This window comes from Lepidothrix coronata, unplaced genomic scaffold (assembly GCF_001604755.1).
Source record: "Lepidothrix coronata isolate B3197 unplaced genomic scaffold, Lepidothrix_coronata-1.0 Scaffold6, whole genome shotgun sequence".
NCBI classification, from domain to species: Eukaryota; Metazoa; Chordata; class Aves; order Passeriformes; family Pipridae; genus Lepidothrix; species Lepidothrix coronata.
In genome coordinates, this window is record NW_016690186.1 from 11,492,142 (window position 1) to 11,780,499 (window position 288,358).

A 288,358-nucleotide genomic window follows, 5' to 3' on the forward strand; every position below is an offset into this window, starting at 1 on the left:
TCCTGTAATGCATACAGTGAGAAACACTGCAGAATATCTGGGAGGGATACAGAAAGCAGAAATAGAACAAGGAGAGGCCGGTTTCTCCCCCTGCTGCAGTTCTAGATTACTTAAAGTGTAACTGGGCAGGGAAGGCTGGTGAGGAAATTGATGCAAACCAGGTAGAAAAGACACTAACAGATCAAATGCTCTCAAATATCATATCTTCTGAGGACAACGGCTTGCCCTGTCAGAAGCAAAACCTGCATGGGATTAATGACTTCTATCCATCAGTATATTCCCAAAAGAATCAAGAGAGAAACCCTACTGTCTGCTATTTTTTCTTCCCCTGTGAAAAAAAATGGATGCAGAAGATGAGGCATCTATATTAAAAAGTCTTAGATACAAATGCTGTCTCAAAAGATCATTATTTCTTTCCTTGGCAGGGAAACAGTGCCGGAGGAGAGACCGATATTGGGGAGTTTTAATTGTTGGTGCCAACACAGTAGACATTAGTTTTGACAAACAATGTTTGCTTTACCAACTGACATATAACAAATCTACTTGCCAGTGTAGTTGAGCTAGCAGAGGTCTTCTTGGACCAAGTAGAGAATTTAAGGTGGATCATTATCAAAGTATGTATAGCCAAAATCAGATCACTTGGGAGTCTCAGCAATAGCTGCTTTGCATAATTTCATGTAGATATTACTGGTTTAGTGTTGAAATACTTCAATCTTGCTCACAGAATTTATAGTTTCATGTGCGTAGTTTCATCCTCTGTTTATGAATGGGAAAATACATATGCAAATACTGCTGCATCATGAAACCCCTTGACATTTGTGCTCATGAATGAGCCATCACCAGCTGTAAAATTCACAGGAATTGGAGGTCTGCAGGCATTGGATTTAGACCATCTTCCCCCTAGTTTCTCACTGGTATACATTAAAAATTATAAGAGAGTTTTTGGTATCAAAAGACATGATTAGAATTATGGTTTAGTATACACACTGAAGGCATCTGTGGAACCTAGCAACATTATGGGGATGGCCTTTTCTATTCCTATTTCTATTCATACATACTAACAGAAGAGATATGTTGTATTGCATATATGATAATTTTGTTACTCCTGCAGTACAACATTTTGTCTGATCTATTATTTTACCAAGTGACACTTAGACAAAGAGGTTGTGTTCTCTCTACAGAAGTCCTGGATTAGCATTGCCCCCCTACCTAATTTTCCTTAAAAAAAAAAAAAAAAGGTTTTTACAAAACCCACATAGCTATTGGTTGTTCTGTATCACTTCATGCTACAACACTACTCCATTATTTTACCTGGATGTGTTTGGAGGTTTTCTTTTTTCTATGTAATAGTTCTTGTATGAACAGCCACAAGATTTTTCTAACCCTCTGTCACCCTTGCTTTTGCCTTAAAGAAGCACAGAATTAGTTCTGTAGACACAGCACAGAGTTGATGGTGCAGTCTTTTTACTGAGACTCAGTCATAAGAAGTAGCTTTCTTGGTGCTGAACTATTACCAACTACCTTATATCTCAGTCACATCATCACCCCCAGGCTCAAAAATAAGTTCCATCATACACAGTGAAGGAATTGATTTCTCCACCATAACATGTGAATAATACTGCTGCTGTTAGAGGAATTTTGTTAAGGCTGTGGGTAGGGTTTTTTCCACCCATCACTGGTAGGTTTTAGCTTTGGCCAAATTAGTTTTCCTGTGACTAAATACTTTATTCCAAATCAATAGAGCAATGGGTTTTGGCTTGCCACAGTACCAGGTGTCTTTCCTGACGCTGTAGGGTTAGTGGTCAACAGGAAATTAACATACTTCACTGGAGAAACTGGAATCAAGTCCCCACACTGTACATATATTTCTGGTCAAACAAGGACATATAATGATAAAAATTTGGGTAGGGACCCAACTGGTGCTACTGTTGTCCCAACATTCATTAGCTTTTATTGCTGAAATGATTGATGTACTTGACAACACAGGTGGAACATGCCGGGTGTCAGCCAAGGTTTCTGTCACCCACAAGGCTATGGCAGAGCTTTTGCTCTGCCTGACTCTCTTTTTCTATCTCATCCCCTTCCTACATCATTAAATGCACTGAAGGAGAGCTTAGTGGCATGACTGAATAAATAGTGCTGATGCACCATTTTAGTACAAATGTGCCGACGCATGTAATCAGTGAGTTGATACCTGACTTGGCCAACATGTGTCATAGCAGCCTGACTCACATGGATCAGAAGATTTCTTTGCATTCCTAGGCTTTAAGTAAGGGCCATAAGTATTACAATGGGAGGAAACAGTCCCATTCCTCAGCCCTTGCTCTGAGCAAATCAGGCAGAAACCAGCTCCAGTTCAGAGATCGTGCAATGTTGAGCCCTACTGAAGACAACTATTTGGTCCTGGGGCAACTTTATAGGTGGAAATAAAACTGGCTGTTATGCCAAAACAGTTTTGCCATCAATATAGCAATGATGTTACCTCTTTATTCTCACACACTAACAAATATCTCATTGCCTGGGGGTGTCTCCATTTTGCCTTCACACAGAAGTCATAATGTGGTTACGCAAATAGCAGAGCTGTTTCTACTAAACAGTGCTGCAGCTGTAAATACACACAAATTGATTGAACAGAAGTAATACTTATCTTCTTTTTATTAAGCTGGACAGAAATATGGGCTGAATCCACATTCCTGGAGAATCACAGCAAGGCGGTGTAAAGGGAGATAGGATGCACGCCATAAGCTCCAAAGACACCCTGTTGCTAAAAGAGGGTCAAAAGGACTTAACTGAACATGGAGAAGAGAGGATTAAGATAGAAAAGTGGGGTATGTGTCTATAGAGAGGACAAGTCATGGAGAATAACAGAAATGTACTGGTCCTGAGCCTGGAGAAGAGCTGCTGTGGCGGAAAACATGCTGGCCTCCAGAATGGAAGAGAGTAGCTCTAGATAATGCTGACAACATGATACTGGATGTGAAATTGAGAGTTGCTGGAGACCAGAGCAGACATTTTTACAGTGAGAGGAACTAAAAATTTAGGAAATAAAGCTGATATTTTTGAGGAGAAAGATGCCTTGGGATGCAATCATGAGGATGTATTGAGGCTTTCAGAAGTTGAAGTAGACAAAAAACTTCTATGTCTGTGAAAAGGGTAAGTGGAAATTGAGAATTAAGAGGAATTAGAGAGGATGGTAATAGTCATTCTGCTTGTTAATTATGCTCTCCTTGGAAAGCATGGGCAAGAGCTCATGCAGAAAGAAGTATACGCAACAGGCATCATGTATATTGTCTACTTGGGGGAAGGATTTATTTAAATACAAGAGTGTGGTTTAACATTGTTAGAGAAAATAAATGTTTTTGCACTTAAGGAAAACTATCTGCAGGATTTCCATCGTGCATGCTTTTCAGTGACAGGTCAGAAAGAGGTGCGGGAAAGTCAGGATGGGGTTTAAAAGGTCTGAAAGCAGATGACAATCCATTAAAGCTAATGGATCAGAAAACATGAAAGGTCCAAGTGTCAATGCGAGAGAAAATTGGCAAATACTGAAAGAGATCAGATGAAGGCTGAAGAGGGAGAAAGTGTCTACAAAAAAAAAAAAATCAAAGGGAGTACTGTAAAATCATTTATGGGAAAGACACCAGTGATGAAAAGAATGAAACAAGACTGAAATTTGGAGAGATATGAAAGCAAAGAAATACACACTTAAGGGTTGGATGTACCGTCATTGTAGGAGCTGAGGTGGTTAGGGATGACTGGGGAACACTGCAGGACAGAGAGAACTAGCTTTAAAGACTTTAAAGAAGGTTGATAGGTGGGATAAGATGTAATAGGAGAATGAATGCAAAGAGAAGCAGCAGATGCAGTTTGCTTAAAAGCCATGAAGTTGGAAGGGAGAGAGGATGCACAAGAGAGGAGCCTGATAGATCAAAGACAGATGGGTTACATTGGAGAATATGAAAGAAAGCAAGAAGGGACAAAAAGAATTTAAAATAACTGGGAAGTGGTACGATAACTAACTATTACAGGCTGTATTCCGAGAGTCTGCAGAAGCTTCCTCATCACAGAACCACATTGCACAGATACTAAAGACAGTCTTTTATTTCTGTATTATCGGGCCACACGTTGCAGTGTTTTCATGCTACATTTTCACTTTTATAGATCAATATGACAAAAGGTATCTGTACTGACATGTCATCTGATTACAGGAAAAAAAATCTTCTTACATGTCAATAACCAGATGGCATTTTGAATGGAAAAAAACAAACCAAAACAAAGATCCTTTGCTTAATCCATATTCAAAGATGATTTCATCAAAATACTATTAGAACAAATAATGTTCTGTGGAAATGTGTTTGTTTTAGTCCATCTTAGGATTTACGTGTTTTAGAGATGAGCCGTTAAACTGTCAACACCTCTGTGACTATATAAAAAGATTGATGGGTATGTAAGTTGCATATAGATTGGAGATTGGACTAAAGGAATATAAATGCCTTTAGAAACCTTTGTATGCCAAATCCATCAACTGTTTGGCCAGAAAACCGATGTCTGAGAAACAGCCTCCTAAATCCACTGAGGAAGGACATCTGTACTGGTAACACTGTTGATTTAATTAAACAGTATCATCATACTAGCTATACTCTTCCTACTGGAAGAGGCTTTGAAGGTTTCTTAATGATTTGCTTTTGTACACTCAGATATATTGCTTTCATTTTTTTTTTTTGCTCTGTTGTACAATTTATGACACACCCTTCTGTGAGCCCCATCATGTGCTGTGTATAATCTTGTCTTTTTTACACTATAGTCACACAGGATTATTCATCAAATAACACATGCTCAGTACTTAACATGTGCACTGTAAAGCAGGGCTTGTGTGGAAACATGGTGCTCTGAGTTGTAATTCAGGCAGCCCCAAAGCTCCATTCGTTCTGGGATCTGTGTTTTGCAGTTCCAATTAGTTGACATTGCCCGAGCTTTGCTTGTGCACAGAAGTTGAGAGTCATGGTACAACACAACACAGCAGACAGCAAAGTTACTTCTAGAAAATGGAAAAGAAATGCCTAGTAAACTCTGGAGAAACCCAGTTCACCTCCCATCCCTTGACCCCCTCGGTCAAGAATAAAAGGTTCTTCTTTAAGTTTTGCACTGGAGAAAACAGAGCTAGTAGACTGTCGAGATAAAAGTCTAATGTGTTTAAAAATGAAAACAATTTCCAGTGTCAGTACTCTTTCTCATTTTTCTTTTCCACTTTATGTCACTGTAGTCATTCTCAAAGAACAGGCCATTAATCCTGCTTACAATGACTGATGGTCATTTCAGCTGCAAGAGTGAGGTCACTGGTTTATGGAGGTTATAGCTGCCTTTGGGAACACAAGATGATGAAAGAGAGTTGACTGACTTTTTTGTGTAATTTGAGCATACTGGTTTTCATTTAAAACAGAATTTTTGAAATTCTGTTCCAACTGTCTTTACAGGAGCCATTAGTTCTAATTGAGAAGCAGCACTGATGTTGAATGGGAAACAGAAAAAAGGGTGGAGGTGGAATCAAGTGGCATAAACCAGAGTAATGTACAGTATGAACAAGGGCTAACAGTACTTCCAAGACAATGGAATAATCTGCTTTCAGTTAATGAATACAGAAACTTGTGGAAAATATTTTTATATGAAAACTAATAGCAATGCGCCCCATTGTTTATTTAAATGTAAATCCTTGAAATGGAACTAAAAGATGCGTAACTACAAAGGGTCTTTTTAAGTTGTCATGGGTTAAGACTGACCCCTTCCTGAGAGTTGGGGGCTCAGAGGTGATTGGGTGCCAGGGCAGTGTTCCCTGGAGAGCCAATCACCCCTCGTCTTGTTCGCTTCTGCTAAAAAATCACATATACACAGCCACTGGGAGCTGTTGGCAATTTCTGTTGGTGTCTGCTGTGTGTAGGCGTAGAAGGCCAGGGGGTGGCTGGACTCCTTCTTCCCCCCCTCCAGGTGGGAAGGGGAGCCCTGTGGCCCCCAACTCTGCCTAGGCCAGAGTTGGAGGCAGCACTGAAATGAGTGTGTTTTGTGAAAGAAGAGACTCACAGTACCTGAGGTAAGAGGGAGAGGCAGGCCCCTTGCGAGGAGGCCAGGCCCTCTTCCTCCCCCCCGCAGCTGTGGGACGCTTGGGACAGTGTATAACCTGACCAAGCTGCCTGTGGCCAAGGCTAGGGGGCTTTTTCCCCCCACACTGCATTGAGGCTGGTGGGGGGTGGATTTTAAGGCTTGGTATTGAAGCTAAGCCAAGAGATGGACCGGAGGAGGAGGCTCGGTTGCCAGGAGAAACAGTTGTGATTCATTGCAACAGTTGGAAGAACTTCAGGCAAGAATTGGAGACAGGCCAAAGGGCTCGGGAGTTGCCCTACAGATGTTTGACTGGGGGCAGCTGAAAACTAACTCAGGGGACGTTGATAAACTGACTGAACTACAGCAGCCTACGAACCAAGATATGAGAGGACGGACTTAAAGCTACCTTCTTGGACTTCGTGAGGAGAAAAGACTGCAGCAAACAGCTGGAGGTTGGTAGGGAGTGTTCAGGGGCCCCAGACATCCCCATGAGAGAGAGACTGGTTACTTATCAGCCTGAAAAGGCTTTTCCTGGACTAAAGTTAAAAGGAGAAGCTTCAAAGGGACTGATAGAAGTGTAATTATATATATATATATATATATATATATATAGTTGCTTTTAGTTTGTACAGTATATTTATTTGTGTAAATAAATGTAAATACTTCCCCCTCTTGCCTGAAAGTTTTCTCTTCAGCGTTGAGATAAATTGTGGGAAGGGGTGGAGAAGCCTGGAAATTGGATTTTGGATTTCTAACGTGGCTCAAACTGCCACATAAGTGTATGACCAAGGTTTTGCTAGGAAGACTGGTATTTTGTGTTGCTCTGAGGGACCAGAGCAACCATGGGCAGACTCTTTCCTGATGTGGCATAACACTAGCGACAAAAGACACAGCAAACCACTATTTGCAGTGTAAGACTGATATAGCCTTTGGAATCTATAGATTTAAGAAAAGTGCTTAATTTCTTCTCTCTTTAAAAATAGTATAAACAATGGGGATAGCGTTTCTCATAGTTGTGCATTAGTCCACCCATAGTCCATCCATAGTACCTCAAACCAGCACTATATCTTGGGATCTATACAGGACTGTAGGAGGTCCAGCTCAGCTCCTGTTATCATATGTAGCCTTTCTTGCTGTCCATCCAGCCCCAGATCTTTTGAGAGGATGGATGTTTGAGAGGACTTTGGTCTTATTCCACTCAGTGGAGAGTTTTGTGTCATTTGATAAGCACATGGCCACAGAAAACATCAACCCTGAAAGCCTGTTACTAGAGACAGGGAGTTTCAGGATCAAAAGAAAATTACAAAGACATCTCAGGAGACTAGATCAGTAAAGTGAACTGAAGGAAGTTCAGTACCAACAGAAAATATTTAAAAACAAGTGTCTGCTTCATTACATCATGGAATAGGAAAAAAAGAGAATTCAACAATTGTTTTTAACTTCTTCTCATTAGTCAATTTTTACTCTTCCATGTACTTCAGGAAAAAGTGGATCTAAGACCAGGGAATGAGATATTGCCCAATTAAAGATTTTCCTTAAAGTTAACAATAGGGAAGAGCTAAGATCAAATTTCAAAACAGTGAGCTAAAGTTTGCGATATATGTACCTTGAAAAAATTTTCTTCTTAATGCTTTATAATAGTTAAAGTCAAATGAAAATAGCCTTTCCTTTGGTTTAAGTTTGAACTTTGTTTATTTGAGACAGTTTTTTGTGTAGCATCTCAGACTGTATGGTAACTAACAATATAAAACAACAATAACAATAAAATAACAATATAAAAATGGTGCTGGCCAGTTTGAGCATGTGGTTGATTTTGTGGGATTTTTTTTGGGCAATACAGTATATAGTATGTGCTTCTGGTGTGTTCAACAAACATTAAAAAATATAATCGTGCAACATATCTCACCATTGCCTCAGGCATGTCACAAACTTTAAATAACTAGGAAAAATAATGAAAAATAAAGGTTTGATTTCTAGCTCTGCAGAATTTAGACCATTGTTGTTCCAGTACAAAAAAGGGGAATGCATTTCGTTATCTCACCATTATTACCTGTGAAGAGGGAATGTGTAAAGGTGAAGCTTCTAAATGGCCTTATGATCTTAAACGACAGAACTATTTTGGTTTAAGGCAAGAAACCTGCAGCAAGACTTGCCAGTGTGATTACCGAACTGAAGCCTGGACTCAATGTACAATTTATATGTCATGAAGAACTATTTATAAGGAGCTGTAATTTTAGTAGATACGAATTGTTGTACAGGTTAACCACATCATCTCACCAGCTGTCTAAATCTGCTCTGGGAAGAAACAGGACCAAGCTGTTAAATCCTTGCTCTGATCTACTATATGGATTTAGAAGCTTATTAATTTTTTTTATGTGTGCTTGAGCACAGAAATACCATTACTTGTCATTTGTGATGAGACAGCCTTAGAAAAACTTCAGAGGGATAACTGTTAAGGGATTTCAAAAAACCTTAAAAAATGCCAAGGCGATGTATTCACTCTTTCTGTATCTGTAATGGTCACAATTGCTGTGATCACTTGTGATGCCCACTCTTGCCTGGTGCGCAAAGCCCTGCCCGGACATCTGGGTCCCTTACTACAATGGTGCAGAGTGTGGGGCTGAAGCTGTGACTCCAGTTGTAGCAAGTGAGTCTGTCTCCTGTACTGCTGTCTGTGTTGGCAGTGGTGTTTTCAAGTAACACAATATTTGATGGTTTGTTTTCTAAGCTGTTTATGTTGAGAGGCCAGACAAAGACCAACAATAAATGAGAAGAGACGGAGACAAAAGATGGTTGGTAGAAACAGGCAGGTGCTCTTTATTTCATGTGGCACAGCATTAGGTAGACAACCCAAGAAACAGTTTCTAACAAAAACCAAAGCCATCACTTCCAGGAACCATCCCCCAAACAAGGGTCTACTACCAACAGTGGCACTGAGATGTCCTTGCCTGTCCACTCTCATCTCCTCATAGTTTGTATGTGCTTAGGCTGTGTCTTAGCGGTGAGCGTCCTTTCCAAGGAGACTAACTTCTTATGACACAATATCTTTAGACAGCATACATACTGTGCAGGATCACCAGAGTACAACCTCCTCAAGCCATGCTAAAATATAATGCTAACTCTGGAGAGAAGGCTGTGTGATCGCCTCGTGTCTCTCTGAGGTAATACAATGCTGTTCCTTAGCTGACAACATGAGGGGCACCTGAGGGAGGATCGATATGGCTTCAGAGTCTATTTTTAAACTCCCCATGCAGTAGGGAGGACCTGGCATGCTGTCTGCCGAGACAAGGTGAGGACCTCCTCCACCCCTGGCCGCCAGCAGCACCAGAGAGCTGAGCCTACTGTCACCCAGAGGGATGAGAACAGAGATGCTCTTGGACTAGGAGAGGGCCATCAAAATTCACAACTAACCGGTGGTTAGTAGGTGAAAAGTGAGCAATGATGGGAGTTTGGGGGGTGTGTGTTACATCATTAGCACTCTGGATTTAAAGGCATGAAGAATGGCTGGTGGAAGGAAGATGTTTTAGAGACTAAGGGCAAAGCTTTAAAAGCCTCAGGATATTACTTTTAATTATTATCTACAGGTTATTCTCTCTATATATACTATTTTTTTTTCTAAATTATGAAAATAAACATTTATTAACAAGTCACTGGGTCAAATCCTGCTCTCCAATGAAGCCAAATCCATTGACTTCAATGAGAGGGAGCCCTGTGTAAACAACGAAGGGCAAATTTGGCCCTTTATGTCCTGAAAAGTCTGCTTGTACCCATTTTCTTTCAATACTGCAAGGAAATACAGATTGAAGGGTATATGTAATTGTTACATATATCTCTTAAACTACCAGGGGAGTGTCAATGAGATGTGGCAAAGGAGCAGAAAGAGAGAACCATAAGTAAGTACTGATTTAAAGACAATTTTATCCATATTTCAGAACAAATGTACTAAAAGAGAGTGGATCTGGATCAAGCCCTACTGTCCTTTACTTTCTAAGCAATGACAAAATCCTTCATTTAGCTTCAGTGAAATGTTTACACAACCAGAGAAAACAGAAGGAACCAAACAGTCCTTTTCCTTTGCAAACATCATATGCACAAAGGTGAACACCGTCATCCCTTCGGATGCTTTGCTAACTCCCACTGTCTGCACAGTGCAGCGTCAGCCGCTGAAGACAAAACACATCTACTGTGCACACGAGTAAAACCTGTGGTGTCCTACAAATGTAACATTTTGATGTTTTGAATATTAAAAAACTCTAGGTGCTTTTAGACACAGAACAATACGATTTTGGATGCATTTACCACTTTTATTTCACTATGCAGAAACATACATTCACCATGTGTTGTGATGCAGCTGACAGTGTAATGGACGCTATCCCTTCTGTGGGTATTAGAGCTGGACACTAATGAGTTTTTGGTGGATGTTCTGTACAGGTTAAGGCTTGACTCTGAACTAGATAGTAAATGCTGACCAGATTCTCAAACAGATTTTCTTTTTCCTCTGAGAACAAAAGGGAAATCAATAGAAAACCATCACGGTTATTTCAGATTAATAATTTTCTAAAGCTGCAAACTAAGTAAAATACAGATATTCTTTTTTTTTTCTCCAAAATAACTACATATAATTTACAAGGTTAGGATCTGTGAAGGGTGACTGGAAGCTGACTCTGAACAATGTTGACAAAAATCGGTAAAGTTAATATACTAAAATCATTACTACCTCATAGGGTATTCATTCAGGTATACAAAGCACACTTTGTAAGCATTTAAATGTTTTGATAAGAGTAGAGATTCATCATTGTTTATCGGGCAGTAATAAAACCAGATGAAACAAATATAAGATTCAAGTTGTTTACCGAATAAACTGTGTTATTGGCACATCTAATGTGTGGTAAAACATTATACACAGTACCTATACAGCTTCTAGCATTCTGGGGGTAATCTTCATTTACAATATCCATAAACAAAAGGCTTGCCACCTAACAAATTTTAATTTGTTTAGACTTTCAGAAACTGTGAAAGGCATGAACTGTTTATGTGTTACATGAGATCACTGTTTATATTGTTTATGAACGTGCAGGTATAGCTGAAAACTTAGACATTTTAAGAAAATTAAAAATGCTGCTTTTCTGTAATTTTATTGTTGCTTCATGCAATATTGTTTAACTGCTGCTGATTCAGATTGCTTTCTATGGGAAGGTATCTCTGCCAGTTTCTTTATTAACGGTCAAGATCAATTCTTCTGTACTGAAATTTTCCATAGACAGATACAAGTCAGTCATGTTGGAACTGAGACTCCGTATAGGCTCTCGTATTCCTACTGGTATGCATGTCTGGATTCATATGCAATCTAGGTTATTCCTGCAGAAAAGAGAATTGAGTTAATTATTTGAAGCAACTACTCTCTTACAAAAGATATTTTGTAACTTTGTTCATGTAAGAAAAGCTATTTGAAAATGGCATCATCCCAGTATAAGCAACTTGGACCAAATCCAAAGTCCACTGATGCCAATGGAAAGAATTAGCGACATCAATAGACTTTTAAGCCAGCCACACTGAGCTGTCTTTGAAACAATTAGCAGAATACCACAAGAATCACAGCTACTCACTCCTTAGTGACTGGTTCCATCTTCCAAATAAATAACTGACACTGAAATTCAGTTTTCTTTAGGGTCTGTATATCCAAAAGCAGAAGAGCCAAAGAGCTTCAAAAGGTGCTGTGCATTATACTCTGTTACTTACACCAAGTGCTAAGGAATACATATTGTTTTAAGAATAAAATGCTGCTATTGATTCCAACAAATCTGACAAGAAGCGTTTTCTTCCCCTTCTGCATACAGCATTCAAAGCAATTTGTGCAGTGGTGCTGGCATTAACAGCTTTTGCATAGCAGGTTAGTATGCATGGCATGTTTCTGCACACAGAAGAAATATAGGAATATTAAGATGTCTGTTTATCCAGCCACTATTGGAGAGCATGCCTTTACTGAAAAAAAGCTTGACACGAGAAAAGCTGCATTATCATCTCATCCTGATAAACAATGCTGCTTTAAAACATAAAATGTTCTTTCAAATACAAGAAAGCCAAGACACCCAAATACTGACAAACTAATTCACTGCGTTTAACAGCAAGTTGGACCATATCTTTGCAAGTTGGGAATTAAAACATAACTTGTAACATATCTGCAAGGGACATTTAAAAAGCAGCTGTAAGTTTTTTCCTTTGCATTTTTAAACCAAAATGCACACCTTTAAGAACAAATTATTTTTTGTTCTTAAATGATACGAAAGCAGATGATTTTTTATTACTTCAGAATTAGAAAATTAGACTATAACAAAGCATGGACAATGAGGACTTTTCAGAGAGCCAACGAAAGCAAATGAGTAGTTCTCTTTCTCCAGCTGGCACCGTTAAATGAAGACAGATGATTAGAGCTGAATGTGGTTTACTTTCAAATACCAGAACTGATAACCAACGCAAATGCAAGTGGAAAACGCCACTGAGAGAAAGCGAAGAGTTAGAGGTGAAATATGGTAGGAGAACAACATTTGCAACATGCCAGCCCAGTAAATGCCTAGGAAAATCATCTAATCTTCTTACCTCTGGTCAATCCTCCCCATCTTCTGGTGTGATTTCTGTCTCTTTATGTACCACTACTTTGGTCACTGACATGTCAGGGTGCTGCTCTTTGGCTTCTTTAATTGCCTGAGCCAGCGCCTATCCCAAGGAAACCACAGAAGGGCAAAAACAAAAAGGAGGTGGAACATGCATGATCAGTAGCAAGGTGGAGAGATTCATGAGATATTACACAATTTACAAATGGGGAAAATGATTAAAATATGAAATATACCATCAATGATTTAACTACTAATCCAGTTTAATTTAAGACATGCCAGTATGAACAGTATCTGCCAAAGCAGTATTTAGAAATGTTCTCTTTGGCAGTCTTCATGGTAGCTTTTTTAGCAGTTTATAGATTTTACCTGATCATGATCAATATCTGCATCTCCTGTGATGACTATTCTTTTTTCAATTCTTGTCTCTGAGATGCCTCCTTTCACAGTCTAGATGGGAGGGACAAATGCATGTCAGTAACTTTGGAGTGCTGCTACTCATCCAGAGAATGATCACGGCAGGAACCCAGACATGACTGGACTGAACTGGCTCAAACAGCACATGCAGAAAGGGCAACCCAGAGCTGCACCCTAAGCGGCTCTGAAGTCAGCTTGCTCTCAATGGATTAATGACCTCCCAAGGTCCTTCCGACACAGATTATTTTATGATTCTAGTCAATCTGCACATATATCAGGAGAGATGTTTGTATGTCAAAAATGGTAGGTATTTATAGTAAATTTGTCCCATGAAGAACAGAATGGGAATACAGACACTCCATACAATACAGGGTGGTATGGCCTCTGTATAGCTCGTCTACTAAAAGGTTAGTAGCATTAGAAACTTCACTGTAGAAAGATGAAATCCTGTCCCCAATGAATACTGGTAGGAGAGCTATCAGAGCACTAAGAGAGTTTCTGCTTAGGGAGGAACTGTTATTTAGATGCTGTCTTGGAACTTGGAAGAGCCAACATCTTTTGTCTTTGCAGCTACGAGCTTTCAGTCTGGCTGTTGGAGAGTTCCCCATGGTACTACCCAGAAACACAGCCATGGTGTCTGAGCTGACTGAATGTCCTGTTATGATTACATGGTACAGATTTACTATGTGCTTTCAACACCGTGCACAGGCAACAGCTCAGGAATGAAAGGCAGTATAGTCATGTCAGTGGAGCCTCATGTTCAGGTAAATTATTCCTTCCAGATTACCAAATGATGCCAATGTGATTATCCTGCTTCCAGTTCCAGATAGTATTTGCAGGTAAATCAAGTGTCTCTGCACAACAAGGTTTTGTGTTTGTAAAGACATATGCTAAATGTTCATGACTTTCAGGACTCTGGTCAAGTTTTTGGGTGATGAGTTAATCAAGTCAGTATAGCCAAAGACAGGTAAACGAAGACAGGTACCCAAAGCATACAAGATTTTGCCTAGAGAGCATACGCATGCGTCCACAATTTGAAATAAATCATGGAACTGAGCTTAAGAAAGCATGCACCTTGGTGAAAAAAGAGCTCCCTGTTTTCTGAGGACTTACTTTGGTGATATGTGTAGTAGTTGTAGTGCTGGTGGTTTCAGATGTGATAGTCTGTGCACTCATCAATACACCTGGTTCGGAGTCAGCACCGGAATCCACCTAGGAACCAGAAGAGAAAACCAGTCATCAAAAAAAGTGCTTCTGAGCACAGGGAGACAAGAACTGGACTGTTAAACTTCCCTGTTTCTACAGTTCTTCATAAAGTGAGCATCTAATGGTAGGGAGATAACTGCTATTAGGGTGATCATGTGTCAGTATTTCTCTCTCTGCATCTGGAGGCTCCCCTTCACTTCTGGAAGGACAGATGAGAAGCTGGCATTTTTAAATCTGTAGTTTTATCTAGAAAGGCCCTACACCAGAACATGAGAGTCACCCTCAGGTAAGTTATTCTGATGTACATCCTCCTCATGCCAATATTTAATACTTGAACAATTTAGAACAATTTACACTAAGGCATACACTTAAAAATGGGTAAAGAAACATGAGTTCCTTAAGGGCATATTAAATTAGACAGTGTCTTTTGCAGAATTTCTTACCTGAGAAGACTCATAAGTAATGGTTTTTGTTTCTGTATGGACTACTGGCACTTCTTTTGTTGAAATTTCAAGGTTTTCCCCACCAGGAACACTGCTGAAACTGATAGTCTCAGTCTTCACAACTGGTGACTGTGTGAACAAAAAACAAGGAATTGGAATATGGATTTCTCAGAAGGATTTTTTTTTTTTTGCTTGGGGAAAAGAAAGAACAACTAAAAAGTGCTCTGCATTTAACAAAAAAAAAAAAGGAGAAAATTATCTTCATTACAGTGGTACATACATGTATATAATGCTGGCAACACTTCACACTTCCCTGGACTTCATGAAAACAAAGTTCAAAAACATTCTAAAAACTACAAGAGGCAATGTTCACAACCCGAAAAATAGGAGATTCCCTCTGAACATCAGGAGACACCTTTTCACTGTGAGGGTGGCCGAGCACTGCCACAGGTTGCCCAGGGAGGTTGTGGAGACTCCCTTCTTGGAGATGTCCAGAAGAAGCTTTCTGGACATGGTCCTGGGCAGCAACTGACTCTGGGTGTCCCTGCTTGAGCAGCAGGGTTGGAGCAGATGAGCTCGAGGGCCCTGCCAGCCTCAACTGTTCTGGGATTCTGTGATTCTGTGCTTTCTTAACATGACGAGAGAATGAACCCTGTTCAGGGTTAGTCTTCTGCCTTCTGTGGAAAAAAACCCTCTGCAAACCAGCTCTTGAAATTCTGCTAATGGGTCTAAGGTAAGGAACCTGGGTTAAGACACTGTACACTTGTTCATAATTGTACCAAGCGTGGAAAAAAAAAATCTATTTCCTGTCTTTGAGGACATATGAACTTTGCCAATCTGGACAGACTTTCCCAAAGACAATGCCAGCTGATCTGGTTATCTGTTGCATAAAATACCACGAAATTCAGTATTTCTCTGTAGCATGAAAAGCACTTTTACATAAAACATGCATGGCGTTTTGCTAATGATGGAAAGCAGCAACAAGCCTTGCACATGCCATGCAAGGAGGAAATAAGAGGAGAAACAAACATGCTTCAAAGATGCAATCATACAAACTTGGCACACTTTACTTTCCATGACAGGAATTAACTTAGTCCACCATTGCCTATGTTCGCAATTCAGCACAGGCGTGAGTGATTTAATAACAAGTTACCTCAAAATGAGATTTTCTTTCCAAAGACTCTGAAAGTTGGACTGTTGTTCTGTGCTCCTCTGCTTGCTCACATGAAGCAGTGGCAGTGACTCCTTCCTGTTTGGTTCGGGCTTTCTCAGCCTCCTCCCTTTTTTCCTCCTTCGCCCCCTCAGTCCCAGAAGAGCCCTCCTTCCCTTTCACGCCAGCAGCCACTGCGGATGCTGCCTCAGCCTGGGCATCCAGCACAAGTCCAACCACTTTAGCAGGATCCCCGCCTGCATGCACCTCCATCCCATGTCTCTCCTTGACAACTACAGTCTCCTGTACAGCCTTCTTCACTGTATCCTGATGTGGCTGAACTGCTTGCTTCATGTCACTGGAAGTTATCTCCTGAGATGTCGTTGTGTCTATTCTCTGCAGGGAAGGAGGAAAAGAACACTCAGCATCAGAAGGAGACAACACTATTTGCCGTAGCTCCTCAGCTTAATGTACTGTGAACATAAACTAAAAAATGGGTATTATATTTTGCCAATTTATTTCTCTCATGTTGCACGGATTTGTTCTCAGGATGTTATCAGTACAGTAGAAATGCAAAACAAAGCAAGAATCACAACTTTTAAAAGTGAAGAGAAATGTCAATGTCAGTGTTTTTCTCATTGGTATTTCTGTGGGAGTTTTATAAAGGCAAAATACAATACCCTGCACAATGACCAAAATAAAGTGAAATGAAAGGAAACCTGGTTTGTTTTTTTTTCCTTTTTCAGTGAAGTTTCTGTTGTGATCTCTTGTAACAAAGGAAAAGGCACATGAATACATGCATTACTTATATAGTTCCAAATTGTGCAAAAAACCAGGAAACAACAGAAAAGCAAAAGTAATTGTTCTGTAGTTATAACACTGATGGAGGGAATCAAACGGCCACCTGAGCCCAGCTATGGGAAGTTGAAGTAACCCCTCCTATGAACTCAGTCGGTTTTCTGGCAGACTCTATTAGAGTGAAGATATCTGAACCATCCAAGGTTTTTTCACTGGTGGACTGTTTAGTCTAAATAGACAAAGAAATGTAGAGTCATACACAGAAGAAAGGCAGACCCACATGAACAGACATATTAATTGCCAAAACTGAAGGCAGAGACAGAGGAAAAGGAGAGAAGGTTGCAGGGGCACAGAGAAGTTGGAAACGGGAAAAGAATGGGAAAATAAATCAGAGCAAATTCATAATGGCTGTAGTAAGCAACAGTTTAAAAGCATAGTTGTTAGCATTGGCATTTTGCTGGTTCAAGCAAATCTTTTTTTTTTTCCTTTTATTAACAAGCCACAGCAGCAATAGTACATTTCAGTAACACGGATCTTTAAATAAACCAGAAAGGTTGAAAGCCTTATATAATGTCTGTTTCAGACTGTGGAACAGATTCAAAGTATGAGAGAAAAAAAATAAGCTGGGTTGGCTGCTGTCAACACAAAGCCAGGCAGCAAGAGAACCAAAAGGTAGGGCGGTGTGAGGGGATTGCCTAAAAGAAGTCATGCTTTTATCTTTAAATCGTGGCATGAAGTCAAAGCCACTTGTTACCACCACTCTTGATGCAGACGACTCAGTAACATAGTGAGCAGTAGCAATGGTAAATGGCTGTTCTCTGGAATATCTCCACTCAGACAGGCTCTTATCTGTCCAGGCAAACGCCCCTGCTTTTACAGCTTCACTGCCAAGATGCTCCTCTGCTTTGCCAAGCTGTAAGCTTCCCAGTGTACCATGTAATTGCAAATCCTGGTCCATCTTTAGTGTCTTTTTCAAACTCTCCTCTTCAGGACTTTGCAACTGAGATTCTGCTTCCTTTATGGGTGTCAGAGAGTCGGACAGCTTTCTTTTTGTGCTCTGCATGTCGGATCCCCGCCTGGCTTTCTCATCAGTGACGGGCTTGAGAATTTCATACTTGGCCACTATTGGAATGATTTTCACAGATTCTTGCACTTCCCTTTCCATTTTTTGTGAAGTTTCTACTGAAGTCTGTACTGCTTTCTCGCCCTCTTTAGCTTTACTTGTCATGGTTACAATTTTCCCAGACATGGTATCATAGGACTTTCCTAGAGTGAACATTTTCTGCTTATTCTCCTCATTGGATTGTATTTCGCTTTCCAAGTCCTCAAAGCTCTGCATTAGAACGGTACTGGATTTTAACATCTCAGGTGGAAAGGTAGTTTTACCGCTCACAGTCACTACCTTGTATGCCAGATTTTTTTCCGATTCACCATCAACTACCTCAGAGGGTATTTTGTCTATAATAACCCAATCCTCAGTGCCCTATATTTGAGATATAAAAGCTAAATTAGAATATCTGAAGGTTTATCTGTACTTCAGGAATACTAAAGTATGAAGACTTCTAAGAAATCAATGCTGCCTCTTCTGAAACCATATAACAACTTTTACCATTGTAGTTCTTAAAGCAGTTATCAAACAGACAAGCAGAATCACCTTAGGCATATGATTTCTTTGCCTATTGTCTCCCCTCAGAGGCCCATATAACGTGGACACAAAAAATATTTTTTCCACACTATGTTTGTATTCGTTTTAAGTGGTATAGCATTTCAGGGCATGTTTTAAAATGATGATTGGACTCATCCTGGGGTTAAAAATCACATATCACAGAGGTTCATAATGCTACCGTAAAAGAAAAAAAATATTACAAAAATAGGGCAAATAAACCCATTCAACTGTTCCCCGGTTGTCACAAACACACTGCTGATGAGGTTTTATAATAGTATGCATTTGTACGTAGCTGTAGCCTGCACTGAATTTCCTTGTTTACATTAGAATAACTTCAACCCTCTTCAGAATTGTCTAAATGGAGCAGTACAACACAGTTAACTGTGTAAACTAAACATACTACTAAAGATTCTGAATGGAACTTAATTGCAGCATCTTTTTCCCTCCTCATGCAAATATGCTATGTGATTTTCTTTGATTATGCAATCAGCACCCAGCTATTTGACCTTAAGACCATAATTTCTGTATTTAACTAAACAAATGAGGTAGTTTAAAATCGAATGAATTAAAAATAACCTCTAGGGATGATGGGATACTTTTCTGGATAATGATTTGATGAGAAGTAACCAAAGTGCCAGCAGATTCTCCTTCCTGCAGCTTCTTCTCTATCACACTTGGCTAATAGAAAAACCAATAAAAATACAAAGTTCACCATCACTCGGCATAATCTAGATTCACTTGATAATAAAAAGGAAATTCATTCTAGTGACAGAAGTGCCCCATTCACCATAACGTTCTCAGTGAGGTTTATGCTGGAAATGCATGCACAACCACAAACAACATCCACAAACAGCACCGTGCAAGTAGATTTCTAACTAGCAGAGAAATCAGTCTCCATTAGGAAGACATAAGCTCTGGAGGGGACTCATTCCTCAGAATTTTGTCCCCAGATTACATCTCCATCTGAAACTTATGAAATAATAATAATAATAAAACATATTAAAAAGGGAGGGCTTGGAACGGAAAAAAAATAATAAAATAATAAATAATTGCCATCCTATTTGACTGCATTTCAAGAAAGTATTGTTTGTTTTTACCTGCATTTCAAGGAATGTAGTACCTCCCTTCTGCAAAAATATGAGTTTTTCTGATTTTTCTCTTTCTTCTTTGGTCTAATGTCAGGGGAATAAATTATTTTAGTAAGCGGAGGGTATAAAGTCCACTATACAGTAGCTCATCATATTTCTCTACACTAAATATTATTAACTGAATGGTAAATTAGGAAACAGAATTAAAGAGAATCATTTTACAGTAAAGAGGTTTCCAATAAGAAGTGAAATCAGTGCCTCTCTGTGGTGAATGCGAAGTTGTCACAAGCAAACCACTTGTGTAGTACAAAACCCACTAAAACGAGTAATACCTCGGTGTGGATGCACTGTGTTCCTTTCATCTCGTGTTGTTCATTTAACAGTGACTGATGCTGAGAACAGGCCCCTCCACCTTCACCCTGGATGAGGCTCTCTTCTGAGTTTGCAGCCCTTCCTGCTGAAGCAGGCACAAGGTGTGCCCTGCAAAGATTTCAGCACTCCCTGCTGGTATAAGAGGCCTCAAGAGTCCTCCTCCTACACAGGAAGCTAACCATTGCTCTATTATCACTATAATGAGACACTGAACTCCTCCTCAGTTTTTTATCCCATCAGTGCCTTCTCAGTGCTGTAAGAATAGTATCTCTGCAACTTGACCAACTGGGAAAATTTTAAATGTTGGTAAGACTCCACTTCCTAAGCCTTTTGGTAAGACTCCACTTCCTAAGCCTTTTGAGCCACCTTCTCAGCCAGCCACTGTTGCCATTTGGCCAGAGAAAGCAAGTCTCTACAGAACAAAATAGGTTTCTTGCTAAACCCTTTCTAGCCACTTCAGTGGCTATGTGATTTTCTTCGACTATGCAATCAGCACCCAGCTATTTGACCTTGCACTTAGCCACTTCAGTGGCTAGTGCACTTAATAGACATGCCAGTGGAAGTGTTATGACTGGCATGACAAAAGCCTATACTCAAGAAGAAAGGCAGAAATTTAAAGAGGAAGGGGTAAAAGCTCATCTCCCTGACTGCGATGAGATGCATAAAAGTGTTGGCTTGATCCAATCCAGGTCAGATTAAACATTGTCAAGGAGTTTGTTAATATGTTTGCTTTCATATTCTGCAGCTATCGGCCACCATCATGGCAGATATTTAAAACTGTATTTTTCATAAATAAAGAAGAACGAAGTATTTCCCCTACTATTGTAACAAACCAAGTGGGTTTGCACATTTTGAAAAGGCATATTTTCCCTTCTGTTCTTGGTTTTTTTTAAAATGAAAGAGCTACAGGTAACAATGCACTGAATACAATTTTAAAGTGGATATGCTAAATTAAATGTGTAACTTCTTTGACTAGCAGAAGGCACTACCTAATGAAGTTCTATATGCTCTCTGCCCTGACTGCCTCTGCATTTCTTGGTAAATATCAAGGTGCTAAATTTGACCTATGGATGACTTCAGTTTTCTCCTGAAAAATTCCTCTTTCAGCAGGACATGTGAATTGAAACCACCCTGCTAAGTGGGACCAAAAAGGATGGCCAAATGTTACCTACAGCAGGGGCCCCTTTTTGCCAGAAGTCACCTCAGAGTTAGTCTCTGATAGCTCAAATCCTCTCTCAGTTTTCCACAGAAATGCCTTCATTTGGGTGAGGTTCTGTGAAATAGCTGTAGATTAGTTAGATACATTGCTTTTGAGCAAGTCATTTTCTACTAGTAAGATAAGAGATACCAGATAAGGATAATTCTTGCCCTTTTCCTTTCCAAAAGAATGGTTAAATTAGGATGTGTTTCCTCAGGGTGAAGCCTACATAACTGTGTAAGCCTTTGCTATTGCTTGTGTGTTTTAATTAAAAATTGTTATTACATTTCTAAAGTAATAAAGACATTAAACAAACAGGGTGGTGCTATTTTAAGTTTGCTTCCTCTGCAATCTGATTCAGGCTCAGCTAGCTACCTGCTCCCTTTTCATCCAGTCCTTACATCTTTAATATGTTAAATGCATCCTGTCCATTACATTTATAATTTTATTTTACAGTTTTCTTTCATGAAAGAAAACCCGTATTTTCAACTACAAGCAAACTAATCTGTTCTAGGGTCTATTATGATTCATGAACAAGACGGTAGGAACAACACTACGACTCCTCTGTGCTCCCCACAAAAGGGAAGCTCGGGGTTTTGAGTCCGCTTTTTTAGGTATTTTAATTCAACTTGATGGCCACACCAGTGGATGTCTGATGCCTGTATCAGCCACTGGTTAGATGGGTATAATGTGGGAGAGGAGGAGGTGACAGCCTTTTTCTTGGCAATATCCCTTTCCCTAAGCGGAGAAGCTGACACATGCTACCTGTGTGCCTCCACAGATTCCCTTCTCCAGAGAGCTGTGGGACTGCAACACCAACCTCTGAGGCTGAAAAGCAGAACAGCCTTTCCAGCCAATTTTTGCTGAGTTCCTTACAACATTACATCAGTGCTGTGGGCACAGAAGCAAATTGCACATCTTTGCAAAATGCTAAGACCACTTGCATTATTGGTCTGTAATGCTAAAACCAAGAGGTAACCATAAAGATGATTTCTGTAAGGTAAAAACCAGATATCCATCCACAATAAAATAAAAAAAAATGAACTTTCATGCAAACCACATGAGCTTATTTCTTTTTGCTCCACTGGATTTTAACCAAGATGCTGTCTTTTTTTTGAAGATCTATGTATTTTACTGCAACATGAATGTTGCTACCCCTACATGTCATTATCTACCCACAAATTAAGTAAATTCCAGCTTTTAAATTCACAAGTTTCTTACAAACACTTCAAAGACCACACAGTAATCAGGATTTTTTCACACATGCACACTGCATAGAAATGCAGACACTGAGCAATCTGCATTGGGTCTTCAATGGAACAGTATCCAGCAGACTGCAGCGACCCTTATGGAACTGGCCAAAGTGGTCTAATTATCATCATTATTTCTTCCCTGTCTTCAAAGACTGAGAGAGTTCTGCCCTTTGCTCTGTATTTTCTTGTCAAGCCTGGCACCATACCCCCATCTGTCTCACTACACTGCTTCTCCCAGTCAGTCACCATTATTTAAATTTTCTCTCCATCACTTTCACAGTTTCTTTCATGCATGGTTGGACTTCCTCAAGCTCACCGAAACTGTAACGACAGCTCAGAGAGACCCAATTCTGCCACACAGCTTATAGTGAATTTCATTCTCTAAATACATATATATTCTTATATATATACTATATATACTTATATATATGTTGATAGTATCTGCTCTTCCTTGCATCTAGAGCTTCAGTCCTGAGGAAAGGGGATGCCTGCAAGCAGGGAATAGCTTCTAACTATGGCCTCTAATCTACTGAGGGCTGCTATAAGTAAAAATGAATAGACAAATACACAATGAATCCTTTCAGCTCACGCTGACCTCTTCAGGCACTAGTGGTTCAATCATAGGAGCATCCTCCTGCCTTGCTGCAAGCCGAACGGGAGATGTGGAAAGCCTCTTCTCCCACTCATTAGACACAGTCGTTTCTGTGGAGGTTTCCAAGAAGGTGCGTTTCAACTCGCTTATATTGGTCTGATGTTTCATCAGATCTTCCTGGGTTTTGTCTAGGTCCTGGACAGTTTTAAAAGAATAGAGCAGTTTGTGATACATCCTAAGCCAACCAAATTTTAGAGCCAAAACACACAACTTGGTTAGTATAGAGGGAAGTAACAGCTCAGGGAGCCAGGGAGCACAGCACTAACACAACACTCTGTGAAAATGTGGCATTTTGAAAGATAACAGCATAGCATATCTCGTACAAGTGAGTATAAATACACTCTTAAGCTCTTATCCAGAGCTTATCCATATTGCTATAATTTGCACCTGATCAGGAGGCTTCAAACAAACATACATATGCGCGTGGAGGCACACACATATACGCACACGCATATATCTGTATTTATAGTACAAGTTAGAGGAGTCATCATAATCTGAGAAAAAAAATAATCTATTAGGAGGTGGGAGTACACAGTTCATGCATCATAGTGCAGATCCACAGTTTACCACTAAAACTAACACACATGTACGTACATGCACTGGTATATACCAATACCAACCTCTAACATAAGATTACTATGTTTGACATACACATTTTCACCCTGTATTTGCTTAATCAGACTATTCTGAAAGAAGTGAAAAAGAAAGGGAAAGGTAAGGGACACAGTATTGAAAGGATACAAAATGCTGTTTCTACACATTTCTTCACAGAGAACCGACAGTAACATGCTGAAAGAGGTGAACACCTCCACATTGATACCTGAGCAACATCTAGGCCTTTCGTTTCTGTACCTGTGCCTTTAGATCTCCGTCCTCCTCTTGATCCGACTGCCAGCATGAGAAAGATTGGAAAACAACACCTTACCCACTCATATCAATTAAGGCTTTATGGACATTGGTGAGAGGTACATACTGGGTTAAAATCCCATTTTCTCTACAATAAGGGCTTAAGGAGGAGTAGACGCACTGGCTTTGCACAGTTTTTCTAACTCAGAGGAAACCTCCTCTTCTCAAATTTGTTATTTGTTAACAAAGCGGTATAAAACCCTTTCCTTTTATAAAAATTGCTACACTCCACATCCATAGATCTCTGTTTATGGAGCAGCGGTTGCACCTTCTCACCAAGGTCATGGCTGGACTAGTACTGAAAGGGAACAGCAGATTCTTTGGAATTCCGTAAACCCAGAGTTTACACATATGGTATCATCTGGGCAACAAGCAAAGCTTTGCATAAACTCGCCATGGGCAAACAACCCGCAACACTTTCTACAGAAGGAAGCACATTTTATTTGCTTGAAATGCTATTTTCCTAAGCTCAGCCCCTTCCTGTATTTCTTTAATTTTATTTCATATTTAGCCTGTATATAATCTTTCAGGAGATAGGTCTGCAGTGGTGGTCATCTGGAATGACACAGACATCCCATCCCCTTCAGTGCATGTTTTCTAAAGTAATGCCATAAGGACTGCCCCAGCAACCCGGTTTCTGAGGGTGCAATTTTCAGGTGGCAAATATACCACACATTTTGAAAATCAGGTATCCGTAAGGAAAACTGAGGTTTGTTATATATTCTCCTCTAAAATAAAGAGGGCAGCTACAGAGATGAACATACATTTTTAAGTAATAAAACGAACATTTTAAATGTCACAATTTTATGATTACGTTTTACTTTCTGGAGGGTTCAAGGCCTGAAGCTATGGGAGTGCAAGAGGCACTTCAAAGGATTTTGTACTCCTGACTCGTCTCAACAGAGTTTATGTTGTTGCCCTGTTTGAATTCTTTTAATGTCTGTGCTGATATTTTATCGTCAATTTTTCATATTGTCCTAATTAGTCAAATGACTCACGGGAAAATCTGTTGATTACTTTATAACTCAGTTCAAATCTATTCTATTTACAGCCAAGGCTGAATTGTCCTGATATGTCATACAAAAAATTCTTCCTTGACAATAATTTTAACAGTCTCAAATATTAATGAGATCCTTCTGAAAACCTACGGTAGTGTTTGTGGTAAGACTCTGTCTTCTAGCAGATGTCAGACCAAATTCAGCTCATGTTTGCAACTGCAACCATATTAATTATGAAAGCATTATATGCACTTCAGTGAAGTCACATAGGGTTGAATTTGTCTGCGCAGTCTATGTACTATGTTGTGGATATGAGGCTTCCCAGTGCAAGGAAAATATAAACATTTTACGTTCCTCCTCTGAAGACACTACCTAGACTAGTGGTGTCAATATGTGAAGATGCCATGTGAAATTAAATTCAAGGAAAAACTTAGGTATTTATAATGTGGAAATACCCTTATTCAGTAAATTTGAAAATTGCTTTTAACTGTTTTTTCCCCACTCTCTCACTCAGGCGGCAGAGTGTAAGCGCAAACAAACAAACAAAAAACCCCAGGGAACGATCTGACCAGCACGACCATCCCGGTGGGGCGCACCAGTGTGTGTGGCACTGCCACTGCCCCACTATCTGCACAACGTGGAGGCCTTGCAGTTTCCAAACTAAACTCAGAAATAAGAGGAACCCGTAGGGAGCACTGAAAACTCAACTCCCCCAGCAAAGCTGTCCCACTCGCAGGCACACACATGCACACACGCGCAGAAAGGGATCCTGAGCTGCCGGAACAGACATGCGGTTTAGCCCCGATGCCCAGGGTTGGGAAGAGACAAGGAAAAACGCTCTCCCCTGCCATAGCTGGGTGCCGGCGACTGTACAAACCTCAGTGGCAGTGGTCTCACCATCAGCCGCAGTATCCGTCTGCTCACTGTCAGTCTATTTGGTTAGACAAGTAACCGGGTCCCAAGAGGAAGGCAGGAATAAAGAATAAACCCAGCTCATCAGTACACGCGGCTCACACGGGGAACTGTTAAACTCAACATCCCTGTGAACTGCATTAGCATTGCTTTTCAAACAACGCACAAGTCAAAGAAGCAAAATAAAAATGCTATATTAGTAAACAGAACAGACTCAGAGGAAGACTCGAGGCGTACTGTACACAGTATATGGCTTTACTGGAACAAATTTATAAGCCATACAAAACATTACTGGAAAAGTGTTACTTGAATAGCAGATTTTTTTTTTCCTTAAGAAAGCCAGGTAGCTTTAAAAAAAAAAATGGGGGAAAAAAGCAGCTAATATTTTCTAAACAAACTTTTCCTCCCAATAACTTTTTAAAATAAAATTATTTAACAAATTTTTGTTCTAGCCAATATAAAGTGGTGGTTAAATTTTTATCCAGAGGGGGAAAAGATAATTTAAAAAAAATGGCTACTTTAACAGTCACCTGACTTTCAGCCCCTCATTTGTACAGAAGATTTTCTTGTCTCCACATTTATACACCATGAGGCTGTCTGCATTACCAAGGAGTTCAAATAACTACACCCCCAGCCCATCTACTGTCTGTCTGTGGAGTAGTGGTAAAGCTCAGATCCCACTCGGTTCCAATAAAGAGCAGCTGATAATTGTCAATAATAGTAAAAAGAAAGAAAACTGCCACTAAAAGAATAAAAAATACTTCTCATTTCATTTAAGAATATGGATGAAAGCAGGAGAAAAACAAAAATAACTCCCCCCATCCCCCAAAACAATTACTAGGTATGAGTGATAAAGATGAAACAAAGCACAGCATTGCACAGACTGATCTATCCCTGCTTTGCTTGACACCATAAAGAACATTTTAGCGGAGAACGTAAGTGTCAGGATTTAATAGAGAGTGGAGTGCAGGTTATTACAGGCTGAGAAGAGAGTTCAAAAGATACTTTGCTGTTATCTAAGCATATGGAAAACTAGTAAGTAAAGTCCTCCCTGCTGCTCCAGACTGGCACATCCAAGTTGTTTCGATACCAGCGAGATCTCTGGGTTTGATAAGTGATTTTCTGTGGTCCTTAGATAATCTAAAGTAACCCAGGCAGGTAATTTAAAGCCAGGACAACACATCTCATGCTCAAATCTCATCAGTACGGACAAGAAAAAACCCATAACCTACTGGTGGATGGAGTATCAGTCTTAGCTTTGAATTTCCTCCAATCTTCTGTCATTTTCTGACAACTCCAATGTTTCATAAAACTGTTATTTTGATATTTTTTTCATTGCTTTCTTTTCTATTATTCTTTCTTTTGAGTAGTTTGTATTGTTTGTCTGACAGGAAGAAGAATAAAGAAGCATTTTGCACTATTTGATAAGTGCATGAATGCAAGTTACATGCAATTTTTCAAGCAATAACCACTCGTGAGACAGACCGCATCCATTTTTAAATGAAACTGTACTGTCAAAATAGTCTATTAGGCTAGTCCAATTGCTTTCACTAAAGTTAGAAAATTGTTTCTTTATTAGTGAAGGATCTCATAACTTTATAACACTATAAGCAATTGTAAAGGTACGGCAATAGAAAAGAAAATCTATGCATTGTCACTGCTATTTACAAAGAAAAAAAGAAAGAGGAATTAATGAATCTAGACATTTAAAAAGAATTAAAATATTTGTGTCAAGACACAGTAACACAAGGCTGGCACATAAGGTTCATTTAAGAACTTGAAGTCAATAGAAATATTGGCTGCTAAGGTACAAACATGGAAGCTAATGAATTCTAAGGGGTGAGATTTTGTCTTTGATTGCACAGACTGAATCCAGATGCATTGCTCAAGGGATAACAAGCTCAACAATGTATGAGACTGGCTCAGGATACTGCCCTTAGCCTTCTGCATCTCTGTGTCCAGTCATTTGTGAACTGAAGGGGAAAAAAGAGGTTCCTATTTCTTTTACCATAAGAACAATGAAATCCTAAATAAAGCATAAAATTTGCTTTATTGCAACATATATGTCTGCTAATAAGCCAATCAACAGCCATGGAGTTGAAGTCAGCATTGCTGAGTTACTTGAAATAAAGATTTGGGGTTATCAAAAAGCAGGGAATGGTGAATTAAGGCTGAGCAAGGCAGGCCTCCAGAGCGGAGAATAAGAAAGGTCAGGCTCAGCTCCAAGATGGGCTGTAGTACAGCTGCTGGTGGGGCTGGCGGACAGGCAAGGGATGGAATAGGACAGAAGGCAGCTATCTCCTGAGATGCTGCGCCTGCACCTCCCCTAACTTGCGATCAGAATTGCTGTGATTTGTTTTGCCAATGTAATGCAGACATGCCTGAGTTTAAAACATATTCACTTTCATGCAATATTTTGAACAAGAAATACCCCGTGGATTAGGCACAAGTCTGTGTTGTCTGCCAGGAAGCACTGCCAGAGTAATCACCCTCAGAAAAGAGTGACACTAAAAAAGCCTATTTTATATTTTTTTATGCTCAATACTTCCTAACTTTACTAACAAAAAGAAGCGCTCATTTCTGAAAGAGGAACAGACCAATGTATTACATAAATACTGCCTCATTACTGCCTCTGGAGCTGGCACTATATTAATGCTGTTACTGCTATTAGATTAATCCAAGTGCAGAACTAATGTAAATTGAGACCTAAATGCTGTCTCAAAATGAGGACACAAAATGAGACAGCAGTGTTTTGGATGCCTTTTATCAGAAATTGCACATTATTTTTTAATTGTCAGGCATCACGGAGCCAAAAGCATCCAAACCCAATGTTTTCACAAGACAAATTGATGCAACTTTTGGCTTTCTATAAAAAGGAAATTAAATCCTGCACCCAATCTTACAAAACCAATAGTGGCAGATGACACAAATGTTTAGATGTGCAAGCTGATTTATTGGAGACAACTACTGCAATGGCATCGACAAGTGGCCAAGGCGGTTTTTTACAAGCGGCCAACTGGTCTATCGTTATCTGATCTGGGGCTTTTTTCTTTACATACAAAGCAAAACTGTACTTTTGTACTTGAAGACAAAGAGGAAAAAAGAAAATTGAGTAAAAAATGAACTCATTATTTTATTCTGTCAACAAAGAATAACCAGGCACCAGCAAAAACTGAGATGCCATCTACTTTGTTATTTAAGCAGATTCTTTTCCTACTTCTGGATATATCATCGCATTCACTGTTCCCAGAACTACTGCAGACTCCTACTGCAATTGGTTTATCTGCCCGTGATGACCCTGGTGGCTTGAGGCATCGGTTTTGGCAGTGCTAATCTAACATTGCAAATGTCAAGACAGCCCACATGGCACGCTCCCCAAACAGCTGCAGAACAGCTGTCCCAATCTGACCTCTCACTGATATACTGGATTTAACCATGGGAAAACAATTTAATATGCAGCAGAGATGGGATCAAGGCTGAAAATCGAGATCCAGGTTTTGCTGGACCAGAAAGCCTTTTCTGCAGTTGGGCTACAGCTGATAGCCTTTTGCAAAAGGCTGAATCCATCTGGATTTTGAATATGCTGAAGTTGGTGAGGGTGCTCTTTATTGCTGGGTAGCTAGTTATATAAATAACTGTAGATAAATATGCATATATATGCATGCTTCAGTAATTACACAGAAAATTATACTTAATATGCACTATTTAGGTAACTATTCTAACCCTAGGATAAATTGATAGAGGGAAGAAAAAGGTCTGGGTTGGTTCAGATACAAAACTCCAGAGCTGATCTGTGACAATTTATTTAGTGCAAGTCACTTTACACCAGCTCACACAGTTCAAACCAAGCCACTTCCACACAGTGTTGTGCCTAACCCTGGGCCCCAAGCTGCACTCCCAGCATGAGAAAAAAAATAAAAAAAAAGAAGAAAAAATAAACAACAACCCCCAAACCAAAAAAAAACCCTTCTAACATATCAGCACAGACAGAAATGAGGCTCTGAAAGTAGGACCACTATTGCAGCAATCTAACACTGGTTAGGACTGAAGCACTGAACACGAAAAAGAGTGTGTTCGATGCCGAGGTACACACCTCTTCCTCTGAACTGTCACTCAGGTCATTGGCAAGTGAGGCACTCAAGGAGGCCGCCTTGGGCTCCAGGTAGCAGAGGCACATAGCCAGAGGAAAGGAGAGAGTGAGGGCGTATGGCACTGAGAAAGAGGCAGAGAGCAGAAAGAAAAAAATGAAGAGGAAACAAGGCACGAGGGAGGGGGAGCGGATGGGGAGGTAATGCTGCACGCTGGCAGGCAGGAAGTTGGTTTCGGAGAGGTTAGGGAGTGACAGGTAGCCATCATCATCCAGGAGGGAAGGAAATGACTCTGGAAGTTGCAAGGAGAAGGAAAACAGCGTTCTGCCCTTGCCAGCTTTTTGCTTGTAGCCGAAAGCCATGTCTTGCTCGGCGGAGCAAACTCGCCCCTTTCTGTCAGAGTCTGGCTCCGACTCGCTGTGTTCTGGAGCGCTCTCTTTGGGCGCCTCACAGCCTAAGGACTTTGTCCGAGCTCTCTCCTTGCATCTCCTGCGAAGCTTTGCTGAAGATACATGGGGGCCAGGTTGAGAGGATGGCGAGGGGTGGTGGGAGTCAGTGCCAAGCACAGATGTCTGGTGACAGAGAAAGAGCAGCAAACAAGGCGCAAAAGCAAAAGGACAAAAAGAAAACTGTAATTAGTTAATTTTCTTCCGTGATGATAAATAATATATATTATATATATAAAATTATAAACAGTATTTTAATACCACAGCTTTCCACTGAATTAAACGGTGCATGTTCCTATGCCACACACTACAGGTATTAGTGATTTGAGATTCCAGCTTACAAAAGGCAACTTCTTGATTCAACGTTTGCCTAGTCCTCTCTGCAGCACAGGGTTTACTTAAAGGCCTCCACGGCCACGTGTGGAGTTCTGGGTTCTGCCAGTTTCCACTTACTGTAAGACTGGCTTCTGATCATAAGGAGTTTTCAACATGAAGTACATGGAGAGCAACAAAGAAAGAAGGGAATGTATTTCTAACACCAACACTGCTTGTGACAGCATTCCTGCAGTCAGGAAGAGACCCAGTGGGGGTCAAAAGTTTCCCATCTATGTCTTGGACAACCTCAACAGTAATAATTAAAACTCCAAGAATTTGAAACTCTACATGCCCAAAATCCTCCACTGCAATATTAAAAAAAAAAAACAAAACCAAAACCATCTAGGTCCTAAACCTAACTAAAACACATTCTGGTTTGGGAAGGGGGCATAAAAATCCATATGTTAACTGCTACTGATGGAAGAAAAAGTCACTCGATACCCACCCTAGCAGCCAGGTCCTCAGCACAGCCCCCACCACCACTCAGGCTGCCCTCTCCTGGGCATCCCCACAGCCCTGCCCTCAACCCCTGCCCACGGTGAGCGGGAGCAGGCACAGCTGGGAACTCACCCCCTCCCAGCCATGCACCCTGTCATCCCTCCATGCTGCACGCCACCGGTGGCACATCGAAAGAAGGGAGCTGAGGTGTGTGGCTAGGCAGGCCCCATGTTCTCTCACTGGGGATCTGAAGGGGGGCTGACCAGAGAGAGGTCTGTGCCCCACACAGCCACATCTCCTCATAGTCAAAATGTGACCCTCTACCTACAGGGAAGAGATAAAAATGCACCCAATGCTTTTGCTACAAATTTTATCCCAATGCAAAGAATACTGGCTACCAACAAGCAGGAGTTACTTTGGTATGCCACTTGTAGGGTATTCAAATGGTCTTTCAGGTCATTTGAGGACAAAAAATTGGTAGGAGAAGGGAGGTGATTCAGCAGGAATGGTGACTGTCATTTCACAAGCTCCCTGTGGGCAGCCACAACTGTTTTTTAGAAGGACAACAACCACTATTATCACCAAAATGCATATCCCAGTACAACACATCTGACACAATGCTGATGGATTTGAGATGTTTTGGCCAAAGTCCACCAGGTGCACTTAGCTGAAGTGGCACATTGGTTCCATGACCAAACCCTAAGTGCCTGAGCTGCTCCATCCATAGTGCATCTCCCCAAGGAGCTATAAAAGCCATTTCAACTGCACTGCCACTCCAGACTCCCAAAAGCAAAATGTCTTCAAAGCCAAAACAGCATTTGCCTCTTTAAGATGGTGTCAAATTGGAGGCAACAAAGAGGGATCCAAGTTTTAGACAGAGGCTGTATCAATGCTAGCTACTAAGCCCAATCTTTACCAGGTATATTAATGGTAGAAATGGGATTTAAGCCAAGTAATTACACGGTAGAACTCCCTTCCCTCCTCTTAATATTTTGCATCTCTCTCTTCTCTAATAATCCATCAGTTCAGGCAATCTGTATGCTCAAATTAAGCAATCAAAACCAAGTCTAGCTTCAAACTGCTTACAGGTGTCTTTATGTGTTTAATGCGGTAAGCTCAAGTCAAAATTTAATGCCTTATGTGAGCTAAATACACAGAACTTCTCTTTATATTCTGAAGGCAAAAAAAGCCAAAGTAAATGTATTCTTTGCTAATACAGACTATTCACTTACTGACATCTTCGCAGTGTTAATATTTAGAATAACTTCTGGTACTTAAACACACATGGATAAAACAAAGGCAAAATGTCTTAATGGAAAAGCTGAAAACCTAACTATACAATTCATATGCCCTTACACAGGAATTTGATTTCAAGCTTGTTTTGTGTTTCTTGAAGCCCTATTCTCTTTACGATGAACGACAAAGCTGTTGGCAGGTCGGTGTGGAAGCAGGACTAAGATCTCTATAGGCTTACAGAACTGAAGCTCTATTAATGGCTGGTTTAAACAGAACCCACCTCTTGAGTGGGGTGTAAAAATTAATAATTTCTGCATAATTAAGTTCCATCAAAATAGTCTCTTAAAATACCTTTGACTATTTCTAGCTATATAAGGATTGACAGAAATTTACAAACGTTTGGAACAGAACTAGCTTCTATTGGATGTTTTCTGCGTATTTGATTTTCATCAATCTTTCCCCATGCAGAAACTAATAGAGTTCCAAGGAGACCCCAGCTAAATTTTGTAGAGATTATCTTTTTAATGCTACAATTACAGCATACACTTTCAAAAGAAAATCTTTTCTCATTTGCAATTTTCAGTAATTCAATTTGTTTCTGATTTTTGGTACCACAATTGCAACTCTTTTTGAGAACTTGATCCTTTACTTATGTAACTCATTGTGGCCTTATATGATAAAGCTAGAAATTCAGATTTTAACATTTGCATGCGTGGGTATAAAGGTTTTTCTTTCTAAATGATGAGGGTAAAGCTTATTTGTTTAGCAAGTGCATTACACAGTACACTTTTTGAACGCGATTGTACTGTATTTCTCTTCACTGTCAATCTCTAGTGACTGTTTTCTCTGTCCTCCTGTTTGATGTACGCCATATTAAAAACTGATTAGATATTATGCACAACCATGTGCGTATGTGTATGTGGTGGTGGTGGGATTGGAGATGATGAGCTGTGACTCAAGTTTAACAACTAAGAAAAGAACCATCAATGAAAACTGCTTTCTTCAATACAAAACTTCAAACGAGGGAAGCAAATGCTTTTGTAAGCCAGGAAAAGAAAGCTTATATTAAAGCAGATTAATACCCAGAACTTAATAGAGAAAAAAATGCCCATTGAAATTCATGCAAGGAAACAGAGTGCTATGGCAAGTATAAGAGAAAAATACAATAGTTTAAAGCACAGAGCTACATACAAGAATGCAGAACTGTTTTGTTGCCTTGTCAAAATATAAAAAACATTATGGCCATACTAAAGTCAAAATACAATGGAAGACCAAAGGAGCAAACATGCACTGCCAGGCTTCTTTTGGGAGCTCTTGAATACTATGTAAAAAACACCGGGTTGACTGTTAAACAGATTTAAAAAAGCAGTCCAAGGCAGGAACTAATTTTTACAACATCCTATGAAAACTGAAACGACTACAGAAACACTGATTTAAGACATATATACATAGTATATTTCTTTTCACGGAACTTGTTTTATCTCCTCCCTCCCTCCCTAAAAATTCTGTGTTTCTCCAAGCACTCTCCAGGCAGCTCTGTTGAATACAAAACCCTGAAAACTCTACCTTGGTGTCATGACGTATTGCTGAAATTGGGGTGACTTCCTCTGCTCTCTTCTTTTTGCCCTCTTCATCATCTTTCTCCTCTTCTGTCTTTTTCTCTGGAGTCACAGTGGTTATCAAGTTGGTCTGAGAGATGCCCTTTGTTGTGGCGTACTGGCCAGTACCAACCTCTGCAGCAGACACAGAATCCTTCATGTACATTTCATGGTTTTCATTCACAGATGCTAAAAGCAAATATTTAAAGAGGGAAAGTCTGAAATAGCTTTAGCTGAGAAGCTGCATAAAATTAAAAAAGCTGGTTTAGAAAAACATTTGAGATAATGCTGAAAACACAAATATGTCATGTTTCAGAAAACCAGAAGCATTTAAATAAATGATTTACTTGAAATAAAGCTCGTAGCTTTTATATGCATAAACAGATTTTATGGATGTGTATACACACATTACTGTAGCTAATGTGTGCATTACACAGTTGTTAAATGTTAGCAAGCCATTTAAAGTACTACTGTAGTAAAACACTAGAAAAAAAATTCAATGCATTGCCACAGTTATCAGGCAGGAAACATAAGGAGAACCGGCTATGACATCAGCCATGGGGGTGGAAGAGATGTTTTTTTTAAATCTGTCAGAATATAACAATGCGGATCAAATGCACAGTTAGTAAGGTGCTGCATTATAGAAAATGACAATATTCATGTAACACAGGCATAATACCTGAGAAAAAATGAAATGTGATCCTTGTATTACTGAGTACTAAAGTCTGCCAGTTAGGTGAGCTCATTATCCTAAAAAATTCTGAGAAGCGATATCATTCAATTCAGTGGACCAGTCTTCAATAATTCAGCAAACTTAGAAATATATAAATAATTTTGAAATAAATGTACATTTATACATAGAATGTAATAAAAACTTCAACAGACCCTGCTCCTGAATATTGTGTAACTAATTTCTAAGCCAATAAGATTATTCAAATTTATGAAGTTCCTTGCATCTGTAACAAATGACAGCCTGGATCACAGTATAATCACAGTGCAGAATGTTACAGTCACATCTGCATCATAGTAACGATGCTGGTAAAGAAACTGTAAGCACTGATTAAAAAAACACCTCTTTCCCCCATTTGCACGTAGGCCAATTAACATCACAAAATCCCTGCAGAGTCTAACAAATGCTGGGAAAAGCATTTCAGGTATCTTGTCTCTTGGGAATGCGCTTAGGAGGTGGGAGAAAGCAAAGGGAGTAGAGGGAGACATCTTGCTTAGATGTTACAAACAAAATAACGCAGAAGGATAATTTCTGCTTTGAAACACATGCACAGCAATCAGGTCACCAGTTGCTTGGTAACGAGCAAGAAGCGCATCAGTATTAGAAGATTCCAAAATAATTAATGACAAGCAGCACCTTTAGGGGGAGAGAAAAAGGTTTGTCACTTGTACTTTTAAATCAAAGCTTCTCTCCCTCCCCACCACCAACTATACTCATTGCAATTTGTGATATTCTGCAGGAGAATTCACCTTTTTTTCAATCTGTAATGATTCTGAATTTAGACTCGGTCTTTTTTCTAAAAAAATAAGTTGCAAAACTACAACCCCTTTTTACTCAACAGCTGATAACAGTAACAGCTGATGGAAGTCGCTGATACTCTGAATCACATGTTGATTTAACCTAAGCAAGCAGCAGAACCTTGACCTCCACAAACCAAGGATAAAGAGAGAAAGGACATGGTTTTAAGCTGCGTGTTACTCTGTCTCATACCTTCAAAAGTAATGTACAAAAAAAGTCTTTTAGAGCTCATCCGACTAGGACATGAGGTAATTGGAAGCAAGTGTTATTACTCAAGAGAAATAATTAATTTCTGAATTGCATCAAGCTTAAGTCAAAACCTCCATAGGAAAAAAAGATAGATTTAACCAAAACCCAAAGAGTCACTCATGCAAACCCAGAAAAAGTGTTGACGCCTGAATTTCTTGGGCAGACAGGTCCAGTCATCCTGTTGCTCCCCAAAGCAGGGAAATGGTCTACAGGTGTGAGACGAAGGAGAGAAGCTCTGTGATGAGTGGGCTCCCAAGGACATCCTCTAGGGAAACACTTTGTAAGGACTACAGCAGTACATTTAGCATGGAATTTCTCTGCATCCTCCCCTACCCCTGCACTGAACGCGCAGGTACTCACAGCCTCTACTCAGCTGAAGCTCAAGGAGATGATACGACAAGAGGTTCATATTTAACCTAGAGCAGTGACCACTGTAACAGTAGCTTTTGACAAACTCAGCTGAGAGGACCTTACCACCATCTAAGCTGCGAGACATGGTGTAACGTTTACTAGAAGACCGCTCAAAGTAAGGTGCAGGACGGTCTATGAGGGCACTGGCTCTTCTCGTCTGGGCCTGCGTCCGACCGCTGTAGCGAAACTTGGAGCCCAGCGTAAGGAACTTCTTTGGAGGCGCTTCAGGCAGCAGGAGCCTAAAACACACCAAGTAGTACACCTGTTACTCCCCCTCCTCCAAAATCAGTCCACTCTTTCTGCAGAGGAGAGAAGACGACTGCTGGGTATCACTCTCCATCGTAACCTGTGCCTCACCGGTCTGCAGCTAAAAGGGAATCAAAGGATTGCCCCTCATACAGCATGACAAAACCATTTAGCTAATGCATTTGAAGATTTGAGTTCTTCCTAATAGTCAAGAATCACTCAGCTCCTTCCTGCTTGAAAATCAGATTTATTATCTTCTAATCACCAAAACTAAATACAAGGTGTTCCTTGTACCAGGAACCCTCATTGTGCTGAAATACTTTTACTTCAAATTTAACATGGTGCTGCTATGCTGAGGATAGGGCCAGAACAGATTTCCAGTGAATGCCAGGCAGTACTCATTCACAGGGTTGCAGACATTTTTCAGGTTAGAGCTTTCCCACCCTCTGCATTTTGGCCACGGGGGAGCTGGTTGAAGAAGCCATTCTCCTGCTACGGAGTTTATGCTTCAGACATTGATTTTTCATTAAAAAGCAGAAAATACACCAAAAATGCACACCATATCTCTTTAGATCTTTTGCTGCTAAGACTGCATTTCATACGAACATACAGACAGCCTGAACCAACAGTTTTAGGAAAGGAGAGAAATTCTTCAGTCCTCCCAAACATCCGCCAGAGGGGGTTTTTAAGCACCAAACACCCTTTCAAGTTGTTGAAAATCTCACTCTTTTGGGTTTCCTTTGTTAAGTATCTCTGATGACTATCTTAGCACAAACTGATTACAGCATTTATTCCACTATCCCAAACTTTTCTTGGGTCTTCTTAGAAGTCAAAAAATAGCTGCAAAATTCCACAGTAATCCAAAAATTACAGCTATGGATTGGGTATTTTAGGTGACTAAAAAATAAACTACCTACTACTGTCTGTACTTTCATATGTAATTAAATAAAAATATCCTTTTTCTTTTTAGATTCTTACCCACATCCCCCAGCAATCTTCCATGTAAGTTGTTCTCCCTATTCAAGTTTATGTGCAGAAGTGCAGCAGTCCTTCATCCTTTTAATTATAGTCGCTGATAATACCACGGCACAGATAAAGCAAAATGATTAATTAGGACCATATGGTGATTTTTAAGCAGTATCTTTCTAAAATAGTACGAATAATTTGGGAGAAACATTTCAAATTTTGAAGAAGCAACAACCTTCCCTTGTCTGCTCAGAGGTACCTCATGATCAAAAAGACAATTTGATTCAAAGGGTTTTGTCTCTGCTGACAAAATTGATCTTTTCTGTTGCTTTTTATATCACACCTTTAGGAAAAGAAATCAACATACCTGAAAAATGTATGGTGTTCAACACACACTTTCCATAAGCGCTTTGCAGCACGATGATTTGGCAACTTAAACCCAATAGTGCTTTCAAACTGCTCAAACTAGGTAGGAAAAAAGAATAAGTACGTTTTTGATGCTGTGCATCTATTTTTAGACAGTGTACACAGGTTCATCTTCATTTCCTCTGTCTGTATCATCTCATTGCAAGGGTGAACATATATGCTCATGTATATAACCACATATATTCTACAGATTACTGTCTGGGAAAGAAGCTGAGTGATAATAAATGGCAACCTTTGAGGATCATTTTTGTGGGAAAACACTGGTAATGAGCAGGAGGTTTTTTATAGTGACAGTGATGTCTTATACCCCACAGTAACAAAGAGATCAGTTAAGACTTGGAAGACTTCTGAGAAAAACATCACTAAGTTTTTTAACGCTGTTGATTTAATTTTACCAGTTTAAACTACAGTGGGAAGCCTGGTAATATCTGAGGGGAGCAATAGTCCCTAGGGACTGATTTGGCCTCACATAGCCTTAGACTAAGGAGATTTATAGTGAAAGAACTACAGTTAGTAAATCACAGTGGTTATAGCTAATTTATCTGCTGAGGAGGATGAGGCAAAGACAGGTAATTGAAAAGAGTTGTCTGGGGATACTAAGACACCTTTTTAGATTGTGCTGCAAACTTATATATTTCAGATGCAGAAGCTGTTCCAGCTACAACTACTGTAACATGATGATGGCTACATGCAGATAGCTGAGTAGGTGAAACAGAGTTGCTGTGATGGTGGAAAGGTAGGCAGAAGGGCGCTTGTAAGAAAGCCTGCTTCCCTATGGAAGCTGATAGAGAAACAAGGCAGGAAACAGCAAAATAATAAAGATGACACATGGGATGGTGAATCACATTACCATCAAATGTAATTTGCAAAGAGGCTGCATTGATTATTTTATATATGGAACTATGACCTGGTCACAGGACACTATATACTAAGGCCAGCAGAGCATTGGTGGTGGAGAGCTTCAGTGCAGGCGCTGGGAACATCAGTAGCTGTTCATTTGGTTTTTTTAAATCAGACTCAAGACTGGGAATTTGGTTACTAAAGCCGTGTCTGCTGATAGGCAGGAGATGTAGTTTTGTGGATTTTAGTTTAGGACTCTAAAAGAGGCTGAGGTTCAGGGGTGGGGGACCCCAGCAGATTTCCCAGGTCAATGATGAATCATTGGCTCAGGACCCCTGTCTGCCACGCTGCATTAAGGGATAAATGCCAGCCTTCATCTAGGTGATTTCTGTCCTGGTATACAGCCCCACACTCTAAACGGATATGGGGTTTTCATCTATCACAGATCAATTATTGTACCAGCATTTAAAATGGAAATACTCCTTCACCTGTAATGATCCTGAATTTCTCCTGGGATTTTTCCTAAAAGTAATCATCTTACAGGCCAGGCTGGATGGCGCTTTGAACAACCTGGTCTAGTGGAAGGTGTCCCTGCCCACGGCAGGGTGGTTGGAACTAGATGATCGTTAAGGTCCCTTCCAACCCAAACCATTCCATGATTCCATGATTTCTGGGTGAGCGCATGCTCGGCCCGTGAGGTCGGTATTTGCTACGCATCCGGCTGAGCCACGAGAGGGCACTCGCTGTACGAGGTTTCACATCCCCTTCTCCAGAGCCAGAAGGCAGGCTCCGGTGGGCCTGGCAGGGCTAATGTGTTGAGGTTACCAAAAATGCTGAATGACGGATGCTTGACTCTCTTTTACCAGTTTCTGGATCTCTGCTCCCACTCAAAGTGTACTAGTATGATATGTTTATGAAGTTTGGTATGGCCTGTCTACATCTCTTGGTAAGATAAATAGATGCCAATTTAATATACAACATGACAGAGGATAACAAGCTCTCCATGAATAAGAAAGATGTTACTTAAATTCCCAAAGTATTCATAACAGGGATGAGCTTTTTACGTGCAGATAGCCGTATTTATTCTTTATGTTAGTTAATGGATGCAAACATAAAAATACCAAAGAAGTTTTTTTTAACCAGTATTTTAAAGAAAGTATGTACCTTATCTTTCCTAAGAAAATCAGCATAAATTAAAAAAACATAAATGGAGAGGAATGTTCAAGGCTTGTAAGACATGAAAAATCAACAAATCAATGAGAACTCAGTTCTTTTCAAGAGGTTCATTCACTAAAGAGTATCAGGATGCCCTTACCTCCCCTGGTCGGATTTTTATGTAGAAGTTGTTCCTCTTGTAGGAAATTTTCAGAACCTTTGGCCACGCAAATCTATTTATTCTGAGTCTGTCTCGATATATTAAAAGTCCACTTGCACAGACTCCTAGCATGATTTCCACTCCTTCGGAATCCTGAAAAAGCAAGCAATGTACTTTGTTGAGTATTCCTATCCTTGCATCCTACAGCACTACAGAGTCCTGTATCCTGTGTTTCTATCTGAGCTATGTCTTTTTAATGCATCAGCTGTAGTGACCTGATTTCTGAGTGCTACCCTACTCACTGAATGCATTCATGCAAGTAATAGTAAGGTTGGGCAGGGTGAAAGAAACTGAGGGCTGCCAATGTTTCCTTATATTTTAGAAAGACTCTAAAAACAGGAGGGAAATTTTGGATGTTATTAAAAGAATTGTGTCAGCCATATATCAAAATTGTATTAGCATAATAAAAAAGGGTTATTAGCATAAATACCAGATCGAAAGTAAGTAGGACAGCATAAAAATTTACGTCTCCTGGTATCACTCATCTCCATGACTAAATCTGGTAAATCCCTAGAAAGGATTTTCTTCTGTAGTTTGCTCATCTTGGCTTTAGTAGGTTTGCTAGTTTCTTTAACACTGTTGTGTGTATGCTCAGTAATTTAACTTTGAAATGCCCAGTGGGCAGAAAGTTGGGTATTTGGAACAGAAAAGATTCTTTTTTAAAGTATGGGGCTGTGCCTATGCTATAACCTACATTTGACAGGGAAGATGTAGGTCAAACACATTAGTACTACAGAAGATTTGTCTACAATCTTATTAGAATACACCCATAAATATGTATTTTTAAAATAAGAAATATACATTTCTTTTTCCTTTAGAACTCTTCAAATAGTCTAAACCAAATCTTCACTGGTTTCTATCACTGTTGGTTTTATTTAGCTAAGTACTAGTAGTGCTGGAGAAAACAAAAATCCACCTTAAAGCACTGACTGCACTAAAGCACTTGAGGAATTATTTTAAAACAACTTAAAGTCACAAAAACCTGACAGCAGAAGCTATGAAGATGTCAGTCTATGATAATCATGAAATGAATTCATAATTTTCATCTGGTTTTCCCAACCAGTCATCTTTTAAGCACATGATGAAAATCTGATTATATTTTAAAATGAACACAAAGGTACACGTGGTCAGTCATGATGAAAAGATTATGGCACAGCTTGAAATAATAATAGAAAAAAAAAATTTAAAAATCACAACATAGAAATAGTGCCACAAAGTCACTCCAGTGTTAGAGAATACACCAATAGAGGATATGTGTTCCAACAATTATAGTATCATAACCTAAAACCAGATTTTTTCTAAATAAAGCTCTTGTGTGATATTACTGTCAAGTACTGCAGAAGAGACAAAGCTAATTTTTTTCAGTACTTCAGTTTCAGTTTCCTAAGCAAAGAGTAACGCCGAAATACAGTGACCAGATTCTAAAAAAGAAAGTCTCATTGCCAGTAATCCCACTGCCTGGTGAATGCCAGAAATGCCTGTCAGCCCATACATGGCACATAGCTGCAGGTGCAAGGGGTTCCTTCTTTTGATATGCTTTTTCAAAAACTTTTTGAGAAATGCCTTCCTCCCTTTTCTCCACCTTCACCACGGATCTACATCTGTTTAAGACTTCTGTTTCTTGTCGGTGTCAGGGACTGGTTTTCAATGTGATACTACAGGTAAAATGAAACTGAGTAAAAGAATTTGGTTTTTTTTTCAGGAGAGATGTGGTTACATGGAACAGAAAACTGTTAGCTGTGACATCTGAGGCATGAAATGCTGAGCTGCACATCCCTGCAGCTCCGCATACAAACTGGGGGCTACCTCAGAATGGTGTTAGCCCAGAGGATAAATCTGTCTATTTTAACATATTTTTTATTGCAGCCTTGCACTGGATAACTGAGCACTAGTTTTAACAGCAGCTGGTGAGTCCAGCATCTGTCTAACACCTAATATATTGGCACAGCCCTAATGAATTGACATTTACATGAAGACATTTGCCACAGCATGACTTCCAAAAGGCATCCACAGAGATGCTTGTCCCCTAGCCTGACACCACCAGATCTTGCTGGCACACCTAATTAAAACTAAACATGACTTCTCATGCAGAGTCTACCTTTTCCACCTCCAGCTCAGTTTCCAGGATTATTGTTGGGTTTCCAGACACAATCTGGATACCACTGTAGCTTTTTTAAATTAAGAGAATCACTTTAGAGAGAGATTGGCTTGTCTACCAACTTCTCTTGCTCTGAGTCTTTCCATTTGAAAAAAAAAAAAAGAATAGGAAACCAGGGTACTAGGTTTTTTTTTCAGAAAAGAATAAATAAAATGGTTATCTTAGAATATCCTATCTTAAACTTCACAGCCTTTCTCCAATATTCTGTAAATAATACTTAATGCTATGTTATGTTATTTTCAGTAACAAAGCCTGAACAGGAAATATTTAGAACAGGAATCCACTTTGTTGTTGGTTTGTGGGTATCTTGGTGTTGGAAAAAAGATAACAAGTGACATTTGCCTATCCATTTCTCTCTGCTCTGAGTGTGCCTCAAGATTTTGTGCCTATCTGCAAGACACAGGGAAGGCAGTAGACTGCAGCCCATTGAGCTGTACTCAGATTTTTCATTTTCACTGAAGGCAATAAACAGAACACAAAAGATTGCCTTGAATTCTCTAACACACATGCACAGCTCCTATGAAATGCCCCAGGGACACAGTTGCAGGCTCTTTCAAGATCCAAGCTGCAAATTTATCTCAGTTCTTGAAAGGATCTGCTGCAGTGCAAAAACAGGCTCACAATAATTTGACCTTTACAGAAAATGCAGTGCTCTCCACAGGGCAGAATTCTTTGGTTCAATACTCATTTGCCAAGGATGCTCGCTAATCTCAAAAATGTTAAAATCCATTAGTCTTACTTTGAAGAGTGAAAAAAAAATAGTAATTATTTATTTGGGAAAAAAAAAACCAACCCAAACCCAAAAGTCAGACAACCAACACAAGGCTAGTAGCTGGCTCTCTCAAGCCACAATAAGAATGACCACGTTTTATTCATAACTTAACCTGCTGATGATTAGAGAATCTACTTGATCATGGGAGAATGCTTCCAGGAGAATTACTGCCCTTCCTGTCAACCGCGATGACCACACTTCAGAAGAGAGACAAGATGCTGTCTCCCCATTACCATCAATCTGATTAGGTTTCCAGCCCAGCTAAATAATTGTTTGTAAGTTCTCTGCAGCATTAGAAATTATCTGCTTATCTAGTTAAGATAGCATAGTTGGCCTTATTAAATTGAAAAATGTAGCTGAATGAAATGACAACTGATCACTCTCTGGACAGCTTCTAATATCCTTCCTCATTACTACATCCATTCAATATTTTCCCCAAGGATTTGGTTGTTTAATCAACATGAAAGTTGATGTGCTTTGAATCTACAGGCTAAATTATGTTACAGTTACAAGATATATTTATGCTTATCCCATGAGTCACCTTTCCTCATGCTGACACATGATTTATCCCAAAAAAACTCCCATCTCAAAAATACAAGAAAGAATAAATCAGGGAGTCCATGCAGATTAAAGTACCATGTCACAGGAGAAATGTGACCCATGAAAGAACCGAAGTACCTACCTTGGCATGATGGAGATCTACTCCATACATTGATAGTTTTTTGGCATTCTCCAGGAAATGCATCTCAGCTTCTGCAGGTGTCATTCCCCTGAGGAAATGCAACCAGTTCTAGCATAAATGTTAAGGAAATAAATCCAAAACAAAATCCAGCAGCTGGAAAACATTTTCAGCCTGTCAGAAGTACAGCCATACCCCTTAGGCAGCTGGGTACCTACCAGAGTCAAAGATCTGATGCAGACCCTGTTAACTTTCACATTGCAAAGCTCTTCTCTATCCAAAGACACAGAGAGGAGTCTTATCAGAAAAAATATTAAGTGTACCACAGCAGATTTTAATATCTCGTGATGCACCAGGATGGTACCTGAAGAAGCAGGCTAGAGCTCACATTGCTGCCCTCTGCTTACCTGTGGCTCTTGTGCAGCTCAATCACTTTGTCCTCCAGCTCTTTCGTGTGATTCGGGGCAAAGCGAAATTCGCTGATGTAGTCGCTGCCGTATTCATCCGGGTCGTAGTCCCCGAGCTCCGACTGCACAGTGTAAGAGCCCAGCAGGGCCAGTGTGACGAACGAGCAGGGCAGCCGACCCGACACAATGTCATCTCTCAGCTGCAAACAGAGGTAGTACCTGCAACAGAGCAGCAAGGCGGCTCAGACAGTGCTCCTCCACCTTTGCCCTCAGAGAAGCACCACTCGAGCACTGTCAAGAGGTCTCAGTTCTGCTAGTAATTTGCAGACAGTTCCCAAGCCCCAAGTTTTTCAGGTATTTACAAGGACAATAATAATTTTGTTAAAAAAAAAAAAATCCCAAACAACCAATAAGAACTTCAAAACCAAAACACCAAGCTTTTGCCTAATTTATCAGTAGCAACACCTAGTTTACCGTTAGACAGCAGCATGGAGATCTCTTAATAAAATAGGTTATTACTTTGTTTAGTGACATAAATGGAGAAATACCCATTAAACATATTAGATTTCTATCACAAATCACTAAGACATAAATCTACCTGATAATTCTTTTCTTTAAGAAAATAATTAAATTATAGTTATATAAAAATATAATTATAATTAAATTTTTCTTTAAAAAATAATTAGAAACCTCATATACTGTTCATTAATGTGTAGCTGACCTCTAAGTAATTCAAAAAACATAAGCTGTCTCTTTAGTAAACTGTTGTGCTTTCTCAAAAATTCATTTAAACAGTAAATGTTGCTAAAAACACAGAGATAAGCAGTGCAAGGGATCACTAGATAGAGGAAAACAGAAAATAATGTGGAGAACACTGGTTTGGTGGCAAAGGCAGAGTTACTGGGGGAAATTTGAGAGTGACAAGAGGAAAAAAGCAATCCTTTCCTTTTGAAGTCCTCTGTTCAAATGTGAACTCTTGGCATACTATTTCTGCACAGTACCCACCACAGGGAACCTCTGATCTAGGCCAAAGGCTTTGTGCTGCCTTAAAAGCAACAAGCAAGTCCATAAAGCATTAAAGGTTAAACACATCCACAGGTTTCAAAATGTTGAAACAGGCTAGAGAACAATTAGTTGATGGCACAAAACTTCTCATGGCTCAAAGCTTTTGTGCCTTACACCAAGGAGTAAATCAGGTGAGGGTTCTTTTGGTTGCAGTTGCAATCTGAATACAAAAACAGAGAGCAGAGGTGTAGATTGCAAAACTAAGCGACTTGGAGAGCAGGGAGCAGCCATTCATTACCGTCGTATTCTCTATTCCATGCACATCAATTGCTTACTTTGTCAAATGACACGCAAAATTTACATGCATGCTTATTCTTATCCATTCTGGTTTCAGCTGGGGTTTGGGATTCAGTATGGTGCTTAAACCACAGCATCATCTCACTTCTTTTCTTTCACAGATATGATTTTACTTAAAATAATAACTCATTACTACTGGCAAAAATGGGCATCAGGCATCTTTGTGAAAATTAAAATCAACTCCCAGGAATATGTGTATTGAAAAAGCTGGGGTTTAGAGTTAAATTAAACAAAAGTCTTCATAGCTCCAAAGATAGACACTGTTCATACTGTCGTTTCTGCCAAAGCCTTGCATATTTTCCATAAGCTCATATGAGAAAGAAAGACAATGGGAACATAAAACATTCTTTTCTTGGATAATTACAGTGTAAGTGCTACTAGGAACAGCTTTTAAGCCCCTCCTAGAAAGGTATTTAATGTTTAAAATACCTGGTAATATCTTCAGATAGCTGGGCAGGATCTGGAGGGTAGAATTTCACATTAAATGCAAACTGCCAAGCACCACCTGGAAAAGAACACAGATTGACTGAAAGTACACTGTAAGTGCAAACAAAGATGCTCATGCTGTTCAATCACCAACAGACTTAAAAATATCCCAGCCAAGCAATTAATAAGAACAGGATTTAGTATCTTTTTCCCACACTTCACACTGAAGACACTGTATTAGATCAGATTTTACAGCTCTTTTCTTATTTAGTAAGATTGCCACTGAAGCGAGGACTCTAAGGGAGCAGTAATTTATTACCAATATTAAAAAAACCCTCAATCTGAAAACCAGGTTTATTGAAAATAACCACCTGAAAACACAGTCTATATAAGCTTTAAAAAACAAAAACTCAAATCAGAGGTACTGAAAACACCACAATTTAAGAGTACAAATGGGCTCTGGGGCACGGTTATGTGCCAAGGTCTAGCTGCCCAAACCAGCTCACAACATCCTCTCAGAGTGCTGCCTCAGCACATAGCTCCTTTCTTCAGCAGACATAAATTGTGCAGACAAAGCTGCAAGGACAAACACAGAAAGCATGACTGAAAAAAAGTATGTAGCACTAGGGAATTCTTCTTGACTTATTTCAGTAAGTTTAGGTGACCCATGTGATGGATACCGGTTTGTACCACCACAGTTGGTGAAATTATTTCTGGAGTGTTAGCTTTAAATGCTGTAAAGAAGGAATATCAAGATTTTAAAAAGAGTTGAACACGGTACGTAAATATAGAAGCTATTCTGAAAAAAGGGTCAGGTTACTCTAGTGCATGTCTTGAATGCAAATAAAAAGCAATAACAAAACCCCAAACCACAAGCAACAAGGTGGTTTTACAGTAACAAGACGTTTCACCAAGGCCTCTGTTCTGGGATATACCCCTCATATCTACTTCTACCACAAAAAATACAGTCCAGAAACCAGATGCAAAGTAATGTCACTTCTCTATTCTGAAATGCACTGGTGTCAAAGGACAAATCTAACTAGAAATAAATATCCCTTTCGAAAAATCCATATTGGCCATGTAACAAGAAAGTGCTCAGAAACACTGTGAAAATTAAGACTTTTTCTTATAAACCTGACACAGGGTAGGGCTTTCCCATGATCTTCCATTCAGGGGCATGTTGTGCCTAGGTACCTCCTAAAGTATATTGAAGGTTTGAAGGGGTTTGAAGGTATATCTGGTGCACTCTCTAGCAGGATAGCTTATATGCTGGGCAGATCTACTCGCCCAGAAATACTGTATAGTTCTCCAAATTGGGTGTTTGGGAGCATTTATTTAGAGACAATAGGGAAATTTCATTCTATGCAAACCCCCATTCACTTCGATGATGCACACACCTGAGAAAATAGGCTCATATGTTCAAGGCCAGGTTGGATGGGGCATTGAGAAACCTGGTCTATGGCAGGGGTTCAAACTAAGATGATCCTTAAGGTCCCTTCCAACCCAAACCATTCTATGAGTGTGCAAGAAGAGTTTTGATGTTTATCATCAGGACTTCAGCTACTTGTAAGACTTTTGGAGTCCTTGATTTTAGGAACTTTTCTGTTTTCTTGGGCCATAAAAGCTGGTAAAGGAAGATTTGGCTGGCAGCGAGGATGGGGCATGGTCCCACCTGGAAATGGACCAGACCCAAGGTGGGAGTGCAGCCAGTGGGTGGCACCTGGTCCCTTAACAGATGGAAGGGGCCCATAAACCTATTCCTTGGCACACATCAAAGAAATCAAATCTATGATAAAGCCTATCATATAGCACAGATGGTTAAGATACTACAGTAAGAGGCCTTCACCTCACACAGGGTTCTAAATAAAACCTAACGTTGTGCAAGTTAGTGGGTGCAAAGAAGAGTCACGCACATGGCCCTTTCTCACCACTGGGATGAAATCCCTGTGGTCTGCAGTGTGGTACAAGTGGTGTACAACTCAATCAGGGTTTAGCAGGACTATATATATATATGTTTGGAAAGCATCATGGGTAACAGCACTACTTTTCACCATTGTCCTGTTCCAAAATTCTGGGGTGAATTGTACAAGCAAATTATTGCTGTCATCTTCTGCAAATACAACTGTCCACTGCCTCAAGTACAGGACAAGACTCTTGTGCCCTGGTTAATCTCCCGCTGTCACAACCTTTCATTGTCTATTTCATGGCTTGGGAACATATTAAATGCATTTCAAATCTGTGGTAGGGAGCTGAGCTGCTTTTCTTGTACTGAGCAGTAGCATAACCTGATTCATCAAGGTCTAAAGCACCTTCCTCTCCAGATACATCTTCTCGTGAGATTTAGAAAAGGTAAATTTTCATCACTTTGTATTGCAGATCACTTACCTGTAATGAAAATACTACTGGAGGAAAGGTGAGGTTGTTCATAGTAAGTGGGGAAATTTTCCAGTGTAAATTAACCTTTTGAATCTTGGAGAGGGAAAGGATTCACTTGCCAGGCCTGGTCCAACAAATGTGAACTACCAGATACATTTGCTTGTAAAAGCAAAAGTGTTCGAAGAAATAATTTACAACATGTGCAAAGAAAAAAAAAAAACCAAAAAACTGAGCTTTCCTGCACATAGAAATCACGCACATAAAATATGGTCAAGTTTTAAAACTGAGGGGAAGAAAAGAAAGGCAGGTCAAATTTTGAACCTAGCAGTCTCAACAAGGCTTTCCTTTGAGAGGTTTTTGAATTTCTAATGTAGCAGACATCTAGTTTTAACAACCAAGATTTTTAAAAGATTCATGTGAATCAGAAAATTGACTGTTTCTCCGTGAGTTTCATGGTCATTTTAGGAGCAAAGATCAAGCTTCTGAAATGCAGACAGGAAAGATATTTTAGGTAGAATGCTATCTTTGCATGAGTGAAATATTTCAGTACGAGGCATGAGTAGTGTTCCTGGATACGATATAAATATCAGTAACACAAGAAATAATTCATATACATGGCCTAGTCCCTAAGGTTACATTGCTTAATGTCAAACCTCGGGTTTTTGCATCTATGCAAATGTCAAGTTGTTTTCAGCAATGCATGTTCATTTGTTACGAGCCTCAGTAACCACTCACACTCATTATGGGGTAAAACATCTAAAAGATGCAGGTAATTCTTTTGCCAAAGACTTGGGACTGGATAAAAAGATGATTGTGAAATAAGCTTTTTTGCCATAGGGAGACATGTAAAAGCGGACAAGAATAACAAACTTACTTCGGATCTGCTTCTTGATTTCCTTGGCAGGGTCCAACCAATTCTGCAAAGAAAATGTTTCCTTTTTTCAATTTGAATTAGAAAACACAACAAACATTATTTTTAAAACAGTGCTATGAGTCGAAGCTAGAACACGCAAAGGTCTGCCACCCCTTTCTCCTTGGAGCAGCAGTAGGCTGGGATAACACTACCTTTCATGATGTGGCCCTGAGTAGAAGTAGGATTTTTATTAACCTTCCCAGACATTGAGGGGCTAAATGGTTTGAAATAAAAGAGTAAAAAAATAGAAACTGGTAAAGTGAATCCACAGAAATCTTTTTCCAGAGTATCTTCTGGAAAAACTAAATTTCTAGAAACTTGTTACAACTGGTTGCTTGGTTAATTTTTTTCTCTAATCCTGGAAAGGCTGAAAAGTCTTGCTAGATGATAAGCAAGTGCAGAGGAGGGCACCACCCCATTTGCAAACCAATGTGGGCATGAGGGGCTTTTCCAAGGAAACCAGAGGCAGAACCACAGCACCTTTGCCCCCATCCATACCATGCAAAGCCCAGTGACTATGCAAGATAAAAACCCTTCTGAGGAGATGGGGAGTTATCACAGTGATGTGTTAGTACTCTGTGGACGCCAAGGAGCAGATGAAAATTCCTCTGGGTGAGGTACATAACAGCTTGGCGTCTCTTAGTGCCACTGCTGCCTTGACCTCTAACAGAATCAAATTAATACTTAAAATGCATAACAGCCCAGAACAAAAAGTTTGCCTCCCCTAGGAAAGTTTCACTTTCTCCAAAGAAAGACAAACAAATGTATCGGAGAAACAAAAAACCACTAAAGAAATATCAAACAAGCAGAACACAACAATCCCTCCCCAACAAAAACAACCAGTTTGCAGCTGTCCAAACCTGGTCTGTGGTGCAAAACATGAGCCTGAAGAACTCCAGCTATTGCTGAGGACAAAAGCACACTATGTACCACAAAATTAAAGATGCATCAGCATTTCTGTTTACAAAGATGTCATATGATGTGGGCACATATGTTGTCCGGTTGGAAGTTATGTAGCAGAGGATGGAGGTGAATTGCTAAGTACTTTGACATTAAAAATATATGTTCTTGATCAATAAATGTGGTGGCAGGCAGTTATTCTTTTAACTGTTTAGTTCTGTAAAGTAAATGGTGACCTACAAATGTTTAGTGCTTCTAAACCAAGTGTTAATAATAAATCCATTCTTCTCTTTCCAGTACATGAAAGCACACCTATCTGGAAATGAACTTAGACATCTGCCTAGCTTTTATAAAAACTCAAAACTAAGCATATGTTAAAGTGTTATCTTGCACTGACATGGACCAAGTATCTGCTTAAGTGATTTTCTGAATCAGAAACAAAGAAGTCCATAAAGAAAGGGGGAAAGAGAGACAAAAAGACTGACTTTTTTTGTATCATATATAATTGAAACAAACGGAAGTCTAGAAAATACAACTGTTGCTCCCACAAGACCCAAGCAGCTAAAAAAGTAGTAAGAGCTCCAGCTCCATCAGGGAAGACCTTTCAGGCCACGTAAAGCAAAAACAGCTTCACCTAGTGAGCTCTGCTGGGCTATTGCATATATTGCTAAGAAGTTTTGCACTGTTTCAAAATATTTATCTTAAAATGCCAAAATCGCACAGCATATTTTAAATTATCTTTGATACTCTCTCTTTCCCTGTAACAATATATATACGTATCACCTGCACACTAGATAATCTTTGACACAGCTTATTTCATACTAAAGTTGAGATGCAGACAAGCAGAATGTGATTCACTCTTGCTACCAACTGCTTCTGAAGACTAATGTCTTTAGTCAAAGCAACAATAATGCTAAGATAAAGAAAGTCAAGGCTTGGAGCCTTACTTTATCTTAGCAGTTAGCAGGAGCAGTCAATCATCTCCTGCTTATCTGTGTCCCAACCACAGTATTATTAAGCTATATTTTAGTATCATATATTTAGCAGTGTATCTCTGAATGTCAATCTGACTTTCATCTATGGCAGTAAAGGAATAAATTATACTAGAAAGAGAACCAACTGTATGATTAACTTCTTTCATGTCATAAACAGCCAAAACAGAGGGAAGCCAGGGAAACACAGGAGATGCTTTTATGAAGTAGAGTGAGTTACAAAAAACAATAGCTCAAACTATGTCTATGGAACCTGGTAAGGAAGATAAAACCAACTTCTGGATTGTTGCAACTGACTGGGGAGTCTCTCAGTGAGCTCTGGTGTTCGCAGGCCAAAGGTCAGCTGCAGCTCTGTGGGTTACCTTTTGGTTTTCTGTGTCTCTGTATGTTAGTCCAAAGTAGTCTTTTTCCAAAAGGTTCAGATGCTCACACACTTTGTCGAATAGCACTTGACCTCTGGAACGTTTCTGTAGGAAATGAACAGAAAACAAAACAAAAAATATTACATTTGCAAAATAACATAATAAAGCATTAAAATAGCACGTCTTCTGTCAAATCAATAACTTCAAAATCATTCAATTCAATGCATCCATCTTTCTAACCCATTGACCTGGAGCTTCATAGGAAGCTGCTGAATGGGGCAAATCCTTTTTCCCTAAAAGCTCAAGTCTTCTTGCAGAGTTAAAAGTAAGTCACACATGTCATGTTTCAAGTCTCAATAGAAGATCTCTCCTGTCTTTCAGAAACTGCAACTCCAAGGGCATGCTAAGGTCATATCTCTGCAAAACCAGAGCAATTCTTTGTGTGCAAACAGCAACAAACAGCAGCACAAAATATTCCTGCTGTGACTGCAGCAGGGTGGCAATCCACTGGAGATAAAACCAAAAATGGAGATACTTTTTTCTTCGGTAACAACGTGGACTGATTCCAGGACTCATTTTTGTCTAATATACACGGAAATGTGATTGCACCATCTACTGAAATCATGGAAAGAGCCTAGTATCTAACTGGGAATGCAGCTGGGTAAGAAAGAAGCTTCCCATTGTCCCACTAACCCTCTTTACTGCTGACATGTTAGATGAGAAGATATCTGTCAACAGCCAGAGCCCTTAGCAGAAGCTTCGTAGTATCTCTCGTATTGGACAGTAAATATTCAGGTCATCCTAGTTCTCAGTGTTGTATGTGAAATTGAGAAAAAAAAAATCTCCAAAAGACCAAACACAGACAGAAATGTCCTTTTTATAAGCTACATGTTCCAACTTTGATATGCATTAATTATGATAATCAATTCAAAATTATTTGGGACACTGTTTCATTACTGCTTACTTCCGTAAGTACAACTCAGCTAAAGGAAAAAAATCTCCCCGCTTTATTCCAAACACATGCATACATAAATATTTTACTTGATGTTAGCACAGCATTTTCTTTATCTGTAGCATACACATGACTTGAAGCAGACTGGAAATACACCACTTGCTTCAAAGGCAATGCAGGCGGTTGAAACAGAAGATGAGAGAATGCTGCCCCCAAATTTACACGCCTCTGCTGACAGAGTTGCAGCCAGACTGCGTTACCAGCCCAGCAGTCTTGGCCGGGAGAGGATAGTTCACAATCCAAGCTGACACAGCTATGCCAACAAACCCATGGAGCCCAATGCTGGCCTCAAACTATTTTAGAAGTGGTAAGCAAGCCAAGAGAAAAAAAAGAAAAGAATTGAGGATTGCTGCTTAACACTCCGTGAAAACATTACAAGAGACAATGGAGGGAGTTGTGCAGCTTAATGTAATTTATGTTAAATTTGGTGTTCTGATGGTATATTGGAAAGGACACTGGGAAACATCCTTTACATTTTTATCAATGGGGAAGCTGATGCATGTGGCTGAGCCTAAAAAGTGTTCTCCAGCTGAGGGAAAAAAACAGGCCCAGAATTGCATTACGAGTGTATTGCTGTAGCTTCATGTCTTCCAGCATCATTTGAGCAAACAGCTTTATGGCCTTGTTCTACATGTCACATGCTTTCCACCCTGTAGTAGGAAGCATAAATATGTTCCAGTTCCTTTATAATGTCAAACAAATGTTTAGTTAATTCTTCACGCTCCAAACTTGGAAGTAGATAATAAGAGGTTGGTGGTTTTATACTTGATGCTCCATGTAGAAGAACAGGAGGATAAAAAAGATCTCACTACTGCTGTGTGGAGAGCAATGAACTCAGAATCTTCCAGCCAGAATAGACACATTTCTGCTATAAGCAAGCAATGCTGCATTTTGCCAAATTTCCTGCTTATTTACTTGTTAACAAACTAAGTACTTATACTGAAAGGAGAGAAATAAGCAGGTTAGCTCTAGAGGACACCAGCTTTGAAAAATACTGTCTGCACCACTGCGCCATTTACATGTATTCAAATTGTGACACTTCAGTGCTCTCTTAATTTTAAGAGTCACTTAAGGCCAACACAGGAGCTGTTTTATCTGGCCAATCCGTGTAGCTACACAGATGTCTGCTTTGAGAAATACTAGCTAGCAGCTGTAAGGTATGGTGTTTTAACAGGGAACTACAGGAAACAGTTGTGCAGGGCTGTGTTGTAATAAAAACCAACCAACCAGAAAACGCCCAGCGCTCAGGATTTCTTGACTATGGCAATCCTGAATAATTTGCATGGCAATATATCCCCCTCCTCCTCTTTCTCCTGTATGAAGATGCCGAAGCTGTACTCAGTCACTTTCTGCAAAATTCCTGCTGCATCAGGATATGGGAAAACAGTGCTGGTGCTGCAAGAGCATATCAGAAATACCACATGTAACTGAGAGCCTTTCCTGGTTCCAATGCTCTCTTCCCCATCACAAGGTAGGAACTAGTGATAGCTGAGAGAAAGCCTTACTAGGACCACTTCCCTTCCCACTGTCCACAGAAACGCCCACCAGCATCCAGACAGATGAGCCTCTGACCGCTGTCCCAGGTCAGAGATGACCTGCAGGAGCAGGATTTAGACGACTCTGGTCATTTGAGGAGCGAGGGTTGCCTTGCAATGGAGCCACCCCTGCTGCTCTAATGAAAAAGCCAAAAGAAATCCTCATGCACTTGTATATTGGCAGCACTGCCACTTTGCACCCATGTGGTGTGAGCAGGCACACTCTGCTTCTAAACCGTCATTGCACAGAAATACAGTGAAGGGAAGGTATTGCATAAATTCATGGGAAATTAAGAGGTTTAGTCAGGAATATATAATTAAAGAAACTGAACAGACCTCCTGTGCTCTTGCTAATTGCTTTTATTTTACTGTGTGCCCAAATAACCATGCCAAGAAAGACACGGGTATCATTGCTTTGGCAGGGACAGAGTGGAGGAGGAAAGGTCAGCTTACAAATTCATACAGCTCCTCAATCTATCCTAAACCTTTGCTTTCTATCATTTTTAAATGACAAGTCTAAGACGATGAAAGATTGACAGTCTGCTGGTTACTGTGGATCATAAATTAATCCCAAAAATGCCAATCAATTCTCAGCAGTCAAAAAAAAAAAAAAAAAAAAGACTTCGAGCTAAAAAATACTGGCCCTGTAAATGAAGAGCTTTTCTGAAAGGCAAATATTGCAAGAGTCTCCACTAAAAATACTCTTAGATATTTTTCAGGCATGAATGGGATGAAATGAAATGTGCAGATGTGAAAAAAGACACTTTGCTTAAGCTCTGGCAAATCAAGAAAAGAGAAAGAATACAAAACATAGATTTAATGGTATAAATGAACAGAAAGGTCTGGGAGCAAAAACTTTACGCTTTTCACAGTCTCATCCCTGCAGCTCTATAAAGGCCAGGGCTCTCTCGAAGCTGGAATGGGAATAAACAGCCTCCTGGTCAAGCTCCTAGTGAGAGGAGCCAGCAGCAGCAAACTTGGCAAGCCTGTGCCTGCCAGCAATTCCCACACACACACAAGGGAAAGGAGAAGCAGCCTCTCTTCTCACCAGCTTCTCTTTGGTTTTGGAACTGAACTTCTCCCTCCCTCCAAGGCTGAAGGCCTCCCCTAGTTGTCTTCTCCAGAAACAGTTCATGCTCAAACCTTTCTACATCAGCTTCTTCAGCTCATATCCCTCCATTATAACCCTACCACCTTACAATCCCACCAGAACAAGATAACAATGAGGAGCTCAAAAATTAAGTACTTCTGTCTTAGCTCTTTCTGGATAACAAGATTATTATAAAGTCAATTATTCTCACTGGCAAACATTTGAGTAAAATATTCAGTATTTCTTTATGCAGAAAAAAAATATAAAAGTTTTTCTTTATTATGATTAAGCCCATAAGCTGTAACCTACTTATAATACACAAACATTATTCAAGTGAAAACATTCAAGCCTTTGTTATTGATACATTGTAACTCCAGCCATAAAATACCTACTGCATGTTAATCACAGAACCACAGATTGGCTGAGGATGGTGGGCACCTCTGGGATTGCCTAGTCCACCCGCCCTTCCACCTACAGCAGGTTGCTCAGGATTGTGTCCACTTGGGTTTTGAATATCTCCATGGATGGAGACTTCCAGTCTGTGTGGGAAATCTGTGCCAGTGTTTGACCATGATATGATATTTACTATGATGGTAATTTTTTTTTCTTCCATTTAAATGAAAACTCCTATCTTTCACTTTGTGGCCCTTGCCTCTTGTCCTGGCAAATGGGTACCACTGAGCATACTTTGGCTCCGTCTTCTTTACTCCTCCCATCAGATATTAATAGACATCATTAAGATCCCCCCAGAGCCTTCTCTTCTCCAGGCAGAACAGTTCCAGCTCTCAGACTTTCCTCATGAAATAGATGCTCCAGGGCCTTCGTAATATCTGTGGCCCTTTGCTGGACTCTGTCCAATATGTTCATGTCTGCCTTGTACTGGGGAGTCCAGATCCAGACTCAGCACTTCAGGAGCTGAGTAGAGGGGAAGGATGACCTCCCTTGACCTTCTGGTAACATTGCCCAGGATGGCACTGGCCTTCTGTACTGCCAAGGCACATTGTTGACTTTTTTCCACCTTTTTGCCCATCAGGACCCTCAGGTAATAAAAAAACCTGTATTGCAGCAACCAAGCTACCAAACCCGCATGTTCTTGTACTGTGATAAGCAAAGGGGAAAATTACGTAGAAAATGAACAACCAACAACTTAATACAAAGATGTGACACCAACTTTCTTGTCATACAGGTACTAGTAAGACCCCAGGAAATTCCTTTGGTATTTAGTAAGATACAGGGATGAGATCAGAAAGATTTCAAATGTTATGTGCTGGATGGTGCTTCCCAGACTGGAAGCCAGTTGTGCCAGAGGAAAATTTATAAGGATTCAGAACTGGCACCTCCAAGGGACAAATTTTATTTCTGTGCAAGACTGTAGGCTTGGCTTCCCCACGCCAGCAGGCACCACCTCTCCAAAATGTCTCCTTTAAGCTGCTGTGGCTCCTGGTTTGGCCTGTCCTGAAACACAACCATTTGCAGTCTTCCTGCAGGGCATTTTGGCACCCACTCTGATGATGCAGCCTGAGCCTCTCTTCTGCTGCACCTCACCCTGAATGACCCACTTTCGCTTGCTGGGGTAACCTCCAACCTACAGGACCAGCTGTTTTTGCTAGCTTTATTCCAGCAAAGAGGTGTCCATGCTGAGGGTCTGTCACACTTGAGCTTCTTCCAGACAGAACCCAACCCTCTGTCTGACAGATTTCTCCTTGGAGGGGCAATGCCATGCTAGGACCGGTAGCTCAGGAGGGCCAAAGAGTCTCTGTTCTCAGAAGGTTTCAAGGCCAGGCAATGCCACAGCTGGCCTGTTCCAGTACCAGACATTGCCCTGCTCACATCAGGGGCCTCCCCAGTCCCTTCAAACTGTGATACACGGCCATGACACTGGGATCCCTGTGCACCTGCGCAGATTACCTTCCTCTCACTGATAGGGATACAGGAGGAGCTGAAGAGCAGCAAACAGCCCTCTCTGCTTTTTAGAAATGAAACTATTGCAGTCTCCAAAGCGATGCATTTAGGGGTGGCTCTACTTTGGCATTCGATACTGCAGTTTCATGTGGGTGCAGAATGCGGAGCAAGAGCTGCCTGCAGCATGGAATCAATTACAAGAGATCACATTCAGACCAAATTTTGCAGTGCTAGGGAAAACCTGAAGAGAGAAGAGACTTCTGCAACCAAACAGCTACAACAGGATTAATTTTTGCCACCAATAACCATCATCTCCACTGCACAGTAACTTCAAGGTCAGGGCACCCTGATGGACTGAAACTTTACCTCCCTTTCTGATTCATCAAGGAGCACAGCAAGACGAACAAGTATCACAGCTGTGGACCTGGATTTTAAATGGAGTTTGCACATATCTTTCTGCACAAATACATATGCAAAAATGACATTGCAGCTTTCCTCGGAAAAGCTGCCAAGCTGCCAGAGAGCAGTGTCACACTAGCACTAGCCTGGCATCAAACTCCATGCAATTACTGTAATAACTCTAGTTGGGCACAATTGCTGGAAGAAGGACAAACAGATCTGTATCATGAAATCCCAGTAGGAATAATTGGACTAGAACTGATGTTGAGGTTATCTGGTTCACATTCCTAATTAGCATTTGCACTTTCCAATGAATCTTAACAATGCACTGTATAAATGTATGGACTGGCTCTAGCCTTGCATGCTGTAATGTATTTTGGCATGTGGCTGTACTAACCTCTTCTTTTTCCCCTATTCTTTCTGGTAGGGAACCATTAGTTAATTTTTTTCATTTGCAATGTGCCTGATAAAAAAGATACCAACTGTGCCCAGACCACTGATTTTATTTCATTTTACTGTTTCAATTTAAATTACTCTCTGCAATTTATTTTGGTTGACACTTTGGCTTCTACACTACATGGTCTGCACAGTAGTCTCCTCTGTGCAAACACAAGGAAAACACCTGCAAAAGTTAAAATGGATATGGCAACAAATAACTAGAACATACAAGAAGTTTCTCCCTCCCCTGTTACAGCTTCTGCAATTATTCTTGCAACACAAACAAGTGAAAATGACTAAGTGGTTATACTTTGTTCTCACCGCAGTGAGATCTCTCTTCCCAAAGTTCCCCCAGCTGAGTCGCTGAGTTGCTGAATTCCAGCCTCCTGACAGCACATTTTCTCATTCTTTCCTCGTGAATTACCCAACTTACCCAAAAATATGCCTCATCCCAGAAAAAAAGCCTCACTACTTCTGCAAATACTCATGACTTGCAAGCTAAAGTGACCAAACTTCCAAGATCACTTTTATATTGAGAACCCCATTTCTGGGGGAGAGATCTTAACATCACATATATGTAATAAATTAATATGCATAGGCAAATATGTAAAATTTAATGCATTTAATGTATGCATACAAACAGATGCAAATTTATAAGTGAATTCAGTGTGGTTCCAAATGCAGAGAAGCTCTTGGTCACATCACATTGCTTCCCCATCTACGGAGAGCCAATGAGAGATCCTAAACTCACACAGCTGTTCTGGTAAGAAGCACATTTTTATCAGTGAATGAAATAATAATCAACATACTATGAAATTTCGCACAGTTTTTTTCTGAAAAGACTTTGAGCTGGTCAAGATATGAAGGAAATTCTAGAAGCTAATCATTGCACTTTTGGCCAGATAATTTCCAAATATGGAGAACACATTCTTTGAATAAATCGTGATTGAAGCTGAAAAAAAAAAAAAAGGCAAATTGTTTTTTCTTTTTTTCCCAAGAAAGATAAATGGAAGAAGTAATTCAAAAGAAGTTTAACTTCATTTCACTTCTATACACTTTTAATTTGCATTTTCAAAGGATTTGCTCTTGTGCTGTTTACACTTCTCCACAATTTCTCTCCACAGGGAAAATAAGATGAAGAAGAAAGATGATAGAAGAGAAAAGAAACCCTGACTTTCTTCAAATCTATCATTTCTCAACTGAAGTCCCCAGCAGGAAGCTAAGTGAGGAGCATCCAGAAAGAAGAACAGGACAGAGAATCCTTCATGGAATCTTAACTGGCAGAAAAAGAGCAACTTTTCTGCTGGTTTAATGAACTAAATCTTACATGTGTAATGTGCATGATAAAAACTTTTGTAAGCATAATATGACAACCACTGGAATTTAGACATCTACATCCCCTGCTGTGCTTGCCAAAAATGGCAATGGCAGTTCCAGAACGTCAACAACAGTTAATTCATCTGAAAGTTCAGCATGTTGAGAGTGATGTTCTAGGCATCACACAAAACATTTTCAAGTAAGTAATTTCTGCTATGGAACAAAACCTTTGCTGAAGTCTATTGTACAACACTGTACACCAAAGACAGAAGTAAGATATATGGAGTGACAAAGCAAACAACAAACACCCACAGAGAAAAAAGCTTAAAGATAAAAGAAATTAACTAATCTCGTCTTTTTATTCCAACTATTTTAAGTTTCTTACAGGAAAAAAAAATGGGTTTGGCATATGGAGAGTATTACAAATCAAAGAATCACAGAATGGCTTGGGTTGGAAGGGACCTAAAGATATCTGGTTCCAACGTCACCAGATCAGGTTGCTCAAAGTCCCATCCGACCTGTCCTTGAACATTTCCAGGGATAGGGCATCCACAATTTCTCTGTCCCAATGTCTCATCACCCTCGCAGTAAAGAATTTTCTCCTCGCATCTAACCTAAATCTTGCCTCTTTTAGTTTAAAACAGCTCCCCCTTGTCCTAGCACTGCCTGTGTAAAAATGTCTCTCTCCCTCCTTTCTGTAAGTCTCCTTTAACTACTGGAAGGCTGCAATGAGGTTTCCCTGGAACCTTCTCTTCTCCAGGCTGACCAACCCCGACTCTCTCAGTCCTGTCTTTATAGGAGGTGCTCCAGCTCTCTAGAGCATTTTTGTTACCCTCTGCTGGATGAGCAGCACACATAAATGTTCGTAAATTAATATGCTCATAATATAACATGTAATCAATAATAATAAAGGTTCATAAATGAACATTTATAAGGACACATACATCCCTAGGATGGACAGAATGCTCTCATTCAATTCCTAAGCAGTTTGCCAGCATATGTAGGAGATACTGAACAAGACATTTCTGCCAGCCTTTCAGGTCACAAAAGGAAAAAAAATATGCTCAATAAAAAGAAAAGGTTCAAAGCAAAACACACTCATTTTTTGGTCCTCAAAAGGAAGCATAGTTTAATGTTTTCCACAGTTCAGTGGTAAACTGCACTTAGAAATGTCTCTAGTCACAATTTCAAACATAATCGACTGAATAAACTATTTAGTCAAAAGTGGGGAAAAACTAAGAACGAAGCAATTTCAGAAAGATTTCATTGAATGAAAGCTGCACTAAAAAGACTTTTTTTTCCCCAACATGAATATATTTCATATAAGGAAATGCTTTTCCTGAAGGCTGCATGCCAGTACAACCTTTCCAAATGTCCTATTTCTTTATTAACTTTTTTATGTGTAAACCTGCATAGAATGTCACAGTGACTGATACGTTCTAATAGTTTGAAATAAAAACTTCAATACTATTCTGCTTATCTCTGATTTTTTAATTTAGACTCTATCTTATATTGCTGTGCACATACAAATGAATGCCACATAAGGAAACTTCCAGGAGACAAGGAGGTATTTTGACACACAGTGATGACTGATCACTTTCTTTTTTCCCCCATTATGGTAGTACTATAATTTATCAGTTTATTGATACTTATCTTAATATACCATATTGGAATGTATTACCATTCCTGAAAACAACCTTTTCTGACTCTTGCAAAGGAAGTATTTAGATAAACAGATAAATATGTAACACTGTCCATGCTGCAGTTACATACCTGCAGCAAATGTCAATGACATTGTATAATATGACATAGTTTTTATCAGGGGCAACCTCCTTTAATGCCGTTTGAGCTTGCAATCCTAAACAGCTAGCACTAATCTAAAAAAACCCAGAGGACTGCTAAACCCCAGTAAGAAGATTGGTGACCTAGTCCCGATTCTGGCATCAAACCAAATTAGGGGTTTTGCCTTCTACATCAGCAGCAGAGATCACACCAGCACTGGCATCACATGAGCTCTAAGCGTACCGACAAGTGCACCACACAGTTTGCGTCCTTGGGAAAAAAGTGGGCACTTCACTCACGGCAATGCAACTGCTTTGGGGGCACCTGAGAAAGAACAAACGCTCCGGAACATGCTTTTATACATAGAAATGTAAAAGCCATGTCTCCCTGCGCGCAATGACTACAGAAATACCTGTCAAACACGATGATTATCAAATGCATCCGAAGTGCATCAACAGAATGCATACTGTATAAACTGAGATCTGGTAACAGCTTATGAGCACTACTCTCTGATAAATGAATACAAAAATAGTGGACACAATTTCTCAATCAGCAGTTCTGTTCTCAGCACTGATTAGTCTCACACATTTGCTAACTGATGACATAAAATAATAAACAGCATTCCACATTTCTAGAGGCTTTTAAACAGAGAAAGTAACGCCCTCACTCAGCTTTCTTAAGAACACAGATTGTTTGGGCTCAGATTTTAGTTAAATGTGCAGCTGATCCATTGGCTTAATGCCTCCTGATTGCCCTACCATCTCCTGCAAAACACTCTGCAGTAACTCAGATGGGTCTCTTGGGATTCAGTAAAGCAGCTGAAGCTTTTCCAGGGAGGTTATAAATATAAATATTTTCCTTATTCCACCTATACTTGAGCCAATTCAGCAAACACTCATCTCTCCTTCTTAACTGCTAACTAACTGTGCACAAGCCTAGTAGCGTCACACTGAACAAGGGGAACCAATCACTACCTATAATATAAATAGTTCCTGGCAGACTTTAACAACAACCAACCATAAACATTTTGTTTACTTTCAGTTGAAAAAAGCTCCACTGTCAACATAGTCCGATTTACAGAGTAATCTTGCCATATGAATTTTAAAGCCACAGAGCTCTCCCTGACCTACATTGCCAGGCTGAAGTGAAAAAAAAAATACATTGCACAGAAACCACAGCAAAGAGAGATGCTCTTGAGGCAGCAGGATGATGAACCTTTTAAATTTGAGGTACCTTAGTATTACACCATCAGTGCTGGGGTTGTGAAGAAAACTAACATAGCCTGTTCTCAAGCTACATCCAAGCTTTATCCACTTCAGATCAAAATCATTTCTGTCAGAGCAAGATAAACCATGAGAGATAGACCTTGCTGCCTATCAACACTTTGCTTTGCAAGCAGATATTTCCTCACCACCCAGTCCTGTCTCTGATATTTTGTTCACTGTATCAACAGACATGGGTAAAAAACATAAAAGCAGCCCAGTGAACACTGCATGGGGCTCAGCTGGGAAAAAAAAATCTCCCATATGAGGCATTAGGATTTTATATGACAAGCTAATATGGTTAGGGAATGATAATAAAGTGAGATTTACTTGGATTTGGTCTCGAAACAGCAATTCTTATTGCTAACATGGGGACAGCACCTATAAATTGGAGCAACTAGCAACAGAGTTGATGATGAATTTAGACAGCTCAGTTGGGAGCTCGAGCAAGTAGCAGGCACTTCAGTGACACAGAAATGGGGCAGGAAACATGACAAAATGCACAAAAGCTTGGCAGGAGCGTGACTGGGCAGTGACATGAAAATCAGCAACTTCTCTGTTGGATGGGCACGGGATAGATGGGGGAATGTACACATTTGTTCACAAACAGCAAGAAGTTTTAAAATCTGAGTATCCATTTGGGAAAGGGAAAAGGATAAGCAAAGCCCTTCATCCACTCTTTGTGATTTACTTTCCAGCAGTGCTTAAAAAACATGTGTGGAGGTTGAGTGCTGGCTACACTCAGGAAGAAGCTGGAGGCAAGGACCACCCCAGGAAATAAGCCTGGAGAAGACAAACATGAAGGGAGTGACACAGTCTCACCCTGGTGAGGCCATCAGCAAGGACAATGACAAGGACAGGACCCCTGGAGCCACCAGACATCTATCTGTCTGGGGTAAAGGGCAAGTGGAAGATCATCCTCTCCTAGGCTCTTGCAAACAGATTAACAAGCAATGAGCCTTGTAGTACCTCTGTTTGAGTGTGCATGACCAAACCAGTTTTTAACAACTTCACCAGATGGTAAACAAGCTCCTGTTGCCTGGCTTATGTCCAACTGGTGCCCCAGGGGAAGGGGACCAGAGGCAATATTTCAGTAGGAAGTTTTCAGCTAGCCATTTGTTCCCTAGAAAATGCAGCTTCAGGGTAGCTGAAACTATTTGTCAATGTAGGTGAACCCCTCTCAATAGTTTTCAACACTATGAAAAATAGCTGGCACCTCCAAAGTATCAAAATGAAGATTTTTACCTGCTAAGTCCTTCATTACACAGCAGAAATCACTTTCAGAAACTATTAACAAAAGGCAAGAGATAAGAGGACTGGATGTAGAAAACAGATGTGGAGACGACACGTACAACTTTTTTTTAATTTTTTGTTATTTTAAGCTTCTGGCATTTGATTGTGGCCGTGTCCTCTGTTGTGCCAAAAGGTGGAATTTAAAGCCCAACCTGCTGTTCACTTGGTATGACATTTGGAGGAGTTACTTGGTTTTAATTCTTGGTTTCTCATTCAGTCTCTAAAATACTTGTCTATTAACTGGAGAAAACGCAAGAGACCACCACTTAGGTGTTTTGCTACCAAGATTACAAGAGACCTTCTCCCTGAATACCGTACAGCCCAGATGTTCCCAGCTGTGAGAAGGTGTCAGGGAGCTGAGCCTCTCCTAGTGAGGAAGAAATGGTCCAGACCCACACCAACATCCTCCCTCAGCCCTCATGGCATTTCCAAAAGGCTTAGCTTAACCTGAAGTGACTTGTTTTGATAAAGATTTCTTTAGCTTCAGTGAAATAGTAATAATAAACATCACTAAAAGAGAGTCCCAACATTTTTATTTTTGTTTCAATTACGAAGCTTAAGCAAAAAACCTTTCTCAGCTCAGCCTCACAGTTGATTATCATGAGTTGGATAACATTGGTGTCGATTTTCAGATTATTGTGCTTCTTGAATTGATGAGTATTTTAAGACATAAAAAGCTGCCTATGGTATTTGGAAAAAGAAAGCCAGAAGAATTGTACATTAACTTTATTCAGCTGAAACATATTCAGGCAATACTTAGACTCCTACTGACATGTGTCAGGTAACATAGATCTTAAGTGAATCCCTTGGCTAATCCAAGTCAGCCCTAATTAGAAGGTCTGGGGACAGAAAACATGCTGTGTAAAGGCATTGATGCCTCTCAACCCAGTCACTTTTACTGAAACACGTCCTGGGGAAGGAACAAAACCCAAAACAAAAGTCTTCATATTAAATTAAGTGAAATGTAAGCAACGAGTAGGTCAAAAGGAAAAGACTTACTAAAAAAATTCCCTCTTGTATTCAGTAATCAGTTTCACATGTAAAGCCGTTTGCAAGAGACTGTGTGGAATTCATTAAACAATTAAAATGTGCAGGGGGCAACTGAAACTGTATCCTTCAGAAATCAGAGTGCATCCTATTACAGAGGTTTCCTTCTTGACCTTAAAGCCTACCTCAAAACGGATGAGAAATTCAATGTTATTAACTCCCCATGCAAAAGCAGGTCCATGCTGAGACAGCTCCCATGGAAGGGTTAGCACGGACACTGTGCAAAGAGGAGGACCACGGGGCCATGCATTCCCCCACTGTCATACAGAAACACATGAAGATTTTTCCTCCAGAGGGAGTCTTGCAGGGCAGGACAAGCAGCACACACAGCATCGAAGCCAGCAACAACTCCCTTTCATTACAGGCAGTGTAGAAATAAGTCCGCTTGTTCTCAACTCTTCAAGCCTGTCCTATGACAGTCTTTAATAACTTATTTTTTAAAGAAGCATCCATGTACTCTCACTTTTTAACAGCAAAAAGAGAAATTCATGCAAAATGCGATATCTCAACCTATTAGAGAATCCATTCATTTCACCTCTGTTTTGCCTTCAAAAAGGAGTGTCAGCCCATACTTGCATAGGGCAGAAAGGGACCTGTTTACTCCAGTCTGCTTCTGTCCATGTTACAAATCCTGGTTTCAAATGTATGGAAACAAAACCGTTTGCCATTTCAACTCAAGTACGCTACTCTGATGTTACCTGAGGACGTGGGGAAACCCACTAAGAAAGTGGGGTCTCCATCATGGAGGACATGTCCCCCCAATCTGGGGACGAACTGACCAGAGGTTCATCACAAAGGCATAGCAGTGGCTACAGCACGGGACACCCAACCACTGCCCAGATCCCAGTGGCAGTGTGACTGAGAAAATTTGAGGAAAAAAACCCAACAACCAAACATAAATACTGTATTTTTACCAGTCCCCTCCTACCTCAGCTGACCTCCACTCACCCAGACGTGGGGGTAGCAGTAATGCTTTGTGAGATGTCAGCTTTCCATGTGTTCTGCAGCTTATCAAAATCCTGCATCAACTCACTGCTTGATGTTGGGCTGCAGAGATGCCACAGACAGGCTGCCATGGAAACATTTGTTTTAATTTACTGGTGGTCTGCACAATAAGAAAGTCTGAGCGGTACAGGAATGACGAAAGAGTATAAATTACCAATGGGCTCAGACAGCTGAGCCTACCAAAAAGAAATCTCATTATTTTACCATTTTACCATTTAGACAGATTATGTTACAGATTTCTGATCTCACTTTGTGAATAATAACATGTACATGTTCAGAGCAGAAACAAATACAAATTCCAACTTGTTTTAGGAAGACACTTTAAATTAGGCTATGTGTAATGGAGAGCATAACAGCTGGTTCCACTTGCATCTTTTAATTAAAATGCAGCAGTCTAGATAACAGAAAATTAAAATGGGGCAGAGTGGAACAAGGAGGGAAATAAATCCCAGAAAAAGCATAACTGTATCCCTACTTAAAGCTGATGAAACCCAGAAATAAGTTACTTTGCTTGTTTTTTTGTATCTTAGAAAAAACTTGAACTAGTCTGTTCATTGTCTTTTCTAAGGTTTTAGCAGTCTTTGATCTTGCTTTATCTTTGGTTCTTCAAACAAAAAAATGCAAAGCACAGGTCTAGCTTGCTTAACACAGAAGTCTTCAGCTAAATTTTTGCAGTGCAGCTTTGACCACAGCTATGGCCTCTTTGACAGTCGACATTTCTGAGCCTGATGCTGGCTGAGAGAGGACAGTGAAGAGGCCAAGGAGAACCACTTGGAGCAGGGGTGGACATTTAGGTGGATACCACCACTCAGTATTCCTCTGAGCAGACTGTGTCAACTCAGCAACTGAGTTGCAACTGGAGCAACTGAGTGCTCCAGCTTGCTCACAACACTGGAGAAACACACAGCCACCCTGAGGCTGTTCTTCTTTAACAGAGTACTGGGGAAATGTCTGTGTACAGCAAATATCTTCTCCAGAAGCCAACAGCCTTCCCTAGGAAAGGGAGGCACCATTAGGTGGTCATCCCACCTCTAAAAGGAAACCCCTCTCTGAAATAAGGCTGCCACTACCACCTGAAGGCTTCTGGACAAGAACAGCAGGAAGGGTAGAGATGGCAGCACTGGTGGTTTATGGTTTTGGAGGAGGATGAATGAACAGGTTTGGGTTACTTACTTAACCTGGTTTTGGCTTGTAATGTCTTACTGCATGAAAGACTTTCTGGGTCAGGACAGATAGAGCACACAGGCAGTAACACTGCAGAGCCTCAAGGGAAGGATTTTACCTGGCATTTGCTTAAGATCCTTTCACTGAATGGATACCACATTAGACGAACCCCTGTTAACCTCAGCTTTTAAGTTAGTTCCTCTGCATTTTCCCTTTAGATACATCTCATACAATATGAAAACTCCCAGTGTCACGAATGCAAAGCACTAAATGCAAGAGAGACTGAAAGATACAGCAGAAAGCAGCAAAGAGGCTCAGAATTAAATATGGAACAATAAAGAGGAGCTTCTGAAACAAAGAACACCAAGAGGATAATGGATTAACCAAACCCGCCTCAGAAGCGTTTCAATCTGAGAGTATGTGCCACGTCGGCTGCCAGGTCATTAACTGGATGAACACATAATTGATAAGCTGCAGGCTGCACTCTACTGGAGAGCAATAAGCTCCTTTAAATTACATTAATATTTAACATATATAAAAAGCATTTGTCATTTGCAAACCGCTCTGTAGAGTAACTGATGGATTCTATAATGATCCCCAACTCCCAGACAAGGGAATGCAGTTCTGGAGAGATAAATACCTGGCCTGCATCCAAACCAAGATTCACTGACAGCTATAATTCTAGTTCAAAATTAGGTTTCTAAATTTCTGGTCCTTCTAGATTACATTGCTTTGCAGCCTTCAGTAGATAGAAGCATGATACACACAGAGCTGAAAGACAGGAGCTGACAACATAGGATGACATTTCTGACTCACAATCACCAACTGTCACATTCCTACCCTGGGTCACTGTCCACTCCAAAAGATGCAGCTGAGTGGGTTGAACACAAGGAATGGAAGTATTAAATATCTGATTGCCATGTGTTGTCTGCCCCTCTCACCTTTCTTTTAAAGAATTAATCTTGGGGAATTTACTGACCTCCATAACTTGTTGGGTGTCTCAGTATACTTCATATATCTATCTATCTATATATAGAGAGATGTGCATGTATAGGGTTTTTTTCCCCATTTAAGTTGATACAGTGAGTTCACTTGTGGGTGAGCCTTCAAATATGACAGCATTTTTCTGAAACATGACAGATTTATTTTTCATGCTGCAGCACTGAGTTTCTGTGAAACAGCCACAAAACTTTGTTATTATCCAAAATTCTTGTAGGAGAACTTTACCTTCAGCCTCCTACATGATTTCCTGAGATGTCTGCTGAGACAGACCCTCAGTTTCTCTGCCCTACTAACTCCCTTTGTATATACTTTTTTCTCCTCAGGAGAAAAAGCACAGTGAAAGTCACAGAATTTCTCTTGGCTGGACTCAGCATCCTTTTGCTGTAGCTAAACTTTATGCACATGGAAAGTAGACTCCCCTGGGGATCTACAAAGTGTTCTGATGGGCTGGAGTGGGCTGCACCAGAGAGGTACCCGCAGTTGCATCCTCCATACACACAACATACTGACAATACCACCTAGGAAGGATGCAAAGTCTGAATTGCCCATTTAAGGCAAGTAAATGCATAGGTCACTCCAGTTGCACTTGTTCCCTGAAATATTTGTTCCTTCTAACTAACTTCTGTTTCAACAGTCTGCTCATCATTATAGCCTTACAGCTTTGTCATTTGAGGATTCATCCTTTTAGGAGCTATATTCTCATCAATATTACATTCTGCCTAGGCAGCCTGATCATCTTAGAAGCAGATAAAATGATTACTGATGACAGTCAATACAACTTCAAAATATTTCAGCAATATAAGTAGAAAAATGCATACAAAATTTATACTGGACATTATTCAAGAGCTATTCAGAACTTGCAGAGCAGAGAAATTTCACAAGCAATAAAACATGATGGCTTGCATATGCTAACATTTTGACACTTCAACTCTAACAGAGTTCAAGTTTAGTGGAAGAGTGCAACTTCCTATCAGAAATTATTATTCACGTTTTTTGCATAAGTGGAAACCTGACATAACAAATCTCTCTTTCTGCACCATCTTAGATTCCAATAAAGCTCAGCCTGCTACAAGATTTCGATAGAAATCCTATTTGGTAAAATTTGCTTGATTGTATTCCAAAAAGTGACTCACATTTTACAAGCCAGTGGCAAGAGCTGAAACAAGTTTGACTCTTTACATCAAAGCCAGTATGAGTCATTCTTCCAGCTTAATGGCTCACATGCTATCCTTGAGAGACCAAACTGAGACTGCAGGTCAAGAAATGACCATTTAATAGTCACAAGGTATGTGGCCAAACAGCTAGTCCTAGACTGAAGGAAATGACAGAGAACTCAACCAGTGAAATTAAAAGATATTCAACAGCATGGACTGCCAAGTTGTTGTAAGAGTAGTAAAATACCAGCTTCTGTTCGCAACTCACTCATACCATAGCAAAATGTGGCCCAAACTGCAAAGTCAGGGTTAAATAAAAACCAATAAGGCTTTTCCTCACATGCCATCTTCCAAAGCACTTAAAAGGAGAGCAGCTGACAGACATGAGGGCCAAGCACAACCTGATTGTAAAGATGTCGTGATTTGGCTCCCAGTCGGTACTTTTTCCTCCACGCTCTCTCCTTCTCCATGCTCCTTCGGATTCCCCTTTCAAGACTGAAGACTATTTAATCTCTGCCTTTATACTCTCCTGTTCTCCCCAGGTGACTTTTCTTTTCCATGGCACTCTGAGGTTACCCAAAGAAGGGCTGGCTTTGCCAAGCCCTCCAACACACATCCTTCCTCTACTGTCTGCTGCTCAGCCAGGGATCAGCCCTTCCTTGCATGCATGACCTCCTGACCCGAAGCAGGTTCAGGACAGGCTAGTCCACTGTCCAAAAATCATCTTGTTGACAACAACTGAATGGAGAAATGGGTCAACTCTGAAATGCTGAATTTTGTCATGCTTACTCTGAGGCAATCAATGTGCTCACTTTCTGCTTTTCTGGGACCTTCTGGAGTTCAAGGCAAGGTATCCTCTTAGCATGGGTCAGCCCCCTGGCACAGACTGGCACCTAAGTAAGAGCACACTTGTCCCAAAAGTAGGCTCCTGTCAGAGTTTCAGCAGGGAAAGCAAGTTTCCTTACAGAAAAATCACAGCATCTTTCTGCCAGTAACTTTCAGACACAGTTATGATTCACAGACATGGATAAGCACACAAAACTCTCCACTCCCACTGTTATTTGCTCCTGAAATTTCCCCCACTTAACCAGGACATCTCTCATGCCCTTACTCATCTCACAATAGTCAGAATTACTGCATGGACAATGACTCAATGTAAGTCTCAACTCAGCAGAGTACCGAGGAAAAGAAAAGCCCGATGGGATCAAAATCCTTCTTTGTTTATGGGCTTTGTTGCCCATAATTTGTTTTCTGCATTATGATGTGGCATGTGCCATCAAAAAATTAATCCAAAGTCTCTGGCTGTTTCAGGGAGTGCTCAGAATGCCTCACCTAGCTCAAATCTGTGCACCTTCTTCAATGTCCAGAAAAAACAACGAAAGCATCTCTGAGCTTGGCACTGGCAAAATATCAGGACATTCATCCTTTTGCTTAAATTAGAAATATAATTTCCACTATTTACTTCTGGACAGTTGAAAAAAAAAAGAAGACAAAAAGCCATTTACCTCTACTTCACACGCATATTCCGATCCATCCAGGAGTGTCACTTTGCATTGCATATTTTTCGGTTTCTTGACAATCTTTAGAGGAGACTTGGAGAGTTTGCTAGATGAAGATTTTTGAGAAAGCTTGTCTTCCTCTAGCTGCTGATATTCCAGCTGTTTTGCACTTGTAGCTGCAAACTCCTGTTCTTTCTCTGTGACCTATAGAGAGAAAGATAGATATTTTTTGAAGTGAGATAAACCAATCATGCCATGCAGTACACTGTGCACCCTTCACCCAAGCATTTAATTGAGCCTTGTGTGGGGCTTGGACAAGAAAGCCCCTGATGTAGGACAATCTTTATTGGAAAGATTTCCCATGTTCCTCCCAGTTATTATTTTAAAGTCCCATACCTATTAAATCATCTGATGCTTCCATGGTGCCATACGGAATAGAAAAATACCATCAGGTTTGCACTAATTTTGCTGTCAGTGAGAAATCAGTCCCTGAATGAGGGCACGGTTGCCCCCCTAACAGTGTGAATTCACAGGGGGATGCTGACATGCCTGGGAGAGCAAAAGGCTACCCAAGCACCCGAGGAAAGGGTTAAACAAATAGGATGGAAGTGAGGGACCAAACAACTTTTATGTGCAGCCAGCTGACTAATGGATGATAAGTACAGAATGAGATGCTGAATTCTGCTCTCTGAAGATGCCCTGTAAGTCCCTCCGGCTGACAAGAAAGGTGCTATTTGAAAGACAAATATACTGCAGGGAAAAGGGGCACGAAGAAACAACCATGGTCACTTTTGTTTGGGTTTATCTGAGAATAAAGCCATTTGAAGAGTTACCGTGATACAGTGCAGCACATGGTTCTCTCCACGGCACTAGATGAAAGCCAGAGCAGCTCTACAGCATTTCACCCTTCCTAGCAACAGCACTGTGCTGCAGTCATTACCCTTCTCATCAGTTATGTCCTGATAGATTCCAAACAAAACCTCAAAAGGAGTGCAGTAATACTTAAGCTAAAGCTTAAATAAAATAAAAAAGTCTTTCTGTTATCTCACTACAAGGCAAAAAAAAAAAACACACCCTGCTTTAGCTCTGAATTATTTTAGTATAATAAGCAACAAGCATTACTGGAAATATATTGTAAATTAACCCTCCAAGTCTGTTTCCATTCATTGAATATAACAGACTTCATGACAATGGAGCAAATCCATCTAAAGGCTTTAGTCTGCATTGAGACCAGAACAACCTTGCATCATATAACCAGAAACAACAGTGTACTGCTAAATCACAGTGAACTGTCCCTGAGTGATTTCATAAAAACAAGCCATAAGCTTCCCCTCTGCCTTCGGGTGAATGGGGAGAAGGGGAATTTGGAGCTGGCTGGCTGTGATACCAAAGGTGCCAGCTCCCACCAAAGCCCCAGCAAATTACAAGGAGGTGAGGCAAGACCCTCTGAGGTCCTACTTTCTCTGCAACAGAAGACATGGCAATGGTCTCCTGCACTTCCTAGGTGGGGAGGCTAGAAGAAAATGGAACTAGAAAGATAAAAAAGCAAGAGCTGGTTTCAAAATCCACCACATCTCCCAAGCCATGGATTTTCTTCCCCAGGAGCAGACCAGCACCTGCCATCTCTTCTCCCATCTAGCTCCAGCACTAAAGGACTTTCTCCTTCCAGTACTTGGACATCAGTTTTGACATCTGGATGTCAAGGTCCTAACATACCTTGAAGACTGTCAGGAGATGAAGGCACAAAGAATGTCAGTGGATTAGCTGTTTGCTGAGCATTAAAGAGACAGAGTCCCCCTGGGCTCACAGCAAGGCTTGAGGCCAGCTAATCTTCTACCACCTCCACAACCAGCTGGCAAGCGGTCCAGGCTGGTGCACTGAGATATAAAAACGACTGAAGATGCCTCCTCCTAGGGCCTCTGTGCAGAGCTGCACTGCTGCTGATGGGCAGAGGGACTCTGATGATTTCTGTACATTTGGTTAAAAGAAATCTGCCAGGGAAGCTGCATGTGCTTATATGTGGGTGCAGAAGTCATTCTGGGGATGAAAAAAAAAGCAGCACTGTCATACACAGTGGCTCATGACATTTCTGATGTGAGAGTTAGTACTCCACTCCACCAAAAAAAAAAAAAACACCAACGAAATAACCCAGACACATGGAACTAGCTAATATTTTACAAGAAAACAGAAAAGCTGCTTGAGAGAAAAGCCCACAACAACAAAGGTGCCCATCGCCCATTTAAACTTGAGAACTATATTTGGCCTGCAAGTCATTTCTGGGAATCTTAATGGACTAGTAGTTATTTTCCTTCATAAAGACAGTTGGTAACTTAAGACTACAGCAGAGTTTTGTTTATTTATAAATATTTAAAAATATTACTGAGGTTATTTTGTTTGTTAAAGTTCCCTTTTACATTAAGATCAGGGGAATGTGACTAGGTTAAAATCATACAGAAGATTTTCTCTCATTTGTCTGGAGAAAAAAACATGCCAAGAACTATTAGAGAAGATTACCCCAAACTATGCTGACATGTTCAGGCATTGAGGTACTTTCAGACTGTATTAAGACCCTTCTTCCTAAAGAAACCTGACATTCTGGAATCTAGGAAAAAAAGATAGCCAGTGAAAAATCCATGTACACGGTGAATCATTTTGAACTCTGCAAGTGTAGCTCCATTTTCTTCTAAATTCTTCTCCAAGATACTTTTGTACCATATTTTTGCAGTATTTTTGGTGTTATTGACTAAATTCTAGTGCAGCAGAAGTTGCTTCAGGGTTTGCATTTTTTGAGCATAACCTCTTTCATCTATGACACAGTATGTTCAATCCCTTCTGAAGCTGCACCTCCTCTCAAAGGAAGCCTTTGGAGTCTCGGGATTCAGCAGTAATGATCTTGGCTACTTCGCAGCTTCTCATTGGGGTATGAAGTGATATTACCACGCTTGCACAACACATTAATCCCATCTACTTATGGTAGTTGCTTGGAAATATTGATGCCCAACCCATGTGATGCCACCTTCTCTTTTTCAAAGAGACAGGAAGGCAGGCGTATAGCTAGGCTGCATTATTACACCTGATAGGAAGGACTTATTTCTCTAATAACTATTAATCTCAATATGGAAAGGTTCTTCCTCTTCATTAAAATGTTTTGGGGTTTTTTATGCGTATAAGGTGACAAAAGACACTTTCATGGATTGGTAACTTAAATCTTTATTCCCAAGGTTCTCTTATATGAGCAAGAGCAAAAATCAATTTCCTCACTACAATTACAGACATCAAGAAAGAGAATGAGCAGCTTCAAGTTTTGGTTTTTTTAACGACACCATTGCAAATAGCTTTGTCTCTTAGTGCTGCTTTTGAGTGATTCTTTCCTGTGATACAGACACTTAAGCCACCGTGAAATGTACTGGGCCTACCATCGCCGTTGGATTTGGCAGTCTGCTTACAGTATGGACATTTGGATTCAATCTGGTAATCTCAACAGGAAGGTGTCGCATATCCCTTTCACTAACCCAGTTTTTCTATCAAGCCTTCTACAGACACCAGCTCACTGTGATCTCCTTTGGGAAAGAAAGGGATCATGCAGCACATGAGAGCATCTCAGGTCTGCAAACTCACACCTCTTAATAAAGATGGACAGTTTTGGTGTCTAATTTGGGGTGGTTTTTTGTGTGTGTGGTTATTTTGGGGTTGGATTTCTTTTGTGGTTTGGGGTTTTTTGGTTTATTTACTTTTTTAAGATGAAAAGAAACTTGAAGTGGAATGATTACTGAAAATGTCTGGAAAAACAAAATAATACTACTTATGCCTAGGACTGATAAAATTACACTTTAAATTAATGACCAGTTTATTCAACACCTTCCTCTTTTGGACAAGCAGCCCTGCTTCTTTCCCTCAAAATAATTACAGGCAATTTCTGATCTATTTCAGAGACCAAAATTGTCCCAACACATAATTGGTGGATGTGGGAGCAAGAACAGAGAGGTGTCTAGTGGGCAATGGAGTGAGGCTATCAAGGGTTCTCAACAATAGAAATGGCTGGCGATTCAAAAAAATCCTCAGTTCTTCCAATGGCTGAACTTCAACAGCAATCAACAGCAGAAATCCTGCCCTGCTGTCTACTTCTTGAGATGGAAGATTTCAGACACCTGTTTTAATTTGGTCCCAGAAACATTTGTTGTGCCAAGCATTTAGGTAATGCACGCCTACCAGAGTGAGATACAAAAATATTTTGTATCTGAAATTGCTCATACACTCATTTTTTCCACACCAACACTAAGACTGGGCTGTAGCTTTCTGAAAAAAAGCTTAAAACCCAAGACCACAGCCAGCCCCAGAGAGCTTCTAGAGGAGCACTCACACTGATTTTAAGTAACACCTTACATCTGCTTGCTTCACCAGCACTGTCTCTTCCAGCCAGGTAAAATAACAGGAGCCTACTTCAAACAGCCAGAAATTTTTTAAAGGATGGAGGAGAGGAGGAGTTAGACTGACTCTCCAAAGGTGAATGTGATCAGATGAGGGTCATAACCTTATGGAGCTAAGTGAAGTGATTTGCAGGTACCTCATTATTTGTGGGTCAGTTACCCATGAAGAACCATGTCTGTTAATCCTATTGACTGGAAATTATTAACAGGAAGAAAAAAGCAGCTTCCGCAAATTTAATAAGTGCCACAATAAACCAAATGGAAAAGCACGCGATAGCTCTTCTGAAACCTATTACATGAATAGTTCAAGTAATTATAATGCAGTTATTCCAGAACCATGAGAAACTTAAGGGACCACAGACTTCATGGCTCACACATCAGACAAGCAAGCATGAAATCAGTGTTCAGCAGGTGTCAAAAGAAATGAACTCTGAAAACATTTTCAGCTTCATAAAAACTGACACTGTGTGCTATCTAACGCAAATGCAAGATCGAAGATGTTTCCTGCTTAGTTAATGAGACTACCCTTATATTTAAGCACTGCAGGCAGAAATACCTGCCATGAACTTCAAAACATTCTGTGTGAGAACTATTATTCTTTAAATGCAAAAGGCCAGCCAGCCAAGATCTACAGCATCACATCAAACACCCTTCCATGCATCACTGAATATATATTTCCCCTCCTAACATACCAGACTTGTTACTTCCCAGGAGCAGTAAGTGGGTACACAGCTACTTGCACGCTCAGGCTCCCTTACCTGCTCCTTTTTCACTGGTGTGCTGTGTGCTGCCACAGCTGAGAACTGCTCGAGTGCGTTTTGAGGTTCTTCACTTGGCTGCTGTTGCTGCTGCTGCTGCTGCTGCTGGTCCTGCGGCTGGGTCTCTGCTGCCCCTTGCTGCGCAGGGCTCTCCTGCTGATCCTGCTCTTTATCCTTGGACTCGGAGTCCGATCCTGATTCTGTAGTCATGGTTGGTTATTCTGCAAAACAAGGTGAACAGACCCACTGAGTACACTCTCATAGCCGTGAATTTGTAAGCTAGGCTTACAAAATGAAGAAAGATTGGGCACAAAGTGTCAGTCTTAATATGCTTAGAATTTAAAGTGGCTATCACACTGATCCAACTGGCATCCCTAGGAAAGCTTCCCTGGTGTAAAAGACCTGGTCTAAATGCATCCATACTCTAAGGAAGAGTGTTTTCCCATAAAATCTTATTTTACACTGTAATACACTGACATTATAGGACTTCTGTTCCAATTAAATACAGAATACATAGTTCATAATTCATAGAGGGAGAGCAACATGATGAGAAGAACTTATGTGATTGAGGGCCCTAAATCCAACAAAATCCACTGCAGTTCTAAAGCATTTGGAAACTTTTGAAAAATTAAATCTTTTGTCCTTTACATTGAAATCAATATGGCTTGAGCTCCTCAACATCTGCACTCCCTTTGGGAAATGTACTCAAGTGCTTTTGATGCTTCCAGGCAACATATTATCTGTTGGACTCCATGACCTTAGAGGTCTTTTCCAACCTAAAGGATTCTGTGATTCTGCATGTGCTAGAATGTGCCAATTCTCCAACTACATTCAAGCAAAACCGAACGTTAAAAAAATACTGTGATTTTGTATCAAAACAATGATTTGAAAAAGCAGGCTCTGCACCAGTTCAGTAAAGGGAGTGTGCTTTTACGTTTGTTACTCATATGCTCTCAGACCTCATGAACTTTGCTTGAGCATTTTGCTTTTAAGAAACAAACCAGTCTGCTGCAATCTATTTCTGTTCATCATCAGGACATGATTCCTTTAACCTGGTAACCATAGCTACTGTGTAATTATAGGTGGTTGCACAGAATATACATCTGCTAACTCATCTGCTAGGAATTCACTATCAACTCCCAGAATACACTACAATGTTTACTAGTAGAAGTAGGTTTATTATAGATCACAAGAAAAATAAACTATTTTTTTTAAAATGTTTAATAAGCTAAATTGTTTGACAGAAAATGTTTTAAATTAGGCCAATTACTATTTCCAAACTCACTTACGTATTCTGCACTTTCAAGGCTAAGCTCTCTAGTGAACACATGTCCCTGTAGAGCAAAGCAAGTAACAGCATTCAGCCTGTGCTCAGCTTTTGCCCTGCGTATGGGGATAGGAGTGCATGTTCCTACCCCATTCAAGCCAAAATAACACAAGAGAGAAGCAGAACTAGAAAGCATACATGGCAGATTTATGCTTCAGGCCACATTTTTGAAGTACTAACGTGTGACACACTTGTTTAGGAACACATCATAAATTTCTGCACTCAAACTGGCACAACTGTATAAAAAAAGCCCTTTTAAAACGCATTATTTAACCAATTGTCTTTAGCATCTACAAAAAGCAATAATTAGCTTGGGTCTTAAAATGTGACAGTCAGAAATGTGTTCACCTAATTGAACTTCAGCTGTCCATATCTGAGATGGTCACTTTAAATGTGGAGGAGAAAAACAGACGCTTCAGAGAGCGATTCATCTGACCTATTTTAGATTCCTGCTTTAAGCTGAGATAAATCACATATTAGCGCAACTTCGTCCAACTCACTACAAAGGAAGCCTAAACAAGTTCCTCCAATGTAGATCACACAAACCCACCCCCTACGTTCGATTCTCCTAAGCCACTCTTTTTTGTACGCTTTAAACATTAAATTCCAGAACAACATTATTCTCTCAGAGTTTTGGTTTACCCATCTGTCAATTCAACATGGAATAAACTATTTTTCATCTGATGCTGTTACAGTTGCCTTGAAAAGCACGCAGGCCTCCATGAATGTCCCAAGTTTCCCCCAACACCATGTTTTGCACAAGCGTATGAAAATATGAAATGCAAATTAACCAAGTAATTATTTCAGTAAACTCAAACTACATATTTCATTTTCTTTTCCAGAAACTATGCATTAGGAAGTAGGCAAAACCTAACTTACAGCTACAAAAATCATTGATCAAACAATACTAAAGAGGACCTATGACCAATACAACGTGTAATGCATGAAAGTTGTAGTATCAACTCTTTATTTTCCCCCCTCTTGGTATGAATTAGAACGGTGTAAATAAAAAGTAGCTATCATGCTTGCTGTTTAGAAAGAGGTATTAAGGAGGTATATATATAAGGATATATATAAGAAGTACAGGATCGGACTGCCAGCCAATACAAATCAAAAGTCTGTCTTCCTTCAGCTGCCATCATGGCGTCACTTGAAGCTCATTTTTGCACCCTGTGTAGCTTCTTTCCTAATGACCATTTGTATCCTAGCTGTTTGTAAGCATGGAAACACAGACATTTAAATCAGCCCCATAAACCACAACTTCATGTAGCATGAGATAAAAACAAGTTTTACTTTTCCTGTCAGTTATAATTTTGAATCTCAGGGAAAAACAAATGTGGTTCTTATATTCTTCTGGGACATTCCCACATGAAACACAGCCTTACAATACTGAGTTACTCTCTAGGATTGGTTTTCTCTCCAGTTCCATGAGTCCTCGCTGGTTTAAGAGTGCTTTGTTAGAAAACTTTGTGTGCATTATCAAGTCTTTTAGCATAAGAGATTCCCTGGATACAGTATTACTGTCATTAGTCAGACAGCAGATGGGTTTAATTAACCTAAGGTTACCCATTTCCAAATGTCTTTATTTCCCCATGCATACATGTTTAGTAACAAATACTGAGAACAAAATACTATTCATTTCATGCTGTTATGTTACAGGTGTAAATAGAAGCAAAGCAAACACACTGTGAATCCAATCTCTTACAAACCGCTCAGATGACTGTATTATTAAGATTTATCTCATTCCACCTAGTGCAGGTTGAAAATACCTAAATTGCAAGACAAAAAACAACATTCCTCTCTCAATGCAAACCAATAGCTTGTTTTGCCTTCCTCGGCAAACAGCTGCTTATCCACATGAACTTTGACAGCATTTCATTTGTTATAAGTAGCAAAACAGTCCTTCTAGTAAGAGGTAATTTCACTCACTAGAAGAAATAACAGTAATCTTAAGAAATTCACCAACATAAATATTACTCTACCTTTGTATGCAGCAAACCTGACAGAATAGCTAGTAGGGCCCAAACATTTATCAAACATGTAGCTGGCTGAGAATTTCTTATTCCTATTTGATTAGTTTATTTACTGTACCAGAACCACGAGTTCTACTGTGAGAACGAAATCACTGAAGTTCCTTAAAAACCTTTTCTGTTGCCAGCACAGCCTTCATATCAAATTCCCCTTTCCAGCACACAGAAAACAAAATAATGAAAAGAAACTGGGAGCACTACCTTACACAAATGAGGTAATACTATGCAAGCCAGATGTGGTCTTGGATAGCTAAGTTTTGGCTTACAGTCCAGTGTTCAAAGATTCAAAAAAGATTAGCTGAGTCCAAACTCAACGCAGATGATGCTAATATTGGATAGTCTGAGGCTAGGGTAAATTTGGCTACAGAATTCAATCAGAATGAAAATCAAGTCTTTTGATTAAAAGTGGGGGAGAGGGGGAATGGCTCAAAATTAGCTTATTTAATCTACTACTAAAAAATTAAGTTAAAAATGTATGTACTTCCAGTAAAGTTTTAAAATATAAGTGTTTGAGTGCTGCAGATGAACAGATAAGAGAGTATAAATATTAATATACTGTCAAGGTATTAAAACAACTTCAAAAAAACCCATGACATTTAAAAATAATTTTATTAGGTTAAATTACAGAAAATAAATATTTTCTTACCCTTACACTATGCAAATTCATTACATAAGATTACGAAACTTGTAAACCACTTGCACAAAAAACCCTACATCCTAAAACCTTATGGCACACCTAGACCTGGTTACCTTCAGCCACCAACCTATTACTGCTCAGAAGATTACCATTTCCATTACCAATTACTTGCTATGGACTTTAAGCTCATAATTTCCTCTTCTCCACAAGGGAACCAAAACCATGTTGTCTTCGGTGTCACCTGGTCCCCTCCCGTAAGTGACGGTCCCAATCGACTGTATACATTCATCCATTCAAAAACTTATTTGACACCCTACCTCCCGTTCTCAAAGCACAGACCTTCTGGGTTGCATCCACAGAGCAACAAAATTCACAGATAATTGACAGCAGATTCCACAGTTTAATTAACCTAGCAGTCACTAATAAACTTTTATTTATATATAAATACGTGCTAGTGAAAATACATGCTATATTAAGAAAACAGAAATCACATTAGAAAAGAAATTGCGAATTAATTCTGAATAAATTGTGATGTAATGAGAAAACAAAATTGAACCAAGTATAATTAAATGAACTATACATAGTCACTAACTATTTCCTGTAATGCACAGATTAATGATTTACATTTAAAAGCTTCTTTGATCTAATTAATTCTCTTTGTGGAAAGTTCTCCTTTAATTACAGTAATTTTTGAAGATTGTTATAAATCTTTGCAAAGGTCCAAATTTGGAAGTTATGTAACAAAATAATGATTCCATACTTCAAAAATAATGTTCTGCATAATGAGAGACATATTTATCCAACAATAATGAGATGCTGATGAGAAGAGCATATGGAGAACAATATTGCTTCAATGAGCAGTAACAGAAATGCCAATATATGTTTCAAGAAAAGAATACACACCAGAACTCCACCTTCTAAGCTTGAAATATAAACTGTTTTCATCAAACTGCCTGAAGCCTCAGCTCACTTCATTCCAGTTGTGTTCCTTTTTAGGAAAAGAACCATTTTCTGTTGATCCATTTTAAGTTGGGTGAGTTTTGCCCTCACGTGCAGGAGGCACCCAAGCCACAAATATCTGGTGCAGGGGCCCCAGGAGTTAACACCAGCTCTTTCTTGACCAATCACCATCCTTCAGTGCCAGCCAGGCCTTACAGAGGAGGCATCTCCCTGGCACTACAGTTACTCCAGTGGACACCAACAAGCCAAAGCGACTGCAAAGATGTGTCCTAAATGGACATCGTTAGGAAACAGCCCCAAAAAGGGCCACTGGATGCCCCCTCCCAACCACAACCTCCTGTCACCCCTCTCATGCCAGCATCAGTGTAATTTTGGGGCCTGGTGGCTCAGCTGGGAGGGCTGAACCTCACCACCATGCAGAGGGAGAAACAGCATTTCTCCTTCCAGCATCAGTGGGTGCCCCATCTGTCTGACATGGCTGTGAGGCTCCAGCCCAGCAAGTGCAACCCTTATAGTTCAAGGCACAAACACACCGGCTGTACTGAGAGTTTAGCATCTCACCCTAAATGTATACATATAAGCATAAAAGCATAAGAGTCTGCACGTAAAAAAAAAAAGAAAAAATTAAAACAAAGTCAAAAAAGTCATAACAAAAGAGACAAGAGGAAAACCAAGAAAGGTGCTGAGCATCAGAGTGAAGTGCCATTGTGCCAGCAAAGCATGATCCAGGTTAAGTGACTTAACAGATGTGGTGGCACAAGACATGGGCCCAAACATAAGTGCACGAGGGAGACTGCAGGGAGGGCAGGGAGGTGTTAATCAACAATAATAAAAATGGCTGCTTGGAGGTGATGCAAGAAAGACACAGCATGACTGAAAATATTTGTCTGGTCTGCTAGGAAGGTGCATGATACAGATTTCTTTAAAGTTTCTTGATGAAGATGAAAGAAGGAAAACTAGAGGTAACATCTAAGGAAGGAGTCACGTAATCCAGAAGAGAGGGAGGAGACACCTTAAAACCACCAGACACACCCTTCAGAGGGGACAAAAAGGGGACTGCAGATGTGAAATACCCATCAGGACCCAGAACTCCGCCATCCCAGGCACCTCTGTGGTGGCACCACCACCAAATGAAGGTGCAGCTGAGCATTTCTGGAGAGATTATCCTTCACCTAGCAAGGCCGGGGACAGAAAGTGTCAGAAGCTTTTAAAGGACCTGGGAAGGAGGGGAATATATCAAAAAGGGATTATACACCAAAGCAGAACCAAGGACACATGAACACAAAAGGAAACATGAAGACCAGGATAAAAACTGACTTAAAATCACCAAGAGCTGTGGCAAATAATAAGAGAGTCTATAAATACATAATAAGGAAAACCAGGCGTGTTACAGAACACGAGAAAGGCTGAATTCTTCAGTGTCTCATTTCACAGCAGCTAGATGGGACCTGATAATGGGGGCATATTTCATTTGATGCAAAGGATGTGCAAGGGAAGAACAGAGCAAACCCATCCGTCAGCCAGCTGGTTTCAAGTCAGCAGGAACTACTGGAAACCTCCTTACAGTGCTTGGGAAACCACCATCAATCATCTTTAAACCGTTAACCACTGCCACGGAGATGCCAGAGAGGCCAGGTAAGGTCTAAAAGAAATGAAGAGACCAAACACAGCATCCAAGCTTATAAAGGAAACAGCAAAGCCGGAAATTACAGCGTACTTTTAATACCAAAGTTACGGGAGCACATTGCTAAAGGATTTCTAATCCTGTAAAAATAATGAGATTAGGAACAAAACAAAACAAATAGCTAACATTAATGTATCAAAAATTCATGTCAAACTGGAGTAATGTTTCTTTTGCTCTCTCTGACAGGACATCTGTCCCAGCTGATAAAAAGGAAGTAGAGTAGTACAGATGACAGAGCCTATCTTTAGAAAGGCTTTTAAAACAGCCCCACATGACTTTTTCATGAGTGAACTACAGAAATAGTTTCCATTACAAGAAAAAGAGGAAAAAAAAAGGTGCACAAGTGATTAAAAACCCCAACACTAGCCTACAGTTAGCAGCATGATAACAACCTGTGAAAACTTATTGATTTGGAGAATCACAGCCATTTGAGGATCAGTGAAGGACAGAAGAGTGCCTGATCCATGCTCATCAACAAACTGGGGAGGTTGGGACACACTGCTGGCATCCTCACCCAACTTAAAGACAAGAAAAGCAGCCTGACAGAAAATCATATATATGCTGAATCCAACTACATTCCTGTAAGGATAACGGCAGCAGGAGTGGAGACCTCAGAAGTTAAAAGTGATAAGGAAGATATGGGTTATGCATCGGGAATGAAGGAGCTTGAGGGTCTGAAGTCATGTTAAGGAAGGCGAATTCCTGTCGACACAGTGCTGGAGATGTTCTGCCTTCTGCAGCACCAGGGAAAAGTATACAGCATACTGTATTTCAGCTTGGGATTCATATTTTTTGAAAAATATGCATCAAGAAGGGAGTAGGAAGAACAATAGCAGCTTTAGAAAATGTGATCTGTGGAAAAAGGTTTAAGGAGAAGGATTTTTTTACTCTGGGAAAGGGAACAGAAAGAGAGGCTGATAAGAGCCTTGCAATACATACAAACTTCTTGCAGACAGAAATTAATCAAGCATTTGCTAACAGTGAAGCAAGAACTTGAATTGTCATCAAGTGGGATTTAGAGTAGACAGCATATCAACTGTAATGACAGTCAGGAAGAGGTTATCTATAGCTGTGTGGAGTCATCATGGGACACTTACATACAGACAAATAGGAGCAGAAAAATTCTCTGTTCGCAACTTTATAAAGCATAAGATATTAGAATTTTGTTGATTTTGCTACCCCTTCCACTTGGGTTGGCAACTGTAAATTCAGAAATGCATATTTGCTTCTGTTTCAGAGCACCTGGACACACAGGATAACATTTTTGTCTCCTGTTTACCTTCATTTCTGCAATTCAGTGAAAGCACCCCTGGTCTGTTTTCCTCTCTGGATGGGTGGCTTCCTACTGCAATAAAACCCAGAATCACTGCCATTTCTGCTGCCCTTCCTGCATGCAGGTTTTATGAAGAGTATGACTGACCGGGTTTCCTGAAAACACCAGATCATCTTTTGGAGGTCATAACACCTAGAGCACCCCAAGGCTACCCTAATTTCTGAACAGGACAAGAAAATCAGGCCATCATAACATGTTTTGGCTCATTTTTTCCTATCCTGCTGATCCAAGCAGCTTTCCCTATGGGCAAACATTGATTTACCAGAGGAAGAAGCAAATTGCATTCTCCTATCAAACTCTCTTTTCAGGTCTGCAGGCATGGGGTGCAGTTGTCACTGCACCTTTCCCTGCATCCAGGGTGAGGGCTGGCTCTGCCCCCCTCATCCCCCACTGCCAAGATTCAGCCACCAGCTTCAAAAGCAGGTTTGATTATGGCCACTGTTCATGTCAGTTCCTGCAGACAGCTCCTGTCTGTAGGAGCACACACAAGCTGGAAAACACACACCTTTCTGGGAGTGCCGAGTGTAACTATAGAAATGCACAGTGATTAAACCCAAAACTGACAGTTATTTCATTCATTAAGAAAATAACAACCAGTGTCACCACTAACACAAAAAATAACCCACCAAAAACCCGAAAAGGTAAAAGGAGAACTCATGAGAAACACAATAAACTGCTGCTTACAATAGACTTCAGTAAAGCATCTGCTCACTAAAAACCTTTAACCTACAGAAATACTACAATTGCAGAAAGGTAAGGGGAACCAAAAATAATACACAAATAACTTGATAAATATGTATGGTAAGAAACAACAGGGAATTACAGGGAGTAGGCAGATGTGAAGAGGAGGAGAAGGAAATGAAGGAACCAGCAACAGAGACTACATCCCACAGATGGTGGTCATGAGAGAATTGCATAGAAACACCCTTAATTTCACCCCTTTCCTCATTTCAGTTACAAAAAAACCTAGGCAAAAAAAACCCCAACCCCCCAGCAAAACTGCTTGTACTGTTGTGATTAAAACCAATTGATAAATATTTCATTCAGAAACTAGAAAGGCAAGAAAGACCTCTCAATGGCACACCCTAATTTTCTGCAGACAAGTGACTTTGATTACTTGGGTTACATTTACATGAAGTTTTGACCTTTCTAAATTGCTCTGGAGCCAAATGTTCACATGGGGCTCCCTGTGCATCAGTCACTATTTAAAAGTTGCATTCAATGTCACAGAGGCTAAGAGTGCTTTAGGCATCACATCATTAAAGTTCATAATCTCGCATTGAGCAGAAAATAGAATGAATTCAAAGTTTAAAAAAAAAAAGAGTTTCACAAGTTGCTGACACATGGCAGGTGTGCTACATTATCACACTACCCTCAGGCCAAAATACTGTAACACCTGTGAACAATATTTTCTGTTTCATACACTACCTAAATAGACTGTGTTCCAGTGCTCCGAAGCTGGTGACCTGCCTAACCTCACAGAAACAAGGGAATCAGACAGGCAAGGTACAGATCAGAGCATCAAGCCCATCTCCTCCAAGGGCTTCTGACTCTCTCCCAGCAGGCATTTATCTTTCTAGCTCAGGTGATGGAAGAGACAATTAAGTAAAACAAAAAAATGAATTGTAATTTAAAATATCAACCTGAATTTTCTGATTTCCTGGACATCTTACTAACTAGAATTCAGTAACAAAATCAGTCAATTTTCTGCTTCATTTTACTGAGTAGTGCTTGAAAAAGTCACAAAGGACTGCTCACTGATGAATCAAACCCTCCCCAGCCTATTACTTGTAAAAGCAATGTAGTATTATAATTTTTTGTGGGTTTTTTGGGGTTTTGGTGGTTTTTTTGCAGTGACTGGATATTTTCTCCCCAATTTTACAGTTTGGAGGGGATTAATTTTTACATTTTTGTAGCTTTGTCTCTAATCCAGAGTGGTTCAGAGGTGGAGGAAGGAAGCAGAGAAGACGGCCATTTGGCAGGCAGCCGCCTAACACCTCTTTCAACTGGCCATAGCCATTTCCATTGTCCACTGCTGCTCCATCCTGGCAAGACATACATCAGCACTGTGGCTGCAATCTCTGCTCCCAGCTCCATACAGGTTCACAGGCATTGCTGCCCTGCAGTATTCTCAGCTTCAGGAGGCCACACTGTTTTCCATAAACCTCCCCAGAACTGAGCCTTTTAAGTTTTTTAAGGCGGTCATCATTCATTTCTTTGTGGAGGCAGATGTGTGACACGGGTCATGCAAGGCAGGGCTCTTGACCAATGGCTTCCCCCACAGCATCTCAGAGCAGTGCCTGCTCTTCATCACTGAGGGGCTCCAGGTGTTCCTGAACGCTGGATTAAAATAATTAGTAAAACTTCAAAAACTAAGGCAGACACAAAAGGAAGGAAGAAGTCATAGGCAGTGAAAAAAAACCCCAGAGAAACCATCTTGAAACCTAGTTAGATAAAGGCGCTCTGTGCAAGGAGAGCCAACATGTTAAGGCTTGGGACAAAAGTGCTCCTGCTTCATCTTCCTTTTTTTTTGTTCCCTCCTATACTAACATTAATTTTACATACAGTTTTTCAACTTTTAAAGGCATTAAAGGGGACTGATACAGTAAGTCTACATAGTGAGGCATCATAGTGTGTTTTGTCATAATAGCTTTTGTTTTTCTGAAATGGATTATTGTCATATTTAGATTTTAATTTCATGGGGATTCATGTCAGTTTTGAACATAAAACATATCCTACAATACCAACTAATAGACTTTCCAATTTGGAGCACCGCATCAGCAAGCCAGCAGTTCTCCAAAACCAAATCCACGGCATCAGACAACTAGCTTTTTATACTTAAACTCTTCTGGGATCCCCATGCTCCCCAGAGCTTTAATTACCTACTACAGATTACAAAAATACTGTTAATTTGGCTCTGGCAGCTAGCCCGTGACACCTGTGCTCCAAGTTACACTGTCACTGCAAAAACAGTCTCCCAGCCACCTTTTAAAATGCATTTCAACGTTTTCCCCAAAAACTGAAATACACATACTAGCAGTCTGCTTTAATGCCTCAGAGCCACCAGCTGTTAAATAATGTGTTGGATGCAAATCAAGATCTGAGGATGCTGTAGGAGCAGGGACTTCTAGGAATGAATCAATCAGAGTGGAAAGGCATGGATGACAAGAATATTTTCAGTGGATCCAGGCATCTGTAGAGTGATCTCACTTAAAATGAGAGAGTAAGTGGGACTCTCTCCCAGCTTCAGTTACACTTTGGTTACATGTTTTGGGACCATTTTAGTTACATATTTCCAAAGCACAGGAAGGTCGCACATATGTTGTCCCAATGCATACTAGTTAAGTCCTGAGGGTCCTTTGCATGATGAGCTCTACATGGAATTAAGAGAAAGCTTTCTGTGTCTTCACATAACATCCCAATAAAGCCAAAAACCTTTCACCATCTGTGCAGTTAAACTATGAGGATTTGCAGATCAGCATCCAATACAGCCTGACAAAGAAAATAGCTATCTTTAAAGAGGCTCTAACCCTTTTTACCTATTAAACCCTGAAATGCTCTACATACAGCTACATAGTAATTACATTATATACTCCTGACCCAGTGTTATACTGGATTATGCTGGCTCTGAAGACGGATGTCACCAGATCTGGCAACTCCTCTGTGACATGTATGACCTTCTTGGAGTTCAGACACATAGAAGCGACAGCAGCTCAGAGAGGACAGAAGGGTTTGAGGCAATGGGGACAGACAGGTGGCTTGAAGTGTCCCCACAAGACAGTGGTCACAAAAAAATGGAGGAGGAGATAAAGAATGAGAAAGTAGGAAGTTGCAATAATGCAGCTTAATCACAAAAGCTAAGAGTAAGAGGGAATGCACAGACTCTTGCAGCAAAAAGAGGAAGAAAAGCTCTTTGCAGCTTTTAAATCATGAGGGTTTCAAAAAAGCAAGTAATGTAAATCTAGGTTACTCAACAGGAATTGAGCATTTAAAATAATAATAAAAAAAATCTACTCTGTATTGAGTTGACAACTTAAAAGCAGAAGAAAAGGTGTTATTACCTAACTGAGGAACAAATGACTTTGCAACCTGAATTATTTCCTTCCCCACATACTTTTCCTTATACACATCTCTGCTAAATATTTGATGGTGTGTTTTTAAGGCTACAAACCACTAATTTCATAGCTACTAAATAATCCAAACAATCTACCTTAATTTAAGGGAGAATACTGCAATTCAGAAACAGAGTGAAAGACTTTGATACCAGACCCTATTCAGTGTGCTGAGTTTCCAACTTGTCTCACATGCTAACCATATAAATGCCCAAATCAATGAAACAAGTCCATGAACAGTAGCTTTTTCCATCCTTCCTCCTGATGTTGCACAGAACAGTCTCTGGGCAAGTGACAAAGGACTGCTGTGCATTGTTATCTAATGATGATTTTATGCCATTTTTTTTTCAGTAGCCTTCAGGTCACAGCACATAAAATTCAACTTGTTTATATTCCACAGTATGTGGTAGTGTGGGGGGGCGGGGGGAAAGGTAACTGGGTAACTGTCTCACTCCTTACTGGAAAGATTTGCCAAAGAAGGCATTTATAATTTCAAAGTTTAATATATCAAACAAATTTGATACCTTAGTGCACAATTCAACATTCTCAGAATCTAATAAACATGCAGAAAACACAAAGAGTTACTCCTTGCTGCATCATAAATGGTGGCTCAACAACAAAAAACTTCTAGTAGCTCTGCCTGATGCTAGATTAATGAGAGAGTTGCATTTCACCTCTCCTTCCCCTCTTGTGCTCACTGTGCACTCTGTTTTCTGTGGGGACACAAATCTCCATGCCAATATTCACATGGCCATTACATCTGAACTAAAAAATGAATGAGGTAATCCACCCCCTCGCTAGATGTCATGAATGCCCCAGGGAAGCAGGACCCTGCAGCTGGGCTCCAACCCACTCAGCTCTCTGTCACCTCCATTATATGCATGAGTTTTACCACATCTGGGGCCACAGAAACTTTACCCCTAAGAAATAATTGTTTTAAAGGTTTCCAAAGAACCAAAAACCTACTAATCCTTCCCTCAGCTCCAGAACAGCATTAATTATTCCTACAGCAGCAGCCACCAGAGGCTCTCTCTCTTTGGAGAGAGACAGCCATGCAAGCATGCCAAAAGCACCACCAACAAATCAAGCACATAAGATATGTGCTGGATCTTAATTAGGGGGTTTGTCTTGCATACTGACATCAATGCCCTATGCTCCCCTTCCCAGCTTCCTTTGTCTAAACTCAGCCTGGTATATATTTATGTCACCTTTTACCAAAATCCCACAATGCTGAAGTTTCCATGTTCCCCACAGGCCATATATTCCATTGATTTCCTAGCCTTACTGTTAATAAAAATTTTCCCAAATGTCTGACCTAATTCTTCCTATTTGAAATGTAGGCACACTCCCCCTCACCCTGACGACAATGGATACATAACACGGCTTTGCAGCTTGCAGACGGCTGCTGTTCGTCCCTCAGACCACTCTCTGTCTCTTCTGGCAAGTCCTATTTTTAGTTCTCTCTCAGGCTCTTTCTCCTGTTCTCTTTCCCATCAGTCCACCTTTCTTCTGAGCAATAGCATCCAAACCCTACTTTCGGCTGAAGATCAACTGTGCTTACTGGTGCTGAACAGCTTGGAAGGATGGCTTTATATGTGAAAACAATACTTTTCCTGCTAGCAAAAAGCTCAATAATTTCACTGTATTATGACAATTAGCAACTCAGTTTTAACCTTTGATCTATTCAAAATTCCACACTGTTTTCTTCAAACTCGTGCTTAAAGATCTCCCAAGTGGAAGATAACTATCCTAACTACATTATGTTCAACAAAAAGCAAGGAAAAAACCCTCAACTTACTGGGTAAATATTTTTTTTTTCATTTTATACTTTAAAAGTCCTTTTTCTTATGCTGTGTATCATCAAAAAAGTAAAGTATTTATTGCTGTGAAAGATCTATTTTCAGTGACAGAGTGCACATGATTTGTATCAGAACAACTACAGCTCCCTGGATTCAAAGTACATTCATGCCATTACGCTCTCTTATTTATTAAAATATTAAGGATTAGCAATTGGAAATATTTCCAATTTCACCTATAGCTTCCATCCACTGCTGACATATGCATTCCACCTCCCTGACAGGTCTTGAGGGCATTAGCAATTTGGCCAGGCTGACCCCCCAGCACGTTTGCTGTAGTGGTTTCACGAGAGCAGAGGACATCTTCCAAAAAACACAGGAACTCGATGCTCTTGTCCGCTTTCAACAGCCACAGGGCCATTAAGGTGACCTGAGTGGCAGTGCTGGCAGTGTCGTAACTTATTAATAAATTGAGAGCAAGCTCACATCTGCTAGGAATGGAAAGTCTAGCCTACCTCGTTTTATGGTCTCTAGCTGAGTCAAGTACATTAAAATATGTATTACTTCTGTCTACCTGTCACTTCTTGTAATATGCTTAGGTGAACCCATGGCTGGAAGCCAGAGCCCAAACTGTTTCAACACAAGCAGTGCTTTTGGGGAAAAGTTATTTGCAACATAAGTGTCAGGTTCCTCTCAGTATGCTGGTAAATGTATGCCTCAACCCTTAACGAACCAAAAGTTAAATCATGAGGAAAGACTGCAATTTCAGCTTAATCTGTGAATCATAATACACTCATGAAATGAACTACATGCTCTGCTTGTAGCTCATGCTCCAATGAGAGAAATGGAAAAGCCAAAAGACTGATTGAGGCTGATTCCTTTAGCATGTATGTTAAAAACAATTTTGATATTGGTTTCTCAAGAGGGAGCAAAACCCCAGCCTACATTACACCATTAAGGAGAATATCATCTCCTACCTTTGGTACTGACAGTAAACGTGCCATGGGGACACAGAGCCACAAAAAGGGCTGACAGGCCAATATAGGATATTGCTTCATTCCAACCCACTGCTAGACAATGGCTGGCATTCAGACAACTGAAAACTTGCAGAGAAGCTAGTTCAAGCTGGCTTAAGTGGATGCAAGTATGGACTTGGATATTTAGGAGTTCTTAAGAAGAAAAGCAGCTTGCAGTATTTCAGGGTGGGGTTCTGAGACTTTCTTTTTTGTCTAATCCATTAGTGCTAAATAAGACCAGGAATATGGCAGGGTCATTTGTGCTCAGAACTGCATCTAAGCCTCAGAATTACAGCTGTAGTTAATGGGTTTTCCAAGTTGCGGGGAGAGGGGAGGAATCAACAAGGAAAAAAGAACTCTAAACCAAAACCACTTAGAAAACCCCAGCAGCCTGCAGACTAAGCAAGTTAGGGATTCCTTCACTTGCTCACACACAAGTATACAATCAAGGGCACAACTTCCAAAATACATATATTTGAGGTTCCTCCTCGTTTCACCCCATTTATAATCTTTTACAAGCTCGTAAAAGCATGCTGCCTTCAAAAGGATGAGGGTTTTTTTATTTCTTTTTATTTCATCTCCAGTTCAGCACATGGATTGACCTGCGCTGACATAACCTTAAGTAAAACAGGTTCAAGTATGCATTTTCACCATCCCTAAAGCGAGCTCTATTTTATTAGGTTTTTTTTTCTTTTTCCTCTTCCTCTGCTCACACTTCAGAAGAGAGGAAATGCCTGCTGTGAATTCTTGTCCAGCATTTTAAATACCACATGAAACGCTTTCTTTTCAATGCAAGACAGCTTCCCATGTAAGCTCTCCAAGACCAAGGGGTATAAATACCTCTGTCCTTCCTCAGTGAGTGGGAAGCAGCTGGACCAGAGAGGGAGACCAAAGGCCCTATATGCCACAGCACCTACCCAGCACCCATGCTCATACCAGCAAGGACAGAAAACACCATCAGCAAATAACCAGCCACTTCTCTCGACCACCCAGCTCCAGTTGTAACCAAAACTGGCAAGCACCCAAAAAATACCAATTTTTTATATGAAAATCATTCAGTTATTTTTAAAGCAACAAACTATACTACCCTATACATCACAGCCATGTGTTCATTATGGAATTATATGCAGAAAAGCTAAATTATTACCTTTTTGCAACAACCTTGGTGTTGTAACACCCAGAAATCTCATAGGAGACAGTTTTGTAGCTTATTAAACTAAATACGCTTTTGTGTTCTACAAGGTTTCATTGTCAAGGAAGATCATGTACAGCTATAAAGCTATGAAATGTATTATAGATAATGCCACAGGTTCAAATCAGTTTGATTGTAATGGAAATGATGATTCTCTTAGTTTATTCCTTCAATTTTCAGGCCACAGCAGTCTGCAAGGTACAGCAGACCCATTACTGCAGCTGCATAAAAGGCAATTTCAAAATTCACATAAAACAGAGACAAATCCAAACTTCTCTATTTAGGTTGTTACCTTCAATAGAGACACCAAGTCATTATTGCACATCTGTTTTAAACACTCTTCATAACAAAAAGTCTGGATTTTTGATTTATGTTTTGTGGGCTGGTTGGGGTTTTTTGATTGCCTTTGGGTATTTGGGCATTTTTTTCTTGTTTGGGGTTTTTTTGGGGGGTGGTGTCTTTTTTCCCTAAAAGATGGCTCATGTCATCATTCTTTGTCCTCTCAGATACTGTAGCATGTGAGAAAGCAGATTTGTTAAGTCATGTGTGCACCTAGCAAGTTTAAGTCTGGCACACATCCCTTCCAACTCCTCCTCATTCAAACAAAATTTATATAGTGAAAAACCTGTACCACAGAAGAAAAAAAACCTTCTATTTTGCTATTTTCAGAACAGAGTGAATGTACTTGAATGAAAAAACCTGAACTTAGTTCCTAGAAAAATGACAGAAAAAGATTGATTGAGCCTTAACACTGTGTTAGCTGTAGCTATCCTAGCCCTTTGTACCACTACTAACCTCGGCAGTGGTGCCTGACCTCTGCAACAGGATTTATAGGCACCCTGAGCAGATGCTGAACTATTTCCCAACGTATCGCTTTTAAAGGCAAAAGGATGTGGAACTTTCTTCAAACTACTAATGTGGGTCTGCAACGTAAGGTACAGCATGCTTACAAACCCTACACTCCATGGCATGGGTTTCTGAACTTGTTTTAATTCACAGTCTTGGCAGGCAGAGGCAGTGTGCTGTTTGGGACCAGAGCAAAGCCAGTGCAAAGCATGTGGATGGAAGGACCTCAGCCCAAATATTTCACTGTATGGATCTCCTTCTCTCAGGCCAATGCCACTCACCTAATGTGGACATGGGTGCATCCTTCTCTCCTGGTTTATATTTATCCCTGGCCCACGTGCTGTTTTCCAACAGTAAACACAATCTCACCAGTGCTCAGGACTCTGAAATCAAAAAAGGAATTTTCCCCCAACTCTACACATACCTTTTCACATGTGTGAGACGTTAAAATGATACAAATTGGATTCACGTGCCAAGGAACAAAGGCCTGGAATTTTTGAATGTTCAAAGCCAGCATATGTCTAGCCTTACACTTATCTTCTATATGTACTTTGCCTCTCTGAAGCCTACAGCACAGCTGTCATTAACAGTCACCCCTTCTGCTAACACTTTCCTTAATCCCTAACTGACTTCCCAGCCTATAATTAAACTTTCCAGCTGCCACACTCAGAGATGGCACCAATATCCATCATTTATTTCTAAGTAGTCCCTAGAAAGCTCTTTTTCTGATTTCCAAGGCCATGGGCTAGGATCAAAGCCTCTTACACTTACAGGTTTTAGGCTAAAAACCTTTCATTTGCTTACAAATTATCCCATCTTTTACTAGGGAAATTAAATGGCCAAGTAGTATTATCTTAATAATTGAACTCATGCATCTTTATAGTGTCAGTAAGTGGAATGCAAAGAGCTTGAAAACCGATGGATAAACACTGCATGTGTTTACACGTTTTGTATGGAAAACACACCAGAAAGAGCTGTATAATCAACATCATTTACAAAGCTGTTTGATCCAAGTTCGAAGTTTTAATTGGAACTCTGTGGCAAAAGAATTAAGATTTGGAAAGACCACCTGAATAGAAGTAATGAAAGGCCTAATATCTAACCTTAGATTTCAACAGTAAATTGGGGTTAGCACTTCAATCTTGAAAAATCTGCTTCTCACATTCATGTAAATGATTACTTGAGTAGCAGAGCTGGTTGGCAACATTTTTGTCTGGTGCTATTCTTGCAGTGTTCAAGAGGACTTCATATTTTATGAGAAAATTACTGGTTTCACTGTTGAAAAAGGAAGGGAGAAGATGTCTAAAGCAAATGCTGGAGTTTTTCGTGATGTGACATAAGACCCTGAAGCAGGTCAGGGCAGTGTAACACCCAGTGCACACACAGCATGGGCTTCAGGACACTCATCATCAACAAGCCCTTCAAATCCAGGGTAAGAAAACTGCACCAGACAGCCACAAAACCCCATTACTTTTGTGGGCCTCAAATGTTCTGGACACCTGCTGCGTCTCTGAGCCCACAAAGCTCCCCCAAACCAAACCTGAAAGATAGAGAACCGTGCACAGCATCTTCAATCCCAGAGCTCTGCAACTCCACGCACCGCAAACTAGGAGCCTACATCTCCACATACTATCTGTTGTAGAGTAGGGCAATATCTGCTTGAGTGCTAAAGCACTATCACTGAGAACAGCAAGCAGACACAAACTGGGGACACCTTCAGAAAAGGAACCCATTGGTTTTCGATGTTATCCCAGTGGTTGAGGTTAACAATTTAACAGTAAAGCTTTAATGACAGGTGCAAAAATTCAAAGCTTGGATAGCTATGCTTGTTCCTAGCAGTAAGGCAATAAAGTTCAATATTTTAAGAGAAAATGAATACACTTTCAGTTACATCTAAACTATGGGTGAAACTTTTCTCCGTCCTTACATTAAACATATAATTTCAAACGTGCATTTTGAAGAGTGCACGTGACACTCTTAGGCTTCAAATACGTATGTGTTGAGAGGTTAGGAGAACATGAAAACAGTGTTTCATTGAAACCCGGTTGTCATTTTTAATCACAGGATAACTCTAGAAGAGGTGTGACTGATGCAATTTAAATTTTCACCTGACAAACTGAATTATTCATCTTTGTGGTGCCTACGACAAAAGACCAAGCAGAGCAGTCAGTCACCAGCCCCAGGAGCTACCACGGAAAATCCTTGAGAAGGGGAAGTTGTGTCTTGCAGCTCCTGAGTGTGAAGTCCTGCTCCTCCCAGGCACTCCAGCCAGGAGGGCTCAAGACCTCGTCCTTGTTCCCACTGCTACCTCCTACCTCTGGTTTTCCAAAGCAGAGGAGGACCTCGGGCAGCCCCACTGATAAGAAATGCTGCGGTTTGCAAGGAAGGTGACAGAGAAACAAAGTAAACGGCTTTATCTGCAGCTGGAAAGAGCTGTTTGTTCTGTACTTGTGGCTCTGGCAGGGAGGGCTAAGGAGCCCGAGGAGCTTTTTACTCATATCTGAATGAAAGCCTTACCTATTGCTAGTCACTATTTCATTTGCCTATGGAAGACAATAAATATTCCAAGCTCACACTAAGTTTTCAAGGAGTTGTCTTTTTCTAACAGAGCACACTTGTCATGATGCCTTGTTACTCCAGTTCTGGAACATACCAGAACCGTTTTGCAGAACTGTTATCTTCAATGCTTTATATTATTCTTATACACTAATTTTGTATCTCTCTAATATTAGTGATCAATAGTTCCCTTATTATGTGTTTAAGCACAGTTCAGAAAGAAATAAAGTTCTAAAAATTTCCACAGTTACTTAAAATGGGATTTCCATACACCACAATTTCAGAATACTGGGATAAATTAGAATAGGTTATCCAAGGTCTTAAAATGAGGGCCAAAAACAGGATTCCTTGCCTGGGAACCTAAAGATGTTGGATTAAACATGCCTCTAGTCAAAGACTGAATTCTGCTCAGCCCACATCTTCAACTAGTATGTTTTCAAGTAGGAAATAATTCTATTCATTATGGAAACTCTTATTCAGACTCTTGTTAATGTTTTTGTTATTCTTTCTGAATTTCTGGACAGTTTATTTCAGGCTCAGCAGCTAACATTTAATTAAGAAATATTTAACCACTAGTATTTTTTAAACAATGTCACGTATGCAGAAATAATTGCCTATCACATCTACTTTACAAAATCAAAACACAGACAGTGGAAACCAGATACAAAACACTCGCCTTCAGCTGAAATAGTTTTGTTTAGAAAATGAACAGACAATGTAGTTCCTTGGCTGAGACCTTGATCTGTTTGCCAAGTCTCATCCTGCAGATAATTCTTACAACATTCCCATCCTGCAGAAATTATTCTTCTTACAACATTCCAGGTGCAGAGGACACTATGAAGGAAGCACACTCACAATTATGCAGGTTAGGAATAATGATAGCCTTGGTATACCTTAAAAGAAAGGTAGCAAAGGATTTTCAGCAAAGTACATAATGCAATATGTAGTTAATGTATTCATTTTAGATTGGAAGTTAGAGAACGATGGATATCCTATGATAGTTAGTTACTTTAGCATATGATAGTTTGTTGCCACATCTTCTATTGCATGCCAGCACTTTTGTTACTTAAAAAAAAAAAAAAGGCACAGCAAGATTTCTTACAAATCTATGGAGATATCAAACACTTGTATAGATTTCCACAAAGTGGTTAAAAAAAGGAGGCATAGCTACACTGACAGCATTCTTCAAAGCAACATCACAGGATCAGAAGGTCATGGGAGGGCATCTTTTTTCATACCAGCTATCTTGCTTTTAGATAGAAGAAACACAGGCAAGAGTTAGAAAGGGGCGCTTTGGGTGATGGAAAACACAGGACACAGGGAAACAGGAAAATAAAGTGCAATAACCAAACTGCTACTGGGTTGAGGCGAGGTGATTCAGAACAATAAGAGATGGGGAAAACACAACGATCATGTCTGCACAACAGATTGGTAAAAACGAAATTGTAGCCAAAGAGGGAGGCAGCCCAAAGCCAGGTAAAGAGTTCACTTTAATTGAGACACTCCTCTTACAGAAGCTGCTGATATCCTTCTGGTCAGTGTAACCATCCTGCCTCCACGGGTAACCCCAAAACCATGCAGTTTGCCCTGTACTGGCAAGATACATTTTATGTCTGTTCCTACAGAACAGCAGTGGGAAGCTGGTAAAAATTTAAAAAGAAGGAACTTTTTTATTTTTTCAGCTCTGCATCCCTAATTTAATCACTGTCCCCTCAGGCTGAGAAAAGGACTGGCTTTACTGTTCTGCATCACTATGTTGGCAGAGATGCTGCACAGTACAGTATTCATGGTTTATATATGATACAAGTGTAAGAAAAACAGTTTTGGGTTCACACAGTGAAGAACAAGTCAAGAAATCTGAGTAGATTAGAATAAAATACTTTCAAACTTTAAGTGTGAAATTCTGGATGGTTTGGCTTCATGAAAACTATGGTCAATGGGTAACAGATCAGAAATAACAACCTCAGCACCAACACTTAGAAGAATAAGGTAGGCTTTTCAAGTAAGTTTAGTTTAGTTTAGTTCTCGAGTAATTTAGTTGTATCAGCATTTCACCATCACAATAATTGTGTGGCATATTTAGTTATGTGCACATATAAGTAAGTAAAATTGTTTATGCAGACAGAATATATTTAAATATATTGATGAAGGTGATGGGCACTGCCTTTTCTCCCTGCCTTGGACAACCAGTGATGGCAGAAGCACTGTCTGCTGGCTCTGCTTCTCCATCCCATTACAGGTGTGAAAGGATTTCCAAGATCAGAATAAACTATGACAAATCAGTTATTCTCTAGTTCTTGAGAGTGTCCTTAAATAGGGTGGCATGAGAAGTGGTTGTGAGTCACAGTTATCTTTTTTACTTTTTCCAAATATCTACTATAGCCCATGAATAGAATGATTATAATCTACAAATATGACTAGTGGCATTGAGGGCAGGACTGAACACAGAATACAAGCCACTGTCATTACCAGATCTAAACTGGTGTAGAGCCTGTCCACAACCTCTGTTTGCTGCACTTAGCACGCTATCCCTACAAGTAACTGACGAAACCCCGACAGAGTGCTGGCACAGTATTAAAGGATCCTCCTAATTGCCATGCCTCAAATTCCAGCTCTAAGCTTGGTAAGAGAAAGTCTGCAAAACTCTTTAATAAATCATAGAAATCAGAGATGGAAATTAGGTCATGTCACCCACGTCTCCTATCCGCACTGTGAGTTTGTTACCCATACATTGCTGCTGAGTGCTCTGTCTCGACAACTCTTAAATGATTCAACCGCTGAGGTTTCTCCCAATTCCCCAGGCAAGCTGTTACACAGCCCAGTGAACCCTACCATCCATGCACTTTTCACTGACCAGCTTCATCCTCTCCACACCAGTTTTGCCTCGGTCCCATTTTGTTCTGTTCCTATTTTTATCTCACTCCAACTCCCTCCAAATCTGTTCTTGATGCTACTTCAACTATCATCCGGCAAAAAATGTTGCTCAGGAAACGTTCTTCTGCCTCTCCTGTAATACCGCTGTAGTGTGCTGCTATTTTTAGGAGAAGAAAGGAGGTGGTAAGGGAATGAAAGGCTGCCAGCTCCAGCTGTACAAGAATAATGCTTCAGTGCGAGGAAACTACATTACAGTGTTTCTCTTCAAGCACATATAATTGACCAAAAACTTATAGCCTTCTGGAATGATCCGAATGGGAGAGACAGAAGAAATGGAAAAGACAAATTCCAACGTTAAAAAAACCCTTGTCATCTCACTTCACCTTTCAACCCCGCAGCTGGGCTTCTCCTTCCAGGGCTGCTCTTGAGATTTTATAACGGCATTTTCCTAGTGAGACACATGGTTAAAGCAGTCATGTACTGTCATTATCCTAGAATCACAGAACTGTTTGGGTTGGAAGGGACCTTAAAGATCATCTAGTTCCTACAGCCCGCCATGGGCAGAGACACCTTCCACTAGACCAGGTGAAAACCCCATTCAGCATGGCCTTGAACACCTGGCTTCAGACAATGCCCTCTGGCACATGATGAGATTCTTGAGGTGTCCTGCACAGGGCCAGGAGTTGGACTCAATGATGCTGATGAGTCCCTTCCAACTCAGCATATTCTACAATTCTATGTCTTCCAGAGATGGGACATTCACAACTTCTCTGAGCAACCTGTTCCAGTGTCTCACCACCCTCACAGTAAAGAATTTCTTCCCAATATTGAATCTAAATCTACCCTCTTTCAGTTTAAAGCTATTCTCCTATGTCCTATCACTATATGCCCATGTAAAAAGTCTCTCCATCTTTTCTGTACTTCCCTTTAACCACTGGAAGGCTGCAATGAGGTCTCCCCAGAGCCTTCTCTTCTCCAGGCTGAACAACACCTCTCTCAGCCTGTCTTCATAGAATGACTGCTTCAGCCCTCTGATCATCTTTGTGGCCCTCCTCTGGACCTGCTTCAACAGGTCTACACCTTTCCCTGGGGAACCCAGAGCTGGACACAATACTCCAGGTGGGGTCTCATGAGAGTGCAGTAGAGGGACAGAACCACCTCCCTCAATCTGCTGGCCACTCTGTTTTTGATACAGCCCAGGATGCAGTTGGCTTTCTGGGCTGTAAGCATGCATTGTCGCATCATGTTGAGCTTCCCGTCCACACACCCCCTCAAGTCCTTCTCCTCAGGGCTGCTCTCAATCCATCTCTCAGCATGTATTTGTGCTTGGAATTGTGCAGGACCCTTGTGAAGGACCTTGCACTTGGCCTTGTTGAACTTCATGAGGTACATCCAGGCCCACCTCTCAAGCCTGTCAAGGTCCCTCTGAATGTAATCCCTCCCCTCCAGCATGTCAATCGCACCAAACAGTTGGGCATTGGCAGCCAACTGTGTGGTGTGGTTCACTATAAAATGATCATCTGAGAAACCTGCTTACAACAGGAGGGCACTGTGCCTTAGGCCAGACCCTTAAGTGGAAGTGAGACCTGTGTTTTACACCTGCATCAAGACAAGGTGATGTGCTGACCTTCAAAAAGGCAGCTGCTCATCATTCTCCAACCTCCCTGGCAATGCTGGTGCCAGATACCCTATACAAAGGGCTCTGTGCAACCAATGCCTGAACTATCAAGACCATCTGGCTAAACTAAAAAGACCCTGCTTTCCTGAGTGCATGGTTTTATACATCAACCACTACCTTTACCCTTATCAAACCTCCTATTTACTGATATGAAAGGTTAAGAACCACTACTGGGATCAAAACAGAGGTACTAGATTTCTTGATACAAATAATTCCCACAGGCAAGTGGCAGTGTTTCTCTATAGAGATGCATATGTCCATGTACTGCCTCCAGTGTAACTGTGGAGCACCCTCAGCAATCACACTAGGGAGCACAGGGGCTAAGTGCTGCCTGTCCCAACACTTGCTCTGCAACAGCAGTAATTTAATTGAAAGAAAACAGCGATAAATTCAGTTGACCTGGTGAAGTAATCATCTCCAGGGTCCTTAGAAAGATTACAGCTTCCTGACCGAAGCTACGATTTGGTTGGGTCAGATTTTGATACCTCTATTTAAACTGAATTGAGCCTTGCTTCACAGATAGGCTCACCAATTTCTGTGGGAAGACTGGCAGATTAAGACACTCCCCGACATGAGTCAGGGTGCAAGAACAGGTCTCTCAGTTAGCATAAACATATGTTTCCTAGGTCTGGAAGAACTGAGTGGTTTTTTTCTTCCTTCTTCTGTTCTTCACAGCCTGTTTACGTCTGCTGGCTTATTAAACAAGATTGTATTTGTAGCCAGTATGTCCTAGGAAAGGTGGTGTTACACATAATTGGTGTTACACATAATTGGTGTTACACATAATTGCCCTTAGATTCATAAGGAGTAAACAAGGTAACCTCCACCAGGGAGTCCTCCTGCTCCATTGCTACCAGCAGCGTCATGTTCCCTGGCTGCCATGAGCAGTGTCACCTCCTGTCACCAGGGAAAGGGCTGGTGGTGCTCCCCAGCACGTGGCTGCCTCCCAGGATTTACTCATCTCCTTCGGGGAGGTAGAGAGTGCTGAAGCTGAGCCACTGCAAGGGATGAAGCTCTGAGGAAGAAGAACATGAAGGAATAATCCCAAAGGGGGAGGAGGGGAAGGAAGCAGATGCTTCACCGCCTTCCTGAGTAATGGGAAGAACGGACAGTGCCAGAGGCTCCTGTCCCAGCAGGGACCCCACCAAGGAGCCCAAAGAAAGGGGCACACAGCCAGTGACACCAGCTAGGGAAAAAGGACATGCGGCAGGAGCAATAGGCAAGAGCCTGACTGGAGGAGCAGGACACAACTAAAGAGCAGAGCAAAACTACAGATGTAAGTGTGCTTGCTCTGGTGTGACATGGGCCAGGGACTGGTGTTTTCCCTCTCTCTCTCCCAGGAACAGCCCACTGATCATCAACAGGGCTCCAGCCAAGAGCCCACCAGGGTCAGCTATTGTCACCCCAAATTACCCCCCCTACTTGCTATCTGCAGCCCATCTGGGAATAAACCCCAACCCCTGGTTTAGGAAAAAGGCTGCAGAAAAGCCAAGCGATGGATGCACGCTACTTCTTGGTAGTCTCAATTTTAACATAGCCCAAAACCAGAAACATCAATCATTCTCTATTCCATACAGGAGCTTTCTTCTCCCAACTCTCACTTATTAGAGCAGTGCTATGACTACTTCCCTCTGTCACATTTGCCAATAAACATCTGTTTCATACAAATACATGCATGTGAGCAGGTATCCAAAATTGTATTCTGCTTTTTTCTCTTCATATTCCCTTCCCCTTTGTGAAAATATTTATTTATATTCACATATGCTTTCCATTTATTCTAGCCCTTTACTCCGACACATGCTCTGAGTCCTCATTTTCCACATTCCTCTTTAACCCTCTAAACTGAAAGACTTTTCTCAGTGGGATCAAACATCTGGTGGGTGATGCTCATGCAGATTTCAGTACTTCTTTTGTTTCTCAGCTTGTCAACAGATCAGTTTTGACAGGTAGTGAAGCCACTAAACAGAATTCTCTGTGGCACAAAAAGTACTTCCAAGACACATAAAGGAAAGGGTAAAAATTTAAGAGGTCTATGTAAAAAGTTTTCCCCACCCCTTTTTTTTTTTTTTTTTACTTCATATACTTTTTATTTATGTATTACCCTTTTGCATACTGCATCCCATAGGATGCAAATAGATTATTATAATTTCCTTTTTTGTTTTTATCCACTTTATTCAAGAACAGCCAGCTGTGCTGATACAAAGATGAAGTAAAAAGTAAAGATTTCATTTTCCTCCAGAGACAAAAAGCTGACAATTACTCAAATTGCATTATACCAATTACTCAGGAAGGGTGCAAAGATACCGATTTTGCCATCTATACAGCACATTGTCTCAGATTAACTCACTTGTCCCAAATACTGACCCATTTCTGCTTTTCCACAGATACTTAGTCCTCTGCAATCCTCCCGAGCTTCCTCTGCACCGATGCTTATGGTGATGATGATCAAGAATGGCATGGGTGGGAGCAAAGGGCCTGTAGGTTTTCTCTTACTGAAGCCAAGATAAGTGCTTATGATCCTCTTCTCCATTACCTAGGCTGTTTATTTTAAGAAACTGAGATCTTTCTAAAGAAAGCAAGCATTTCTCTTTGGGTGTTTCTAGCCAGTTAAAGCAAGAGGAAGTGCTGTGTGTCCATATACACATTTAGACTTGGACCATTCCCCAGCCCCTATGAATGGCTAAAACTGGAGATTGAAAATTTAGAGAAACTTGCTATAAAAACTAGCTAATCTATCATTCTTTCAGTGGTTCATCTCTTTAAAAGACTTCCTTTATGGTACTGGCTCAAACTGCTTAGTGATGCTTATTTAAGTCTAGTTCTGGGTAACATTCTTATATACTCTAACTTTTACACAAAATAAAAACAATCCATCGTGATTCTTCTAAACTTACTTTCAGCCTAATTTTCAGCTTAGTTGACAGCAGACATAGTTTTCAGTTATATGCACGCATTATATTCACTCGATTAAGAGAGAAATTCTGTTGGAAGAAAACACTTTGAAACACTGCATTCATAACATACACCTATAACATTCAAACACTGCAGTCGTAACATATTTCCTGTAAAAATGTGATAAATAAGATGCTAAACTGCAGTATCCTGGGTCCATGCTATACACAATGAAAGATCACAATCCTGCAGACTCACAGCAGCTCTCTCTGCATGGACCGACCCTTCATTTTCGAAGCCCAACATATACTGAACATGCACTGAACATACAGAGATTCCCACCCAATGATGTATTTTGATGTAAAAAAAGTCACATAGTTACTTTTGTGTTTTGTGTTGAAAATGCTGTAGCTTGAGAAATAAAGCTGATGCTTCCTCTCATGAGAGACAAGTAGTCTTTTATAACTGCTTATAAATGGTTTGACGTTTTCCCTCAGACAACAAGCAGTCATTTACTGGTACATGAGATTTCCACAAAACAAGTCTGAATGTCACCCACCGTGAATAACACATTTAACACATTTCAAGAACTTTCTGTTAACTCAAGATCATGCCTGAAACACAAAGAAGTGACATTTTACATATTTTAAGAAAACAACCATGCATAACCCCCATGGAATTCACAACCATGCATCAAACAACAAATCTAACAACCATAGGTGCGACCACGTTGCTGTGGGACAAACCTCCTATCAGTACCCTTACCTATACTCTTACCCACAGACCCCTCCCCAGACTTCAAAGAAAAATCTGTGAACAATAATTTTTTCTCATCAAAGACTAAATATTCTGCAGATTTCCACTACACACAAGAAAAGATTTCACCCTGTTTAATTGAAAAATTACATAAGTTGTAGCTTCACCTTCACTTGCTCCTCCTCGGAAGAGAGAACAAAACCCCAACCCAAACCAGACCTCTCCAGTTTTGGTGCAGCTCTCCAGCAGTCAGACACAGCCCTATCCAGTGAGGAGCCGCCAAGGCAGAGGCGCAGGGGCAGGCTGGGGATGGGTGCCACACCCTGCTCCCCCCCTCCCCCGCTCCTCCTCCTCAAGGCTAAACCTGCCCACCGCAGCAGCGGGCTCCCATCGCATGAGCTCCTGATGCGCATCCGACCAGCTCCTCGGTCATACGGGGCAGCCTTTCGGGAGAAAAGGCCGTAAGCCGCGCCACTTAACGGAGGGATGCGACTGCGGGCAATTAGTCTGGGGAGCGGCACGGGCTGTACTGGTCTGATTAAATAAAACCGGTGTATTTTTAATGCTTCCCGATATGTTTCATGTTCTCTGCTGCAGCAAGCAGGTCTGCAGCATGCCAGCGGCTCAAGGAGCCCTCCTGTTCATGCGGTGCCGTCAGGAATAAACTCCCAGTGCTCTAATGCGGTGCTCTCAGGCTCTCTTCTCCTCCCCTTATTGCCATGCAGGTCTCATGCTCACATAGAGCTGAAACTTTCTAACCCAAGGAGACCAGCACAGCAGTATTTGCTTATACTCTATTATGTACGTACACACACAGAGGTGCAGCAAGACCAGTGAATTTAACCACATCAGTGATGCAGTACAATGATCTTGACCTTTTAATACTCTGTCAAAGGACTCTTCTCCATAGATTTAGAGAAAAAGCATACATTTGATTGCATCTGACCTTACTGGTCAAAGCCTCACGTATTCTGCTTATATTCTTATTTTCTATGAGATTTAGTTGCTTTCTTTATACAAATATTTCAGCTTTCTATGGACAGAGACAAATGCTAACAACATTAAAAGTAAAATGAAAAAGGTATCACTCAGCTCACCAGGCTGTAAAAGGACGGATGCACATGGCACACAACTAACCCAGAGCTTTTTTCTTTTTTTTTTTTTTTTTTTTTTTTTTTTTTTTTTTGGCAAGCGGGCCTCTGATTTGCAATCATTTTGACAGAAAAGACTTCAAACGTAGGTAGTTTCCCTTCAACTTACAAACAGCATGCATGTTCAGTGGAGGAAATACTTTCCATCTCTGCCTCAAACACGGGCACATGCTGGAGAACAGCGGTGAGTGATAACAGCCTTTAACCAGCGTCTTCCTCCTCCAGCACAGCCCCAAGAGAAATAAAATCAAGGCAGCGCAAGGCCAGATGAGGATGCTTTGCTACTGCGATCATCATAGGAGTGCGAGTTTGTAAGCTTCTCGGTATATGCGATAAAGTTTCACTTCTGAATGAAAGATGGGACAACCGAAAAAGACAAAATGCTATTCCAGCCACCCACCCCAGCCCCTCTCCGGCCACCCAAGGGCGAGGGGTCGCACCCGGACCCGCTCAGCTCGCCCGCTGGTCGCACCCGCGGCTTTTCTATTCCCATTTCCCCAGAGACCTGACCGAGCACCGACACTTCCACACAGCACTCCGCGGGGCCTGGCGTGGGGATGGGGAGGAGTGCGAGGATGCAGCGCCCGGGCCGCGCTCCCGCGCACCTGGAGCCCGCGCCGGGCCGAGTGGGCAGGGACGCGCGGTCCCCAGCGCGGGGCGGAGCGGGGCAGCCCCGGCCCGGCGGGGCCCCTCGCTGCCGGCCAGGAAGGGGCCGGCGCGGCGCTGCCACTGCAGCGGTCCGGGGCTGCGATGTGCTCTCCGTGCATAACCACACCCACCGCATTGCAGAAGCCACGGCCCGGGCCGGGGTGGGGGGGGGGGGGGTGAAGCCCCCCCCGCCACCGCCAGTCGCGGAGCCTCGGCCGGGCCCCTGCACCGTCCAGGTGCTGTGCCCCCCAGGTGAGCGGGGCAGCGGACACTCGGGGAGGCACGGCCCCGGGGGGGCTCGGAGTGCGCCCTACCACGCCAGACACCCCCCACTCTTCCGCGCCTCTGCCGCCTACAGAAGTTTCCCACAGAAATGCGTATCGCCCTAAGAAAATTTAGAATTGCAAAGCGCCCCCCCGCCCCAGACCCCGGCAGAGCTGCGGCGGGAGCAGCCCAGTCTGTGTGTCCCCGCGGAGCCCCCGCCGCCCTCCCCGCTCTGCGGGGGGCACCGCTCGCTGCCTACCCCCGGCGCCCCCCGAGCAGCCCGGCCGAGCGCACACACCGCCCCCCCAACTTAAAAATGGCTCCTAAGAATGATGTGTATATATATATATAATGTATATATGCACACACACATATATATAAATAAATACGTATATATTTAAAAGGGGGGGGGTGTACAATCTGCTCCCGCCCCCCCAGGCATACCCTCTGCTTCCCGCGGCGGGGAGGGCGCCGCAGGCAGCGATGCCGGAGCGGCGCGGAGGTCCCTGTTCGGCGGCGCGGAGCGGCGGGGACGGGGCGCGGGGCAGCTCCCGGCGCGGCGGCGGCGGCGGCCACGCGTCAGCAGCGGCAGCGCAGCCCGGCTCTGCCCAGAGCGAGCCTCCGCCGCTCCCCAGCAAATCAGGGCTGCCGAGGCTTCTCCGGAGAGAGGGAGGGAAAAAGGAAAGGGGAAAAAAAAAAAAAAAAAAAGGCAAAAAAGCGTACGCCGCGGAGAACGGCAAAAGCTGGATGCCGGCAGGTCTGTGGAGCCAGGCCCCCCGCCTGCCCGCCTCCCCGGGCCGCCAAGGGCTGCTCCCCAGGCACACTGCAGGGAACCTACCCCCGCACCCCTCCCGCCCGGCACAGGGATCCCCACCTGCGTCCGGAGGAATCCGGCCGTTTTTTGGCTCAGCTAAATGAATCCGTCTATTTACAGAGATGAGTTTAGCTGGTGCAGTTGCAGCCAAACGCCCGCGATGGAGAGGCTCCTCGTCAATTTAAAAGCAGCAAGCTGTGTGCTGGCAAGGTCTAGCTTTCAATTACACTAGGGGGGGTTTGATGGGGAGGGAAGTTACCAGCTTTTTCAATTTTAATTTCCAGTGACAAACCCCATGCTCTTAAAATCTGAACCCTATTTCCCTAACAACATAGCCAAAACAGAAAAAAATAAAATGTAGGTCCTGCTACATATTGGCTCCCAATCTAAAAAGGAAACTGTGAAACTGCATACGACTTTGGAGTTCTCACTCCAGTACAGACCACAGCATTGCCACATGTCAAAAAGTATCAAAAATTTCTAGTGCACACAGAAGCAGTTTGGGAGCGGATTAATCCTACTTGCACCATTCCACTTTGGTAAGCATGTAGCTTCTCTTAGAGCTCATAACTGAGCTCTCCACCTACTACACGGTTGGGTTTGAGACTCTGATGCACCATGGCACCCAGAGGAACTACTTGTTTGCTTCTCCCGTGGACCAGAAGCAGCTGAACTTGCTCTTTTCCAGAGGAGGAATTGGCCACAGGAAGGGCAGTGATGGCTTGGCTACAGAAGAGCGACAGATCGACACGTTCTCATGCTGCACCTTCAGTACTGGTACAGCACAGTGAATAAAATGGGCTTTACATAGGCCCTTTATATAAGGCATTTTGAGAGCTCCCAAAACTTATGAGATCCAAATTATATTGGGAGAGGTAAGGGGGGCATGAATATCTCCTTTAATTAGCAGCATCTCTGGGGGATTTAAGAAGAGTAAGAGGTTTTTATAGTAAGCAGCAGCATACAATTTCTCAGGTCTGCAAAACTGTGCTGTTCTGTATTTCATGTAGAATCATAGCCAGACACATACAGCACTCTTCACCTGCTATGCAGGAGTGCCACTTAACACATCTGGCACACCAATAACGTGCATAAAAGGGAAAGAGACTTCAAAAGAAAAATGTGTGCCATCAACTAAGAGAGGGCATAACTCAGGTCATGTAGTTGAAATAACAAGACTTGCACATTCTTCTCCACCAGGAGCTCTGGAAGCCATCACGAATCACAAGGGAATGGACTTGACAGCAAAGACACAGAGTAGAGTTAACAAGGTTTGATTTGAAAAAAAAAAACAAAAACAAAAAACAAGAAGAAAGTAAAAGAAGGACTGAGTTGGTCTGAGTCAAATTGAGCCTCAAAAGAAGCTGGGAAACTTTAGAAATCTTTCTGAAAAAAAAACCAGGAAGAATTTACTAGCTCAACCTTTGGCAGCTCTTGCACTGCCCATTACATCACTTTTAAGCAGAGATACATTGCTGGAGCATTTGCGCTACCCAGCCACACTTGTTGTCTTTAAGCAGTACTTGCAGGTAGATTTGCCCCATAGTTACACTATCCTCTGTGATCCCTTTTGTGGTTATACTGCATGTATAATGTCATCTTTCACCTGAGGATCTAGAAGGCTTTCAGCATATTGATTTAACTTCAAAATATAAAGTGGTATTAACAGGTTGCTCCTACAAGCAGGAAATCTTTGCTACAGATAAAAGGTAGCTGGTACATCTGAGGTACCAATATGGGCCCAAGTTTCAGAGTTCTCAACATTCACAGTATTTTTAATATTTTTTTTTCAACTTCAAATGTTACTTTCTAATTCCAAAGTGGGTTCGTTGTCCAACTTGCCTTGACTTCTGTCAGATGGGAACTCCATGGAAGTTTAGGTTTCCATGAGTCAACAGCTTTTAATATTATTTCTCTTTTTAAAAAAAGGTATTTTCAGTAATTTATAGCAAGCCTGAATCTATACTTTTCTCTCACAGGTGAGAAATGTGAATAATCCCCCTGCACTTCACTGGAGTTATTGCAAGTATTTACACAAAAGGAAGACCGGATGACAAGTCCAGGCAGCACTAGAAGAGACTGATCTCCTGCCTTGCTATGGGACAATAATTTTATTTTTGCTGCTTTCTCGTCTTTCTGGAGGTGATGTTTCAGAATTGAATGTCAGGAGCAAAGGGTTCTGTTTGAGTTTCTATTCACATCAGACTTGGTGCAGCCCAAGATAGTCCCTTCTCCCAACCAAGGGCAGTTGATGCATGTCCGAATTGCTTCCGTGCTGGTCTGGAAGCCAGGCTGTCCCCAGCATCCCATCCTTTGGGGAGGGAGGCACATAGCTACCGAGACATCAGGACCCAACTGTACAAGCAAGAGTCAGAGTCACTCAGGAGATCAACACATAACTAGGGAAATGGATAAAATAGGTGGCAAGCTCTGCCTTTCATTCTCTATACATCCATCACTTCTGCTATTCCAGTTTCTCCCTTTTGGTGAACACTTGCAACTTGCTTGGGAAAGCCCTTTAAAGCAAGGGAGGGAGGGAGAAAAAGCCAGGGAAGAATAAAGGCAAAGGCAGCCTCTGACATGAAGCAGGTAAATTAGAGGTGGAGAAGGAGAAGGTGCCAACACACACACACACCCCTTCCCCACAGGGTTCCAGTCAGAGGCAGAGAGCCGTAAGGAAAACAGGCCTGTGCAGAGCATTTGGCCACTACAAGGACTTTTTTTATAGGAGAGGGGAATGGGGAGACACACGGTCTCTGCCAGGAAAAGATGAATAGGCAACCCTGGAAGAACAGGGACAAGGATTATTGCCCAGCTCTGGGAACTGATGCCTAAAACATTCTTGTGATTCCCTAATTGATTGGACATGGCATTCAAAATAGCACATTACAGAAAAGCAAGACACAAAAATGCTATCAAACTCGGCAAAAGACTGTCTCAAGTCCAGCCAATGATGAATTAGCACTGAAAAATGGAAAGTACTGTAAAAGTAGTAGCATTAGTACAGCATTATTAAGAAGATACTTCTTAGCAGACAGGAGCTTGGCAATATCTGTCTAGACGGGCAGATGGGTTTGGAGTCGAACTGATTTTTTTTTCAATTTCTTTTTTATTATTACCGTATTCACTTCCATTTATTAAAAGCAAACTGTTCTGCCCATGACTCATGCAGCTTAACTTTCTGCATGGCAATGAAACAAAATTCTCATAATTAAGAGTGATTACTGTGAGCAGATGAAGGTAAGATTTAGAAATCAGACCAGATCTTCTATTTCTGTCTTCCCTCACTGCAAACATAATGCCCACTAATTGGCCAATATTACCATTGCCTTCAAATATGTAAGCAGTAAACCTTCTGGTGAGATATCCCTTAGTACAACTCAGTGACACTGCAGGTCAGATTTATTCTTGGCACCAGTTTATTAACCTCAGTGAAGAGATTTATTTGGTGTGCCGTCTGAAGTAAGTCTCACTCTGCCATTCAGTGCCAAATCCACCCCATTTTAATACTACTGAAGGAACAATCAGCAAATTTGGCCCCAGTGCTTCTGCAACTGAAATCTTGCCTGTAGAAGATTTACTGCGATTAATTCAGCACTGCCTTTTGCAACTTTCATATCTGTAGCTACTTTCTGACTGAGAGCATTAACTGGATTATCGAGTGATTACCTCCTGTTGTTCTCCAGCCCCATTGTGAACCAAAGGTAGCCACATTTTAGGGATACACGATGCTTTGGCATGTACCTGAGGCTATGTCCAAAACATACAAAAGTTAGTTTTCAGACAGAGTAATAAACTGAAGCTTTTAATCTCAGTTCTTATTTTTTTTTTTTTTGTTTATGCATAATCATTGCTATGGTTTAACTGTATTCTGATCTAACATACACTGACTACAGGAAACTCACAATACAGAAGATGTGCAATATGCAGTTATCATGAATTTATTTGAATTTCAGTAGGGTTCCTGAACAACCTAACAATGAGGGAGGCAAAGACAACTCTCATTTTCTATTTGCAACTCTAAGACTGCAAGCTTCTCAGATGGTAACCATGTCTATGGAGGTCAACACAGACCATTTCCCTTTTACTGTGTTGCTTTCTGTTGAGTCCATCTATTTCAGTCCACGAAATTCTGGCTTCTTGTTTTCATGCCCACAGTGCACATTGTTTTGCTCTATTTTTGGGGTGTTAAATAGGAAAGCCTTCCTTCTTCCTTTTCCATACCATTAAACCCAGTCCTGCATTTTAGTTACAAAACTGTTTTTAGCTCTCCTGTGTCTTCTTTTCATCTAATTCAGAGAAGGATTTAAGCAGGAGTTTAACTTGAGCATAAGCTCAAGTCTCATTGAGACAAAGGAGAATCAATGCTCGTATTCATGAAGTACTACAAGAAATAGAAATGTCACCCTGAATCATAACTGCCTTCTACAATCCCATTTTAAGATACCTCTTTCTCATGACACCTCTAATAAAACAACTCTCGGTGGCCAGGTTAATAGGCATAGCCCCCAGCTGCTTTTATATAATTTGTCTTCATTAGCTGCAAGATTTACCAGGGAGGGAAAGCACTTTAATGAGTGTTTGCATAGCACCCAACACAGTTCAACTCTCATCTTAACGAAGGTTAATAGCAATTAAGGGAAGCACTATAGGTTCTTATTTAAAGTACAATGAATATTTATGCTTATCGTCATACTAAAATGTTATTAAGAAGAGGTAAGAAGTCCTGCTCAAATGTGAACACAATTATCCTTTATCTGTATTGTCTTAAATGCTAAGATGTCACAGATTGCTTTCTTTAGTGGTATAAGAATTACTTTAGGCTCAAGGATTCCTTAGAATTAAAATATTTCTGACCTGGCATGTCTAAACAAGAACTTTAGGTTCCTTGGCTATCTTTCCTGTCAAATTATACCTCTCCATCTTTATTCTCTCAAAGTGACATAAAAGCAGAAAACCCAGAGCCAATGTTTGTCAGTAAGTAAACTCACAGAAAGGGCTGATGTTTTTAATCTACCAAATATACTTACTGGAGGAAACAACAAGAAAGCAAAACCCCAATATATACAGTGCAATTTCTCCGTCTCTAGTTAGAAAAGTCCACAGTTGTTCCCAGTACACCACCTTATCTTGCTCTTACTTCTTTCCTTGCACAAAACTTTACTGCAGAAGTGGCTGCTCTTCACAAAGGAAGGACCTGGGGCTGTGCCCAGTGGCTCAGGGCCCACCCAGCCAGATGTCACCTTGCTCCACACAGCCCGTCCCTGGCCCAGTTTGCCATATTCTCCCAGTCAGTTAAACATCTGTAATACCAGCAACAGAAAAGTCTCCATCATTCCCCTGATTTCCCAGCTGCTCCTTCCCACCTCTGTCCTGCCCCTTTCACTAAGCCACTACAAGTATTCATTAAAGCCATGGGGAGAAATAGGCAAACCCTCTCATGTTAAAGCTAAAAAGGGAGGAGAGGTGAGAAATCTGATCAATTCCTCATCACAATTCCCTGTGAGATCTCATCAATATGAGACTGAGGAGTGGGTGGTGTGGTATGACATGAGCAGTGGGGATGATGGCAACGTCACACTGCTGCCTCTTTTGGGGCCTATGCCAGCCTGTGCTGGCATCAGATGGCAGTGTTGGCCAACAGTCTTTATTTCTGTGAGTAACTGCTCAAAATGATACCACTAACCTTCATTTCCCACCTGAGAAGGGCTCCTAGGGGCCAGCCCACCTCCAGCTAACAGACAGCCTCTGCACACAACCAAGAGCTCCTCCACCCGATGTTTATAGCTGCTCAGACGCTTTCAAAATGCACTAAAACATGCTTTAATTCATATTACAGTTTAAGTCTCACATTCAATTGATGGGACACTGCCAGTAAAACTGAAAGTAGTGAGGAGAAACCCATCCCTTCCTTCTGCTTCAACAGCTTACTCCCCCTGCTACTCACTCTCACTGTCAGTATTCACAGAGAAAAATCAGATCCAGGTTTTCTGTGTTTTGCCCTTGGCAAATACAGTGGCATACCTTAAAGTTAGGTGCCCTGTGTGAACCCAGTAAATTCGATTGTGGGATAGAAAGTAGCACATTCTACTGGTTTCTTTCTAACTGAAATGAAACCAAGTGCCAACTGGACACAGACCTGAGAAACAAGCCTGGGAGATCTGGGTTTGTATCTCTGAAGGGTAAATCCTCTTAATAGCATGTAAATGATACTGTTACATTCAAATGGGGGGACAGGGGGACAGGGGTGGGGAATGAAGGGGGAGATCAAACAACAGCAAAACAAACCATCATCTTCAACTCACAGCTTTAAACTAAACAAGTTTCACTCACCCAAATAACAAATGGTATGTATTTGTTCCCTAGGTACTGAAAAATACCCAAGAAAAGCATCTCAAGCCTCTCACCCTTTTGAAAAGCTTTTTAAACTTTGCAAATAATGAGTATCTTGAACAGCTTCTCACAATGTAAATGTTTAATTTATCTCACATCCCCTGAAACAATAATTTTAAGACCAGGTTTGCTCAGTCACCACCAGGCGCTGCTCCCAGTCAGCCTGTGTGCAAACATCTGTCCAGCTGCTCCCAGAGAAATGCACCCACAGCCCAAAGTTGCCAAGCAACAACCTCGATGCCTTAAGCATCAGGCCAACTCGACTGCTTTAAAAAAGTTACTTGGAAAAAGGCTGATAGGAACACACAAGCTTTCATAAGGACCCTGCCTTTAAAAGAAGAGATGCTCTGCCACTTTCCAGAAAATTTTTGGGTGCACAATAAAATAAATGTAGCAACTCCCGTCATCAACTCAAAAAAAAAAAAAAAAAAAAAAAAAGAAAAAAGAAAAAAATTTGTGTGCTAAAGTTTCTAATGTTGAAACTAAAATCTAAACAAATATTCAGGTTGAGAAATTTATTTCCTGGGCAGCAACAGACAAAGCACATACTGGCTTTCCATTCCTTACTCAACTCCAGGAACAGGCAAATATCCACTTGGTGTCCCTGGGGGCTGACACAGCACCACTGGAGACAGCTAAAGGCAAGCACATGTCATTGGTTTCAAAAGAATCATTAAAATAATGTATTTACAAAAGTCTGTGAACTGAATAAATCCAGGCTGCATTCTTCCCCGTATTTGAACTCATTTTGCTCAAGCTTCAGGCAAATTATTTCCAAGGTTCACTTTAACACATCAATCAGAGCACCCAAGTACCCACACTTACTATAGTTTTAATGCTAGCTCCTCTCTCAAAACAAAGTAACAAACAGAAAAAATGAGACTGGAATCTCTGCAACAAGATAAAATCATGCCAACAGTGTCAGGGCTTAAAAACAAGTCTGGTCCTCAGTTTCCCAACTTGCCTGCTCAACTCTGATGAGACCATGGTGACTGATAGCATCAGTTTGCACTTTGGTATCTCAAGCCATCTGCTTAGGAAAAATTTGCAATAGCCATTGCACCTACTAACAAAAGTAACCAGACTTCATGTTATTTGGAATTTTGCTGATGTTTGAGGTGCCAGGCAAGGGCAATAAGGTTGGAAAAGGAGTCTTTTCAGTTTAAGACATTGCTTTTACATGACAAGACTTATAGTTGGAAAAATAGTGAGTACTACAAATATTTTCTCAAAGGAAAAACATGGTGGCATTGATATAAAACATTACATTTACACAATATGCAGCACACAGTTGTTTCCTTTGCAATTGCAAGAAAATTCTGAAATTCAATTGGTTTGGAATAAAACACCCCAAACCCCTCCAATTCTGACTTTGTTGTTGAATCCATTTCTGGAGGCTTGGGCCATTTCACTGCTATTTATACAGCATTTATAGAGCAGCTAATCTATAGCCTAAAAGTTATTTTTGGCAGAAGAAAGAAGTTACAAAGAAACGCAAGCAAGCCAGATAAATGAAATCATAAAACAGCCTTCAGAAGGTTCAGATGACTTCAATGAGTTGCTCTCCTACTTTCCTTTCACATTTTGGGGAGAAAAATTGGGAAGAGGAAAATTAAGTATGAGAAAGGTTGTATTCACAGGGTTTTATTGCTGCTCCTTGTTCTCTACACTCCATCCTTACCCCACCAAGCCCAGCGCTCCGAATAGATATCTTTAGATACTTCTGCAAGGCAGGAAAGAGCATATGCAGTAGCTCTATGCGTGCTGACAGGCAGCACTGCACATGCTGATTGTCTATCACAACACATGCCTTGATTAATCAAACGGGCTACCTGTCTGCTATGGCTACACAGGGCATTTAACAGCTGAGTTCCTGCCAAAGCAAAACATGTCCCTCGGAGAGACAAGGTTTGCCTCTAGACTATCCTAGACCACCATGGCTACAGCACCACCACACCTCTTTATTTCTCACACCACTACCCAGGGTGGATTTGAATGCGCAGCATCAAAGACGCTGAAGTATCGTCTTGTGGTGTAGAGCCTCCATGTCTTTCCCTGCACCACCCACCCTCTGCTTTGCATTAGGCATACAAAGTCCTGCTCTATTTTCTTTTCTGGGGGATTCCACCACTCTTTGAAGGAACCTGGAAGTGATTACACTGATGAACGATGAAATGTGAGCTCTTGTTCTCATGTTCCACCCAAGCGAAAAGGCAGGAGATAGAGTGGTTTATTCTTGAAGAACTCAGCCTTGAGTTTCCACCACAATTGTGGTGACACATTTCTTGGGTTGCAAGAGTACCAACACCCTTCAGAGAGCAAAATCTTATTTTTTGAAAATGAAAAATTTTGTCTGAAATGAGCTTCAAACAAAAAGTGTTCTCATGTCATCAGTAAATTCCTAACTGCCAGGTTTTGGGTTTGTTTTCCTTCCTCCGATTTTTAATGAGCAGCAAATCATTATGATCATAATAACAAAACCAATAATAATTTTAAACACCAACTTTTAATGAAAATTTCTTGGAATTATACGACAAAAAGTCTAGCCTTTGAGAGAAATAAATTTTCTATACTCCACAACACCCATGAAATAAAATACTCTAATGTATGTCCACCATGATGATTGAAGTAAGGACTTTTGTAAGCTCCTCAATGGTTAACGTACAAAGTAAAGCAAAGTGAAATTTTGTTTTTCTGTAACTGACTGTGATCTTGAAATGCGCGTGAATTATAAGGTCTCTTGCAAACGCTGCATCATCAATATGGATATTTTATTCAGTTACCTTCTTAAAGCCTCTCTAAAGCTAAAATTATGTTCCCTGTTATTTATCAATTTTATTTAGGCTAATCAAATAAAATTTTCACTTTACAACTTCCCAGACATCCCATTATGTGGTGTGTCTAAAGTTTGTATAGAATTCATCAGTCAATGAATGTAGTAGAGCAACGTTCACCAGGCAATTACAGCATCTGAAAAATTTGCCATAAAACAGCAGTTACCATGCATTATATACATGCAAACTGAGTTATTATGGTAAGATTATGTAGCATGTTACATCTTACTTTCTTATCTTTTAAGTCCTTAATACCCTCAGTTTCTGTACCAAGAGTACAGCAACTGCTTTTAGCCACTTCTTATTACCTCTTTTAGTACCTGAAACCTATAAAATACTTGCATTGTGTAAGGAAAATTTCAGTTATTTTTACTTATTTACAAAAGAATAAAGTGATGAAAACTAAAGAACACTTTTAAAACATCTACCGCAGTTGTTTGCCAAGTGTCAACTAAGTTAAATCTAAGGAACATTTTGGCTCAATTTCCTTAGCCCACAGAAAGTAGTGATAGCTATACTTAGGCATTCCCAAATAAGCCAGAGCTTTACATACGTGGAACAACTGTACACTGTGTGCACAGAGATGACACACTGGAAGTGGAGCATGAGAGAGAAACAACAGCTACTTGTAACCACGCAGCCAACATTGAACCTGGACAAGCCCAGGGAACATCTCCATCTTCTGGGCCAACAAGCTGAGACTTGTAGTGGGAACTCAGCTCTGCAACTGCCACGTTCAAGAGCAAGGGGGCTGGACAGACGAAGAACACAGCCAGTGTCCTGAGCAAATACATGCCAGAGCATGACTCCAGAGGATACCAGGATCACATCGCTGGAAGACTATATTTTAAGTACTGGGATGTTATCAACCTGGTTCATTATGAAGGACCAATAGTGAATCCGTCTTGAAAAATATAAGTTCTGTGGAATAGATGAGCTGCAAATACTTCCAGACTAAAACCAGCTGAAATTCTTACCAGAGAAAGCATTTTGAAAGCATTGCAATGTAGCAGTTATATAATTTTCAACTGTATTGTATATTCTCTCTCTCAAATTTCTGATGTTCTTATACTTGTTTCTATACCAGGTTCTCTTTATATACATATATTTAGGGAAATAAAAAATACCAAGTCTTTTTGAGAGTTTCAATTCCCCCTTCTTCCTCCCACCCACATCTGTACATCTCCATTTTGCTTAAGCCTTATGGTTCCAAAGAGCAGTAATTTAACTTGTGGAAGGGAAGCTGAGTGTTGTAACAGTCTGCTACTGGAATGAGAAAACAAACATAGAAAGGAGAGGTGGTATGAATCATGCTGAGACATGTGACATTTTTAAATCACAACAAAAATAAGTTTGAAAAAAATTTTAGTTAATAATAGCACTGTATAACTCAGACTCCCCAGAAGACAGCCAGTATTTGGACCTGTTCTTATCCAGGGTTCTTACACCTCTGTAGACTACAATTTCCTTTACTTTTTGTAGTCTTCATTGTACTATGATAAAGTCTACTTTTTAGCATAAAAGAAAATCAAACTAATCAGGTGCATGAGAATTAGAAAAACAATCAAGGCATTTTGTCCAAGTGTTCATTATTACACTGGGAATGCATCCATCTACTTTAATATGTATTATGTTTTCTACTAAGTGATTTTAGGAGGTGCTATCCTCAAGTTATTATAAGTAATAGTGGGATATTAGGAAAAATTTCTTCACTGGAAAGGTTGATAAGCATTGGAACAGGCTGCCCAGGGAAGTTATGAGATCACCGTCCACAGAAGTATTCAAAAAACACGTAGATATGTCGTTTATGGACATGTTTTAGTGGTGGATCTGGCAGTTTTAGGTTAAACGAACAGGTTTCAAATCCGATTTGAAACCTGCACTGATTCTCAGCACGTTGGCAAGAGGAAAGGAGGGAGCAGGCAGAAGCAGCCCTGCCTCCTCCATATGATTTTCTAATGCATATTCTGCTCTCTGGCAGCAGCTGATAATTATATCGGATTTCACAAGACCGCTTCTCTGCCTGAACAGTTGTGTTGCTTATAAGACTAAGAATTAAAGCAGCATTATAAAACACACAAATAAGCAGCCTCTCTGTCTGTTTGCACACAGGTTACCCATTGGTGGTACTGAAAGGCCTTATCTCAACACATTCTTTTCCAACCAAAGCACTGAGAAACAACAGAGACTTTCTAAACCTCTGAAAATCTTATCACTCGCTCAACAAGAGCCTTAAACAGACTATCCCAGGAAGTACAGCAGAGGTGGAAAAAAAAGTAAAATCAATTATATCTATACAACTTTCCACAGTAGCTTTGCAGAAGCAAAGGTGATACTCCTCCTGCAGAGAGGTCTGATCTTAGCAGTTCAGTGAGTGAAGTCCTCGACCATAGAAAAGGATGGGAAAACTCATCAGTTTAATGATGCAAGGATGTCCCTGTCCTGTGTGGTCTGATATTCCTGGTGGTCAAGCCCAACAAATCCAACAGAAATACAGTGTCGAAGAGAAACAGTGCATTGTCTGACTGCTCTGTTTTACAAATTAGACACAGACAATTTTAACAGCTGTACCGCTGTATACACATGTACTGTGGAGAACTAAAATCTGACTCTATCCCTTTATTTGTGTTTTACCCAGTAGTAATGCTATATTAATTGGAGAATTTTTAAAAATACCTTTTTTTTCTTTCTTACAAATAAATGGAAAAAAGTACATTCAAGAGAAACAGCTACATTATGCCTAGTAATGAACTAACTATTACAAAATACATACTCATCCCAAAAGTATTCTAGCCTAATATTACAGCCCATTTGATAATTTAATTCAAATGAAGACAATATTTGAAAATTACACACACACGCTTGCACATAATACGGGTAGTTAGTGCAATTACAATAATTTCTCATCCAAGTTATGTGCACAGTTGATTTTTTGTGAGTCTCTCAGCATTAGATCCACTAGACCTCCCCATTCCCCCTGCAGCACATGAAGGTCAGCTGCTTTTAATACCGGAAATTTAGTGAAACATCTTGGGTTTTTATTGCATTGAAACTGGTTTTAGTCGGAGCAGCTCACAGTTAAATGGCAGGCAGAACAAGTAAATTCAATTAAAATAGCTCTGAGGCAAAAAGGAGATGAGTGTATTACGAAAATATAAATGGAAATTTAAATGGGTGCTACAAGAGCACAACCAGGCCAGAAGACAGCCCTGTCTTTCCTTCTTTCATACCTGTGTTTTTCTCTAACTATGAAAAATATTTTTAAATAGGCTGTGCCACTTCACTATATCTTATCTTGGCATGCAGTGAGCAGACACAGAAGAGTCAGGTTTTCACCAATCCTGCAACACCAATCCTTTCTTGCAGAGGAGAACTTTCAAAATGCATGGTCTGAAGTATCCCGCTTTCCCAAGCTTAATTTTTATCCCCTGCCACAGAGAGAAGGCACACAGAGCACCCTTTCTGCAGGGTGTCAGGCTGAGCGCAGCCAAGGGAAGAGCTGCCACTAGCCTCTCAGGGAAGAGAAAGAGAAAGGGGGGCACAGTCCCCACAGCTCCCAGGCTGCTCTGCCAGGAGCTTCACAAATGAGTCTGCAAGTTATTCACAGATTCACATAAATGGCCACATAAGCCTTTGTTGTTGTTGTTGTTTTAAATCACTGAAAGACACTACTCTACATGAGGTCAAGGGCAGCATAACATTTTCTTGGGTTCCTCACTCAGGACCAGAGTAGTTTGGGACCTCTTCTCTAGACCTTGTTTTATTCTAGAATGAATTCTAGAATGAATTCTAGAGAAGAACATCACCCATGAACTGTGCAGCTGCCTGCCTCCCCAGGAGCCTAGTCCTCTGGACTAGGGCTCACCTGTGCCGTGCTTTGCAATTAATTAATGCAATTCCTTCCCTTCATCATTGCTTGTGGTACCACTTTTATTTCCCAACTGCAGAACACTATCTAGTTGAGGGAGAGTCAAACCCTTTTTAGTCCCACCAGATATCAGACAGTTCTACATTACACTGAAGAGAAGCAGGAATAAAATTAACATTCTAATTATATTCAACAGTTTCTGTGTCTCTCAATGAATTTTTACCTTTTTTTAATTTTTAAATCAACTGTATATGTGTTTGCATAACATCTACACCAGATCTTAACAAAAATTTGCTTTCAATGGGTCTGTTACCACGGTAGCTGTGATGTGCAGCTATATCCCTCTGCAACACCACTGGATCAGATAATAGAACTCATCCAAATTACCCATTAAGTTCTGTTTCCTTGACTTTTCCACAAGTTTAATAAAAAAAAAAATCAGTCATCAAAGCAATGTTCAAGTAACACATGTTATTCAAGTTCAAAGTTTTACTCTTCAGAGCTAACTGAAAACAGGCATTTTCTGAACTAAGGGGAGTCACACAAAGTTGTTTGCTCTTATTTTTTTTCCTTTTTTTATTTTCTTAGAATCAAAGTAATGTGTCTTCAAGCACAAATATTTTACTTTCTCAAAACACGCCCAAATTTTCCTCGTGGTTTGTACGATAGTCTTAATAATTGGAGAACTAATGGATTTGGGATGAAGACAGACCTCAGGGACACCGAATAAAATCTTTTCTGTCCTTAGTACCATCTATTATTTGGGCCACCTTTTTTAAAGAAAGATAAAACCTTTTTCTCCTATATTTCCTTTTTTTTTTCCCCCATGCCCCATTTATTTCACTGTTGTAGTGATCCCTTTCAGATGTCAATATGAAAATGAGAAAATTTTTTCCATTAATACACCTAAGTCATACTAAAAGTTCTTCTCCTGTAGCATCTCAGATCTCCATACAGTGAAAAGAGCTAAAGCACATTATACCCTGTACACATCAACAGCAAGTAACCCTTGCTTTAGATAGCCAGGATTAAGACCAGAAACAGGACTAAAGTGAAATTATTTTGAAACTAAACCCCCTTTTCACAGTGAATCCAAGCAACTTCACATTTTTTACATGTAATTATGTTTATGTTGTGTCTAGAGCAAGTGTAACTTGGCAGGAGTGCAACACTCAGCAGACAGATATGGCAGCGGGAGAAAAGATAGCAACTCTAAAAATAAAGGCTCCAACGTATCACAAGCAGGAGCCAAAATTCAGAAGAAATATATATTTGCTATCAGTGACGTTAAAGAGATGGTGGAAGCTCATGCAGCAGAAAGGTCCACTTAAAACCTGAAAGATGATTTTACCTTCTCTCTGAGTGATCTAGACAGGACAAGCTGGACTTCTCCTTTTACATCAGCAATGCTGAGGATGCAAACAGACCGAGAAGCTTCAGAGGAACATGTCGTTAAAGCCAACACTTACAACAGAAAACTGACCAAAAAATAGGAACGTAATTTTATGGGTAAAATTACCCACCAGAATACATTAGCATTACACTGGTCAGTACTTCAGAAATGCCAGAATTAAGTTGCCTTCTACTGATGTACTATGTCCAACCTCCTTCTTTCTCTTTTTTTTTTTTTGACCAGAAAGGAATTGCTGCCTTATCCAGTGGAAAAGGTGAAGAATATTTAAGGAATTGAGTTATGAAGACAGAATTATCAATTTCCTCGCTTCCTTTCCGGTGGTACTTAACACTGATAAATGAGCACTGCAAGAATAGCCATCAATACCGATAAATCGCCATCTTTCCAGCCACATTTTTTACACAGGAGACTGAGCCACACACATTAGTGTCAAAAGCATCCATCAGATTGGGATGCCTGACTTGTGCCACCCAGGGAAGCGTGCTAACACCACTTGGTATCTTCTAGCACAATCTCAATATTTTTCAACTACATCTCATTTTTTTTTTTTCTACTGTGATTCTCAAATTACAGCTCAGACCTCAGAAAAGGGAAAATTCAGATAAGTGACATACCATCACTAGGGAACTCTGGGCTAACGGATGGAACTGAATGGTCAATCAAGTCAAGTCAGCTACTGCATCACCTGCATTGCCTCGTCCTATTTATCACAGGCCTTCTGCAAAATGTAAAAAGCAGGCTGACTGGTTTCTGAGTATACCACTAAATGAGTCTTGCCAGGAAAAAAGCAAGATTTTTGCTCCAGTTCCTTCCTCTGACTTGTTTCTTTCCTTCCAGTCCCTTCCTCTGACTTGTTTCTTTCCTTCCAGTCCCTTCCTCTGACTTGTTTCTTTCCCGCTCCCTTCTTTTTCCTCCCTTTCTGATCCACATCACACTCTCTACTCTGAGACTTCCCTTCCGTCCAGACCTAGTCTTACCAACTTGTTCAAATCCTCACTAAACACAAACTTTTTATGCAGTACTTCACTCAGTATGGCCTTGTCAAAAAGCCATGCAGCATGCCAGACTAATAGGGTTTGCCAGAAAGCATGAGATTAATAGAATTTTTGACAAAGGACTGTAAAAATATTTTAATACAGGTAAAACAATATATAATCCTTTCATTCCTGAAAACAAGGTTAAGATAATTTTGGCTTGGTAAAAAACAAATCCCTTCTCTTCCATTCCAAGTGAAGCACACACTCCTTTTGGATAAAAGCGTTAGCTGAAGTGTTTCAAATCAGGAATAGTTATGGGTTGGAAAACAGTTTTTATGAGAAAGACCAGACTGGCAGTCATTCCTGCTAAAAATCAAAGAGTTCATAAAGCATAGGATTTTACTTGAATCACTGAATAATTCGGACTGGAAGTGACCTCAAAGTCATCAAGTCCTATCTCCTTGCTGAAGGTGGGGTTAACTTCAAAGATAGATCAGGTTGCTCAAGTGTTTATTCTGTCAAATTCTGCATAACTTAAAGTATGAAAAGTCTGCATACTCTCTGCACAACTGCGCTGGTTTAAAGGTAAACCAGCAGGGGAAATGAACTCAACTCAAAAGAGAGATTATAAATCAGAATAACAATTTAATAAAATAATACAATAAGTATGATTATACAGACAAACAATTGGTTTTAACCCACAAAACCCAAATACATAACCCAGCACCCTGGGGCATGAATAGAGTGGTGTTCTTTGGGTCCCCTGAGTCCAAAGGAAAAGGAGAGGGGAAAACCTGTTGGTGAGAGTGCTATTGCGGTCTGGTCAAGAGTGGTGATTGCAGTCCGGTCGAGAGTGATGGTTGCAGTCTGGTTGAAAAGTGGTGATTGCAGTCCAGTCGAGAGCAGTGAGCTGCAGTCTGGTTGAGAGCAGTGAGCTGCAGTCTTCCTCTGGATCCCCCGAGTGGTTCAAAAGGTCCCAAGACTCCAAGATTATATATCCTCCAGTTCAGGCAGGAATGCTCAGTGCCTCCCTCAGGGCAGGGGGGGGTTCCTTAATGGGTTGTGAGGACAAGAGCACCCTCCTATCTCACAGGCCTCTTAGCGCCTAGTTTATAGCCTGAGGAGTCTGGCTCTATGTGCAGATGGTGTAAATGGTTCATTGATAACAGTTTCTGGGAAATGGCATGGAAGACTATAGAATACACAGTTTTGGGCTACACCCATACAGTGATGAACTGGGCCCAGCTGTTCTAACTAGGACAACAACCTGTCCTAATATTTGATCATCCTTACTGTGAAATTTCGTTATTTACACCTAGCAGGAAATCCCCTTGCTGCCACTTTCAAGATGACTCCGAGCCACCTTACTTATAAACCATTTGTAAGATTCCCCTTTAACAATTTTCTTCTTGAGGATATATAAAGCCACACTTCCCACTTCTCTTGGACTGTCATTCCACCCTTCAGCCTCCTTCTTATTTTGATAACCCTCATTCTAAAATGGAAAATCTTTTTTCTATGGGAGCAGGACTCAAAACGAGGCCCAGGACTCTGGATACAGCCTGTCTATTGCTGATTAGGGGGCACTTGTCTTGACATGCCTGTCTGTGCTCTTTTTAATCATCATGGACATGGTTTAGTGGTGAACTTGACAGTGTTATATTTATGATTGGACTTAAAGGTCTTAAAGGTCTTTTCAAACCTAAATGATTCTATGATCTATGATTCTGTGGTTGCCCTTCACTGCTGACTTACATTCAGTTTGTCCACCAAAAGGACTTTCCTGCAAAGCTGTTACTGAGGCAGCCGTCCCCAGCTTTTGCTTATTCCCTCCTAGATGCAGTTCTCTGATTTTTCTAAGCTTCACAGGGTTGCCTCCCAGTCTACTAATGAAGTTTTCTGCAGTTCTCACTATTTCTAAAAACTTCAGGCCTTTTCATGGCACTGTAACAGTGAATAGAAATCACTTACTAAGGGAAAAGGCTTTGGAGTATAAAGTCACCTGACAGGAATTCCCATCCAGACCTGGACCCTAGCACACCTTTTAACAGCTTGTGTCCAAGCTTAGGACTGAGACACTTCTGCTCAGCCAGGGAAAGGCTCAATACCCACTGCTTTCAAAGGCAGCCCCAGCAATGCAGTGGAAGCTCTGCTCATGAAGCCTTCTTTAGAAAAGGTCCCCTAACCACCTTCCCACAGAAGGGACAGGATATGTTTATTCGAGCATCACTTCTGGAAACATGAACTACTCTTATGAGAAGGCACACAAAAAAATCAATGCAAGCTACGAAGCACTAAACCAGATGTGCAGCAAGGAGAAATGAAGGAACTTTTGAGAGCAAAGTGAAGGATGTAGAATTGACAAGTTCCTTTTTCCCCACTCCTCTGAGAAGAGCAGGAAGCTGATGGATGATTTTTTGAAGGAACATCTTGTTAAAAATGTTGGCAACACATCATCAACTTTTAGGGTCTACTTAATCAGTTAAAATGGCTGTCTCTGAAAGAATCAAATTAATATTAGACATGAAAGATGAAGAAAAAGCAGGAACCCGGAGAAAGGAATAGATTTAGCTGACTCATCCTCTGAGAATCTTGTTTAATTACACTTTGCCCACAATGGAGAGAGAATTGTTTCTCAAGTAAAAAGTTCATGGAAGGTAAATCCATCCATCCAATCATCCATCACCACTGAAGCAATGTACTGATGATAGAATGATAATTACCATCTAAGTTCCTGCAATACTTAGTTGAACCAGTAAGTGATGTGACTAGTTCTCCCTGTGAAAGGGCTAGTGTGTGGCCCCACACTGAAACAGCTGATGGTGATCTCAGCTGGGATGTAATCACCTGCTCAGGCCAAGGGCATTGCAGTTGTGCTGGTTGTCCAAAAAATAAGCATCCTTGCTTTGGCCAGTTTTGCTTCCTCATCGTCCTTTGCCCCTTCCCAAAGCATCAAAGCCCCATGTGCTACTATCCTAGGGGGGTTTTGATATGATTGCATTTGCTATCTCACCCTCTGCTAGAGTGGTGTGAGGGGCTACCCAGATTCCCTGAACACACTAGCAACAGCATGTGAACCTCACTATCTATTCTTGACACGTTTTTACTGTGGAACAAAAAATAAAAAGAAAAAAAACTGCTGGTTGCTAGCAGTTCAGTCACAGTTGTGGTTACTGGATTGGATGTCAGGGTCAAAAACTAGATGCCAAAAACACTGAGATCTCATGCTCTCGGTAGGGAGCCAGATTCTCATCTGTCTCAAACTGGCAGGGCTCCACATTGACAGTCTGGTTCCCAGTGTAAATGGGCTACAAACATGGTCTTTGCTTCATCTGTGAGGCTTGGGGTATCTTAAATTTGACAGTCATTGAATGAAACTTTACGCTGGAATTGAGAGGTAAATTATCGAACTGACTTGTTAAATTATATTTCATTAGCTGTAGGAACATTGCAAACGCACACTTTGTTATTTGAGCCTTCAATCTGACTTTGTCAAGACTCACTGTACAATTTTCTAAAGCAAATTATTCTGAAAGGTTGTGCAAATGGCATAAAAAGCAGCAATAGAGTAATGACTTTCTAAGCAATAGTCAGGGGTGGTGAGAATTTTTTTTAAAACAAAAAAATCAAAATTTCCTAAGGCTTCTTAGGTCAACAGTTCTCAATGGTTTCATATGCAACCAGCATATTCTCAGCCCAAAGGTGTAAATCCTGAGGAACATTACAACGTGAGACCTTTGCACTCCTGTTTAGAGGACCCTCAGCGAGCTGTGATTTAATATGCACCACAGTGAAAGAACATCCAGCTGCCAGCAGAAAAGAATTGGAAAACAAAGTTTGAATTACTTCTGTAATTCATCAGTTAGGTATTAAGGAAAAGAAAAGAAGAATGGCTGATTCAAAGCCTGTAAGGAATCACTAGGTTTAAATTTACCTCTGCAGAGAAGGAAATCACATCTGGAGTTTATATTAACTTTTTCCACAGAAGCAAAGTATATTCACCTGTGAAATCTTAAACAGCATGAAATGAAAGTCACATAAAATTTTAAAAAATCATCTTCTCATTAAAAAATTTTGAAAATAACATTTTTAGTCATCATAAAGACCAGGGACCTATGAAACTCCTTAAAAAAAATTTAACATTCTGCTTATTCACTTCCCAAAATTATTTACAATTCCCATGAAAACCAGGTTTGAGAACCTTTGCTGCCCCTTCCTAGTGGCGGGAGGGGTGTGGGCAGGGAACCCCAAACCTTAAGTTCTCACTCTAGTTTGAAATTAGTACAAAGTGCAGCAAAATAACATCCCTACAAAAGGTGGAAATTTATTGTGTAAATGAAAAACCTCTGTAAGTGCCAGACAGCCCACGAGGCTCCCACCTACTTCAGGATGCCCCTGGGCTATCTACGGTTGGAATTGACCCTACACTGGTATCAGACAAGGATCTCTGCCATTTTTGCAAATGTGTATTTTCATAGGCATCATGGCCACACACCAGAGTAAGGTTTTGATGACAGCAGACAAGAGGCATCTTCTGCATCCCACATCAGACCAAGCCACGGAATCATGCAAAATACAGTACATTTTAAGCAAGTTAAGGTTTCTGATTTACAGAGATGTCACTGTCGGATTTGGAGCACAGGAGGTTCATACAGTATCCCTCCCGCAGCCCGGGCACCTGCTCTGTGCACAGACTCCAGCGCTGTTACGACCCATTTCAAAGCAGCTGGTGGATAAACAAAATGAAGCACCCACACTGCGTAGCCCCAGATGCTGAAGGGCTGCCATGCCCTCGCAGATATTTCATCCACGGTTCCTGCCACCAGAGAACATGTCTCAGATTCACAGCAGGGAGGCCTCACTGAGCAGCCAAAACACTCCTATCTGCTCATCAGCAGTAACTGAGGGGTGGAAAAGAATTATTTTGAAGTAGCATAACCCAGAAATTTAACCCGAGCCTCCTGAGCAGGAGGTTGGAGGATTATTCCACCTCGCCAAAGCCATCTTTGCTTTCCTGAGTGCTTCCTAACCCACAAAGTGTGTAAAATACAATGCATTCTAGTATTATAAGCATGATTTAGTTATCTATTAAAAACAAAAAACCAAAATCACTCCCATCCCATCCACCACCCCACCACGCCCCCCAAAATAAAGTGAAACCAAACACAACCCAGTAAAGAGCTCTGCCTTTACTAAGAACAGAGAGAATCCAATTCTACTCACCAGTGGAGTACTATGGAGTGAAAAATATCAAAGCACTGAGTTTTTACACTATGAGGATGAAGTTTATAAGTTCAAGGTGATCTCTTTAGACATCTTATGCCCATTTCTCTTAATGTGTTTGGTAAAAACATCACGTGTATTGTATAGGACAAAAAGGCAGCCTAGAACAGTCTATGTGCAAGATGTGAACAAACCAGTTCACCATCTAAGTCATGATAGTGGGGGGAAATGTTTGCACATGAGGAAACAAAGTACTTTTACAAAGTACTTGGAAAAGAGCATGCAATAACCAGCTGGCCAACAGCAGAGCTCTTTCAAATTTACTTTTCAATAGAAGTCTTCATAGTAGCTTTTCAACAAAATTCACTTTCCTATATTAATTCATTATGAATTTGAGATGTGTAGGAACTTGAGAAACAAAAATAATTTAACTCTTAAAACAAACTGCAGAAAAACACCTGCATATAATCCATGTTAGTACTTTTAAAGTACACTCATCACATCTCACAATCAATTTTATCTTATACTCTCATTCCCTTTCCAAAATTCCCACCACCAGGGATAGAACATGTATCAATATCATAGAAAATACCATTGTAACATACTCCAGAAAAATTAAATTAAGAAAGTACATTTAACTTTTTCCCAAAGGATCAAGGATGCCAGGCAGCACAAACCAGTTACCAGAGCTGTCACAGGAACAGAGGTTTCAAGGATCTACACCAAACCTGCAGGAATGTCAGAGCCTTTCCTGTAGCCAGCTGGCTGTCAAAGGGTGATGGATTACTTGCTCAACCAAATTACAGGAACAACCAATTTTTAGGTGATTTGTTTGATTTTAAATCCTGATTATGACTCAAAACAACCACCCTTAACATCAGCATGGTACCACCGTAAGAGACCTCATTAGGATTTGTGCTTCCATTAGACAAAAAACCCTCTCCAGTAATGTCTGTGTAAAAGCAGCTGAACTTTGCCAGGACATCTGCTGAACCCAAGATTAAACCCGAGCCTCTGTCCAGCCTGACCAACAAAACAGAGTTTCACACAAAGGAATTAGGAAATAGAGAAAAGCCTTCATCTGGGGAATCCATGGAGCTGACCCACGGATACCTTTTCTCCACTTGTATGTAATAATATGTTCCTATATACACAGCCAGAGCACACTGTTGGAGAACATGACATTTTTTTATTAGTTCTTAATGTTTTACTGCCTGTCCGTGCAAAGATAGCCTCACAGATCATATCTCATCAAATGTGTAATGAGCCAAATTATTCTCTACTACTGTAAATCTGTGAAGGTCCATTGATCTCATTACAGGAGAGCAATTTACACTTGCAAAGAGGGTGGGAGAATACTTCTAAATGAGGAAAGAGAACAAAAACCGTAATCATGGGAAGCCTAACTCAGGAACAAAATGCATGCAGATCACTTCCTTTTTTTTCATCTGAACAGCTATATTTATAACAAATATTCACAGTAAGGAGTTAAATAGTGTTTAGAACATCTTACTGAGCTTCTGAGACTTTGACGAGACTCTGCAGTGTTTGCAGAGTTGAATAAAGGCAGTTTCCTTCCTCTGCAAAGCCACCAACGCCTGGGACTCACTTGGCATTCCTAAAGCATTCCTCCCTCCGTCCCTTAGCGATAATAGCCAGGGCCACTGACCACCAGCTGCTCTATTTACCTTCTCCCTCTGCAGCCACCACGGGTGACATCCACCAAATGCAATGCAGAAACCTGAACAACACCTCTGCCAACGTAATTGCCAACATGTCTTGTGGATGCACTCTGTGCACTCTGTGCACGTGTTTTATAAATTTGGGGCAGGTGGAAGGATTCAGGAGGGAATAAGAGATCTAATCTCTCTGCCATACATTGCCTGATATAAACTTTTTAAAAAAGAAAGGAAGGAACACTTTAAAAATCAAATATCAGTGGACTTTATGACCTGATGATTTGTTTACATTTCCTCTTGATATATGATAACATGTCTTGCTACAATATAGGCTAGGTAGGAAAACACATTTCAACATGGAATTATAGAAACTGCTTGTAAGCAAACAAGTAGACACCTCAGAAAATTACTTATTTTTGCATTACACATTAATAATTTTCAAGCATAGGAATCTAAAGGCATCATTTTTTAATTAATATAATGAAGAGCTATACCTATGAACTTGATTTATTATTTAGTATACACAGACTTAGTCTTACATTGAAACTTCCAAACCAGCTCAGTAGGAGTTAGTTAATTCTAGTACACAGCATGAAGTTAAAATAAAAAAAGAAAAAATACAAATGGCTTCCACAGGCATAATGCAGTTTATTTGGCAGTAGTAACATCCCACATATAACATTTTAAAAAAATGCTTGTATAGCTGCTTTTGACTTCCCTATTCAGCCCAGAAAAAGACTGAGAAGATGCTGAAGGAAGATAATTAAATAGCAGGAATCCCTTCCAATGGTCCTCCCAGATGGTTGTTATTAGGAGACACAAGCTTGCTCTGCTGGGCAAGAAGCCACAGACATCATGCAGGATCCTATAGATCTCTGGGAATGGGATAGTAGGAAAATAAACAGTACATTTATGGGGTTTTCTAGTTGTTTTTGGTTTGGTTTATTAATGACTTGTGCTGCTATAGTGTTCTCCCATTGACTACTGCTGCTCTGACCAACAGGCTATGTTGAATTATTACTTTCTGAGAGACCCACAAAAAGAGACAGCTCTGTTTCAAGTACAACCTAACCCAATATTTTGTGAGAAATATACTTCTCACAAATCTCTAGCTAAAAACAAATCATAATAGTAATAATAACACAATAATAATAATAAACAACATCACTGGACTCAAAGCACACCATCCCAGATGGAGAAAACTTATGGAAGAAGCTGCAAACTGTGCAGAAAAGATCTCTCTCTGGCCTATAAAAGAAAGGATAAAAGATCTCTCTCTCAGTATAAAAGCCCAACCTCCTGCTGTTGGGGCTAAGTATGTTTGGATTTGATTAATAACTGCAAAATGCTTTTCTCTCCTATACAAGAGCCTGTTAGAGGTTTATTTCTTTCATTATCAGGAGGAGGTATGTCACTGCATGAAGGAGCAGCACTTGCATCCCTCCCAAATGCTGCTTTCAAGGCAGAGCTTGCAACTAAGGCATCAGAGACAGAGCTGGTTCATGGGACACAGTAAGGCAAGCAAGAAAAGCCCACAGATGCCCAGCAAGCCTATAATCAGCAGTCACTGCTTTTCTCTTAGTGTCACCACAAAAGGGAGCTTTAAGAAAAATAAAAAGCTTACAAGAGCCATTCATGAATGTGGTACTGGTCTGAAAACTTGACAGCTATTAAAAGTCCTTTTCTGGCTATATTTTGTACAGAAACCAGTGGAAAGGATAACCTAGAGAAATTGTTTGATAAATAAAAAGAAGACTAAAACACAGAAGAGCGTTACTCTGTATTTTATCAGCTGTCAACCTGGAAGAAACATCCAAGTGAGATCTGAGGCATTGCAGAAAGAGGGAGGGAAGGAGCTGGACCATGAATATGAGACAGTGACGGCAGGAAAGAGAGTTGAGAGAAGGGTGCACTCCCGCTGGACTGGCAGAGCTCCAAGCTAAAACCATTATACCAGAATAGGAGAGAATTTATTTAATCTGAAGAGTCAAAATGGTTGTACCCTATCTGCCAGACACATTCTACCACACTGTTACTGTTTTTCCACTCAGTGGTGACAATAAAACCTGGGCCATCTCTGGGCTGCCATTTAACCATCCTCAGAAAAAAACATTTCCAGAAATTAACTAGGATAGGAGCAAGCAGCAGCACATCGCAGGGAGGTGGAAGGGGAGTAGTGTTTCATCAGCAGTTGTAATATATTTATTCAATACACAAGTAGATCTTTATGCTGCTGGTCAAAATACGATTCTTAGTGCAAAATATAGTACCCCCATCATGGATGAAAGATGCATTTCCCTAATGTTGCATATGCAAAATGAAAATAAAACTAATTAAGCCATTGTACTTCAGTGTATTCATATTCAAAAAATTCAGGAATTTGATATAGTAAAAAAATATTTACAGAATAAATGTGATGAGCCAGAAACCTAATGATTCTCTTGTGCCTGGACATAAGAACAAATCTAACTGCATTAAAATGAAATAATTAAAATTTCTTCCAGTAAATGTGAACATTTGGAAAGTACAAATCAGTAGCTAAAATGTTAATCTTATTCTCCCCATGAGACATCACGTACATATCTAAGGTTGGCATCAGACATTAATTACATTTACTAATATTTTGTAGAGGTTAAAAAGTGAAAGCTGTCTTTGGTGACCACTCTAGACAGCAACAGCAAGCCAAATGGCTCCACTTCTGGGACACTTCCAAGTCAGGTCTCAGCCTATAACCATGAGAAACTGCAAAGTTTTCAAAAGGAAGTTCACTTTTTAAAACTGTATTGCAGCTTAAAAGAGTTGTCCTAGTAAAGGATCCAAACAGAAACAAGATTTCCTATGCTACTCCTGGGGTCCCAGGCCTTCTGTTTCCATTCCAGTCTCAGTCGGAAAGTTTCAGTGGGTCTCCAGCCCTCTGCTTCAGCTTTAGGAGAGCCACAAAAACCAGAGCAGGAGGAAAATTAAAGAGCTGGTAAACGCAAACATAGCATTTAAATTAGAAAAAGTGGGATTTGAGGGAAGAATAGGAACACAGGAAATCATCCAGCCACTTTCGAGACGGTGCCAAGAGCCAGCAGCCTCATCAGCACAGCACCCCATGCAGCCGCCCATGGTTAGCAAAGAGGTGGTAAGAAAAAGGATGAAGTCAGCAGCAAGGTGGGATCCATGTGGCACAGGGCTGAGACGACAGGCAGAGCCCTGCTAGAGCCAGGAGAGTATGGTGAGGCACCTGGGCTTCCTGCAGCATGACAGGAGGGCGTGGAAGGACAGCAAGAGCAGGACATACTGGGGAGGCATCAAGCACAACGGTAAGTGGAGGTCAAGAGCAGTTAATCAGGAAGCAGGGGAAAGGTCCAAAGGAGACATCTGTATGCAGCAGGGTGGGAAAAGTGCTTTTGAGCGTTGTAACAAAGCAACAGGTCAGGCAAAAGCACAGCAGGACTTCAAGGGGAAAGCCCATCAAGGAATAACAGGTGCGCTTCGGGGGACAGACTGGATTTGTCAATAAAAGGGTTCCCTTTTTCTGTCTCATTATTTCTTTTATTAATAGTACCATAGGTGGTTCAAGGATTTTCTTTCCTCCTTCTTTGCATCAAGCATTAGGAATTTATAAGAAGTAGTATTTTTCCAAGACAGCTTGGGACATAATCATAGAATGGTTTGGGTTGGAAGGGACTTTAAAGGTCATCTAGTTCCAAACTCACTGCCTTGGGCAGGGACACCTTCCACTAGACCAGGTTGCTCAAAACCCCATTCAACCTGGCCTTGAACACTTCCAGGGATGGGGCATTAATGGCTTCTCTGGGAACCAGTTCAGTGTCTCATCACTTTAACAGTAAAGAATTTCTTCCTAATAATCCAACAAACAATTGTAAATTTGCTTAAATTCAAGCATGTATGAAGGCCTTTTGAGATCGAGACCACTCACAAACCCTGTCTTAAGCAAATGTGGAGTATATGCATGAACACTGCCTAACTTAATTGCATGATAGCCTCTGCATTTTCCTCTTTACTTCCAGACTGTGACCCCTCTATGCATATTCCCTTCTCTCACCTACCTTCTTGTCAGCAGCATTCAAGCAACAGAGTTTCTTTTCTTTTTCCTTTTTTTGAAGTGGAAATATTGCAGCAAGGTTTTTTTAATAATATACCGAGTAGTACCAGTGTAATATCAGCAACACTAAATTTTATATGCAAAGCCATCAAATTCGTACTACAACATATGTATAAAATTATCAAACAGGCTGAACTGAGATATCAGAGATTTTTCAAGGAACATTTCCTTTGTAAAACAGTAAAAAGATGATTTTCTTTTAATAATAACATGACAGACACTAGGACTGAATACAGGTCAGGAATAAATGAAATAATTCCCCCACACAAGATCATCATCAGGTGATCTAAACCAATCGTAGTTTCCTTACGCTTTTTTTCCCCACCTTCTTCCAGAAAAAAGTAACAGTGTATTTCCGAACGAATGTCAAGGTTCTCATTTCCAAAAATCCCAGAAGTGATGGTTTATTTTCTGTTCAAAAATTTTCTATTTTCTATTCAAATATTAGGCAGGCAAAATAAGCCCAATCAGGATGCAAAAAGATAGCACTCCTGCACAGTGCTAGTATTGATTAGCTCCTGGGAGCTCTATAAATACACTTCAGTGACAATACTACCTGAAATATCTCCCTTGGAGGCATCATCATTTATCAATACTACATTTTGCCTGCTCTGATTGAGCTATTTTGATGTAATGACAAAATTGTTCTTTAAATATTCAAAACTCTGATTAATGCACTTTTCTGAGAAGCATACTTTTTTTTCATTATTTCTCCTAGTACTGATAACATTTACATTTTCCTTTGGAAGAAAAAGATTTGTCTTCATTGCTTCTTTTTGTATTTTGCTTTATTTTATCTCTTTCAACACTGAGCATAGCAAGGAAGAAATATTTGCATGCTAATGCAAATCAAAGCATGAAAGCAATCAAATCTAACAAAAAGTAAAATCATCTCTTGAATTAATGAAACTCTTTCTCCTCTTACAACATTAATTAAACACTTTCTTTTCCATGCTATTGACTAGTTGTCAGCTTTTCCCTTAACCAGAATTATCAAGAGAAACAAACCCTCAAGAATTCAACATTGTATTTTACATTCAAAACAACAACAACAAAGTTATAAAACTTTTTTTTGTATGTGGGAACATGTATGTTTTAACTGACAAATTTAGATCATATCCCAGTTTTTCTAGAGTCAAAAGTTTTTAGGTATGTGTTGCCCCTTTATAACTTCAGAGTAAAGCAGAAATTTGAGAGGAAGGAAAAAACCTTTACAAATGCTATTGCATATTCCAGTTCAATCTAGTTTTATATTGCTATTTAAACAGCAATTAGATCCAAAATAACTCCAACTAACCTCATGCCTACTTTTGTAAGGAGAATAGCTGCAAGCATGCTTGGGCTTTCAGCACAAGGGACACTTTGCAAGGGCAGGCAGTCTGGCATGGCAAACTAATAAAACCTGCGTTACATGTAACCCACACGCTGCACTGCAGGCAGAGCAGTAACTTTCGGCCATTGCATTTACAAAGTATTATGTCAGAAGGCATTCTGCTTGGACTTTGCAACAAAGTAAACCTCAAATTATTTTAATGGTGTGTATTTGGCTTTAATAATGCTATTTAAGATTAGATATTAAGTTGTATAACTTCTATCTTCAGACTAGGCAATTTCATTATTTTCCCCTATAAACAGCAGCTTTAATAACTAAGCTTTTACACTGTTTCCCCCATAATAAATAAATGACGTTAAAAGGCTCTTGTCAGCACTGAAGAGCTGGATCCAGTCCCACAGTGGACATTAAGGACACAGATTAGATCAAGCCAAAAAAACACTTAAAGCAAAGATTTTCCCTATTAGCTGTAGCAATTTTTAAACTGAAATTCAGTAATACGATTTTAATGCCAGGTGAATAAGGTCAGACAAGGAAGAAATTACATCAGTGACAACAGGCAAATTCTTACCAATTTCGTGTCTACAAATTAGAGCAAGCTTTCTTTCAGAAATGTCTCTAGAAGAACCGAAAGCAAATCATCTCATCAAACTCATGAAAACAGAGCTACAATAAAATGATTGCCATTATTTCTTATGGACACATGAAGAAGGAAGGATGATAGCATCTCTTCCCCAACTAAAAAGACAATTTCATATTAAAAGCAACTGTTTAGGCCACAAAACCAATCCTCTCAATCTTAGGACAGCAAAGTTACCTTCCCAATTTCTCTTCCTCCTGTTTAAATGGATGTCCTTTTAGCACACTTCTGGTTCATAAATATCCAATGTCACATGCTACTGTGGCACAGACCCAACAGGTCATGCAGTTACCAAAGACATCAATCTCCAGCAGAGCAAGAAAGCAGTTCAAGTCAGGTAACCAAAATGAATGCAAAACTGTAGGTGCCAGCTAGGTCCAGCTCCCAAACCAGCAGGCTCAAGTTTGTGAGGGGAAAAGGAATGAAAGTGCAGGAGAGGTGAACACACATCTACTGTGACATGGGTGCTGTGCCCACCACATTGAGGAACATTGACAGCCAGGAGCTGACCATATACCACGGTCTGAAATACTGATCATAGAATGGTTTAGGTTGGGAAAGACCTCCAAGACCATCAAGTCCTACTGTTAACCCAGCACTGCCAAGCCCACTACTACTAACGCATACCCCTACGTGCCACATCTACATACCTTGTAAATACCTCTGATCTAAATTAAGGATCTTGCCATCTTATCACTCTTAATCTAGTTAGCTGATGTATTAGTGTACTCTCTCTCAAAATACATGGCCCAGCCCATTAATTAGCTGATGCCAACTGCCTGCCCTTTACTATTTACTTCCACAGTGCACTATTTGCTACCTCTACTATAACAGAGAACAGGTAGACGATAAAGTATTTTATACCTTAATTTTACTTGGAGATACAGAGTTCAAAATAGTCAAGTCTTCTTAATACTCAATTTCTTTCCCCCCTTAACCCTCCCCGTTTTACTTATAGCTTTCTTTTTCTTTCAGGTTAAATAGGTTAGGAGTAATTACATCATCTTCATGACCTGCACTACTTGAAACCATTAATTATTTCTGCTCTTTTCCACTCCCTGTCTCTATTTTAGTACATTCCTCCTTTAACACAGCAACAGGAACGATCAGAAAGCTTCAATCCCAATTTTCATGTACCAGAACCATGTTCCAACCTTATGTTCTCAAGACTTTGATTTCCTCTTCAATTGCTGTTATAAACTCTGCAACAGCTCTTCCAAGTACAGCAAAGCAATTTTCTTCTACATTATCCTCCATTTTGCCATTTTGAGGTTCAGAGACTATTTGACATTTGCTTTGTCCCTTTAGACTCTTCTGTGCTCAGAGGGAGCTGCTGGATGCAGCAGCACACAGTACTTACAAGCTTCCCCTAGTGCTGCCACCCTCTTTCCTGCAGTTCAGCATCATGACCAAATCCAGCCTTTTTGAGGTTTTTCTCTCCTTCATTGAGCTTTACCATTTATTATCTTGGACCCAGCCAGGAAGAACTGGTGCAGCTGTGCCATGAGGCCATGCTGGGGGACAGAGACAACTATTTTGGGACCCTCCCTCCCCTGCCAGCACCAAACCATTTCTCTTGGCTGTAAGACACCACCAGTATGATCACCAGCAGTGCTGGACATGGCAAGCATAGGTTCAAAGCTCATCTCTCAGAGATTCAAAGCAACAACATACATGAGGAGTCCCATCCTGTTACCTGGTGGGTGACAAAAAAAGCCACCTGTTAAGACCTTTGTGGTCAATTTTAGCCTCAGCTAGAAGTGCAGTGTAGGTTACCATGCAAAGGGGATTTGTATATAGTGCAGTGTTTGAGTTGATGACTCTGGATTATCAGGCACCAGAAAAGAAAAATAATGCCTTGCCTTTTTGATCTGCAGTTTTACAAATACATCTTAAGGTGATGCGGCAGTTTAGATTCAGATCAAATTTAATTTTGTTGGAAGAGACAAAAGGGTTTTTAGGATTTATAGGAAACAGATATATCCAGATTTTTTTTAGAAACTGAAGTATAACCACTGCTTCTAAGTGGGTAACTAATAAAAACAAACAACACAAAATATTTAGTGATCTACTGTACCACTGTAAGACTCAGAAGCCTCAAGTAACACAAAACATGCTTGCTTTCATTGTCCACTCTAGGAGAAATGTGAAATTAAGTAACATAAAAAAAGTAAACTGGATTTAGCAGTGTGCTATTTTAAATTTTTTAAAAATTCAACAGATAAAGAAACGTTTTTGTTTCCTACAGAAGACAGTATTTAATAGTAAAAGAAGTCCAGGTGTCCATCTGATGCTATCATCTCTTGTGGGGTTGAGAGACCAAACTTACAGCTATCTGGGACTGAAGATGAGAGGTTGCCAACTACATCAGTGTCTCAAAAGCAATAACAACGACAACAAAAAGTTATGAAGTGTTAAGAAAGCGTGTATACTTATACGTACTTAAGCACCCCCGCTGAACCACCAGCTACCTTCCTTAGCCAAGTGAAACAAGCACAGCCCAACACTGGGAGGCTCTGGGGCCATCCGTGCCCAGGGCTTGGCAGTGGTACCCTGTGTCCAGGAGGATTTCACCACCCATTTCCCTGGCTCCCCTCTTCAGCCGTCGTTCCTGACCCTTTCCCCCACACTGCAGACATGTGAGCAGCCTGGCACCCCACCACAAGAGCTCCCTGTTTTCACATGGCCGAGGTAGCCATCTCACCACTCCCTCCTGGCACCAGATGTTTCCCATTAACTTTGTCTGCACTCAGCTCGCAAGTGTCAACTGGAAATCCCAGACGCCAAATATTTTACAGATGAAGCAACAACAGACTCTTTGCCAATGACTCAGACCTGGATCCCAGCCCCTGCTCCACACTGCTCCAGAAACTGGTGGAAAATAAGCCAAGAGCTGTCTTGGGATTTGGTGGGGGGATCTCCTCTATCTCACAAGGGTAGGCAGCTCTGCAGCTCTCTGAGTCCCAGCCCTCAGTGTAAGCAACCACGGAGTCAAGTCACACAACCTCACCATGCCTTTGAGTTGTGGCAAAGGTCTGCAACATCCCCGTGCAGGCAAGGAGGGCTAAGACATGAGTGGCTCCTGCGTGCCTGGTAGCTCAGGCAGCAGTCACACTCAGCCCAGGCATGGTGCCTACCTGCTCTTCCCTTCTTGGTCTCAAAATGCTGCAAGGTGCCAGATTGCTCAGGCTAAAAGCTTGGTTAAGTGGCCTCCAAAATCTCCCTTTATCCAGAGGAAAAAACACAACTGGACAAAACCCCACTGTACTAATAATTAAACAGCTCTCAGACATCCCAGGTTTTCCTCTCTGCAGGTCTGCTGTTGTGCCCTCCCGACTAAATATTTTGAGTCTCTGCTTCTTCAGTTTGGAGTGTAGAAGGTAAATCTGTATTCAGTTTTAAGACTTTTATTTAAACTTTCTCAGTCTGTTTGGATTAAAAAAAAAAAAAAAGAAAGAAAAAAATTGCTTTGATAAATTCACACCACCTTGAATACATGAAAAAACCATTTTTCTTCTTGATGCTTCTTGTCCTGTTGCACAGCACCATTATCATCAGGGCACTGGAGACATGAGATATTAACTATCAGATACTTTTCTATTTTAGTTTAAAATAGTTCAAAATGTGATATCGTTTTTAATAAAAAAAAAAAAATTAAATAGCCTTTGGCAGAGGGTTAAATACTACAAAAGCTGAAAGACTAAGAAAACAGTAAAAATAAAGGATGGAATCTCATATGCTTCTTTAGAGAAGCATTGCATATTGGAAACTATTCTGTTGACTGGATATTAATACCCAATACCCATTTCAAAATCCATTACTTCTTAAAAGACCTCCACAATTAGTTTTCTAATTTTGATTTTATAGAACAGGCTGGTTTCCAACATGCCACATCAAATACTGTGAGAGTATATATAGGACCTAACCACAAAATATTTCAGGATCACATCATTGCCAGGCTGGTTTAATTTCTTTTTATGTCTGTGCTATTTCATAAAAGCATTACTTTAGCTTCAAGTGAATATGGAAGACAGATGAAGTATTTCAGGTTGCCATTCCCATACTGACTGTATCGAGAAACATCTCATTCTAGATAATCATCAGAGAAAGTGATGCCTATCACAATTCCTCCTCTATGTCCTTTATGCATGCTGCAAGGGCATTCAAGAAAAGGAACTGGAGTCTAACCTTTCATTTAAACACTAGATGGAGCCCACTTCCCAAGACTGAAAAATTAAAGCTTTCCTTGCAGCAAACTCTTACAGCCTATTGCAATATCTGGTCATGCATAAACATGACAAGACTCAAACAGCTGCAGTGACTGTCCTTAATGCAAAAAGATATACTGGTCAGCAATTATATCTCTGCATAAAAGGACAGCCTTTAGTACTGCGCAACTGCAAAAGAATTTATATTCCTCTACAGATATATTAGTTTGGTGTAAAAGACCCACAATACTTGGGATAAACTAGGCATATATGGATTTTTGTAATACCATATGATAAACATACTGCTGGGTTGAGAACTGTGACTGAGTCTGACATCTCTTCATTTTGACAATAAACTCTATTGATTCCAACTATGATCATTTTGTACATATAAATTTATATTAAAGAGGAATAATCCTTTTTCAGTGGTTGGCTTGAATTAGTTCCAGCATGAAAGCTCATTTATGACATTTGATAAAATGCCACTTCTCTCTGACGAAACATACCACACGTTCAACTAGAGATAAGTGAGCTTTGGTGTTAAAAATAGGATGCCACAATACCAAACCTCAGTACAAGCATTCTGGTGAGAAAGAAAAAAAAAAAATAGAGCCAAGTTGCCAAGATCCAAATTGAGCAGCCTCATGGTTCTGGATAAATCCGTTTATCTTAGGCCCCACCACAAACAACTGCCACTCCTGCAGTATTTTTGCTACATTCTGGACTGTCCTCACAATGCACAAGGCAGGCAGAAAATGCAGGCTGACAACCCTTGGCCCTTCCTTAGCTTGTCTAAGGACATGCTCACAGGAACAGCTAAGAGCCGAGCAGACAAGAAAGTTGTGCAGAGCCTCAGACGCGATTCCCAGCAATGCAATTCTGCTGACAGCAGAGCTATCGCTGATTGCTTTAACCTTTGCTCAGTCCGGGCCACTGCCTTCACCTCACTCTTTTCCTAACAAACCTATGGTAATAGCTTCATCAAGGTTAAGATAAGCACAAAGACAGTTAGCTTTACTACAGAAAACTACCTTCTGCTCACAGTGATCCATCCTGCTAAAACAAAATTAACCCACCTTGCCTTAGGGCACATTCTAAATTGGCTGGGAGGAAAGACAAAGGAAGCTATTACCTAATGGCTATTTTCAGAAGGAAAAGCACAGTGTCTAGGATGATCAGTGCAAGTTTTCCTAAAAGGCCCTACTCACTCCTTAATTCGGTGAAAGACCTACACAGCACATTTTCTTGGTCCCACATCCTTGTGGATGAAAGATGGTCTTTGGAGTCTTGCAGATTACTGCTGTAATGCTCTGAAACCAAGCAAAGCTCTTCAAATGTGAGACCTGCTGCTAGGAGATCGTGGCTTGTAGTCACCATCACTCTGACAAGCGACCGCTTGACCCCACTGAAGAGCACGCACAGGACGATGATCACATCTGTTTGTCAGAGCTAGAGCAAACATACTGCAGCCATAAAAGCAATGTGCTTTCCAGCTGCAGCAAGCACACAGCCAGCTCAAACGTTAATACTTCTATCTGTGAATATCGTGGTTCAATCCTATTACATTATGTTTGCTTTCCAATATATTTAAACTGAACACGTATCTGCTCCCAGATGGGAAGATTGATTTGTGTCATGGGGTTTTTTATTGGTTCGTTTTAGTTTCGTTTTTTTTTAACAGTGGGTATAGCAAACATCTAACATTTCTTTTACAAGTAAATCTGAAAATAATTAGCACTGTTTGACACTTAACCTAAAACTCTCTGGGAGAACACACCCATGTACTTCCACAAGCTTTCAGTTCAATAAAACAGGGACTTTATTAGCAGGAAGAGTATCTGACCAACCACACAAATTAAGTGTCAGCAAAAGGAGGAGACAATCGAAGTACCAGCCACAGTTGCAGGTTTGACTAAATAGTAATGTTTAACTACTTCCTTATCACAATCTTCCTATACAACTATAATTTAGGAACCTTTGCCACTGTAATTTTCTCTGCTTCATTTTCTTTACAGCTATGCTTTAATGTGTCAAAGGAAATACTTGTTCATCAGCACTATTACCCATGCAACAGTGGAAGATAACCATCTGTGGGAAAAACACAGAAAAGAACAAATACAAAGGCTTTGCATATGTATAAAAGAAATCAAAAGAAAAGGCAAATTACCCAGTGAAGTATCTGATGCTGAAGAAAAAGTGGACACAAAGTTACAACAGTTACACCAACATAACTCTGGAGACAGACACTGTGCAGACATCCTGAGCGGAGTGGTTACAGACAAGGTAAAGCTAAGGCTAAAATCTAAAGCTTTCAGTTTCCCACAGCAATAATTCTGATGGCTTTCAGACTCTGAATATGGAAGGGACAAGACTGTGTCCTTGCTGGGACCTCACCCAGCCCATCACAGCTGGAGCGTGATTGCCAAGGATGGGTGGAAGCAGACAGAATAGCAGTAGAAAAAGGGCAAAAATAAGCAAAAACCTTTTAAATCCCCTTTGGAGTTACTAACTATTGCTTTCCATACTGACCTGTATTGCCTCTAAACACAAAGAAGGAAAGTCAATCTGTAAATTAAACTGATGCCCTTCCAGGAGAAACAAAAATCAAGCATAAAACCAAACCCAGAAATACAATGGAAAAACTGAGATTGGGTTAAATACTCAAATTCATTTGCACATTCACAAGGCATATGCTACTAACAGTGAATTTTGTACATTTTCTGTTTGTTTTCAAGTGGTTGCTGGACTCCAGTGTTGAAGGCCATCTTCCTGAAAACACAGACAAAAACACACTTGGAGGGTTGTCTAAACCATTAGCAGTGCTTTGGTCCTCCAAAGGTGCTATGATCATCGGACTCATCCACACTCCTCTTTACAGGCTCACCTATTTCATCCTGCAAGGCTGTCTCAGTACCTGGACCACTTCTCTCTTCTTCCCTCTACAGAAGCTCTGTTTGGCTTCATGTCACCATGGATAAGTACTACCTCACATTGGGGAGCTGACTCACTTTCAGTCCACTCAACCACAGATTTTAATCTGCCTTCTCTTTGCACTCCTACACGATTTTTGATGGACTGGAAATAGCCATAGATCAATCTTAAAAAAAAAAAAAGCAACCTAAACAAAAAGTCCCCCAAAGACTAGAAGCTTTCTGAAGGAAGAATCTACCTGTCCTGAAGACTGTTCCCACAAGGTGAGCAGTGTTAACCAATATAAACAAAACTCAACTGATTATTTCCAAAATTTTGGAAACTAGCTATATACCTAGCATTGACATAATACAAATAGCATACAGCAAGTGTCAGGTTTTAATTGCTTTGTGCAATTAAAACCACTCCAGATAGCACTCCAGAATGAGCTTGGACAGATGCTGCATTCCTCCTTGTCTTACAGCAGCCACCACCAGCCTTGCTGTTATCACAACACCCTACATGACCCTGCCACTTTACCCTTCCTTTATTGCATTATTCTTTTTCCCAGCAGAAAAGTCCTTCTAAATTCAAGTGGTTTTTAATGGATCACAAGATAATTCAGGCTAGGAGGGACATCAAGAGGTGTCTGATCCAGGCTTCCGCTCCAAGTAGGGCCAGCTATGAGATCCAACTGGTTGCTCAGAGCTTTGTCCAGTCAGGTCCTGAAAAATCCCAAGGATGGAGACTGCACAGCCTCCCTGGGCAACCCGTGCCCCTAGCCAGCTGTCTGTCCTTCAGGTAAACACATTTCTTCTTGTAACCAGAGTGAATTTCTCTCACTTCAACTGGTGTCCACTGTCTCTTGGCCTTCCACCACTGCGAAGAAACTGGAATGACATAACTCTTCTAGTGAAAAGAAAGGAAATAATTCCTTATACTTTTAGCTCTGCTATTTATCTGTTTATGCAAAGTACACTTTGCTCTTCGATTTAGATTGCTATTTCAAATTTTAACTTTGCTAGCAGCATTTGCCAAAAATTCAAATATAACCAAATCAGAGTGAAAGCGAAAAACAAATCTAAGAATAAAACTTGGGTGGAAATGCTTGCCCATGTGATCACATCGAACTTCCCCCTGATGTGCCATGGTGACAGCAGCACTTCAGCACTCAGTGCTGCATTTCCAGATATCAAAGCAGCATCTCTTTATATAGGTGCAACACAAGAGCCAATTATTCATGTAGATTACAAAATAGGCCAGAAAAGCAAGATACATGCTGAAGCAAAGCCATGAGGAATGCAATCTTCTAGTTTTCAGACTCAAAGAGTTTTGAGTAGTGTGTCCATCACAGTAAATATGCATTACTTCCTGGGCCCAGAAGCTATTGCTCTCTCAGGCTGATCAAGGCTTCTTAGCACATCAAAGGATGGCAATCTGAAGCAGCAGTCCACTTACAGACCTTTCTGCTTCTCAGTCACCAAATTACTATGTACCAGTCAAGCAGAAGGCTTCTTAACTGCACCTCTAAGCCACGCAACTGAGAAATAAAAGACATATAACTGGAACTAAGAGAGGAGGTAAATGCAGCAGTGCAACAAATGTTCTGAAAGGTCATACGAAATGTGATTAGTGCCATTATCCTCCAGGACTCTGAAAATTGCCCTGAGACAACAGCTTTCCAACACAAGCTATGGATCAATAAAAAGGATTAAGCAATAATACTTCAGAAATGCTCAAAAGTAAAATATCAGGCTTTATCTCAAATTATCTCTCAAGCTGTGCCTGAGAAGTTGAAAAGCCATCTTATACTCCCAGGTTCTTTGCATCAGTGCAAGAATGCAGGTGACACAGACTGTGCACACTTGAGAGACAGAAAAGGAAGGAGAGGGAGAGCCAATGCCAACCCCCACCCCCAAGGGGTGTGCCCCAGCTAAACCCAGCTGCAATCTGTCAGCAAGTGGCCAGTGCCAACCCTACGCTCACTCCCACACCTCACCCAGGAACGGGCCATCGCCACACCAAGAACACTCACATTTTCCTGGAACACGACAAGCAGCCAGCTCCATGCTCAAATCATATTTGCCTTCTCCCTCAAAACTTAAGCCTGTGCATAAGCGAGGTAGTCACAACGCGAGAGGTGAAGCAAGTTGTTTTCCTTAATTGAGCCTATTAGTAGTAACAAGTCACTCCTGCTAGGTCTAAATAGCTCAGAGATAAATCCCAAGGCTGCTAAGCTGCCAACCACCTCCTATCAGTGCTCAGAGGCAGCTTTACTCCTACAGACAAAGCTCAGTAAATACTACCACCTCCAACCATGCTTGCTTCTAGGGCAGATCTCCAGGCTGATATGCTCAAACCAAATGTTTTCCCTGCAGCTGTCCAGTCATCTTTACTGAAACACCAAAATGCCAAAACCTCATCCTCAGGTAGCAACAGCAGGTACCCCCAGATGGATATTCTGCAGGTCAGCCATCTGCACATGAGAAAAGCGTATGACCCTGACAGAGCTTGGTGCTTTCTTTATTTTATTCTGAAAAAAGAGACCTCACCAGAAACTACTTGGAATGGAAGACCTTTTCATGGAAAAATCTGATACAATATTTAATGCAAACACACCATCAACACTTCAGGTCTTAAAGTTCACACCACAGGCAACACCAGTATTAGGAACAGTAAGAAGAACGACACAGTGCTTTTCTAAAAAGTCATCCAATGAATTAATCATTTTCTGTCTTAACTACTTGCAAAACAACTGAATAAGCCAGAAAAGAAAAATTAAAATGTTCTAAGCCGTTGCTTCACAGTGTGTCTTACAGAAAAGTAATTTAAAAATTATTACAAAGGCAATAACACTCAATCTCATAAAATGACAGTATTCCAAATTAATCCAGTGCATGTTAATTCCTTCACCTTTGCCAATGATTAAGCAGAATAAGAAAAAAACCCACTCAATCAAAAATAAGTTGAAATTCAGTAAGCTTTGCCTGTTGCTTTGACAAAACCAGCACTGCAAGAACAGCCTTAGCTTTCATCAAACCCAACTTCCAATACATGACATTCTTCCTCTCTCTCCCAAGCAGACAGAAATAAGTGAAATTCATTTTTCAGACTCACCAAAATTATCCATATTCCAGGAGGCAGCCATTCATCCAGTTTGTGAAGTTCATGGTTGCAGCACGGTCATAGCAATCAGCGGGAAAATGAAGGGAAAAAGAAGAAAAAAAAACCCTTTTGAGATTCAATGAGCAACACAAACCTACTGCTTTCTGTACAGTCTGCATTACAGAACAGTTTCAGATAAGTCATTAAATGGCATGAACATAAACCCACACCCTGAACTTACTCTAAAAAGAAATAAACACAACTGCAATGCCATATTCATAAAAGAATAATAATTACAGTCTAATAAAGATCTGTCAAGGCTGACCTCATAAAGAATACTTTTTTAAGAGGGGGGGAAGGTATTTTTAAGAAAAATCAAACCTTCTATTGTACCTCCCCCATCAGGCTATGACAGGTGGGCAACATCACATACAGAAAAGGTATGTTATTTTCTCATACTGATGACATTTCTAAATCCTTGATGAAGAGATGTAACATTTGGCAAGGAAGTGAGGCAAAACTGCCACAGGCCACAGCAACTGCTCATTTTCAGAATCCTCAGTCAAGGATGGGGGACCAATAATTTATTCTTTGCAATTAAGGGGGCCTGCAGCCTACCCCACAGCTGAGTATCAATGCACTGTTACACATCTGCAAACTGTCAAGAACACCCAAGCTGAAATAACTTTTTTTTTTTTAATGTGGACCTTGAACAGTGTCTGAGTGACCAAACACAGAGTGTGTCACTTCTCTCCTACTAATAAAAACCCAAGAAAGAATTTTACAGCTTTCCCAGGCTCAGCATTGATTTCTTTTGGCAACTGCTCCTAAACACTCGACCAATTTAGCATTTGGTTTTTTTGCTTTTCTGTTTGGTTGGTTTTTTCCATTATTATTCCTTTGAAGAGGAAACACTTCAAAGACATCAGTATGAAATGCCAATTGCTATGGGTTAGCCTAAACAAACCCCGTGTGTGTATGTAAGGGCAGGGAAAGGCGTGCTCTCCTTTTGACTAGAGAAACCAATTGCCTGTGCTAGTTCAGGATATGCGCAAGGTCCAAAGCATAGAGACAGCAGGCAAGGAGAGTGCCAAAGCCTGCAGTGGAAGGAAAGGAGGCAATGAAGAAAATGCTGCCATCTTCTCCCAGCAGCTTTATGACCATCAGATTGATCATCACACCAAGGCTGATGAGATGACAAAAAGCCAAAGGTCATTGCAGAGTCCCTTGCAACGGAGTAGGATATCTTCTCAGTTCACGTTTCAACCATCCAAATTGTCCAAACCAGCTGTTCTCAGGAACAGATATCCTCACAACTCAATGTCTTCTGCTGGTACCAGAAAAGGGCTCAAAGCCAGAGCAGCATTTTGGCCTCCAAAAATCCCAAGGCAGCTTAAAAGGGCAGTGAGCCACCAGTACAGCCCCTGATGTATTTTCTACTTGATCCCTGGAGAAACCATGTCATATGAAGACAAATTTATCTGTTGGTGTCAAAAAATAAAATGGAACTGGCACAATCAACTCATTTGCAGCCCCCACCGATGAATAACAACTGATGAGTTACCTCCTCCTCTGCCTCCATGGCCCATTAATAAGACAGCACGAAAGACTGCAGAAGAAGGATGGGGATTGCTCATTTATTTACCACTTTGCTAGCAAACAACTTTTTTTTTGTTGCTGTTTTTGTATGACTGCTTTTACAGTAGGAGCCTTTCCAACACCTTCATATGAAGAATATTGGAGAGGAAAGGGAAAAGAGATTGCAAAGGATTTGCCTTCATTTCTGATTTCTCTTGTCAGTCTTGTGAACCACAGTCCTTCCCCAGAGCACCAACCATGCACCACTACTGTCAGCGTGACTGTAGTGACGGATTGCCCACAAGATATTACCTGTCTTTTACCTCTGCAAGGGAAACTGAGATTACTGGGAGGACATTTTCACTGGAGCAGACATGACTCCAAGATACTCCCAAGGACTGCAAAGGCCACTGAGTGACCTGCGTAAACACAGGGCTGCATATTAAAGAAATTGAGATTTTGATGGTGGCATGAAGCAAGCTTAATATTAACAAATTTATCAGGAAGGGGTCATAGGAAAGCAGATGCTGAGTAGGGGGGAATGGCGGGAAACATGGTGTGCCAAAAGATGAGAAAGGAACAAATAAAAAATGTATGGATGACTCAGAGCTGGCAGAATTTGAGCAGAAGAGCTGCTGAACTAGTTTATTTAGAATGGGGAGGAGACAGGAGAGAAGCATTTCCATTGACAATACTGCATATACATTTCTCAGCGAGGAGAAGGTGTGATTGTTGAAATTTGACACATTATCAGCTCAGAAGGTTTGTCAGGGGAAAAAAAAAAGTCATGATATGCTATGATGGGATGGACAAACAGATGAGATTTAAATTGCCTTGAGCATTGCAGCAGCATCCACTGCCTACACTACCCACCAGCTGCTTGGGTCAGGGTGCAAAGAGATACATAAGAGCAAGACCACAGAGGCATTTTGCGTTCCCCCTGTTCCTCTTCACATTCTATTTTTGCATGACACTTGTTATGAAACTGAAAACATTGGTTCAGCTTCAGGCAGCAATTTTAGGGTCAATTGCTTCTTCACCAGACACTGAAATCACAATTTGTCAAGCATCAAATTAACTGTGAACGTTTTAAGGGACAGTGAACTTGAGTTACGTATTATTACTGGGTCCCCCTCCTCAAAAGCCTATCTGCAATCTCTCTTGATATGGCAGGTACCTTTTTTTCTTTTGCTAGAATCACACTTTAAGACGAACTCCACAATTACACTACTTGCTTTTTGCTCCATCAACTCATTCCTGACTGTTATGCACTCTCCAGAGTCCAGATCTCAAGCGGTGGAATACGCTTTCAAAACCACGCAAAGCGTTTTATCCATTTATCACAAAAGTACATCAATATAGGTTTTCCAGCTGAAAGCACCTGAAAGTTTCCTCAAAACTTTTATAGTTCAGCTTGGACCTACTCCTAATCCACAGACAGGGTAAAAGACTCATCTGGCACCAGCACACCATGAAATAAATAAGCAGTAAAGCAGTAATGAGGTTAGCTGTCCAACAAAACCCCAAAACCCACAGCTACGCATCCTTCCCTAATACTGTCAGTACAACACAGAACAACTACAAGCCTCGGTGCTGCAACTGATTTCACTCTGGATCCAGCTGAATCAAACTGGTATTTAAACAGCATTCCAGCCAACGCTCCAGTGGTCTAGGAGAGATGCAAACTACTGGAAATTGGAAAGACATTGTTGGGAATGATGTCAGATTTTATGCCACCTCCAGTAGCAATTCTAGGTGAGAATCAAACTTTTATATTTTTACTCTTCTATGCAAACGTTAAAAAAGTGAATACAAAAAATGTGCTCTTTAAAATGGAAAAAACTGTCCAGGAACATTCTGCAAATTCTGAGCATCTTCAGTTAATCTAAATGAGAAGGGATATTTTGTATCAAGATGGGATGCTCATAAAACTTTTGGAAATATGGTAGTTAATATGAAAAATTATGAAATAAGCTGTGAAGATTTTCCATTTAAGCAATGCATAACGTAAAGATGAGTTTGGTTTGTTCAGCCTCCATTTCAGGTCTACAGCCCTACCTCCACAGCCTGCTATCTGACCATTGAAGCACCTGTGAAAGCTTACCATATCACAAGCAATGAGCTATACAGCTGAAAATTCCCGGTTGCCTTCAGTAAAGCAAAGGGAACATTAATCAACAACAGTACCAAAATCTCCCCTTTAGCACTTGGGCTTTATATTTCAGGGATATCTGAGTGTCACCGAACACAAGCTGTGGTAAGCCCTCAGAGGGTGAGGAACTTCCGGTCTTAGCAACATTTCGTAGGTTCATCCAAGAACATCTATGAAAAAGCCATACACCTGTATGTAAATAAATATACACATAAACAGAGTATATGTATGTAAACACATACAAATGCATACATACATATATATAAATTAACTATAATTAATATAAAGAGGCTCATCACCCAGCAGGTGGCACTCATAACCTGAGCTCCTGAGGCTGGAGTGTGGTGGGAGACTGGGAGCAGGCACTGCTCAACAGGAGGCACCACCGTTATGGGAGGTAAAGACACCACGGGCAGGAAAGCATTCATCACTCTTTTGCAATACCTGATGTGTCAAGTCCAGCATCTGGGCCAAAATCCCATTTAGCTTACTGGCCAGGCATCCCCTCCATTAATTCCCTCAACAGCTGTAAAACTCCCCCTTCACTGCTGCTAATTCTCAAGAGCTCTTGCAACCTTTCCAAAGGAGCAGTATTTTGTGGACTGGAGGGTCATGGAACATTTTTAATGTAGAAGCATCACATTATGATGTCAAGAACAATACAATTAAATGTAAAGCTTCCTTCAGACTTCATCACTTCTTTTCTCCATTTAACACACCCAACTTGCTTTCAATTAGTCCCACTAATAATTTGGGCTTTTGAAGATCTCATGAATGAGCAAATCAGAACTGGCAGAGGAAATGCTGTTTTCCTTTGATTAAAATTAAAGTCTTGTTTTCACCCATGACTTAAGTGTCACTATCATATGTACATTCTTAATACACCTCCTTCTTCAGCTGAGTGGTGCTTCAAACTTCAGCTGAGTGGGTTTGTTTTTAAAAAAATATTTTCTTTTCAAATTCAATATTCCACCCATTTCTCTCCCCTCTTAAAAAAAAATAAATAAAAAATCAGTTTAGAAGCATCAATTTGAAAACATCGGCTCTGTGTGGAGCAATGCTGTTACCCGTAAGAGAATGCTTCGTGTCAGATTGAAAGATACCTTTCCAAGGTCATTTCATGTTCCAGTGGGTTTGTTATGAAGTTGTGGAATGGCAGATAAGGTTGTGTGAGATAGTAAAGTGCCTTCCTAAGCTAGTTCTGGGCAGTAATGTGCAACCAATATTTGAGCAAGGGACTTCTATAACATTTACCTCTGAAATAAATGTCATATGCTGAAATAAACGGTGCTGCAGGAAGGACAGGAATAGTACTGAGATACTGATAATCTGTTTCCCAATTAAAAAAAAAAGCCAAAGAAAGGGCCATTTTCTTGACAGATTTGCACTAATTGCAAATGTTTATGGCGCTTGGCAACAATTGGATGCTTCTAGGAACATTGGGGGTAATCTCTTCAGCAAGTTAAAATACTCAACCCTGTGTCATAAGAAGAATTTGATATTAAAAACTGTTTGATTCAGAATCAATAGTGATGCCTCCAAGTTACAAGAACAAGGATACCACAGCAGTTCCCTATTAGGCACCAAAAGTAATAATTTGCAAGGTTAAAAGGAGAAAAAAAAAAGGCACATATCTAAGAATGTTTCTTGGAAAGTCCTGCAGTTACACATGAGGGAAATGATGATCCAGTATTTTTAGACTGCTTCTAACAGAACTCAAAAATGGAGGAAACTATATAACAGTATCCTCTTAGCAAGCTTTTAATACTGCCTGAGCCTATCCCAAACTCTGAAAGAAGGTAAGCATCTGGCAGCACACTGAATTGCGTGCCACCATTTCAGCCATCACACCAGGGACTAAATCCTTCCCTGGAAAGAAGAGAGAAACAAGCAAGCAAACTCCAGAGAGACGGGGAAAAAAATCCTCCTCACAAATGGTTAGCTACATCTTAATGAGGTTTAAAGCTTGACGAAGGATCACCCATTTGTAATACAAAAATGCAAGCGTTTAGCATCGGAACAGCCCTAGCAAAGGGATAGTGGAGTGTGGGGGGGTGTTTTTTCAAGTCCCAAATGAGCATCTTGTGGGTCTAACAGCCTGTCCGGAAAAAATTAGAAAAATGGCCACCCAGCATTGAACTATGCACAAAATGCAGAGTTTCGGCGCTTCCAGTTCTGCATTGCACCCTGCGCTCCCAGCCCCCCGCATTCTCACAGGCTCCCAAACACCCCTGGCCCCCTCACGCCACTGCCCGCTGCCGAGGAGCGGGGGACTACGGGTCCCTCGGCGCTATCCGCAACCACCTCCGCGTCTCTATTACTCTACTACTTTTAATTTTCCTGCTAGTATCACTTTTCTAATGAGCTGCTGTTGCTACAGAAATGTAAATATCGCCAGCTGACTAGTTCGGGGTTTTTTTTAAACGTCCGAAAAGGCAGAGAAATGGGGGGGGGGGAAGAACACCTCATAAATATCCACTATTAAACATTTTTAATGCTAAAGCCGCACTGACCCTGCCGCCCGCCCGCAAAACCTTGCGGCTTCCTCAGGACTGGCCCCAAGCCTACGTTAAACCTTCCCAAAAATTGGCTTCAGCGCCCATCAGCACGGGCTAGGCTTACCAGCGGATGCTCCCCCGGCCGCGCTCCAGCTTGCGCGGCGCAGCGCGGCCACTGCGCGCCCCCGCACCCCGCCCCCGCCGCGCACCGCCCGTAACTTTGCAGACGCCGCCGCGTCCCAGCGCCCAGGCGGAATTTCCGCGGGGGGCAGAAAGGCGGGAAGGGCAGCTGAGTGACAGGCTCCTGCAAGAGCTGTAGCCCGCCTGCGGCACTCCCGCACCGCACCGCCCGGCCCCGCGCATCCCGCGCCGCGGGCGGCAAGTCCGCCCCGCCGCCGGGGCAGGGGCGAGCCGTGGCCGAGGACCCCCGAAGCGACCCACGGCGGGGACGAGCGGGGGCATGGAACAGCCCACACGGCCAAAAGCAAAAACGCAGAGAGGAGATTGGAAGCAGACGAGAAGGCGCCCCCGCGCCGCAGCCCCGCCGCCCCCAGCCCTTCCTCCCCGCGCAGCGATGTGCGGCAGCAGCGCACCCCGCGGGGGCAGCGCACGCCCCTCGGCCCTCCCCGCTGACCTCAAGCCAAGGACAGCTCTGCGATCCCGCAGCGCATCGCGACCTGCGGGCCCCGCTGAACCGCGCCGGGCCAGGCGGCAGCAAGAGCGACCAGAGGAAGCGAGGGGAGCGGGGCCAGCAGCTCCTCACCTAAGCACGCCCCGGTTGGTGCTCTCCGCCGCCGCTGCGGCTCCTCCCGCTCTCCGCGGAGAAGGCTGGCGCGGACAGCCCCAGCTCGCCGAAGTTACGCGCCGTCGCGGAGCCGGGCTCCCACCTGCAGCGCCCGCCAGACTCCGGCGACCAGCACGGCACAGCACCGCACGGCTTGGCTCGGCCCGCCCCGCTCCTCCCCATTGGAGCCGCCGCCGCTCCGCCTCCGCCCTCCCGGAGCAACCGCGGGGGCGGAGGTGGGCAGAGGGGTCTGGGACCCCTCTGCCCGCGGATCTGCGGTGGGAGCAGGTGAGGAGACGTGAGAGGCATCAGCTCCCCTTGCCAATCCCAAACCGTCCCTGTTTTTTGGTGGGGTTTTTTTTCCCTTTTCTGGGGAAAAAGGAAAATGCTGAAAGCGGATCCGTGACATTACTTTATGCCATCGCTTCGTACTGTTGGGCTTACGGGGAGCCCGCTGCCTCAGCAGTCGCTGAGAGGCTCTGATGCAGGCGCTGCCACCCGGTCCGAACCATCTGAACATGGTCTCTAATGCCCCGAAAAGGCAGGATGTCACAGGGTCAGCACTCCGTGACAGACCCAGGGAAACCGCAAACTTCTGTGCAACAGTTAGAGGACAGGGCCGAGTGAGCAGCCTCGGGGCTTCCTGGGCAACGCTGCCTGCAAAAAAACCTGAGTACTTCATCCTTTCAGTCTCCTTCCCTCAACAGCCCGTTGCAATTTCTGACTTTTTTTTTTTTCCTGTTCAATTTATAGGTAGCACTTGCACAAGTGTGTTCTAGACAGAGAAGACAGTGTATGGGAACTGAGGGACGGAAACAAGAATACAGCTGTGCTGGTTGGAGTTTAAAGACAGTTTCCAGATAGTGGGAATCCCCTCTTGGATTTGGGAGCAACCACCCTGAAATTTTGGAGAAGGAGGTTGCAGCTCTGACAAAACAGCTGTCCCAGGAGGGGACATCTTCAGCCACATTCAGAGGTGAAGAGGATACCCACACAGAAGTGAGAATTTCCTGGACCAAAGCACAGCGGGGAAGAACCAAAACCACTCACGGCTGACTTGTCTTGGTCAAAGCGATTGTGAGATGTCCAGACGAGGGGAAGAGTATTCCCAGACCAGCCGCTTTGGGTGTCATGCCTAAGTCATTAACACCAAGATTACACCTGACCCTGCCGAGGTCTGTAAGTCACGCCGAGGCTGACTTATCCTCCGTGGGAGGCAGCCAAAATCGCCGCATTTAGAAAGCCTGCTGGCTATGCAGAGTCGGCGCTTAACGCCCAGCAAATCCCTCTGCTCAGCGGCAGAGAAGGCCCCGGAGCCAAGCAACACGGACAGACGGGCTGTGTCCCAAAGGCCACGGTGCAGGCTGCGGTAGGAAGGGCTGTGGTGTCCTTTGGCGTGCGGCCAGCAGCTCCTGCTGGCACCTCTGCCTGAAGTTTGCCCGCAGCACAAATAATTGCTGAGATCCACCACATGTACTCTTAAGAGTTCAAAGGATACCCATGGGGGAGAGCTCCTTGGAGGGGGGGGGGTGTGCCAGCTGCCAGTGGCAAAGGTTAAAGTTCTGACGGGGAAATTTTAGTTCAGCACACAAGATAATTTTCTATGATAAGTTATGCTTAGGTTGGCTCAGCGAGAACATTCTGCTATCGAAGGGAGTTTTTGTGTGGCAAGCAAATTTCCTGGGTGCTTGCATTTTTATTTTTTTTATTTAACTGAGGATCTATGTACAGTTATTGACTTTTACAGCTTTGCAAACTGATATGCAAGAGGGGATGGTCTCAAAGACTCTGACTTCATTCTTTTGCTGTTTGGCAAACCATTCACTGAAACTAAAGTCCTGTGTCTATGTCAGGATGCACATAATGAGGTGAGAGAGCTGGGATGTGACCCTGGCCAATGCATCAGATGGCTCCAGCTGAGAATGGTGAGGCCAGGCTTCCCAGCAGGAGCAGGGCTGCGAGGTGAGTGAAGCTGTGAGCACCAAAGTGGCTTTGGTCGTGCCACACATTGCTATCACATAATAGACTGACAGTGCATCCCATAGAATAACGAGTTTCTTAGCTGTGCTAAGGTCAAGGTTGGCTCTGGGAAGGAACCAAGTGTGTAGCAAAAGTGCTGTAAAGTGAGTGCTAGGGGTGGCAAGGCTCCTGGGGGAAGCTGGTGCTCTGCCATGGGTGGCAGCAGGTGCCTGGGTCTTTAGGGGAACTGGCTTCAGGTAATTCCTAAGCAATTGCCCGGCCCTGCTTTATTGGACAAAATGGCTGAAGCATATTTTGTTCCACTGATGTGAGAAAAGGCCGCGTCAGTCCCTGTTGGGGAGGCATTAATTAAAGGAACTAATGGCGAGTTCCTAAAATATCCATTGGAGTGATCAGGATGTCTGCTGAGAGAAATCTGACTTGCTGGGCTTCAAGTTGTGCCAAGTCATTGTGTTAATCAGGAAATGAGGGTGTTCTGGGGCAGGTAAAACAGAAATAAATCACGCTGACCCTCCTCTGGTACTTTCTGCTCATATTTCCAAAGCCACATTTTGGGAGGTGGCTTACATATGTTCGTTATGTCGCTACTTAGTCGGATGTAACAGCTCTGAAGCACTTTTTTTTTGCTTATGTTGTGGTTAATGCTTTCAGCACATTGTATAGGAGTCTCTCCTTACTAAAACTACCATCCTAAGCACCCGTCTCTGAAACTCCCCTGCTAAGCATCCCTTTCAGGGACTGCATTAGAAGAATGTTAACCTAATTTATGGTAACCTGACATGACAATTCGTGATAATAGGTGATAAAAAGTTGAAACCTTGTGACAGAGGACATTCGTCTCTGACCATGATGTCATCATGGGAAGTTGCAGAGGGCTGGCTCAGGAGAGCACAGATCTTGTGAGCATGGGATGATGAATGAGGGGAAGTATTTGCAGCATCACTCTAAAGAGCCATTTACATCAGACAGGATCATTATTTCCACACATTCCAGTAGTTCCTAGTGTGGACTGGCTTCATATATCCAAACTTTTATGGGTCCTCTATATTATTTGTGTGGCAGTGGTGGGTTTTTGACTTTAAATGAACCTAATTAATAATGCTTCATCTATGATTGCTTATTAAGGCATTTCCAGGAGATCAGATGGTAGGAGAGGAGTGGCTGGTGGTCACTCCACTTCATACTCTGAAGGAGATCTCCAACCCTCCCTGAGGATTGGAGTGCTTTGAGGATGAGGCCAGAGGTACAGATTTACAATTAAGTTTGTGTTCACATAAAAGGGTTTAATAAATACTACACTAATACACTGTGCAGATGGTCTTTTCTTTGCAGAAGCATCTTTCTGAATGGTCTCCACATCCTCACCATTGCAGGCACATCAACTGGCAACATCGGCTATTGGCATCCTCTGCCCCCAAGGGCATCTTGCAGACCTTCCACTGTTGAACCAATCCTCACTTGTGTGCTGTGAAAATCGGTTCCTGAAAAGTTTTCTGGTCTGACAACTTACCTGCTTACAATAAAATCCAAGGGCACTTGTTAAAATGCTCTGTTTCCAGTAAATGAAACTACACCATAGAAGCAGCTTTGCCCCTGCCTGGTCATTTTAAATCATAGGGGTTTGTTAGGGGAACCAGGGCAGTGTTTGTTATAATTTGTCAGCCCCTGAGGGTTGCTTTCAAATTGGAGACCATTATTATCTGAGATTAGAGCTATCCCCAGCTTCATTTTTATACTATCATCAGCAGACATGAGTTTAAAAGACAAAAAGACAGAAAGAGGCAGCATCCCTGCCCCAGCAAATACATGGTCTGGGGACTGAAACAGATTTATTGAAATCAATGTGCACTTTACCATTGATTTCTTTGTGCAGTGAGGCCTCTTTTAGAGCTTGTCAGCTTTTTCTTGTAAAGCTGAAATGAGACTAACCTGATGTAGAAACATTGAGGATTTTGAGGTGATACCTTTTTCTCTCTCTCTCTGTCTCTCTCTCTCTCTTTCTCTTTCTCTCTTTCTCTAGACTTCTGAGACACCAAAGAATAACTTTTATTTAAAAATATGTTTATCACATTTACTGAAGGTGTCCAGGCTGCCTAAAAATATACATAATGCATGCAAAATTCAATTTAGCATTGGCAGGGGACTTGACCAGATGATATAACTGGTCATTTATAACCAGCTATGACTGTAATTGCATGTCCACATTGTGCTGTTTAAAATCTTAAATTCATCCCACACCATATTTTCATTTAGTGAAAGGAATTTATTTTAGCATCATTCTTTCCCCGTGTCGCCAGAGCAATTTTTCGCTGTTGATAAGAAAATGTCGTTTTTTGTTTAAAAATTGCAAATGACAAAGCCATTGCCATGTCTCCTGAGCTTTTCTTATTTATTGATTGTCTCCTTATTTAGTGAGTAATTTCAATGAATTTTATAATAATAACAATCTGTGGTGCATATCTATCAAATTGTTCAGAAAAGACTTTAAATAAATTATTGTGAATTATGATCTCGTCATATGAAATGGTGCTTTTTCAGCCTCCATAGCTTGGCCCCTGAAAAGAATAGCAAGAAATATGCTGTTTGACATTTTAAGTGGACTGACAGACTTCTACAATGACGTCACTTGCTTAGTGGATGAATGGAGAGCAGTGGATGCTATTTACCTTGACTTTAGAAAGTCATTTAACATTGTTTTTTATAAGACCCTCATAAATAAGCTGATGATGTACAGGTTAGATAAGTGGACAGTGAGGTGGACTGAAAACTGTTTGAATGACCAGGTCCAGAGTGTTGTGATCAAGGGCAGTGGGTTCAAGGGGACAAGTCACTAGAGATGTTCACAAGGGCTCAGTGTTGGAGTCAATACTGTGTAACCTCCTTATTAATGATCTGGATGATGGGGCAGAATGCAAATTTGCAGATGAAACAAAGCTGGGAGGAATGGCAGATACACCAGAAGGCTCTGCTGCCATCCAGAGGGACCTTGACATATTGGACAAATGGGCAGATAAGATTCTTGTGTAGTTCAACAAAGAGAAATGCAAAGTGTTGCAACCGGACTTGAACAATCTCAGTACAGAGTGGCAGCTGATCAGCTGGAAAACAACTCTGCAGAGAAAGACCTGGAGGTTCTGATGATCACCAGCTGATCACCAGCCAGCTATGTGGCCTTCATTGAAGCAACTGGCCCTTGCTGCAAAGGCCAGGGGTATCCTGGGCTGCACTGGGAAGAGTGATGCCAGCAGGTTCAGGGAGATGATCCTTCCCATCTTCTCAGCCCTGATGAGGCCACAGCTGGAGTGCTGGGTCTAGTTCTGGGATCCCCAGTACAGGAAGGATACAGACTTACTGGAGAGAGGTCCAGCTAGCGGCCTTTAAGATCAGTGAGAGACCTGAGCATCTGAGGTTCACATGAGGAAAGGCTCAGAGAGCTGGGAATGCTCAGTCTGGAGAATAGAAGGAGGATCTTATTAATGTATGTCAATTCCTGATGGGAAGGAAAAAAGATGAGGTAGCCAGGCTCTTTTCAGTGGTGCCCAGTGCCAGAACAAGAGACAGCTGGCACAAATTAAATCAGAAGAAATTCCATCTGAACACAAAAAAGCCCTGCACTTTTTACATTGATGACAGTCAAACACTGGCACAGGTTACCCAGAGAGATTGTGGAGTATCCCTCCTTGAAGACATTTAAAAGCCATCTGGACATGGCCTTGGGCTATCTGCTGTAGGTGTCCCTACTTGAGCAGGGGGGTTGGACAAGATGACCTTCAGAGGTCCTTTCCCATCTCAACCATTCTGTGATTCTCTGAGTAATTCAGATACTCCACAGAGTGCACTCTTCCCAGTTCTCAGTGAGAAAACAGCAAATCACTGCAATTCCATTTTCTGACGCTGATGAACGAAAATATGTTATGCATCATTAACAACATACCAGCATATTAAAACCATATTAAACTTGTAAAATAAAGAATATTTTTTTAACCATTGCCATCAAATTTATTTCTGTATTAATCTGAAAAATGAAATAAGCCCACATGGATCTCCCATTTAGTGACGCCAATTGCATGTATCCTTTAGTTTGAAATGAAAATATTTCTGTTCAAAGTTTGAGATGGAACGCGCACACTCCCATGTTTCAAATTAAAACAAATTAGATAATTTTCAATCAGAAAGCTATGTCAAGGCAAAGGAGATGGCAGTATCACATATTGACCATTCTGCCCTATAATGGCTCATCAGTCCAGCCCAAAAGTGCAGTCAAACCAGAGAAACATCTGTCCTTAGTCTGGCTGACATGAATATGCAAGAAGCATATTGTGTTGTTGGACAGGACTGGTGGCTGCCTGCAAGTGTGAAGTCTGGACAGTCACAGACCACACTGAAGTGGAAGGGCATGCTGATCGTCTTTTTTTCTAATGAAATGAAAGAAGAATTAAAGCCTCATTTATTTAGTGGTAATTGAAACAAGACGAGCCGCTGCCCAAGGTGCAACACAATATAGGAAGGCTGGATTGGAAGCTCGGCCATGTGGCTAGAGGGGTTTCACCGGAAATTGGTTGCAAACCCAGGAAATGGGGCATTGAATTGGTTGAAGCTCTGCTTTAGCTTGTGGGTGGAAAGAAGCACAAAGCAAGCAGGCAACTAGACAGGCAGAGTGTGTGTGTGGCCCCAGAAAGGTAGCCAAGAATAAATGACTTTTTATTCTTTCCAACCCTGAAAAGCCCGAAAAAAGATCTCACAAACAAAAAGACAGCTTCTAACTGTCTGGTCCTTCTGTGTTTCAGTGGAAAAAAAAAAATTATGTTCTAACAAACAGATTTTACCCAACTTGTAAAAACAATAGAACTCTGTGAACTTTGGTTTCCTGCAAGGAGCAGCCTTATCTTACTGCAACACTATATAACTTACAGCGCTTAAAGCAGTTTTCCATACAGCAGGCTAGAGTCCCATCCCACTATCAATTAGAACTCCTCTCACAAAACAGACTGAAAAAGATGTGTATTGCAGCCTTGGAGCAATACAGCTTCTCCCACAGTTATGAAACCTTTCTTCCTTTAGGGGTAAACAGAAAAGAAACATCTAATTTGTATGAATAACTCTTCCAGATGCTTAAATACTTCCAGCTTGATGAATTTTTAACCTCTTCTGATTTCTCTGAATGTATTACTCTTTCACCTGTTATTTTAGTGCAAACTAAATCATGCCATGTCACTAGTGTTTCACATTTCCTTCCATGTTTTTTTTAAGATTTGTGATTTGACAGCTTTTTCAAAATGGTAAAATATTAGCCAACTGTCCTTTAGATGATTCTCTAGGTGGCCTATGGCATGAAAAAAAAATCACTTGCTGACAAAGTTATTCAGTCTACTCGTGGTTCTTGCTGAACTGAGAATTTGCAGAAATGCATGCAGTGCATGGACTACTGTTTTTTTCTTGCCAACTCCTCATCTCTAAATGCAACGCCATTTGTGTACAGAGCTATCCAGATGTGTGTCACAGCTTGATTTCTTGGGGCTGTCCATGGAAACGCTTCAGGAGAAGCAGTGCTCTCTACTCCAGTGACACGATAAATCCCTTCAGGATGCTATACAGTACTGGAGCAGCAAAGCTTTATTACATTTGCTTTTAATGTGTCCCTTTTCAGTTTGTTGAAAATCCATCTTCTCTTCTGAACATGTTCATGAAGCCCACAGAAAATTCTTTTTGTCATGTCTGACTAAACCTTTTTTAATTTGACAGTGGAAATTGTGCTTCTGTACTGTTAGCTGTTTGTTTGTAATCTGGGCTTTCTCACTTATACAACAAAAATAGCTCCAATCTGAAGGTGAAAATTCTAGTCTGCATTTCTGTGCCAACAGTCACAGAAGAAGTCTAGCAGTGCAGGGGGATACAAACATGTGCCTTAATCCTCTGAACGAACAGGTGCCTCATAGTCAAAGACAGATGAATTCTTATTTGGAATATTTATTTGGCATATCCCCTTTAGGTTCCTGCCTCTTACTACCCTGTTGCAACGCTAAGGACTCATACCCAAAGCACAGCATGGCAGCTCCTCCACTTTTGTCTTCTTGTGCACCTGGTTTCTGGAAGCAGAGGGGCTCTTGTGTCAAGAGCTCAGTTGGGAAGTGTGCACAGCCCTTGGAGGTGGGAGGTAAGCTTTGATATGTAGGGAGAGGAGAGGTAGAAGGATTCAGATCCTCAGGAGTTTGGGATGAGCCCACAGACTGAAATCTTACAAACATTTGCAAGTTGTGGATTCCCTTGCTTTTTACTTCTCTCTTGCTTTTCTTTTTTTTTTTTCTTTTTTCTTTTTTTTCTTGACAATGTGCACTTTGTTATAGCAACTGTATCTGTATTTTAGTCCTGGTCCAGCACTGGGAGCTTGAACCATGGTGTAGGACTTCCAGCTCCTTGTTCTGTGGAGGATTTCCCATGATAGAGCTGGGCTGTGGGAGCAGTCCCTGCATTTAGCCTTGCAGTGTGCAAACTTCCTGTTGTGAGGGCTTGTGCACAGTGGTGCTGGAAATGTCTGTTACCAGGGCTGCTTTGGGACTCATTTGTCCTGGTTTGGGTAGATGGGCTGGGAATAAGAGCAGGTGCTGTGATTTGTGGGGCTTGCCCTGCTCTGCTGAGCTTTTGCTCTCCCTCTCACAGTCCCTGGCCACATCTCCACCAGGGTGGTCCTCAGAGGACATCCTCCAGCAAGATGGGCACTGCATCTGCTGGCATAGGTGGACTAGGATGGAGATGGAGACGCAGGTCCAGCTGGAGATAAGGCTGGTTTTGTTTCCGTGTGAGCTGCCACAAGCCTAAGAAGACATTAAGCAGACCATGCTCGTGTATCTGCATTTTCACTATTTTCTTTTAAAGCTTTGGATTTTATAGTTGAGAAAATACAGATGACAAGTAAGCTGAAAACATTCTAAGGATCAGAAAATTTGTAAAGGTACTTCCTGACAGCCTTTATATTTGGTTATGTTGTTTCTCAATGGCATTTACAGTTACTGTGACAGCTACTATTATAACCCGTTAGGTTATTATATATGATTTTACAGCATGGATCATGAATTGGTTACAAAAGGATCATTGCATATACTTAAGATCCATAATATGCAGTGTATGCTATATTAAAAAATAAAAAACGCTTGAAGCAAGACTGTCTAACGGACTTACATATCTTTTCAGACCATATTATTCTCCCTGACTGAATCACAGATTTCAAACGCTGGAGAGGAAGGGTTAAACCTCCTGACAGCTGCAAAAGTTTTCACAAAACAAGTGGTAAGGGTACCGTTAAAAAAAAAAAACAAAAAAACAAACAGAAAATTAGTCCAACCCCTTCACAGTAGAGACTGAAAGACAGAAGATAATTCCTTGGTGAGATAATATTTGTCTCGAGTGAGTATCACCATGAAATCTGTCTTTTTTATTTCATTTTCAATTTTAAGTAAAGGCATCAAAACTAATTATTAAAATAGCACCTCACACTCCTTGTTACAGTAAAAAAGAGATTATTAACATTCATGAGGGCCCTATTTAAAAAACCAAAAGACTTCAAATGAGCTGAAAGATGAAATAGATCCTGCAAACAATAGGTAATTCATTAAGAATTACAGAATAACATCAATTAGACTCAGTAACTACAAATACGTTGACATATTTGACTACTTTTACACAATTTATTAACTCCACACACTAAAATTAAATACATGCAACTGCATGTAGAAGGCATATGTCTAAGTTCAGTAATTCTTTGACACCAGTAGCATCTTTGTTAATCATATGAGTGGAGGAAAATAGCTTTTCATAACTGAGGGCATAATTTTTTGAGTGTTGCTGGAAAGACAGTGAAGCTGAAAGCACAGGATACGCTTTGGAAACTTGGCCCAACAGAAGACAGCAATTAGCTTTGATTATGATTTCTAGCATGAATATTAATGTGGTCACTAGGTGTAAAAAAAAAATCTAACCACCTGTAAATAGTGTGTTTTGTATGGGTGAGAGGGAATGGTTATTTCTTGTGGTCAACACTTTAGTGAGGCAACTTAAAAGAGCATATAAAGAGCAGTGGGATTGTATCCTGGGATATTAGCAATACAGGAAGGGCCATATGTCCTCTGACTAAAGAGTGTTACTTGTATAAAGACTAAAGAATATATAAAATCCCAAAATAATAAAAAACTATATAAATTTTCATATATGTATTATTTTATTGAAATCTGTAATGTTTCCTATGAGTTCTTTATGGCATTTAGTCCCACTACACACTATACCTTACACACATTTTCTAGAAAGCTGTCTTGTTTGCAGTAGTTAAGACTTGTTTTGCCAGTCTGTTATTCACAAAAAAATTATATTCTAAATATCTTTCTAAGCTGCTTTCAAACACACCTGCCCATTCCATGTCGTACACACCATATGCCAGAGTCATGGATAGTGTAAAGGGGTTTATGGCACTGATTTTATATGTGGAGCCCCCATAATATACCCCGGCAGAGAGCAGAGCCTGACACCTGTGCAGGAAACTATAAAGCCTTAAATGTGTGATCAGCAGTTTGGGAAGAAGATTAATCATATGTTTTATGTGTTACCATTTCTCTGATAAGCCAGTAACTATGCCAGTTCAGAGGACATATTGTGCCTTCAAAATTAATATTACATTAATATTAATATTATTAATATTAATGTCACTTCCCATTTACTCTGTGACCTTTGAGCTCGATTAGAGAAACTTGCACAATTTTAAGTTATTTGCAAAACTTTTTTTTTAATATGTTTTACATTCTTTTGATAACATTGTGTGCAGTTTTAGTCCTCAGTAAAGCATCTAAAAGAACAAAATTACTTTTAAATATAATCATTAAGTGCTCCCCTGAATTTGAACATTATTGACTAAATTTTCATGCCCACAATAAAGCTACTAAAGCAGGTTATTGGAACAAGATTTGAGATTTTAATTCAGATTTACAATAAAACATAAGGAAAATGGTTAATGGATATTGACTACCAAAGGTTACTGTGATGTAAGATAAAGACTGAGGTGGAGTTCAATCAGCACGATGGTGCTGAGAAAGTTTTCATCACAGTGAAGGTGAATTTGTGATACTATGGACTGTTGCATTCAAAACAGGATAACTTTTCCCAAGTCTTACATAGAAACTTTCCATTTATATTACATGAAAACATTATACATTTTTATATTACATTAAAACATTATACATTAACAGATATTTCTAAGAATGGCATGATTTTTGTTCATTATCCTTTTCATATTAAGTCACTATACAGAGAGAAAATCCTATGGAATAACTTTACCATGAAGTAAGAAGGATGTTTCAATAGAAGTAACAGTAGAAGTTCAACTCCCAAACAAATTTCGTTGCTGTAGAAATGGTTTTTTTCTAAAAAATGAAAATACTTTTGACTGAATTGCAAAATAGAAAAAAAAATCAATGGCATTCATTGGCAAAATCATTCCATCTATTAACAGCGGGCGAACTCATAATTAAAGACTTGACAGCATAGGCAGCATAGACTTAATATCCTAAACTTCAGAACTCTGTAATTAAAACTGTAGATTTTGATTGTAGTCCTACAAACACATCTCTAGCAAATGCTATCAAAAGACAATATGATAAACTAGGATAGTTTACCATCCATTTTTATCTACCCCTCAGTTTAACCGTATTTTAGTCTGGAAAACATTGCCATTCCAGAATGAAGAGTGCCTTGGAACTGTTGATATAATCTGTTTTATCTTACTTTTAGTCAGGAAACCGTCAGCAATTGCTCCTAAAATGTATATCAAATTTTGTTCAAGTTTGATGTCTGACTGATGCAGCTTACACAGACACCGGTGGCCGAGTTCAGACTTCAGAAAGGTGAATACTGTGCCATCAGACTCAAGTGCAATTTCCCTCATTGTACTCCAGGCCCAAGCAAGGTCCCAATAAATAATTAATCCTGTGAAAAACTCTAAAACCTCCAGGATATGAGACATGGGTTTGGACATCTCCTGTTTACTTTGGACAGTAACCCTTTCGGATTTAAGAGTTGCAGGAGCTGCTTGGCACGATCAAATGCATCCTGCAGACTTTAGACCATTTCCCACATGGGTGTAATAGGAGGGAACATTTCTAGGTTCCAACATTGGCATTTTGGACACAGAGAGATAAGAAATATTTCCAAGCACTGTGCATGCTTCCAGCAAAATGGAAAACTATCTTGTCTGGTTATTAAGCAAACAGCATATCTGAGTAATTCTTACCAGGATGGTGATGACTCCTGTTGTTAGTTCTTATCTTTTTTTCTTTTTCTGAATAGAATTAAGGCCAATTTACTTCACCATGTAAAAATTATAAGAAAATAACATTTGTTATGAAATAAAAATTAATTAATTAAATTTAAAAGATACATCTGAATTCTCTTTACTAGCAGTTTAGGCAAATACTGTGAGGTACTTGATAGGTTTCTGTTCCTTAGCAGTTACAAATGCTACTCTTTATTTTTTTCAAAAGAGAATAATTTGGAATACTTATTTAAGAATGATGTTTCTATAAAAAAATCCACCAGTGAACCTTTGTACTGCTGGTAAACACAAATGAGGTTTTTGTTAAGCAACCTTTCTTCTAAGTCCAACAAATAGCCATTGAAATCCCTCATCTGTCCAGACATTACATGTTTGTCCTTTTACTAAAGTCTACCTCAAACAGTTCTGCACTGCAGTTACCTGGTGTAACTCTAGAACTGCCTACAATCATCTCTGAGTGTCTTCAGCTTCCAGGCTGGCACCTAAGACAGGCTAATATGACTCAGCTACTTTCTGGCCAAAATTTTTTGCTCCTTGTGAAATAAATAATGCAGTAACCATATTAATTCATCTACATTCTAAAAGTAAGCATTTTTTTCTAGTGTGTATTTTGTTTTATATATTATATATATATATATATTTGTATATATATGTTTAGTCAAATGGCAAGAAAGAGAACTGAGGAAAAAAAAGTCCCTTTTATAGTTGCTGAACAAAGTAAAATTACAGTAATATACATGGGTAAAAGAAAAAGCACATTAATTTTCTAGTTTGATTAATAGACCATTTGCAGAAGGAAATAATTTGTTAAAACAAAAGCTATACCAGGTAAAACATACTTCCTTGGTTAAAATTTTCTTCTATTTTCAGTGAAAATAATTTTCAAAGTGGAAACATCATGTTGCTTTATGCAAACTATCTGAGCTAAGCGAAGGACTTTTCAAAGCATCTCCAAAGCCTTTTTTCACTTTAGCAAAGATCTCTACCATTGATTTGATACTCTTTTTATGGATGAAAATCTTATCCAAGAATGAGAAATGTTTCCATTAAAATCACTTATCAAATAATAAGCCATTAGTGTGTTTTCTTTCTGGAAGGGATGATGCCAAGTAAATTACTTTCATTATAGGTCAAATATCACCAGTACTAAGAGCCTTGGACATAGTTTTTAAATGCTTTGATGGATCTATATCAATGCACTTTCTACTGCTGAGGACTTCTGAATTCCCAGATCATCAAAATTCAATTCAGCTCAACTTACCCGTTCAGTTCCAGTTCAGGCCTCCTCTGCACAGAAGAATTTCAGTGAAGAGTCAGAGGACACAGGAACAAAGAGAAGGGTTCTGTTTGTTTATTTATAATTTTCCTTTTTAAGATCTCCCAGGAGAAGGAAAGAAAATAGTTCACAGTCTGGTAAGATCAGAACAGCAAAAGTATTTGCAGTATGGCACACAATAAAGCGTTGCCTGCTGCACTTCCAGCCACACCATCCTGTGAGACTCACAGATCAGCTCCAGATCCTGCCACAGATTTGCTCCGGGACCTAAAAATCTCCTCACCTCTGGAGAGTTTTCTTCCCTGGATAGCCTTAAGAGACTGATGCAAACCAGATTTGACCCTCTACAGAATATCCGGTTATTTTTTCTAATTTTTTGCTCTATGGATGGCTAGTTTTTAAGTACTACTTTAAAAGTGAGGTTGGTTTTCATTCCCACTGACAATGTTCATATCCCAGTAAACTTGTATTTATTTTACAAGTCTGTTTTCTTTAATCATGTCATGGAGCAGACCACTAATTCTCTCCTTCTGGATGGCTGCAGTGAGACCACACAGGCTCTGCTCTGAGCACTAGCAGACTGGAAGGAGATGAAAAGACAGAGCAAGAACAAAACACCATTAGAAACCCAATGCTGTTCCCATCTGAATTGTTCTTATACGGTTCCTCACCGAGCCTGCAAACTTCAGGATCTTTGGTCTCCGTGGCCTGGCTATCAATTATTTTTTTCCCCCACTGCTTTATCATTCCAAAAGTGATGGCAAAGCTGCATCCAAAGAGCTATCAGTTAGCCCTTGGAGGTAATCCAAAACAACCAGTAGCCCACACTGTACTTTTTGGTTGAGACACCGAGACCAGAAAAGGTGGTATTGAACTGATCTGCCTGAGGATCTCTTTGGAGTACCTAATCAGAGAATTTTTGAAGTGCAGTACACCAGTTATACGGAGGGATGATACTGATGGAAAATAAAGTCCCTATGTTAATGTGCTGATTGATTAGTTATTTCCAAAAACACAACTTGAATATTGTATGCAGTTTTGGTCACCACAATATGAGAAAGATGTTAAGCTAGTAGAGAGTCTACAAAGGAAGGCAATGAAGATGGTGAAGGGACTTGAAGGGAAGTCCGAAGAGGAGCAGCTGAAGTCACTTGGGCTGTTGAGCCTGATGAAGAGGAGACTGAGGGGAGACCCCATTGCAGACTTCCTTGTGAGGGGTAGGCAGTGACCTCTTCTCTGTGATGACTAGTGACAGGACCTGAGGGAATGGCCTGAAATTGCATCAGGGAGGTTTAGGTTGGATATTAGAAAAAGGTTTTTCACCCAGAGAGTGGCTGGGCACTGGAACAGTCTCCCCAGGGAAGTGATCACAGCACCAAGCCTGACAGAGTTCAAGAAGCATTTGGACAATACTCTTAGGCACATGGTGTGACTCTTGGGGAGGGTCCTGTGCAGGGCCAGGAGCTGGACTTGAAAATCCTTGTGGGTCCCTCCCAACTTGGCATATTCTGTGATTCGGTAACCAGAATCTATTTTGAGTGCACAGTGAGCACTTGTCTGAACTGTGCTTTCCCTATTTCAAGCAAATTGGCAAGTTGGAAAAGTTTGGCACAACTACACAGACTGTAGTGGCCTCCATTTTAAAGGGAACTGCAATTTGAATCTCAACAAGAGATTACTCTGAGAAGACATTTCTGATTCCTGATTTGAAAGTACAAAGCATTCAATTTGATTTTTACAGTAGTGATATTGTCTAAAGGAGAAACAGCTTGTGGTAAGTATTGCTGCCTTGACATAAAAAGCTCTCTTTCATCTTCCTGTCCAAGATGATATTTTTTGTAACATGAATCTCGCTTGAACTTCTGGAAAGAAAGCTACAGTTTGGAAACCTGGTTGTTCAGTTTGCACTATTCGCATAGTGCAGATGTTTATATACCTGCTGATGCAAGAGACTGTCATTGACTGCTTCCATCTCTGCAGCACATCCAGTGTCATTCACATTAAATGTGTTTTGCCATCAGGAATTCAGATACAGCCTTTCCCTCAAGGATGGTAGCCTTAGTTTATAGTCTCACCTTAAACCTATGATTTTAAGAGATATATATGTTATTTTACGGACATTACAATCACTCAGAGAAGTAATGGCTTGGAATGCAAGCTCCCTGCAGAAGTTACTGGTGGCCCTATGGGGATGGACACACTGTTTGCAGATTATATACAGGTTGCAGTTCTTAATTTGGACACTCTCCTCTGCCAACATACACAGTTATGTGTCTGCACCCTTCCTCAAATAGCCTTGGCCGCTCCTTCTAGGTCTGCCTCTCCTGTCAACCAATGTAATATTTGACATCAGAGGTGCCTGGGGCTGAGGTCAGATAGTGTCATGGACAAAACTATTCAGCCACCAGCCACAGGCATGTTCAGGAGCTGTTTGGGAGGTCAGAGTGCCCCAGTAGCAAGATTTGCTGCCGTGCATCGGCACTATTTGGGCATGGCAGCAGACAGCATTTTACACTAGCGACCATGAGGTTTATAGGGGAATCCAACTACTCAGCAGCTCAGAGCCAGACCAGAGCACTTTTACATCAACCCATCTCTTATACCTCATCTCTCAATTTTGTCATGAACAGAGTGCATTTCATGATAATTGTTTTCATTCACACTTTGAGTGCACACACTCTAGGTAATTTACAGGCTTGTTACCAGAGGCCTGTCAGTTTGTCAGCCTCACCTCGGTGCTGTGGAAGGTCATGAAGCAGACCATCTTGAGTGCCATGACACATGCAGGACAATCAGGGGATCAGGCCCAGCCAGCATAGATTTGTGAAAGGCAGATCCTGCTTAGCCAACCTGATCTCCTGTGTAAAGATGACTTGCTTAGTGGATGAGGGGAAGGCTGTGGATATTGTCTTCCTAGACTTTTGTAAAACCCTTGACACCATTTCCCACACCATTTTCCTGGAGAAACTGACTTCCTGTGGTGTAGAAGTCATCATCAACAGCTTCATTGCCCTTCTTACAAGACCAGGTGCTGGGTCCTGCACACGGGTCACAGCAACCCCATGCAGCACTACAGGCTTGGGGCAGACTGGCTGGAAAACTGCTTGGTGGAAAAGGACCTGGAAGCGCTGGTTGACAGCTGTCTGAACATGAGGCAGCAGTGTGCCCAGGTGACCAAGCAGGCCAATGGCACCCTGGTCTATATCAGAAATAGCGTGGCCAGCAGCACTAGAGAAGGGATCATTGCCCTGTAATCAACACTGGTGAGGTCACAGTTCAAATCCCGTGTTCAGTTTTGGGCCCCTCACTACAAGAAAGACACTGAAATACCGGAGTGTATCCAGAGAAGGGCAATGAGGCTGGTGAAGCGTCTGGAACCCACATCTTCTGAGGAGAGGCTGAGGAAGCTAGGAGTGTTCAGTTTAGAGAAAAAGAGGCTCAGGGGGTACCTTATCACTTTCTACAACTACGAGAAAGGAGGTTGTAGTGAATGGAGGGTCAGCCTCTTCTCCCAAATAACAATCAATAGGAAAAGAGGAAATGGCCTCAAGTTATGCCAGGGTAAGTTTAGATTGGATATTAGGAAAACTTTTTTCACAGAAAGGATTGTCAAGCATTGCAACAAGCTGTCCAGGGAAGAGGTGGAGTAACCATGCCTGAAGTGATTTAAAAGATCTAAATGATCTTTAAGGTCTTTTCCAACGTTAAAAGTTCTATGATTCTGTGATCACAAGTAAGTTTGAAAGTTCAATTTTTATTTCAAACAACCAATTGATTCAAATGTGTCCAAAAAAGCTTCTTAGCTTCAATTGAAAACAAAAGTTTTGGATGGATGGTGAATGAAATCAAGAGTTTATTTGCAAGCTTTTAATAGCCATTTGCTCAAGGTGGAATAGGGCCTCAGGCACAGCATATGCAACAATCAGTGAAAAGTGCTTGTACTGAGGAACCAGCAGCAACTATTTTTCTGACAAATATTTACCCCTATGAGTTGCATTATCTTTCTAGCCAAAATCTTTGTTATCAGCTCCTCAACAAACTGGAATGAAACTATCTGAAATGCCATCAGATCTAGATAAATGCAATCATGAACATCTTACTCTGTCAAACCTAACATAAAAATGAATATTAAAACTAGTATTATATTGAATAAAATTAGTATTGCTGCCTGTGAAGTATTCCTTGTGCTCTTCATTTCATCACCAAATTCTATTTATCTTCTCCCAAACTTTTCTTTTCAAGATGTGTCCCAGGCTGGCAGACTGACAATGCCAAATTACTTTGTAGCCTAGGAATTGTAGGGAGGAATCTGGAGGTTTTGCTGACTGGGCAGAGAATAGGTGGTACATCTGCCACACAGTGAAAAATATGGGAAGTGGTTTGGGAATGTAATAAGAGCATATTAGCTGGATGTTTCTGTTAGAGCATTCAGTAGCAAAATATTTAATGATGCTGACATTTAAATTGTGATAATTAGATTTCCTGGTTAGCACCACATTAAGAAGTATGACAACAGTTTATATGTTGCTCAGAGCTATTATTTCAGACTGTCTACCAACTTGGATTGGCAAGAATGACCTGGTTCATATTCTATTTATATATGAGTTTTATTTTGGTGTTAATGAAAGCTTAGCTCTTGGATCACAGTCCTCTTCTATTATGTGGCTCTATGAGGATGGAAATCACGAAAGGCTTGCTTTCAGCCAAGCTCTGAGCTTCTCTAATGAGACAGCCCCACAAAGCATTACCTCTACAATTACTGGTCTGCAAATATGGCAGGATATGACACCTCCTTTTCAAGGGAAGATAGATTATCTAGATGTCTTAGAAGGTGCACTGGACATTTGAATAAAAAATATTTTCTTTGCAAAAAGATTACAGGAGGAGCAGAGTAAATGCTTGCCACTATTCCCTCTCCAAGACATTTGTGCCCTGGCTGTAAGAGGTTTGCTACACCAGGCAGCATGGAGAGCTGCACCTACAGTGACACAGACTGACAGTCTCCAACTGATGGCCAGTTTTGCTGCCATTCTCAGCAACTGTAGGGAAGCAATCCATGTGAAAAAAAAAACATCTTCTGCCAGTTGACTTTTTTTCCCCACAGTGTTTTTGCAACAGAACAGCTTTGGTAGATGGGATGAGGAAAGAATCTACTGTCCTGCCCATTTTAAGAAATATTATGATCATTCTCTTCTTTTTCTCCTATGGGCAGGGGACTGGTCTGACTGTTAACTGTACTTTTGGCCCACATGACAAATTAATTATTTCAGTTTAGATGTCCTTGTCACAGCTTTGGGGAAGGCAGTTTGTCTTCTGAAATGCTGCCTGCAGCCAGCTTACTCTGCAGCCGAGTGTGGCTGGGTACAAGTCCAAGCCCCAAAAGCAGAGAGCCAATCCCCCTGGTGTGGGGGCTCCTGCCAGCTGAAGGGGTAGAAGCCCCTGTCTGAAATGAAGGTCGAAAGGAGCCCAAAAGCAAGTGCATCTGAGGGGATGTCAAGGCTGAGGGAGGAAAAGAGGGAAAAGAGAACCAGAGTAGGACTGGAGAGGCAGAATAAGGGCATATGGGATGAACAGTGGAATACAGGGATGTGTGGTGGTGATGAATGGAGATAAAAGACCAAATAATATGGGTAAGAGCAAATTGAAGAGAAAAGAGAGAGCATGGAGATAGACTATCTGTAGCCACGGGGGTTTTCTGCCCTCCAAGAAGCCAGGTTGATCCCAGGGGCTTCTCCACCCTTCTGCTGTCAGGCTATATCTAAGAAATCCAATAACAATGTGTGAATCTCACCTTCCCTCATTTCCAAAAGGCTGGCTTGCAATCTAGCACAACCCCCCCCACTGTTCCAGTAGCAAAAGTGATCAGGAAGCCAAGATTTATGCTGTTCTTGTGGGGATAAACAATACTGCTGCTAAAGTTCAAATGATGCATGCCTGGTTTTTGAAGAAATCATTAAGCCCTCCAGAAAAATTCTAAACGAGTCTTTTTATTAAAGAAAAAAAAAAGCCGCAGAGCAAAGCACTCAGAATTTAAGAAAAGCATCCAGAATTAACAGAGACTGAGTACACTCCCCATGTATGTGCTCACTGTGAAGCAGTGTTTAATTAGGTGACCATGTAATATTTCATCCACATGACCTTTACCTGATCCTGCACACAGGGCAATGAGTCTTCAATTTTTTTGCTACTCTTATAAAGCACAATTCTGTAGCAGACATTTTATTTTGCTCTACTTAAACGTATTTATTCAGTTGTAGTAGGTTAACAGGGGAACTATCTGAGGAGAAGCAGAAGGGAAGAATGACTTGATGAGTAACTAATCACTCATGAAATTCTTATAGTGACAGTTTCTACAAGGATTTCTGAATTTGTGAACTACCTCATCTTCACTATGAGCAAATCAGGCATTATTGACTTTGTCTGGTATATATGCATAGGAAGGGATGAAATTATATAGCAGCCTTCCCCTTGGAGGAAGCACTAAGATGGTCTTTTCACCTATACTACTTTTTATTTTCATGAAACTTTCAGGATCTGAAGATTGCATAACTTTAGACCTGCTGTCAGATCTGGCCAGTGGCAAGTGTGCAAGCTGAGAGACAGACTCACAGCCCACACTCACACTCATTCACAGTTAGTCAATCAGTCACCTGAGTGTGAGCACCCAAGCCTCATTTCTATGGGCCACACAGATTGATTCCACATATGGCAGATTGCAGAAGGCTTTTTCCGGTGTCTACAGTATTGGATTTGCTCAGAAATGTTTGGAGTTCCACATTTGCAAAGCCTTATCCTGGGCTTCTGGACAAGGAATGCCTGGCCACATGAAGAGCACTGGTGCTGCCAAGACAAGTTTTTAAGGGAGGGAAGCCCCAGAATGCAGCCTGTGAATCCCTGCTGGGTGAGGATAGCCAGCTGCAGAGCCTTTAAAACCAAATGCACTGTTTCATCAGAAATGATACCTCTGACCGTACACATTCCCTCGAGCTTGAAGTATCTGCAAATAGTCAATTTGCTCACAGTATGGAAGCTTATCATCAGGCAACTAATTCAGCTTTCCTCCACCGGGATAATAAATTCTATTTACTTACCTGTTATCAGCAACAATTGTTGTTTAGAAAGAATGAAACAGAACATGATTGATTAGTTCTTTCTGCAGCTCTTTGAGGATCCAAGGTTATTTTTGTCATTCATCATGCCACATTAACACAAGCACAATTCCTTTCAAGGTACCGGTGTGGCTATCATGGTAACGGAGTGGATTATTTAGTGACGTATTCAGCAAGAGTAGCTGTTTTTCTCCCATCTTCACTGCAACATGAATATAGGATTTCTAAGGCTACCGTACGCTTACAGCTTTTTCTCCCATACTTTATTTAGACAGGAAAACCTGCTGGTTTCTGTATAAATTTCAGTGTCTAGAAATAAACTGCAATCCTCTGAACTAAAACTGAAATTCAGATATATCTCTTTCCTAGAAGAAAAAATTAAACTAGAGCTTTTTTTGTTTTATTTATTTACTTCCTTATTCTTTATCTGTATGGGCAAACAGTGAATTTTTGCTTCCACTTTCGCTGAAAAGTCTCTTACCAGGGCTTAGGTCCTTTTTTCTCCCCTGAGCATTCTCTTCATGGAGCTGCAGCTGGTCAAAATAGAGCCAGCAGAACTGCAGCCATGCCCTTGCTTATTTGCTTGCTATTAAAGTCTGTCATTGGTTCTACAATAGACAATATAATTTCCCACTTGCAACAGGTGGCAGAGCAAATGTAATCCAGACAGGCATTCACCCAGCACAGCAGCTGTGGCTCTACCTCCCCTGGGACATGCCATGAAAAAGTCAATACACTTACAAGGCATGGTGTTTCCTAAAAACTGTCTGTGTATTTGGATAGAGACAGCTTGCACCTCCCTTGCCCTGACCTCGCTCTTTCTCCTCCACCTGTAATGTTCATGGTCTACCATGAGTCTTTAAGCCAAGGCTCCCTCTGCAAGTTGGCACAGAATTTGGCATGTCAATGCTGAAGATGAAGTACTCTCTCCTTCAAAAAGGTGGAAAGACTAGTTTTTTTCCCCAACAAGTTTTAAGGGATTGTGGGTGTGCCCTGTGGGCCATTACTTTCGCCAGTCAGATGCTGAAGAGGTAGCACCAATCTCATCACCGTCCAAGTCTTCTCTCTTTCTTCCTTTACTTTACTGCCTCAAAAGTTCTCCAGTCATTCAGCTGTCTCGTGGACTAGGAAAATGGAGGAGATATGGGAGGGAGGATAGGAAGGCACGCAGATGATCAGAGGATAGATAGTCTAAGTGATGTAGTCACATTCTCTCGCTTTAGAAATACAAAATGTATATGATATCTCCTCCTGTCTGGAACTCATGAGGATCTCATCTTGCCATTCCTGATCAGCAACAGGCACTGTGGAAGAGTGCTGACACTTAAACTCTTCTTTTCGAGGTGTGTCCATGCTGTGTGGGATCTCACGTGGAGAAAGAAGACCCGTGGGGTAGTTCTTGCCTTGAGTGACAAAGAATTATTGCTCTGTGTAGAGGAAAGGTGAGTGCACTATAGGACAGCTCCATCAAAAAAAGCAAAACGAAGAAACATAAATGACTGTGAATGAACTTGACTGAAGCACTCTGAGGCCCCAGCTCAGTTTTCAGATGAACTAACAGTAAGAACATTTTTTTAACTGATTTGATTTTAATCAAGTGAGAGGAGCGACTGGTAGGTCTGAGGGGAAAATGAAAGAAATGCAACTGAGGAAAAAATCTGCTGCTGCGCTGGCTTCATCACACCTTGAACTAATCCATCCCCATCAGCACTGCTGAGGAGGGGGAGGAAGAGTGCAGCTTTGTAGGTGGCTGGCAGCCAGCCAAAGTGGACCCACCACTCTTGGAGACCAGTGTATGCCAATATCAGCGCTGTCCGAGATCACATACTGAATGTGTACTGAATGATAACAGGCATGGAGGTCTTTGGGCTGTCTGTTCAACACAAGGTGCCGGAGCAAGCAGGCATGGACATGGGCTGCCATTTTTGTCCCCTTCAGCCTGCAATCTGGAACATCAAGCTGGAGTGTACTCTCCTTGGCAGGCAACAAGGTGCTCCTGCTTGAGCAGCTGGGCTTCCCAGTGCTTTCCTCAGGACTGCCATGGCACACAACAGCAAGCCTGTGTTGGGTTTTCTGAGTCCCTACTCCATCCTGCTTAATGAAATCTTTAGCTTCTCAGAGCAAGAACAGTCCCTAAGTCCAGGGAAACCTCTGTTTCAAACAGATTCAGGGGATTGCTGTGACATACTAAAATAATTGGCTGTAATGGGAAATACTGAAGGAGATGATGCCAAAAGGACTGTCAAGAGCACAGAATAAATATTGCAGAAAAACATGACTTGACATAGTCTGAATTGTAGGCATTTCTGTTTGAAGAAGTAAACATACATTTTCCAAACGAAGTTTTATCATGGTCTTTTGAAAAAAAATCCTTTCCTTTAAACCTATAAAAATGTTGGAAGGCACTTGACTTGATACGAAATGCGAGAGGAGGAAATCCTAACTTTTAAATGTTGCCTTAACATCATGATTTCTGAGAAGCTGGCACTGAAGATGTGATATGTTGGTGCTCTGAGCAACAGAAGACCAGGACCACTGGTATACTAGAGATCCTGCTCTTAGGAAAACTGAGTCCTTAGCTTTTAGTAACAATCTACTTTTTTACCTTGTTATTTATAGCAATGCTTCTACTTCTGAGTTCTCATGCAAAGATATTTGAATGAAATCAGCACTGGTTTTGTTGTTGTTTTCTGTAAAGAGAAGTGACCTGGGACCTCTTGTACAAATGGTGCTGGGCATGTTTCTGAATCTGTGCAACAAATATCATGATGATCAGAAGTAGCTACAAAACTAAGGCTACATCTACAAAATAAAGAGTTTTCCCAACTTATCCTCATAGGTTTTAAATATCCACTTTGGAAAAAACCCAAACAGGACCTTCATTAAGTCACTTGACAGCATAAACCAGAAGCAGATCTTAAATCCTAACTTTTCTAGGTCCATAAGTAGCAGATATCCCCTACCTATAGCTCCATCTGGCCCCAGTTACCAAAGTAATTGTGCATATTGAAAGATTAAGCCTTTTAGAAGCTGCAATCATTTTCTGCCAGTTTATGCTATACAACTATATTTTTAATGAGGTCATTTTCTGGAGGGTTTTGACCAAAATCCAGAGTATTTCCAGACTGGCATGGACTCCCAAGAACAATGGTAGATAAAAATAGAGTGTATGACTTTTCATACAGGGAAAATTGAAATCTGTATACTCATTTTTAATTATAAGTTCTTTGATCTGGGAGATGTGTGATATATTCCAAATCTAATTAATGCTTAAGTTTTTTATTTACTTCATCTATTCATTCTTGAACAGTTTTTGAATAGTCTTCTGTACTATTAAACACAGTGGGCCCAATTCTCATGAACAATATGTTTCTGTCCCCTTCTGACAGCTCAAGGAACCTTGAAAGCAAGCAAAACTGGCAAGAGAAAGTTGCACTTCTTTTTCATGCTCCTCTACTTTCTGAACAAGTCCGTTATAAGTGAGAATAAAGGTAGCTTTGCTTCTTAAAAAAGAACAGGCATATTCTTTGCACAGGAGCACTTACATGTCTTCACCAAATCTTTGGCTTTTGCACTGGTTTAGCTACAGCAAGCTGGGCAGATAAATACTATCTACAAAGAGAAGCACTTGAAGGCTGTGTTTATCATTCTAGCTTAGTTAGCATCTGCCAGCAGCCAAAGTATCCTAAAACATTTCTAAGTCCTCCAAGAGAGGAGCTATATCCTTGTTCTATTATTTTATTTCTGTGATAGTAGCAATGGTCTGAAATGCAAAGGTCACCGGCTCTCCAAAACATTCACACTTCAGTGTGACTATTCATCTCATGCTCGTTCAAGTCTATATCCACAACCTCATTAATGAGGGTCACTCTTGGGACAAAAGTAGACCCTCTGGACTACTTCTATATGACTCTCATATAAGATTCTCATTTAATTTATATAGAATAAAGTGCGCTTAAACTCAGACTTTGAGGTTAATAGTGGAATCTTGGCTGGAATAAGTTCAGCCCAGACAATATCGGTGTCATCACTGTTATAACAACAGACTCTGAGGATTTTTCTTTTTGAGCATCTGTTCATATATCTGTAGATTTTCTTGAATGGGAGCTTGAATTCAGCTAGCAGGTTTAAATTGACTTCTGGTTTGATGCTGATAATATGTGTCTCTGTCTATGCACAAGTTTGGATGTTAATCAGTTATTTCAGTACATAAAAATTCCTCTCAAATTGATTGAGTTAACATGTTTCCATGTTTCCAAACTTCAATAATTAACTTGTTGCCTTGCTTATTAACCAGATCTGCACCATTGTGGCCTGCTATAATCTTCAGTAAGGGAAACAAAATTGGAGGATGAAGAAAACTGGGAAGAAAAGTAAAGATGAGAGCTGTATGCTGTTCTCTGTTAGCGCAGGGGGTTGATGGTCCATCCATAGCTGTTTAAATAGGTAATGTCTATAGAAGGATTGGCTCTGGTGCCTGTGCATCACTTACTGGTAGAAAGTAAATCTTCGCTACTGCTTGCAGTGCAATGCCTAAGGCGCAGTGCTGTATCATAATGGGGAATTAGAGCCAGACTATGAAAAGCTTTGTTGCCTGCAACTAATCTGCAGGATGACAGCATTTTAAAAAATGGATAAATGCTACCTGAGCAAGGGAGGGAAACTGCATTATCAGAGAAGACACAGTGTATTTCCCCATCAGCAACAGAGGCTATAGCTCACAGTACTCAGTACGTTGGCTATTGTAATCACACTCAGTACAGCATGTGATTGTTTTATGTGGTTGATTTGCTCTTATCTTTAATTAGCCACAATTCTGTCTTTTTGAACATTAAATGAATTTGGTTTAAGAATTCTAATTGTCAAAGTCTCTCAAATTAACAGAATGGAAAAAAATACATTCATAATGAACTGAATTTTAGATTACAATAGCTATTACGGGGAACAGAACAAATGTGTGCAGGAAAATGATTAAACTGCGGAGTTCTCCACACTGTACCACATTCCCCTGCCTTCCCCATTCTGGATACTCTTCTAGGTTTTTTCAAGCCCAGAACTTCATCTTCTATAGCCACATACATTTTATTTCAATGGAGACAATTCCTGAGCCTCAGCCAACCCATCAAGGGAAGAATACAAGAATATTGACTCAGAATTTAGATCATAATTTTCAAGGGCTAGAGTGATTGAAAGATTTTCTGCCACTTAATATAGAAATGGCGTAATCTTCCAGAAGAAATTTCACTCTCCCACAGCCTTGTCTTGAATCTTCTGTGAAAGGAAATGGGCTTATGTATTGCTAAAATATCTTGAGCAGCTTTTGACACTTCAAAACATCACGGTGCTCAGCACAATGTGGACTAGCTAACACTTCCAAAGTGACTGTACACTGAGGATCACACTGCTTTAGAGACAGACAAAATTCTTCCAAAACAGATGTCAAAACTGACATGGCAACCATTCTGCTGTGTACTCTGGCTGTCGCCTTTCTTAAACCTGCCACAGGGCAACCATCAGCGTATTTGCCATTTGATACACGCATTTGCAGCTCTTTCAAGATACATCAGAAAACTACCTCTGCAAAGCCAAGAGGATACGTGAATGTAATTTGTTTTTCCACAAAGTATTTGCTGTGTTCTTCAAAAGGTTAACCCACCTTACTAAACTGTTCAAACATTATTTCACTTTTATTGACACTCTTTTCCGACCATGAAATGACTTGAGTTTTAATCTATTTTTTTATACGGAAAGGAACAGACTAATGTAATAATCTACACGCACGGAGGTATTTGAAAAACAGGTTTTCCAAAGCTCTTGAAGTACAAGGGGGGAACGAAAAATGGTGTGGCACAAAGAAGAGGTTATTGTAGAGATAAATATGGCAATATTTATTGGGCTGATATGTAGTTTTTTGGAGGGTTTTATATCAAGGTCTGAGATCAGGGCTCAGATTTCATGCAGGAAAGGCTCCATGCTACTTGCATTGCAAATAGTAAGGTTTTATAGTTTGATTATCTTTTCTTATGGGAAAAAATAATATTAAAATAAAACTCTGAAAGGATGATTTTATCTCAGCACAATATTCTTTACCCAAATGTACTGCATTTACATTGCCCACTTCACTTTCCATGGTGTGCAAGAGCAGTTGGTGGAGTACCTCACAGGGCTGGCTGCTCACTGGGGCACTAGTAGGGGTTGTAGCCTCCAGTCTGGTGCTACATAAAAGGAAAGTGTAGGCAGCAATTTGTTTACTTGATTTTGCCATATAATTTCCAGAACCAATTTTCCATACTGTGTCTAGGAGGAAGTAAATGGTCCCAACACTCCTGAACATCTCTGTGGGCCTAACTACAGAAGCTGATGAAACACCATTAACCATTGTGACCAGCATGCTCAGTTGTGTGAGCTGGCTGGTGGAGTGGGGCTGGGGACCAAGTGCACAGCAGTCTCTGCTTTCAGCATCTGTGGGTCCCATGAGAAGTTCCCCGAAGGCTATGTTTTCTCAGGGGAACAGGATGTCCACCCAGTAAAACCTTGCAGTGGTCACTCCTGTGCCAAACCAGAGTAGTGGGCGGGGTCCACTTCCCATGGGAGACTATGAATCTGTGGGGCACCACTCCTGACCAGGATGCTCCTACTAAATACTCCAAACTCTGAAACAATGAAAAATTTCATCAGTGTGGGATATTGTGACCCTGCTGACACAAACTTTTCTCTATTGAGAATTTCACCCTGTATTTTTCTGGTGAGGAGATAACTCAGAGATGACATTCCACAAATGCTACTTCCAAATTCAGTAACATATTTGAACATGTGTTTGAGTAACACAGCTTTGCTCTGTGGAAGTGGATTTGACTATGTCTGCAGACTCTTGGGTTTCATAGCTCATGAAATTGCTTCACATAGCAAAATACTAGTGATCTCACAGATTATATAGGCTATATATATTAGGAAAATGGCACATAGCATTAGCTAGCTGTTGCCTGTTACTTAAAAGGAAAAAAACTCAGCAGTTCAGACTGCTCTACAGTAAGCCTATGAGGAATCCAACTTGTAAAACTATGTTGAAGTCTTTTGAACACCGGGCTGGTCAGGTTGACCAGAATAATAAATTCAGTCTATATTAAAAAACTTTTAAAGTACAACTAAGGAAACAAGGATTTTGTTCTTGACAGAACAGCCCTGTCAATGCTGAAACCTGCAGCCCCTTTGTTTTTATTCCCACCCTTTGAGCTGAGCATTTGGCATTACTTATCTTCAAACTGACAGCAGCAAATGATCTTTATGATGAGAGGAAAGACTGTCCCAGAGTAGCTGCCTATCAGAGGTTTCTGCTGTAGAGTCTGTGTCAAAGCGATCGGCACTGGTGAGGACCCAGCACTCCTGCTGTGTCCAGTTCTGGGCTCCCCAGTACAAGAGAGACATGAACATACTGGAGAGTCCAGCAAAAGGCCACAAAGACGATGAAGGGACTAGAGCATCTCTCCTGTGAGGAAAGGCTGAGAGAGCTGGGACTGCTTAGCCTGGAGAAGAGAAGGCTCGGAGGAGTCTCATCAATGCCTATAAACACCTGAGAGGATGGTACAAAGAGGACAGATACAGCACCTTTCCAGTGATGCCCATTGTCGAGAGCTGAGGAAATGGACACAACCTGAAACACAGGAAGTTCTCTCTCAACAGCAGAAAACACTTTTCTACTGTGAGGGTGCATATATTTTCTTTTGTCATATTGTCACCCTGCATTTTCCTTGCTTGAAATCTCTTATATTCACTCCTAAGCACAGACATTGGACAACACAGTCACCTTTTTTTCGTTCCATAGTTTAGACCTCTTATGGATGGCTCAGGGCTCCATTTTTTCCCAAGAATATGTTCTTAGTACTTTTGGAAATCCAGACTTGCATGTGAAATGTGAAAACCCCAACACACTTGGGCAGCTTGGTCTCTCGCACCAAACATTAATGTTTCATAGAAGTAGACAAAGTTACATTTCTTCCCAAGTGGGACATCACTGCAAGTATACAGAAAAATATACACAAATATGAGAGTATAATGTACTCAAATATAAAAGCATAATGACAGTTTTAACTCTTCACCTGATGAGTGTTGATAACATTTGGTCATGAGCACATAACTCGGGAGAGGCATATCACACGGTTGCGGTAATTCCAGTTATCGTTGCAGTTATCTTTCCAATTAGATTCAGAGTATTTGCAGTAGCTGGAAGAACTCTGAGATGGAGAAGAGGTGAAGAGCTAGAAGCTCCAAGGCCATATGAGGTGAAGAGAAAAAGGGGGTAAGAAAGAGAAGGTATCAGATAAAGTGATTTACAGAAGTTCTTAAAAGTTTTGGATAACTGATTAGTTCAAAGTGTTATTTTTATTGGATTCTGTGATAAAAAACAAGGTAGAACTGTATGATACTAAAACTGAAAACCTTTTTTATATTCATTTGTTCAGTAGCAAAAAATAATGGAATTGAAATCAGATACTAAATATATTTAATATAGTGTTTTTTTTAAAGTAATGACTAGGACATTTTTCAAAACCTGAATTTTGAAACTATGATTTTTTTAAATTAAGGGAGAAATAAACATCTGTAATCTCTGTAAAAAAGCCCCCTTTTGGGATGTACCATCTCATTTTCTACAAAATTGAAAGTTGTAATACTGTACAAGATCTGAATGTCCTATTAGTTCTACTTTTACAAAATCTGGTGATTTTCTTCTAAAGCTTCTTTCATTAGTTCCTGGCACTCAAAGACTAAGCAAAGACCTTCTTTAGTAGCAAATAAAAAAATTTAGAGGTTTAATGGACTGTCACTTGGAAGGAAAATTATCTAAGTACAGGCAGCAATCAGGTTTCACTGTAACCATTCCAACTTCAGCTCTTCCCATTACGCTAAACTTTTGAGCCGGAGCTAAAATAAATTAACAAGAATGTGAACACGACTAAAGCAAAAATTTAACCTGGCAAGATTTGGGGCTGCGTAAAATAAATTTTATTAAAAAGTCCTGTTAAGACAGACAGAAGTAATTTTGTTTCATCCTCGCCTGTTGTATTCAGCTGGGCCTGAACAGCAGCAATTCAATTTGCACAGGAGCTTGCCTTACCAATAAAGAGAAAAAAACATGGTACAAACTGTGGCTGGAAACTTGACTTCCTTGCCTGTAAAGGGAATGGGAATTTGTTCTCTACTTAACATGCATGGTAATAATAGGAGAAATATTCCTCTTTTATTGTTACAAGCAGTGCATGAAAGCTAGTGAAGAAAATTTCTGTGTTTACCTTTTCTCTTCAGAAATCAAATGAGATGTGTGAAATTTAGCAAGAGAATGTTAAAGCGTCATTGTAAATTCAGTATATTTTTAGAGATGTGCTATCTGCTTTAAATACTTTCTAATTTGGATCTGAGCAAACAAAATCTGCTAGCTGAGATAAATACCTATGTAGGATGGAGAAGATTTTGGCTGGGATATATGCAATCATCCATATTAAAAACCTTTAATAAAGCACTGAAAATCTTTGCAGAGCTTTATCAACACATAATTATAATATATTATTTTAGGACCCAAATTTTCACTTAGGTTTCACAGATCAGAATAAAAAATATTCCTCCCTTGGAAAATGCTGGATCTGGACATGGATATTCCCTACTGTGACCATCTTCCCCCACAAAATGCAGTGTGTTATGGAAGTCCCCAAGGAAGGCTGAGTAGGCTGCTCAGTGCAATATTCAGACAGAGCCCACGTGGGCACCTCTCTGCCTGCAGGAAGCACTGCCCTCAAAAACCAAGAAAGTGGTTCAGGTACCTTGTCATGTCCAGAGTCATTGGATTGTCCATGGGCTGTCCTCCTCAGCTGCCTCTCAGGTAGAGTATGGGATTCCTGCAGGTACCATGTCATGTCTGCCTGCCCATAAAGATGATTTGAGTGCCATTGGGCATTTGAGAGGGCTCTGCTCATTTGAGCTTAGGCTGCTGAACCTCATCTCAAGCCCCCTCTGCATTCATAGGACTAAATACCTAAATGTCTTCAAATATCTTGGCCTCAGTGTGTAAAATTATCTTGGCCTCAGTGTGTAAAATTTGATGGTGGCACCAAAATCATTATGCAACACCATACTGCGAATAGGAAGAGTATTCTGACAGCTATTTCTAAATCCATTATAAAAAAAGTCCCACCAAATTTACACATTCTAAAGCTGGTTTTGTTAAACTCCAAAGTTCTCTCCTTGGCTTTACTCTAACCATTGTAGGTCATGTTAAAGGCTGTGTATTTGGCTATAGAAAAAAATAATTAAAGAATGATTAGACCACATTAAACACTACAGTCGAACAGTGCTTCCTTTCTCTTGGACTAAACATTTTTGGGAATCCTATCATATCACTGCAGGAGAATGGCTTCTTGAAGGCTTAAAGATTTGTGTTACAGGTAAGGGAGAAAAAAAGAGGCAGCAATATGTATTCCCATCCATTCAGCCAATTCAATCTGCTGTGCGAAGGGGTGAGTGGTGACTCTCCTCTTTCATTCTCCCCCCAACAGAGCAGGCCCTCCTGGGCAGGACCTCACTTTCTAAATCACGGCCTCAGCTGGGTTGGGATCTCCACTCATCTCAGGTCTCTGATCTCAGGGTCATTCCAACTCTTCTGTGATTGCCTAGCAGAAAACAGCCCTCCAAAGGCAGAACTTACCTGCTCTCAGCTACATACCACAGAGCATACCACAGAGTCAGCTTCCTTTAGACCTCCCCTTCTGGTTCAATGAATCTTGCCCTGCTGTGAATCACCTCATATGCCTCCCTCAGGCATCTAGCCTCTAAAGAGGTCAGAGTCCAGCCTTTACTCCTGCACTAATCCTTTCCTTGGGCTGGCTGAAAGCAGCTCTTTTCTCAGTAAATGGCTTTAAATCATCTTCCTCGGTCCTTGGATTTCATTGCGGTCAGCATGTGTCTAGAATGAAGAATTGCAGCATCCCGGTTATAAGCATCCCAGGTTTTTATTAGCTATGGTCCTAAGACCCTAATTCCATGGTTTAATCATTAGATAGGTCTTCCTGCTAGAGATCAAACTTCAAAGTCAGTCTTAGGTCAAGTTAATGTTGTTTGTTTAATAAACGTTCCCCCATATCAAACCATGCACTGTCAAAAGGTTAGTGGTCACCCACCACACTGCTTGCCTTTTGAACCTCTCAAGTAAATTGGCTTCAGATAATATCATAGTTGAGAAATACTTTTTCCATTAGCTAAGAAAACAAGGCCTCACCTATTGGAAGCTACAAGCCATCAGTAGGATGTAACAAATATCTGAATGAAACTTGCCTCTGTAGTGAATGAAACTCATCTCATTCATCTCAGAAACAGTGTTGTAGCAGCAACACTGAGACTGTGAGTCTTGTAAAAAGTTTTACATAATTATAATAGCCTTCCACTATATTTTTCTGAGGAATATCAGAATTCAGTGGTGATAACATTTAATGCAAACTCTTCCTTCTATGTGAGTTTGGGGCACATGGAGGTTCTTTGTTTCAGGTACAAGAGCCACAAAGAAACTGAGTGCTCCTCTCATTTTCTAAGGTGTCCAAATGAAGGATAAAGGAATGCTACCATCTGGGACAATACAGATAGGAATGCCTAATATCTGTGTCCACCTAATATACAAAGAGCAGATTTTCAAGAGATATTTTAAATGACCAAAGAGTGTTGGAAACGCACTGTATTTACAGAATTTAGTCTTGGACTCCTGGCAGCCAATATTCCTCACAATAGGAGGGAGGTTTGCCAAGGAATTTTGAATCAGGTCTCTTCACTTGTTCGAGTCTTTGAAATGTGTTTTGCAACCCATGGAGGAAAAAATAGTCAGAAATTAAGACCGTGACTCAGAACCGTCCCGAGAAGGTGTAAATTAAAGGGTTAGAAGACATCTCACTTTTAAATAGTATTCACATTCAATAGAGAAAAGCACCCCTGGATGTTGCACTGACTTTTTGATTTAGAGCCCAGTAATCAAAAGTTATTTTTAAAATGGATGTTTGTTAATCCAAGATGCTGTTTCTCGGCATTTCATTCCAGGCAACACTGTTATACATTTGGTCATAAAAAGCACCCCAAAAGCACCAGTTTTAAATCAAAAATCCTGTGAGTATTTATCTACTGGATTTAAGACATGATGAATTTAAGAAGCTTAGGAAAATTCCAGCAGAAGTCCACCAACTTTCTAGCACTGCAACTGCTGCGATATAAGTTGGAAATGGATTTCTTTCAGAAGAGAGGGTTTGCATTGGAAATTGTACATTCTCATTGTGGGTCCGAAGGGGGAAGGGGAAAATTGTGATTCTACTGTGTTGGATCCCTCCATGGCTGATCATCCCAATGGAGGGAACTGGGTGCTCTGCATCCCCTGGAAGAAGAAAATACCTGAGCCTTAAATTTTTGTCCAATTAGACAAATATAAATGATCATTGTGGTTAGATTTGAAATTTGATGGTGTTTTCATGTCACTCAAAGAATGTAGTGACAGTTAGGTATTTCAGATCATCTGTGGGGAAAAGCAGCATGAAGAGCTTTAGTACAGATTAGTTACCTTTAACTTTTAACTCCAGGATCTACTCTGTGCAGCTAAAGTTGGGTATGTGAGATTGTGAGTGTCTGATTAGGGGATTTTAAAAGAAAACTCGATCCTTGTCTGTTGATAATGCTTTTAACTTATATGTTTAGTCTTAATTCCAATTTTTCTACTTCGCTTATTTATAAGTTCTGTTTTCTTCTATTCGTATTCTTATAGAATTGAACTCTAGTATTTTTAGGCTTTCTCATTCTAGAAAGAAGGTTGAAAATGAGAGTATGTATTTACTTCTAGTAATACACAAGTTACCAGGCATCTAGTTAAGGGGTTTTGCTCAAAAGTTCGTGGTTATACCTACCTCTAGATCTGGAGTCTGAAGAAAATTTCCACCTCCTCTGAACACATCAACAAACAGATGTTGAAGACTGTTTTCACTGATCATGTGGAGCACAGTCTAGTTTCTAAACAACAGTTTAGGGCAGTAAGAAGTTTTCTTCCATGGAACAGGTCTGGGAGAAATACATGACCCCAGCTTTTCCTGATAGCATACCTGTATCTGCAGTTTTTTGTTCCTTAATTTGTTATAGACTGCTGGGAAGTTATGGAGTGTGAGGCATCAAGGGCTATATTTTCCTTCCTGTCTGAACCTGGAGACTGTGCCTAAGATGGCACAGGACAGCCCCCAGGAGCAGGTCCCACCATCCTGTTTAATTTGCCAATGCAGAATCCAAACTTGCAGGTCTGATAAATTCAGAGTTTTCCAGGGAGAAACCTCTGTGACCAGAGGATGCCAGGCTGGAACTTGACTGATATTACTGTGTTAGTATGTTTGCCAAAGGAAACATGAATATAGGAACATCATTAAATTTGGTCTGAGAACTTCAGTAGGCAAGCAGGACTTCATCTAGAAAAATTGTTATAGTTTGAATATTTCCCTTCTTGTGAGTTTGTATTTTGTCAATCTTTGACAAATATCTTAGCTCATTTGTCAATAAAAATGAGAGAAGAGTAAGTTCAGAAGCATGTCAACACCTTCTGTTTTGTTATCAACTGTGATAAGGTTAACCTTGAATATTTTTGAATTTGTTTGGTTAAGAAGAAAAATGACATCTGTTTTGTAACCTCACATCTTCCTACACTTTCTGACAGCCTGCAGCATTTTCACTGAACTGTAAGATTTGCTCATGAAAGCTGAGCTAATCAGAGGTGGCTATCCAAAGTTCAGTCAATAAATAGCTTGACTTTCTAGCTTGTAACAATATAAAGGGAGATCAATAAAAACTATTAAGACTATTTCTCCATTTCCTTCTGCTTCACGTAAGCTAGCCATGAAGGACAGACTGCTTCCCTTCTACTAGTTTCTTGTCCTTAGATATTATGCTGCACCTATTCAGTGGAAAAGAATTGTAATGTGAATACTAGCATTTGAATATTTGCATTGAAGTAATACATTTCTAAACAACACCTGTTTATAACCTTTGTATGTTTACTATTAAATCAGAATATTTAATTTAAAAATTATGTAATTTTAATCTTTAGGATAAACATGTTTTTTTTTCTTACTGTTCTTGCAGAACCGGCTCAGTTATGAATATGTAGACCAACTCCCTGTCCTGAAAAATGCCTACAAATACTAAGAGCAAGCTTTCATTCTGAAAACAAGTACATAATTTCTACCTTAACAACATATAGCCCAGCTTCAGTAGTGTCAGCCCACATGGAGCTTGTGAGATATCCATTATGTCAGATTACTTTCTCGAAAAGGGTTTAGTAAATGACTGTACTGGAACAGTAAGGAAGTGTCCAGTTTGAATTGAATATCAATGTGGAGATTAAGCATTGACCAATGTGAAGTGAAGGATATTTCTGAGGCAAAACAGAAAAAAACAAAAGCCAGTAAAAGGAAATACAGTTACATACTGAATATAGATTGTATAGAGAAAAAAAGTCAAGGAAAAGGATCCAAGAGAACCAAGTTAGTTTTAAGTGTTTACATAAATGCGGTTATCAGCAAAACCAGTCACAATTTCTATTGGGATTTTTTAAAAGGTTGGTTTAAGTGAGTATGTACTTTAGATCTGTATCTCATCTGCAATTAGGTTTATTTGTGACCAGACATTTAATGCAATTTTAAATAGAGGACTAAGACACAGACCAGAACCTGGAAGAAAATGCTTAATATTCATAAAGAGTTAAAAGTATTTGAGTTGTCAGGATGGCTGAAATTCCAGGAAAGAGTCTAGGGAAATAAGCCAAAGGAATCTTGGAACAATTCTCTTTGAATATTCATTGAGGACAAAGAAGGTCTGAGAACAGGAAAGACCTGTTCAGGTCTGGAGATACATTCTGAACAGGTTCAGAATGTATCTCCAAAAAAGAAATTTATGGAACAAAACAGAAAACTTAACTTCAAGACTCAGGAAGAACAAATCAAAAGTTTCAAGAAATGGTGGAGCTTTTTTGATCTTGGTTATCTGCCTTCAGTGTTGAAGAGGTTTGTCATTGCAACTAAATGTGATGTTAGCTAAAAGTTTGGGGTAGTTGGTAATGTAGTGCCACAACTTAATATTTCTGTTAATAAATTCCACCTCAGAGCAGGAACAAATGTCAACTTGGAGAACACTGAAAGGGGCATCACAAACTCTGCACCTTTGAAAACCAGAGGTACTGCCTGAAATTTGTAAAATTAACTTCAATGCATAAAACTGCAGGGAAGCAAGATAGGAATGAAGAACAAACACAGAGTAGGAACCATGCAGCTGAATACCACTACTGCAGAAGATAACCTAGCTCATACAATTGATCGTGAACTGCATACATGATGATGCTATGATGCTATTACAACAAAAAAACCAATTAAATTTTTGTATGTTGCAACACAGGCATCACATCTAAGTCATAGGAAGCAGGTTGGGGTTTTCTTCACCTCATGTGGTGCCTAGAATCAGTAGTTAGGGCCCAGTGTCCAGTTCTGGATACCACAAGGTGCAGAATTACAAGGAGACAAAAAATAACCAGGGAGAATCACTTTAAAACACCTGAAGTCAAAAGGATGAAGGGATTAGACCTAGCTGAGAAAGACAAGAAAGAAGAGACTACCCAAGAGTGTAAAGGTTTTGCTGTAAAGATGATAGCCGGTTCTTCATGCTTTTTAGGAATATGACAGGAATGAATAAGCCCTGATGTTCAGGGCTTTCCAAGGACGGAACCTACTCAGACCCTTTCGACAGGTTGTTGCAGAACTTAACCACTGGGATATACCCAGGTTGCAGTATGTTCTTTTGCCCTGTCACTATGTGTTGCTAAATCTATCCCCATCCCCTCTGTAGTCACCCTCATGGGTAGTTGTAGACAGCATTTTAATCTCTTTGCCGTTTGTTTTTTAAGATTGAAAAAACCAGTTCCTTCTCCTCTCCTATGTCTTGTGCTCCAGACATGCTCCAGCATGTCCATGTATTTCTTGTACTGAGGAGCCCAAAACTGGACACAGTTGTCCAGATGTGGTCTCAGAAGTGCCAAGATAAAAAGGAAAAAGAATTTTGCTCAGCCTCTTCTCCATCCTGTAATTCATGTCATTGCCATAAAAACCTGCTGACTGGTGTTAAGCTTGTCTGTCAGGATTTCCAGGTCCTATCCTGCAGAGCTGCTCCACAGCCAGTCAGCCTCAATGCATGTGACAAATTATCCCATCCATGCTTGTTTTTATTGAGCATCATGAGGTTGCTGTCAATCCACTGCTGTGGCTTGCTGAGGGTCCTCAGCTTCAGTCCTGCCCTTCAGTCTTTCAGCTGTTTCTCCACAAATTTCATATCACCCACCAATTTCCTAAAAGCATACTCCATCCTCTCATCCAAGGTAACAAAGACATTACACAGTATGATACCTGAGGAATACTACTTGTACACAGCTGCCAGGCCTTCCAACAACTGACGACTACTGCGCTAGTCAATAAAAAACGGCCATTTTTTATCCACCTTGCAGTAAATCCTCACAGTTTGTATTTCCCCAGTTTTCCTATAAGTTTACTATGGAAGGTCTTGTCAAGGTAAAAGCCAAAGTAGATATGTGGAACATCCACTGCTCTCCCCTCATCCACTGAGTCGCTCATTTTTGTTGCAGAATGCAATCAGGTTTGTCAGTCTCCTTTTGCTCATGATAAATCTGTACTAGCTGCTTCCAAAGACTTTATGTCCTTCATGTACCTGGAAAAGGCCTCTGTGAGGACATGCTCCATAATGTTCCCATCTACTGATGAGAGTCTAGCCAGGCTATGGTCGTTCCTTCATTGCTTTTTTTTTTTTAAAGTCAGAATAAGATTCCTCTTTTCCTAGTCATGAGAAACCTCTCTTGAACACTTGTGGTGGTCTGACCTTGGTTGGATGCCAGGTGCCCACCAAGCCGCTCTGTCATTCCCCCTTTCCAGCTGGGCAGGGGAGAGAAAATAAGATGGAAAACAACTCACAGGTTGAGATAAAGCAGTTTGATAAAGCAAATGTGAAAGTTTGCATGTGACAAGCAAAGAGAAAAAAATGAAATTATTCTCTACTTCCTGGCAGTAAGTGATATCTGGCCACTTCCTGGGAAGCAGGACTTCCACATACATAGTGGTTGCTTGAGAAGGCAAACATCATAAGTAACAAATGCCCTCCTTCTTTCTGCTCCTTTTCTTTGCTTTTATGTCTGAGCTGACCTCATGTGGTATGGAATATGCCTTCGAATAATTTGGGTTAGCTGGCCTAGCTGTGTCCCCTCCCAGGACCTTGCCCAGGTCCAACCTACTGATGAGGGGGAATGTTGGGGAGACATCTTCACATCTATGCAGTGTCAAATCTAGCTGTGCTTGGCTTACCAAACTTTCTCCCTGAAATAACTCTGGGTAGTAGTTGTTCATTGCCTGGGGGTAGTCTGTCCCTGCTTCCAACTATTTTCCTCGTACCTGGGCTCACTTGGGAGTTTTTCCGCCTTCTGTCATCATTTTCTATTTCTATATACACCCCCAGCGTAGACTTGGAACTAAAATTCTTCACAAGAGGCTGTCTTGGAGCAGGCAAATGCAGAGGTACAAACTTCTACATACCCATCCCAAGTCAGATCAGTCCTAGATGCAGAACAAGCTCTTTAAACTCAGTTTGGGCAGCTGCAACCCAGGTTGATGGAAAACACTGTTGACACTTGCTTGAAGCTTCTTTACAATGGACCATTAAGTTACACATGCCTGTCTTTGGTTATATTGATACAGGAAAAGCAATTCAAGCTTTAGCAAGAAACATGGAAAAGACACTCCAGAAAATCCACAGTATGTATCTTCAACAAAGCCAGGAAAACACTTTCTAAGATTCTCCTTGCTGGTCTTCATCTCATCATGCAATCCTCAAATAAACCCTTCCCAAACATCCATCTGCACTAGTCTAATATCTACCTGCCATTAATGAGTTTGATTTGCTCTTGACTGCAGCAGGAAGACTTTCAATCTTCATGGTATGGTACACAGTGTGATAAGCAATATTAAGTGCACTTTTTTGTACAGTACAGCCAAACTGGTAAAAATAGAAACAGACCAAAGCCATCCTAAGGAAGGATTTTTCATTCTCCCGCAACCAGATGAAGCTCTTTAGACCCATAATTTAACTGTTTGTCTCATTGTAGAGGTGCTAAAAATTTTGTGAAAAGACTTCAGCTAGTTAGTCTGCAATTTAGCTTGAAAAGTTTGTTTCTTCCCATTCTTCCTAGTTTTTGAATAAAGAGATAAGGAAAAATGCATGCTTGCCATGGTAGGTACATGAGCTATAATTTGCAATGAAATATCGTGAACTGTGCCATATTACAGAAGCTTTAATTAGAGTAATTTAAACACATTGTAACTTACCAGTGATTTTGCATTCAGTATATTTTAAACAGCTGAGCCCTGAAAAAAATGCGGTGATTTGCTCACCACGATATATCAATGGGTTTCTGCAGCTGTGGAATCACACTCAAATCGAGCTTGCACAGGCAGCCAAATTATTCTTTAGGAACTGGAGAAAATCAGAGAATGATATTCCTAGAGACAGACCATTAAAGAAAAAATAACCATTAGGTTTCCTATGAGATTTTTAACTATTTTTACCTGGATGGTAGAATATATATATATATATGTATTAGTTCCTAGATATTTCCTTTCTTTGCTTCTCTAGTCTCATGCATTTTCTGCTCTCCACTGGGGCAGGAGGTGACTGACTGGTCTGCACTGACTGCCTGGTCTGCACATAAGGCCATGAACGTGTCCCTCTAGTTAGCTAAAGTAAAGAGATATGCTCCAAGAAAATATGCTATTAAAAGGACTGTGAGAACTGACTCATGGTAGAAAAGAGAAGTTACCGGGTATTACTGGCTGGCAGAGTCAAACCAGCTGTTTGTTAAAGGATTATCTCACAAGACTGTACTTAAGAAATGAAAATGCTTTTGAGTGAAGAAATGAGGGCTAGAAAATTTTTTTCCTAACTGTTTCTTGGCAATTACATTAGCTTTGTATGTATTTTATTATGTAAGCCCTTACCACTTCCAAAAAATATAAAAAAAATTGTTTTCATTCCTTGCACAGATGCTTAAATCAAGATCAGCTATGGGTAGGAGACATCTAATTTGATTGTGCTTTTATACATGCTGGACAAGCGCTTAGTGAGAAATATGTAGGAGATTCAGCAGCACCATCACCATCTCTCTAGCATGTCTCCATGTGGCACACTGCAATGGCTAGTTCAGATTGCATGTCTGGTGCAGATCTAAGTTCAGGCTTGTGCCTAAACATACGTACTCTACATGCAGAAATTCCTAAGCTTCAACTACCAAGTATATCCTGCCCTGTGTCTGCTAGAAGAGAAGCAATCAAACCTGTCTCCCGTACATAGCAGTAAGAGAGACTGGAGAGTCATAGCTAACTGCCCATCTGTCATTAGTTGTTTCTGCAAGCCCACCGTGAGGGCTGAGATGGTATTTGGTGTTCACCTAAGTAAAAGTGCTGACATCCTTCTAGCCAGTACATATCAGAGGCCAATTTGGGCAGAAAAGTGCCAGCTCAGGCATCAGATTTGCAAAACCCTAGAGATTTCCTTTAAGGAGAGATCAGCTGTAAATAAAAGATTTTTACACTTCAAAGTTTAGAAAGGTTAACATCCCTGAGATTAAATGTACACCGCAGAATCTGTAAATGGTAGAGAACAGTATCAAATCTTTAAAGGGCATAAAATTTCCCCACAAAAGCAAGGGATTCATATGAAAACACTCTCTCCAGGAAAGGATTGTTCTAATAATATTTTCAAAAGAGAGAACAACAAAACAGCTAATCATTACAGGCTTCTGGAAGACACCCTACATAGTTAATGCAAACTAAAAACCAGAGGAATAGAAGCACTTTTTTCCATCACTATTGTTTTTTTTTAAAAAAAAAACTACCTATCTGAAAATGTAATTGAGTCAGCTATTCAAGTGACAGCATTCACAATGGGGAAAGGATGAGTCTTCAGTGAGTGATTAAAATCTGGAGCAACCCATTTAGATAACCATAAGAATATTTTATTGCAGAGCTAGTCCAAATTCAGGAATATGTTTGTGTCATTGGATAAAAGAAGAAAAAAAAAAAGAAAAATTAATACAAGATTCTTGAATAAGTTTTTCCTTTCTTGGGAGCATTTTAAATTGTAATTTAAAATTTCTGATAGGGTAACTTGTCAGAGGACATCACTGCCTCTCACTTTACACCAAGCTGTCCCTTCACACCTCTTGAAACTGTGAGTGACTTCTGCCCATGCAGCAGGCACCAAATTTCATTAGCATGCTGTGACTGCATTAGGGACACCGATGAACCTTTTCTCGTTTCGAATTCTCATTTATCTGCAAAATTCATAACAAAATAATAATCAACCTTCGCAAGGCTTGTCACAAGAAAACATCTACCTGACCCCTGATAGTACTCACAGCCCACCACGTGGATGCTTGTCACCTGCACAATAAGCCACTACACCTACAGCCCATGTAGGGGCCCAGGGAGGTCAGGGTCCCACACACTGCCCCAGTAGGGAACCAGGGGAGGATGCTCTGGCTTAGAACAGTGGTAGTGATAAGGTCATGCCAGCCACAGTCCAAAAAGCAGTAGCCTTATCTCAGGTCCAGCAATGGCAGTCCAGTGTTTTGTCCCGTGAGGATGTACTCCCACAAGATTTATTTCACCATACAGAGTTTATACCACCAGTCCCTGCACTGAATGTTGCATGGGTCATCCAGTCCTTCGCCTGTGTCTCTGGCAAGAGCAGGGTGCTGAGGGGTGCTGGTACAGACTCCTCCGCATTAGGCATCTGTTGCATCAATATTGCAACCAGAGGGAAAGCTGGCTAAGAAGTCTGGATAAAGAGAAAAGAACTCAGCTGTGACCTCCATAAATCAGTTAGGCCCACTACTACAGGTAAATTCTCTCAGCAACTGTTCTTACTTAGGAAAAGAAAATAGCCTTGTTTTCTGGGTATATTGTGTAAGAAAATTTCAGGATCTTCCTGTTTTACTGGTAAACCCATCTTTCATTTGACCCATAACAAAACTTGATTTAAACGTTTTTCATAAAAGACTTGTCAGCACTGTATAAAGTATTAGTTGTTGTAACCTAATGCCATGATATTTATTATTTTATGATTAAAAAAATTACAGAGGCCCTAGTATACTAGGGAGTGAGTTATCAACAGGGATTTTAGAATAAGACTAGGGAATTCCTGCAAAGTAATCTGCATTCTTCCTTTGAAGCGTGACTAGAGAAAATAACAATCGGTAGTACCAGCAAGTTGGGCAATGCCAGTATTTAGTGTTTAGCTTTCTTGCCTTCTCAAAGGTCAGTCTATTCTTCTAAGAATTGCTACCTAAATACTCACTGTTTCATCTAATCCTACTGCTTATTTAGAAGCACATATTTAATATTAGCCAATTTATTAATTTCAAAATGCTGGAAATACCTCAACTCAAATCAGTTGGATCCTTCCCTTTAGAAGCAACATGCTAAAGAACCCACCTTCTCTGCAAAGATTTATCACACACACCTTAACTTCATAGCTAAATGCCACCAAGAGTGTCTTCTCAGCAAATTTCAAAGACCATGCAGAGCAAAAATAAAAAAGAAAGAGCATAGTAAAGGAGAAGCTTTTATAAAAGTAGGTCACAACCAGCCCTAATTTTTTATTCATTAACATTTACCTGAGAGTGTCCAAGAGCCTCACGTGTTCAGTGTAAGAAAATATATGAAGCAGTAAATCTATTGAGGAAATATCTGGTGTTTCAGCTGTATCAATGTTTGCCCTGCTGTCTTTCCAATCTATCAGATAAGCAGTAACTTGTAGTAGTTCAGCTTCAGTTTTAATCACTTTATTTACTACAGGTGCAGATGGGTCACACTCAGGAGAAAGGCTGAGTCATGTGAATTGGATTTGGTATAAAACCCCATCTCAGCGCTCAGTTCTGCCTGTAGGGAGGGAAAGTCTTAATCAAAAGGTTTAGGTGTGTCTAGCATCATAGTTGTTGCTGATTGAAATATTTAGTCTAAAGGATGTCCATGTAATCTGTTAGTATTGTTATTAGCAGGTAGGTGAATTAATAGGTGGTTAAATTTTGCTTCATAACTGTCTTCATGGTTATAGCATTGCTGTTTAAAGAGCAATAGTTGGTTAAGCAAATATGCTGTGTGTAGCGAAGCAGCAAGTTGTGGCTTCTGCTAACGTGCTTGAAAATAGTTAAGCATCATAGGACTTTGTGGGTTGGGAGAGAGGAAACATGAGATGGTGTGGTCTGAGCTAATTTGGTATTAGTGAGGGTAAAGATGTAGCTATTATAGGCGGAAAAATCTAATTGCTCACCATGTTTGTATTGTCCTTTTTTATGGTGACTCCGTAGAGTACCTTTTGACTGCTTTTACTTCTGAGGGAATCTCCCTTTGAAATGTATTCCTTGAGGTATATGATTTATTATAGTGCTGTCCATTAGCGCTGGCTTATATAGCAGGAGGTAGCAGTCTGCTATAAATCTGAGTTATGAATTGTTTATATCTTTCCTATTTTAAAACTCTGTTCCCAATTTTTTTTGGCTATGTCTATCTGTGATGCTAAAATGACTGGAAAACTAAAGAGGAGCAGAACCCAAATCTATTTGAAACTGAATCTATACCCTTCCTTTGCGGGCGGGAGATGAGAATAAAAATATTTTCTTTCTATTTGATTTTTTTTTTAATTTATTGAACTAATGTCTGTCCTTGGAGCAAACTGGCCTTAAACATCAGTTAATGTATGTTAGTAGAAACCTGACCCTCTTAAATATAGCTATATAATGTGCTGAGCTATTCTGTTGTCCCTTTAATAGGCCTCCAAAGACATGGAGCTTGAATAATAACCTAAATCTAAGGCTGTTACCAAGTGACTACAGGCCTAATCAGCTACCACCATTGGGAGTAGTTAAAGACAAAACTGTCCCACTTCTTTGTAACTTATGTGTATTGTTTTTGTTTATGCTTTAGCACTTGCTGTCATGATGCTTTTCAAAGAAAGAGGACAGTAAAGTTTCTCTCAGCCTTAAGGTTGTCCTTTGGGTTTGACACGTGATTCTGATAACAGCTGGGAGATGAACTTGGTATTACTGGACCAATGCCAAGCCAGTAGCTTTGAAATGTAAATTTCCTGTTTTGTTTGCCCAAGAAGTGCAGATGAGCACTGGTAATGCAGGTCTACCTTGTCCTGGGAGTACTTGGTAGTGTGCTTGAGGGAGGATTGCCTGTAGCTGAGAGCATTTCATCACCTCCAGAGAGATGTCTCCTGGCTCTACCACATTGCTGAGGGACTGAGAGGCTCTGCTTGGGTAAAATGCAGTAAGAAAAGGTGACGCCTTTGCCCTTGCCCCCTACTGACCACTGGCTGGCTGTTCTGTCTTGCTGCCCCAAGATCCTGTCTGTGGCTCTCATTCTTTTTCACCTATGGAATAACTGTCTTAAATCCAATTTGCCTCTTTTCCTCTTAGCTGTGCAGTAAGTCTGCTGTGACTTTCCTTAGGCTTTTCTAACTGCTTTAATAAGAGCATGGCCTTGGGAGATATCTTAATCTTCGAAGCCAAAAGGGGGATATTGGGAGGGGAAAATTGCTTCCTTAAGTTGCTGGCTCTGATCTGCAGAGTGGATTTGTAGGTCCTCTGCAGACTGCTAACAGGGATAAGTCCTTGCTATTCTCTGTCAGATAATCTTTCCTTGCTTTTGGGATCCTTTTAGTGCTGAAAGGAATTCATGGATATGCAGTGTAAAGGGTTTCCACAGTTAAGGAAAGAGCAATCTGATTTATACTCTGATATTGGCACACATAAGTTTGTATAAATAAAATGCATGTTTAGGTTATATAAAATGTATATGTGTATGTATATGTACATACACGTTGTATGTGTATATATCTATGTATACAAGCTGTAACTTAAGATTCTTATTGCCATAGTGTTTACTTCTAAAAAAACCATTTAATTCTAATGCTCCCAACCCAGAGCATTTTTTTAGAGCTCCTTTATTTTTATTAATCATTACTTTTTATTGAGTTCTTTATTCCTTTTATTGATGTAGAATGTAATGGTGCCAGTCTGCCTTGAGATGTTAAGACAGACTATCAAAAGATAAATTTTCTGTAAGACTTAGTTCAAAGAGACGTATTATTCTTGCAGCTCTCTTCCACGTTTCTGAATATGATCTCATGAATTTAAATAGATCAACTACAGTTGATGTCTCAATCTATTTGAATTGCTTCTGAAGCTACTGATCATATGCTTGTCTCCTTCATGCTGGTGACACAGCTGCCTGTTCATTCAAGGCCCAACTTCTGAGATTCTGGTATTATTCTGTGGCTCTAAACTGGCTCTAAAACTGGTAGCTCTTATAAGTAATCGATGCTAGCTCACTCTTGGCAAGGATTTAATCCATACCACGATTTTGATGGAATGGTTCAATTATTCTTTCTCTTAAACTTGATAGTCAGATGCAAAAGGAATAAAGGAGATAGGACAGTTTCCATAACTCTTAATGATATTGTGCCTCGCTCTGTAATTAATAGTGTTTATAGCTTTATGTACTCTTTCTTCTGCCTCCTTGATATAGAAAGGTGAATTACCACTTCCTAAAAATCCATAATAAAGAAAAAATAACTCCTGTAAATACCTTCTTTATAGTTTATTTGAGCAGTTAAGCATAGTATGCCTTCTCTCTTCAGTGACTGAACAAAATTCGAAGCAGTTTCTAAAGAAAGCATGAGTCTATACATATGCTGGAGGTGTATTCCACATATATATATTACAATTGCTTATCTTGTAGCATTAAGTAATATTTTCTTTTCCTGAGAATGCTTCTGAGTAATAGCCTTGTTAGAACTTCTGCAGAAACAAGCTTGACATTTCAGAAGTTCCCATTTCTTTGTTCCCTAGAGTATCTCATCTAGCAGGTGCTGTGTATTTCCTTTTCCATCCCTGCCATCCTCTTGTGTTTGCATCACATTTGAAGTGGAGATGACTGACCTGCATAACCCACAGAAAAGCCTCCTCTTCTGTGGACATCTGACCTGTCTGAAAACGCACAAGAGACATTCAGCCATAGAAAATTAAAATATCTCTGAGATGTTTATGACATGTTAATTTTGTTTCAGTATGAGGGTAGTAAGTGGCTACAATAATTCTGACATGCTGCACAAGCCACAGCATGTAAGAAATGTTTGCATAATATATACCCAGAGCTGTTGTTCCTCCTCAAGAGGATCCTAGCAAATTAAGATTTCATTCATGGAAAAGTTATCTTTCAGGATTGCCATTTCTTTGAAGTCTCAACAACAATCACAAAATATATCAAAGCAGTTAATTTGTTCCTGCTGTACTCAAGTGTCTGCAAGCATGTGCCTTAATAACTTCCTAATGGATGCTTAAGAAGTCCTGTCTGTGTCCGTAACTGTAGGAAGCAGAAGGGTCTCAACATGTTATGGCTAATACCCATGAGTTTAGTTAATGGGGTTAATAGGCTGCAGTGAGAGGTCAGCTTTTTGCTGTCCCATTTGGGAATTCATTGTCAAAGACAAGCTAGCTGGTAAGTCCCAGTGTTATGCTTTTTTAAAGAAATACAAATTTGGCGGATAGAAAGGAGAAAAGATCTGCATTTAATGTGATTTGCTTTTGAAGGTCAGTAAGCTGGATGACTGAGTATAGAACTGAGTTCTGTCCAAAATCATGTCTCATCCTGTAACTTGTAACTCTGGGTAGATTGTGTGGTTTAGTAAAACACTGTGTAGTATCAGATTAAATTTGTTCACCAAACTTTCATTTCCTTCTGGCAGTTTGTTGGGATGCAGTCAGAGGTAACCTCCCTCTCTGTCCTGCTGTAAGCTCCTTTCCTAACCCATCCCAAGAAAAATGGTGCAGGTGCTGTGGGTAGTTATTTCCCTGTATTCATGGAGGGATCAATCCAGCCCAACACATCCTGCTAAAAGAGAAACCAGAACAAAATCACTACAGAGGTTTTAGTGTTTTTTATTTTTGCAATCTGAGTACAGCTTTCATAGTGATAGCTGGAAGTAGGTTGCTCTTAGCTCTTCTGTTGTTATTTAAGAAAACTACTTTTAGTTGTGGTTGTTTTTTTTTTTTTTTTGGTCCCCCAGACAGAGGGCATAAGCACAACAATTTTTTTTTTTTTTTTTTTGGTCCCCCAGACAGAGGGCATAAGCACAACAAGGAGGGCTTGGCAGAAGCATTTTACAGTAGGTGTTCTGTGGCATAAGAGCAGTAGTTCTTTACTCTCTACTTTGGTCATATTGCAGTTATACAAGTGGAATTATGTCCTCTTAGTCACCCCCTTCAGACCCCCTCCCCCCAAAAAAACCCAACCACACAAGAAAGACAAAACCCCAAAACCTTCCACAAAACAAACAAACAAAAAACCCACAACCCACAAACAACCAAAAACTCCCAAAAAACTCAAAACCAAACAAACACACCTCCACCTCCCCCAAACAAACCCTAAAACAAATCAAACCAGACTAAAACACAGGGAAAATTTTGAAAACTTAATAAGCATCAGCTTGCTAGAGTGAATAGAGAAAGGAGCTTCAGGGATAGCTGTTTTCTTTATATCCAACAATTATTCTTCAATTTGAGAAGAAAATTTCTTGATAACAGTCAAGTATCACAAAACTTTTTGCTTTGCTCATCTCCTAGGCCAAAAAGTAATGTATAAATTAAATGGTAGTCGACAATTCATACTTGCATGATAGTAATGTGTTGCATAATTTCACTACAGTCCAGTGTGTTGTCACTATTTCTGGCTTTAATACAAAATTCAGAGTAGCAATTTAGGATTATTTTGCTGTATGGGGCCATATCTATAATAGCATGTGCTTCTTCGGAGAATGCAAAAAAACAGCCTCTCTTCTGGTGCTGGAGTGTTGGATACTGTCTTTGTGTCTAAATGTGGTGAGCATATGAATGTGAAATATAAGAGGAGATTTGCCAACTGCTGATATCTTTCTGATTTCTCTGCCTCCATATGTCTTTCCACTGGCTGCCTCTTACATCACAGTTTCCATCCCCCTGCTCAGATGCTTTTATATAATTTTTGGAAGAAGGATCTGTGTTCCTCTAACAGAAGGCATGCATAATGTGAGCTACTTATTGAAATAGAAACACTTTCTTGGACCATACATATACATTGATTTTCCTGCGCTCTCCCTTGAGGGTACAGGTAGAGAGGCTGGGAAGAGAGAGCATTACCTTTTCATATCTGACTAGATCTGCAGTCCTTCAGTGCAGGGTGAACCACAGTGGGAGCGTGACTCTGCAGAAGTGTGTGTTTACGTGACAGAAAAATCATCCTTGTTGTGTTTCAATGGTTCATCCTGTTTACATACACCAATACCCAAGATCATTTTTATTAATCATGCTTGAAAATTTCCCAAGGAGGTGTGTGTAATGCAGGTTCTTAAATGTTATTGAAAAATATTCAGGTTTGCAGTCAGGTACATATGTTTCTCCAATAGAAGAATGGAAAATGCAGTTTCAAACACTTCAATAAAGAAGTGAAAGACAGTTAACTTGCAAAGAAACATTTAAGCTACTGACCTAAAACTCTTGTTTAAATACCAAAAAACTTTTTTTCAATAACTTGAATTCTGCAAAACTAAATCTTCATCTAATATTTGTTTGTTTATACAATAGGTACAAACCAGACCTTGTTATGTATAATGTATAGTGTCAAACCCAGTGTCTTTAGGCAACTATAAGTCTAGCAACTGTGTTCAATATTAAAATAATTTATTATTCTTTGTTTAAGGAACAGATATTTTTTTAAAGGATATTTTTAAATAGGTGCATTTGTTTCCCTAAAATTATCTCCAGTCTCCAAGCAAGCAAAAAAAAATAAGATGAGGTGATTTTTTTCATTGGACAAGAGGTGCTATCTCTACTTCCTCTGGAGAGGAACATGCTGACTTTCAGCAGTTCCAAGCCTGCCTCTAGCCCACCTCGCAGCTGACTGCTGTGGCTGAAGGAGGACTGGATGCTGTGTGGTTGTTGGATGTTCCTTTGCAGAGCTTGCTGCACAGCTGACATGCCCTGGCTATACTATGTTCTGCCCAAGGCTAAAGAATGTGTGAGCCTGAGTCCTTTCACACTTCTTGTCTGAATAGTATTTTTGTAATTGGCTGATTAGCAAGGCTTCAGGCAAGTGTGAACTAAGGACTTGACATTAAGTGGCTTGGATGCTCATGCAGGGTTTCGAAATATGTATAAATTAAAACTCATGAAGGCTTAGCTGTTCAGATGGAGTATTCTCTCTCCTCAGGGTTAGATATAGAGTCACTTAAGATGGAGACTTCCAGATGTTCTTGTATGCTTGTAGAATAATTTTTTTAAAGCAGCAAATAGTCCATATTTGCTTTTCAAAGTAGATATGAGGTACTTAAGAAGAACCATTAATCTGCTGAGTAAATCCTTTAACTTGCAGACAGCCACTGTGGCTGGATGCTACTGGAGACCACCACAAGCAGAGGCTGAGGTGATGTAATGCCCTGTATTTTGGATTAAAGTTTGTATCCTTAGTTGATAGTGGGAAAGCAGACACTTAAAAGTATTCTGATTTGTGAACTACTGCTGAGATAATGGAGTTTGTGGAAGTGCAACAAGAAATTGTCTGTGATAGAGTAAGGCATCTGGACTATGCTTTCAGAAATCCACAGCTGTGGGCTTTGTAAATCTGACAGAGTTAAGCCCTGCCTTTGCACACAACAAGTGCTTTAATATAAAGACAGAAGCACCTGTGGAAGAGACATCCATCCTGTATGGAGCTTGTTTGGTCTGTGGGTGCTTCAGAAGTGCTGAGGCCAAAGGGCAATGGGGATGCCAGGTCTGGCTGAACTGGTGGGAGCTGAGGGTGTCCTGGTGTGGAGAGCCTGACTTTGAAGCTTCTGCTCAAGTGAGGGGGAAACCTTGGTTACTAGAATGGTATCTTTTTCAAATCAGTCTGTTAAATGGGGACTGCCTTTGGGAAGGAGTAACGAAGTCAGGACATCCCTGCTAGGCATGCTGGAGAGCAGCTAATTGTGTGTAACATCATGCTTTTTAAATATTGCTTCAGTCCCAGTATTTTAGTTGCTCATGTATCAGAAGTGATTGAATCTTACCTTTTTAAAGAATGGTGTTTACTTGCATAAATGATAAGCCTACCAAAAATCAAAGTAATCTCAAGTGTGTGCTGATTATGTTATGCAAATTCCTAAGATTATCTTGGGTAACACTCTTGTTTCATTTTAGGGAGTATAAAGATGCACTTTGAAATGCAGACTAATGTGCTCAGATGAATTGCACCTTAACTGAGTTTTGCTTCACTTGGGGCTGTGGGGAGGGAGACAGCAGAGATTACAATTAAACCAACTGAGAAGGTATAGAATATCTGCTTCTGTTACACCTAAAAGACCAGTACAGTATCCAAGATAATTACTGTTTAATGGTTGCTCAGAGATCTTCATGAAGAAATGCAATGATTGGGACACATTTTATGGGTGAGTTGGTTTTTTGCTGCAGTAGGAAAGTGGCACAATCATCATATTATTTTAGTCAGTGTAAAGAAACTTCTACAAAACCTCTTTAACACAATGTATAATGACCATAACACACAGGGGAGCATGTATTATTTGAGGGAGGATAGTTTATCTTGCATATCCAATATTTTTTCTAATTATAGCGTTTTAAACAATGGCTAATAAAGCAAGCTACACAAAATCACCTAAAAGCTAATAACTGCATTCCACTTCAGAGGAATGGTGTTATTGGCTTTCCTTCTCCACCGTGTAGTGATGGTCTTTAAGATCCTGTAGTCGCTATTATATGCATACTGCATGCTAAATGCTGAAACTCTGTCCACATACAGATATGATAATGGTAGATCATTAAATACAAGTCAAGCCTTTCTTATCTTTCATCTGTACTCTGGGAACAATTCATTCACTGGGGTCTGACAAAGTGTGGCATTGTAATTAGCCACTAAGGAAAAAGTACCTTTGTAAAGTACACGTGTGCTCTGAATGGTGGGTGTTTCTGTCTCTAATGTCTTTCCACCAAACATACATATTATTCACTTCAGAGCTGCTGTTTCTCTTATTTTCACCCTCCCTTTCTTTAGTCTCACTTCTGTAGGGGAACAAACCCTTTAAATTTACTCTTGGTAAGGATTTAGCAGCCTACTGGTGAATAGCAGTTTGGAATGCTATGCTCATTTGTTACTTCGTCTACTAGTCAGAGAAAAATAGACATCACCAAATACAGTATCAGTTTTGAGAGGTGTGAGTTGCCTCCTTTTGCTACTTTTATACTAGGAAAATGGAACTAATAAATTAAAACGTCAAGAAACCCTTGAACTTCAGTACCTCTTGATTAATAGATAAAGCTACACACAAAGAAAGCAACTGAAGAATTTACTACACCATGAGTGGGCTTGGTTTAGAGCCTGAAGAAACATGCAGGTATGGACAAGAGAACAGTGATGCTTTTGATTACTCATTCTCTATTCTGCGTTAATTAACTATGGCTCTCTATTCCCTCTCACCTTTACCCTTCCTATTGTCCCTGTATTAAACCTCTAGGAAAAACTAAGATGAGACAGGATAAAATATGCCTCAGTAAAATAATTCCCTACTTGAAGTCGTACTGTACAATGAATTTTGTATTTAAACTTGGTTCCTCTTCTCTTGCTACCATTTCTCAACAAGTGCAACAAAATGTGTACCTCATGAAGGTGCAATAAACTGGTAAGGGGGGAGAAACAATAATTTCTGTGTTTTCTCTTGATTGAACTTAATTTAGTTTTAATTCATAGAGAATAAATGAACAGATCTTGTGGCATACTGTGATGATTTGGATGATACATCTTCATGCAGAAATATTGTTTGTAAGAGTATATTTATGGCAGGTTCCTTGCCTTGTTGCATTGTCTTCTCCTTAACATTGGGGGAGCTGAATGCTGAAAAGGTATCTTTGCAAGAAAAACATCCTAGCATGGCAGGATGTTTTAAGCATGGGTTGCCAGAGGGTGATATTGTTTAGAGAGAGATTTTTTCTGCAGCATCCAGGTCTTTTGGCTTCAAATGCCTTTTGGTTTGTGTACATCAGCTTATTTCAGTAAGCTGATAGCTTTATTTGAAAAGAAACAGGGGGAGTACTGAGGACCCAGGAAGCCATGTAGATCTTGGGTAAAGCACAAGAAGAGAATTATTACAGTGGCCACGTGCCTATGCTTGACCAGGACCTGGTAAATCTTCCATTTATCCCCAGCATTCTAAGCTGCCTCTCTGTACCTAAGATGCAAGTCTATGCCTCATGTGCTGAACTGCATTTGCATCCTGCTCTCCTGTAACTGGCTAGTAAGGGAGAGGACTTGTGCAGAAAGCAAGGTCCATAAATAGAGTTTTATTTTCAGCTTACCAGACCAGTGCCAACAAACTTCCATGTTACTGTCACAGCTGAGGAGTTCCCGACCTATCTGATGAAACAGAACTGTGTAAAAGCTGTTCTCATGGCTTTTAGTCTGTGCAGAGAGGATGTTTTGCATGAGACAAAGTGGCTGTAGCGGACCTGAGCATCATCCCTCAGAGGTACTGAGGCAGTGTCACCCATTCAACAATTTCCTGTGGCACTTCTCTGAAGAGCAAAAACTGTTTCTGGGTGGAAGCAAATGTTGCCTGACTTCCAGGGTATGGGATCTTAACACTGTCAATGCAATCAGTTGGGCAAAGGGGAATTTTATTTCACAGTAGAATTCAAGCTTAGAGCAGCAGAGGTGAATTTTGTATTGCCATTCGCATTGGTAATTTCATTCTTTTGAGACTGAGGAAGTGAGAAGTATCAGAAAGACTGAGGTCTTAGGCAGCATTTAGCCAACGTCTGCATGAGGCAGGTCAGCTTTCCTTCAAGATGCTTCTAGACCCTTTTGATCAAGGCTGATGCTAGTTAGGCACAGCTAGTATTGATTTCCAAACTTTGGCATGGGGCTGAGTGTGAGGGGAGCTTGCCTCTGGAGCTTGTGCTTTAGAACTGTTGTTTCAGAGCTGCTGGCTGGGATACAAGTGTCTGCATGAGTTCTGTCTGTCAGAAGACTGAAAATGGAATAAACAACTTATTTGAAGAAAGAGCTTTCTTCATAGTTTAAATGTTTGAGATGCAGGTGGGTGGCCTTCCAGCTTCTTGCAGGACCTCCTCAGGGTGTATTTCAGGGCTCTTTAAGTGCCATGGGGGCAGGAACCTTTCTTATTTGTATAGACTGCAGTCTTCAGCTCTTGGCTGCCTGCCTTGCGCTGGAGCTTGTTGCTGGTAGACAAGTATTTGGTGTCATGTAGGCTAAATGTCTTGGCAGGGGTCAGAATAACTGTTGGAGGGGAGACTTGGAGAAAACTTGGGGTCCTCTGAGACACTAACACTCAGGATGTCCAGCCACTTTTTATTTTACACAAGTGTTGAAATGTTTGAAGGACTAAGATGTTACCACTCCATCAGCCTCTGAGGAGTTCAGGCAGAAGAATCCTGAGCCCATAATTATGGACTTGATGACAGCCACACAATGGATGTAAGGACTTGCAAATAGTGTAGGGATGGCTGGGTAACAGTTGCATCTCTAATCCTTTTTAAGTGGTGGGATTATCAACTAAAAGTTTTGTGGTAAATGTGCACATATGAAGCAATACAGGTTTAAGAGTGAAATAGTGTAGGCAATGAACTGCAATATTGTTGAGACTACCTTGATATTATCTATTGAAAACCATAAAAATTATCTATTATCTTGTAAAGGGCACTGAAGCTTCTTTCTATGTGATTCTTCTATATTCAACATGAGTTGCTGCATTTCTCTTTGCTACATTGATGATAGCCTGTGCAGGCACAGATGCAAGAGAGATGACATGATTTTAAGTGTTAGTTCAGGGGTGAAAAAAAAAAAGACCAACAAAACCATAAACAAATGTCCACCATCACGGCATCTTGTTACAAGCTGTTACCTGTTTTAATGAATTTTCATAGTGGAGCAGCTCAGGCTGAGTGCAAGACAGGGTTTGTTTCAGCTTGTTATGCCTCAGCTGCACGTTGCTAATAAGACACTTCAATGGGGTTTATGAAGTTTTAGTGGCATGAGTCTTGTCACTCTACATGCATGAAACTCTTTCTGATTCATCTTCAAGCATCTAAATACTTGTTTAGAGCTAACTTAGATGCTGCATTCTCTGAACTATTGTAATAGCTGCTTACCAAGGCTTTGCACAGCCTTGAGGCTTAATTTACATGACAGCTTCTGAAAGAGAAAAAGCTTTCTCAAGTACCTTGACTGTAGAGTGTAATGGTGTCTCAGCAGCTGCTATCCCATTACAAGTACTGAAATGCAGAAGTGTTCTATGGCAGTTGTATGTTGAAAGGGATTCTCTGGGAGACTTCAATACTGTTCTTTTTTCCCAGTTCCTCGCTTGGACAGCGAAGACATGAAAGCAGTGGCAGAGCTTCTTTTTGTCAAAGCTGATGTCAGAGATATTTGAAAGGAAGTTTCATGCTGTTTCAGGATGAAGTACAGCATTAGATAGTGCCCTTCATTAAGGATCATCTACTAGCTGATCAGGGACTCATCATATCACTGATTAAACACTCTTCCAGAAGGACAAAATCTTCTGTTGAAGCCCAGGCACAAATATCATGGATAATAGCTGATTTTATAATAAGTTTATGACCACAGTGCTTCATTTCCAGAGAGGTAGGATCAGTCTATTTCCATAGGCATTTGGCCTCTTCCATTCTAAAAATCTTTGTTAGTCTCTTTAAGGCTTTACATTTGATGTACAGTCCACAAAATTCTTAAAGTGTAATAGAATACAAGAAATGTAGATATGTCTAGTGAAATTGCATGTGAAATATATGCAGGTATTAAAACATCCTTTTTAAAACTAGTCTAATCTATGGAACAACACCCCTACATCTGGACTCTAGAAAGAATGTATAATAGCCTTGTGAAATTCAGTGTGAGTTTAAGCTTTTCATTTTAGCCCGCTGCAAAAATAAGTTGGTTTTGTGGTATATTTTTTTTAATGAAGAGATAGCTGTACTACATATATTGGATTGCCCAACATTAAAATATGTAGGCTGTGTGTGAATTTTTTGGGCTTTTTCTATTTAATTTTGACTCTTTTTCATGGTTGTGGGTTTTGTGGGGGTGGGAAGGGATCTAGTTTTCCTGCAAAATTTTAACAAACATTTTGGTTGTCTTGGAGAGCAGATTTATGAAAAATATATCTGCCTACTTTTTTATAGCTTCAGTGGAAAAAACCACAATGCTACCATGACTTGGAAGGACTTGAAGTCAAGGCAGGTTATAGTCTGGGGTTTGAAGCATTTTTCTCATGCGGCTCAGTCCTGTTTAGTCTGTAGAATTTATTTGCTTAGATGTCTTCCTCAAAAAGTGGCATTTCTTTTCAGCTCAGTTGAGCTACAACGGCTGATGAAGAAATGTTCTTGGTTTTCTGGGCTTCTGTGGAATTTGCCTCTGAAATAAGTAGGGGGAAAAAAGTATCCCTTTGTTCTTTCAGTGCCTTCACTGCTTTTATCCAAACAGTATGGATGAGCAAAACACATTCTCTGCAACTTTACTTCAGAAGAGAAGGAAATGAGATGGAGTGAATGGGGGATGTTAAGATAAATAAGGATGTAGCAGCAACTTACTGTAGAAAAAACTGTAATGTATGCATGGAAAGGGAAAAAAAAAGTAGTAGTGTGTGCTGGTCTGATTAGATGGTAACATATTGCAGTTACAGGAGACCAGAGCTTCCTTGGTGATTTGTTTCTGGATGTATTCAACTTCTGAGTCTTTTTAATCAGGTTATTCTCTACATCTGAATCTCTGTAAGTAACTACCACTAGGCAACACACCTGCAGTCTCTTGATTAGGCCTATGTCTCTCTACTGCTTCATGCTGTGAAATGGTATGTTCATGCTTTAAAGTATGGGAGACACAATCAGGGTAAGAGCAGCAGTCAAGACCACAGTATAGTGACTAGAAGCAGTGGTTCAGTCTTTAGGTGGGCTCTCCAGAGGTTTTTAGATTGAGCTATTTGACCTACTTGGAGCTCCCTGTAGTAAGTCCAACTTCAGAGGTGAACCCAGACTGAACTATTGTAAGAAATATTTTTTTGATAGCTGTTGGACTTTTTTTTTTTTTCCCCCCCTCTTCCAGTTCCTTTAAATAAGTACTTCAAGCCCCAGAGAAAGAGCAGGAGGATCTTGGAGAATCCCCAGCCTAGGAGAAGAAAGTTTTGGAGTTATAAGATGAAGGCAATAAAACGGGAGTTGTGTAGGAGTCGGCATCAAGAGATGATCCAGGAGCAGGTTCACGTGGATGAAAGCCCAGAGAGAGCTCAGCAACTCTGCTCACCAGGACAGCTGGAGCAAGGAAGAGACCATCTCTCAGCAGCACAGACACTGACCCCTGCTCAGCAGCCCCAGGGAGAGAACAATATCCATGTGCTGCCACAGCGGCAGACAGTGCAAGGAGGCATGGCCTCAGACATGGGACCACAACAAACAGACCAGGGATGGGAGGCCCCAGAAGTCACCGTGAAGGTGCGGCCCCAGAAGATGAGCCAGGAGTGGGAGTGCCCGGAGGTGACTGTGCAGGTGCAGCCTCAGAAGCCAAGCCCAAGATGGAAGGCCCCATCAATGACTGTGCAGGTGCAGTTACAGCAGCAGGGCCAAGGGCCATCTTTCCCACAAGTAACTGTACAGGTACAGCCCCAGGAACAAGGACAAGGTACCGCTGGCATCAAAGTCATAGTGCAGCTGCAGTTGGTCTGTGACCCAGAAGAGGTAACCTGCCTCCAGGACCAAGGAGAGGAAGCCCTAGGTAATGAAGAATGGCAGACCTCAAAACAAAATCAGGGAGAGCCAATGACAAGATCTGAAGGTCAGAGAGAGCTAGCTGTAGTGGAGCTGCTGGAGCAGGGGGTCCTGAACCAAAAGGAAGATCAAGGAGAAATGTCAAAAACCCAGCAGGACCAGAACCAAGAGGAAAGAGCAGAAGTGGTGGAGCTGCAGGTGATGCGGGCTGGAGACACAGCAGATCTGGATGGGATGATGAAAGAGGAGCAGCTGCAGAACCAGAGCCAAGAGCTGGAACAGCTAAAAGCAGATCTGCCCCCACAAAAGGAAGGCCAAAGAACCAGAGAGTTGAGGCAGGAGCAAGGTGGTATTCAAGAAGGGCCCAAGGGGATGGTGGAAGACCAGAAGGAAGACCAAGGACAAGAAGTGTCTAAGAAATGTCCACAAGAGGCTCCAAATTACTTTGTTGCTATTCCAATAACAGATGATCAGGTACTTTGGAGTAGCTGTTCTATCAAAACAAACAAAAGAAAACCCTTAACTTTAAACTTACACTTAATTTCTTATTTATATTTGTTGCAAAGCTTGTTTACAAGCCAAGAGTGACCAAATTCTGCTCCCTTACCTTAAGTAGTGTATTGAGTCTGGCTGGGAGGGAGTAAACTTACCCTTAGCAGCCCTTTTAAGTGTTGTGCTTTTTTTTTCTTTATAGATAGAGCTTTGTCTATAACATACCAATGTTTCAGCTACTGCTAGGAAAAAAAATACTTTCAGGATTACTACTGCCCTTTCTAAAGGGTCAGACGTGTTGTCTCCCATCAATAATCTTCTATTCTGTAATTTTTTTCAAACAAAAGCAGTGGCTTTTATCATCTTGCATTGTCCCATCCTACATTGTCTTATGGCTGTATTTAGTAAAATGGTATTAATTTCTTTGTTCATCTTCTTTTCCACTGAAGTTCACAAGGGAGAATGAGAATTTTCTTCTCTTCTACAGAAGATTACATGGAATTGATCTCTTTTCTCCATCTTTTATCCAACAAACTTTCCTGAGATCTTAGGCAGACAGTTAATTTCAAGAACCCATGTGTAGAGTCTTTATGATCATACTTTATCCAGATGTGCTCTATTCTATGGTTTCCATGTTTAAAAAATGTTGAAAAAAGCAAGGGATGATTTCACCTCCATATCGTTAAACCTAGGTACAGAAAACAGTGGAAATCCAAATAGAATTATTTTCTTCTAGAGACTTTGTGGGGGACCTAAAGCATTCCAGTTACCACAGTAAAGGCTTCTTCTGAAATATGTCAGTACATACTTGCAGGGCTTGGCTACTACAGGCACTATCATAAGATCCATAGAATTAATTCCAAAAAGGATACAATAGGTGTAGAGACTGATTTCAATGAACAAAACTTTCTTTACAACGTAGGGGCTTCAAGCAAATCATAAATAACTTCTGCATAACTCTCTGTACTTGTTAGCAGGGAAAATGGTAGTTCACATTGAACTACTTCTTCCCATTTTGCTGGTATGAATTTTGAAGCGCACACAAAACTTTCTGGAAGAAGGATACAGAATGTCTCATTCTCAAAGCAGCACTGTTAGTACCTTTATGAACAGGTTTTTTACCCATTAGCCTTTCATAGACAACTGTGACCTGCTGATGGCAGTTTTGTTCACAGTTGCTCAGAGGATGCAAAAGCAGAAAGAGCTCTCACTTTGTCCCAGTACCTGCTGCATCCCAAGGGGGCTTGGCTGGAGCCCTACTCCTTTTGCAGAACAGCAGCACTGTAAGGTGGGACATGCCCCATGCCTTTACATAGGGGCAGCAGGTGGCTGTGCACTCAAAAATACTATGGAGAGAAAGAAAAGCTCTGGGGTGTAATGACAAGGAGCATACTATTCCACTTGACAGAGACAAGCAGAGGAAAGTCTTAATTTGAATCAGTGACTACTGAGTCCCAGCTAGCATGGGCAGAACTGAGAAAGAGTATAAAAATTCTATGGATTATTAATATTTATAATACATATGTATATATATATGCATCTTGGGATATCTTCTTATGAAGCAAATGTAAAAGGCAAAACTTGAATATTAACTTGTATGAACAGAGTGAAAATATAACCCTCTATTACCAGCTCCTGTTTTTAGTTTATGGTGCTTTTTCCAGTGAACCAAATGGATACTGTTTGTTGCAATATATAACTTGATTCCTTTTGTGTTCCGAGTTTAAGCTTCCACGTGGTAACTGGCATGACTGTATTTTTACTGCTGAAAGGCAATAATTAAGTAGGATTGCTATATCTGTTGTACAGATTTTTTTCCTTTGTTTTTTTTTTTTTTTCCAGTGTGACAAGCAGCTGCAGTACAGTAGCTTGCTTTGGCAGGCTTCTGAGTTTTTGTTTTTTGCCTTAGTTAAGTGTAAAACCACTACGTATGTGTTAGAGGGAGACGTCAAAAAGTGCCTTTCTCTTGGTAGGCAATTATTTGCTATGGCTTTGTCTTGAGCAGAATGATCTTTGGAGGTTATCTGGAGGATGGCCTCATATAACTTTCAGTGATTCCTGCATATGACTGGCTTTTGAGAGGTGAACAAAAGTGCAGAGCACATCAGGAAGATAAATGCCAGGAAGGGAAAATAACTGTGTAAGCTGAAGACAATGTTGGCAGGCGAACAAATGGGTATAAAGTGGGCAAGGAATAAATCTAAGCTGGAAACTGGAAAGTTTCCTGCCATCTGAGGAATGAGATCATGGAACAGCTTGAAGGGTCATGAATGCCTAACTTATTCTGGTATTTTAATGAGATTTGAGTGTCCTAATATATGGCTTATGACCACATCCTGTACAGCTCTGTGAATGTCCTTCCCCTCTTTTTCCTTTCTTTGTTTTGATTTTTCTCTTCCAAATTTCTCTGCTCTCACATCAGCCCTGGTAAACTGGCAGCTCTGACATCCTCAGTTGGATGCTCTGCCCAAGATATTGCCAGTTTATGCTCCTCTAAAGTGATACCTTTAAGGGTGGCAGTGACCTGAGACAGCCCTGTGTGAGGCTCTGAAAGAAACTGAGGGGTGCAGTTCTGTAAGCATGGTGTGTATATATGCAGAGTGAGTAAACAAATCATAGAATGGTTTGGGTTGGAAGGGACCTTAGAGATCATCCAGTTCCAACCTCCCTGCCATGGGCAGAGGCACCTTTCACTAGACCAGGTTGCTCTGAGGTCCATCCAACCTGGCCTTGAGCATTTCCAGGGATGGGGTATCCACAAGTTCTCTGAGCAAACTGTTCCAGTGTCTAACCACCCTCACAGTAAAGAATTTTTTTCGATGTCCTTCCTGTGCTGGAGGCCCCAGAGCTGGATGCAACACTTCCCAGTGGGGTCTAACCAGAGTAGAGTAGAGGGGCAGAATCACCTCTCTTAACCTGCTGACCAAATGTGTGTGTATACATACATATATGCACATATTTCAGAAATGTGACCATTTCAGATGCTTTTACTCATAAAGCAGAGGCTCCTTACCTTACTGAACATACAATGTGATGTTACACTGTAGACCTTCTATATTAGAGAAGGGTTTTAAAGATGCTGTTAGTTTTTTGGGTATAATTATTTTGCCCTAATTATACTTTTAAGAGAGCTCTGCACGTGACAGGGCCTAGGGCTGTCTACATTTTTCTCTTTCAAGAGGACAAAGGAAAAGCCTTGTTCCAGTCCTGGTGGGTGCATAGCCCTTCTCTCTTTGTGTCTAAGCAGGACTCCAGGAGGCTGCACACCAGACTTGGACTGGGTTGGATCTAAGAATATTGTGGTCTCAGACATTCAATACTCCATTAAAAGTGCTTCCTTCCTGTTCCTCACATAATCCCCCCACACTGCTCCAAAAAAAAAAAAAGAAAAAAGAAAAGAAAAGGAGAAACTAGCTATCCCATCAAATACACAGCACTTACAGAAAAGTGTTACAGATTGATACACCAATAAAAAAAAAAAAGCTGTAGAGAGATAAGGTAGATCATTCTCACGGGAGAGGGAACAGGAAGTTTTGAAGAAACATGTGAAGCTGACAAAGAGAGGTAAGAAAAGACATTAACGTTAACATTGCTCTGTAATAGTAGTTAAATGTTTACCTGAAGGAATTTCACTCCAGCTCAGCTTCCCAGGTGTCTGTGCCTCAAATTGAGAAGGTAAAAGGATCTTCTTTCTTATTTCAAGGATATTCTTGGAACGACTGGACAAGGGAGGAGAACGGGAGGCTGTTTTGCAATTGCTCTCAACATGTAACCCAGTCTGTTGAAGCAAAGGTTGCAGTTTGTGTGGTCAGACAACTTGATGGCTTGATTCCTGCTCCATGTTTTCACAATCTAAACATGTGCTGTAAATAGCAGGCTGCAATAAATTGTGCTTCAGTTGCAGTAGGAATTAGCTTGATGTAAGAGTCATTTCGGTGATGCATTTTTCACAGTGACAAATGTACCGTAAGAGTTTGTGAATTCAGGGAGTTTGTATCTTCAAATGGTTATTTTAATTGTTTGTAGCTTTTATCCTCATGTTTATCAGAAACTTGCTATACTAATCTCTTCTGACGTGCAGACTGTGGGACTATTTACAGGACTGCACAATGACTGCTGAAGCTGTATGTAGAAAGACAGCAAAAAAAAAGCATATTGACCCAGCTGTTTCAATCTATGTAAGAATAAAGTGGAGCTCCAATAAGTGTAGGAACTTAGGCATGTAAGCCAGAATTTGCTCGGTGAAATAATCTGAAAATCTCTAAATGACTTGTCTGTAACAAAGGCTTCCACTAGGTACTTAGTCCCTGTGTGATTGAATTCTTCTCTCTCCTGCCTGTTTCTATGACTGACTTATAAAACCTAAGAGATCATATCGAAAAAAAAAATCTTTGGAGTCAGTTGTTTAAAGGCACAGATCCACAAGAGCCATAGACTGACCACACAGCTCTAAGAAACACCAGCTCAGAAAACAGCATGTTTATCCAGTCAATCTACTTTGTTTGCTGCTACGTTTTCCTTTTGGGAAGAGATCTCAGTTTAATCTGTGATCAAACTTGTAATCAGAAAATGGCATAAGACTAATTATGGAAATGCTATTCAATTTCCATAGCCTATTAACAACTGACAACTGCATGAAGATCCCATCAATATTTACACAGTGCTGTAAGCTTAAATTTAACATGCTTAGGGTCAGATTCACATCTACTTTAAAATCTAGGCATTGTGGTTCACAGGAGACCTATGAGTTTAGCCTGTAGGCTTTAAAAGAAGGAAAAGAGATCAATCAATTCCTGAAAAATTAAGTTTGAAAATTGCTATATGATGGATCTAGGGGGTGGAGGGGGTTGATTGTGTAGGTTCCTGGCTCAAATATTGAGTTGCATTTTTGAGTGTGTAAGGCTTCAGCATTCTGAATTTTTCAAGTAATATATGGGCATTCCAAAATGAAAATTTGTTCCCTGTTTCATCTTTCTGCATTGCAGATTTTGGACAGAATTGAAGATGTCCAAGAGCACATATTCTCTAAAGAACCTGACCTGTCGCGAGCTCTTCTTCCTATTCAAACTATGCACCTTACTATAATAGTAGCTCACTTGGGAACAGAAGAAGAAATAAAAAAGTAAGACTCTTGCAAAATTTAAGTGCAGCTAATTTTCTTGTAAATGTGGTAGCTTTACTGCTGCTATTGTGAATAATTGTTTTATTAGAGCCTACACACAATTTTTCTAAGACCTTTTTTTGATTGGTTTCTGTCTTGCTTTTAATACCTCTCAGGAAGAATCTTTACAAAAGCTGGATGTGATGATGCATCAGAGGTTGAAATTTTGTGTATCTGCCATGGGGTGAAGGGAAAAAGCAATGTTTCTATAAATGATATTACTACTTTTTTACTGTGTTACTACCACAAATTAGCTCAACAGATGTAAGTTTTCTTGAGAAACCACAGCTTCTCAGATCAGTTATATTTGTATTAGCTGGAAAAGGTTAGCTGTTAGGACATCTTACACTAAGCGGAAAACAACAAAATAATCTGCTTAATTCCTTTCCAAGTTGCTCTCTTGTCTAATCCAAGCTGTGGGTTGTTGCTGTGGCCCTGTGAATTAAGAGGATATTGAAAGACGGCTAAGGAAAGATACCCTGTGGTCAGAAAGGCTAGAACTGCTAGGAGGGTCGAGAAAGCAGAGCCAGTATGCTGCTGGTTTTTTCTCTAAGACTTATGCTACTGTACCCCACTAGGAAACCTGAGACTTCTTGATATGAGGAGGCAGAAAGGAAAGGCCCTTATATGCCAGGAGCATATTGCATGGTAGAGGTGGGGACCTGGTGAGAGCAGCTCTTTCTCCGGGGGCCTTGGCACACATCAGCATAGGAATGAAAAACAGGCCTCAACACCATATGAGTGTCACACAGGATCTGCTTGGGTTTAAAGCAGAATGCCTAGCTGGAAAGGTGTCAAAAGAACCAATATGACTAGAAAAAAGACTCTTCTGCCCATACAGGCAGCACCAGTTAAACATGACTAAGATGCACGTTACAAGTTTGTATGTGCCTTATTTTAAAATTATCTCTGTTGTACACTCCAGGAACTTTTTTGGAGTGTCTGAGGGGAAAAAAAAATAGGAGTGTTATATGTGCTAAAGAACCTCATGCAGAAGATGATGTACAGTAATTCAGTAATAAAAACCCCGTGCCAGTGCTGCTGACTGGGCAGGCTGTCATCCAGGAGGATAGGAAGCTAGTTGAGAGCAGCAGTAAAAATGGGAATTAATTAGTTAGGGAGGTGAGTAGAGCTAAGTAGTGTTAATGAACTTAAGAGTCAATGTGTGTCTGTAATGTAAAAATAATGGGCATACCTAATGAAAAGCAGATCTGCCTTGCAAAATGCTTTTCAATCTGTATCTTTCACCTACCTACGTAGCTCTTCCAAATGATGCTGTAGTTCAGTGGCTACTGCTCTGTGCTATCACATGAAAGAACGCCTTAAGCTGTTAGGCTGAGTATGTCTCACCCTCAAGCTAACAGCACTGCTGATACAGACAGCCCTGCCCCCTACAGGAGGAGAGAGACATCTTCAAATCCCGTGGCAGAAGCTGGAGAGGAACTTCTTAGGTGGTCGTCTAGTGACCGGACAAAGGGGGATGGCTTTAAAATAAAGAGGGCAGATTTAGATTAGATACTAGGAAGAAATTCTTTGCTGTGCTGATCCTGAACAGAGAAGTTGTGGATGCCCCATCCCTGGAAGTATTCAAAACCAGGCTGGATGGGGTTTTAAGTTGGTGATCTAGTTGGTGTCCCTACCCATGGCAGGATAGTTTGAACTAAATAGTCTCTAAGGTCCCTTTCAACACAAACCATTTGATGGGAGAAATTGTCCTAGCAATATTTAATGGTTGCTTAGACATTATGGACTTAGATGAAGGGCTAGAATAGCACTGCTTGTTATTAAGGCAGAAAAAACAAGATCCTTTACAAAGAATTAATTCTCTTTCCACCTTGAATCCTGTCCTTACTAAATCTTCATCTGCTGAATCCCCAGGAGCCTTAGAAAGAAGCAGCTCTTATGTGATTGTAGCTGTTATAACTCCAATGTAGTAGTGAGGACTGTTCATAATGTTGACTGTTGTTGGCTTAAGTGGCCTTTGTATTCATTAAACACACAGTATTTGTTAGAAGTATGAAGCCTTAGTAGAATGTTTCTGCTCAAACTCTGTTTGAAGACTGATAGGATCCCCCTTCCTGAGAGACCAGGGTCAAGAAAGGTACCTGTAAAACTTCAGCAGGTTCTATATTACTGAAAGACTTGGTGCCTATATCTAGAAATGTAAAAGTCATGCTTTTTCTGTGTCTTTAAGAAAAAGGGTTTAATTTGAAGCTTTAATGTCTTTGGGTAATTCACTTTTTTGAAATTTCTGTGCACAGCAAGGTGCATACCTGAACTTTATTGAAATGTGACATAGAGCTGACAACAGAAACATCAATTTGATATTTTGTTAGCTGGCCTGGAATAGGAGAATAGAATGGAGACAAATGATAGGTGGGAGAATGAATTTGTTTTAGTTTAAGAATAAAACTAGTGAACCAGTTGAAAATGGTGATAACTAAAACTACATGACACAAATCTAAGTTCAGTTTACCCCTTTTGACTCTTCAGCAGCATATATTCAAGTAGCTTTTCTGGCATGTTAATTTTTTGAGTGTTCACTAGCAAAACTCACTTCTAATATATAATCTAAGATTGAAGTGAAAGACACAATGTATTTAAAGTCCAACTGTTACAAAAGCATTAGCAATTAATTATAGCGTACCTGTTACACTATGCATAGTGCTGCAGAGTGGTCAAAATCGGGTATATTGGCTGGCATTAAAAATATAACAGTATTTTCATATGCAAAAAAGCTATTAACTTTGAGCATTTATATATTATTTTTTAAGGGCTGTTCTGGCACTGAAGCAGAGCAAGATTAAAGTGGAAGACATCTTGCAGGGTAAAGACTTTAATATGACATTTCATGGGATTGGACAGTTTAATAACCAAGTGCTCTATGTGAAAATGTTGGAGGAAGATCAGAAAATGCTGAACAGAATTGCAGGTAAGTACCAAATCTGACTCTACCACTTGGGGGTAACCAGTTTGTAGAGTCTGTTAGTTCTTGTAAGCACTGGCCCAAGCTGTTGTTCACGATTGTCATGTTCTGCCTTTCCTCTTGTCTCTTCTTTTTCCTAATTGTTAAATATGAAGCCAGCAACCGGGTTAGCCCTGCATTAGGGCTAAAATAGGTTTTTCTGTATGTATTTGAGACAGATGAGACACAAAGACATTCAATATGTCAAGATCACACAGCAAGGCTGTCCTAGTCTGCCCTCAGTCAGGATCTCACAGGCCTGTGGTGTACATAGTCTTCGAAGTGACACCTCAAAGCTGGGGCTCTGTTCATTCTAATAAACTGAAAGCCTATTAAGTGTTGGCCACTTCTGAAAATACAAGGACTTCATTTAAATTGGAATATGTGTGAAATCATGAGTACCTCTGAGACTGAAGATGACAAAAAGCAGTACTTGTCTGCATATGTATGTGTAGCACCAGCAAATGTCTTTTGCTTCCACTGTAGAATGTGAAACAGAAGTGTAAGAGTAGCTTGTCCTCTCCTCTGACTTCTCAAAGCACTGATGGGTTTGTGGAGATGTTCCAGGTCTTCGGCCTGCTTACCTGCATCTGAGTACAGTTTCAGAAGGGCTTGGTACTCTCTTCCTCTCCACTCTCTTCTGCTTTTAGGAGCTGCTTTAGCCTGCAATCCAGAACCTAATGTGTGTCCTGGGCTTCCACTCCAACAGAAGAGAAATAATCAATATACATTATTTTTCCCTGCTGTTTTCATACTAAGCAAAAAGGAAGCATAGTTCAACTAATGCTTCTCAAAAAGGCATGCAACAAAAAGACGCTATGTAATCTTCAAATGACTTCTCAGAACAGTCTGTTTTCTTTCTGTTGATGCTGCTTCCTACCTCCTCCAGTTCTCAGCTTTGATATAATAATTCTGCTCTCTTATCCTCCTATTTATTTTCCCTTTTAGGTAGTCAGTGTTGCAACTAGACAGAGGATGCCTCTTATGAACAGCTTCTTTCACTCAGCTAAATAAAATTAGCCACTTCACTATCCATTACCTCTTGCCTGACTCTGGCTTTCACTTCTTTTATTGTTCCACCCATTCCAAAGATAACTTTGACTCAAGACAGCTGTGCTTTTGTTGAAAGTACTCTGATGTTGTCCCTACTTATTAGAGCTACAACCTCAACAAACTTGCCTATGCACAAATTGTTTCTTCTAAAGTCTTTAACAGAAAGTAATCTGGACTGGAAAATAACAAAGTAGAAGTCAGATCATGCAATTTCCTATAAGATCATGTTTGTTATATGCCTGTCCATAACATAAATATAATTTGGTGCCATTGAAAGAAGGACCTGATCCACCTGTTTTGAGAGCCCTACCTTGGCTTTCTCTTTACTCCTGAAAGATGCAGAAGTGAACACCTCATTTCTCTTGTCTGAATACTGCTGATTTTTCCTCTACTCATTGTTTTGTTTAACTGAAATTTTTGTTCCCAATGAATCATAGCGTACAAGGTCAATCTCTATCATGCTATTTTATCACTAGCAGAAATGTTTAATTTTGGTTCTGCAGAATGTGTGCTATAATGTTCTTTTAAAATATATTGGAGCTGCATACACACTAAAAACCATTACAATAGTTGGTGGCAGATCCTCCATATTCTCTGCCTGGATAATATGTATCTTCAGGGTTCTGGAAACCTGATGCCTAGCTTTTGATCTGAGCCCCTTTCCTAATCAGATAGTGGAGAAAAATTTTGATTGAAAACCCCAAGAATATTCTGTCACTATTTGTGTTTTCAGTGCAATATGATTGTTCACTGCCTGAAATAATTCCTTGACTGGGAGACAAGCTGCCAGTTTTCAAGCTGTTAACTCTGTTACCAATGATTTCAGAGAGATATAATTTCCAGTGTTTTTCTATTCTGCATAACTTCTGTTTCTAGAAATTAATGAATCTGGGGATTATGCAAATACGCATCAAAGTCTATCCTTACAATATCTCCAAAGAAATAGCTTTTTTTGTTTTGGGTTTTTTTGTCTCCTCTCCTTTCCCTCAGCATAGCAATTGAATTAATTATTATACAATGAATAGGGATTTTTTTTCTTACCTTTTAGTCAATATTTTTCGTTGCTCATGAGGTAGGTGTGGATTTCAAATGCTGCCTTTTCAAGCAGCATGGTGGGTCAATGACTTGACTGGCAAAGATCAAGCTACACCTACCAGCTATCTCTGTCTTCATGCCCTTATTGATGATTTGTCAACAAGATTAAGAGTTCTACCTGCTCTAACAAAGTCTTTGAACCTCTGAAGTGTTCCTGACATCATAAAATATAAAAATAGCTGACTGCCACTTTGTTTGTTTTTGTTGCTACACCATAAACTTCAGTTTCGAAGTGGAGAGTTAACCTGTCTCTTGATCAGTTAACTACAATTAGTTGGTAAATACTGAGCACTAGTGTGTTTTTCTAGCTGCTAGTGACCTCATCTGCTTTGAAGAGATACTGCTTAAGATGTCTTGGAATTTTCTTATGATATTTATCAAACGAGACAGAGAAGACGGTGTCTGGAAAATTGAGTGCCATCCTGGCATGGGCAGGACACCATCTATGAACCTTGTTCCTAAACTGACTTCTTGAAGATTATTGCTAACCTTGACCTTTCTTCCATCATCAACCTTTCTGAGGAAAATCTGCTCCTGACAGTAAGACCTTCACCTTCCAGTAATAAGCTTTTCTTGGTGTTTGGTGCGATTGATGCTGGGTGGTAAGCAAGAGGAAATGCTACTTTCAGGTTTTCTTTGTTAGGTTAAGCTCTAGCTTGCTTCTTTTTATGCAACTAGAAGATATTTGCCCGGGTGATGTGTGAGGAAGGGTTTTTTTTTTTTCCTACAAGGAACCTAGACACTTTGCTGCTGTGTTTTATTCCTTGGGATTTGCTGTGCTTTGACCTACTGGCATGGGTACAAGACTTAATGATATGCAGAAATTATTCAAGTTAACGTGCTCTATTTGATGAAGTACCAGAGGCAATTCAGGGGTTGTTTGATACCTAACCATGATCATATAGGATCACTTTTAGATGCCCTAAAGTATCTGCAGCATTCACACTGGACCTACAGCCAGAATATACCCTTCTGCAGCAGCAGCTGGAGGTCAAGTAGGCATCCTGTAGGGCATCTAAAAGGGTATTAGATGCTTGGTCAGACAACTGGATCCTGGGTTTTGTGTTTTCCAGATGGAAAATATATAAAGCAGTTGCCTTGGCAAAGTGACCATACGGTCCCAGCTGCTGTTCCTTTATTTAAGAATACTCTCAGAAGAAACATTTCAAAGTATTAATTAGCTAGACTCTAAGCCAGAGACTTGGTCTTGATATAAATGCTTATGACAAACTCGTAAACATACAAGTAGCTAAACTTCCTGATAGGTGTAAAAACCAAATGTGAGTAGGGTGATTTCAAACAAGGCACTTGTCACATATGCAATATACTATTTTTTACACAATTTCAACAATAAACCTGTTTCTCTCAGTGCCTAAGAAATTAAGAGTAAAAAAGATAGGTGTCAAGGTGGGGAGTCTGGCAAGAAGAGCCACAAATGTCACAGGTTTCCATTTTAAAATGTTGATTTTTTTTTTTCTTCCTCCACTGTTTTATCCCCTTTATGTACAACCAAGGAATAAAGACTTTTGGCAACAAGAAAAATTGTTGGAAGGTACTCCAGCCTTAGACAAGGCTTTCAGTGCAACTTTGGAATTATTTCTTACTGCTTAAGCACAACTGTTGAACAAGACATCACCTTCTACATTTGCCAGACTTGTAGAGGTCTCCCTCATGCAAGTTTTGCCTTGCTATTCTTGACTCTGCATCCCCCAATTCCAAGTTTGTGAAAACCAGGGCTAGTTCAACTTGTCTTGACTTGTCATTACAATCCTTAGTTGAAAGGCCTTGAAGAATATAAATCCTGGAGTTACTCAGACACTTCTGTTTTATTCATGTGGAATAATACCTTACTGTTTTATAATTACGTGACTGAAGTTTTTAAGCCAATACAATCATAAACATTTTTTATCGCATTATCTGAGGAAGGAGTATTATGTTTGTGTGATGTTCCCTTCTAAATTGCTGTAAGTGCTGTGGAGTTGTAGTAGTTTTGGGAATCTAGCCACTCTTTTGCTGGAAGCACTCTGCTTCTCACATTGCTCTTTGCAATAATTGGGTAGAATCTGTTCTACCACAGTTCCCAGCTGTATCCACTGGTGGTTGCGTCTTGTTGCTGGCAGGGCTGTCATATGCATATGCTTTCCTGAACTCAGCATTGTGATAGAAGATCTATGAATTTGGAAGGAGTTGTGTTGCAAACATAGAAGTTTGGATCTAGTATCAGGTTTGCAACATATGTCTGTATGTCATGCACAACTTTGGTTTTGTGTATTTTTTCTTTGTCTGTTGCCTGTGATAGTATAACTGGTTACTTGCTGTACATTTTAACTGTGTCTTACTCAAGAAGGGCATAGTGGCTTTTTGTCTAACCTCCCTGTAAATATTTTTTCCCTACCTCCTAAATGTTATTAATTTCTTACCTTTTTAATAGAAGCCGTGCAAGAATGCTTTACTGAAATGAATCTCTACATTTTGGGGAATAAGGACTTCAAACCACATCTTACTTTCCTGAAACTCTCCAAAGCATTAAGGCTGAGAAGAAGGGTAAGTAACTGGGTTGAAAAATACTATTTCTGGGATCTGTTATAGTGATTATTTTCCTTCTAATGATGTTCTTGGGACCTCTATACTTAGACAATAATCATTGTAACCAGAGAACCATATAACTTCTATTATTTGACAAAGGTTATATATAGACTGGTCAACAAAGTTGTATTTGCTCATATCCAACTGGGAGAAATGAGGTCTCATGCTCATATTGTGTATGGCTCTTTTGTAGAGTACAGAGTGCTTTCCTTCTGCTATGGCTAGTCAAATTTACACAAAACCCACATCAAGCTGTTTCTATAGGGCAGGATGGCTTCTGAGTAATATTTATCTTCACACAAGATTTATGACCTGTTGGAAGTCAGGCTCATGCCTTGATTTATGCTAGAAATGTGTGACGTGCTTTTCTAACATTTACTGCAGCATTGTATGGGATTTATCACAAACAATTAAAGTAAAAAACAACTTTGATTAGATTGCTCATTTCCCAGTGGCATACTGTCCTGCTTGTTTCCAGGAATAGTACTTATATTTATGAGGTCAATATATTACAAACCCAAAACACTAGAGGAGCATGCAGAAAGAAAACAAAAGAATGCTATAATAGCTGAAGAAAACGACCTTATATTTGTCCACTTCAAGCACTTTATGTTGACTTGATATTTGCTTTTTTTTTTATACATAATACAATCAAAGTTGCATAGGACTGATAGTTCTCTGCTGAAGGCTTTTTCTTTTATACTGCCCTTAGGGATTTTCATGAGCACAGGCATTGGCAATGTCTAATGTAAACGAAACTATACAGTAGGCATGTAGGAATTACCGTTGGCTTTGTCTGGGGTATTTTTGCACTTTTTACTACCAAGTTTTTTAATAAAATTTCTTGCACGCTCGCCTCTAGCACTAAATATAGCTCATTCCTCCACAGCGTTATTCACGTATGCCATCTCCTTGCACACATATATATTTATATATAAATATGCAAGTGTATAGATCTTTGAATGTTGAAGTATCGATTGAGTGGTGAGTCCAGAAGTGGATGCAGTACTCCTGGTGTGGCCTCACCAGTGCTGAGCAGAGGGGAAGTATCTTTTCCCCCACTCTGCTGGCAACACTCTTCCTAATTCAGGCCGGGATACTACTGGCTGCCTTTGCTCATGCTTCTGGCTCATGGTCAACCTGGTCCACCAGGACCTCTGGGTCTTTTTCTGCTAAACTGCTTCAGTCAGCCCTCAGCCTCTACTAGTGCCTTGGTTTGTTCCTCCCTAATGGCTGAACTTAGTGTTACTTACTCAGCTCCACAAGGTTCTTGTCAATCTGTTTCTCCAGCCTGTTGAGATATCTCTAGATGGCAGCATGACCTTTGGTGAATCAGCCACTCCTCCCAGTTTTGTTCTCAGTAAAGTTGCTGAGGGTGTGTTCTGCCCCAATATCTAGACCATTAATGAAGATGCTAAACAGTACTGGACATAGTATTGCCCCCTTGGGTACACCTCTAGTTACCAGCCTCCAATTAGACTTCATGCCACCAATCACTACCATGTGGACCTGGCTGTTCAGTTTCAATCCACCTCACTGTTCAGCCAGCCAATAACCCATCAGCCTTCTCTATGAAGATCTCCCAGGAAACAGAGTCAAAAACCCTCCTGAAATTCAGGTAGACCATATTCACTGCTCTTCCCTTGTCTACCAAACATTACTCATTTTGTCCAAATTTGTTTTCACCTTAAAACCTTTGCTCCTAAAATATTATTCAATGCACCAGGGCTGTGAAACTAGAGTGGGGCTGTATGTTAAGTTAGTTATTAGGGGCATGTGGACTCCGTTTGTCCATGCAGAAATCTCCTTGAGGGTAATAAGGCTCAACCCTAGACATAGTATATGACTTCAAAGATCAAACTGGAAGATTAGTGTGTATGTATTCTGAGATATGACACACATGTTGATATGAAAGTTGACACTGTCAACTTACTTCTTTCAAAATCAAAATATAATGGAGATAAAAAGGAGGAAAACGGACTACTTCTATAGTATCCTATTCCTAAATGCTGCAGGAGAGAAATCAGCCTTCCTAAACACTAGAAGATGCCAAAGTATGAATAAGACAAAATATCACTTTAGTTATTATGATGCCATCTACTGGCTGTAATTACTTTTTTTTGCACCATAAATAACTCTTTCCTTGTAAGGGTGTTGATCAAATATTTCATGCAACTTAAGTGTTTTATATATGAACCTCGAGAGAATTACTAAAACAATTTGTAATTTACCTCTCAAAAATACTTCATTAGTGAGACAGGTATGTGATGATACTGGTGGTGTAGCTGCAGACCTTGTTCTCATTTGTGTGGAAGGAGGAGCCAGTTCTCTTTAAAACAACTACTACCACTGTTAACTTTCATCTTGGGAAATTGTGCATCTTTGACTTTAGCTGTGTGTCTAAATATCCCAAGAGGCTGGAGAGAGCTTGGTTTGTGTGCTTTTTATCGTGAATAGCTACCGAAGGAGCCCTATGTGCTGTTTGAAGATCAGGTTCAAAATGTGTAGCTTGCCCCTAGCACAAATAAAAAATATGGGCTCTTCAGGTTTTTTGACCTCTCTTTCCAATGAGCCAAAAGGGAACAGTTCACCTCTTAAGAGAATCCACTTCAGTATCTGTAGTAAGAGCCTTTTCCAGTGTGGGCTGTTAGCTTCTAGTGCTGGGCACTGCCTGGGCTCACCTATGCCAGAGCAAAGCTGTGGATCAAGTGCTGCTCTGCTAAAGTCGAAAATATTTGTTCCTTCTCTTTTATGCTGCTTCAAGTAGATTCACTTGGTGCAGGTCTGCAAATAGCTGTGGTCTACCCTGAGTGGTGAGAGAGCAGCAATCCTGCAGAGTCACACACTTGTATTAAAATACTTGGAGATGTTTAATGGAAGGGCAGTCCTAATCCTGCCCTCTTCTGGCTACTTGATAAGTTATCTTTAATGACATGACCTTACTCAAGTTTCCATTATTGTCCCGAATTACCCAGCAAACAGCCCATGCGCGCTGTATCTCTGCATTTCAGCAGAACTTGAATCTGGTGGCATTAAGGTGACACGCATCTCCTGGCTCTTGAACAGCCTGGCTCTGATTGACACATGGGTATCTCTGGGGCACAGAAAAAGGTGGGCTGTTTGTTTAATTAAACTTTCAAGTGTTTTAGTCACCTGGGGCAGCAGTGCCTAATGGCTTGATGTGTTTGCCTGTGAAGCTATTTATGTCTGTTTCTGTCCAGATGACACTGGCTGTTTGGGCTACCCTCCCGCACTCCTCATACTGTGAACCGTACATATTCACCTGCTAAAAATGCTGTCATTATGAGGAAGAAAGCTTGTAAAGAGACTTTTTTGTTGTTGTTGTTGTTGGTTTTTTTTGCTTTTGGGAGTAGGGCTGAACAAACTGATTGAGACTTCTTTGAGGCAATGTGCTGCCAGGAGCTCCTTGGAGCCTTGTTAGCTCTCATTAGGTTAAGGGAAGGTGGAGACTGTTCCCTGTTGCTTAATGATTCATCTGTCCTTCACTTCATCTCCGTGTGTGCCCCTGGTGCATGTGGTTTGCCACAGACTAAATGCTTTGTGGGAGCTCCTTATGTAAACTGGTGGCCTGTTGCTGTCTGAATTAAAGCTACAAGAACCACAAAATTGGATGCTTTCCCATCCCTGGTGACACTTGTACAAGGGAGCTAGTGCTGCTGTGCTCAAACTTGTTGAGGAGGAGAACTGCAAAGTAATTACTGTGATGAGGGGCTGTTGGTTTTTAGACAGACATACACTACAATGATTTCTGAACACATGCTTTGATTATGGCAATAGAAGTTACTTTTCTTAGTCTGAAAATACCATCTCAAAACACACCCATAGGAGTATACACTTTGATTTATATGTCATGACTGTTCTAACAATTGGCCATTGGGATATTGACAGTGGTTGGTAGCTATCTAAGAGCTGCTGCAGTTTTCTCTTTCTTTTCTGGCTTGATGTGACCTTGCTTTCACAGTAAGTTGTTGAGTTAAATTTCTTTTGAATACTACTTTGCTCACAAGGAAGAAGGTGCACGAGCTCTATTTCTAACCTGTCCCTAGCACACTAATTGCTGTTGTGGAATGTGTACACCAAGGTTAAATTTTTCAGTCTGTAAAGATATCAGTGGGATGAAACTGAGCAAAGTAAACACTAGGAGAAGCTAAAGGCAATTCAGGAGAATGGGATGTGGATGTGGTGACTATGAAATTGCTTGAAATATCTAAAATTAGGTGCATGCATTTAAATAACAGTGGGTTAAGTTGGTTTTGTATCTGAAGATTATTTTTTTTCTTGTGTAGGGTGGGACAGGTGAAGGATTCAACAAAAGCCAAATTTCCTATAACTTGAATGATTCATTTTTCTCAGTATTAATTTAATACTACACATGGAGTTGATATTATTATCCTAATCAGCAGTGGGGTGCAGGGGTGGTATTTTCTTTACTAAGTTTTGTTAAGATAATACTTGACACACTTTTCTACAGCGCATGTGTATTTGTGTACATATAATATACATATGTCTCACTACTCTTTCAATATTCAGGGCTTCAGAAAAATTTGTTTGGATCTGTATAAAGAATATGAAGACAGCTACTTTGGCACAGAGGTCTTCAGTCGAATTGATCTCTGTGCCATGCATAAGAAAAAGCAGAAATCTGGTTACTACTATTGTGAATGTTCAATTAATGTGACCTCCAGTAGTACAGAAGAGAGCAAAGAACAAGAAATATTGATAGAACATGTGGAAGAAACAACCAGTGAAGACCTTCCAAACAGTGTAGCAAAGGCTGAAATAGGAGCAACTGCTACAAGCTGTAAGCTTGCCTCAACAGTAGTAGCTGATGATAAACCATCTGAAAATATTGCTGAGGCCTCAATTGCAATTAAAGAAAAAGAAATCAATGAGGCAAAGGGAGAGCCTGAAGCTACAGATAGAACTTTTCTTACAGCTGGAGAGATCTGCTCAAAGTCGGTACTTGGTCTATTGCCAGCAAGTTCAGATGTGTTGAAAAGCATGGAAATGGAACGAGAAAAAGCAAAGATAACAGATGGTAGCTTGCATAAAACTGAAGCAATGGAATATGCACCTGATCAGCCAACAAGTTTGGGATAAAGCTGTTGCAGTCCTTGGTGAAATGAACCCGTGCTTGGTGATGGTGGAGAAGGCAGGCAACCACAGTGGGGCTGAGCCACACTGGGCTGAGGTTAGGGGGATGGGCATGGTGAATTAATTTTTGGCAGGAAACAGCCTTTTTAGGAGACTGACAGAACAAAATAGAGCAAAATCTGAGGGAAACATCACTGAATATTGTAATGGTGAAATGCCTAGCTCTAAACCTACACCGCTAGTGTGTGTGAGCATATGTACTATAAAGGCAAGTGAGCCCTGGTTTTACAGGATCCAGTCCTTCAGTAGTCATGCATTGATCTGAAAGTTGCTACCAGACACCTCTGATGCCTAAATGCACACTGCTACCTTGGCTGAATTTCTATCTGTGCTGTTTCACAGCACTGCCCTGAGCCTGCAGCTTCAATTTTGCTCCTTCCTTTGCCTGCCGTCTCCTCTCTGAGTACTGCCCAAAGACACCTTTTCTTGCTTAATCCCTACAGTTGTTCTGACTTGTGACTCCAAACCATGATTACAACATCATCCTTCACTGCATGTCTGTAACTGGTAGATGATTTTAGTTGTTAACACACCTTTGTCAAGTACATGCTTTCCTTTGACTTAGTAGCTACTCAAAGAGAAAATTATTTTGCCAGACTTATGGGAAGAGTATTTTTGGAAGGAAATAATGTATAACACTGAATACTTCTCTTTATGGATTTTTCTTCCTCTCCTTTACTTTATCTAATGTTTTGTTTTTGTAAAATGCCTTGAGGAGGACACAAAGGACAAAGAGCTTTTTTTCTAAACTGAAGTTTTGGCTGGGGCTGAGGCTTCCTGGCTTTGCCCTTTGGCTGAGGCCCAAGCCGAGATGTGCCCCCCCCCCGCCCCCGCTTCCCTCCTCCCACGGGGGTGGTGTTCGTGGCGGAGCCTCGCCGCAACAACACCAGTAGATGGCACCGCTGGAGAGCCAGCTGCGGTGGGAAGGGACTAGCCGACTCCCGGTCCCGCGCTCGCAGCAGCCTCGGGCATCCTCAGAGAGGGCAGAAGGGAGCCAGCCAGGCACTTGGAAAATGTCTTTCTTCCCTTTTCTTCTCTAATTGCACATTGAGAAGGGATGTTTAGTATCTTAAAAGCTCCTTTTTTTTTTCCCCTATTAAAAATGTGTGCAGATAAAAAAAAAAATAGGTGATCAAGAAGTAGCTCTCCCTCCACATGCACAAAACCAGTAGTAACATCAAGCATACAGCGTTTTGCTTCCCTACAAGGTGTGTGAGAATACACATGTAAGCAGAAGGGCACTCTGCTAAGTTGACATCAGGCTGTTCTAAAACTTGTTACCGGACTTGGAAAAAAACAGAGCACAGTATTTGTGCCTTTTTCACGGGGTGTGTGTGTGTGTGTGTGTGAACCACCTTCCCTAGCCAGTCACTGTATAGGAGGAAAGAGAAGGTCTTGCATTTAATGAACCTGCTTTGTACTCCCCCTGGGGTCTGTGTCAGATCCCTTGTGCTGCAGAGCTTGGCAGAGCATTTATTTTTGTGTCCCTGCACTGAAGGCTGTGGACTTTCAAAAGGCTGTCCCCAAACGGTCTTCTAAATGCAAATTCCAGTGTAGCTATTCCCAGCTTCTCTGGGGTCTTCAAAATGCAGCTACATTGCTCAGTGTTAGAGGAAGACTGCAAGGTTAATTTGGGGGAGAAGTTAAAAATGAGACCTCATAGAGCATCTCTGCATTAGTGCATTCTGGATTCTTTTTTTTTTTTTCGGGAAAGTTTACTTTAAATATACACTGAGGAAAGAGTGTTTCTCAATGATTTTTATTTTTAAATTCAGAAAAGCAGTGTCATTCATCATAGGAACTAGAGTGGATTCAATGGCCTAGGACCAAACACACACTTTACAACATGCTATATTTCTTCTGACTGAAAATGTTAATTATCCTTTTATAGACAGATGGCACTGGAGTGTAGCAAATGCGTGGTAAACCTGAGCTCAGAAACATTTGGGGTTTTAATGTGTACAGGTTCCAATTAAGTTTACTCCAGTTTGGAGTTATTGTTATGATAGTAGAGTAATTAATTTCACTTCTCTTGGGAATATAGTTTACTTGTTTTGGTACATTAAGTTAGAATAAATACTTAAGTTATATCATTGTGATTAATCTTGACAATTTAGAATAGCACTTAAAACCATATATATACCAAGTTCGCCTCTTTAGCTTCTAATGACAGGTCAAAATAAGCTTCTATATATTGCTGTTCAAATCATAACAGTATGTTTTCAGCTTTGTGATGGAGAATATAAAATAAGTCTTATGTAAGTCCTAGATTTTGTTGGTGTTCTGCTTCAGCCAAGGGAATCCATGTTTTTGTTCCCTGGTATTTTTTATTAAATTAATTGAAATATATTTCATTATTAGGCACTTATGATGTAAGGCAGGTGGGAGACAATTGCTGAAATGAATATGTCTTTATAGTGCTGAAGCAGATTAATTGTCTTTCTTTACGACTACTGGAGGGAAATTACACCGTGAAATTTAGGTCCAGAAGGGAGTTTGATTCACTTCGTATGATCCCTGCATTTACTGTTCTCTTTCTATGATTTTTTTTTTCTCTTTATGGTCTCTAACTTGTCTATTTTTTCCCTTTTAGCAATTTTCTATATAAGCACTAAGAGCTTATGTAGAAGATAAATACAATTTCCTAATTTTTTCTAATTGAGTTTAGCTGAATGTAACTTGAGTTACTGAAGCGATGGTACAACACTGGAATTGGAGAGAACTTGCAATAAATATTACCCACTAAGTGTGACTTTTTCTCTTTGGGAAAGTACTAAATGATGAATTGCAGTGCAATGATGAGTATTTTCCAAGTAAGTTGAGAGGAGGCTTTGACAAGAGCATCTCCCTGTGTCTTGGCTGGTTGTAATTGGATATTTGTTAAACTAGCTATTCTAATAAACAGGATGCAAAAGCCAGAGGAAGAAGTGTTCTGTAGATACCTCATCCTGAATACTGTTGCTGGTTGCTATTAGGCACTAAAGACGAGATGGGCCAGGGTTGTTTTTTTTTTTCTGTACATTATATATTTTGCAAGTTAGATGCAGCTGAGCAACAGCTTTATATCTGAGGTTAAAGTAAATAAAGATCATAGTGGTTAGCCCAGCTGCCTTTCCATTCCTGTAGTCTTGTACATATACAGAAGAAAGCAGAGACATCTCCTTCTTTACCTATACTTCATGTCAGGAAGATGCCAGCCTCTTCTGTTGGCACAGCAGAGCCATCAGAAAGCTGGTAGCTTCATGTTGGAGCCCTATAATCATCCTGTTTTGGGTATATTAAATCCTTGATCCTTCAATTAGGAGAAGAAAATTTTAGAGATGAATACCAGTTTGATCTTCTTGAAACATTTTATTTCCATGAGTGTATTCTGCGTACTTCTGCGTGTCATTGGCCACAGCTTCTATGGTATGGTGTATTACCAAGGCAGAAGTCCTACAGTGTCTACATGCAGGTAGATGGGAATAATCCCTCAGTCTGAAACACTTGTAAAAAAAAAAAAAATCCCAAATCCTCTACTTGGCAAAAAAACTTGAAGCAGGTTTATGCACAGGCCCACACTCTCGTATTGTCACTGTGACCCCCATCAGAAGGGCTGCAATTGCTTTGCCAGGAGCGAGGCCTGCTTATGGCACTCTGGAGTGCTGGTGGGGTGGATCAGACAAAAACTGTGGATTTTTTTCTCTGTTAGGAAATCTTCTGTTTCTTTCTCATCATATTGTATTGAAACTAAAAGCAGATGCAGGAATCGAGGACAAGTTTGACAAGTATTCCTATTGAAAAAAAACATGTCTTCAAAGTTGGTAAATATTCTCTTTGTGGAAGCGGCTATTCAGAGTTAGAACCAGGACACATATGGGGGCCCATGAATCCTAAGCAATGTAACTGTATTATACAGTTTCCTTCTCAAACGGGACTCCTAGATGGGCTTAAATCCAGGCACTGTGTAGGCTTAACACCTCTGAAGCTGGCTTCTAACCATGGATTTTGGTTACTGAACTGTGAAACAGAAACGTGAAGCAAGTCTCATAAAGAGAGTCTAAAAAGCCTCTATGTTAATTCAGAGCATACTTTTCAATCACATGAGAGAGAAATTAATTATTTTATTAAAAGAAAAAGAATTTAGGCATTGAATGTCCAGCCAGGGCTTTTTCTTTTCCATTGTGTAGATTGACTTTTAATCTTAAAATTAGGAAACTACTTTTTAAGATCAGCTGAAAAGATTGACAACTGCTTTCAAAAATGTTATTTAAAACTATTTTTATTCGAGTTCCAAGGTGTGAGATGTCAGTGTTTGGATGAGAGGTGGGACAACAAATCTTATTTTTAAACCAGACATACCACTTCTGTAATTTTGTTTTCAAAATGAAAAAAAAACCCAGCAAATTGCTACCTGGCTGTTTGCTAGCCTTTGAACCTTCAGTTTCTTAACGTAAAGAGAAATGAGCATCTGTACGTGATAGTAGTTTCTTTGAAAATCCAGCATTTATTATCTGCTGGTAGGTGCCTGGTTCAGCTTTTATACAGTTGAATAAGAAAAAAGTAGTGTTGAATAAGCACTAAATAGTGACACATTAAGTAAATGTGTCAGGGAGAGGTGATTATACTGAGTTTCTAACTTGTAAAGTTTATGGGAAGTTTGACTTGTCTCTTTCTGAGACAAAGAAATTGCTGAACTGTGCTTGTGAGTAGTGAACTGGAGCCACAGAACTACAGAATAAATTAGGCTGGAAAAGACCTCTGAGATTGAGCCCAACCTATGACCGAACACCACCTCGTCAACTAGACCATGGCACTGAGTGTCATGTCCCGTCTCTTCTTAAACACCTCGTAAGAGTCAAAGACCTGTTGAGGATTTGTGAGGGGGGTTTTTTGCAATGAATTCTGTTTAGTTAGAGGGCTAAATTAGGATGCTCTGTGGCCCATAAGTATTTTTTAGAATTAAATTGATTTGAGGTTAAGTCCTGCTCAGACTCCAGCTGAGGCAGCGCCATTGGTGACTCCAAGGTCTTAGCTGATGCTATTGAGACCAAATCAAAACCCCAATTTCTGCATGTTTAAGGCTGTTATTGACAATGGCTGGGAATTCTGTTTAATGAAATAAATTTAATTGAGAAATGTAGATATTCTTTTGCACAATCAGATATTTTTTAATGCTTTACCTCCAAATACAGTATCTTGATCTGAGTGTGCTACTTCACGGAGTAATTAATTCTTTTATCTGTATAAAATCTATGGACTTGATTCCTGAGTCTTATCCCAGGGGGTGCTATCTCCTTGTGTTTGGTGATCTGTGGGAAATGTAGTCTGAGCAGGGACCTTTGCCAGAAAACAGGGAGCATGAGGTGGATTCAGGAGACTCTGCAGCTCTGTTGGCAACAAGGTTTTCTTCTCTCAGCTTTAAATTTGTGAAAAAGATGTTTTCACTCTTGACTGACTTCATTAAAACCCCCTAAACAGCTTCTGAGTCTGATATTGAAATGACCCTATCTACTAATTTCACACATAAACTGCCCGGAAATGATTATTTCTACAAATAATCAAGTTATTTTGAAACAAATTAAATATAATTGAAATAAACTGATATTGAAGCAGTATAATTTCAACCTGAATAATTGAAAGCCTTTAGGTACTGTTACAAAACACTTTGCAAAATAGATTTGAGTTATAAACAAATACATTTTTTTATTTTTCAGTTTTGGAAATATTATCAATCAAAACTCAATCACATCTTGAGCTTGGCTTAACTGCATATTTTTAAGATGTGTTTCAGGGCATTCTAGCTTTTGCTGGCACCAGAAAAACTTTAAATGCACAATTCCGGAATCTTAAGCTTTGACAAAAAAACGTTCATCTCCTAAGAGATGGACACTCTCATGGCAGTATGTGTTTTATTTTTTCACTTCCTTCTCCATGTCTTGGTATTCGCTGAGGGTAAGAGCCAAGTACCTATTCCTTGGTATATCTGCACATCTTATCTCTTGACTTGCCTTATTCACCACCCCCACTCCTGTGCTGCCATCCATCTTGGTGGCTGCAGGACTTGCAGTGACACCATTCTGGTTTTAAAGAGTAGAAAGGGAGAACTGACCAATACTTTTGTGCATTGAAACCAGGTGAAGATGGTGCTTAAAATCAGGTCTCCCTAACTCCTTCATAACCTGGAGAAACTCTTAAATCTGCCTCTCAAAAATTAAAGTACATTTCCCAGTGTCAGGAGCACACCTTTGAGGAATCTGCAAAGTTGATTCATTGTCCCATTACTAGACCTTCTTTTGACAATGCTTTTCCCACTGCTGTTTATTTTCTATGCTACTCTTATTCTTCCTCCAATCCAATTATTCAGTTTGGCATGGGATCCTACACTTGTACCTCTTCCTTTGATTTTTCTGATTGCATTTCCTAGCTAGAAACTTTTGATCAGCCTGTTGCTGCAGGGCAGGATGTCCAACATCACCCCTTTGAGCTGGTAAAGGCTCTGGGCTAGCTGGCTTCAGCAGCCTGTTAGTCTGCTGCTTGTAAGGCCATTTTGCTCTGGTTTGCAGAATCCCTGTTGCAATGGGGGCACTGAGCCATCACAAAGTCCCTGAGCTGCTGTAATCCTACTCAGAATAACTGAGCAAGTGTACCACTGACTTACTGCAACTGGAAAGTGGGGTCAGCACAAAATGGGATTGCAGCAAACGTACTGGCAAGCATATGTCAGGGCCTTGCAGAGCAGCACTTAAACAAACAGCATCCACACAAGAAGGTGTAAGATCAGACAGAAGGGGTTCAGACTACAGGTTCTCCCTGTAGTCTTTATTTTACTCAGATGATGCAGGGAAGCAGCAGCAAATTGCAGGATTTGGTGTCAGGGGCTGTCCTGTCTCAGGCTGGCTCCAACCTTGGAGCAAATGTAAACATATCAGCCAGTACTGATGTGTGTAATGGGTGCTGCGAATGAGGAGAGAGTGGAGGCAGAGGGAGATGTTTTACAAGAGCATGTAGTGATAAGACAAGGGGGAATGGCTTTAAACTGAAAGAGAGCAGGTTTAGATTAGCTATTAGGAAGAAATTCTTTACTGTGAGGTGGTGCAACACTGGAACAGGTTGCCCAGAGAAGCTGTCAATCCCCATCCCTGGAAATGTCCAATGCCATGATGGATGAGGCTCGGGGCAACGTGGTCTAGTGGAAGGTGACCCTGCCCGTGGCAAGGGAATGAAACCAGATGACCCTGAAAGTCTCTTCCTTAAACTTAAACCATTTAACCCTTTAACTCAAACTGTTCTATGAAATCATACTTCCATGCTCCTGTTCCTGAGGGTGTTGGGCTCCTCTGCAGGGTGAGCTGAGTCATGCTGAGGCTGCTGCTGCTACCATGTCCCTATTCCTCACTTACTAAGGGACAGTCTCTGTGCTGCAGCCTGCAATTTTAGGAAACACTCCACCAGTCTCTGGGGGGGCAACATCCATGCGGGACACAAGGATGCACCAGCCACAGTGGTGGGGCCTGATAGCAGCAGCTTAGCACTAAGGATCTCCTGCTACGGGAAACACTCCTGCCTTAAGCTGGGCCCTTTCCCTTGTGCCTGACTTATGATGTCATACTGGTGGGGAAAGCTCCTCTCTCCTTTTGGGCTGCAGGTGGGCTCCTTGGTGTTGCCTTCAGTTACTACTTGGGTTTTCTTCTTTTTTTTTTTTTTTTTTTGGACAACTTGTGGCAGGTTCAATCTAACCTCCCATTTCAAACAGCTCTGATTACTATGCCTATGCCTTTAAATCACTGCTGCGATGAGATCAGCTACTTCCTCATTGCCATCTCCATCTATGACACCTGTTCTACTCTGAATACATATGTTACTCCATGTGTTGCAGCAGAATTTCAGTTTTTAGCATTTGGCTCCGTTCTTTGGGCTATGTAGAAATAATGTCTTTTTGATGTGCATAACTGTGATGATTTATTTATGTCGTGTTGCTGCAGCATGCAGATCCAAGCACATGTAACAATTGTTTCCGCTGTAACAGAATTATTCAATTAAACAGAAGCTGATTAAGTTGTAGCCCTTTACAGAGGAGAAATAGAGCAATTCTCAGGACTTTCCTTGATAGAATGAGACTTGCTAATGCTTCTATATTTTACGATGGTAAAAACAGTGCATTAATTGCTATTTCAGAGTCATGGAAACTACACTCCCTGTGTTGATCAAACACAGATTTTTCAAGAGAAAGCTGCATTCTGCATATTGCTTCCATTTACTATGAGTGATGCAAATAATCTATCATCTCATGTGGTAAGAAGGAAAGCAAAAAAGATGAGGCAATCCAGCACCATAGTATGGAACACTTACCAGCATGTGCTTGAAGTGGATAAACTACTCACCAAGGCCACTTGAAGTCCTGCTGACAAAAAACTTCTCCATCTCCCACATTGCTATGTGTATTCCGTTTTTGTGCCAAAAAAGAAAAGTTTCAGGAACATCTAAAGATACTTAGCAGGTAATCTTTATTTCCCCTGCACCTTCTGAGTATTGCAACTGCTCAGAAAAATCCACAACTCATTTTAAAATCATTCTAATAACTTATGCCTTCATTTCCTAACATTTGGAGATCTTGAATCTACTAAAGTATTTGAATGTCTGAACACTGATGTGGTGGAAATTTCATGTCTAACAAGAAACTGAATTTTAAAATGACAGTTCTAAGTAAAGTATCTGTTGTTGATACAAATCTGTTTCTTGTCTCCCACAATTTCTCTAGGCTGGGATCAAACAAAACACTTGTGTTAACTTTCTTTATAAGGTTTGCTGAAACACATAGTTCTCTTACTTTTAGGGCAGCAGAGTTCCCTGAGTATATCTGCCTAAATTGCCAGTGAGATTCATTTACAGCTGTAAACTAAAACAAGACATTCTACTGAACATTTTGTGTGGTACTTAGTTTCTGCCATGGGGTTGAACGTACATAATATAGTTTGCCAGAAAACATTGCTGTTGAGAAATCTGTTGCCTATATGAGAATTCAACCTGTTGTTCAATCATTAGGCAGCATAAAATGTTTATTTGGGTAGAGGACTGGGCCAATTTGACCGTGAAATGCAGAGAGCTCTTACAGTGGCCGTGATGAGTGAAGCCAAAGCCAGCTATAGGTGGAAGAGCTACTGACCCGTGCTGGTACAACTGCAACATTTTGTGGTTCCTCCTTTTGTCCACATTGGACAACCCAAAACTGCAAGGACAAGTGCAACAGAAACTCAGTGACTTGTTGCTTTGCTTGTTATCTTCATTAGTGCCTTCTTGGTGACATCAGTGATGATGCAACCTGCACTCCTACTGGCTTCTTTTGCTCTTTGGGTAACTCCTGGGGCTTATCAGACACTATGCTGGCAGCTGACTACGAACTGGCGATGGCTACAAGCTGTTGACCTTCCATAGCTCATCATTTGACCTTTTCCTCTTTTTCCAGATCATCAGTGACAAGCTAGTACTAGCTGAATGGCTACCAAGACATAACACTGATGCAGCACCAGGAGCTTGCTCATCGCAGAACTATGCTACAGCTTCTATTCAGGTTTCCCTTCTGTGTGCCAGAACTTTGCTAGGAAGGCCTTCTTGCCTTTCCTTTGCATGTTAGACCCAAACAGTACTCTAAAGAGTGCAATTCCTTCATTTGGGTCAGAGGCACCAACTCTAGTTTAATGGTCTAAAAGAAACAACTTCCTTCCACAGCTTGCTTGTGGTGAGAGATGGTGAAAGATGCAGCCTCAGCACCTGTTCTTTCTTTAGTTCTGCTGCTCTAGACACTGTACACATTGCAAAGACAAACACAAGGGCAAGAACTGTTCTGTTTGCATTTTCAAGTCTCAAGGCAGTCTGTAGTGTTAATCACATTAGCAGTGCCGGAAGATAGTTTAAAGTTTTTGAAACCCAGAGCTGCTACTATCATCACCTTATGCTGTGTTACCACAGTAAAGTAATAAGCAGTGTCAGACTTTACCTTTTTTAAGTTCCTCATTTGAAACAGAATGTCATCAGCTGTCTAATATCACTTGCGTCCTTAAATATTTTGCAGGGAGGTCTTGCTAAGTTATTTCATGAAATATTGTGTTTGATGAGTCTGAAAAACAGTGAAATAGATTGGCACTTCAGTACCTCAGGTGTAGAAAGAGGCTCTTAAACCTGAAGGATGTCGTGTTGGAGGACAAGCGTTCAAGGCTATGTTCCACAGCAGGCTACTCATGTGGTTTGGAAACACCACTTAGAAGCATGATACCAGATGCTATCATCACTGCATGCTGATTGCCTATACCCTTCTCCCTTTAAAAAAAAAAATCTGGTCGTTGCACACTTTGTGGTTGCATCTCTGTGCCTTGTTTTTACAGAGGAAGAAGTCATCCTCTGTACTCAGGCATATTAGAGAGAAGTACATTAAGGACTGTGAAGTTATTTGATGCTAATTTAATAGGGACTCCACAAGTATTTTAAATATTTCTATTAGACTCTGAAACCAAACTGCATTTCTTCAAAATGAGTTTTTACTATAAAGTCAATGAAGCAAAAACGTGCTACAACCCTCAGAGAGACCTAAAGTACACTCCAGGAATGAGGGAGGAAGGCTAGTTTATGGTGTTGCAGTAGTATCATATTAGCTCATTGGGGATTTATCCTTATGGAGCTGGCTCCGGTGACTCTTAGGCGCCTTTGCAGGAAGTTTTTTGTGAGACCCTGCCACAGGTTTCTGTGCTGCTCCAAGGTGTGAAGGGAGCTGCACTGCAAGCTGTACCAAGCCACCTCTGCAGTCTTTAGCAGCTCCAACTCTTGCCAGAACTGATGGTCATGTTCTTAAGTCCTGCTCCTTTAGAAATGGCTGATTAAGCTTCTGGCAACAAAATGGGAACTGTATGGCGTGGTCTCAGCCTGCTCCCAGGCAGGTCAGGGAGGATCATGCCAAATCTTATGAGTGATGAACAAAATGTAATCCAAGGTTGTGTGATGGTGTTACATCATCTTATCTTATGCGATGATGAATATTGCAATGTCTTATCTCTTGCATATCACAGAAAACAAAATAAAAAAACCAACAAAACAAACCATGATTCATCTCAGTATATTTAGATATTCAGTAAATACTGTGATGGTTCTTCCCTTGTTTGACAATAACTATACTCTGATCTCGTGGATTATGTTTTCCTCAAAGTTGGAGTTCATATAAAACTTTATGAAAATAATGTATTAATCACTTGGATGCTGAATATTCACCTTTTACTTGCCATTTTTTACTTTAACTGTGAAGCTTAGCATGGAACAAGGTGCTTCTCTAAAGCCCAACAATTTCTCCCCATTTCTACCTTCCAGTCTGAGAGTATCAGCTATGTGTGCTCACTAGAACCAAACTTGTCATGGGGAGAAAGGAAAAAAGAAAAAGTAATACTCAAAAATCTCAGAGTGAAACATCTTGGTGCAGAGGACAATGAAGGAAAACTCAGAGATTGAGTTTTTAATAGTGATTTTTGATGTTTGTTTAGTTTGAATCTCTTTTCGTACTTTCACCAAACAAGCTTTCTTCTCATTGCAATGTAATTTTAAAAGAATAACAATAGATAAAAAAAACCCTTTAAAAGTAGTACTGTGGCTTGACTGTGTCTGTCTAATTAAAATGTAGATAAAAGACTAGCCAGTGGATAAACACAAGCCATGCTCCTCTAGTTCTGGAATTATCCTGTGATCCAGTTAGATCCTTTTTAGTAGCCTAGTTCCCCCATCCAAACTTCAATGCGATTTCACCTGATCGTGTGCAGCTCTGTCGGATCTCCAGGGTCTCCCTCTTTGGAGACTCCTCCAGAGTCTCCACGTTTACAGTGAAAGCTAAATGGCAGAACATAAATTCTAGTGTGCTTACTTAGACTTTTCTGTTTTGGAGCTTTTGGAAGCCGTAAATATAAAGTCTGGGTTCTAAAATGAAATAACAACAGAATACTCCTCCATAGAAGACTTTTTTCCTGTGGCTGTGATACTGTATTTATCCTCTCAGATTGTGCTTGCACATGCTGTGCACCTTGTTCACTGTTTCTAGGCCCAAACTGAAAAACAGTAATTAAAGTGACCTGGCTAAAGCATTATGTTATTGCTACTGACAGTCTTGGAGAAGTGATAGAGAAACCTTTTTTTTTTTCTCTAGAAGAAAAAAAAATGCCCCCAAAATCTATACTTTTATTGACTATTAAGATTTTACTAGTCAGCTACCACTGAGCACTTGTATTTTGTGTGGGTTTTGTGTAGAAAGAAAAACTGTTAAACATTATCAAAGGCTACTCCTCCCACTGAAATCAAATAAGATTTATTATTCTGCCACCTCCATTACTTTTAATAAAAAATGTTTAATTGAAGTCATATTGCTACTTCTGTGTAAACTGTTTTGGTTGTTATGAAAATCTGTAACAATCCATAAAATCTGTATTTCAGACTGCAGACATAAAACTATGTTAACAGTTACCCAATTCAATGTTTGTATATGCACTGTTGCTCACTGTTGGACATCATCAGTCCTTGAAAAACCTGTTAAAAATGTATCTAAACAATACCGGGTAACAAATCTGGTCCTTTGTAAATCAGCTGATATGTCAACAGTTGGGGAGTCTGGTAAATCAGTTCAGTCAAGCAAGCCAGGTTAATGCAAGGATTTTAAATACTTTGCTAGCCAGTGAAAACTGAGCCAGAACTGGGTTATAGTACGATCACGTCAGCAGCTTCTCCAGAGTCCTGAGGATTTTGTAACAAACAGCAGCATGACTGAAGCACAATTAGGGCATTTGCCTGTCCTCAGACTGGTCCAAACAGCATCTATACTCATAATGAACAGATGCAGCCTTCTATCTAGTGATGGGAGTATTCTGAAGATTCAGGCAGAATTTAACTTTCCCTCTGGAAATTTTATATAAATATCATAGCACTTCTATGCTAAAAAAGCGAACCAAACCAAAACACACGTTTCTAAACCAAAATCTAATTTTTCCATAGCAAAAATTTATGGCTGGTATTCCAGCTCAAAATACCTTCAGGGATATCACTTCTTAAATACAGGGACTAATGATTCCTTCTTCATAAACATAAATGCACTTTTTAAAATTAATTAATTTAAAAGAATAAATTTCTTCTTAATAAACATGTGTGACAGCCCATCTCTTTCTGCAACATGCAGGCAGGTGGATACTGGTATGTAGAGGCAGCTTCTCTTCTCTTGACAAGGACTGTGGAGGAAGCACTAGGTGGCAGGACGCTGGAGATGGAAGGTTAAAAGGAAGAGACTGGATTGGAGGAAAATGCATGAGCATGCGACAGAAAGTACAAACAGTGGCCAAGAGGCAGCCTGACAGTCTGGAGAAGCAGTCAGGGCCAGCTCAGAGACTCAGTGATCAGTCAAAGCAGGAACCTCAGCACCCACATCACCTGTGGGCATCACCAGGAAAGGCTCAGCTCCTTACTGGCTGTTTCTCTCCAAGGCTAATGGCACTAACAGCAGTCATCATTGGTGCACAGGGGTTGAATCTCTCAGTTGTTTTCCAACACTGGGGTGTTAGACTAACTTGCCTGCCTTGAATTTTAAACATAAGTTTCCGACTACAACTACATCTCTGCATAAACTGCTCAACAAATAGTTTTAATTAATAAATTCGCAAAAATAATGACTTACAAAGACAGAGAGGTAGCTTTCTCTGCTTATTAATCTATATGCTACAAATCACTTCTAGCTGCTGTTATTAAAAAATACATCTCGACTGATAAAAGTTCATGTTTCACGTCTTTTCTGGCAACACAGGAACAAGCTATAATTTTACTTATTAAAGTTGAACTCTGTTATAATTTTGCCATTCAGAAAGCTTTGCAATAAATTAATCACCAGAATAATTACTGGCCTGCTTTGTTTCAAATCAATCTAAGGAGTAACCAAAGGTTTTTTAAAGTTGCCTTTTTTTTTTTCAGAGCACACTGTAGATTCAGATGACTGAAGAAATATTTACAAAGAATATTTTAAAAAGCATATTTTACCCCCCTCTCAGAATAAAACAAATCCCTGTCACATCTTCCTAAGGACTCCATGCCCCAGGGAGTAACACACAGCTCACCTCTTCCCTTGCACCTCCATAGACAGTTTTAGCGTGGAAAATAACAAACAGGATGTTTGCAGTTCTGTCAATAACTAGCATCTCCATCAGCACCAGGAAACGCTGCTCAGATACATCTCATACATCTTTCTGGAAGTCAGAGGAGAAGGAGCAGAAACACATGTCCATGGAGAACTGAAAGGAAAGCCTCATGCAAATGCCAGCGCCAGCTGAGGCACCAACTTCCTGTAGTGCCTAATCCAGCCCATGCCAAGCCAGGCAGTTTTACAACAGATTTTTGCCAGCTGTGTGCTAGCAGTTTGATAGCAAAAAATGCCACAGTGATGTTCATATTGTCAGTGCACTGGTTGCCACTGATAGGAGGAAAGATATTGCCACCTGGATGTCTCTCTTGCTCAAGAGAACAAGCACAAGCACTTTCTGCTTCTCCAGTTTCAAGACTCTGACATGACAAATTATTATTTTTCTTTTTTTTTCTTCTTGTCTTTTAAATTAGCGCTATTTATTACAGAATTCTGCAGGATTACTAAAAGCAATTGTGTTTAGTAATAGTTATATTATCTGTCAAAATGTACTGTAATGTAAGTAAATATGCAACTAAGTATTTTAAAACACGAAACGACAAAAAAAAAATTAATTGCAACAGAAAGACTTCTGTCTGTTTACACACTGTGTTTGTTCAATGTGGATTTCTCTTCCCATAGTGGAGAAATGCCATGTTCATATTTAAAATCTGAAGTATTGACAAAATCTTCTGAGCACATAAAGCTGTTTTGGCAAAATACGAGTGCCTGCTGTGCTGCAGCTATGAAAATGAAACAGCTCATCAATTTACCAAAAATCTGCCTACAGACAAGGCATTCTTCAGGAAACCTGATGCTTTTCTCATGCAGGAAGAAATTCTCACCACGCTAAACTCAGTGAAAAACCTCTGCTGACTTCAATAGGGTCAACTGCTAGGAGACTGACAGGGCTATCATTATGCTTCAAAATTAATCTTATGCACATGCATTCACAAACAGGAATTGTAACGGCAGAAACACTTGATGCAACAGTTATAAGGGAAGTGAAAAATTGAGAAAGAATATTAATCTGTTACTCACAAAAAACCTAATCCGAATAGAAGAGCAAACCTTTAAAAAATTTTTTTCCTTAGCCTGTCAAAATCTCACATTTCTTCAGCTGTCTGTCACAGAGCACTGTCAGAAATGGAGATGGAATCTGCTGACTGAATTACAGTGTGGTTTCTCAGAGACTGAACCAGTATTTATTTTGAAATTACATCTACATTATTAATTACCTACTTAAAAGTATAAGCAAACCTTTGGCCTCATAGCATCTCTATAATCTTTCACAGTATAAAACTAAACAGTTTCTGATACCTGTAATTACTTACCAAAATAAAGGACTTATTTTTTATGGAAGTTTTGTTTGTAAATGTTTTATTAAAAAAAAATCTTTTAATGCTATTAGTCAATACATGTGTAATAATACTTTAATAAAGTATCATGTAGTAGTATGCATTTTGGATTCAAGAACGTAATGGTTTTAACTAAATCACCAGAGCTCTGTTCTGCTCCAGTCTCTTCTAAACTGTTATTTTCTTCCAGAACTTAAACAAACTCATTCTTTGTCAAGGTACATCATCCTTAAGGCCTTGCAAACTTTTTAGTGATTGAACCAAAACAAAGATAGAGCTCAGCTTGCTTTTTGAAGACCGCATTGCTTTTGAGCTTAAAAAGATGCCTGCAGTGTTCAAGCAGCTAGTGGCAAATCAGCAAGAAAGAAATCAGAGGAGAAGAAGGGGCACTTGGAAATCAAAACAGTAAAGTGCACAGCTATACTGCCTGAAATTGTATTAATCTGATCCACAGAACTTCCTGGACTGTGGATATTTAATACAATTTGGCTTGCATGAAACATACAATCACGATTAGACAGAAAGGATTTTCTTTTTTCTTCCTGAAATCATCTACAGGATTTAGGGAATTCAATTTTCAAGGGTAACATAGTGCAGCTCTTTGGATATTGATTGGTTTCCTAAGTCCACAAGGAGATGAAGAAGGGGGAAAGGTGTGGAGGAATGCAAGGTGTCCTCGTGCCTTCTCTGTTTTATTTAGATGCCAGTACTCTCCAGCTCCCCATCCTCCAGCCCTAATGCAGCATGTGACCTAGAAATCATAAAGAGTTTCTCCTTATTTGTGTACTGTCTTTGAGTTTGCTGAGATTGCTCTCCTGTTTGCTCTCTGCTGGTAGCCTTGAGGGGGTCCGTCTTCTCAACCGGTTCCTCCTCATAATCCTGAATTTTACTGGCTGTGGTGTTGGCAACTGACTCCAAGGAGGTGCCTGCCTCCTCCAGGTGGCTGTAGCCCTTATTGCTGCTGGAAGGCTCAGACTGGGAGCTCTGGGAGTCCGTCCTGGTGGTGGCAGAAGGGGCTGAGGGGGGTGATCCCCCCAGATCCAGAGATTTGGAGTAGCTAGAAGATGCCTTTACCAAGAGGCTGGAGTCCAGGACCCCACTGTCAGCTGGTGACCGAGGTGGCTCAGGGAAAAGGGGACGCCTGGCATCAGGCAAGCAGCTGATGCTCTGCCGCCTAAGAACCAGCTTGTGCCTCCTTGTCCCACAGCCTCCCTCAATGTGGCTGCTGCTGAGGTTGGTTAGGCTCAGTTCAAACTCTCCTCGAGGGATCTCCTGGGCTCCCTGCTCACCAGGTGGTCTCCGCCAGTCTCCCACTCTGCTGCCTGACCCCAAGGGCAGGAGGGCAAAAGCGCTCAGTGAGGAGCCAATGATGGAGCTGGCTGTGCTGCACTGGTCACAGCTCTCTGGTGGGCTGCAGGGAGGGCTGGTGACAGTGTGGCCAGCAAGGGCAGCACGCTCCCGGCAGATGCTGTACACGGCCTCAGCCAGGCTGGGTGGCTGTGGTGGGGGGCAGAAGGAGGAACGTCGTGATGAGGATGCCAGATCTGGCGGGGAAAGGGAGACACCCAGTCCCGGTGGCCAGGAACTCTTGGCCAGCATGGCTGCAGCACCCAGGCCTTCACCACCAGGCTTTAGCTCCAGGCCCCGGGACTGCACGTAGTTGACAAAGCCGTTGAGAGGGGTCGAGGGCGGGGTGCCTCCATCCTTGGCCCGCAGGCTGTGGGCATCGATGACGGTGGAATAGAGGTCACGCAGGTTGATGATCTTGGTCTTCTTGTCGCGGTTCTCGTGCAACACTGCATTGGCGCAGATGAAGAGGAAGATGCCAATGCCCATGATGAGAGGGCCCAGCACCTTCAGCTTGTCTGAATGCAAGTAGCTTGAGAAAAGACGGAAAAGGAAACCCACTGAGGCCTGGGGGGACGAGGAAGTCGGGGGGAACTGCAAAGACCCACTGGTAGTAGTAGTGGTGGTGGAGGTATTGGCTCTGGGGGGTGACTCTGGATGGATCCCTGCTTGCGCCCCTTCCTGGCTCTGGGAGTGGTTCTTGGGAGTGACACCTTGCGGTGCTAGGTGTCTGCCCGCACTGACACTGCCTTCTCTGTACACCTGGCTGGGCTTTGGCCAGTAGCCCACCACAGCCAAGGCGATGCCCACCAGCAGTACCAGGATGCCACAGAGGGCAATGAGCCCTGAGAGGGAGCACAGCTTGAGCTTGCCTTTCACCACAACCACGTCGTTCTTGCGCTTCTTTTTGGCTTTGCGCTTGCGTTTGGGGACTTGGCTTTGGGGTCGCAAGGGGTCCTGTTTCCTAGCCGAGATCCTCAGGAGGCCTCCAGTGGCGATCATGGCTGGCTACCAGCACACTGCCCCCTACGGCCACTCCAGCTCCTGCAATGAAAGGGAAAAGACAAGAGGATGAGGACCAAGGACAGACCCACAGCACAAGAGAGACTTCTATCTACTCTTCCTCCTGAAAAATCCTGCTAATTAAAACCCTGAAAAAGTGGGACAGGAGTTGACATCAACAGGCAGATCTCCCTTGCCCACACAGCTCCTGTGAGTGAGAAAGAGACAGGCAGACTGACAGCATCAAAGCAGCCACGTGCCCCACTCTGCTCTTGCCAAAGAGCTAATTAATTTCTTTAGACTCCAGGTAAATGATAGAGATAGTGGTATCAGCTAGTGTAAACAAACAAAAAAATTACCTCTCTGGTCTCAGAGGGAGTTTGCAAAGCACCAGAGCTCAGAGGATGTCGAGCCCCACTCTCTAATACGATCTGGGTTTACACTGCACACTGACTGTAGTTAGTGATGTCATGCAGGTTTGAGTGGGATGGGGGAAATAAAAGCAGGAAGGCAGTATACTTGATCTATAGATACCATTTGTTTCATTACGCTACTTACACATAACTGGAGGGAGGGTTAAACATATTACTTGTCTTGCTTAAATGAGTGGGAAAGGAATTACTGTAAAATGCACAAGGGAAACACATTCACTGGAAAGTGGTGCCCTGTGAAAGTTTTTTCCTAGCCATTTGCACTTGATCTGCAATATTACAGAAATTCATCTCCCGCCTGTGGTCCAGAGGCATCCCTAGTTTGGGAACATGTGCAATGCTCCAGGTAACTGTTATGTAACGCCGATGAATTCATCCCTCACCCCCTCCTGCCCTCAGAAAGGAGAGATGGTGGCTGGCAGGTAAGAGATGCCAGGTCAAATACTATTAAAAAGAGGAGTGAACCCTTGCAAGTCACCCGGGGAAACCATAAGGAGTGCTTGCAGGGAAATTGGTGGGGGACTAAAAATTGAGCATTTGCGGTTTTTGTCTTACTGGAACATCAGAAGTCATCTCTCTGTTCCAGTGATCTGAGCTATAAACGACAGCATGTAGGAGAAATTCCTGCACCGTTGCAATTCTTTTTGGAACCTATTTCTTCATGCTACCGAGGAGCAGGATCCCCTCCCTCCTTTCTCTTTCTGAGTGTCCTGTTATTTTTGTTTTGAGAGGCAAAAGATGACAGCACTGAATACGACTCACAAAGTTCAATTAATTGCACTGAAAGGCGATTAAGTAAGCACCTAAAAAAAAATAAACCTTAAAACCTTGCTCCTCTTCCCCGTTCAGCCTTTAAATCTTATCTCTTTTCTGTTCAAATGCCAGATTTACCACGTTTGCAGTAATATTGTGTCCCATTTACTCTGTTTGTATTTTCCCCAGAAAAAAAGATGGGTGTTGTCAGCAAGGACGTTGTTAAATTACTCTCCGAGGTGCTGCACGCTCAAAACAAAAAGCAGATTTCTCTTTCCTATCGCTGAACTGTTTATCAAAAAAAAAAAAAAAGAAAAAAAAGAAAAAAAGAGAAAGCATTGCGTTGATGCTAAAGTGTAATTATCGGGGCATGCTTTGTTTTAATTGATGATTCCTTGATCTCATTTTCTGCTCCCCACTAGCCAGCTGCCCGTCTCCTCTCCACGGCGATAACAGATGGTCATCAGCTCCGAGGAACGCTCCCAGTCCGGCATCTCCTGGCACTTAGTTTCGGCGATGGCGAGAGCAGCTTTCGGCAGGAGAAGGAGGGCACGGTCAAGCGGCCGCAGTGCCATGAAACCATCCAGCCGGGACCCGCGGGGGCTGGAGCCACATCCCGCACGAACGGACCGCGACCCCCCCCATCCACTCCCATCCCGCCGCCGCTGCCGGCTCCTGCACGGGCAAGCTGCCGGCTCCTTTACCGGGCAAGCACCACCACGACCTTGCCCGGTAAAGCCCAAATACAGCTTTGACAGTGCTAACAGGACCCGAGCTAACCCCTTCCCCCCGGGGGTTCAGACACAGGGCTCGCCGGGCTCCTGCTGCCGCGAGCGCCGGCACCAGCCCCCGGGGCTCGCTGGCCGCCGCTGGCTCCGGCCCGTCCGGCCCCGCAGCTCCCGCCGTCGCGGCAGGGCGCCGAGCCCCGCCGGGCGGCCGCCCCGGAGACGTCGGTCGGGGGTCGGCGGCGGACGGAGGACCCGGGCGGCCGCGGTCACTTACCGGGGAGGGCCGGGGAGAAGTCCGCGCGGGAAGCGGACGAGCCGCCGCGGGGAAGAAACTTTCCTGCCCGAGCGGGCATCCCCGCCCCGCCGCCGCTCACGGCCCCGGGCGGGCGGGCGGCGGGGCTGGGCCGAGCGCCGGGCGCTCCCTCGGCCCCGCCGCGGCCGGCCGCCTCAGAGAGCTCGGCGGGAGCGCAGCCCCCTCGCCGTGCCGCATCCTCCCCGCCGCGGGGCCGCCCCCCGCGGCAGCGCGCCCGCCCTCCCGGCGGAGCCGCCGCCGCCGCCCGTGCCGGTGCCGCCGCTGCGGGCGGTGCGCGGCTCCGCGGCTCCGGCCGGACCCGGCACCGTTGCCAAGCGACGGGAGCCGTGACACAGGGAAATTGCGGCAGGGCGGCCGTGCCCGCCACCCCCGCCACCTGCGCACCTGCGGCCGCCGCCGCCGCCACGCCCCGGCGGCCCCGCCCGCGCCGGCCCCGCCCCGATCGCCACGACAACCCTCGGGCTCCTCTCCACCTCCAAGTAATGTCTTGGCAGCCTCAGGCTCGGCTACCTCACCTTTGGTGTTCCCCCCCCCCCCCCAGGTTTGCTGTAATGCCTAGGGACAAAGTCAAGAGGCAGGTGGAAAGGTAAAGCAAGAGGACGAGGAACAAAGTGGCAGCTGAGATCCATCAGTGGTGTCACCCAGACCCTCTAGGTTGCAGCAGAGACGGGGGAAACAGTGTTCTCTTTTGAGTTACTCCGTGAAAACCGATTAAATTGAAGCTATCACCTAAGTGAGACATAATCTAACACGTCCCGTCACACTGCCACACTTATTCTGAGGAGGAGATTGCTGCTGATTGCTTTAGTCAAGTCTTGTTACAGGTCCACCATGATCTAGAAAGGCAAATCTCTGGCAGCTATGTCAGTAAGTACAGAAAACTCATCCTGTGGCTTGTGTTTGCTCCCTAATGTGCCTAGCAGGCTTTGCTGGGGTGGATAGACTGAAAAACTGCTTTTTTGAACAGTAGTCTTAGAATTCTTTTGAAGCTGGACTGTGACCTCGCCTGCGCAAAACCAGTTTTCATCTACCTCTACGTGACCTCTTGTGTGGAAAGTCTGTGGGTAAAATAGCCTGACAGAAACTGAACGGCAATAAAGAAAATTGTTATGGTGTCAAACGGTGTTTTTAAAACTAAAGGATCCAACACAAATTGGTAAAAAACATCAGAGAGATTATGCACATTCAGTTAAATTGTATATATTCCAGCCTCAACAATTCTGCCGTTCTATGTTCACCCAGACCATGCTATTTTGTGTCTTTCACTGCAACCATCAGTGCCTGGTTTGAGAACAAACAAATCCTAAAGCTGCACATATGCATTTTAATGTCATTTGCAGTTTGTCTCAGCAAAATATTTGGGACACATTTATTTTAGTACATATATAATTTTTAGTTATGCAACAGGCTTGAAATTTAAGATTTATTATTTAAGAACTTCTTTTAAACATGTGCTTTGAACAGTCTCAATGAACCTGAGTCTTCTGACATTCAGTAATTTGCTTTGTGTTCAGCCCAGACTATCAGAGAAAACCAAACATATCACATCTGTTTCCACTGGAGACCTGTATCACATCAATAATGCAGCATCACCAGACTCTCCCTGAAAGGCTCTTCTGCTAGAGAAAGAGGAAGAACAAGAGTAATTTTTTTAAAGGGCAAAGAGCTCTTTTCCCTGTCTGAGTCATATTTTCTATTTCTGTCAAACTAAAACATTCTATTTAGCTATCTTCTTTATACAACAACCTTTTTTCCATATTTTCATTGCTAAAGATTTGAGTGATTAGGCTATCATCACATTCACAGATTTCAAATTACTCTTAGCAAAATGTGTTTTAGGTGAGGGCAAATCCTGGAAAACAAGAAATATGTTCTTGGATGAAAAGCTGCCAAAGGTGTTGTTCCACAGCAGCTATCAATGTAATCTTAATTTGCTCTGCATGGTAAGGACCAGTTGTACAATGGCAGGCTGAATCCATCAGAGCAAGTTATTTTGCAAAGTTGCATATCCCTACCTATCCTGCAGATTATTCTTCTTGTTTAAAATAAAGCATTGGGAGCTCTAATGAAACTTTTTTTTTATTTTCAGTTGATATGGATTTTTGTGTTCCCAGAAGTGGAGTGATTGCAAGAGGTAGCTCTCCTAATGGTCTGATTTACTGGTTGCCAGAGTGAATTTGTACCTGTGTTTGCATCAACTACTGAGTACTGATGACAGGCTCAGCTCCTGCCTTAGGTGCATTACTTTCTACATGATGCTGTGCGTTTATCATTAAACTGTGGTGAATGTAAATGTTAGGAATTGGAAAGAGGTTATTAGAGCTGAGTTTTCTTTCTTCTTTCCCATTCCCTTTTCTTTTTTTTCCTTTCTCTTTCCCTTTTTCACGTTCTCCTCTCCTCTCCGAACCTCTCCAAACCTCTCCATATATCTATATAAAAATCACTAATTTTTAAGCATATGCTTGCTTTTGTTATGTTGTTTGAGCATAAGATGGTAACCTTCATCTGGTCCTTCTGGGGATGTGCTTCAAAACAACAATGCCATGATTTTTAGTATATGCACTTGAATCTGTTCTACTCCAGACTGGCTGGGTATGTCAGGTCTTATCCAGGAGATATGTAGCCAGGTAAATATATCTCAGCCCTCAGCAGGCCCAAGGTCCAGAAACAATTCAAAAGACAACCCAAAGTACTTGGTGTACTTCTATGAAATACTGTAAGATCTATGGGTTCCAGGCGTGGACATTCAGTTCCCAGCGTAGACACCCTACGAAACAGAGAGAAGGCCCTTTCTCAAATCTGAGCACCACATTAAAAGCATAAATATGAAAAGGATTTTTAGAGTAATATTAAAAGCATGAGAGATATTTTGCATAGTTTTCAGGTTCCACCCAGTGATTTTTCTTTACAATTTCCCAGACACAGAGTAACAAAAGTATGGAATGGTCATTGACATCCTAATTTACACCCTGCTAGCAGAATGAGTTCCAGTCATAGCAGTAGCTCTAACCTGAAAGCCTGTTTTATTTATAGCTTATTTAGCTATTTTTATATAGCTAATATATTAAATTAATAAAAATAAAAGCTGATGTACATTTTGTACATATACTTCACAGTATAGTGTGCTAAATGCCAAGGTTTCCTGAGTCTTTATTACTGGAATTCATAGCTTCATCTTGTTCAATAGCTAGGAAAGTTATAAGAGCATCACTCCAAGTGATCACTTCATATACTTTGTCTGCTTATTTGTTTGTTACCCATGCCAGTATAAATTCCAATATGATTAATTTTGGAGACTCTGGTATGATTAATACTGGAGACTGTGGTACAGTTAATGGTCATTTGATAACCAATGCAGAGGAAAAGAGGAGCATTGTGAACGAACTAAGATAAATCACCTTCACTGAGAAAATATATATTTGAATTCCATACAGACCCACATCAAACATAGTGAATCTGCATGGTGTATTAGATTCTCAATCTTATTTGATATGTGGTAGAATCAAAGGCAACTTTTCTTTTTGTTATGTAGCAAGCCTGGGTCTAGATAATCCACTGAAAGTGAATGGCAATTTGCATGTCCGGTCTTCTTTCAGAATTAGTTATAGCAGACATACACATTGCTGGGAACATTTGCCTGGGTGAAGGCAATACACAGCCATGAAATCTGGTGATTGAAAGGTAAAGGGAATGAATGCTTTCACATGAACAAACTATTTTCTAAAAAGAAGAAAAAAAAAAGCATGGAACTGCCACTTCAGTTTTTACTGTCATTCTCTATTAATAGATTTTTTTTATTTTTGAGGCATTAGTGACACTAACCACTTTATAAATATATGTATTTTTAATTGAAATTTTGCAAAAGGCTTGAAATCAGAGGAGACTGAATGTGAAGTGCTCCCGGGTCAGTTGTGACATATTGCAGGAAGTCTGTGCTGGTCACACTGCAGGTTATGAATCATGCTCAGGGGCAGATGTCACTCAGTTTCTTTTAGATGTTCTGTTCATGACTTCTCAGATGGTTTAAAAAGAAACAGGAACCATTCAGCCATGTTATTTGCCTTCACTTTTGATTTGTTGATACAAGGCAACTACAAATAACTGCAAAAAATTGTGTTCTGTATTCATGGACACAAAACTGCATAAAGGCCAATCAAGAACACTTGCCAAACTGTTCGCTTGGAAGGGAAGACCAGTGCAGTACTTCCCTCAAAAAATTGGAATTACTTCTCTTTTAAATTTATTTTTTCATGTTGTTCTCCTTCCAGTTTCCTCATTGCTGTACGATATAAGCTCTTTTAGATGGGGGCCATCCCAAAGAAACAATGAGATATCTGTAAGCTATATCAGTACAACTGTTTCACGATTAGAACCTTCATATTTTTTAAACATTTTTGTTGTCTATTTGAAGGTCCACAGAAAATTACGTGAGCATGTATTTTGTAAGACAAGTTCATAAAATAGCTTATTTTATCTCCAAGCCTCAGAAATAGTATGTGGAGTCACTGGAATGGCACTAGTCTATGAGAAATAATGATGAAGTAGGTTGGACAGAGGGTTGAAAATATATTTTATTATAAACTATATTAAAAGTACACTACGTGCATGCCAAAACACTTGCTGTAGCAGGAGAACATTAGAATGCACCAATAACACATGGCTTCTGCTGTCTTTTTTTTTTTCATCTAGGGCAGTAAGTGCTAGAGAGATTTTTAGCCTTGGTAATTTAAAATTGTAAATGTTCAAAAATAAACTTGATACCAGGATTTTTGCAACTCTGTGCAAAGGTTTTTCATCAAGGAGAAAGATGCTCATGCACTGCTCATTGCAAGTCCAGACACCAGAGAGTTCTGGCGATATGAAAACAGCTCAACTAAGAAGTAGTCAGGGAGGAATGGTGAGCAGTTTGCCTCCTCCACATGGGGACAGGATATCTAAGAAGTGGAGTTAGTCCACCCAGTCCATGAGCTGGGTTAGTCAACCACAAGCAGCCACCGTTACACAGAGCCTGACTATATTACAGATCTTCTACAACTTTAATTGTATCAGTTTTTCCCCCCGTTTCTTGCAGATGTACCTGCTGTTTCCCAGCATATCCTCAGGCTGCTGGGGAGCAGGGCTGTCTGTTCATTACACAAAATGCACATTGTCAGCATCAGTTGAGGAAATCCCTGACTGGTCTTGTGAGACATTGGAACAAAGCAAGCAAGCATAATCATACTTAGAATTAATAATAATATGACTTGCAGCAATCTGCATGAAAACAGTCTATCAGTCAGGAGAATAAAATAGTGATCGCATCCTTCCCTTTTAAGAGAAGATTTTTCTCAGACCAGCACTCGCCACATACTTACATACTCATGCAGTTTGGTAGGTGTTTTGCCCTACATTATTAAAGGATTAACTTGGCATTTAATAAATTGAAACTATCACAGTATCTTTTTTATATGCTGTCAAGAGACAAATTTTTTACCTGTTTTTTATTTTGTCATTTCTCTTCCTCCATGACCTGCAATCAGTTTTTGCTCTATATTAGACACCTGATCATTACTGTGGAAAGACAACAAACTAGTGTAGAGTACTCATCCAATAGAAATAGTTTTTACCGACTATTAACACATTTTGCCCTGATGAGTTGTGAATGCCCTTAAAGCTCTATGCTTCATTGCTATCAGTGTAAGGGTGACACAAGATCTGCTCAAAAGTCATGGTCGAATTTACCCAAGATTTAATGGTACATCTTGAGAACATAAAGGAACTCTGTTCCTCTGTTGGAGGAACCCCTGCATTGCCACCTTGTCACTTGTTTCTGCCAAGTCTTTTACAGCTTCTCTATAGAGAAGGGTGTTTAATGTAAAGTCAATAGCACATCTTAGAGCACATCTTAAATGTGCTAGGTACTGTTACTAACCAGCATAGGTGTGAACAGCCTGTGGGTTTCTTGTGTGTGAAAGGACCTAAACCCTTTCTAGGCTTAGGGTAGCACAAAAGTGAATTGTGGAGTTCTTTGAGCTTCAGCATGCTCTGGACCCAAGGGCCTGGGTCAGCATGCTGGTATATTTTCTCTTCAGTCACACTTAAATTGTGTTTTGAATTATTCTAATTGTCAAAAGTAGCCAAGGATATTTTCATAAACAACAGTGAACTTTGCCCTAAAGTTGTAGAAGAGTGATTTAACAGTGATCAGTAGGTGTTAAGTCCTAAAAGTAGACAGTAAAAAAAGCTCGTTTTCAGGACCAGAACTTGAACTCTTTAATTATACTACACTTAAGGACTCAGATTGTAGGCCATTGATTATGAAATATAATTCATAGCACTTTGCATGGAGCACTTGATTGTTATTCTTTTGGTATACATGACACACTTTGTACATCTGCTTTGATTTTAAATGTTACTCTTGCAACATTCAGTTATTTTAATCAAATGCCTGGTATTACAGTAATCGTTCTCAACCAGATTTGTAACTTTAAAGGTAAATAAAGTACAAGTTGCTAAATTGCTTTTTTGCATTGATACAAGTGAGCTAAATTTACAGAATGAAGTAGATCTACAGGAAACATGTTTTTGCCAAAACCAGGGAATACTCGCAGGAGAAAGCCAATAGAAATCTTATTTTCTTTACTATCAGAAACGTTACCATGAAAGAGTGAAGAAGAATAAATGAAAGAGAATTAGTAACATCACGTCTGCTAGCTGTTCTTTTGCTTTCATTACTGCACAACTCCCTTTCTTTAAATTTAAAGAGAAAAGGCAAGGGTGCCTTTTAATTGTGCAGGATATAATGATGTTGCTTGCACCGGTCTTTTCAACACTCCCTCTGGAGTAGGTTATGACCTAGTTAATCTATATATCTGAAGAAAAAAATAATTGACTTGCTATAAAGTTTCACCAGAGATACCAAAAGGAAAATCTGACCTGTGGGTGCTGGGGGATTATGCATATGAATAAAGCAACAAGGCTTCAGCCCCAAATGTCAAGCACTAACTGTATTGTTTATGTAGTGAGGTAGGAGCTTTGGGAGCTTCTATAGGCTTGAATGTTCCTGAAAACCACAGATATTCCAGGCAGGAGAAAATGCATGCCTCATCTTGTGATGCAGAACATAGCTGATTTTCAGTCTCTTCTCTAACCCTAGTTATTTTTAGAGGGTTATTTGGTTGAGTTTTGTTTATAGATATTTATAGTGCAGATAAGGTAATTGTGCCCTAAAGCACTCGAAGAGACAGAACCTGAAATAATATTTGGCTTTCCTGAAATTTATTTGGGATTACATTTGGCTGTTGAACAGAAGGATGGGAAGGGCCTTTTCATATTCTTTTTCCTCCTTGCTTGTTTGAATATTTTGGATGTGAAATGAAGCTTGTCATGCATGCTGGTTAAAAAGCCTCAATACCTCCCTCCATTTATTATGCATTCTTTTTTTGGTGAATACTTATTACTCATGCATAGCCAGGAGTATGAGGATCACAGATGCATTAAGAACTGTTTATTTAACTTTTAACTAACCAATCAGAGCTGAAGAAAATATTATACAGGTATTTCCAAGTAATATCTGTAGGTATAAATCAGTACATGGCAAAACAAGTTACTGAGCTTCTGACGAGGTCTCAGCCACAGTCAGAGCACTTACATTCTTTGTTACTTTTGCTGTTCTTAAGTGTTCTCAGCACAAAAGGCTGTGTCAGCTCCTGTCTCAAATATAACATATTCCATCTCAAGTGGGTGGAATTTATCTCACCTAACTTCAGAAGGCTATGACAAGCCTACATCACTTCTAGACTAATGACAGATCTGGTCTTCTGTTGGAGCAGCAGTTTGAAGGGAGTAGTTTTCTGCAATTACCTGTTTCCTCCTAGTGATTATAGAAGAACTTGAAGTCTAGGTTTTCATGTTGCAGATTTTCATACTGCAGACTTTTCCCTCTGCTTACCTGTACTGTTTACATGACTTCCTCTAGAGCATTTTTACTTTAATATCATGAGAGTTCAGCAAAGTACTATATATCAAGGTCTTGTTTGATATATTTCTATTCTGCATCTCATAATGCTTTCTACATCACAATATCTAGCTATTTACACCCTTCAACGACTTCATGCATCTCTTTTTATTTACTTATGGATTAGTTTAGTACTTACTTAGTTTAGTACTTAATTTAGTACTTACTAAACTTCAAGTAATGGCTCTAAATTCAAAGACTGGTGAATGAAAGCTTAAATCTTAACTGTCTTAACTTTAGATTTTGGTATTTACATGACTCTATGTATGCCTTTTCTCAGCAGGAAGGTAGACAATATCAACTCAGTTAACTGCATCTTGAAAAGAATCTGTTGCTTTGCTTAAAGAACTCATCTCTTGGGACTTCCTGGTGACAAGGTCTCCATCTGAGCATCATTACCTGTCTCCCAAAGACAGGCTGGTTCCCAAGGCTCCCATTACTGCACCTTTCCTAGAGGTACCCCATAACACAGAGGGTAATGCTGGTTTGCAGTAAGTATGAGTATTTGTTCTCTGTATATCAAGAAAACATGCTCTTCCTCAGTCTGGATATAGAGATAAAACCCTGGCTCCCTTTTTTGTCCCTCTGTGGTTGATGCTTCTCTGTCTCAAATATAACATAGTAGAGAGGCTGAGTTTTTGGTTTGAGTTTGTGATTGGGTTTTGGTGTTTTGCTTTGGGTTTTTTTTCCACTTTCACTTTTTAAAAAGTTTCTCGCTACTAATGGTAGGAAAAGTTCTTATTAAGCACATGAGACATGTCAAATGACATCAAGTAGAAAACTGATCCATTGAGTTCAGTATTGTCTTTCTCATAATAGCCTAAAGGGTAAAACTGTGTTGTATTGTTTTCCCTTCCCCTCCAAGTACTAAAATGGTAGAGTCAACAATCTGACAACAAGCGAACTAACGAATGTTTGAAATTGCCAAAAGGATATGCTCCTCTAAACCTGTTAAATAAAAAGACTTTTTAAAATCAACTATTGGTTAATTGTTTTTGATTTGGGTAGTTTATTACATCAACTGAATAACTGTCCCTCCCCCATCCTAAAAATGCTCATGGAGTTCATCTGGACGCAGATTTACCCTGTCTCGCACATCGGCCTGTGAGTGACTAAGGCAAAGCTGTTCAGGAATCGATACTATCATTTGAAGTCTAGGTGAAGTTACACCTAACAGCTCATAAACAGTTGGTTTTTCAATTGATTTAATTGAAATACAGAATAATGGAGCAAGGCTGGTTTGGATACACTTTCTGATGGATTCTGGAAATGGGAATGTGCTAGTTCATTAAACAGCTGTGTTGCAAGAAAATTAAGCTGATATGGGTTCTTTATCTATGGAAGTAAAGACAAATGTCTTTGTGTTATTTGAGAATAAAGGGATTCAAAAAGACTATTTGAGCAACGAAAACACATCAGAGAGTATTAAACTCTGTGGTGACAAGATACTGTGATGGATTTCTATTCTCCAGAGCTTTGTGCAGATATTTTATAGTTAGTGATAAAATAGTGGGATACTTAGCATTTATAGTAGGGTAGTCTGGGGAACCAGTGGAAGAGATAAAAAATTTCTTTTATCAACTTTTCATTAATTGATGTGAAAAAATCAGGGAATGGATTTTGTTCCTATTCATACCTGTGTAAACCTTCAGTACTACCTCAATAATGATGAAATTGATGTAACAGAAGGCGGCCTTTGCATTTCAGACAAGTGAATCTCAAAACCTGTATGCTGTTAGTTTACTTCTTGTAACATCTTTTGTAATCTATTTTACCTAGAGGATAGCTTAAAATGTTGTATGTGGATCTACACACAACTCTAAAGTCCTGCCTAGGATGAAACAAATTTAAATACGAAACAAAATGAACTGAGTTTATTTTAAGTGGACGTTGACATATTAATGAATAGTAGATGAAATGAACCTCTATGCGGGCTATAACCACCCAAAAATGTTGAACCTTTGAGGCCAAATTTCTAGAAGAGATTAGAAGACGAAATGTATGGTTCCTATCTAACCAAACCTGTGGATCGAATAAAGCCTTTCTACCCCTTGACACTGACAGGCAAGAAAGCCTGCAAGACAGGCAATTCATCTGCAAGAAAGCCCAGGGTGATCCATCCTGTTATGAGACCCATAGTGTCGCATGATCGTGATATATTACAGTCATCCTAAATCTTCTGCCGCTGTAGTTTGGCAGCAAAGTTTATTTTAACATTGGCTGTGCTGCTCTGTTGAAGTGTTGTCAGTGAAGCTGCAAAGAGTTCAGGACATGGGAAGTTACCAGTTTCTGCCTTGTTCTTCCAATGGCAATCTACTCATTCCAATGCATCAGCATGAAGATATAATGAGGGTATCATGGAACTGGCAATTTCTAATCCCACTCTCACATTTGTCTGAAGCTGTAGCTCTTAGCTCTCACTCATAGAAAAATGTCCAGCGTTTCATATGTATTTCATATGAAAAGAACTGCAGACATGAAGCAGAAGCCTGACTGGGCTTGCAACCTAATTTGCAGCAATTTTTCCATCTGTCAAACTACAAAAATCCTACTAATAAACAGATATATGAAGCCAATAGAAAGCTGCTGTGAAGATTTTCTATATCCCTTTGTAAGACATAACTGGGATTTGTCTTGTAAACCAACTAGGAAAAACTAGTTTAACATTTCAAGAGAAGTATCAAAGTGCTTTTTTAAAACACCACCTCAAAAAACATAGAGCATGGCCATATTTTTTCTAATACTTTTCTCAATAATAATACTTTTCTTTTTTAAATCTGAGATTTAGAAATGGATTAAAGTGATCAGTTTGGAAAGTGGCTAAAGCTTCTATTGGGTAAATGTTTACATATTCTAAAAGCATAATTTGTATCTCCAAAACACTTACCAGTTTAGCTAACCTCCTTTGAAGAAAATGTAACTGCTCCCTACATTGCTGATAAACATAAGAGAGTCAAGCTTCTTTTGAATACATGAACCAAAACACTTTTTTGCAGCCTCCAACTTAAATATAGGCACCTATAACCACTAAATCAAGGGGATTTATCTGGGTATTTATTGTTCAGTGGGTTTATCCATATTTGTTTATGTGGGACAAGCAGAAGAAATAGAATGTGCCACAGAGTAGCATAAAATGGACAATTAAATCCAAGGGACACAGCCTGAATAAACACTGAGAGTGTGACCCTGAAATAAATGCAGGCCTACAGCACAGCCTTAGGAATAATGTCAGCTGGAAAACAGTCTGGAAAGAAGGCCAAAATGCTTCTTTCAGATACTTGTTTCATGCTTTCCAGTATAATAGCTTGGGGTCAAAGAGGTGTCTGTTTGTTTATTGAAAGAGAGGACTTCTTGTTTTGAGGAAAGAAAAACTCAAGAAGTGATATGGAGCCTTTAAGCTAACATACTGTCCTGAAGGTGCTGTAATGATGTGAGATTTTATTACTGAATTCAGACCATTCACAATTCGAGCTTGATATTTACCTTATCTATCTTCTGTGGTTCTTTGTATCAGCAGAACTGGCAAAATTCATTCATCTTCAGAAGGTGACTGGAAGTTAATTACTGCCCCAGCTCTGAAATTATCCTTCCAACTTTTGCCTTGCTGTGGCTATTTGTCCTGAACATAACAGAGAATTTAATACATTATATTATTGCAAAAAATTTCTGGACCCACTTCTTAAAATCATGGGTGAGTCAAAATTACGTTGCCTGCAACGTAAATATCATTTAATTTTTGAAAAACCAGTCATGACATGAACATTCAAGCTCAGAGCTTGAATAAAAGGTTATCTCCCAAGGCAAGACTTTTTAAATCCGAACAACTCTTACTGACACCGGATTTTAATAAGACAGACTCTTACTCATGGAAACTAATAAACATGTGGCAACAGTGACCCTGATATCAATATATTAAATATGACACCAGCTGATGTACGTGGGGGACTGGGTGCAAGGACAGTACACCAGTCTCAAAATCTGTTTACCCTTCAATACATTTATATTATTCTGTTTGGCTGTTGTCTCAAGTGATGACAAAATGGAACTTTTCGCAGCTGAGCAAGTATTCTATGAGACTATTCCTTTATAACAAATTGTAACTCAAATTTTTTCCTTGGTTGAAAATGAGCAATTAATCATAGTGGTCATTTGTCCCAGGATCTGTAACTTTGGAGAAACAAATCTTCATATTCAGAGATGCCTGGAGTTTGCTCATACATATTAGCTGTTTCCACTTACATTTTTGACAATGTTGACATCATTTTTTCTCTTTTTTTGTATGGTAAAGAGCACTGGGAATCCAATGGCTGTGAGGTGAAGTGAGTCATGAAGTCTGTGCTTTCAGAACTTACTGTAATAATGAAAAAAAGACAAACCCAACCCTTTTTTTTTTCTCTACATGGTGTTGCAAAGTGCTTGAAAATGTGGTGAGAAAGAGCCATGGAAGTGGCCACTTGCAGGTAAAAGAAGCTTTTGATTTACTATAAATAATTGTTCCAACATTAAGCTCTCTTTGAAGATCTGAATCAAGCTATTCCCAATTTGGTAAATATTTTCTGGGAACTTGTTATTTTCAGCCAGAAAGAAATTGAAAACACGGGTGAAAAAAGGAGGTGTGCATCTTACAAGAAATCTGGACAATAGCTTTCTTTTGTCATCCTGCTCAAATGCTTTTGAAAAGCACATTGGGGTAAGCTCCAGTTTAGAGAATAAAGACTTAACCGGTATTCAGATGAAAAGAAAATGAAACAACTGTGTTTGATTCAGCTCTCATATACTTTAGTTGCACTCACAACTGCACTGTATCAAATATAAATTAACCTTGGTGTAAATGAGAGAAGGCTTAGACTCAAAGCTTGGATGTTTTGTAACCCAGCAGGAGATTAAGTTGCTATAAAAAACGGATGCTGAAACACTGGAAGCATAGAGCCCATTTTGTTTGAGCTGACCTCTTTGTCAAAAAGCAGAAAGGCTCAAAGGCTGGTCTACGCTTGTTCTCTTGACTTAGGCTCAGTTTTGTCACGCTGAATAATACCTGAATTTGTAAGCAATGCACTCGCTGATGTGGGGTCCTTGCCTGCACTTAGCCTGGGCCCTGCTGCAAGTGAGGCTGGACCAGGTGCCTGCCAGAGGTCCCTTACAACTTCAGTTACACTATAATCCTGTAAATTTTGGCTGTTGCTTTATAGGAGGAAAGGGTCAGAGTTTGATGCCAATTCTGATGTAATTCATAGGTTTATTTTTACTTCATGAGGTAAGGAAAAAGCTTGGGCTTGTCTTTTTCTTTTTTTTTTTTCTATTATTAGCATGCATTGAGATGTGGAAGATTTTATCCACCTTCACTTTTTGGCTGCTATATTTTAAAACTTTTGAATTTTCATTTGGTTAGAAGTAACATTTCTATTGTAAGCCGATATGTAACCATACCTAAATTAATATTTTTACTGCTTCAGTACTAAATTTGGCCTAACCCATTTAAGTAATTTTTAGAGACAGATTTGCATTTGAGCTGATTATGTGAATGCCAAGTTTCAGCCTACAATGACTGAAAACAGCTGAATAGTAAAATAGTGAGTGACACTGTTTATAAAGGAAACAGCTCCTGACCCTCAATGACAGCTCTGTGGATATGATGATACAATCATCTGAGGATGTTCAGTCTTGTTCACAGTTATTACTACGTAGGTTCCTAATTTGTCACCATCCTCCATCATCAGAACATGTTCTGCAACTCACATTTTTAGAGTGCTGAATTTTATTTCTGTCTGTTTCCTCTGAGTGATAGCTTGTGAAGGGCCACAATATTTATAATATCACTCGCATGTGTTTTCATATGGCTACATTCTGCCTTTGGGTACAGGCTTCAAACAGAGATGCTGCAATATGTTGTGCAAGGGTAGCCATAGGAGATTACGTGATTCAGACATTCCAACAAAGCACATTTTTCCTCCTTTTTCCCTTTATCTAGCTAGGAAATTGCTATTAGCCCATGTAGCAAGGAGTTTGGCCAGTCCTTAAATCAAATCATCTGTGGTGAGTCCATGTGTGTATATACACATTGAGAGCGTGTTTGGTACAAGCATCAGTGCCTTACCATAGAGGCATTACTGGGGTTCTGGATGTCTGTGTCACCCCTTCCTCCCCATTTTTAAAAAATTTTCTCTATTTCTTAATCACTCTCCTGTTCTACATGTTCTCATTCACTCACGTGGAAGTAAGTCTGAGTTCTGGAGAAGGCAGGTTCAAGTTCACATTCCCAGTCACCATGTTCCTCTCTGAATATCTCACACCATGCCTCCAGTTTACAGGGAGCAATGCACAATTTTGTCTCAGGAAGTCTGATGAAAAGCTCTAGGCCTGTCATGTTAGTCCAAAGGGCAAAGTGTGAATGTCACCATAGTGTTTCATGGATTACACAGTCTGTACTTTTTCCTGAAGCCCACCAATAACAAAATTTTTAGTATTTGGAACGTTTCAATCTTCCACTGAAAACAAACAAACAAACAAACAAACAAAAACCAACCAACCAACCAACCAACCAAACAACTCCACAAAAAACACCAAACTCCAACAAACCCAAAACCAAACCAAAAAAACCCCAACCAAACAAGGAAAAAAAAAACCCACAAAAAACCAAACCAAACCAACAAATCACCCAGCAAAAGAAAACAGAAAAACAGAAAAAGAAAAGACGAAAGAAGGATTTATATAATTTTAAAAGAATTCATATAAAAAATAGACCTCTTCATCCATAACTCTGGGTGTGTAACATTTAGTCATGTTTGTCTGTGGAAGGAAATAAAGAGCTTCTACAGTGTTAAGTGTAGATCTGGTATTCATCATATGAAATAAAAAGCGGGGGTGGGGGGGAGTTTTGGAGAAAATAACTAGCTTTACCCAGTAGTTTTACCTATCATTTTATGTCCTTTTGGTTTTGGGATTCCCAACACAACATGCATTTATTTTTGAGGGACACCTCTCCTTTCCCCCCTGCCCCAAAAAAATCCTCCAACCAACCAACCAAAACAAAAAAAGAGCAACAAACCCAAAACTTTAGAATGTCTTTGTATGTATGATCTTTATTAATGGCTACCTTTTTGTGTGTGTGTCTAAATTCAGAATATTTAATGCCACATTATGGTTTACTAGTAATTTTCTTGCAAAGAAATCTGTCAGTTATTGGCATCTGTACTCGAATGGGATGGAACAGTCTTAAGAGTACTTGAACAATTGGTTCTGCCGTAACTTTTACAAAGCCTTTGGTTTAGCCTTGTTAGACATTTTGTGCCTCAGATTTTATACACTGTTTGAAGTGTCTCTTTATGCATTATTCATGTTCCCATCAGCACAATATTGAATTCTGGCATCCTTCCAAGGACTGGTAACATTCAGTTCCAAAATGAGCCTGAAAAGGAAAGGAGGGGAGAAAAAGATCATATTTCTCATTTTTCTCTCAAATTTATCTGACCATTGACCTACTTTATTTTCTTGAATATCATGAGAGATAAAAGTGTATTGATGAAATAATTTCTACAGATATCTGAGTGCAAGTGAAATTAAATGGAGGGAGTACAATCTTAAAGAGACAGGGACAAACTCACCATTTGTATTATGCCAGCCAGGGGTAGTATAGAACTTATTGTAGTTTTCTTATAGCAGAAACTAAACAGGTAAATTTGTATTAGTAAAAAGCTGATATAATCTTTCAAACACCAAGGCTTGGGCAGTGCTGCAAGGAGCAGAAGGAATTTGAGAAGTTAATGATTTAGTAGTGGCACAGGCCTTGTAAGCACAGCTTTGTTACACTCCTTCAGGAACTTTAGCCTTAAGCCATGGATGCAGTAAATTCTGATGTTGATAGAAAGCTATCTCATCTTCAGGGATAAACCATGAAACAATGTTGATACCACTGCCTTTCCTCCATGAGGACAAAGTTTACACGGCTCAGACTTTAGCAGTAGAGAAAGTAGCTTTGGCAGATGTGATGCCACAGAGCATGGTATTCTCCTAGCTTTTGCTAATTCTAAAACAAATGCCTCTCCACTGATATTATAATATTCATCAGAAAGTCAGTGGAAGGTAACAGATCTTGTTAAAGTAGGTATAAAGTACCTTCATGCTATTGTCCTGATCTGTTTGCATTGCCTGGTATGGAAAAGAAACCTGTGAATTTTCAAGACATTTAGAAAAATAACAACATGAAATAATTGCTTGGACTTCAGTTGATTGAGAAGCCAACTAACTGTACACTGAAATCAAGAACTACATGGGCAAAAGCAAAAATTATCAGCCATGCTGATGACTGCTGTACCAGTCTCAGATAGTTATCTCAGAGATGGCTGCTCAATAAGGCATTTGGCTGACTCAGTACTGCTTTCCAATGTATAGATCTCCTGTTTATCCACCAGAAGCAAGCATTTGTGGAGAAAATTGATCATCTGGGATCATCAGAACTGGTCACTGTTACATTTATATTGATAAACTCGAATAAGTCCCATTTTGTTTAGTGGGAACTATCACTGAAATGCATTGCAGAAAGAATCAACACAATTATAAGTTGGGATTTTGTCTTAGCAATACTGACTTGAGATCAGAAGATAACTATGCTTGCTTCCAGATTAGGAACTGTTTGACAATTAAATTTTTAGGCACCTTCTGCTATATCAAAGAGACTGTATGGAACACACAGGATGAAAATCTATGTCTCATCCTCTAGGGATTATTTTCTCCATTGCACTGAGAATTGACAAAGAGAAGAGCAGCATACTGTAAATTAAAGTTCCTTACTATGATCAAACACACCTTCAGGAGCAACCCCTTAGGCACTTAAATGGATGAATAGCTCCGAATATTCCATATGATCATCCTCTCATTCACCGCTAAGCTGATGTGCAAGTGCCATGCTGAGCACTTTTGAATGCTTCACTCTATATGGTATTCATGACTTTGATGCTGTTACCACTATTTTCAGGACATTTTTGGTTCTGTCTTTTTAACCTTCAAAATTTGTCTTTTTCCCAGGTTCTTAAGGAAGACTGAATTGAGAGATGAACAACCTTCAGCTTATTTTTGCCTCATAACTGTTGCATATTTATGTGCTGAATTGTGATGAGCTGTCCTTCCTATATTACATATTACTGGCTATTTTAATTCATGAGATGAGATTCAGAGCAGAGAGGTGCTTCTGAAAGTTTTTATAGCTCTTAATAAATAAATGAGGCAGATAAGCTTTTGCCTTTTCATCTGGCTCTTCAGCAAGTGTGTTTCTTTCTCTACTCTTTATTTTGTGCTTCTTCTGCAGGATCAAGCTATCCCAGAGATAGACACCATGTGAATCAAAATAAATAAAATCATGGTCTTGGTATTCTCCCTTTAGAGTGAAAAATAGAACAGAATTGAGAAACTACTCACCTTTTTCATTTGTTTTCTTTATGAGTCTTGTACACAAATAGTTTCACCAGAATTATTTGAACAATATTTCTGAGCTGTCCTCACAATAACTGCTAAGAAGTTTTCCCTCTGGCTTCTGCACATTCTGCATTCTTCCCATCATATGAGTAAGAGAAAGCCTCTTAAAAATGTGTCACAAAAACAAGAGTTTTACCTTTTGATTTTTATCTTCCCCCATTCCCAAGCTGTTATGATTTTCACTAACCTAGAATATTTGCTTTTGCAAAAACAAGAAAAATTGTGGAGATGTTCAGAAAGTATGATCAGTTTAACCTTTCCAGTATAAGTGCAACATGCAATAAAGGCTTTAAATATCATCTTAATAATCATGAGGATTTCAGCTTGCTTTGACATCTATGGATCTGATTCTGCAAAGGCACCTAAACCTGGCACAGGATTAAAATCACGTACTATTGATAAGGCCCTTGAGTTGAACAAATTAGTTGATCAAACACTAGCCAAAAATTCTTATTAAATAAATAAAAAATTTAATGTAACATTATTAAATGCTTTAAAAGCTGTGGTAAAAACTGCATGACTTCTTTGTGTTTTCTCTTCTTTATGATTGTGTGCTGTAAATTCTCTTTCTCTTTTCCTTCCATTTCTCTCATATTTCCATTTTGTCTCTGAAAAGGGCAGGGGAAGAACATGAAAACTGACTATTTAATTTTGTATGCCTTAAAAAATTGGTATTTTTTCTTTATTAAAAAATCTTTTTAATAAAAGCATAAAGTCTGTACAACTACTGTTACACAGACTTGTCAGGATTAATCCTTAAAATACTTCAGAATAGCAGAAAAATTAGCTGTGACTAAGGCATAGGTTCATCTAAGCTCTTTGTGTAGTCTTGAGAATGTCATATTGTTTGCCTGATGCCTACGTGCTAAAGGGATACCTAGACTTCTGAGAACAGGGGTTGAGTGATATACAGCATATTCATGTTTGAAAAGATCTTCTGAGCTCCTGAGATGGAAAAATCTACAGCAGCAGGAAGTATTATTATTCCTGAAGGTTATGTGCAAGTAAACACAGAAAAAAACCCTAGCAGATAAGAAAACAACTAGAATTTAAGGTCCATTCCCTGAGTTGTTTAATCTTGGCTTTGCTTCTCTTTTTTTAAACAATCACAAAACAATGAAAATCTGATTCTATCACAGCAAAATTTGAGCTTTCATACCAAAGGATCTTTATTCATGTATTTTTGTAAGCAGAAAATTAAGGAATATCATGATCTGGGAACACAGACTCACTGTGCTTCACACTGGTGGAAGCCTACTGCAGAAGTTGGTTTTTTTAGGTCATGGGTAGGCTCATATTAGCAGGCCATTGTGTGAAGAAAAGCAGATTCTGGGAATTGCCATATACTCGTTCTTCTCAGAAATTGCAATTCCACCCTAAACACTGAAATCCAATGCATATCTTGTTATCCATCCAGTTTAATTCCTCTGAAAAAAAAAGTTGGGATTTTTTTCAATATTTTCTACATGTTAGTTGTCTTCAGAAAGAGGGACACAACCTAGTTTCAAAACTTGTCTGCTAGTTCGTTGGGAAACAGCCAATATTTCTTTCATCACTTTTTTTTTTTTTTTAATGAGCATGTGCAGTGGGATGCAACATGACCAATAAATAGTTTCACTTAAGTAGAGGTGGATCACTGGCTAGCATTGCTATAGCTGAAACATTATTGGACAGTGCACTGTTTCATCAAGAACAGTATCTAGAAGAGAATTAAGTATTATCTGATGTCAATGTGTTAGGAACTTAGAAGTGGAACTTATAGCTAGAAAAATTTGCTATGGGAAGTGAAAAACAGTACTATTTAAGTATTTAAAGACATCTTGTGGAAAACAGCATTACGATAATATTAGAGGGAAAAATCATTTTGGAATCTTAGGGAAGTGAATGAGTAAGTGTGGCTGGGGTGGCAGAGTACAGTAACATGAAATATCCAGCTATATGAGTGTTTCTTTCTTTAACAGTCCTTAGTTTTATTTAAGAGACCTAGAAGAACATGTTTAATTAGTTCCTATGTGTATAGTGAAACATTAAGGAGTACATTTCTTCAAGAAGAAACTGAGGAGCCGAAGGTGTAGTATATGTAGGATTAGCTTGCCCTGGTTTTGTGCCAATCTATGATTTTGTTGAGTTTAAAAGAATTTGGATTAGACATAGTTTGGAACCTCTACTTGTCATAAGCTTCTTGGGAGAAAGATTTTTAATGAGTTAAACACTGCCTGCAGCTAAGATACTTCAGACTTAGGTTTTTATATGGCTCTGTCACAGAGAAATATAAAATACTGCACAAATTAAGGGAAACGGAAAGGACATTTTCTCTGCCTCATCCCCTGGGAAGAGTCTCTATATGGCTCTTTCTTCCTGTTCCTCTCCTTTATCAGCATTTGCTTTCTCAGAGGATGTCCTGTATTTTACACTTACTCTCTAATGTTTGATAGTCAGTCTATATGAAATAAAAAAGCAATGGCTTTTGTAATAGCATCATTTGGCAGAAACTGGAAGCAAAACAGAAATGTGGAAAATACAGCTCCTTCAAGGCCAAAATGTTTGAAGAAAGTCAGCTGGAAATTACCATGAAAGTATTTGAGCAGAAAGATGCTTCTGATGTAGGGATCAATTCTGAACAGCATGTGGCCATCCTGAAGAGATGGAGGTTCAACAAACTTTAGAGAAGGAGATTCAAAGAAATATTTGTACCTAATTTATGTTGCTGCCAAGAATGAACTCAAGTGTAGGGGAACATCTATATTTTAGCAACAGAAACAAAGGATGCAGAAGGAATATCTAAGTCAGCCCACAGTTTGCACAACCTGGTGTGGAAAATATCCGAAGTCTGAATCATAATTATAGATATCACTGAGTCAGTAACGTAAAATAAATAAGCCTGAAAAGTATTAAGAACAAACATGATTGTGTTATATCCCTTAGGATCCTTTAATAAAGTTGCATAAGAAGGGTATCTGATATCCTCTTGCTTAATTATTGTTTGATGCCATTAAGTCATGCACATGTGTATGTGTGTATGTATAGAATTATGCATATATAAAAGAGATTGCATGGAATGTATTTGGCAACAGTTTATGCTGTCATTTAAATCCAGTTGTTCTTGCCTCTCGTCAAGTAATAATAAACCACTGTTGTTGCTTCATATGATCATTAGATTGTGTTAAAAATGGACACAAGGAAATGTAGTGTGTGCAGTGTCACTTCCCTACCTTTATGGCCTGTGTGTGCTCTGAGGAGAAACTCATAGCTTTAGATCTCAACACTTGGCACCTGAAGAACCTGTGGGTACTTCCTTTTGGCTTTTGACTTTGGATTTTGTGCGCACGCTGCATTTAATTATACTTTGTATTAAAATTTGTACTTTGTGGTTAGTAGTCTGCCCTTTTGACATATAGTATCTGTTAAGTGGGAAAAGAAATTTAAATATTGGTAAAAATCTGTCTTTTTCTAATCAGGAGATGTAAATAGATACAGGTTTGGGTTTGTTTTTTACATCAGGTCTTCAGAAATATTAGTCAGTTCCTCAATTATTCTTAGAGAAAAAATGGCATGGCTCTCTTTTGGGTCTGCTTGACCCAACTAGAATAGTAGTTGAGTAGTTGAGTGGTAGTACAGTAGATTATTGACAACTCCTTGAAAAGAAAAATCCTTACTGCACCCCTGAGAGAAGACACAGCATGACATGGCTCCTATTTGAATGTACTTGTCCTTTATGTTGTAAATGTGACAAATTGAGGCAGAGCAGCAAACAGCAGGGAAAGAAGCATGACCAGGAAGCACAAAGGCTGCAGCTGCTAAGTTGGTTGCCCCCATGCAATGTGTGCCAAGCATGCCATACCTCTGCCCTGGGGCTGGTACCCTTAGGAGCCCCTCGGCTTCTGTGCTGTGCCTTCACCCCTGCTCTTTGTCATGGGCCTGAACTGCTGCAGCCCATGTTTGGGCTGCAACTGTCTTGTCTGAGGGCTGCACTTTTCTTGGAGGTGCACAGGGGCACATATGTGGGTGTGCCATGTAATGTCATACTCAGAATCTTCCCTGGCTGGGGGCAGATTATGTCAGAACTCCTGGGCTCCCTGTGGGGGGCTCCCAGGCTGGCCTGGAGCCCACACACCATACCCCAAAGAGGGGCAATGAGGAGCCTAGGGCCCTGCAAACGTTGGCAGTTCCATGGCAGATCTTGTCAGAGTACTCGCCAATAGCTGAAATCTGCCCGGAGAAACATGATTAGGGAAGACTGACTCCAGAGACACCATCCTCAGCCCCCTCTACTGCAGGGGTAAAGAGAGAGATTACTGCAGGCAGGAGCCTTCCTTGGGCCGTACCATAGGACGTGTCTCGCACAGGCTGCAGCTCATTCACTGACCCAGAGGCAGGGCATCCAGGCATTGTGTGGGTTCCCCTGTTTAAACAAATATAGCATGTATTTGTGGCAGATACTGATCAGAGGGTGAATGCCTGAGAAATGCTGATTCTGAGGCTGTTCACACTGTGGGTTTCTGTGGGTATGGCTGCCTGAGATGTGGTCTCCCTGACTCGAACGCTCTGCTTTGCCTGAGCTCAGTAAAGAGAATGGAGGGGAGGCAGGGCTGGAGAGTGAATCAGATGCCTGAAATTAGATGCTGTGAAACCTATTCTCATTTAATACCTATCTCAAAGGATATCTCAAAGGCCAGACTGCAGCTGGAAGAAAGGCAATAATAGTCAGCCTTAAACTCTTGTGCAGGCTCTCTGGCTGTACATCTGCAAGAAAAATGCTCCACGCTACTGCAAGAAAAATGCTCCATGCTCCACCCTGTCTCCTATCTCCACAGAGCAGCAGGTGGGTAAAGCTCCTGGTACCAAGTGCGTGCAGCACTGGATACTTCGTCATCAGGAGCAACTAGGCTGTCAGCAGAGGTTGGTGCCTTCAGAGAGAAAACTGTTACCAGCTGATGCTTCAAACAGCAGCGTCAGCATCCTCAGATTCACCAGCTCCCACTCAAAGACCTTGCCTGAATCCATTCAACTTGCAGCAAGCAGGCCACAAGCATCCATGGAGAGAAACACCTGGCCGTGGATATGAAAAGGTCTTTATCTCACTGAGATCAACAAGGAAGGAGGTGAGAGCACTGAGGGGGTGGGGAGGGAACAGTGTCAATAATATCATAACCCCTTTAAGGGGAAAGGGGCAAAGCAGTAAGAAATGCTGCTTTTGAGAATGGGGGAAGTTGAAGCACAGGTCAGTAATAATGCAGTAGAAATCGAGGAAAAACAAAGCCTGTCACCTGGTCTTTCAAGAGATGAGGAATATAGGCTTGCACTGGAGAGAGGGATCTGCACTGGAACCAGGCAGACTGAACTGGGATCCCAGTTACTGGGTTTCTGCAACTTTGGCTTTACAGCATGTATCTGGAAGGGCACTACTGGCTTTTGTATCTACAGAACTTCAAAATGTCTTTCCAAAACATACTATAACAAAATACACTGTGTTCCTTACAAGATATTTGTGGTTTTAACTATATATATGTCTATTTTCCTGCATTTATACACTGTATGAGCATACACAGATTGGGAGAAAAATACCTGATATGTGGGTAAAATATGGGATTATGGTCAAGCACTTGTACTGAATAGTGAAGAGGTTCAGAATAGAAAAGGGCAATATTTTTTAGTGACTGAGATGCACTGTTATAATTTTGAAAGGATCTTTAATATTGTGCTGTTTGGCTATTGCTTTCCAGAAAGGTATACATGATATATGACTGAATACCACGAACAACTTCTTGGAGGAAAGTATTTTCTAGTTGTCAGTAGACAGGCAGTGTAGCTGAGAAGAGGATTTCATCACGAGTTCTCCAGATTGCCTAGCTGGCAGTCTCTGCTCACCTCTCAGTGGCCCTCTGCTATGCTGCTCTGGTAATGTTTAATGTTCAGCTGGAGAGACAAAGGAGGATTATCCTTTCAAAATGTACATACATCAGCCCTGCCTGAAAGAGAAATACAGCAGGAAATGCTGATTCCAACTCGCTATTTAAAGTGTCTGAAATGCAGACAAAACAGAAATAAAATACAAGCTGAAAGTGGTGATTTTTGTTCAAGCAGAGAAAGAACTCCCTTTGGGCACTTTTTCAAAGGCATTAACTATACTCAAAGAGCAGTTGAAATGGGGTGAAGAAGAAAATGGTACTTCTGATGTAAACAGCTAGGCACTGGTAGCAATAATTACTCCTTTAGATACTGGTTTCGACTGAATTGGAATTTAGGAGGTAAAAACTGTTTCTCTTCTTGGTGGTAAGTCTGCTGGGCTAAATTTGAAACTTAAAGCTCCAAAATCTCCAGGCAAAGATTGCCAAGTCTAAAGAATCCTACTAAACCTATGTCAGCCGCAAGCTGACATAGAGATGAGCTCCCGCTCATCTACTGCACAGAATTATGCCAGCCCCTTATGCAAGGCTCTAAACACAGGACACTGACTGAAAAGCGGGTCTGGATCTGCTCCACTTTCTGGTGTGGGGAGAACGACTATTGCAGACTAGATGGGCAGTATCTGGGTATTATGGGTGATGTGCTTGCTCATGTGTTTTTTTTTCCTCCTACCTAGCCTGTCAGTAACCAGAGACCAGAACCTGCATGAGACAGTTTCTGGATTAAGATTCCTTGATCCATTAGATAGATCTAAAAATTAATCACCTGCTGTGATTCTGTCCTTTTAATCAACTCCTAGAGTGATAATAGATTTAGATGATATCCCAATTTCCCAAACTTTCTTTGGTATTAATGCCAAGGTTTAATGCATTAAAAATTAGAAGAGATGTATCTTATCTTTTACCTTTACTAAGAAAACCCTTTCTGGGGATGCAACATGATGTCCAATTCTAGCAGAGATGTATCCAGGGCTGCCATCTGTCACACTGAGCCTATGCCTTTCTGACTCTGGCCCAATGCCAATTAAATCTAGCATACAGAAAGCAGAGGTAAAGAGTCCAAAATAGTCAAGAGAACATGAATATCACAGAAGGAAGTTCATGTCTCATTCATATGCCAGTAAGGATATCCACTAGCAAAGGCCTTGAAAGAAAGAACAGAAGAAGCAGAGCAGAAAAAAAAATATAGTGACTGCATGAAAAGAAAAGTATTACTGCAATGGCATTCCTGAAGGACTTCAGTCATCCCTTTTGCTTAGAGTAGGAAATGATGACCTTATCTCATGGCACTGGTATGAGCAGCAGTTGACTTTTTAATGGTGCTATCTTTAACTTATTAATGAACCATACTTATTTTTTCACTTATTAATGATCATACACTTGTATAGGCAGAAAATATAGACTTGAAAATTAAACTGTTTTCAGAGAGGGCCAAAATGTAGAGATGCAACTGCTCATGCTGCAGTGCTAAGCATCTGATCAGCTCAGGAACCACAGCACCGTGGATGGAGCTGGATGCAGCCTCTGTCATGTGGGCTGGGCATGCATCATTAGTATCACTTTCTTCTCTCCCACAGCGCAGGATAATTAAAAACAGACCACTCATTTCATCAGGGAAAGGCAGCCACAACTCTCTGTGAGAGCTAAAGGCAGAACATAAGAACAAAAGAGAGGCTGTATTGTTCACACCATGAACAAGATACTTCCTCTTCTAGCTGAGACTTCTCAGGTCACTGCAGGCTACTTTCTGAGATTCTGCAGTTTGTTGTGGTGGTGTGTAGGATTTGTCTGGCATTTGCCTATCTATGCAGTAATTGTCTGGCTTCTTTTTACACCTGTGTATGTTTTTTTCACAGCCACAATATTAAGGAGTTACACATGTGTACTACTCACTTGCATGAAGAACTAGCTTCTTTTGCTGGTTTTAAGCCCAGTCTTGCTTGTTTGCCCTTAGTTCTTGTATTGGAAGAGACAGTAAATGATTGGTTTCTGCTTACCATCTTCACGTTGCTAAGGATTTTGTAAGGATTTTGCGGGAAGCTGTTCTAACTCCACTAAAGAGCAGTCCGTGATACTTCTGGGTTTGGCCTCTGTCATTATCCAGGAAAGGCCATGAGTTTCTCTATTTGAAGTACACAGACACAAATCACCTGTGCCTCTGCCTGGCTCAAGGGGTATAGTCTCCTCTCTCTCACACCTTCCAAACATCTACCAAGTTTAATCCTGAGGTATCATTTTCACCATTAGAAGGCTGAAAAACAAGAATAACTATAAAATAAGCTGCCTTATTGTGGATGTTGAATGCTAATCATACACCATATATTTTCGTGTATGTGTACCAGAGTGAGGGCATAAGCACAAGCTGACCACAGAGAGCTGATATGCAGGCTGCTTCTTCCTCAGAGGGACCACCTAGATTCCCTCTAAATCTCTGTGGAAGAAACCAGCTGATATTTCCCTCTGTGTCACAGGCTGGGCATGTTCCTTAGAGAAACAAGGCATATAGGCAAAATTCAAACACCTATAAACAGAGTGCCCACTCAGCACCAGTAGATGCATGGAGGAGAATAAACCAAAGATGAGTGGTAGACTTGTTTTAGAAGGAGAAGAACTCCAGCTGCTGGTAACCTGAGAGGTGTGACATAGACTCCGTGTGGGAAAGAGTCCAGCTGCCGGATGGTGCCTTTTAACAAACCCCGATCGCTAGCCTTCTTTGAAATGCTGGTGAAATGCTTCCAAATGACTGTTTACCACTTCTCAAAGTTGCTGCTATGACTGGGGACAGTAGCAAGCCCTGATTTTCCCATAACTTATCTAAAGTGAAAGGAAGTCCTAGCTGGATCATTGTAATAAGTGTTTGATTACTCTTCTTTGCAGTGGATGTTTGTGGTGGTGTGGTGTGGCCCTTCCTGATAACTGACAGAAATCCTTCTGTGTGATTAAACAGATGGGCTATTTCAAAACCTTGGCAGAAGAGCAAGTAGGGCTCTGAAGAAAAAAAATTAAAAAAAAAAATATGCACAGGTGCTGGTATTCAAACACTTCTTCTAAACCTAAATAAGATCTATCATGTGAACGTGGGAGGCTTCCTTTGGGGTGGGTGGGTCTGTTGTGAAGGGGGAGCAGGGGATGCTTAAGCTGTTGAGATCTGCACGAGGTATGGAAGCTGGGATGTAAGGGTGTGATTCAAAACTCCTTCCAAAGGGGCCCCCCTAGGTAAGAGCCATTTGGACTAAGTGTGGAGATAGATAGTGTTCTCTGTTGTGTTAACTTAAACCTTTTGCTTTAGCTGTTTCAGTTGGATTGCTGTCAGGACAACTCCAGAGTAGCTTGAAGGAGTAAGTTGTGTGGAGGGACAGAGATGGGGTGTAAGAAATCTATCGAGGTAGGATAGTTGTAAGCTGAAAGACCCAACAGGCAGTCTTTGGCACTATCTTGTACTGGATGCATTTGGATAAGGGTTTTTTTGGGGGAGCAATGAGAGAGAAGGAAGTAATTTAAAATTATGTTTATACTTTTGGTTACAAGCCTATGACTCTTGAGAATCTACCTCTGATCTCCAAGATTCTACACTAAAATAATAAAAAAATTTAAAAGATATTATTCAAAGAAGATATGTTTCTCTATGGCTGTCAGTTTGTTCAATGCAATCTGAATATACCTATTGTGTGCAAATGCTCCTGGTTGAGTCTTAGTCTTCAGTGAAAAACATCTACATGGTTTTGCATTTGGAGGTGTCAGGCTTTCCATCTAACTTCCAGGTTGGACTGTTCTTGTGTGGCAAAAAGGTTAACTGGAAGAAAGAAAGAGGGGAATTAAGAAACCATGAGATTATGTGTTTTATTTATGACATAAAATAAAATAAAACCTTTACACTTTTCTGAGCACAGACAAATCTCACTTCAATTATTTTAAAGTGCTGAGTTATCCTCTTACAGTGTCTAAGTGAAACTCTTTACAGTCCAGATGGAAAAACATTTGAGCATTGCTCTGTTTTGCTGACAAAAACATTTAAAACATATTTATGAATACTTTTACTGTCAACAAGCTGAGGATTTTCTCACAAGTATTTGAAATAATTTTCTGGTAGATCTGCTGCTTTTCGTAACAGTGCTTCAAAACTTAGAAGTGTTCATTAAAGAACACAAGCATTTATGTTGGTGTGCCTAAATTGTTTTTAGCTCATGCTGATCAGAAACTTTTAAAAGTATAAAATTTTTGCTTAGTTAATATAGGTGACCCAACTTGCAAGATAAAATCTGACATTCCTGAAGTTCAGATGATTACCAAAATATATACACAAGCACACACATATATTCAGGTCTTGTATGCCTGATGCTCTTGTATATAGAACTAATTTTAGGGTTTTTTTAATGCCTGATCAGTTTGAACATGGCTTGTTTCACCATGCCATTGGACCTGTGTGCTGGGCCATAACTATTCCCAGCCCATATCTACCTTGTAGTATATTACAAAACTCTTTCTGAAAGATTTCATCTTTCACCTGAAATAATGTAGGTGATTTGACTAATAAATACACCTATGTGTCTGTTTTTCCAATACAAATCTTGTGACATAGACAATCTAATTTTGGAGTTCTCTCAATACAAACCTAGTAATATACACAATCTAATTACAGAGACCTTTTCATCAGCTGAGTCAGATTTAAAGTTGAATACAATTCACTGATTATGGGAGCTTAGATATAAGCTTAGATGACTATAGGCTCCAGATACAAATTCCTCCTAATATTTTCTGATGTTTTGTCTTCCACACCTAATTGTCAACTCAGACCCTCTTTATTTCTTTTTTTTTCCTCGATTTTCAGATTTGATGAGAAGTCTTCTTTAGGTTTGATTTTTTCTGAATATAATACTGTATGATTTCAAACGTCTTTCCTATAGGACTCTGAAGATCAAATCCATATCTATTTTTCTTTTTTTTTCCTTTTTTTTTAAACTCTTCTGTCAGTTTTATTATAATCTTTTAAAAACATTAGTAATAAATAATTATGAGCTGCTTTTCTTTTTCCTTTTTAATGTCTTGGTTTCTTCATCATCCAATATCGTTCTTCTGAAGGCTACTCTTCATATCTCTATTTCCTGATGATGACCAAATCTCTGGATAAAGTGATTTAGTAAATACTATGCTTGACTCCATTATCACAGGGTTTAAGCATGTGCTACTAGTGATGAGTTATATGTAGACTGTGAAGTTATTTAAAACACTTTCATCCACCAGTTTTTTTCGTTGCCCAGCCTGTGCCAATTCAAAAACTGCAAGGAGAAAGAAGGCACTCTTCCTCCTGCTGTGATTCTTGAATCAGCTTGTATATTTGTTAACACAACATTCTCAGTTTTTAATATGTGATAATGATATTAATATACTTCCTGGGGAGATTTCCATTCTACTGAGTGCATTTCTCTGCTTTTTCCTCACTGTCTGTGGGGTGAGTCAATACCTTTAATAAACATTAATAAATATTACCTTTAGCATATATTTAAGTCAACAGAGAGGATATTTTCCCATTAAGTTGCTAAGAAATTTTATTTAAAAAAGTGGATCTTAACAATTTACCATGAAGGACAATTCTCCATAAATTTCCATGTTAAGGTATACATGTAGCAATACACTTGGCAGAAAAATAGGAAAGAACCTTTTAGTAGATACATTATGTTGCAAAACTTATATTATAAAGAATAGGCATGCATCAATCACTTTTTAGAAACTGGTCTTGTAATTCAAAGCAGAGTGCAAGAGCTGGCTTTCGTGGCTAAACGAGCTTCAAATTACATAACGTTGGGCTTGTTTGTACTCAGTTATTAGGATGGACTGGATTATAAACTGAAGCCTTCATTACCTTGGGTTTCTTGAATAATATATATTTTAGTTAAGCTAGGTCTTGCTGTAGATGATTGTGACCAAAAAATATCTTTGCAATTCTCTTCTGCATAGTTCCAATCCATGCCTGTGTCCATATAAATAATACCTGGCAGCTCTATGTATTTAGGTATTTTAAAGGTATTTATTCTTACAAAGCAGAATATAAATAAAAACTGGTCAAAATTCAACTCCAACAAACATTTTCTCAAGCAGCATCTCAGGGCATGATACTGAAGGAAAACCCACATATTTTACTGCATGCCCTGTCTCACTGACTCCTCCCTAATTGCCTCTCTACCTCCTAAATCCTCTCATTGGATTAGCAAGACTTCTCCAAATGCACTCAGGAGTTACTGCATCTACGTGTTCTTTGATTCTTGCCGTGACTTTTAAGAAAATTATTCTGGCTTTGTAAAATGGAGTTTTCCTCCCTTCGTCTGAATTGTATTTTCCTATAATGTTCTAGTATCAAATTCCTCCTTGTTACATGTCAGGTTGGATGGGGCTCTGAGCCATAGTGGAAGGTGTCCCTGCCCATGGCAGGGACGTTGGAACTAGATGATCTTTCAAGTCCCTTCCAACCCAAACCCTATTATGGTTCTATGATTTCTATATGGTGTGACAACAGCATTCATTTAGATACAGAAGGAAATAATGCCTAGGATTTAATCTTTTAAAATATATATACATAGAAACACAGGCAGTACAGTAATGCATTTATAATTTCATTTGAAGAATTTTGGTGTTGGTACAGAAATGTCTTGTTTCTCATAAAAAGAGGGCATTTGCTACCTATGAATAAAACCAGATATTTTAAACCAGAGCAGGACAGCTAAAACATGTCATTTGTGTAAACTTCCTTCCTTGGCAATATTGTAAATATTTCTCCAAGTAACTACTTTAGAAATCAGTTCCATTGGAAAATAACAATGTGACATAATGAGTAGTCTAACCAGAAGTAGGGACAAAAAGGAATTCCCTGACTTAAATTATCTGTTTATTAATTTCTACTTCCATATTTAAGCACACCATTAAATTAAATTCGTTATATGCATTAAATATTTTCTATTCCAACTATAATATTTGTAAACAATGTAAAAATAGGAGTCACAATAGGTACTTAGAATACTGTCACTTTTCCAGGGCTAACTAAAAGAAGAAAAATCGGTTTTGCCTTTTATTTCTTTACTCCTACCTGCTAAGGTCATAGAGTGCAATTCAATCCACTAAAGGTAATGGAAAAGCTCCTGTTTGTATACGTGCCCTTTAATAAATTGTATTTTGTAAAATCTACACTACATTTATCTTTGCAATTAGAACTGAAAGTAAAATACTGTAAATTTAAGACTTGCATTTCTAAAAATGAGAAAATGAATTATTGTTCCTTAATGAAAATGCCAAATTATAAACACTCTCAATCATAGTATATGTAAACACACAGGCAGAATTGATGTTTCAAGTGTCTTTCTCCTGGTGTGAAACCCCTTTATTCACTTCAAAAATTACATTAATTTTAATATATTTTTAATTAGTTCAGTAAACTTGTAAGTATGATGAAGAGATGGAAATCAAGCTTCTTAATTTTAACTGTTAATATCCACAATGACATAGAGATCATAGGATTGTAATCAGTTGAAATTCACTTTTGGGGGAATTTATTGACTGGTTATAACACAGAAAAATTGATGACTGAGAAAATACTATTTGAATCTCAGAAACAAATTACCCTTTTCAACAGCACACTGGAATTGCATCTCAAGTATTCGACTTCAGTTGATGAAGAAAAGAGCCATCAGGGAAGGCACTGCCTCATAAGAAATTATCATATTCTGCGGTGATAAATCAATAATCTTGAAAGAGGAGGGAAAAACAGAAGTTGAGAGTTGACATATAAAGTGAATACGTCCCATAACGTATCATTTGGATACTCTAAATGAAGGACTAAAAGTATAGCTGTTTTTAATGAGTTAATTATTAAATTGAATTTTAATGAGTTTAATGAGTTGCTCTTAGCTGCTCCTAATGCTTTCATGAAAGAAAGATCTTGCTGCCCGTAAACGGATGTGAGGGAAAATAAAAAATCAACAACTCCGCTCCTTAACGACATTATGTAGCTAAAGACTACTGTAATGCTACTGCATCACAGGTTATTAGGAATGCAGTGTTGCTTTTTAGAGGTTTAAAGACCCACCTCTTTGTATATGTTGACCTTTGTGAAACATCACACAAGTCTTTTAAGAATATACCTCTAGGTAAGAATATGTTTCCCTTTATAGTCTTCAGTGCTGATATCTGTGGACTACAACATTAGTTACTCTGGAATGATTTTTCTTACAAATATTGACATGAGAGTATATAAACCATTAATTATGTAACAAAGGACACCAGCCAAACCAAACTAAACCTAATTTTTACTTTCCTAGTGGATATTCAATCTAAAGAGTGCTAAAGCACTGTAAACATATTTTTATCCTGGACTGGTATATATGCTAGGGCACGTTCCTCCCTGATTTCATCAGACAAATGCAGTGGTATAGGATTGCTCTTATTCAAACCTAAAAGCTTCCTTTGTTAGTGGATATCTGCAGATGAAATCCCTTGGCGTCTGAATGTGCTGTATTCCTCCTTCTGCTTGCAATTACAGGATGCTTCACAAGGGATGCCAGGCTTTGTGCAGTGTTCTTTATTTGCGGCAAATTAAGGAGACATTCTGCAGCACCGAGGTTGCTGAATCTGTTTACCAACTGCCAGATGACTGCACTTATCATTTTATAGGTGAAAAACTAGAACTATCTAGTTGTGCTTTGAATGTATACATCCACAGCAGTCCAAATTACACCAGCAGTAGTGCTGCTATTTATACAGGTGATAATAGCACTAAAGAAAATACCACCCACCTAGGAATAAGAGACTGTAGTAAAAGTCCTTATTTATCTGCCTATCAAAATACTCTAAGGCTGAACATACAAAAAGATAGTGTTTATATTAATGGTGGAAAAACTCTACCTGTGTTCTTTTCATGCATGAAAAACGGTCTGTGAATTTTATTTCAGCTGTGCAAAAGAAAATCATCCCAAAAATACAATGTACTGGGTTGTAAGTAGAGTTCCTGAACGGGTATAGATCGAAGGCTTGAGGAGCAGATTTTAGAAGATTGAGGGTAAAACTCACTTGTGTTTATAGGGATATCTGTTCTTACTCTTTCATGAACACACACTCTGGCCTGTAATAGAATAGTAGCATGTTCTAGCATATAGTTACAAGTGAATTACATGTGTAGATGACACATGACCTTGCTGAGAGTAATGGTAATCCTGCTCAGTGGAGTCCTACTGAGATGCCACACCAGTTAGTGCATGATACCAAACATCTCTATGTGCAGTGTTTCCCGAGGGGCTGAGAAGACTAAACAAATTAGGGTTGTGCAGGGTGTAGTGGCTTGTGTGTGCTGCCATACAGTCTCAGACCTATGCTGTTGAGACCCAGAGGAAGCAGAGGTTTCTGTATAGTGCTCCTGGGACCTCCCAGAGCAAGGGTGAGTGTAGGTAAAAGCCCTCAGGGACCTCACCACTCTCTACAGAGTAAAAATACCCTAAACTAATAGAGTGTTCCCATTTTTTAGAATACTTAAACACTGTTTAGTTGGCTAAAAATGAGAAGGGCTGTACCTGTAATGATCTGATGATGTCACTCCACATTGACTTCTAGAGGAGAGAGAGAGAGACAAGGCCACCTGTTGTATCTGGAAAAGTTAGTCAAGCTTCAGGCAAATAAGTCATATACATTCAGGTATATAGGTACATTTTGGTGAAAGTAGAAATTTTAAAACAAACTCTACAGGCTTGGCTAGTAGAACTGATCTTTTAAGAAATTCTCAATTCCTTAAAAAATTATGGTATTAGCTATTTCTTGGTATAGTTGTATGACTAATAGGACTTTCCAAACAGTTCACTTCAGCTCACCTCACTTCACCACTGAATGAACTATTATATACTAGTGTTTGCTACAAGTTTGTGTTGTCCTCACCATTTCAACTCACACAACTCTCTTGTGTAGTTCCTCAACAGTTTTCAAGAGTAAATTTCACAGTAACATCTTCATAATTTGAAAAGCTGAGGAGAATCAATGGAGCTAATCACCAAAGTATATAGTGAATATTTCTTCTAATAACTATTATATTTTCTAAGTGGGCTATTGTGGATTTTATACCTTCACTGATAAAATTTATTTTCTCATAAGTGGTTTTGAATTAAGATGGGAATAGAACTTAAAATGGTAAATGTATTACTTTCACACTAAATACACGTGATTGTTTTGGCCTTGAGCCCAAGAAAAATGAAGAATTTTTCTCTACTGCAAGCTTTAGCTTTAGTATTTTTCAAACTCTTTAAACATTTGCCAAAGAGCTGAAGATGCCTGTTCTCTCACTTCTTATGTGTTTTGAGTTCTATAGCTTTGTGAGGCACCTTCCTATGGCTTCTAGTGTCTCTAAATAGTTTAATTCTGGAAGAGAGATTAAGTGAAATATGCACAGATGGCTAAAGCAGAGGCTTGGTCAGGCGATTTGTCATTAAAAATAACTGTGTTTTGTCTTGGCTATTACAGTCACTGGATCTAAACCTCGTCCAGGGAAAATTAAGGGTACTAAAAGGCCCGGCTGACCAGATTGTTATAGGCATGTATGTAGTTCATTCATGAATACAAATACAATTCTGGACACTTAACTTTCATTCCAGTTATTGTCAGCCAACTGAGGACCTTCAGCTCTCCTTAATTTATCACATATTTCATACCTGGGTGACATAGACTGGTGCTTATAGAAAACTTACTTAGGAGGGGGAGTGTCCAATTGGAGTAAAAGGTGTATTCCTCAGGGTAAGTGTTATGAGACAGACGTTTGGAAGAGAACCAGTCGCTAACACTCTAAACTGGATTAAATTAGAACATTTTAAGTTAATTTGTTTAGGGCCAAGTTTTGATTTAATGTTTAGGATTTAGAAATGGCTAGTTCATGATAGGGTTGATAAAGCATTTTAGCAGAGGTAGGATGAGCCACTGATAGTTGTGAGAGGAATCAAACATGGAAAAGCGACTTGTGTGGAAGAATCTTGCAGACAGAACCAAGAGTAGTATGTGATGCTGTTGTTTCTGGTGTCTTTGCAGGAGCTGGGTCTGGAGGAGAAGGTGCTAAGAAATGGTTTGCATGCCAATCCTGTATCTACTGAATTTTTGTTGTGTTCATTGGTGTCCCTGCACCTCAGCAGTATCAGTAGACCTAACTTACCTGTGGCAGATGTTGGCAACCTGAAAAAGTGTCACTGTAAGCACACTCAAGGCTCTTTTCAAGACAAACTCATGAACATCACCTCACTTGCTGAAGGTAATAGTAGAGTTTGTGCTGTCCTGCATAACATCCCAGCCTTGGCTTAGGCCATGATGTTCCAGTTATAACTGACATGATCAAATACCTGTCATTGTAAAGGTCTATATGTATCAAAGGGAAACCTTACTGTATGTCCTCCATCACAGAACCTGTCTTCTGAATACAGCAGTGATTCGCAATGGGTTTCCTTGAGTCACCACAGTTTGTGTTAAATACCCTGGTTCCTGTGACAAGGTAAATCTCTGAGTTGGATCAGCCATAGAATTTAGTTATTGAGTTTCTTGCAAAAGGACCTTGCTAAATGCCTTTTTTCATACTTACTTAAGTTTTTATTAGATTACATGCTTGGGCCAAAATTGGTACTTGCTTCCCTAATTGGCATGGTTTTATGTGTTTTGTATTTCTCCTCTCAATTTGCTTTTATAGGAAATGACACTTACTTCAGTCAGATTTATCCCAAATGCTTAAGCCTAATGTACATTGAAAGGATATCATCACAAGGTGCATGAATGCACATGAGTTGCATTGGGAACAGTGGTGGTATTTGCATCATTTCGAATGTACCTTCTGTACATAGATTTACAGAAAATAAGTGTATTAATTGCATCACATTACATATTGCATGGTAAAGACTGAGTTCAAATTATGTCTTTGCCATCGAGGACAAGATCTCATCAGATGATTTCATTGATTCTTCACTGAACAAATGAAGAATTCAAGCATAACTTAGGAAGATTAGATTTTACAGTTTATGTTGATTGGTACAAATTGTGATAGACCAAGAAAGTAGCACTGTGATGGAAGTGTCAAGAAGGAGAAGTTCAAGAAAAAGCAGGGGAAGAGTTCAGCCTCCTTTTCCCCAGTTCTCAGAGTGTGATGATTTTTCCTATCTAAAATCTGCAGCAGTTTTTTAGGCACTAAGTGTTCATACAGGTACAGACTCTTCTATGAGCTGGTAACACTGGAACACATGGCACTGGCCTAATAGCATTTAGGCACCAAGACCCTTCAGAGCAGTGAAAGTGAGTCATTTGAAATCCCCATGATCCATGGTGAAACTAATGGTGGGAATGTCTGTCAGGTCAAGCAGCCCTGGCTGTGCTCCAATTAGCTGTACTTGTAATTGATGTTACAGGTTTGAAGTCTGTTCATGGTCACTAAAGTTCACAACAGTGTTATGGGGAGGTGACTGAAAACCGAATAATTTAATAGAGTGGTAGAGGTGGGGAATTAAAAAAGTCAGGGGCCATAGCATCCAGAAACTCTAAATTACTTAGTGTACACAGACACCCCATACTGACTACGATGGGGACACTGTGCTGAATTCCCCTCAGGACATTTCCAGCCAATTGCTAGGAAGATTTTTGGCAGGCTGTGTTTCATTTTGGCCTGTGAGAATATCCCTTGCAGTTTTAACCAGCTTGCACAGAGTCCTCTGGATTCCTTGTTTAGTGAGAAATAATTTAGTCAGAGACTAAAACACTGATGCTTTATTTTAGCTGCTGGAGTACACAGGGTCTTAATGATCTCTTTGGCTCTCAAGCTTTCAACCCCATTGGATGCATCTGGCATTTCCTAAGGTTCACTCACACCGGCACAGTCACTACAGAACTCAGCCAAAAATCTGCACTGTGCTCTCCACGAGGGGCATCTACAGCACTGAAGTACAGCCCAGACAGCGTAAGAGGGCCATGGCCCTTTTACCATTCCTTAGAAGTCTGAGGAAGCCTTCTGAAGCAGCCCTGCAAATTCTGAATTGCTAGTACATGCTGAGAGAAGATGTGTGTGTGTGTGTGTGTGTGTGTGGAGTGAGGTGGCTGTTATTCAGGGTTTTGTGATTATCCCAGAAACATGAGTCCTTGTACCCAATTTTTCACCCTCTTGTCAGCAGCAGGAGAGGCAATCTCACTACTGGGCACGGAACACTTCCCCTTTACTCTTTTTTCCTTGTTATGTCTGAAGAGCCCTGCACGAAGGGCTCTTCTTGGGATGACAAAATCAATGCTGCTAATACTTTTAAGAAGCTTTAAGGTGATCTGACCACCCCAATGAGCTACTTTAAAGGCAACTTGGTTATGTCTGCACAGTTTCAAGTAACTGCAGTGTAGACATATCTTTTAGGTATGCCCATTCTCCTTGGCTAAAGCCATATTGGAACATATTGCTTGCTATACTATAATACAATTACAATGTGCAGACTTAGACTGGCACTAAAACATCATAAAATAAGATTAAAATGCTTTCAGTTTTATGTCTGAATTACAGCATCAATCTGAAATCCTGCTGTGGAGTTTATGTTACAGGCACAGGTACATAAGGACCTGTGAATATTCTTCTTTATGCCCTATGAATTCTCTCCTTCTGGCAGATCTCACTAAATGGCTCTTAAATTGTGTGGTGATATTTGCTTTTGTGTATGTAGCAGCAGTCTGTTCAATCATTTCCTGGAGAAATCAGCGTACAAAAGACAGCCTTTCCTAACCCCTGTCTGCTTCCTTCACTCCCAGGCCTCTGCTTCCCCAGTTTCTCTCCCAGATGGAAAGAGATTCTTATATTTCTTGCTAACCATTACTAACTTTGCAGTTAAAAACTGTTGGCTTCCTGCAAAGCCCAGAGGATCCTAGTGTAAAGAAGAGTGGTAGCTTCAGGGTGATGAAATCCATTTCCATCATTTGGTATTGCCTACTGCCTCCTACTCATTCAATTTTGGTCTTCCTTGAAATGAGTCGAAAGAATAAAGTAGACCTCTCTGGATTGACAAAATTTCCCTGGCAAAGTAGCTACTCAGTAAGAAGTAGATCAAAAGACAGCTTTGGTACTGAAGTGCAGACTAGAAAAAAGAAAAGGTCTTGAGGCTCTATGACTGCTGGTGTTGCAAAGCCTAAAGGCAGGTGCCCAGCTCCAGGAGAAGAATTCACAACACCACTCATCATACCCTCCTGTACTGAAATCTGGGACCTACAGCAGGCACCAAACCAAACCAAGAGGTCCTGCGGCTAGGAAACTGCCTTGAGAGGCTTTACCCTCGTGGTTTGGGTGCCTTTGAGAGACTCAGAGTCAGAATTGGGTGTTTTTAGATAACTGCTCTCTTTTCAAGTGTGTGTGTCCAGCCACCACAGAGTCTGGCTGGGCAGGGCCTGTCCCACTAGTAAAGCCAGGAGCAGGGCATCTGTGAGGCATTGGGACAGCCCCAGGTTGCCGTCACTTCCCTGGAAACAGGGATGGGCTCAGGTTGGGTCAGGATATAGGCCCACAGGCAGTCCCAGTTTGGTGGGGCCCATGGCTAGGCATGGAGACAGACCCTGCCACAGCACTGCTGGGGCAGGGACTGACAGCCCTGGGGTGGTGAAGTGTGGTCCTGGGCTGTGGGCATGGGGGGTGGGTAACTCAGGGAGGGGTGGGCAGGGAAAAGCAGGACTTGATGAAACAAAATGTTGTGATCTTTAGCCTGTGCTTGAATTCACCTGATTCTGCAAGCAGATCTGATTTGAATGTTATAAAAGTGACAGGAACTTGGAAACAGTGCAGGAAAAGAAAACATATCAACAAATTGCCTAGTGGCAATCTTTCCTGGTTCATCTGAAATGCTCCTGCCCCTTTCCTTCAGATTAAGCCTTGAAGTTATTAGTATTGCTTACTGGCAGGAAGGGCTGATGCCTGTGTTATTGTTATTAACATATTTGATAACCATCTGTGGTAGTTTGGTCTAGGCCTTCCTTGGTGACCAGTTTGTAACCAAGGAAGGGCCCAGATTTTCCCAGTATTCCCTATGATTTTTACGTAAACAAGACTATAAGAAGAAAGGAGGAGAGGCCTTCGTTTTTTCCTTCCGGCGGCTTGGAGGTGCAGGTTCCCTGCTGTTGAGTCTGTTGTGTTGGGGAGCGAGGCCTGGTAAGGCCTTGCCGACCTTGGGAGGCAGAGGTTGCCGGCGATCGTTCCAGAGCGACTTTCGGTTGTCCCAAGGAGAGTAGTGAGGTATTTCTTTGCTAACTCTTTTAGTTGCTAGATCTTGGGCTACTGATTGGGATATATATATATATATTCTATTTTGGTTTTGTTCCTTTTTTTTCCCTTCTCCCTTCCCTTTCCCTTTTCCTTGTAAAATTGTATATATATTTCAATTGTATATAACTGTAACATAAGTGTAAATATATATATATATATTGCTTTAGCTGTCTCTCTCGTTTCAGTTTTCTTGGTTGTTTTTTTTTCCCTCTTCTCCCTGAGGTTTGGGGATGGGGGGGCTTCTTCTGGTAAGGTTTGGAGACTTGGCAGGGAGCCAGCTTCAAACCATATCAGCATCCAACAGAGAAGTGGCACAGGGGTGTGATTTTTTTCAACAGCAGAACAAAAATCCTATCAAAGAAAGAAAACTTTAAAACCATTATAGCAAAGAGGGGTTTTGTAGTGTATTTTGTGTAGCCTCAGGAAATGCTAACATGTCCAATACAATTTTGTTGTTCTTTTTATTGTTTATTTTTGTATTTATGTGGGTTTTCCCCCTGCTACTAGCGAAGGTAGACAATAACACAAGTCCCTTGACTGAGTTCTAAGCAAACATGAGAATGGTTTACCACACTCTTTGAAGGTGAATGGTAGGTCTGAGGAAGAGTGGGGCTCTGTCAGGGAGGCAGATGTCTTTGTTCCCTCAGGAAGGAAATTCTTGAAAAGAAAATGAGTGGAGAGAGTATTTCATGTTCACAGATAGTTCCTCTTCCTGGAAATGTCCAACTCTTTCCAAACCCTGCCATGTGGTCTCTCTCAGAAAAAGATTGCTAGCTATTTGGTATTTCCTCCAAAACCACCAAAGATTACAAGTGTGCTGTATAGGGCTCCTTAAAATTAACTGATGAATATTATAATCTCTGACGAAACAGAATTTTTAAATAAAGGAAATTATCATAGAAACAAGCAAACTACTTGATGCAATAAGAAGTAATTACATTGGATTTCATGAAAGTAGAAATAATTATCAGGGGGAAGAGAGACCATGTGAGAATGAGTTAAGGAAACCAGAGACAAAATAACAAAACCCCAGCAATTACCTCTTAAAGAATTTTAAGTGAAGTCCATATGTTTTAGGAGATGTGGCATATACAGAAACTGCAGGATAGAGACAACAAAAAGGACTGGATAATTTTTATGAAACTAGCAGTAAAAGTCTGGATTTCATTTTGAATCACAACCTTTGTGTTTTTTACTACAGCAGATCGATGAGACCATATACCCATACCATACACCAGAAGAAATATATTGAAGGCACATCAGTTTTGCAGATTTTATGACTTCAGCTGGCAAAAACGTCTGCATTTATACTTTAATTAGCAGGGTGAAATCACATCAAGTCCAGGGAGATGTGCCAATTTACACTAGCAGAGGAGTGAGTCCTTAATATTTTGGGATAATTGAATTTGAATGCAAATTTATAAATATTTTTAGCAGCCTGTATTCTAGTTACATTATTACATACTGTAAACTAAATAAACTAATAATGTAATTCAGAGCCTATTATGATGGCTTGTATCCTGTTAACTGGGTCTGAAAATAAAAGGCAGCTATTATGCAAATATCACAGCCCTTTGAATGAATTACGTATTTTGGATGATGAATCTGACCCATATTTTACGTAAGTCGTGGCACTCTTTTTGTTCCTATTAACAATCAGAAAGGTTTATATTATGAACATGCTTGCCAACCACGACTTATGCTAAAATATCGCATTATGTCTCCGTGCAGATGTCTCCAGCTTTTGTACATGAAGGTAAAAAGGCAAAAAAAATTTCTAGATTCATACAGTTTTGTGCTTCACTTGAATGCAATGATGGTGCACCCTTAATACTGATTTGTTCAACATTGACCTTTTCAGTATGTAAATATATCATCTCCCCACACAGTGCAATCAACAAGGTATAGGGTGATTGATTCAGGAGAAATTGCCTTGGAAACCTCAGGTAAATGGCTTTATGAAGAAGTTTGCAGGTATAGCATGGTCAAATGTAATGTGTGTGATGTATTCATAAAGGATGCAGTCTCAGTGCTGTGGTCTCTGACTACAGATCATGTCTATAGTCAAATGGTAATTCTTTGGTTTTGTGGTTATTCAGAGCATTTTTATTTTAAAAGAAAATCAGTAAAGGCAGATGACTAGTAGTCCAAAACAGAGGATAAATAAATGCCTCTATATTGTACAGATTTATGGACTGACTGTGTCAGAACTGACAAGGTGCAATCTTTCCAAAATCAAAACATTTCCATAATGAAAGACAGAAATAACACAAACATAGTAATCCTTTGTCATAATTTATTACCAAAAAAATGTCTGCTAGCTTGCAGATCCCTAGATTCCTGCAGCCATGAAGCCTTTATTTCTTCTGGTGAAGGCAGACATAAAACTTTTACAAATGTGGTTTGCCCTTCAAGGAGACAGATTGAGCTTCAGCTGGATTATTATTGTGGATAGGACAGAAAAATGTCACTTTAGTTTTGTAAGAGTCCAAATTTTCTTTCCTCTATGAATTCCTGCCTCTTTGACCATTTTGACCACAGCTGAGGTCAGTGGGCTCTACTGCTGGAGAACATCTCTGATATCCTCTGATACTCGTGAAGGTAATGTGTGCTGAAAACAGGTCCTGCCTGTATTTTAGGGGAATAAAGAGAAACCATAACTGAAACCTACAAGTTCCTGATATTTGCTGATCACAAATATCAGTCCTGAAAAGAAAAAAAATATTGAATATCAAAAGGA

At 40.5% G+C, this 288,358-nt stretch overlaps 2 protein-coding genes and 1 long non-coding RNA gene across 33 annotated transcripts; all 3 read right to left on the reverse strand.

The window, feature by feature from the left end:
- Nucleotides 1–8,886: 8,886 nt before the first annotated feature.
- EPB41L3 (erythrocyte membrane protein band 4.1 like 3) lies at nt 8,887–149,024 on the reverse strand. 29 transcript variants are annotated; one of them, XM_017832188.1, is made up of 28 exons: nt 148,860–149,024; nt 120,434–120,474; nt 75,422–75,642; nt 70,243–70,440; nt 51,336–51,440; nt 49,043–49,085; nt 45,796–45,871; nt 44,005–44,223; nt 43,601–43,688; nt 39,929–40,081; nt 37,715–37,812; nt 36,199–36,374; nt 33,916–34,082; nt 29,860–30,426; nt 25,732–25,785; nt 23,803–23,838; nt 23,571–23,636; nt 22,894–23,085; nt 19,485–19,559; nt 18,964–19,065; nt 17,476–18,204; nt 16,828–16,950; nt 15,927–16,319; nt 14,774–14,902; nt 14,238–14,336; nt 13,077–13,157; nt 12,694–12,810; nt 10,380–11,454 (listed from the first exon to the last, which is right to left on the reverse strand). In XM_017832188.1, exons 3-27 carry the CDS (start codon nt 75,629–75,631, stop codon nt 12,700–12,702), a joined length of 4,290 nt encoding a protein of 1,429 aa, XP_017687677.1. In that variant the 5' UTR covers nt 75,632–75,642; nt 120,434–120,474; nt 148,860–149,024; the 3' UTR covers nt 10,380–11,454; nt 12,694–12,699. The 29 variants fall into 29 exon arrangements, with proteins under 29 accessions (XP_017687699.1, XP_017687677.1, XP_017687644.1 ...); XM_017832155.1 differs by having other exon boundaries at nt 33,916–34,136; XM_017832220.1 differs by having other exon boundaries at nt 17,476–18,054; nt 33,916–34,136; nt 148,860–149,023.
- Nucleotides 149,025–198,135: 49,111 nt separating this feature from the next.
- LOC108505283 lies at nt 198,136–217,465 on the reverse strand. 2 transcript variants are annotated; one of them, XR_001877449.1, is made up of 3 exons: nt 217,375–217,465; nt 212,465–212,624; nt 198,136–198,431 (listed from the first exon to the last, which is right to left on the reverse strand). It is a non-coding gene; the product is annotated as an uncharacterized LOC108505283 (long non-coding RNA). The 2 variants fall into 2 exon arrangements; XR_001877448.1 differs by lacking the exon at nt 198,136–198,431 and adding an exon at nt 209,229–209,534.
- Nucleotides 217,466–242,408: 24,943 nt separating this feature from the next.
- TMEM200C (transmembrane protein 200C) lies at nt 242,409–247,046 on the reverse strand. 2 transcript variants are annotated; one of them, XM_017830694.1, is made up of 2 exons: nt 246,939–247,046; nt 242,409–244,794 (listed from the first exon to the last, which is right to left on the reverse strand). In XM_017830694.1, the coding sequence occupies exon 2, from the start codon at nt 244,750–244,752 to the stop codon at nt 243,100–243,102; it is 1,653 nt and encodes a 550-aa protein (XP_017686183.1). In that variant the 5' UTR covers nt 244,753–244,794; nt 246,939–247,046; the 3' UTR covers nt 242,409–243,099. The 2 variants fall into 2 exon arrangements, with proteins under 2 accessions (XP_017686183.1, XP_017686193.1); XM_017830704.1 differs by lacking the exon at nt 246,939–247,046 and adding an exon at nt 245,739–245,819.
- Between the last annotated feature and the right edge of the window lie 41,312 nt (nt 247,047–288,358).

Excerpts from the sequence above, each read along its gene's own strand:
- EPB41L3 (XM_017832155.1), bottom strand. The coding sequence starts at position 75,631 with ATGACTACAGAATCAGGATCGGACTCCGAGTCCAAGGATAAAGAGCAG. Across the intron at positions 70,441-75,421 it reads CACCAGTGAAAAAGGAGCAG|GTCACAGAGAAAGAACAGGA; the intron begins GTAAGGGAGCCT and ends TTCTCTCTATAG. Across the intron at positions 19,066-19,484 it reads CTACATTCCTTGAAATGCAG|CCAAGTGTGATAGAGAAGAA; the intron begins GTAAAAACAAAC and ends TTTTTCTATTAG.
- TMEM200C (XM_017830694.1), bottom strand. The coding sequence starts at position 244,752 with ATGATCGCCACTGGAGGCCTCCTGAGGATCTCGGCTAGGAAACAGGAC.